At 40.7% G+C, this 214,878-nt stretch overlaps 1 protein-coding gene and 2 long non-coding RNA genes across 6 annotated transcripts; 1 reads left to right on the top strand and 2 right to left on the bottom strand.

Moving 5' to 3' along the window:
- Nucleotides 1–5,903: 5,903 nt before the first annotated feature.
- On the bottom strand, nucleotides 5,904–77,194 carry LOC140204273 (uncharacterized). The gene is made up of 4 exons (XR_011887572.1): nucleotides 76,913–77,194; nucleotides 25,184–25,323; nucleotides 23,266–23,520; nucleotides 5,904–6,158 (listed from the first exon to the last, which is right to left on the bottom strand). It is a non-coding gene; the product is annotated as an uncharacterized lncRNA (long non-coding RNA).
- Nucleotides 77,195–90,506: 13,312 nt separating this feature from the next.
- On the top strand, nucleotides 90,507–121,587 carry LOC140204272 (uncharacterized). Its single transcript, XR_011887571.1, has 3 exons — nucleotides 90,507–90,686; nucleotides 112,763–116,014; nucleotides 118,038–121,587. It is a non-coding gene; the product is annotated as an uncharacterized lncRNA (long non-coding RNA).
- Nucleotides 121,588–153,285: 31,698 nt separating this feature from the next.
- On the bottom strand, nucleotides 153,286–207,750 carry LOC140204271 (ubiquitin carboxyl-terminal hydrolase 12). Of its 4 annotated transcripts, none has more exons than XM_072270854.1 (10): nucleotides 207,609–207,750; nucleotides 180,330–180,410; nucleotides 178,993–179,206; nucleotides 178,118–178,344; nucleotides 176,377–176,453; nucleotides 164,289–164,372; nucleotides 163,353–163,550; nucleotides 162,086–162,164; nucleotides 161,788–161,885; nucleotides 157,047–157,130 (listed from the first exon to the last, which is right to left on the bottom strand). In XM_072270854.1, exons 1-9 carry the CDS (start codon nucleotides 207,654–207,656, stop codon nucleotides 161,814–161,816), a joined length of 1,080 nt encoding a protein of 359 aa, XP_072126955.1. In that variant the 5' UTR covers nucleotides 207,657–207,750; the 3' UTR covers nucleotides 157,047–157,130; nucleotides 161,788–161,813. The 4 variants fall into 4 exon arrangements, 3 of the variants coding, with proteins under 3 accessions (XP_072126954.1, XP_072126955.1, XP_072126956.1); XM_072270855.1 differs by lacking the exon at nucleotides 157,047–157,130 and adding an exon at nucleotides 160,962–161,179; XM_072270853.1 differs by lacking the exon at nucleotides 161,788–161,885 and having other exon boundaries at nucleotides 153,286–157,130.
- Nucleotides 207,751–214,878: the final 7,128 nt, after the last annotated feature.

The raw sequence follows: 214,878 nt of genomic DNA, 5'->3' as shown, positions 1-214,878 counted from the left end.
TAGACAAGACCTTAATCCTATTATTAAACATACATTAAGAATTTGGTGTCAGTTTCGTAGATTTTTTGAGTTAAATAATTTTGTTCTTTCTAGTAATAGCCATTTCAACTATGTTTTTAAACCATCAATTTTGGATAAGGCCTTTTTAATTTGGAAAACCAATGGAATAACAACTTTTTCAGATTTGTTTTTAGGGAACTGTTTAATGTCTTTTTCTCAGTTAGTGGATAAATATGATTTATCTAATGAACACTTCTTTAGATAGTTACAAATTAGGAATTTTTTACGTGGTTTGCTGCCAAATTACCCTTCTGCTTATCCACCTAATATGATAGATGCTCTCTTTCAGCTTAAACCACCTCAAAAAGGGTTAATAGCTATAATTTATAAACGGTTATTGAATTTACGAATGATATCTAATGATAAAATTAAACGTGCTTGGGAACCAGAATTTCAAGAGTCATTTTCAGATAACCAATGGAGTAAAATTTTTCATTTGGTTAATAACTCATCTATTTGTGCCTGTCATTCCTTGATACAGTTCAAGGTAGTGCATTGGGCCCATATGTCAAAGGATAAACTAGCACATATTTTTTCCAACATCAATCCTATTTGTGACAGATGTAATATTGAGGTGGCCGCTTTAACTCATATGATTTGGTCTTGCATAAAGCTAGATAATTTTTGGAGAGATGTTTTTAAAACGTTATCAAAAGTCTTGGATCTGGACTGACAACCTAATTTACTTACAGCAATCTTTGGGATTATCCCATCGGAAGCAGGGAATATTCCTCTTTCCACTCAATGTATGATAGCCTCTTCAACTTTATTGGCTAGGAGAGCCATTTTACTGAATTGGAAGGATTCTAATCCACCTACTGTCTTTTATTGGCTTTCCTCCATTATGTCCTGTTTAAGTTTAGAGAAAATAAGAAGTCGGACATTTGATTAGATTAGACACTCAGTCCTCATTTATTGTCATTTAGAAATGCATGCATTAATAAATGATACAACGTTCCTCCAGAATGATATCACAAGAAAACACAGGACAAACCAAGACTAAAACTGACAAAATCACATAACTATAACATATAGTTACAACAGTGCAAAGCAATACCATAATTTGATAAAGAGCAGACCATGGGAGGATTTGATATATCCTTTAAATTTGAGCAAATCAGGTGACCTTTTATTCAATCTTTTCATTTGATTTGATTTATTACTCTTTCAATTTTTTTCCCGGAAGTTTTAGATTTGATCAGAAAGTCTTTTTTTTTGGTCGTATCCTCAGAATGGACTGTCCAGTCCTTTTCTTTTTTCTTCTCTCATATAGTGTAGTGGTTTTTTTTTCTCATTTAAAAATTTAAAGTTTTTTTTTCTCTCCATGAATTGATAAGAGGAGAATTAGCTGTCTTTTTTTAAAATTATATTCTACATATTAGCTTAATACTATGTATGATTTTGATAATGTCTATTTCACTTTCTGTTTGTATTGTTATTGATATATATATTTGAGATAATTCTCTTGTTTGTATATATGCTCTTTTTAAATCAATAAAAAGATTAATAAAGAAAAGAAGGAATACAATTCTTGCATTTTCTCTCTTTATGATGTTTGCTTTTCAAATTACTCCTTTTCCCCATTCCACATTGTTTTCCTCAAACCATTTCTTTCTTCCTTTAATTTACTCTAGTTTCTGCTTAGAATTAATAGATTTGATTTTTTCACTTTACTTCATGCCATACAATCTTTGACTAAACTCTATTCATTTAAAAATCTAACCTCTTTTTTTGTTGTAAATGTTTTATATCAATTGTTCTCTTCTGATTATATTTATTTTGAAACTTGGCCTTCCATGAGGTGAAGACAAGATTCAGATTTTTGTCACATTTTCATTTCCAACCAAAGCAATTAATCCAAGATGACTACATTATTTTATTTGATGAATAGCGTATTACCAATTAAGTCACTTTATATGCTCAATTAGGTCAATATCAATACAACATTTAAAATAAATGTTTCTTCTTATTTTAATGCTCATTAAGGTGATTCTGTGGAACAGACTATTTCTCTGTTGAAGTAACACAAATAAATTTCAGGCTGCCTAAAGTGGAGAAAAAATTGCTTTTGGTTTCTGTTTTATGTTCAAACATGCCAATGAAATTCAATATCTTGTTGTACAAGATGCATATCGTACACTTGTGCTTGCTTAGTGCTACTGTGATAAGGTCCTACTTTTTATATCTTGTAAACCTTTACAAATGGGAGTAAAATTGCACTTTAAAAATAGAGTTTTATTATTTTTAACTTGTGATTCTCTTGTACTTCCATGTATTTCAAAGCTAAATGCTCTTATAGTTTCTTTTAATGGGACATTATGTACAGAAAGCCAGGTATTTGCAGAGATGAAATAGTAATTGAAACCAATATTTCAGAAGTGCAACTTGCCCTGAATGGATGTGATATTTCTTCTTTTACAACAGCCACCCTTAGACTGAATTGAGTAATTTCACTAAAATTAATTTGGAACTAAATTGAGATTAATCAAAATTAATTCCTTGAGTTTCAGGAGAAGATCAGTGATGGCAGATTTGTACTCAAGGGAGATCAAGCATTTTAGATGAGATTAGATTAGATTGTGAGGACACTCAGTCCTCATTTATTGTCATTTAGTAATGCATGCATTAAGAAATGATACAATGTTCCTCCAGTATGATATCACAGAAACACAAGACAGACCAAAACTACAACTGATAAAAACCACATAATTATAACATATAGTTACAACAGTGCAAAGCAATACCGGAATTTGATAAAGAACAGACCATGGGCACGGTAAAAAAAGTCTCAAAGTCCTGATAGCCCTGTCATCTCACACAGATGGTAGAAGGAAGAAAAACTCTCCCTGCCATGAACCTCCAGCGCCGCAAACGTGCTGATGCAGCACCCTGGGAGCACCCGATCACTGCCGACTCTGAGTCCGTCTGAAAAATTCGAGCCTCCGACCAGCCCTCCCACACCGAACACCGAGCACCATCTCTGCTGAGCGCTTCGACCTCGGCCCCGGCTGCCAAGCAACAGGCAAAGCCGAGGACTCGGGGCCTTTCCCTCCGGAGATTCTAGATCTTAATGAAACAGGCAATAGACAACAGACAATAGACAATAGGTGCAGAAGTAGACCATTTGGCCATTCGAGCCTGCACCACCATTCTGAGATCTTGGCTGATCATCTACTATCAATACCCGGTTCCTGCCTTGTCCCCATAACCCTTGATTCCCCTATCCATAAGATACCTATCTAGCTCCTTCTTGAAAGCATCCAGAGAATTGGTCTCCACTGCCTTCTGAGGCAGCGTGTTCCACACCTCCACAACTTTCTGGGAGAAGAAGTTCCTCCTCAACTCTGTCCTAAATGACTTACCCCTTATTCTTAAACCATGCCCTCTGGTACTGGACTCTTCCAGCATCTGGAACATATTTCCTGCCTCTATCTTGTCCAATCCCTTAGTAATCTTATATGTCTCAATCAGATCCCCCCTCAATCTCCTTAATTCCAGCATGTACAAGCCCAGTCTCTCTAACCTCTCTGTGCAAGACAGTCCGGACATCCCAGGAATTAACCTAGTGAACCTACGCTGCACCTCCTCCACAGCCAGGATGTCCTTCCTTAACCCTGGAGACCAAAACTGCACACAATACTCCAGGTGTGGTCTCACCAGGGCCCTGTACAAATGCAAAAGGATTTCCTTGCTTTTGTACTCAATTCCCTTTGTAATAAAGGCCAACATTCCATTAGCCTTCTTCACTGCCTGCTGCACTTGCTCATTCACCTTCAGAGACTGATGAACAAGTACTCCTAGATCTCTTTGTATTTCTCTCTTACCTAACTCCACACCATTCAGATAATAATCTGCCTTCCAGCTCTTGCTCCCAAAGTGAATAACCTCACACTTATTCACATTAAATGCCATCTGTCAAGTTTCTGCCCACTCACCCAGCCTATCCAAGTCACCTTGAATTCTCCTAACATCCTCATCACGTCACACTGCCACCCAGCTTAGTATCATCAGCAAACTTGCTGATGTTATTCACAATGCCTTCCTCTAAATCATTGACATAAATCGTAAACAGCTGTGGTCCCAATACCGAGCCCTGTGGCACCCCACTAGTCACCACCTGCCATTCCGAGAAACACCCATTCACTGCTACCCTTTGCTTTCTATCTGCCAACCAGTTTTCTATCCATGTCAATATCCTCCCCCTAATGCCATGAGCTCTGATTTTACCCACCAATCTCCTATGTGGTACCTTATCAAATGCCTTCTGAAAGTCAAGGTACACCACATCCACTGGATCTCCCGCGTCTATCTTCCTGGTTACATCCTCAAAAAACTCCAATAGATTAGTCAAGCATGATTTGCCCTTGGTAAATCCATGCTGGCTCGGCCCAATCCTATCACTGCTATCAAGGTATGCCGCTATTTCATCTTTAATAATGGACTCTAGCATCTTCCTCACTACTGATGTTAGGCTAACAGGGCAATAGATCTCTGTTTTCTCCCTCCCTCCTTTCTTAAAAAGTGGGATAACATTAGCCATTTGCCAATCCTCAGGAACTGATCCTGAATCTAAGGAACATTGGAAAATGATCACCAATGCATCTGCAATTTCCAGAGCCACCTCCTTTAGTACCCTAGGATGCAGACCATCTGGACCTGGCGATTTGTTAGCCTTCAGTCCCATCAGTCTACTCATCACCGTTTCCTTCCTAATGTCAATCTGTTTCAGTTCCTCTGTTACCCTATGTCCTTGGCCCATCCATACATCTGGGGGATTGCTTGTGTCTTCCCTAGTGAAGACAGATCCAAAGCACTTATTAAATTCATCTGCTATTTCTCTGTTTCCCATAACAATTTCTCCCAATTCATTCTTCAAGGGCCCAACATTGTTCTTAACTATCTTCCTTCTCTTCGCATACCTAAAAAAACTTTTGCTATCCTCCTTTATATTCCTAGCTAGCTTGTGTTCATACCTCATTTTTTCTCCCCGTATAGCCTTTTTAGTTAAGTTCTGTTGCTCCTTAAAAATTTCCCAATCATCCGTCTTCCCACTCACCTTAGCTCTGTTATACTTCTTCTTTTTTATTGCTATGCTATCTCTGACTTCCTTTGTCAACCACTGTGGCCACTTTCTCCCCTTTGAATCCTTCCTTCTCCTGATGAACTGATTTTGCACCTTGTGCATTATTCCCAAGAATACCTGCCATTGCTGTTCCACTGTCTTTTCTGCTAGGATATCCGACCAGTCAACTTTGGCCAGCTCCTCCCTCATGGCTCCATAGTCTCCTTTGTTCAACTGCAATACTGACACTTCTGATCTGCCCTTATCCTTCTCAACTTGTAGATAAAAACTAATCATATTATGGTCACTACCTCCTAATGGCTCCTTTACTTCAAGATCACTTATCAAATCCTGTTCGTTGCACAACACTAAATCCAGAATAGCCTTATCCCTGGTCGGCTCTCGTACAAGCTGCTCCAAAAATGCATCCCGTAGGCACTCTACAAACTCCCTATCCTGGGGTCCAGTACCAACATGATTTTCCAGTTCACCTGGACGTTGAAATCCCCCATAACTACTGCGACATTTCCTTTGCCACATGCCATTGTTAACTCTCTATTCAACTTGCACCCAATATCCATGCTATTGTTTGGGGGCCTGTAGATAACACCTATTAGGGTCTTTTTGTCCTTACTGTTCCTCAGTCCTATCCACACTGACTCTAATTCTCCTGATTCTATGTCCCCCCTTGCAAGGGACTGAATTTCATTCCTCACCAACAGGGCCACCCCACCCCCTCTGCCCACCTTTCTGTCCCTTCGATAGCACGTATACCCTCGTACATTCAATTCCCAGGTCTGATCCCCCTACAGCCAATTCTCCGTTATCCCAACAACATCATAGTTACCCATTCACACCTGAGCTTCAAGCTCATCTGCCTTATTTCTGACACCGCGCATTTCAGAAGTTTCTCCAGATGTTCCTTCGTGCTTCTCACGTCCGTCTCCATCAAATCAGGATTGTGCACGGCATCCTACTTGACAGATTACAGATATTCATTCCGAAGTGGCCACTGCGCACTGCTTCATGGCACCATCTTCTCAGAAAGGATGGACAGAAGGAAATTGGTTAGAACCAAACAGACCAGGCAGGAGTGGATTCAATTTAATTTTGTTACGGTGACATTTAAATTTTGAGTGGGCTATGATGATTGGTGAACAGCTACCTGTTTGGTCTACTGGGGGAAATATTGGACATTTGTGTCTATTTTAAAAGAATTCAGTATAACACATTTGTTGATCTTAGCTGTGAAAATGCAGCTTATGCAATATTCATGCATAAAACATTGTGACCATCACTTAAGATAGCGTAGGTCACGAAATTCATGCTTTTATCTTAAATTCAGTAGGTGTTGCCTCTTCCAAGCTCCAGAAAGAAGCTTTAAAGCTGAAATTCTTTTTATATTACGTTGTATCACATTAGTATTTAACTGGGATAGTGATAATCTGCTTTTCTTCTCTCCTGCAGGATTTTATGCCTTTGACTATTTACCCATTGGGTGTTTAGGTGTCACAGGTTCAGGTTTACCTCCTGAGACCTGTTGCTCTTATTGGTGGTGCTGCTGAATCTCATCCCAAACACTCAGTGGCCTACTCCTGTAGTCTCTAATATGAAGAAGACAGAATGTTTGAAGTTTCTTACCCGGTCAGAATATTTTTATATATGAAAGATCTGTTCAAGTTACACTATCTGTTCTAAGAATGATCACCTGTCCTACTGGCTATGTGATGGTGAATCTGTGGAATCCATTGCCACTGGCAGCTGTGGAAGCCAAGTCCTTGGATAAGCTTAAAGCAGAGGTTGATACGTTCTTCATCAGCGAGGGCATCAAAGGCAGGAGAATGGGATTGAGAGGGTTAATATATCAGCCATGATGGTGGAGCAGATTTAATGGGCCAAGTGGGCAAATTCAGCTCCTAGCTTTTATGGACTATGAATACAGGGAGTTCTGATTTACCTAATAAATACCGTGCTACACGGCCCAATTGTGCAAATATATTATTTGATTCACAATAATCAGTAGTCTAATGACAGATGTGTGTACATTTGTCTGTGTGTGTGTGTGTGTGTGTGTGTGTGTGTGTGTGTGAGAGAGAGAGAGAGAGAGAGAGAGAGAGAACATGAACGTTTTGCAATGTTGTGTAAATTTAACCATAACTAGTGAGGTGACCCGAGCGATGGCTGTTCAGAAAAAGAGGCATAACCCTTACTTCAGCGTTCATCCTGTCCATCAACAATAATAGAAAGTAGTTTACAGAGGCACTGAGTCACACCATTCTAAGATCAAAATGACATTGCAACAAATTACAAAATTATTTAAATTTGGGAGAAATTAACTGAAACATTTTTAAGAAATGAGTGGAGCATCAAATTAGTTACAGTTAATATGCAAATTGAGAAGCATGAAATAAGCAGAATGCATTAACCAAGAATCCACCCTCATGAGTTATACAAGAACCTTTGTGTTGGAGTGTGCTCAGTTGGAGATTTCAAATTATGTTTCCTTTCAAATAATTTTTATAAAGGAACTGAATTTTTCCTGTGGCCTTCTCATAATGCTATCCTCCACTAACATACTAATGAATCAGCACTAATGAATCAGCAGGGAATGCAACATCTGTTACTGGAGGTCTTCTGCTTAAAATTAACGTAGGAATTGGTAAGTAAATACGTTTAAACCTGAACCCAGAGATGCTACTCTAACAGGCGGGATAAGAATAGTGGTATCCCAAAGGTAGCTGTGTTATGGCTTCATCTATTCGCTTTAGCTTCAAATTTGTGATGACAAAAATTGGCGGCAGTGGGATCAGTGTAGGCGAGGCATAAAAATACAAAGAACAGTGCATATCAGTTTCAAAGCAGAGAAGTGTAATGATGTTCACTACAGATGAATACTCAGTGGCCACTTTATTAGTTAAACCTGTACATCTGCTTGTCAATGCAAATATCTAATCACCTCATCATGAGGCAATATTTCAATCCATACATGCAGACATGGTCAAGAGGTTCAGCTGTTTTTCAGACCAAACATCAGAATAGGGAATAAATGTGATCTAAGTGACTTTGTCTGTGGAATGATTGTTGGTGCCCAGCAGGATGTTTTGAGTATCTCAGAAACTGCTGTTTCCTGTGATTTTCATGTACAACAGTCCCTAGAGTTTGCAGAGAACAGCACGAAGAATGAAAAACACCTGGTGAGTGGCAGTTCTCTGGGTGAAAACATCTTGATAATGAGAGAGGTCAGAGGAGAATGGCCAGAATAGTTCAAGCTGCAGGAAGGTGACAGTAACTCTGATAACCATGTGTTACAACCGTGGTGTGCAGAAGAGCATCTCTGAATGCACAACACATCAAATCTTGAAGAGGACGGGCAACAGCAGCAGAAGACCACAATCGTACACTCAGTGATTACTTTATTAGGTACAGGAGGTATCTAATAAAGTGGTCACTGAGTGCAGATACAATGGGCTGAATCAAACCAATTGACAACTTTTACCAGAGTTTTGTACAGCTGTAACATAAAGTGAGAGCTCTTGAGTACCTTTCTTCAGGATATAAATGCTAGTCCCCAATAGTCTATTTGATTATTGTTTATGCCTACCTTGACACTTAACTCATCTATTTGCTGTTGAGTCTTTTAGGACGTTTATTGTTTGATGTCCTTCACCACATAGTGACTTCTGATTTCTGAAGGTTTGGATCAAATTGGCTCCAACCCATTGCCTTGAGCATGAAGGGAATACTGGCTAGATTTAACAAAACAAAACCAAACCTAAACTCCAAGAGTTAATTTAAGAAAGGTTATGTGACTTGGACTGTATTTCCGGGAACTGAGGAATGATTTGATTGTAGTTTATAAAATATTAAGAGCATCCACTAAGGTCAATGGAGAGGAATTATTTATGCTTGTTACAGAGTCCAGGACTATACAGCATAGCCTAAAAATACAGCCAAGCTTTTCAGGAATGGTTAGGAAACATTTCTACATGGAGAGGGTGGTTGATATTTAGAATTCTCTTTCACATTTGATGACAGTTTAGCTATTAATTTTAAATCTGCAACTGATAGATTTCAGTTAATTATGTGTATTAAGGAATGATAAGCCCGTAAGACCACAAGACATAGGAGCAGAATTAGGCTATTCGGCCCATCAAGTCTGCTCCGCCATTTCATCATGGCTGATCCATTTCCCTCTCAACCCCATTCTCCTGCCTTCTCACTGTAACCTTTCTAATTAAGAACCTATTGAACTCTGCCTTAAATACACCCAATGACCTAACTGTTCTAAATGGACATCCCTCTATTCTGAGGCTATGCCCTCTGGACCGAGGTTCTCCCACCATAGGAAACATCCTCTCCAAATCCACTCTATCCAGGTCTTTCAACATTCAATAGTTTTCAATGAGATCTTCCTTCATTCTAAATTCTAAAGACCCAGAGCTATAAGACAAGCTTTTCATTCCTGGAATTATTCTCGAGAACCTCCTCTGGATTCTCTCCAATGTCAGCACATTCTTTCTTAAATAAGGGGCCCAAAACTGCTCTCAATACTCCAAATGAGCCCCTACCAATACCTTCATAAAGGCTTAGCATTACATCTTCGTGTTTCTAACCTAGTCCTCTTGAAATGAATGCTAACATTGCATTTGACTTCCTTGCCATTAACTCAACCTGAAAATTAACCTTTTGGTAATCCTGCATGAGGACTCACAAGTCCATTTGCATCTGATTTATGAATTTTCTCCCCATTTAGAAAATAGTCTATGCTTCTATTCCTTCTACCAAATTTCAGGACCATACACTTCTGGACACTGTGTTCCATCTACCATATCTTTACCAATTCTCCTTATCTGTCTAAGTCCTTCTGCAGCACCTTTGGTTCTTCAACACTACCTGCCCCTCCACCTACCTCCATATCATCTGCAAACTTGGCCACAAAGCCATCAATTCCATCATTCAAATCATTGACATACACATAAAAAGAAGTGGTCCCAACACAAAACCTAATTAGAAAGGACTCCCTTTATTCCCATCTTTTCCTTCTTAATGGCTTTTTGAGTTGCCTTCCGTTAGTTTTTAAAAGATTCCCAATCTTCTAACTTCCCTCTATTTTTTGCTGTGTTATATGCCCTCTTGAAAGTAAGTTAGCCAATAATATTAAGGAGAATGCTAAACAATTCTTCAGATACATAAAGTGTAAAAGAGAGATGATAGTGGATATTAGACCACTGGAAAATGATGCTAGAGAGGTCTGCTATAGATGACAAAGAAATAAAGGATGAACTGAACAAGTATTTTTCATCACTCTTCACTGTGGAAGACACTAGTAGTATGGTGGATGTTCCAGGGTTTCAGGGGTTAGAAGTGTGTGAAGTTGCCATTATTAGGGAGAAGGTTCTTGGGAAACTGAAAGGTCTACAGACAGATAAATCACCTGGACCAGATAGTGTAACCCCCAGGATTCTAAAAGAGGTGGCTGAAGGGATTGAGGAGGCATTAGTAATGATATTTCAAGAATCACTAGATTTTGGATGGGTCTGGAAGATTGGAAAATTGCAAATGCCACCCCACTCTTCCAGAAGGGACAGAAAGGACTTAGACAGATTAGGAGAATGGGCAAAGAATTGGCAGATGGAGTACTGTGATGGGAAGTGTTTGGTCATGCACATTGGTAAAAGAAATAAAAGGGTAGACTATATTCCGAATAGAGAGAAAATTAAAAAATCTGATGCCAAGGGACTTGGGAGTCCTTGTGCAGTATTCCCTAGAGGTTAATTTGCAGGTTGAATCGGTGGAGGGGAAGGCAAATGCAACTTTAGCATTCATTTCAAGAGGACTAGAATATAAAAGCTGGGATGTAATGATGAGGCTTTATAAAGCACTGGTGAGGCATAATTTGGAATATTATGACCAGTTTTGGGGCCCTTATCTAGGAAAGGATATGCTCAAAGGAGGTTCACAAAAATGTTTCTGGTATTGAAAGGCATGTGAAGAGTGTTTGATGGTGCTGGGACTATACTCACTGGAATTCAGAAGAATGTGGGGTGACCTCATAGAAACCTATTGAATGTTGAAAGGCCTCAATAGAATGGATGTGGAGAGGATATTTCCTATGGTGGGGTAGTCTAGGACCAGAGGACACAGACTCAGCATAGAGGGGCGTCCTTTTAGAATAGAGAAAAGGAGGAACTTCTTTAGCTACAGAGTAGTGAATCTGTGGAATTCGTTGCCAGTGGCAGCTGTGGAGGCCAGGTCCTTACATATATTTAAGGCAGAGGTCGATAGATTCTTGATTGGTCAGGACATGAACGGTTACGGGGAGAAGGCAGGAGATTGGGTCTGAGAGGGAAAGTGGATCAGCCATGATGAAATGGCAGAACAAACGTGTTGGGCCACATGGCCTAATTCTGCTCCTTTATCTTATGGTCTTATTGCCTTATTACACATCTCTCAATCCAGAATAGCTGATCCCCTAGTGGATATGTGCTCCTGTTGAATAGTAGCATCGTCTCAATGGGCTAAATGGTTTACTTCAGTCTATAAGCAAAACTGATTGTTGATCTGCATTGAAATCCATATGTCAAATTAAAGCTATACTGATGTTTCCCACTCCCATGGTTTTTCTACTGGCTAAAATTTTGAATGGGGGGACTTTAGATTTTCAGCCATTATTTCTCTACTTCCTCATTTTTGCACAGCTTCAGAATAGGTCTAAATTATTTTATTTAATATTATTATGTAAACAGCTAAAGAAGAGTAGGAAATGGAAAAGACAATTGAGGAAATCTGAGTTCATTTAAAGTATGAAGCACAATGCTTTTTAGTGCTAGTACAAAAACACCATCTTATGAGAATGTCAGGATGTTCTGAGAATTAGTTTCTACAATATCCATTCAAAGGATGTCAATAAGCATTTAATCGTCCCACTCTAGTTGCCCTTGGGAAAGTGGTGGTGAGCTGGTTTCTTGTACTGCTGTAGTCCCCTGAAGTACGGGTGCAACAACAATGGTGTTTGGGAGAAAGTTCCAGCATTTTGACCCAATGAAACTGAAGAAATGGCAACAAATTTCCAAATTGGGATGGTGTGTGGCTTGGAGGGCAACTTCCAGGTGCGGTGACCCCATGCCTTTGCTATGTTTTTCCTTCTAGCCGGTAGAGGTAGTGGATTTTGCAGGTGTTGTCTAGAAATTCAAGAGAGTCATGGCACAGAAGTGAGTGTAGTTGCAATTACTAAGAACAATGTGCTTGGGAAGCTGAAAGGTTTGAAGGTAAGTAAGTCACCTGGACCAGATGAACCATACCCCAGGATTCTGAAGTAGGTGAGCTGAAGAGGTTGCAGAGGCATTTGTAGTGATCTTTGAAGAATTACCAGATTCTGGAATTGTTCCGCATGACTGGAGATTTGTAAATGTCGCTTCACTCTTTAAGAAGTGAGGGAGGCAAAAGAAAGGAAATTGTAAGCCAGTTAGCCTGATTTCAATAGTTGGGTAAATGTTGGAGTCCATTATCAAAGATAAGGTTTTGGTGTACTTGGAGGCACATAATAAAATTGGACAAAGTCAGCATGGTTTCCTAACGAATCTGTTCGAGTCCCTTGAGGCAGGATAGACAAAGGAGAATCAGTGGATGTTACTTACTTGGATTTTCAGAAGGCCTTTGACAAGGTGATGCATGAGGCTGCTTAACAAGATAAGAACCCATGGTGGATGAGTCGACATTTTGGGCCGGAACCCTTCGTCCTGACGAAGGGTTCCAGCCAACTGATGCTGCCCGACCTGCTGAGTTCATCCAGCGTACTGAAAGTGTCGCTTTGATCACAGCGTCTGCAAATTATTTTGTGTTTAAGAACCTATGGTATTACTGGAAAAGTATCAACAGGGATAGGAAACTGGCTGACTGCGAGCATGCAAAGGATTAGAAGAAAGGGGACTGGTGACTGGTAGTGTTCCAAAGGAATCAGTGTTGGCACCATTTCTTTTCACGTTAAAGGACAATAATTTGGATGCTGGATTTGATGGCTTTGCGGCCATGTTTGTGAACAATATGGTGGTGTCTGAAAAGAAGATGCTGTCCAAGTTGCATGTGATCTTGGACAATGTCTCCCAGCCACTACGTAATGTACTGGTTGGGCACAGGAGTACATTCAGCCAGAGACTTATTCCACCAAGATGCAACACAGAGCGTCATAGGAAGTCATTCCTGCCTGTGGCCATCAAACTTTACAACTCCTCCCTTGGAGGGTCAGAGACCCTGAGCCAATAGGCTGGTCCTGGACTTATTTCCTGGCATAATTTACATATTACTATTTAACTATTTATGGCTTTATCACTATTTAATTATCTATGGTGCAACTGTAACAAAAACCAATTTCACCCAGGATCAATAAAGTATGACTATGAAGATAAGTGGAGGGACAGTGAGTGCTGAGGAAGCTTGGAGTCTGCCGAAAGACTTCGATTAGGAGAGTGGGAAAAGAAGTGGCAGATGGAATATAGTATTGGGAGGTGTATGATCATACATTTTAGTAGAAGGAATAAAGGCATAGACTATCTTCTAAACAGGGAGCAAATTGAGATATTAGAGGTGCAAAGGGATTTGAGAGTTATTGTGCAGAATTCCCTGAAAGTTAACTTGGAAGTTGAGTAGCTTGTAAGGAAGGCAAATGTAATGTTAGTATTCATTTTAAGAGGACTAGAATACAAAAGTAAGGATGTAATGCTGAGGCTTTATAAGGTACAAATTAGACCACACTGGTATATTGTGAGCAGTTTTGGGTGCCTTATCTAAGAAGAGGAGAGCTGGTATTGGAGAGTGTCCAGAGGAAGCTCATGAGAATGGTTCCGGGAATGAAACAGTTGAGGAGCGTCTGATGGCTCTTGGCCTGTGCTCGCTGCAGTTTAGAAGAATGAGGTGGTCAGCGGAGGAATCTCATTGAAGCCTATCTAATATTGAAAGGTGTAAATAGAGTGGATATGGAGAGGATATTTCCTTCAGTGGTGGAGTCAAGGATTAGGAGGCACAGCCTCAGAATAGAGGAATACCCCTTTAGAACAGAGATGAAGAGGCATTTTTTTTAGCCTGGGGGTGGTGTATCTGTGAAATTCATTGCCACGAACTGCTGTGGAGGACAAGTCATTGGGTGTATTTAAAGCAGAGGTTGATAGGTTCTTGATTATTAAAGGTGTCAAAGGTTAAGGGGAGAAGGCAGGAGAATGTGATTGCGAGGGGTAATAAATTACCCAGATGGAATGGTAGGGCAGGCTTGATGGGCTAAATGATCTATTCTGCTCCCATGTCTACAATCGTATGGATTCTTGGTGAACTGCTGCAGTGTATCTGGCTGTTGCTTGATCGACCTCTGAGTCAGCTCCCTGCACACTGGCACAAGAGTCTAGATGTTGGCAAGGAGGACTTTACAGAGTTGACAGGACAGATTTTGCCATTGTCGTTTCTGGTGACCAGGTCATTTCCAGGTCATATTGTTTCTGCTGTTTGATATGCAAGGTAGTGCATTACTATCGATAAGTATGAGCTTAGTATAATCAATTCAACAAATCTTTATGGATTTATTTGTAGAATGCTTTAGAAATATTTTATTCATTTGAAGGATTATTTTCAGCTTTTACTTTGGGCCGTAAAATACACTTCTACATTCACAAGAGGTTTTTGTCAGAACACAATATCAAACATTTTGACTGTGGGCATAGAGGTTGGTCTAGAGCCAAGGCAAAATTCATATTCCAAAAAGCATCATCTTGCACATGTTACAAACTAAAATAAAAATGACCAAGGAGGATTATACATGTTACAATTGTACTAAAGTTAGTTTTATTTGTGTACTATATCTAATACAGTAGTCTGTTATTCTTAAAGTACAGTTAAAGATATTTAATGTGGTATATTCCCAGAAAGTACAATATAATATTTATTAGTTCCATGGCATTTTAATGCATATTTAGAACTACAATTTAAATACTAAAATATTTATTGTCTTTCCAATCAGATTTGGCTGGTTGTGTTCTTAATGTTTTAATGGTTTGTGATATGGGCTGCAATTAATAGCGCATGGCAAAGTTCTGTCTGCAGACAATAAAAACATGTAAGTATAGAATGAGAAAATATTTCAGCTATTGAGCATTCTCTTTTCAATAAGTCACAATGAATTCTCACAAGTTCTCCCAATCTGATATGATTACTTAAATAACTGGATCTTCAGAGTTTATGGAATTAAAACTCAAGAGCAGTAATTAACATTGAGCAGTTAAACTCCACTGATAAAGTAATAATAATTGTCCAGGGTAAATGATGAAATCTTACAGCTTTCACCTTTGGTTTATGTTCAGAACCAGAAACCTAATCAGTTTTTTTTGAGAACTTTAAATAGCTTTCAGATTCATTCATAATCTTTCGTGTGGGAGCAGGTAAAAAATGTCCTTCAAGTCCAAACAGGCAATTGTAGGGATTAACACACACAAAATGCTGAAGGAGCTTAGCAGATCGTGCATCCTCTGTGGAAAAGAGTGAAAAGTTGATGTTTCGGACCGACAGCCTTCACTGGGAGTCCTGATGAAACATTGACTGTTTACTCTTTTCGATAGGTGCTGCCTGGTCTGCTGAGTTCCTCCAGCATTTTGTGTGGGTTGCTTTAGATTTTCAGCATCGGATGGTTTTCTTGTGTTAGTAATAGGGAGTACCATGATTTATTCATTTGAAAAAAAGGACAGTAGTTTTACTGGGCATGTTTCTTCATAGAGGTTTTTATATTCAGACACTTTCTTGGCCATTAGAATAAATTGCATTGTTTTCTCTGTTATTGATGTAACGATAATTGTGTTTGCCAGGCTCAGTGTTACTGTACATTTCTATTGTATATAATGTTGTGTTAGTATGCTTCCACATCTTGGGTGTTACAAATTACATCTACAAGGTAACAGTAATTCTCTAATTTCCTGATGCAACTATTCAAAACTCCAGGACATAAATCATTAGGCACAAGAGATGTGTTATCTCAAAGTCTCAGTAATGATGGTTTCCATAAGGAGGTCATGAACTGAAACTCATTTGTTTTATCTCATCCATCCTGAGTGAGCACAGCCCAGGTCAAGCAATTAACTTTGAATAAGTTTAATTGTTTATCAGAGAATAAATAAGAAGCCAGCTTTCAGTATGTAGGATATAACAACACTTGAATATGTTGCAAGAGTTAAATTCTAATAATAGCTGGTAGGAAAACATCGAGACAAAATAACACGATGCATAGTGGGAACTGAAAACTGTAAATGTAACTGCTTTACCTTTACCAGAATTTGTGTTTGTAGTAAACAATCACTGAGTATATTTACAGTTCTCCTCTATGTATCCTGGAAAGGAACAGTTACTTTGCATAAAATGGGCACATCTTCTCTTGTTCTATCATAATGATATCCAATATTGTAATCACAAGAGATGCTGCAGATGCTGGAAATCCAGAGTAACACATACAAAATGCTGGAGGAACTCAGTAGGTCGTAAGAACATAAAACCATAAGACATAGAAGTAGATGTGGCCATTCGGCCCATCGAGCCTGCTCTGTTATTCAATCATGGCTGATCCAATTCTTCCAGTCATCCCCACTCCCCTGCCTTCTCTCCATACCCTTTGATGCCCTGGCTAATCAAGAACCTATCTAACTCTGCCTTAAATGCACCCAATGACTTGGCCTCCACAGCCGTTCATGGCAACAAATTCCACAGATTTACCACCTTCTGACTAAAGTAATTTCTCTGCACCTCTGTTCTAAATGGACGTCCTTCAATCCTGAAGTCGTGCCCTCTTGTCCTAGACTCTCCTACCATGGGAAATAACTTTGCCATATCTAATCTGTTCAGGCCTTTTAACATTTGGAATGTTTCTATGAGATCCCCCCTCATTCTCCTGAACTCCAGGGAATACAGCCCAAGAGCTGTCAGATGTTCTCATACGGTAACCCTTTCATTCCTGGAATCATTCTCGTGAATCTTCTCTGATCCCTCTCCAATGTCAGTATATTCTTTCTAAAATAAGGAGGCCAAAACTGTACACTATACTCACAAGTGCCTTATAGAACCTCAACATTACATTCATGCTCTAGAAATGAATGCCTTCTTCACCACCGACTCAACCTGGAGGTTAACCTTCAGGCTACCCTGCACAAGACTCCCAAGCCCCTTTTCATCTCTGCATTTTGAATTCTCTCCCCATCTAAATAATAATCTGCCCATTGATTTCTTCCACCAAAGTGCATGGCCATCCACTTTCTACCATCGTACTTTATACTTTATTGTCACCAAACAATTGGTACTAGAACGTACAATCATCACAGCGATATTTGATTCTGTGTTTCCCACTCCCTGGATTACAAATATTAAATTAAAATAGTTAAATTACTAAATATTAAAATTTAAATTATAAATCATAACTAGAAAATAGAAAAATGGGAAGTAAGGTAGTGCAAAAAAACTGAGAGGCAGGTCCGGATATTTGGAGGGTACGGCCCAGATCCGGGTCAGGATCCGTTCAGCAGTCTTATCACAGTTGGAAAGAAGCTGTTCCTAAATCTGGCCATACGAGTCTTCATGCTTCTGAACCTTCTCCCAGAGGGAAGAGGGACAAAAAGTCTGTTGGCTGGGTGGGTCGTGTCCTTGATTATCCTGGCAGCACTGCTCCGACAGCGTGTGGTGTAAAGTGAGTCCACAGATGGAAGATTGGTTTATGTGATGTGCTGCGCCATGTTCACAATCTTCTGCAGCTTCTTTCGGTCTTGGACAGGACAACTTCCATACCAGATTGTGGTGCACCCTAGAAGAATGCTTTCTATGGTGCATCTATAAAAATTAGTGAGGGTTTTAAGGGACAGGCCAAATATCTTTAGTTGTCTCAGGAAGTAAAGGCGCTGGTGGGCCTTCTTGGCAGTGAACTCTGCTTGGTTGGACCAAGTCAGGTCATTTGTGATATTGACCCCGAGAAACTTAAAGCTTTTGACCTGTTCCACTTGTGCACCACCGATGTATTCGCACCATGCCACCAGGTTCTTAATTTCCTCTCTGTACTCAAACTCATCATCACCCGAGATACGGCCTACAATTGTTGTGTCATCAGCAAACTTATATATTGAGATTGATGGAAACTTGGCTACACATTCATGGGTGTACAGTGAGTACAGCAGGGGGCTGAGTACACAGCCTTGTGGGGCACCGGTGCTCAGAGTGATTGTAGAGGAGAGCTTGTCCCCTATTTTTACAGCCTGGGTCCTGTCTGTGAGGAAGTTGAAGATCCAGCTGCTGATCTGAGTGCTAAGGCCCAGGTTCCGGAGCTTAGGAATCAGTTTATTTGGAATGATGGTATTAAAGGCAGAGCTGTAGTCAATGAAAAGGAGCCTTGCGTATGCGTCTTTATTCTCCAGGTGTTCTAAGGAGGAATGTAGGGCCAGAGAGATGGCATCTGCCGTTGACCTGTTGCTCCGGTAGGCGAATTGCAAAGCGTCGAGGTTGGCCGGTAGGCTGTGGTTGATGTGTGCCAAAACTAATCTCTCAAAGCACTTCATAGCAATTGATGTCAGAGCCACAGGTCAATAGTCATTCAGGCATGCCACCTTGCTCTTCTTCGGCACTGGGATTATTGTTGCCTTCTTAAAACACGAAGGGACCTTAGACTGAAGCAAGGAGCAGTTGAGCAAGGAGCAGTTGAAGATGTCAGCAAACTCTCCAGCTAGCTCGCTTACACAGGCCCGGAGAACCAGTCCTGGGACACCATCTGGGCCCGTCGCCTTCCTTGGATTTATCTTCAGGAAGGCCCTTCTAATGTCCTCCTCAGTGATGATGAATCTCGATGCCACCAGGTCCGGTTCATCCAGAGGGAGCGGGACGCTTCTCTTCTGTTCGAATCTTGCGTAGAATACGTTAAGTTCATCGGGAAGAGAAGCGCCACAGTTATTGATATTCCCAGCCTTTTCTTTGCGCCCAGTGATCTCATTTAGACCCTGCCATAGTCTACTGGCATCCCTTTGGTTAGCCTGGGCTTCCAACTTGGCTCGATATTGCCTCTTGGCGCCGTTAATGGCTTTCCGGAGTTCATGCCTGGATTCCGTGTAGCGACTGGTATCCCCGGACCTAAAAGCCACAGCTCTAGCCTTTAAGAGGGACTTGACCTCATAATTCATCCAAGGTTTCTGGTTAGGGAATACCTAGATCATCTTGCGAGATACACAGTCCTCCCTGCATTTCCAAATAAAGTCCGTGACAGCTGAGGCATACTCATTGAGGTTAGCTGCCGAGTCCTTGAATACTAACCAGTCCACCGAGTCAAAGCAGTCACGGAGGACCTCATCTGTTTCCTCCGTCCAACGCGAGGACTGACGAAGGGTCTCGGCCCGAAACGTCGACTGTACCTCTTCCTATAGATGCTGCCTGGCCTGCTGTGTTTACCAGCAACTTTTATGTGTGTTGCTTGAAATTTCAGCATCTGCAGATTTCCTCATGTTTGCACATCTACTATATCTCCTTTGTCTACCCTGCTTGTAATTTCCTCAAAAAATTGCAGTAGGTTAGTCAGGCAAGATGTTCCTTTCAGAAAACCATGCTGGCTTTGGCCTATCTTGTCATGTGCCTCCAGGTATTCCGTAATCTCATCCCTAACAATCGATTCCAACAACTTCCCAACCACTGATGCCAGGCTAACAGGTCTATAGTTTCCTTTCTGCTGCCTCCCACCCTTCTTAAATAGCAGAGTAACATTTGCAATTTTCCAGTCATCCAGTACAATGCCAGAATCTATTGATTCTTGAAAGATCATTGTTAATGTCTCCACAATCTCTCCAGCTACTTCCTTCAGAACTTGAGGATGCATTCCATAAGGTCCAGGAGATTCATTCACCCTCAGACCATTAAGCTTCCTGAGCACCTCCTTAGTCGTAATTTTCACTACACATACTTCACTTCCCTGACACTCTTGAATGTCCGGTATACTGCAGAAGTCTTCCACTGTGAAGACAGATGAAAAATATGCATTCAGTTCCTCTGCCATCTCTGTGTCTCTCATTATAATAATGCCAGCATCATTTTGTATTGGTCCTGTATCTACCCTCACCTCTTTTTTACTCTTTATATACTTAAAAAATCTTTTAGTATCATCTTTGATAGTAGTTGTCAGCTTCCCTTCATAATTTGTCTTTTTCTTCCTAATGACCTTCTTAGTTTCCTTCTGCAAGGTTTTAAAATCTTCCCAATCCTCTATCTTCCCACTAGCTTTGACTTCCTCGTATGCCCTCTCTTTTGCTTTTGCTTTGGCTCTGACTCCACTTGTCAGCCACGGTAGTGTCCTTCTTCCATACGAAAATTTCTTCTTACTTGGAATATACCTGTGTTGTACTGCCCTCATTTTTCACAGAAACTCCAGCCATGGCTGCTCTGCTGTCCTTCCTGCTAGTGTCCCTTTCCAGTCAACCTTGGACTGTTCCCTTCTCATCCCATTGTAATTTCCTTTATCCCACTGAAACACCAACACATTGGAATTTAGTTTCTCCTTCTCAAATTTCAAAGTGAACTCGATCATATTGTGATCACTGTTCCCTAAAGGTTCCTTAACCATAAGCTTTCTTATCAACTCTGGATCATTGCACAACACCCAATCCAGCATAGCCTATCCCCTAGTGGGCTCAACAACAAGCTGTTCTAAAAAGCCAGCACCTAAACATTCTACAAATTCTCTCTCTTGAGGTCCATTACTGCCTGGTTTTCCCAATCCACTTTCATGTTAAAATCCCCAACAATTATCATGACATTGCCCTTCTGACACGCCTTTTCTATCTCCTGCTGTAATTTGTAATCCACATCCAGGCTCATGTTTGGAGGTCTGTATACAACTGCCATTAGGGTTCCTTTACCTTTGGCATTTCTTAACACAACCCATACAGACTCTACACTTTCCGATCCTATGTCATCCCTTTCTAATGATTTAATATTATTTCTTATACACAGGGCCACATCACCATCTCTGCCTACTAACCTATCTTTCTGATATACTGTATAACCTTGGACACTCAACTCCCAATGGCAGCCATCCTTGAGCCAAGTTTCAGAGATGGCCACAATGTCATGATGATACAAAGGTTGGGGGGGTTGTGGATCGTGTGGAGGGCTGTCAGAGGTTACAGCGGGACATTGAGAGGATGCAAAACTGGGCTGAGAAATGGCAGATGGAGTTCAACCCAGGTGAGCGTGAGATGGTTCATTTCGGTAGGTCAACTATGACGACAGAATATAGTAATAGTGGTAAGTGGCAGTGGGGAGGATCAGTGGGATCTTGGTGTCCGAGTCCATAGGACACTCAAAGCTGCTATGCAGGTTTACTCTCTGGTTAAGAAGGCATATGGTGCATTGGCCTTCATCAACCGTGGGATTGGGTTTAAAGCCAAGAGGAAATGTTGCAGCTATATAGGACCCTGGTCAGACCCCACATGGATTACTGTGCTCAATTCTGGTCGCCTTACTACAGGAAGGACGTGGAAACCATAGAAAAGGTGCAGAGGAGATTTACAAGGATGTTGCATGTCTTATGAGAATTGGTTGAGTGAACTTGGCCTTTTCTCCTTGGAGTGACGGAGGATGAGAGGTAACCTGATAGAGGTGTACAAAATAATGAGAGGCACTGATCATTTGGATTGTCAGAGACCCTTTCCCTGGGCTGAAATGGCTAGCATGAGAGGGCATCATTTAAGGTGCCTGGAAGTAGGTACAGAGGAGATGTTAGGGATAAGTTTTTTTACGAAGAGAGTGGTGAGTGGGCTGCCACTGGGGCAGTGGAGGCCGAAATGATAGGGTCCTTTAAGAGACTCCTGGATAGGCCCGTATTGTGCTGTAGGTTTTCTATGTTTCTATGTAATACTTACCAATCTGTAGCTGAATTTCAAGATCATCCATTTTATTTCTTATGCTGCGTGCATTCAAATACAACACTTTCAGTCCAGTATTTGCTGCCTTCTGTTTTAACTGCACCATGCCTCTATTGCCCTGTAACTCATTCCACTGGCTGTGATTAAGCCTCATCTCCTGCCTGTCCTTTCTATCATCTCTGTTGCATGCTATCTTTGATGTATTTCTGTTTTCCCCTTCCTCAGCCCTATCACTCCAGTTCCCATCCCCCTGCCAAATTAGCTTAAACCCTCCCTAACAGCTCTATTAAACCTGACTACTAGGATATTGCACCTCTTTGGGTTCAGGTGTAACCCATCCATTTTTGTACAGGTCGTATCTCCTCCAGAAGAGGCCCCAGTGACCCAGCCCTGCCCCCTACACCAGTCTCTCAGCCACGCATTAATACGTCTGATCATGCTATTTGTGTGCTCGTTAGCACGTGACACAGGCAGCAATCCTGAGATTACTACCCTGGAGGTTCTGCTTTTCAGCTTCCTACCCAACTCCCTGAATTCTTTCTTCAAAACCTCCTCCCTTTTTCTACCTATGTCATTGGTATCAATGTTTACCAAGACTTCTGACTGTTCACCTTCTCCCTTCAGAATACTCTGCACCCAATCAGAGACATCCCGTACCCTGGCACCTGGGAGGCAACACACCATGTGGGTATCTCTATCAGGCTGACAGAACCTCCTGTCTGTTCCCCTCACTATGGAATCCCCTATGACTACCGCATTCCTCATCTTCTTCTCTCCCGTCTGCACCATGGAACCGGGCTCAGTGCCAGAGACCCGATTGTCATGGTCATCCTCTGTCAGGTCACCCCCCTCAATAGCATCCAAAATGAGACAACGATTACTGAGGGGCTGGCCACAGGGGTGCCCTCTACTGTCTGAGTTCTTCCCATCCCTTCCCTGACAGTCACCCACTTATCTAACTCCTGCAGCCTCGGGGTGACTAACCCCTTGTAGCTCCCATCTATCTCCTGCTTACTTTCCCTAATAAGCTGTAGGTCATCAAGTCGCAGCTCCAGATCCCTAACATGGCCTCTCAGGAGCTGCATCTCGGTGCACCTGGCGCAGATCTAGCCATCTGAGAGACTGGAAGATTCCCAGAATTCCCACATCTGACACCCAGAGCAAAATACTGTCCCTACAGACATGCTCTTTATTCCTCTAAAAAAAAGAAAGAAAAAAAAGATGAAGTCCACTCACCTTGCCAAAGCCCGAATGAGCCAAAGCCTCCGTCGATGACTGCTCCGCTAGGCAGTGTTTCTTTTACGCCTGAACCTTCCCTGCTTATCTAATTCACGATTGGTGCTCTGGTTATAGCCACTGATAGGCCACGTACAATAGACAAGCACTCTCGGAGCTCCCTTTTTAAATAACCACTGCCAACCTGCGAGAAATCCCTCTTGGTAAAGTTCCGTTGGTGCCACTGACAGGCCACGTACCTAGGTCAGCTAACATCTACGAAGAGGAATAAAGAGCAAGTGTTTGTGTGTCTTACTCCAATATTTTAGCTTACAGTCTGAAATGATAAATTACTGGTGGAGTACAGGAACCTCAAGTGCTCATCTAAATTTATACTTTTACATCTAATTTGATGATCATTACAAAACTGTTGACAAGTAAATGATTTTGATCTTATATCTCTTTATTTCAGCTAATTATATTATTTTTGAAATGGTAATCATAAATAAAGTATATTTACTGAAGTGTTTCCAATTACCTCTTCTTCGTTCCTCAGCTGAGTAGCCCACTGACTTGTTGTTGACTGAATCCTTGTCATATGGAGGTGGCTGGGAACAGACCCAAGTGCAAGACACAGACACTGAAGTACTAGGGACAGGACTAGGATACAGGGCGATGGCAAGGACATGGACAGGAAAACCAGGAACCTGGAACAAGACTGAACATGAGAGCTAGGAGCCTGGGCTTGGACTCCAAGCCAGAGACTGGACAAGGACCCAGTACCTGGGTCTTGCCTCTGGCTCGGACCCCAGAACTAGGCAAGGACGAAGCTTGGCAGGCAGGCAGGATGAGGCTGGAGTCTTCAGGCTTGAGGCTAGAGGCTAGAGACTTGGCTTGGCAAGAGGCTCAAGGCTCGAGGCTAGGCAGGAGACTGGAGTCTTCAGGCTCGAGGCTAGGCTGGAGATGAGACTGGAGGCTGGAGGCAGGAGACCTGAGGCGAGGCGAGGCTGGAGGCAGGAGACCTGAGGCGAGGCGAGGCTGGAGGCAGGAGACCTGAGGCGAGGCGAGGCGAGGCTGGAGGCTGGAGGCAGGGGACTTGAGGCGAGGCTTGGCTCCTCCTGGGCAGGGCGCAGATCGCCACCCGACGGAGGCAAGGGACAGGAAGGGACAGAACCAACCCCAGGTAACGGTAAGACACGCTGGCTTACCAGGGCAGAGGCAAGGGACAGGAAGGGACAGAACCAACCCCAGGTAATGGCAAGACGGCCTGGCTTACCTGGGCTGAGGTAGGGGACAGTAAGGGACAGAACCAACGACAGGAAGGGAGCTAGGTACAGGGTGGCTCCAGGATAAGACTGCAGGCGAGACGAGGCGAGAGTTACCAGTAAGACAAGGCAAGGCTTCAGGCAATGCAAAGCGAGACGAGAACTTCAGGTGAGGCGAGAGTTACTGGCAAGACAAGGCAAGGCTTCTGGCAAAGCAAGGCAAGACGAGAACTTCAGGCAAGGCGAGAGTTACTGGCAAGACAAGGCAGGGCTTCAGGCGAGGAAACAGAAGGCAGAGGAAGGGATACAAGGAGTAAGGACAAGAACAATCCAGCAGCCATGCCTGGGTCTCTGAAGGTATTTATGCAGCCAGCCCCAACTAGCATTAGCTGCCTCAATTAGCTCAACAAAAACAGAAACAGGGTAGATAGGAAAACCTGGAGCAAGGGTCAATGGATTGGATTGTGAACCGGAATACGGATTCCACAGACTGGACCATGACAATCCTCAAAGTTGTATGTTGCATTTCCCATACTTATGCTCTCAATCATTTACCTCCCTCCCAGAACTACAATAGCTTCTACTTGCCCTCATCTTCCAGCTTTCTACCCCTTATACTCACAGGATGAGGGATGCTCTAACCCTGCACCTCAGGTTTTCCCACCCATCCTTACCTTTGATATTCCAGGCAACCACTGATCCCCAAAGCCTCTTGCCTTACTGCAATAACTTTGACATTCATTTGCTATAGGCAATCGATAAATGCAGGCAACACCCAGAGAATGCTGGAGAAACTCAGCAGGCCAGGCAGCATCTGTGGAAAAGAGGAAATTGTCGAGGTAAATGCAGGCAACTTTAGGACTTTAGATTTCAATCACACACTGGAGCTTAGTGTAAATTTTCCTCATTTAATGATGATAGGGCTGGACCATTGGACATGAACAGGAAAGATTGCAGTTTAAATATATATGTGGGAGATCAGCTTTGGAAACGGTATTCTATTGGGAACCTAACCGAGTTCATAAAATTGGATAAGGTTGTTGGTTCTGAGGTGGATTGTCCTGTGAATACAACTTAGAATCCAATGGGTCTATTGCTGTGACTGCAATCTTCCAAATAGCTATGAAAGAAAATGGTTAGATAATTTTCTTTTATCATTGGCTCAATCTAATTTCCAGCAGGCGTATACACAATATATATTTATCATTAAATCTGTACATAGAAACCAGTAACTTTCTGAATCGAGCTATTGGGCAAATACCAGTCCTGTCAGTTTTGTGCATGTAGACTCCTCCAAGTTTCCACCAGCTAACAGGAGTTGCCTGGCACTCATTTCCAACCCATCACCTGCAGCCTATTTAAACCCAGCTCTAATCTACAGTCCCTGTTTACTCATACGAACCAGTTGCTCCTTGCCTTCAGTTACCTTGTTGCCTGTCATGTTTAGTATCTGTTCTCTCTTGTTCATTGGCCCCTTGTAGCTTGTTATTTTGCAGTCTATTATTAAATTTATCACTCGCCACTAAGTCATCTCTGCTGCTCTGCTTTTGAGTCAAGCCTTCTCTACATTTCCTGACATCATGAGTGAACCAGCGATTTAACCCAGCAGAACATGCTCACTTAAAGGAGGTCATCTGCTGACATGAGTACACAATCCAGAAGCAGCAGGAAACCATCAACCATCTGCTCACCACGCTCATCCAACTCTCCATCTTGATACAGAAACCCGTCAACCTTATCTCGCAGAGCCCTGGATTCCAGTGCTTGAGCGCTTTGACAGATCCCCAAGCCACAATTTCCTGTCCCACTGCATCTTACACTTCAAGCTCCAGCTACCTCTGCATTCCATGGACAGAAGCAAATTGTCTTTGTGATCTCTCTCTCTCTCTTGCCTGGGTGAACTCTGACCTGGGCCGCTGCTAACTGGGACAATAAAACCACCATCTGCAATAAATATGACTATTTCATTGCTGAGATGTGCCGGGTTTTCAGCCATCCTGGAAGTGGAAGGTGGGGGGGCAGTGGATTGGATACTTCTCCTGTGTCCGGGCTCACGCTCACTGCTGGATTACACCGTGGGATTCAGGACCCTTGTGGTGGAGATCTGCTGGCCCATTGCCATAACAGCCTCTTGGAGTGCTTGAAGGTAGACCTGTCTTCTGACCCTGCAAACCTCCTCACTCTGGCCCTCCGAATAGGTAAGTGTCTTATGGAATGCTCCTCCAGATCATCAGCCAGCACCCCTGTTCTGTTCCTAGAAACATTGCAGGCTGCAGCATCTTCTTCATCAGCACCTCCAAAACACACGCAGTTAGGGCGACCTCCCATACCCCCAAGAGTGTGAGCGTCCGTGGAGAAATAATCTGCGCTCTTGTTGTGGGGCCGCTGATCACCCGGACATGAAAAGCCCACTGTGTCCGGGAAACAGCCGCACTAGGTAGAGACGAGGGGCCCCTCACTCCAGCACCACAGCCAGACTCTCCCTCGGTCCTCCTCCACACCCCGAAGGCTCACACACATAGCCTCCGTGGCTGCTCTCAGGAAATTGTGTCAGACTAGGCTCCACAACTCGTTTGGCACTCCTGTTGAGCCTTCAGCTCCCTCCTCCGCATCTCAGTGAGTTTGTCATCTGGTTATCATCTACAGACCAGTGGTCAATCAGAAAGAGCTAATCAGGAAATGAAGTGCTGCTTCGCTACCTCTAAACCTTCCATGTGGAAGACATTTCTGCTCTGAGCTGAACAATCCCACAGTCTACACACCTCCTCTACCACAGGTATGTCTCCCTTTGAATGGCCTCATGGCTACCAAACCCCTGACTCCCACAATTCATTGGTCCATAAGGCCATAAGACAAAGGAGTAGAAGTAGGCCATTTGGCCCATCGAGTCTGCTCCGCCATTTTATCATGAGCTGATCCATTTTCTCCTATTTAGTCCCACTCCCCTGCCTTCTCACCATAACCTTTGATGCCCTGGCTACTTAGATACCTATCAATCTCTGCCTTAAAGACACCCAATGACTTGGCCTCCACTGCTGCCTGTGGCAACAAATTCCATAGATTCACCACCCTCTGACTAAAAAAATTTCTTCGCATTTCTGTTCTGAAAGGGCGCCCTTCAATCTTTAAGTCATGCCCTCTCGTACTAGACTCCCACATCATGGGAAACAGCTTTGCCGCATCCACTCTGTCCATGCCTTTTAACATTCGAAATGTTTCTATGAGGTCTCCCCTCTTCTAAACGCCAAGGAATACAGTCCAAGAGCGGACAAACGTTCCTGATATGTTAACCCTCTCATTCCCGGAATCATTCTAGTGAATCTTCTCTGTACCCTCTGCAACATCAGCACATCCTTTCGAAATTACCCATTGCATCAATCCAGTCACTTACTGTCGCCAGCTGCCACCATCCCTCAGGAGCACATCTACCTTCCATGTGTCCTGCCTCACACCATTTGCCCACGGATCACTCAATCCACATGAGCCAACACTTCTGGAACTTAGGATGGTGGAATGTGATCCAGTGTACATGGTTTGCCGGCTGATGGATTCACATCATTGTGGATAGTATGTGCAATAGCAGGTCAGCTGGGAATGGTAGGGCCTAGTTACATCTTGGATCCATTGCTCATTGAGGAGTTCCTCCAGACCCACCTGGATCATTGGGGGCTGGGTGTAGATGCAGCGGGGTTGTGGGGGGTGGTGGTGGTAGGGGTTGGTCCTGTCAGGCCTGTACATGCAGGCTCCTGCCAGTCCCCACCCAACTAACAGCAGCCACCTGCAATGTGTTTCCAGCTCATCACCTGCAGCCTATTTAAACCCAGCTCCAACCTACAGTCCTTGTTTACTCATATGAACCAGCCACACTTAACCAACCTTCAGTTACTTTGTTGCCTTGTGTTTAGTATCTGTTCTTTCTTGTGTTTGCAGTTTATTATTAAAGTTATTGCTCACTGCTAAATTGTCTCAACTGCTCTGCTTTTGGGTCAAGCCTCCTCTACACTTCCTGACAAGCCCATTCTTCGAACATATTTGTTAGTTTATTACGCTTGCCAGAGCTAATACCTGCACTAATTTTGGTTTCATTAGCAAATTTACACATCATTCCCTCAATATCCAAATGACATCAGCAAAGCGCAATGGGTCACAGCATCATTGATTGATGACAAATGAAGATAAATTGGTTAGAAGGAGTGAAGGCAATGAGAGCATGCAGTTAAATCTAAAAGCTCAATCTAACATTCCAAATACTTTCTTTGAAAGATCAATATAAATAGTTCCAGTTGATGGAGACACTAATACAATCTACTATTCTCTATGTAAAAGGTCTGCTCTTTTGTCCATGCCAATTTGTACTATGGAGGCTGATGTATCTAGTAAATGGCAAGAAACCTCTGCAGAAACAAAACACAATACTGAAAAACATTCTGGTTTACTTTGGAGTGAAGGTGAACATATGTTAGGCTTGGGGGACTGGAATAATGGTCTTGGGACCTGTGGTGTAATAAGTATGACATTAATGCTGCAAGTTTTGAAAAATAATCAGGATTGTGTGTTTATGTTTAAGATTCAAGATGATATAGGAAATGGTAAATGTAAACAAGTGGTATTGGACATTATCTTCTCAAAAGTAAATGCAAGCACGAAGTAATATCTATTCTTTGAAATCCCTGTTCCTTGTGGTTCTTCCTGTGCACTATGAATTTGTCTTTAATAATCTTATGGTTTCCTTCATTATGTTGTTTTTTAAATAGAAATTGCTACATAGATTTATTGCTTGTAGGAACATATTTCCAGGAGTTTTCTTTCTGTTCCCTTTACAGAGAGTTATGAAGGATATACTGCATAGAAGCATAGAAAGCATTCTGTCTGGATACAAAATGGCTTGGTGTGGCAACTGCTCTTCACGTGTCCATAAGAAACTTCACAGATTTGTGGCCACATCTCAGCACATCACAGGAACCGGTCTCCCCTCTATGAACTCTGCCTGCATTTCTCACTGCTTTGGTAAAGAGGCATCTGTTAGTCTTGCGAGACCATGGATCTGTGCCTTGAAAGTCTTCACTCTCCAGGGTGCAGGCCTGGGCAAGGTTGTATGGAAGACCAGCAGTTGCCCATGCTGCAAGTCTCCCCTCTCCACGACACCAATGTTGTCCAAGGGAAGGGCATTAGAACCCATACAGCTTGGTACCAGTGTCGTCGCAGAGCAATGTGTGATTAAGTACCTTGCTCAAGGACACAACACGTTACCTTGGCTGGGGCTCAAATTCACGACCTTCAGGTTGCTAGTCCAATGCCTTAACCACTTGGCCACGTGCCCACACACTTTGGTAAAACAGCCAACATAATCAAAGGCCCCCCCCCCCACCCTGAACATTCTCTTTTCTCCTCTCTACCATCGAGCAGAAGATACAAAAGCCTGAAAATATGTACCACCAGGGTCAAGGACAGCTTCATTGCTACAGTTTTCGGACTCTCGAATGGACCACCTGTACGATAAGATGGACTCTTGACCTCAGTCTACTTTGTTATGATCTTGCACTTTATCGTTTACCTGCACTGTAATCTTTTGGTAGTTTTTTCACCCTTTATCCAGCATTGTTATTGTTTTATCTTATTCTAGCTAAATGCACTGTGCAATAAGCGGATCTGTACAAACAGTATGCAAGACAAGCTTTTCACTATATCTTGGTACATGTCAGAATCAGAATCAGGTTTAATATCACCGGCCTATGTCGTGAAATCTCTTTTTTAGTGGCAGCAGTACATTGAAATACATAATAATAAAAACTGTGAATTACAGTAAGAATTTATATATATATATAATAGTTAAATTAAGTAAGCAGTGCAAAAAAAAAGTAGTGAGGTAGTGTTTATAGGTTCAATGTCCATTCAGAAATCAGATGGCAAAGGGGAAGAAGCTGTTCCTGAATCACTGAGTGTGTGCCTTCAAACTCCTGTACCTTCTCCCTGATGGTAGCAATGAGAAGAGGGCATGCCCTGGGTGATGGAGGTCCTTAATGATGGATGTCACCTTTTTGAGGCATTGCTCCTGGATGCTGGGGAGGCTAGTACCCATGATGGAGCTGACTGAGTTCACAACTTTCTGCAGTTTATTTTGATTCCCCCCCCCCCCCCCCCAAGACCAGATGTTGATGCAGCCAGTTATAATGCTCTCCAAGGTAGGTATGTAGAAATTTGTGAGTATCTTTGGAGACATACCAAATCTCCTCAAACATTAATGAAATATAGCTGCTGTTGTCCCTTCTTTGTAACTGCATCAATATATTGTGCCCAGGCCAGATCCAGAGAGATGTTGACACCTAGGGACTTAAAACTGCTCACTCTTTCTACTTCTGATCTCTCTATGAGGACGGGTGTGTGTTCCCTCATCTTACCCTTTCTGAAGTCCACAATCAGTTTTTTGGTCTTCCTGTCATTGTGCAAGTTTGTTACTGTGATACCACTGAACCACTGAGGTATATACTGTAAACAGGTGTGCGCCGCTTTACGTCCATTCGGACGACGTCCGATCGCATATACGTCCGTAGTCCCAATCGGAGATCGTGACGTAGCGGACATAACCAATCTCGTGTATCGCGCGTCTCTTGAGTGTAGTAGTGTTATCTCTCTGTTTAATTTTCTTTTGAAAATATTACTGTAAAGTGCATCATGGCTTCCAAATGCAGCAAAACCACTCCTAGTGATAGCAGCAGCAAGAGGCAAAGGAAAAGTATTGATTAGGAAGTGAGACAAAAGGTTATTAAACAATATGAAGGTGGAAAACCAGTGAATGCCATTGCTCGGGATTTAGGCATGTCGCACTCGACAATCACAACGATCCTGAAAAACAAAGAAAAAATTCTCGAAGCTGTTAAAGGATTGCCTCCACTGAAAACTACAAAGCTCACGAAAATGTGAGAGGGACTTACATTGGATATGGAGAAATTGCTAATGACATGGATTTAGTCAATACAGGTACACTACAGTACCGAATATAGGTTTGCTAAGTATATAATAGCTGATATATCTCGCTCCACTTCGCCTTCTTGTCACCATCTGAAATTCTGCCAACAATAATTGTGTCATCAGCAAATTTATAGTTGGCATCTGAGCTGTGCTTAGCCACACAGTCATGGATGTAGAGAGAGTAAAGCAGTGGACTAAGCACAAATCTTCAAGGTGCATTAGTATTGATTGTATAGAAAGAAATGACTACACAGTGGGAATATTCCTTGATCTAAAAAAAGCATTTGACACCATTGACCATAAACTATTATTAACAAAATTAGAAAGATATGGCATTAGAGGTGTGGCACATGACTGGTTAAGTAGTTATTTGGAAGACAGGTATCAGTATGTATATATGAACAACTCGAATTCAAAACCTTTGAGGGTAACTTGTGGGGTTCCACAAGGTTCGTGCTTGGTCCATTGCTGTTCATTTTGTATATAAACGATGTATGCATGGTTTCTCAGAGATTAAAATATATATTATTTGCTTATGATTCAACTATATTTTGTAGTGGGAAACATCTGAAACAACTTTTGGATACAGTGGAGAAAGAACTAAAAATTATAGAGAAGTGGTTTGATAATAACAAATTATCACTGAATCTAAGTAAAACTAAATTCATAATATTTGGAAACTGATAACCAAACTCATATAGTAAACTTAGAATAAATGATGTTGAAGTTGATAAAGTATCTAAAAAAAAATTTTTAGGAGTGGTAATAGATAATAAATTAAGCTGGAAACCACATATAAATTACGTCAAAGCAAAAATATCAAAATCTATTGCAATACTATACCTTAAATCATATATTCTTAACTTAAATCAGGAATCTTTGTATACATTATGCTGTTCACTTATAGTCCCATACATGACTTACTGTGTAGAGGTATAGGGAAATACATACAAAACAAATACAAACTCAATTTTTCTACTCCAGAAGAAAGTCATACGAATTGTAAATAAGACAAGTTATTATAAACCAACCAATCCACTATTTATTCAACCAAACACTTTAAAATTCAGAGATTTTGTGGATTTTAAAATAATACATATTATGTATAAAGTAAAAATGGACAGCTACCACAAAGGTTGTGTAAAAATAAGAGAAAGTCATACGAATTGTAAATAAGACAGGTTATTATAAGCCAACCAATCCACTATTTATTCAACTAAACACTTTAAAATTCAGAGATTTCGTAGATTTTAAAATAATACATATTATGTATAAAGTAAAAATGGACAGCTACCACAAAGGTTGTTTAAAAATGAGAGAAAGTCAACATGATTTGAGAAGAACATGTATATTTCAAAAACAAAGGATAAGAACAAATGTAAAAAAAATCATTGTATTTCAGTCAGAGGGGTGACTCTATGGAACAGTAGTAGTGAGAACTTAAAAACATGCACGGCACTTAACAAGTTTAAAAAATTATTTAGAAATAATTTAATGATCAATTATAAAACACATGATTTAAAATGAATGGGAGTAATGTAAATAAATGATACTTGGAATTAGATTTTGTATTAAAAGATGATGAAATATTTGTTTTGATGTGATGATTGACGCCAAATATGTTGTTGTATAAGAGGGGTAGGCGTAATGAGCTGTAGCTTCAGCCTGCACCCTTTCGGTCTGTTTTAAAGAATATCTGTTTTTTTGTTGTAATTTTGTCTTATGAAATCATCGTTGAAAATGATGCTTTTTGTTATGTTTGTACTGACCGAAATAAATTTCATTCATTCATTCATTGTCATTGGAGTGGAGATGTTATTTCTGATCTGCAGAGACTGTGGTCTTCTGATGAGGAACTCAAGGATCCAATTGCAGAGGGAAGTACGATGGCCCAGGTTTTAGATCAGAACTGTAGGAATGGTTATGTTAAATGCTGCGCTATCAACAACAAACAGCATCCAGACATAAGTATTAGCATTCTCCAGGTGATCCAAGACCACATGAAAAGCCAATGAGATCACATCCACTCTAGGCCTACTGCGGAGATAAGCAAATTGCAGTGGGTCCAGATCGTTGCTGAGACAGGAATTGATTCTAGCCATAACCAACCTCTCAAAGCACTTCATCACTGTAGATGTGAGTGCTACTGGATGATAGTCATTAAGGAATCTCACTTTGCTCTCCTTGGACACTGGTATGATTGTTGCCTTTTTGAAGCAGGTGGGAACTTCTAACTGCAGTAATGAGAGATGGAAAATGTGTTTGAAAGCACCTGCCTGTTGGTTGGCACAGGTTTTCAGAGCCCTGCCACGTACTCCATTGAGGCCTGCTGCCTTGTGAGAGTTCACGCCCTTGAACTGCCCTTGGCCTCCAAGACAGAGATCACAGGGTCACCGGGAGTGGAGGGATCCTCATTGTTGTAGTTTTATTCTCCTATTCAAAGCTTGCATAAAAAGTGCTGAGCTCATCTGGGAGGGAACCATCACTGCCATTCATGATGTTAGGTTTTGCTTTGTAGGAAATAATGGCCTGCAAACCCTGCCAGAGTTGCCGTGCATCCAATTTCACCTCCAACCTCATTCAGAATTGTTCCTTTGCTCTTGAGATAGCCCTCCATTCGTCGTACCTGGTCTTTTTGTATATTCTTGGGTCACCAGACTTGAATGCCACAGACCTAACCCTCAACAGTCTATGAAGCTCCTGGTTTATCCATGACATTTGATTTCGATATGTACAGTTTGTTCTTGTAGGCACACACTCATCCACACAGGTTTTAATGAAGTCAGTGACAACTGTGGTGTAATCATTTAGACTTGAAGATAAATCCCTGAATACAGTCCAGTCCTCCGACTCAAAGGAATCCTATAAGTGCTCCTGCACCTTCCTTGTGCAATCTTTCTTGGCCCTCACTGCTGGTGCTGTGGTCTTCCGTCTCTGTCTATAATCAGGGAGTAGTAATACAGCCAGGTGATCAGACTTTCCAATGTGTGGGAATTGCTAAGCACTCTTGATGGTGGTATAATAATTCCACAGTGAAATAATAAACCTGTACCAATATGAAGCAAGTTGATCAGACTAATTAATCCATGCTAGCATTTATTCTTCATTACTTTTACTGTTCTGCCCTTCAATGGGGATTCTCCCACCATATTAGTTGAACTGACCTGAACATCCAAATGCATACTTCGTTGTGCTTTCTAAACATAGATTGTACCTTAGCCATCTCCATGCCCTCTGACACTACACCAATTTCAAATAAGTTATTGAATATGTATGGTCATGACTCTCCAGTCCCTTTCCTTACCTACAGATATCCCAGTGTAAAAGGAGAAATGGATATTGTGCCTTCGAGACAGGAATTTGAATAACAGAACATCCTTGTCGATTTTCTCATGAGGACGACTTAATATCTATGTGCACCTTTTAGATGGCAAAATGAGATATATTCTCCTCCAATATTGATGCTTTCTACTTTGATTATAAAAAAATCACCAGCAAAACCTATTTTATTTCAATAATTAAACTGTTTTATCATATTCCATGCTATTGTTAAAGTCACATCTTTCTTCCAAACATGTAGGTCAGTTTAACTAGAAATATTATCTCCCTGAATTGATAGCTACATGCTCATCGTCCATCAGCATAAAAAAATACAGTTCTGTGAAAAGAAACCAGTGACAATCGATAATGAGCTCTCTTTTCCAACAGTCATGGTTTGTCTGAGGTAAGACAATACCAGAATTGACTTCTACATCTTTGTAGCTTGTGTTATCTCATTATAAAACATCTCAGTGTATAATAACACAGTTAAAATCAATTATTATTCACAATCCCATTTTTCATCTACTATATTACACAGTTGTATTAATTATTTCACCCTTTGCCTTCTACATTTTCTTGTCATTAGTGTTCATTTTTATCAATAACACTGTAGATGTGTTTCCATGTTATTTCTAATCTTCTATGCTGTAAAAACATAATCCTACATATAATGCCTTTCTCATAATTTATATAATTATTATTGATTTTTTCTCCTAACCCTTGTAACCTAAGTTTACAAATTTGTTCATTCTTTTTCTGTCTTTAATTTTTATGATAAGAGTTAAGTTTTAAAATGGTGTCCATACATTTTCAAATTGTGAAGTGAAAGGATTTCCTGTAAGTACCAAGTATTCTCAGGATATCAAATATAAATACTTAAATGCCTACACCCTATGATGGGACTGTGGAAATTATTTTGCTAGTACTTTTTAATTAAATAATAGTTGAGTTTAATTGGGAGTGGGCATTGAGGTCATTTGCGGGAAAGCTTCAATTACATCCCAATATCAGGAGCATGATCCCTGACTGACTTTAACAATCAGGTGGTATTTGTAAGCCACAGTCAGGTGCCCATTCAGAGCAGACATGCCAGCTAAGCAGTGGGTATAAGTGGAATTTAAGGAGAGCACCACTGGTCATTAAATGAATAGACATTGGAAAATAATTCTCAATGAATATGTCAAAGCCTAGTTGCAAATTGAAGTTACAAAGCCTAGGAAATCTCCTTCTGATGTTTCACAGCAAAAGTATGAAAGTTCACTCTTCTAGGCCTGGTCTAGCACTTGATTCTCCTCTCTATTTTTTCATTTCAAAACAAAGCAAATACTTTCCCTCTGATTTGAAGTTAAAGTCCAGTGATACTACCAGGTCTGGTTTGCATACTTAAAGGAAAATTAATCAGAATCAGAATCAGGTTTTAATATCACCGGCATGTGACGTGAAATTTGTTAACTTGGCAGAAGCAGTTCAATGCAATTCATAATTTATCAGCGAGAGAGAGAAAAAATAAAAGATAATAATAAATAAACAAGAAAATCAATTATGTATATTGAATAGATTTTTTTAAATGTGCAAAAACAGAGATACTGTATATTAAAAAAAGTGAGGAAGTGTCCAAAGCTTCAATGGCCATTTAGGAATCGGATGGCGGAGGGGAAGAAGCTGTTCCTGAATCGCTGAGTGTGTGCCTTCAGGCTTCTGTATCTCCTACCTGATGGTAACAGTGAGAAAAGGGCATGCCCTGCATGCTAGAGACCTTAAATATGGCTTTAGATGGGTGTCCTTGGTTCCTGTGCATTAATGGGGTTTAAGACAGTGAGATCCGTGAAAAATATTAGTTTAATTGAAAGTCTTTCAGCTTATATCAAATGGGTGGGATTAAATAAGTCCCCGGCGTATTGCAGAATGGTGGTCATGTTACTGGGCTGTGTTACGTACCCCGTAACTGGGTTGCCAAACCAGCAGAAATGGACCACTCAGTTGGAGTCTGGATTACTGGAACTAAGAAAGTTTTATTAAAGAAATAAGCGACACAGTACACTAATAGTAAGGCTATAAATGCAACAGGTTAGCAATGAATAAACACACATGTACACAGAACTAGGATAATAGGATCAATCAAGCTCTATCGCAGTCTAGAGGTAAGATGATCAATCACAAGTGACAGAGTTCAGTTTAGTTCAGTTCGCAGTAATCGCCGTCGTGCCGTTGGGGAGAGAGAGAGAAAACGAATGAATATGCAAATCGGATTCCAAACAGACCTTCGATATTCCTTGCAGTTAGCTTTCGGGCGAGCCCTTTGTAATGTCTTCTGAGGTCACCGACTGTGACCCCTCCGTTCCAGACACGATCGTTCTTCAGCGGTGAACCCGGCACCCAGGCAAGGGTGGACACACACCAGGTTCCCGCCGACCGTATCTTTCCACCCTGTGTGTCTATGGCTGGTCCCACAACCAGACCTCCAAAACTCTCACTAACTTGTGGGGGCGCACCGCTTCCAGGGTCTCGATACCTCGTGGTGTCGTGTGTAGTGTCTGTTGCCTTAGCGAACCTGTCCCTTTTTATCCCCCCTTTTGGGGTATCGCCTGTCCATCAGACTTCAAACAGTCCAGGGTTCAAAGGCAGCCGGTCCCGACAATACTCAGACCGGTGTCTCCTTCCGTTAAACTCTCTCATCTCCTCATTAACATTTCCAAATGCTGCTCCATTGTCTTACTTATCTCTCTCTCCTGAAGACAGGTGGCAGATCAACTGATGATCCCACTTGTGATAGCACAGGACAGTTAACATCTTAGTCTATGTGTACTTTTGTAACCCTCTTTTGTCACAGCTGGTAATCAAGATCTCTGATTTGTAGGGACATAATTACAATTTCAACCCCAAATGCAGGGAATTTAAATTCAATTAATTAAATGTATTTGGAATAAAAGAAAGCTAGTTCCAGTAATTCTGATCATGAAACTACCATGATTCTATAGAAGTCCATCTCTTTCAAGAGCAATGTACTTTAGAGAAGGAAAGCTCACTCTTAACCATTCTGGCCTATACAGTACAGTACATCATTGCAAATCTGTAACAACATGATAACTCTCTGAACTGTATAGAGGCCACTCAGTTTCAATATCTCTATGATGTATATAATTTGTATGATTCTATCTCTTGATGCTTCTTTGCTAAGATCGTAAACTTATGGAATTCCATGTCTGCCTTTACCTTTCATGCTACAAGCTACCATCTTCTAAAAATCCCAGCAAAATGGCCAACCATTTTCAAACATTTCAATAAGATAACTTTCTCTAAGTTCCAACTATCTTTTAAGATCCCATGTACAACTATTCTGAATAATTTTTGAGTGCAGCATCTTGAGGTGTTTTACTGAGTAAGTACTGGGTATTGTTGCTGCAGGATTCATTAGTAGAGTGAGCAGCGTATTCATTCAATTACTATCAGAGAGGCACTGTTGTTGCCTTGGTTGGGAATTACCGTAAATGATAAAGCCTGATGATTAATGCTCATATCCCCAATAGATGCCCCATCTGTGAAAGCTGTCTATGTACAGTACTTCTCTCTTTTCAGTAAATGATTAAAAGCGTCATAAGTAATTTATTATATTTCAAGCATTATGCAGCAAAAATTACCACCCACTGATTGCAGATGATGAGAGACTTTCATCATTTTGAAGCATTTCAAGGTTGCTTTATAGTGCTAATTATAGTTCCGTATCATTGCAGGGACAAAAAAAAATGGGAGCAGAAATAAATATAAGATCTTAACATAAAATGGAAATAGCTGCTATTAGAATTGAAATGGCAAAGCAGAATTTTTTTCTGCGCCAAATCCATTCACATCATTTCCCACTGAAATTCTCAAAAGCGCTCATCGTCTTATCTTATGCAGATGTATGGGGGAGAGAAAATAGATCTCTGCTCCCTTATTGTGGGTAAACGCAGTTCCTGCTGTCCTTCTTTAGTTGGCTAATGTTAATTTTAAAATTATGTTCTTGATTCTCCATCAGAGAAAATAATCATTCTGCAATTATCCAACTGAATTAATTTAACATTTAAAAGCCAAATCAGAATATTCCTCAATGTCAGCGCTAAACAAGTTTGTCGTCGTAACTTGATCATGGAAATTCCAGTATAACACTGATCCATAGCTTTTTCCTTGGCTGTAGTGTGTGAATCTGAATGTGGACCATTCAAGGATACCTATCCAACAAAACGTATCCAAGTCAGGAAATGTTTGGATCTGAGGGATCTTTGAATAGCTAATTTCTCGTTGACCTTGTTGTTTTGTTCTTTGTTGGGGAATATTACAGTGGTGGAACCTAGAACCTTATGTCAATGTAAGCTTAACCTGATGCAGAAAAGAAATAAAGCAAGTCAGAATTCGAGTCACACATCAAAGTTGCTGGTGAACACAGCAGGCCAGGCAGCATCTGTAGGAAGAGGTGCAGTCAACATTTCAGGCCGAGACCCTTCGTCAGGACTAACTGAAGGAAGAGTGAGTAAGGGATTTGAAAGTTGGAGGGGGAGGGGGAGATCCAAAATGATAGGAGAAGACAGGAGGGGGAGGGATAGAGCCAAGAGCTGGACAGGTGATAGGCAAAAGGGGATACGAGAGGATCATGGGACAGGAGGTCCAGGAAGAAAGACCGGGGGGGGGGGGGGACCCAGAGGATGGGCAAGAGGTATATTCAGAGGGACAGAGGGAGAAAAAGGAGAGTGAGAGAAAGAATGTGTGCATAAAAATGAGTAACAGATGGGGTACGAGGAGGAGGTGGGGCCTTAGCAGAAGTTAGAGAAGTCGATGTTCATGCCATCAGGTTGGAGGCTACCCAGACAGAATATAAGGTGTTGTTCCTCCAACCTGAGTGTGGCTTCATCTTTACAGTAGAGGAGGCCATGGATAGACATGTCAGAATGGGAATGGGATGTGGAATTAAAATGTGTGGCCACTGGGAGATCCTGCTTTCTCTGGCGGACAGAGCGTAGATGTTCAGCAAAGCGGTCTCCCAGTCTGCGTCGGGTCTCGCCAATATATAAAAGGCCACATCGGGAGCACTGGACGCAGTATATCACCCCAGTCGACTCACAGGTGAAGTGTTGCCTCACCTGGAAGGACTGTTTGGGGCCCTGAATGGTGGTAAGGGAGAAAGTGTAAGGGCACGTGTAGCACTTGTTCCGCTTACACGGATAAGTGCCAGGAGGGAGATCAGTGGAGAGGAATGGGGGGGACGAATGGACAAGGGAGTTATGTAGGGAGCGATCCCTGCGGAATGCAGAGTGAGGTGAGGAGGGAAAGATGTGCTTAGTGGTGGGATCCTGTTGGAGGTGGCGGAAGTTACCAGCCTCCGAGTCCAACATATTATTCTCCGTAACTTCTGCCACCTCCAACGATTAGTAGGCATGGTGTTGAAAGCCAAGCTGTAAGCAACGAACGGCAGCTGTGAAGCCTCAAATTGTAGAGTCATTGAATTATCCAGCCCAGAAGTTGGCTTTTTGGACATATTTTCCATGCCAACCATCTGTACTTGCCTTTGTGAAGCTGTGTGTTCATTCAGTCTAGAACAGTTAATACAAGAGATTCTGCGGGTGCTGGAGATCCAGAATAACACACACAATGTGCATTTAGCTCATTGCACTTGAATATTGAGTGTTAATAATTTAGCTTCACCAGCAATGGAAAGCAAACAGATAGCTGAGAGGACATTGAGATCCATCATAAGGTTAATAGCCATGATGCCCTTAATAGATAATGATGGTATGTCCTTGAGTAACATTCTGACGGGAACAGCTACCAAGTTTTTAATGAGAATGCTCTTAGTGAAGCATCTCAAACTGACACTTGAACCTCAGGAAGGAGGAGAGTGCTGCTTGATCACCCTGAGAAGACCGAGGTTATTCCTGACAGTCATTGTCTCCTCCTCCTCTTGCTTCCAGCTGTTTGTTCTGTCCTGTGTTCCACTTTACATTCTGCAAGGAGAATGGATATTAACAAACAGTAGGTGCCATTTTAGACTGGATTCATAACAATATTGCCAGCAACCAAGTTTTGCAGTCAATGCATCTTCTATTATTCCAACTAACTATCTGTTTCACCATTGTGGTATTATTTCTAGTGCTTTGTAATTACTTGGTCCTTTTTTCTGGTTAAGGATGTTCTTCCAGGAGACAGCATTTATTTTATGAACGTGGATTTACTTTGATGCTAAGGTTATCAAAATTTTGAGGAAGACATTTCTGACAGCTTTCTTCCTCTATATTGTTCATATATTTTTAAATTAGTCATTGTGATTAAACATGGGCAAATTATCTGTTTACTGAGTGTGATTGTTTTCTTACAATTTTTATTTCATCAGTATTAATTTCTAAACCTGTTTTCCATCAAATATATTCTCTAAGGTAATTTCTTCAAAAGCATTTACTCAGTTCTGCATGGATGCTGTAATATTGTCATTTTACAGTTTTAGGATGATGATGCTTTTCCACTAGAAACAATGCCATACTTGATTAGATCTGCTCGTTTACGTGCACTTTATATCTAGCTGTAAATGGGAAGAAATCTAGAGCAGACAATAATAGTTGCTGATTAAAAAATCTATGGAACTCTTATCAGAGTAATATTCCTTCATGCCATTTAGAGTAATCTGTTGTAAAGATGTTTTCTCAGCTCTGTTAAACCAACAAGGTGTGGAGTGTGTGTGAAGTCTTTCATCCATGTGAGCACACAATTCATGGAAGAGTTTTGGAAAAAAAAACTCAGCTTCTTCATGCTAAGTTGTGACAGTGGACCTTAATTCTATTACCTGAGTATTATAAGAATGCCTGTCAAATGCCTCTCATGGGTATTATAAGCTACTCTACATTATCAGTACCTCAGGGTAGTCATTAGTTCATGCTGAGAATATCTGGGGATTATAGAACAGATGTTCAGATTTTATCTGTGAACTAGAAATAATGGAATAACACTTAAAGAAAACAAAACAGTTTTGATTGCCGCATCATAGTGAATTCAATAGACCTAAATTTATGACATTCTGAGGCCAAATTTGGCTAATAATCTGGCAAATACTTTGTCACACTATCGATCATATTAATTATGACAATACTGTTTCATAACTAGGGTTAGAAAATTTCAGTTTATTTTGCAATTATTTTGTGTATTTTACTTCATGCAATTTTAAATGTTTCTGGGCACACCAATTTTTAATATTCCTGTGATTTTCTTTCTGTTCATTGTCTTTCAAAAATATTTGATGTTAATCATATGACACTATAAATAGCAAGTTAATCAAATGCCACTATAGAAAGATGATATTAATCAAATGGCACTATATAAAGATGACATTAATTAATTGACGCTCAATAAAGTAGTAAAGATGATATTAATCAAGTGACACTACATAAAGATGATGTTAATTGACAATCTATAAAAGGATGTTCATCATATGACACAATAGAAAGATGATGTTAATGAAATGACATTATATAGTGTTAATCAATCACACTATATAAAGACATTAATTAATTGACACTATGCGATGACATTAATTGCATGACACTCTATAAAGATGATATTAAGTATATGAAACTATAAAAATGAAGCTAATTAATTGATACTGCATAAAGATGACAGTAATTAAATGACTACATAAAAATGATATTAATTAATTGACACTGAAATAAATGATAATTAAATGACACTATAACAATGACATTAATTAAATGACACTTTAGAGATGTATTAATCAAATGACACTATACAAAATATAATTTTAATCAAATGACAGTATATAAAGATTATGGTAATTAATTGACACAATAAAAATGATATTAATCATACGACCATAATGTTGAAATAACAATATATAAAGATGATGTTAATTAAATGACACTATATAAAGATGAGTTCTATTTCTACTGCAAATCCAGAAGAAATTTTTGTAAGGGTCAAAAAATCTAGATATACTGACTTTAAGAATTTTTGATGTACCTATTACTATCTCAGAGCTCTGCTAACAGATGCCTCTACATCTACTAAAATACAGTCAGTGGCCACTTTACTAGATATAGGAGGTACTTAATAAAGTGGCCACTGAGTGTACGTTTGTGGTCTTCTGATGCTGCAGTCTATCTCTACTTCAAGATTCAATGGGTTGTGCATTCAGGGATGCTCTTCTGCATGCCACTGTTGTAATGCAAGGTTATTTGAGTTACTGTTGTCTTCCTTCAACTTGAACCAGTCAAGCCATTTTCCTCTAACTTTTCTCATTAACAAGGCATTTTCACCCAAGAACTGACCGTCAATGTATGTCATTTTTGTTTTCCACTCTTTGAAAACTCTAGAGATTGCTGGTGCGTGAAAATACAAGGAAATCAGCACTTTCTAAGATACTCAAACCACCCTGTCTGGCACCAATGATTATTCCATAGTCAAAGCCACTTACATCACACTTCTTCCCCATTCTGATGTTTTGTCTGAAAAACAGCTGAACCTCTTGATCATGTCTGCATGCTTTTATGGATTGAGTTATTGCCACATGATTGGCTGATTAGATATTTACATTAATGAGCAGGTGTACAGGTGTACCTAAAGAAGTGGTTACTGAGTGTATGTACTTCAATAATAAATTTAATTTGAACTTTTTGAACTTTGAACAATGCCCAAGAAAGCAAACCAGCACCTCTACTTCGTCAGAAGGCAAAGGAAATTTATACTTTATACTTTATTGTCACCAAACAATTGATACTAGAACGTACAATCATCACAGTGATATTTGATTCTGTGCTTTCCGCTCCCTGGATTACAAATATTAAATATTTAAAATAGTAAAAATTAATAAATATTAAAAATTTAAATTATAAATCATAAATAGAAAATAGAAAAATGGAAAGTAAGGTAGTGCAAAAAAACCGAGAGGCAGGTCCGGATATTTGGAGGATACGGCCCAGATCTGGGTCAGGATCCGTTCAGCAGTCTTATCACAGTTGGAAAGAAGTTGTTCCCAAATTTGGCCGTACGAGTCTTCAAGCTCCTGAGCCTTCTCCCGGAGGGAAGAGGGATGAAAAGTGTGTTGGCTGGGTGGGTCATGTCCTTGATTATCCTGGCAGCACTGCTCCAACAGCGTGCGGTGTAAAGTGAGTCCAAAGACGGAAGATTGGTTTGTGTGATGTGCTGCGCCGTGTTCACGATCTTCTGCAGCTTCTTTCGGTCTTGGACAGGACAACCTCCATACCAGGTTGTGATGCACCCTAGAAGAATGCTTTCTACGGTGCATCTGTAAAACTTAGTGAAGGTTTTAGGGGACAGGCCAAATTTCTTTAGTTTTCTCAGGAAGTAAAGGCACTGGTGGGCCTTCTTGGCATATCCCCATTGACTCTCATGGTTTTATAGATGCACCAAAGAAAACATCCTATCCAGATGCATCATAGCTTGGTACAATAAGAACTCTGAGCAAGACCACAAATTATTACAGAAAGTTATGGACACAGCTCAATCTCTCACAAAAGCTAGTCTTCTCTCCATCGACTCTGTCCACACTTCCTGCAACCTCTGGAAAGCAGCCAGCATAATTAAAGACCCCTTTCACTTTGGTCATTCTCTCTTATCCCTCCCTGCATCCACCAGAAGGGAGACAGAAGGCTTGAAAACCTGCAACATCAGGCTCAAGGACAGCTTCTGTCCTGCTGTTATAAGACTCCTGAATGGATTCCTTGTACGATAAATCAAACTCTTCATCTCACAATCTACCTAGTTGTGGCTATTGTACCTTATTCGTCCACCTGCATTGCACCTTCTCTGTAATGGTAAGTGTGACACTAAGGTCTGCATCCTCTTACTGCTTTTCACTTTTACCACCTTGGAATGATCTAATGTAAAACAAAGTTTCTCACTGTATCTTGGTACAATCTGACAATAATTAACCAGTTATCAACTATCAACTCTGTCCAGTCCATTAGATCCAAACCCGAACTTATGATTTCTTTCTCCCTTTTATGTTGATTTAGTTTACCATTATACATCTTTGTTGTATTCATTTCCCTCACATTCTGTAATATATTATTTATTGGATTTACTTGTGACTATTTCACATTAATGCCCCTAGTTTTGTTTAATCACTACAATAGAAACATAGTCTCAATGTTTATTCCATTAAACTGCATTGTCTTCACAAATGCAATGAGGCACCTCACGCATACAGTAAACGTTACTATATACATAACTAAGTAATTACACATGTAGCCTCCTGGCTCGCTCAGCTCGCTTTCGTCTAGGGGGAGCAGCCTTCCGCTCCGCCAAACTGGGTAATCAAGTTTGTGTGGATGCTGTGGGATGTACCTCACCATGCCAAATAACAGACAATACACCATATGCGACTAAATGATTACACTTTATAGATCTTACTGGAACTATGTAATTAATAGAGATAAAATATAAAAGGAAAGTAAAAGGCGTCAAACTTATCAAAGTTCAACCACTTCGTGCACAACAGTTGGAAGATTCAATTAACGGAGTCTTCTTTCCACCATTTGATCTCCTCCGACCTCCTCGACCCGCCGCCTGGGATCAACCATGGTGGTCGACCAGACGCACCACACGAGTCTGTCTTCGTCTCCTCTCCTCTCCGAAGACACTGGGCCTCGGACTCTCGCTCAGGGTCCGTTCTGTCGGCCAGCTTTCAGCATTGCGTCTCCTCTCTCTGTCCCCATCACGCCTTCTCCCCCAAAGCCAGCGAAAACAATAGCTTACAGACACACAAGAAAGAATAACATCTATCCCAATTGGTTAGCAAATGAATACAATTCTCTTATCAGTAATTATAACCCAAACAAGCTGCGAGAGAGAAGCACTTTCTCAGCAGTTAACATAACAAAGAAGCCACTTTATTAACCTTAGCAGTAACATAAAAGAAGAAACTCCTTACACACACAGAATGCTGGAGGAACTCAGCAGGTCAGGCAGCATCTATGGTTGCCTGACCTGCTGGGTTCCTGCAGCATTTTGTGTGTGTTGCTTTGTATTTCCAGCAGCTGTAGAATTTCTTGTGTTTATAACAAAATCATTAGACCAAGGCAAGATATTACTAATATTTTCAAAATTCTATTATATATATATTTTATCCCTGTAAATGCCTGCAAGAAAGTGAATTTGAAGGCAGTATATTGTATGTACTTTGATAATAAATTGATTTTGAACTTTGAATGATTCCTGACCAAATGACTGCAATGAGCTAAGTACGGCAGCAATACCTCTGTCACGATAAAACTTCCTTCAAACTTGAATCTTTCGACTTTCTTCCTCTCAGCACCATTAGTGCATATAGGAGTGTGTGCTCTGCAGTACTTTCTGAAGACAAAGGTGAGTTATTTTGTTTTGCTGAAATTGAGGCAAACATTGTTGTCTTGACATCATGTACTAGGCTCTTTATCTCCTTTCTGTACTTTGTTTCATCATTGTTTAAGATCTGACTCACTGCGGTGGTCTCACCTGAGAACTTGGAGATGGAATTAGAGCTGAATCTGTCCACACAGTGGTGTGTATATCGGGAGTAAAAGGGCTGAGAATGCAGTTTCCTAGCGCACTGGTGTTGAGGATAATCATGGAGGAGGTATTGCTCCCCTTACTTATTGATTGCAGTCTGTTGGTCAGGAATCACTCAACATTCAAAGTAAGTTTATTATCAAAGTACATATAACATATGTCACCAGCTGTGTACATACATCTATTGATGCTTCTGGACACATCTTCAGTGATGTTTCTCGAATCATCAGGTGTTTCGGGTCTTTCAACATCGTACAACCTCCTCCAGGTGACCCAGCCGGGGCTGATCAGACCCCAGCTTGTGTCCAGATGGCTAGCTACTTATGACTCCATGGCTCCCCTCTTTTGAGCCACAGCCATCTTGAGGCCCTCTCTGCCGCATCGGTGGTACTGTGGATGGCTCTCCTCTTCCTCTCTCCCTCGATGCCCAAAATGCTGAAGGCTCTAACTAAAGAACAGGCTATGAATCCCCTACAACCAACCTCCACTGGGAGACACCTTACTCTCCATCCAGCCTGCTGACAGTTGCTGACCAGTCCTGCGTACTTGGAGAGCTTCCTTTCAAAGGCCTCCTCCAAGCTATCTTCCCATGGGACTGCCAGCTCCAGCATATACTACCTTGAGATTCATTTTCCTGCAGGCATTTACAGGAAAAATAGAAATATAATAGAATTTTACTGAAAACTATACATAACCAAATAAAGACTGACAAAGACCAAAGTACGAAAGAAGCCAAACTGTGCAAATAAATTCTTTCCCCCCATAGACGCTGCCTGGCCTGCTGAATTCCTCCAGCATTTTGTGTGAGTCGCTTGGATTTCCAGCATCTGCATCTTGTTTGTGAAATAAAAATGGGACTGAGAGCATTGGTTGTATCAAGTCCTTGAAGGTGAATCTGTAGATTGTGGAATCCATTCGAAGTTGTGGTTGAATGAAGCTATCCATGCCAGTTCAGGAGAGATTGATAGTTGAAGGGTAATCGTTGTTCCCGAACCTGGTGGTGTGGTTCCTAAGGCTTCTGCACCTATCCTGCTGATGGCAGTAGTGAGAAGAGGGCATGGGGCGGGTCCTTGATGATGAATGCTACTTTCTTGTGGCAACGCACCATCTCGCTGAGGAGGACTTCGCTTGTGATAGGCATCACTTTCTGTAGCCTTTTCTGTTCTTGGGCATTGGTGTTTTCATTGCAGCTGTGCTACAACTAGTTAGGATGCCCTCCACAGAGCACCTATGGAAGTTTATCGAAGTTTATCATAACATGCCAAATCTACGCAAACTTTTAAGGAAGTAAAGATGTTGTTATGCTTTCATCGTGATGACACTTAGGTGCTGATCTCAGGACAGATCCTCTGATATGTTGACGCCAAAGAATTTAAAGTTGCTGACCATCTCCACCTCCATTCCTCTGATGAGGACTGGCACATTGACCTTGAACTTCTTCCTCCTGTGGTTGATTATCATCTCTTTGGTGGTTGTTGTGGCACCTCTTAGCCAGATTTTCAATCTCTCTCCTGCATGCAGATTCATCACCACCTTTGATTTGGCCAACAACAGTAGCGTCAATGGTAAATTTAAATACAGCATTGCAGCTGTGCTTAGCCACACATAATACCACGTTACCATCTCCATATTACCAGCTGTCCACTGGGAAGTCTATTGTTACTGCCCATTTTTAGTGCTAGCCTGCTATGGTATCTCAGTGCTTTCACTTTCAGTTAATAATGCTCCCAATATGACCATTCTCTTCACCACTGTCATACTCAGCACAAGTTACCTCTACTGTCACGGTCAGCACTCCCTTCAGAGTCCAACCACACAGACTTCACCTCCCATCCTTTTCTCTCTAAATTTTTCTGTTCCCAATACTTATTTCTCCAACCTTACAGTTTCTGATTTACTGAAATTCTGATTTCCACCTGATAAGTATGCAGTCATATAATTTAAACCAGCAGTTATCCCTAACTATTCCATGGTACTTGTCATTAAAGAAGCAATTACTCTTATAAAATACTATAAAATAGTAACTTTCATACATTATAAATCTTATACATTAAAACATTTTGTTCCATAACTTATTTTACACAATGGTGAGAAGTTCCTCTAGTGATAATCTAGATCATTTCCTCATAATTAGCTAAATCTTGGACATTATTTCAGTTATAAATCACTATGGTTTCTGATTGCTCTGCGATTGTAATATTGTAGAACTAAGTGCTGATCTTTAGCTAAGATGTCTTCATGATTAATTTTGCCTTTGTAACCTTGTATGGAAAGATCTCAAAATAGTAAAGCGACAGTGGATTGTTGGCAGAAGTCATTTAGTCATCTTAGAGCTGCTGCCAGTTTTAAGCATTGAAGAAAGATTCTATCTGCATTGTAAAAGAAACAGAGAGAAGCTCCAGAGTCATTGACACCCATGGGAACAAAATCATATAACTGTATCCGTGCCACTTACAGATATGTGTCACACAATATTTCTTTAATGCTGATTCCTTCAACAAGACAAAGAAGGACTTCTATTAAGAAGAAAAATTGGAAAAGCTTTAAATTGTTTTCTGTAGAATTGAGAAGGTTAAAAGGAAATATTTATATTGTTTAATAGGATTATTTTGTTAAAGCAGAAGGAAAATGTGTTCATGGATCACTTTAGGATTCTCTGAGGATTTGAAGGTCATTTTAAAATGTTTCTTTTTATCGGTATCAAACAACATGAACTCACAAATCCTCATTTTCTATTTCAACTAACAAAGATTCAAAGTTTTATAACATTCCATGATAATACATTACCAGTGAAATGCTGGTTATCCTTTATTTTTAAGGTACATGGACACCAGATATTTTATTGGAAGCTGCAGATCTATTACTTTACAGGTTGGAGATAATTTTTTCTTTTGCTTTCTTTCCATGCATTCCAGAAATTCTGTGGAGTTGTTCCAGAATCATTTTCTTGTTTAAATTCATTGTCTTTTCTGAGATGTAACAAATTAATCATTCTGAAGTCCTCCACTAATTCCACACACACTCAGGGGCACACACATTGCAGTGGCCGTTGTCTTGGCCCGAAGAAATTTTTAAAAATTGCAGAGCAGCCAGCTGGAACAAGTCATGGACGGTCGATGAGTGTACATAACAAATACCTTAGTTCTTGCCAGGTGGTGGAAGAAGGGGAGGCTGTTGCTTTCTGAATTATTGTTTTCTGAATTGAAGTAATTGAAATTGGACATAATGAAAACCTCTCCAATAATCTGATGATCAGAGATAATTTCCAAACAGGAAGTTATTTATGGGATGCTCTTTGATAAGACAGAAGAATCAACACATCTTATAGTCTGTGTCTGTGAACTGGAGTGGCCTGAGCCGAGAGTCTGGCTTGAACAGGGTATAATTAGTGTGCAAAGGGCTGATTTAGCAAAATGAAGCAATGACATTGAAAGCGTACAGTGAGGTGGTGCCACCTGCAGCCTTGGGCCAGAGCCAATAGGGGTGGACACATAATGGCCCAATGAATCAGAGCCAACAGAATCCATGTATGGTACTGCAGAAGTGATAAGGGAACAGAATTATAATGAAGGTCTTGGGGAAACAAGTTTATTATGACTGAGATGTGTTGTGAGATATACTTGTTTTGAGACAGCAGTACAGTGCAAGACATAAAATTACTATAAACTAGTGTAAAAGATAAATAACGAGGTAGTGTTTATCGATTCATGGACCATTCTGAAATCAGATGGTGGAGAGAAAAAAAAACTGCTCTTAAAACATCGAGTGTGGGTCTTCAACCACCTGTAAAGTTAAGAGGACATGTCCTGGATGGGTGGGCAAGAACTCCAAGCAGACCAAGTATTGCAAAGACGATGCCCATGCCTGGGACAGGGAGAAGAAGGATCAATTAATTAGCCAATGGGAGATCTCTAATTGGTGATGTGAGTGAGAAAAATAGTTTGGGTAAACAAAAGAATTTGGGAAGTAACCAGATATTCGCATTTAATACAGCAAGTTGACTAAATAAAGTTGCGAGTAATTTGAACTCCTTGGGATTTGAGCGGTCATTCACATAGCCTAAGTTAGTTGACCAAAGTAAGGGACAAAAATTAGCAAAATTGGATGTTTTTTTCTCACTTTTGTTTCATTATATTGGTATTCCAGTTAATTTCAGGATTAAAAGAGTCTGCTGCAGGATGCTAATTTTTCCACTATCTCCACTGATGCTTCTTTATTGTTGAGTATCTGATATGTTCTGGTTTTGTTTCAGGTGCTTGTTTATTAATTATTCCAGTCCTGGTGTCTTTAAAAGGCTTCCTTAAGGTTGCTACAGCTGCGGGTGGTAATGGGGACAAGCTCCCACCATCTATTAAATGCACCCAATGGCATGCACCTCACAGAGCCTCTGACAACCAAGTCCAGCTCCTGGCCTTCACGTGCGGCTTAGCTACTAAGACTGGCGGAACCATTTTTACTGACAGGAGAAGAAGTAAAGGTGGGTTGCTGGTGCGGTAAAACCAGTCACTTTGGACAGATGGGGCTTGGAAAACTCTGATCTCAAATCTCTGCTGCCAAGCAGCTATACCCATCCATAGAAAAGGCTTTGGGAGTAAATCCCGAGGGAAAAATCCAGAGCTGGAGTCCCTAAGGCAGTCCTATATTGAGTTCAACGCTGACTGGCAACTTCTGCGAGGCTGCTGGCACTGAACTGTTTCGGCCTTTGCCGTTCCTTTGTGTACATCAGGTGTGTGGAGAGTGGGAGCTCGCTACATGGGCAACAGCTTGCTCTCCGTATAGTACTGCCCAGGCTTGCGTATCTAGACAGCTAGGACACAATATCTATGGTCAGCTCTGACCCACAGAAGCCTCAGATGGACATTAAAGTAAGTTGCATTTAAATAGCACATTAATATGCAGACAAACAGTGCTCATGTTTCTACTAAAACATTTTAAAAGCACCCATTGTCATAAAATGCAGTGATCTGCTTTGCTTAGAGGCACTTTATCTGAAAGCTTATGTTAACTAAAAATGACCTTTCCTCAAGGGACTCCCTTTGGTAAGTTGCTCTCATGCTTGAGATCAGCATCATGTAGGAATTTTGCCCTTTTTGGTGATACTAATTCTTAAATTGTGGGCACATGGTCAAGTGGTTAAGGCATTGGACTAGCTACCTGAAGGTCGTGAGTTCGAGCCCCAGCCAAGGGCTGTTGTGTCCTTGAGCAAGGCACTTAATCACACATTGCTCTGCGACAACACTGGATGCCTTTTAAATTCTCAAAAAAGCATAAAAAAGCTGCTGGGATTTGCTTTACAGAGTAGCTCATGAATACTTACATAATAATCAAGTACCATTTCAGATGTAATCAAAGATTTCACATTTAGATTTATGTCTTTCCCTTACCTTTATAAGCTCAATGAGTGTTCTACTATTGGCCTTGACTCTTTAATCAAGGTTCTCCAGAATATCAAAGCTATTTACCTTCTGGAAGAGGAGTATATGTTTACCACACAATGTAGATTTTGATTTCAGTACTTGCTGTCAATTTTCAGCTGAATGAGTGGGGAGTACAGATTTGGAAAGATCTGCCTTGTTGTTATATTCCTTTGCAGCATCATCTAGAGCAGGCAGATTTTAGCAGCTTTCACTGGAATGCCAAGAAACGTCTGTTCTGTAGAAATGCTATATACAGCAGGCATTATTTTCAACTCAGGATTATTTCATGCCTGTCATTCCATTGCCTTTACAATCTACGTCTGTATGTTTAAAGGCATCCTACGCAGTTTCCAGACAGGTAGGAGTTAGAAATTCTCTGTTCTCTAAGATGACAGTAGGGCCCTAAGGAAACTTTTGAATATGTTCAAGGTTAACAAGATATGGTGGGACTCCATGCTGATGTTGTGGATTCTATACAAAGGAAGGAATAATCATTCTATTAACAGTAGTATAGTTCTTTCTCTTGATAGACTGTAATAATATGTCTCATTTTGCCCATCATCACCAATTTGTATGCTTTTTTGTGCAAGAATGCTTGGTTGCAGCTCTGTGGAAATGCACAGAATTGTATCCTTTAGTTTTTTGTCTGGATTTGTACATGACGCAAGCAATGCTGTATTTATTGCTCGTTGCTAGTTGCCCTGAGGTATTGGAGATTCTCCTTGACAGCCGTGTTGCTCTTGGGGTAGGTGCTTCTAGATTGGGATTAGGCAAGAAATTCTCAAAGAAGTTGGTGCAGAGCATGAGTTTTATTTAGAGATACAGCACAGTAACAGGTCCTACCGACCTACTGACCCAGCGAGCCTGCGCCAACCATTTTTACCCCATGTGACCAATGTACCAGACTGTATGTCCTTGGAATGTGTGAGGAAACTCACGCGGTCACGGGGAGAATGTACAAACTCCTTACAGAGCAGCAGGAAATAAACCTGGGTTGTTGGTGCTGTAATAGTGTTATGCCAACCACTACGTGACCGTTGTTAGTGTAGAGTTCAGAAATGATTGTATTCCAGGAGCTTTGTGTCCTCTTTGATGGTGGTGTTCACAGTATTGAAAGTTACATATATTGTAAACTTGTTAGATTGGTGGGAGAAGAATATACATATTGCAGCCTAAGAGGTAAAGGGAATAATAGTAAATGTGATATTGGTGGCAACAATCAGGTCCATCGAAGAAGACAACGTGATGTAGTTTGTTCAACATGCTAACAGAAGTCACAGTGACAAACAGAAGAAAGGATTATGCTATTTTTTCTTTCCTTAATGGGCTTCTGAGGTCAAGTACAGTGCCCTGCCTCTTCACCTGCAATTCACTTACAGTATGTAGATAATGAACATAGAACAATACAACACAGTACAGGCCCTTCGGCCAGTGATGCTGTGCCGACCTTTTAAACTATTCCAAGATCATTCTAATGCTTCCCTCCCACATAGCCCTCCACTTTCATTTCATCCATGTACTTATCTAAGTGTCCCTTAACTGTCCCTAATGTACCTGCCTCTACCACCACCCCTGATAGCGTGCTCCATGCACCCACCATTCTCTTTGTAAAAGACCTACCTCCAAAATCCCCCACTTATACTTTCCTCCAATCACCTTCAAAATTTTGCCCTCTTGTATTAGTCATTTCTGCCCTGAAAAGGGCACTGGCTGTTCACTCTATCAATGCTTCTTATAATCTTATATCTGTTAGGCGGGAGGAGAGCGAAGCAGCGCTCCGCGCGTGCGCAGCCCTCTGATGAAAAATGATATTATATCCGTTAAATAGGGGCCGTGGACAATTCTGATTTGATGGAGATGGACGTGAAAGCGCAGAGGAACATCTGGAAAAATTTCTGAAACGCTCGTTCGCTGCTGTCGTTACTGCGCCGTCGGGAATCTTTCGGAGGGAAGGCCTCAAAATCCCCGGCTTTGCCTGCTGTTGGTGATCGAGATGGAGGTCGAATCGTTCGGATAGAGATGGCGCTCAGTACTCGGTGTAGGAGAGCTGATCAGAGCTCGAAGTTTTCAGATGACTCAGAGTCGGACCGTGGTCAGGTATGGCAGGGAGAGTTTTTCTTCCTCCTCCCGTCTGCGTGAGATGTGGGACATTTGAGAGACTTTGAACTTTACTGTGCTCATGGACTTCATCAAATTATGGTATTGTTGCACTGTTGTAACTATGTTATAATTGTGTGGTTTTGTTAGTTTTTTTCAGTCTTGGTCTGTCCTGTGTTTTGTGATATCACACCAGAGGAAATATTGTATCATTTCTTAATGCATGCATTACTAAATGACAATAAAAGAGGACTGTGTGTCCTCATAATCTAATCTTATATACCTCTATCAAGTCACAGCTCAGTTTCCTTCTCTCTAAAGGGAAAAACCTTAGCTTCCTCAACCTTGCTTTATAAGACATACTCTTTCATCTAGGCAGCATCCTGGTAAATCTCCTCTGCAACCTATCTAAATCTTCCTCATCTTTCTTATAATGAAGTGACCAGAACTGAACACAATAGTCCAATAGTCCAAGTGTAGTTTTATCGAGCTGCAACAGTACCTCACATCACTTGAGCTCAGCGGATTGAACACTGGTTTATTATTGTGACATATACCAAGATACAGTGAAAAGTTTGTCTCGCACACTGTTCATACAGATCAAACCATTACACATTGCGTTGAACTAGAATAAGGTAAAACAATAACAATGCAGAATAAAGTGCAAAAAAGCAAGTGAAAATGCGCAGTGTAGGTTAACGAAAAAGGGCAAGATCATAACAAGGTAGAACATGAGGCCAAGGGTACAAGTTGTTCATCCAAGAGTCTGATAACACTGGGATAGAAGCTGTCCTTGAAATTTGTGCTACATGCTCTCAGGCTTTTGTTACCTTCTGATTGATGGGAGAGAGAAGAGAGAATGTCTGGGGTGGGTGGGATCTTTGATTATACTAGCTGCTTTACTGAGACAGCAAGAAATATAAACTTTGATCCAAAGCAAATAACGTGAATCCATTCAAGGCAGAGCCCAAGAATTCAAAAGTCTGGTGTTACTAAAGCAGGTGTTTGTAGTTCAGGTTCTTAGTTTGCCCATTCTGTCCCTGGTATTCATACAGCAATGCAGAGATGCATCTTTTAAACTTAACCAAGGCAAGCCCAATAGGTAAATTTGATTGGCATATTCCTAAATGTTGTATGAATTGGGATATTACACTTCTCACTGCTTTCTTAAAGCGGCCAGCATAATGAAAGACCTCACCCATCCTATTAATTTTCAATTCCCCAGCCCCCTTCCATCAAGCAGAAGACGTAAAAGCCTGAAAACATACCAGCAAACTCAAGGACAGCTCCTTTCCCGCTCTCATAAGACTATTGAACTGTGACTCTACCCTGCTCTGATATTGCATCTCACTGTCTAACCACAGTGCACTTCCTCTGCAAATGTTCCTCTTTACTTTGCATTCATTGCTTTCCCCTTGTACTACCTCAATGTAGTGTTGTAACAAATTAATATGTATGAATGGTATGCAAGAGTTTTTCACTGTACTGTACATGTGACAGTAATAAACCAATTTACCTTTGTACCAATTTTACCATTACCCATGTAGGCAGGCTTTGTCCCAATATCAGAGCTATATAGTTTGAGGAGACTTGGTATGTCACCAAAGACTCCAGCAAATTTCTACAGATGTTCCACAGAGAGCGTTTCTAACTGCTTGCACCACTACCTGGTGGTGTGGGACCACCGAAAAGGACTGGAAAAAGCTGCAGAAAGTTGTAAACTCAGCCAGCTCCATCATGGGCACTAGCTTCCCCAGCATCAAGGACATCTTCAAAAGGTGATACCTCAAGAAAGTGGCATCCATCATTAAGGACCCCCACCATCCAGGGCATGCCCTCTGCACGTTTCTACCATCCAAGAGGTGGTACAGGAACTGAGGACACGCACTCAACATTTTAGGAACAGCTTCTTCCCTTCCACCATCATCAGAGTTCTGAATGGACAATGATGACAATTATCCTATGAACATTGTTTTGGTTTTTTTTGCTCTCTTTTTGCATGACTTATTTATCTTTTTAAAATATATTTCTTATTATTATAGTATATTTTATGTATTGCACTGTATTGCGGCCACAAGAGAACAAATTTTGCGAAATATGTTCGTGATAAGTAATCTAATTTTGATTCTGATTCTGCTGGAGACACATTTGTCCAACAGTATAGATCAATATGGCCTTTGAAAGGACAGTTTACAGAGGAAAATATTCTAGTATTGACCATAATTTGCTCATTAGAAGAAACCTAACATTGACTGCTTCATGAGGGACAATTTAACCAGGCACATACCAGGCATGTATTTGAATATATGTGGGCCCTTAATATGGTTACATTGTCAGGGTGATGGTGGTGGGGACCATGTCCCTGCTGCCTCTTCCCTTCCCCACCCCACATACGCTTATGGACGTGGTCTGCAGCGCCACACTACATCCCACAGAAATAATATACTGGAATATAATATTATATACATTTGTCAAAACTATATATATGATAAAACATACATTACAAGCTTCAAACACTGCACTAAGATTAAGACAACAGATAAATGCAATTAACTCATTAATATCACTTTGGAAATGTGAAGACTTTTGGAGTTTGACGTTCTTCATTTCCTTCAAGAATAAAGACCATATTGTCAACTTAAAGAAAAATTATCTCTGGATTGTACGTTGAAAATGTGATGGACAATTGAAGATTGGTAAGAATATATTGGCGATGAAAGACCTTACCTGCTGGTAGTTTATGTGAAAGTATGGTGGGAAGTTCTTGGGCAATCCAAGGTTTGTTGAGACTGGGGAACGTTCCAATGCTAGTGTGTATCTCTTCTCCTGAATAAATTAGATGTCTAAGGGTTTATTTGATAACCATTCTACAGAAAATGCATTATTTCTCCCCTAATCCTTTAGATGATCTATTTCATATTTTTGAGACATGGTCAATGCCAGCTTGCTATTTCTTCACCCTTTCATGAAGATTTAAATTCATAGACCAATCCATCTCCTTGCACCTCTGAGTATTGTGATAATATTGGGTTTGCTGAATGTGAAGCTCTCAACTCAAGTGAAGACTTCAAGCTCTATCAGATAAAATTAGCCATGAGTACTCTCATGAGAGAAAGGTGATAATGTAACTACCCAATTGTCAAAGACTAGTTTACTTGTCTGTTTATTCATCATGTCAAATTTAGCTGCCAATACCCACTATTCAAGTGCTGGGTCCATAGAAGCCATAGAAACCATAGAAACTATAGAAACCATAGAAACTACAGCACAGAAGCAGGCCTTTTGGCCCTTCTTGGCTGTGCCAAACCATTTTCTGCCTAGTCCCACTGACCTGCACACGGACCATATCCCTCCATACACCTCCCATCCATGTATCTGTCCAATTTATTCTTAAATGTTAAAAAAGAACCCGCATTTACCATCTCGTCTGGCAGCTCATTCCATACTCCCACCACTCTCTGTGTGAAGAAGCCCCCCCTAATGTTCCCTTTAAACTTTTCCCCCCTCACCCTTAACCCATGTCCTCTGTTTTTTTTCTCCCCTTGCCTCAGTGGAAAAAGCCTGCTTGCATTCACTCTATCTATACCCATCATAATTTTATATACCTCTATCAAATCTCCCCTCATTCTTCTATCCAGGGAATAAAGTCCTAACCTATTCAACCTTTCTCTGTAACTGAGTTTCTCAAGTCCTGGCAACATCCTTGTAAACCTTCTCTGCGCTCTTTCAACCTTACTCATATCCTTCCTGTAATTTGGTGACCAAAACTGAACACAATACTCCAGATTCAGCCTCACTAATGCCTTATACAACCTCATCATAACATTCCAGCTCTTATACTCAATACTTTGATTAATAAAGGCCAATGTACCAAAAGCTCTCTTTACGACCCTATCTACCTGCGATGCCACTTTTAGGGAATTTTGTATCTGTATTCCCAGATCCCTCTGTTCTACTGCACTCCTCAGTGCCTTACCATTAACCCTGTATATTCTACCTTAGTTTGTCCTTCCAACGTGCAATACCTCACACTTGTCTGCATCTGCCATTTTTCAGCCCATTTTTCCAGCTTGTCCAAGTCCCTCTGCAGGCTCTGAAAACCTTCCTCACTGTCTACTACAGCCCCAATCTTTGTATCATCAGCAAATTTGCTGATCCAATTTACCACATTATCATCCAGATCATTAATATAGATGACAAATAACAATGGACCCAGCAATGATCCTTGTGGCACACTACTAGTCACAGGCCTCCACTCAGAGAAGCAATTCTCTACTACCACTCTTTGGTTTCTTCCAATGAACCAATGTCTAATCCAATTTACCACCTCTCCACGTATACCTAGTGACTGAATTTTCCTAATTAACCTCCCATGCGGGATCTTGTCAAGGGCCTTACTGAAGTCCATGTAGACAATATCTACTGCCTTCCCTCCATCCACTTTCCTGGTAACCTCCTCGAAAAACTCCAATAGATTGGTCAAACATGACCTACCACGCACAAAGCCATGTTGACTCTCCCTAATAAGTCCTTGTCTATCCAAATGCTTGTAGATTCTGTCTCTTAGTACTCCCTCCAATAATTTACCTACTACTGACATTAAACTTACCGGCCTATAATTTCCTGGATTACTTTTCGATCCTTTTTTAAACAATAGAACAACATGAGCCACTCTCCAATCCCCTGGCACCTCACCCGTAGACAGCGACATTTTAAATATTTCTGCCAGGGCCCCTGCAATTTCAACATTAGTCTCCTTCAAGGTCTGAGGGAACACCCTGTCAGTTTCCGGGGATTTATCCACTTTAATTTTCCTCAAGACAGCAAGCACCTCCTCCTTTTCGATCTGTACAGTTCCCATGATCTCACTACTTGTTTCCCTTAATTCCATAGACTTCATGCCAGTTTCCTTAGTAAATACAGACGCAAAAAACCTATTTAAGATCTCCCCCATTTCCTTTGGTTCCGCACATAGCCGACCACTCTGATCTTCAAGAGGACCAATTTTATCCCTTACAATCCTTTTGCTCTTAATATATACCTGTAAAAGCTCTTTGGATTATCCTTCACTTTGACTGCCAAGGCAACCTCATGTCTTCTTTTAGCCCTCCTGATTTCATTTCCTTGCACTTCTTATACTCCTCAAGCACCTTATTTACTCCCTGCTTCCTATACATGCCATACAACTCCCTCTTCTGCTTTATCAGAGTTGCAATATCCCTTGAGAACCAAGGTTCCTTATTCCTATTCATTTTGCCTTTAATCCTGACAGGAACATACAAATTCTGCACTCTCAAAATTTCTCCTTTGAAGGCTTCCCACCTACCGATCACATCTTTGCCAGAGAACAACCTGTCCCCAATCCACCCTTTTTAGATCCTTTCTCATTTCTTCAAATTTGGCCTTCTTCCAGTTCAGAACCTTAACCCTAGGACCAGATCTATCCTTGTCCATGATCAAGTTGAAACTAATGGTGTTTTGATCACTGGAACCAAAGTGCTCCCCTACACAGACTTCTGTCACTTGTCCTAACTCGTTTCCTAACAGGAGATCCAATATTGCATCCCCTCTAGTTGGTACCTCTATATATTGATTTAGAAAACTTTCCTGAACACATTTTACAAACTCTAAACCATCTAGACCCCTAACAGTATGGGAGTCCCAATCAATATATGGAAAATTAAAATCCCCTACCACCAGAACTTTATGTTTCCTGCTGTTGCCTGCTATCTCTCTGCAGATTTGCTCTTCCAATTCTCATTGACTATTGGGTGGTCTGGAATACAATCCCACTAACGTGGCCATACCTTTCTTGTTTCTCAGCTCCACCCATAAGGACTCAGTAGACAAGTCCTCTAATCTGTCCTGCCTGAGCACTGCTATAATATTTTCCCTAACAAGCAATGCTACTCCCCCACCTTTCATTCCTCTGCCTCGACCACATCTGAAACATCAGAACCCTGGAATATTAAGCTGCCAGTCCTGCCCCTCCTGTAGCCAGGTTTCACTAATTGCTATAACGTCATAATTCCACGTGTCAATCCACGCCCTCAACTCATCCGCCTTCCCCGCAATACTCCTAGCATTGAAATATATACACCTCAGAAGATTTTTACCACCACTCACAACCTTTCTATTAGCGGATTTGCTTGAACTTTTAACATAATTTATTTTCACCCCAGCCACACTGTCAGCTCTGGCACTCTGGTTCCCATCCCCCTGCAAATCTAGTTTAAAGCCTCTCCAATAGCATTAACAAACCTCCCTGAAAGGATATTGGTCCCCCTGTAGTTCAAGTGTAACCCGTCTCTCTTGTACAGGTCCCATCTGCCCCAGAAGAGGTCCCAATGATCCTGAAATCTGAAACCCTGCCCCCTACACCAGCTCCTCAGCCATTTGTTCATCCTCCAGAGCATCCTATTCCTACCCTCACCGGCACCTAGCACAGGTAGCAATCCTGAGATTACCACCCTTGAGGTCCTGCTTTTCAACTTCCTACCAAGCTCTCTATACTCACTCTCCAGGACCTCCTCACTCTTCCTTGCTATGTCATTGGTACCAATGTGCACCACGACATCTGACTGATCACCCTCCCACTTCAGAATGTCATGCAATTGATCAGAGACATCCTTGACCCTGGCACCCGGGAGGCAACAAACCATCCTGGATTCTCTGTCACGACCACAGATCCTCCTATCTGTACCTCTAACTATCGGGTTCCCTATCACTACCGCTCTCCTCTTTTTCCACCCTCCCTTCTGCACTGCAGAGCCAGACTCAGTGCCAGAGATCCGGCTACTGCAGCTTGTCCCAGGTAAGTCATCCCTCCCAACAGTATCCAATGCGGTATACTTGTTGAGGGGAATGGCCACAGGGGAACCCTGCTCTGCCTGCCCGTTCCTCTTCCCTCGCCTGACAGTGACCCAATTTCCTGTTCTCTGCTCCTTTGGCGTAACTACCTCCCTGTAGCTACTATCTATAATCTCCTCATTCTCCCGAATGATCCGCAGGTCATCCAGCTCCTGCTCCAGTTCCCTAACGTGGTTTGTTAGGAGCTGCAGCTGGATGCACTTCTTGCAGGTGTCGTTGTCAGGGACACCGGAGGGCTCCCTGACTTTCCATATCCTGCAAGAGGAGCATTCCAACATCCTGCCTGGCATTCTCTCTATTCTAAACAATCTGAACAAAAAAAACTTACCGGAACCTACCCTGGCCTCTGCCTGTTCTTGCCGAAGCCTGTTGAGCCAAAGCCGTCCCTCTCTGACTCAGTCCACTCCAATGATGGCTGCTACAATGATGGCCGCTGTATATGGTGGTCTGCTTTTAACACCTTGGCGCGCTACGTCACGTGCCTGCGCAGTGCAGGCCCTTCTCCCCGAGCAGTGTTTAAAAAAAAACCGACTTTTTCTACCTGATTTCTTCACTCCTTCTCAGCTGCTTGCTTCAACTGAAACAAGAACCGTTGAAAATTTCTCTTTTTAAACCTTGGCGCGCTACGTCACGCCTTGGCTGAGGGTCCTCTCTCCTTAACAAGGAGAAGATATATCCTGCTACGAGTTAGTTGAAAATTTATTTATTCTCAGTGATACACATTTAAATCCAAACAACACTGTCAAAACACATTGAACACTCAGAGGATTTCTGTCTTAAACATTTCCAAATTACAAACCATATCCAAAACACAAAACATTTCTAAAGCACAAAACACAAAGAATATCAACACAAAGGATTTCTGAAACACAGGTATAATTCCTATAAGCTAAAAAGACATACCACACTGCAGACAAATAAATTGGCCATCACAGAAACTGAAGCTGGAGGAATGGATTCCAGTTCACCCTGTTATAAAGGGACACTGGGAGCGGACCCAAATGCAAGGCACAGACACTGAAGTACTAGAAACAGGACTAGGACTAGAGTTAGGGATGTGACTGGATGCAGTCTAGGAGCTGGGACAAGAACACAGACTTGGGCTAGGACTTTGGCTAGGAAAGCGGAACCAGGACAAGGAACTAGGAACTAGGAGCCGGGACTAGGACTTCGAGCCAGAGACTGGACAAGGACCCAAAACCTGGGTCTTGACTTGGGCTCGGACTCTAGAACTCGCGAAGACATGACATGGTTACTGGACTGGACGAGGCTTGGATTCTTCGAGGCTTTCCTGGGCAGGACGAGGTACTCCTGGGCTGGGCGAGGCACAAGGACAGGACGAGACCCCAAAGCCTTGACTTGGTCGAGGGAGACAGGAATGCAGAGCCTTGGCCTAGGGAGACAGGAACATGGAACACAGAGTCAGGACCCCTCCTTGGGAACAGGACTTGGGGCAAGGGCTCTACACAGAGTCAGGACCCCTCCTAGGGAGCAGGACATAGGGCCAGGATTCATACACAAAACACAGAGACAGTTCCCAACACAAGGTAGCAGCAAACAGCTGGACCTACCTAGCAAAGGCACGGACACAGAGACAGTTCCCAACACAAGATAGCAGCTAACAGCCAGGCCTACCTAGCGAAGGCATGGACACAGAGACAGTTCCAAACAACAATAGACAGTTCCTTATCTAGACACAGCAAAGGCTCCGGTCTTGCTCCAGCAGTAGAACTTGACAGCGATACAGGCAAGGACGCAGGCAAGTCTTCAGGCAGAGGTTGCAGGCAAGGCTTCAGGAGGAAGGTGAAGGGAAGGAAACAATTCCGCAAATGAAGCTTCTTCTTCTTCTTCTATTTCCAGCTGTTTAGACACAGCTAGGCACATTACAGCCCTCCACAGGATGTATAATTAATTACAGAACTTCAAGGAACTCAAATTCTCAAATACAACCTAGTCTCATGTATAAACTGAATGATAGATTCTTCAATCAGATGTTGATTCTCTTGATGGCCAAACAACGGTTTAACAGAAAACCAAAATAAATTTAAGCCAGATAGCTTCTTGAACAACATGCTTCTTTCAATTATGTATTGATTACAGCTCAGCAAAACATGGTAGCCTGTTTCTGGACTACCTCAATCACATAATCCAGTAGAATGTTTTCCTAAGCAAATAAAGCTGCACCAAGGAGCTATTTATGTGGCCAGCCCAAAATGTGAATCAGGTGCCTCAATTAGAGCACCCAACAGAAAAAGGGAAAACCAGAAAACCTGGAATAAGGAACATTTGACCGGACCGTGAACCGGAATGCAGACTTCACGGACTGGACCATTATGCATCCAGTGTTTCTTCCATGTTTCTTCTTGATTTTCCTTACCCCATTCCTAATAAGCCTGAACTGCTCTCTACATTTATACCCTTTTCTCCACTTGGGTGACCTCAGATGCATATGATATTTCCTGTTATTCTCTTAACACAAACGGTCTAAAAACATCTTTTGGATATATAGTTCCACAATTAGATTATGAGAACACTCAGTCCTCTTTTATTGTCATTTAGAAATACATGCATTAAGAAATGATACAATGTTTCTCCGGAGTGATATCACAGAAAACAGGACAGACCAAAGACTAACACTGACAGAACCACATAATTATAACATACAGTTACAGCAGTGCAAAGCAATATCATAATTTGATGAAGAACAAACCATGGGCACAGTAAAAAAAAGTCTCAAGGTCCCGAGTCGATCGACTCCCGAGTCCCCGATAGCAGGCGGCAAAAGGGAGAAACTCCCTGCCATAAACCTCCAGGCACTGTCAACTTGCCGATACCTTGGAAGCAGCCGACCACCGTTGACACTGAGTCCATCCGTCCGAAAACTTAGAGCTTCCGACCAGCCTCTCCGATACAGCCTCCCGAGCGCCATGCTCTGCTGAGTGCCTTGAACCTCTCCCCAGCCGCTGAAACATGCAAAGCCGAGGATTTCGGGGCCTTCAGCTCTGGAGATTCTGGTTACCAGCGAAGCGGCCATTTCAGAAGTTTTCCAGATGTTCCACTGTGCTCTCACGTCTGTTTCCATCAAATCAGAATTGTGCATGGTCCCCTACTTGACAGAATACAGATATCATCACCAAAGTGGCCGCGTGCGCTGCCGTCACACTGCCATCTTCTCCCCCCTCCCGGGAGGATTACTGCTCTGAAACTAACTTCCTTGATTACATAAAACCTTCCAAGTATAAACACATGTTATTTTATATGCTAAATGATATCATCCATCTGTTCTGCAAGCTTCTTTGAAATAAGTAACTTAAGAGTCAGCTTGTCTGTTTGAAACCCAAATTAAGCAGACCATTGCCTTATATTACACCTTAAGTAGTAATGAAGCAGGTGCAGTGAGTAGCATCTTACTTCTCATGGACAGAGCATTTGTGCTATGACCAGAGCTTGTTTGCAAAGCTGCTTTATAGACAATATTTTGTTTTAACTTCAAAACGATTACAGCTTTCCAATTACATTTTAAGGACAGAAGCCTGACTTCCATTTACAACTAGAAACTAAACAAACTGTTGGTTGGAAGTTTACTTACGTATGTTTTTGATCTTACAAGTGGCAGACGTTGTGTTTACAAAGCCAAGATTAGCAAACAACCAAGGAATGAATATCCATCACGTTATTTAAGCCTAGAAGCTCATAGGGCAGCCAATGATTCAAAGCATTCCATTGTAAAAACTATGTGATTGGGTTTACCTCAACTTATAAAGCACTTCCAAGCCCCCTTATGAAGAACTAATTCCAGCCAGTAGAAAGTTATGCTCCATTAAATTTGATTTTGTATGTAGTTTTGGTGAAAAGTGCTAAATATTTGAATTCCACCTATATCTCTAAAATATAATATGCCAAAGGGAATGCATCAAATAAATACATAGAAAGATCAGTGAAAACAAATAATTGTGAAAGTAACCTTTGTGGGTGAAGAAAGATAACCTTTGCTATAAAGAAAGATGGCAGACACAGTGTCATATTTGGGTATCTTATGTAATGACACTGCATATGTGACATCACCTTAAAACTTTTAGCTAGTGAGTTCATATTTGGAAATACATCTTATATTGAATGCACAGCAGAGAATAAAAATAACATTAAGAATACTTATAACCCTAATGCAAGATATTTAACTGGAAAAAAGGAATAGAAGAAAATGATTAATGTTAGAGCGATTTTTGGGGTTTGCATATTTAGCAGAGAACATCGGCCACCATTCTTCACATCTGAATATGGATTGTGGATTTAACTTTAATGCAGCTCTGAATAATAGATTTACAGAACTGGCAGACTAGGGAGCAGGCACTTAGCTAATTGTCTGCATATGCATGCATCAATTAACATTCTATTGCATGGATACGACAGTGATTTACAAGTTTTGGGTGTGATGGTGGGGAGATTGTAACTATGGATTTGTTTGAATTGTCCTGAATTTTCTTTGATCTTTAGCACATAAAATATTCGTAGAGCTGGGTACAGGCAGAGCTTTTCAGCAAAAGCATCTTCATATGATGCCTGTTGTAACTTGTTTTATTAAATAAAGAAGAGGCTTCATAACTACCAGTACTTTTCTCCGGTGACTTCATACACACAACAACAATTAAAATGTAATAATTACCAAAAATATAGAAGAGGTTTTAGCCCTTGAGAGGCTTTGGCTTTGTAAGTAATATTTAATAATATGGAGTCTATTATTTCATGTTTTATTGAAGGGTATAAAATTAACTTGTTAGTAAGCTTTCAAGTTTTTATTGAGCCTCAAAAGGCATCTTGAAAATGCATTTAAACAACAAAGAAAGTGCAGTTCTTTGTCCAGGGTCATGGCAGATTTAACAGCCTAGAAATATGATTAAAAAAAAGAATGTCTGAACAAACTGCCCTCCTTTTGTTGCTTCACCAGGTATTTATTCTAGTCTTGCACTGGGGGCGGGGTCATAACTTATATAAACACAAAGTACAAAATACTCTGCAGACGCTGGGGTCAAATATAGCTGGGATGCTTCGTCCTGACGAAGGGTTCCGGCCCAAAACGTCGACTGATCGTTTACACGGATGCTGCCCGACCTGCTGAGCTCCTCCAGCGTGTTGTGAGTATGAATTATAAAAAACTACTTTTGAATAAATTTGTATCAATAGAAACCTTAATTTTATTTATTGACAGAAGTTATTGGATGACAGTTTTCAAACAATTGAAATATGGGCAAGGTACCATGTTCCATTTCTTAGAACTAACATACAATTTGCCTTCCTAAAAATAGAAGTATTTCCTTTTAAGATCAAGGATTAATTAAACTGTCATGGTTTTATGAGCATCAAAAATGACAGATACTTTCCAAATGCTTTATTCTCTAACTTAATTTGAAGGTAATCCTCAAAACAGTATTATTCACTTCCTTTTTTGCCAAACGCCTAATAGCTTACAGTCACGTCTTGCACAAGATACTCTCTTAAGAATAATAAATTATACATTATAAAATGTAGTTAAACTCATGCTGTCAAACATACTAACAATTGACAGATCCTAAAATCAATGAATCATCAAATATTCCAGCACAGAATGCATTCTATTAGACCTGTCAAGAGTGTTTCAACTTTTTAAAGCGTTAATCTACTTAATTTTCCATTCAGATTCCTTCCAATATATTTGCAATTATGGACTACAAAGTACTCGCTTCAAAATTTCATTTTATTGACTATATTTTAATCCTCATCCATCATCATTTCACACAGCGCAATCAAGCTTTGATCGTCTAATGGATAACTACCTCTTTATATTATTTCCGACTCAGAAGTCAAAGTTGAGTTTATTGTCATGTACACAAGCACAGAACGTGCATGCACAGCTGCAGTGAAAATTTTACTTGCAGCAGCATTACTGTCATAGAGCATCAGGATAGCTGTATTCACAAGAAAAAAAGCATAAATTATACACGATACTTACAAGGAAGAACACGATCTGAACAAAAAAAGTCTATGTTAGATGATCAGAGTGGAAATAGTGTGTCTGTACTGAGGTAGTCATTTAAGTCTGTGCAGGTTGGTTTAAGAGCCAAATGGGTGAAGGGAAGCAACTGTTCTTGTACCTGGTGATGTGGGACTTCAGGCTTTTGTACCTTCTGACCAATGTTAGCCGCAAGAAATGGCATAGCCCAGATGGTGGGTATCTTTGATGACAGATGTTGCCTCCTTGAGGTATCACTTCTTTTTGGTTATGGGGAGGGATGTGATCATGATGTATTGGGTTGAGGTGACTACTCTTTGCAGCTTCTTACATTCTTGCACATTCAAATTCCCATACCAGGCCTTGAAGAAACTAGTCAGGGTACATTCAACAGTATATCTGCAGAGGTTTGTTACAGTGTTTTGTGACATTCTGAATTTCTTTACCCTTCTAAAAATGTAAAGATGCTGGCATGCCTTTCTTGTGTCAGGAAATGTAGAGGAGGATTGGCCCAAAAGCAGAGCAGTAGAGATGATTCTGCAGTGAATGATAACCTTAATAACAGACCACGAAATAACAAGCCATGAGGGACCAGAAACAAGAGGAAACTGAAAGTAAACACAACAGGTTACAAAGTAAACTTTAGGCAATGTGAGTGAAAACTAGGAGCAACTGGTTGAGGCCAGATGGTTCGAAGAGAGAACAAGGACTGTGGATGACAGTCGGGTTTGAATAGGCTGCAGGTGATGAGTTGAACGTGAGTGGCAGGTGACTCCTGTTAGCTGTGGGAGTCTGGTAGGAGCCTGCCTGTGCAAGGCTGTCAGGACCTTTGGCCAACACCAGGATGATCAGGATGGGCTCGGTGGAACTGCTCAATGAGTGATGGATCCAAGATGAAACTGGAGGGCACCCATGGCCTCTCCTTCCCAGTTAGCCAGGTACTGCACATCCCATCCACGACGACATGAATCCATTCATCAAATGGTGAAACGTATACACTGGACCACCTTTCATCATCTTTGGTTGCGGAGATGCAGGCTCAGATGTGTTGAGTGGCCCCTGGGCAATGGGCTTGAGGGAAGAGAGGTGGAAGGCAGGTGTGATCCTGAGGGACAGTGACAGATGGAGATGGTAAGTAACTGTGTTGATGTGATAGGTAATTTTAAAGGGGACATACCTGTGGCAGTGGAGGGGTGTAGATTGTGGGACAATTCGGCCCAAAGCAAACATTCCTTCCATATGGAAGAGTCAGAGGTGGTGAAACATATCCGCTTGTTGATCACCTCCTTCAGACTGACCATTGGTCTGCAGATGATGCTAGAGGATAAGCTCACTGAGGTGCAGTGGAGGAAACAGAAGGCTTGCCAGAAGCAGGAGACGAATTGCAAACCTTGGTCTGACACAATGTCCTGGACGTGAACTACACGGTGGGGAACCAGGTCTGCCACTTCAGTGGTGGACCGAAATTTGGGGGGTAGGGGGGTGGGGGGCAATGAAGTGGGCCGCCTTGGAGAACCGGTCCACCACTGTCATAATCACCGTGTTCCCACCGGAAGGTGGCAAACCTGTGATGAAATACATGCCAGAGTGGGACCATGGGTGAGGAGGTCAGAGGCTGCAGGAGCCCAGGGTGCCGCTAGATGGAGGAACTAGACTCGGCATATTGACATACAGCTGTGATAATGTGGGGGCCACCAGAACTAGCATCGCAGAAAGTCCATGGATCGTGTGGCACTTGGATGGCCAGAGAAGGGTGGGGACAGAGCCCAATGGGATGCCTCCGAGTGCATGGCCGCCAGCACGTACGCACAGTTGTCAGGTGTGTCAGCCAGAACAGGTTCGTGCTGTAGGACCTGATGGATCTGGTTCCCAAGGCCCCAGACGATCACTGCGAGGATCTGGGAGGATGGAGTGACAGGCTGATTGTTGCTCTAGTTTCAGCTGGGTTGAACTGTCGTGACGGGGCACCTGCCCTAGTGTTGTTGGAACCGAGGCTGCAGGAGAAGGTGAAGCTGAGATTCTCAAAGAAGAGAGCCCAGTGAGCCTGACGTGAGTCGTATTGGTGGGTCTGCTGAGCGGATATGGGGTTCTGGTGGTCTGTCCAGATCAGGTAGCGCTTGCTGCTTCCAATCGCAGAAATTCTTCCAAGGCCCATTTAATGGTGAGTAGCTACCTATCTCCTACTGCATATCAGCGCTGTGTAGAGTTGAACTTGCGTAAGATGAAGGACGTAAGGTGTGTCTTCCTGACTGGTCCTCGCTGGGAGAAGATAGCCCTGGTTCACACATCAGATATATCCACCTCTACTGCAAAAGGTCAAGAGGGGTTCAGATGGCAGAGAACAGGAACTCTTCAGCTCCTCGAAAGTGTGCTCCACAGCAGCCAGACCAGGTTATCCATGAGGAACTGTAGGTGATTTTGTGAGGGAGGTGAGAAGAGTGGCGATTGGGCTGTAGTTCCTGATGAGACTGCGGGAAAAGTTGGAGAAGCTCAAGAAGTGCTGTAGCTGTTTGAGGGCGTGCGGTCAACAAAAGTGAGCACTTTCTCTTGCCTTAGTCATGCCTTAGGGTGAAAGAACTTAACCCAGGAAGAAAATAACTGGGCTGTGAAACTGGTACTTTGCTAATTTATAATACAAATGGTTTTTGAGGAGATGTTGAAGGACTGAACGTGACAGAGATGGTCAAATTCAAAGTTCCAAGTAAATTTATTATCGAAGTTCACATATGTCACCATAAACAACCTGGAGATTCATTTTCTTGGAAGTGTAAGGGGTTTCTTTTTTTTATGCAACTGCGTAGTCTAATTAAAATGGCTTCTTTGTTATGTTATAATTGAAAGGGCTTCTTTGTTATGTTAACTGCTGAGAAAGTCCTCCCGCTAGCGGTCTGTTTTGGATTATCTATTGATAAGAGGACGAATGAACAAATTGCGATAATTGTTATGCTTTTGGTGTGTCTGAAGATGTTGTATGTGCGGGGTTTTGGGGCAGAAGGCGGGAGAGAGAGAGACAGAGGATGGACCAGGTGCTGTGAGTCCGCTAACGGGGTCGGACCCCGAGCAGGCGTTCGGCAAGGAGAGGAGACAGAGACGGTCTCGTGTGGAACGTCTGGTCAACCACCGTTGTTGGTCCCAGGCGGCTAGTCGAGGTGATCCGAGGGGTCGCAGGGTAAAGAAGAAGGGTCCTGAGCTCCAACTGTTTGTGCACGAAGAGATTGAACTTTGATAAGTGTGGCGCCTTTTATTTTCCTGTTATATTTTATTCTCTATTAATTATATAGTTCCAGTAATATCTATAAACTGTCATTTAATCGTATCTGGTGTATTGTCTGTTATTTGGGCAAGGTGGGGTACATCACACAGCATCCACACAAACTTATTACCCAGTTTGGTGGGGCCGAGGGCTGTTTCCCTACATGACAGCAAGCCGAGCGACCCTGAGGTTGGCCAGGGGGGCTACACAGGCATACTCAGTAAACCCAAGAACCATAGCAGAATCAATGAAAGACCTCACACAACAGGGCAGACAAACAGTCAATGTGCAAAAGACAACAAATACAAAAAAGAATTTAAAAATAATAATAATAATAATAGTAACAACAACACTGGACAACAAAGATTTTGCTTCCTGGATACTTTTGAGTGTATCTTATGGATTTTAGGCTGCTGATCATGAAAATCACTATGAAAGTTACCATTTTTTAAAATTGTCTATATTTGTTACTTCAATTCATATTTCAAGTCAGAATAACTGATGCCAAGATTAAGGATCCAGAAGTCAAACAGGTTATTAATGACAGGCAATTCAAAGAACTTCCAGTGGGACCAGAGAAAATTACATGGAAGGCATTCGAGGATGTTATTGGAAATTTTCTTGGCAACTACAGAGCATCAAATTACATGCAGCATGTTGACAGCATGCTTCAAGTATACAAAACCATGAACTGCAACATGTTATTAAAGATTAATTTTCTGCATTCCCATTTAGATATCTTTCCTGGCGCTGTCAGTGATGAGCATGATGGAAGGTTTCACCAGGACATTGCGGACATGGAAAAACGGTATCAAGGCAACAGGAATCCATCAATGCTAGCTGATTATTGTTGGAAATTTAAGCAGGAAGTTTCAGACACTGAGTACAAATGAAACTCATCAATAAAATAGTTTTAGTTTAGTTGAACTATTGCAGAGCATTGGCACCATTACGCAATTAAATGCGCTATATTCAACAGTTGGAGACAGCAGCCAGAGAACTGGAAATGAATACCAATGAATTGATTCACTTGACCCGAAACAGGAGTGTGTGGGCCATGGCAGTCAAAGCTTAAACTGGGCACGGCAGCTGATGATGTTGTTGAGCGATTGATTCTCTAGTCATTGGAAACAATTTGTCTTTATTTACTCTGCCATAACACCCTTTTTTTTCTACCACTATTTGTATGACATCATTTGAAGTGAAAGGAAGGAATAGCAGTTGTGGGCTGGTGGCGCAGTGACAACAGCGCCGGACTTCGGAGCAAAGGTTCCCGAGTTCAAATCCAGTTGGGCCACTCCCGGGCACGCTTTCCATCCCTGCCTGGTTGAGTGTCGAGCTCGCAACTCAGCCTCGTAAAAAAATAACTGCGCTGTGAGAAGGACGTGGGGGACCACTCACAGAATCTTTCCTCCAAGACAACCACTTGAAAAAGTGGTCGCCGAGGCTCTGGCAGAGTATGGCACACAAAAGAAAATCACGAGTCCAGGAGCAGCATGTTCCTGTTGGGAAGGAAAGTAAACCTAGCAAACTTAGGGGGTTTGGCTGATAAGAAAAAGAAAAAGCATACATTCAGTTTATGAGGTCACTGAAGAGTGACCTCATAAACGTGGAAATGTGGAGTAAATGTAGAAGTGTTTACGTGTTATCTCCCATCAGTGCTGCCCTCCCGTGTTCGAGAGGTGGAATAACAGGCTGGATTGTGTGCATCTGTACACTGCCGGGAGACTGTACCATTGATTGCCGGGCATTGTCGTTCAGGGTCTTGGACTAAATATAGAACTGTTTTTTGAATGAATATTTTCTCACTATTTTGAGTTATGTTACTTGCTATTTTTGAATGTTTACTCGCTATTTTGAATGTTTTGCACTTTGGCCCCAGAAGAACACTGTCTCATTCAACTGTATCTATGTACGCTTTGAATGATAATTGAATTTGATTTGAATACTTTGGTGACTATAAGAAGATTAAAAATACTTTTAAAAGGGAATTCAGGAGGTCAAAGAGATGGATCTGCCAAGAAGAGTTAAGGAAAGTAACAAGAAGTTCGGTACCTTTATTATGAGTAAAAGGGTGGTTAGGGAGAGAGGACGTCTCCTTAATGATCAGCAGGTCCGTCTATGCCTGGAGCTGCGGGGGAGGGATGGGATTTTTAATGAATATCTTCTGATGGGCTATAAATATTTTATTCAGAAAGTGCAAAAGTTGCTATACATGTTGTGCACTTTGTTTCTATGACAATTCATGCCTTTCAGAATTTTGAAGGAGAATCAAATAGTCAGCACTGCTTTCAAATGATAGAACATATATAATTCAAGATTTCAAATATTATTTTTTAAATATACATACTGTATCTTACCACTAACATGGGATGTCCACAGTCACAATGCGGCCTGCTGGCTGAAGTAGGGAAACAAAGTATTAAAGTGATAATGTTCTAAACCTAAAACCAAAACTTTTCTTAGGTGGAAAAGAAAAGCATTTGGATTTGGACCCGTTGTTAGGTTACAGATAGTTATCGGTCTTTTCATCTAATATGAGCAACATTTAGTGCTTTATCACTAGGTTTGTACATTTGACAATTACTTCTCCATTATTTTCTTCATACCCCAGTGCTGACAGTTGCAATAACTTTCTGGGACTTGGCTCTTCAATTAAGGTGAATGTGACAATTATAAATTCATGGCCTCTTTTGTCCATCCACCTGTTGCCAGCAGATCTTTGAGCAAAGTATCAGAAAGGAACTTCTGTTTTTAATCCGTCAGTCAGTTATTAAGTTAAACAACGTAAATTGTTCATTAAGAAATGCATTTAGGGGTGGAAATACAGGATCATTTGAGCTGAGAGGAGTAGGTTTAATGAAAGCAGAACCCACTATAATATGTACCTCTGTGGTATACACAGCTTTCCACCAGATGGAGTACTGAGTTGAAACATCCAGGTGAGTCCCATCTTCCAATGTGCAACTGAAGAAAGTTAATAAAATCAAGCTACGTTGACAAGTAGAGCTTAGCAGATACCAAGCGTGAGTTATAAAAGCTTGTAGATTAAAGAAGGAGGTAATATTGAAAGAATGAAGCGGTTTATCAGTAATACAGAAGATTGCACAGTGATGGAAAAACACATAGAAAGTGCTGGAGAAATTCAAAGCTCAAAGTAAATTTATTATCGAAGTATGTATAGGGGACAAGCTCTCCTCTACAATCACTCTGAGCACTGGTGCCCCACAAGGCTGTGTACTCAGCCCCCTGCTGTACTCACTGTACACCCATGATTGTGTAGCCAAATTTCCATCAGACTCAATGTATAAGTTTGCTGATGACTCAACAATTGTAGGCCGTATCTCGGGTAATGATGAGTTTGAGTACAGAGAGGAAATTAAGAACCTGGTGGCATAGTGCAAAGACAATAACCTATCCCTCAACGTCAGCAAGACGAAGGAATTGGTTGTTGACTTCAGAAGGAGTAGCGGACCGCATGACCCAATTTACATCGGTGGTGCGCAAGTGGAACAGGTCAAAAGCTTTAAGTTTCTTGGGGTCAATATCACAAATCACCTGACTTGGTCCAACCAAGCAGAGTTCACTGACAAGAAGACCCACCAGTTCCTTTACTTCCTGAGAAAACTAAAGAAATTTGGCCTGTCCCCTAAAACTCTCACTAATTTTTATAGATGCACCGTAGAAAGCATTCTTCTAGGGTGCATCACAACCTGGTATGGAAGTTGTCCTGTCCAAGACCGAAAGAAGCTGCAGAAGATTGTGAACATGGCGCAGCACATCACACAAACCAATCTTCCGTCCGTGGACTCACTTTACACCGCACACTGTTGGAGCAGTGCTGCCAGGATAATCAAGGACACGACCCACCCAGCCAACACACTTATCGTCCCTCTTCCCTCTGGGAGAAGGCTCAGGAGCTTGAAGACTCGTACGGCCAGATTTGGGAACAGCTTCTTTCCAACTGTGATAAGACTGCTGAACAGATCCTGACCCGGATCTGGGCCGTACCCTCCAAATATCCGGACCTGCCTCTCGGTTTTTTTGCACTACCTTACTTCTCATTTTTCTATTTTCTATTTATGATTTATAATTTAAATTTTAATATTTAGTAATTTAACTATTTTAAATATTTTAATATTTAATATTTGTAATCCAGGGAGTGGGAAACGCAGAATCAAATATCGCTGTGATGATTGTACGTTCTAGTATAAATTGTTTGGCGACAATAAAGTATAAAGTACTTTATGAAGTATAAAGTATACCATATACAATCTTGAGATTCATCTTCTACACACGCCCACAAAACAAAGAAACACAATAAAATCCACTGAAAAACCACACACAAAGACCGGTATGCAAAAGGGAACAAATCATGGAAATAATAAAAAAAATGAAATATTTAATGCATAGAACATGAACTGCAGAGTCCCCGAAAGTGGGTCAGGCTGTGGAGTCAATTCAACACTGAAGCAAGTGAAGCTGATCCTGGCGGCTGGGCAACAACTACTGCTCAACCAGACGGTACGGGACCCAAGATGCCTGCACCTCACACCTAATGGTAATGTCGAGAAGAGAGGGAGATGGGTCAAACTCAGTCAGTGGGTCAGGCAGCATATATGAAAGGAAGTGAGCAGTTGATGTTTTGGTCTGAGACCCTTATTGCTCTAGACTTCCAGCTTCTGCACCCTCTCTCGTATTTCTGTTATACAGCAGCCAGCGGACAGGCTGAAGCCAACCAGGAGCCTTGATTTCATCGGACTGAATTTCCGCTAAAGCTGGCAGAGTTGCAGTTTACGGAGCTGACTTTTTTGTGGTTGGCTGTGCAGTGTCGCTGCTGTGTATAAAGAACATTCATCTGCCATTGTGGCACTTCAAGCACATTTAGAAACTCATGTCAAGTTTGGTTCTGCGGACTGGCTGTTTGATGTCTTAATTTCTGTGGTCTACAATGGAGGATTAGGATATGCTATTCTTCTTTAGACAACCAGTCATTCTTAAATTGGAATTTTAAAATGCTATTCTCAATAACTATAAGTTTAAAACTACTGGATGGTTGAAAATTCACAAATGACCCTCAGGAATGGAAACTCTCCACTTTTACCTGGACTTGGAAAAACTACCTCTTAATTCAAGGGCAAATGTGTTTGGATCATAAATGCCAGCTTGTCAGCAAAATCGTGGCTGAAGGATGGTTGTAATTGGGAATTGAATGTCCAAGGTTACACGTTATATCGGAGGGATAGGAAGGTAGGCAGAGGGGGTGGCATGGCTCTGCTGGTAAAGAATGGCATCAAATCAATAGAAAGATCTGACATAAGATCGGAAGATATTGAATCTTTGTGGGTTGAGTTAAGAAACTGCAAGGGTGAAGGGACGTTGATGGCAGTTGTATACAGGCCTCCCATCTGTAGCTGGGATGAGGACCACAGATTACAATGGGAAATAAGGCGTGTCAAAAGGGCAATGTTATAGTAGTCATGGGAGATTTCAACATGCAGGTCGATTGGGAAAATCAGGTTGATGATAGATCTCAAGGGAGTGAGTTTGTTGAGTGCCAACGAGATGCCATTTTAGAGCAGTTTGTTGGTGACCCTACTAGGGGAGCAGCAATAACTGGATTGGGCATTATGTAATGAACCAAAGGTGATTAGAGAACTTTTTTGAGGATATTGCAAGTAGGGTAGATAAAGGGGATGCAGTGAATGTTGTATGTTTGTACTTTCAGAAGGCCTTTGACAAGGTGCCACTCCTGAGGCTGCTTTCCAAGTTAAGAGCCCATGGTATTACATTAAAGTTACTAACATGGTCAGAGCACTGGCTGATTGGTAGGAAGCAGTGGGTGGGAATAAAGGGATCCTTTTCTGGTTGGCTGCAGTGATTAGTGGTGTTCCACTGGAGTCGCTGTTGACTGCTTCTCTTTATGCTGTATATAAACGATTTAGAGGATGGAATAGATGGTTTTGTTGCCAGGTTTGCAGCTGATGGAAGGATTGGTGGAGGGCCAGGTAGTATTGAGGAAACAGGTAGGCTGCAGAAGGACTTAGACAGATTAAGAGAATGGGCAATAGAGCGGCAAATGAAATACAATGTTGGAAAATGCATGGCCATGCACTTTGATTGTAGAAATAATCATGCAGACTATTTTCTAAACAGGGAGAAAATCCAAAAATCAGAGATGCAAAGGGACTTGGGAGTCCTTGTGTAGAACATCAAAAGTTAACTTGCAGGTTGAGTCAATGATGAGGAAGGCAAATGCAATGTTAGCATTCATTTCAAGAGGTCTAGAATACAAGAGCAGGGATGTGATGCCGAGTCTTTATGAGGCTCTGGTGAGGCCTTCACCTGGAGTATTGTGGACAGTTTTAGGCTCCTTGTCTAAGAAAGGATGTGCTGGCTTTGGAGAGAGTTCAGAGAAGGTTCACAAGGATGATTCTGGAAATGAAAGGGTTATCATACAAGGCTCTGGGCTTGTACTTGCTGGAATTTCAAATGTTGAAAGGTCTAGACAGAGTAGATGTGGAAAGGATGTTTCCCATGGTGGGGGAGTCTAGGTCAAAAGGGCACAGCCTTAGCTTAGAGGGACATCTATTTAAATCAGAGGTGTGGAGAAATTTCTTTAGCCAGAGGGTGGTAAATTTGAGGAATTTGTTACAACAGGCAGCTGTAGAGGCCAGTCACTGGATATATTTAAGGCAGAGCTTGATAGGTTCTTATTGGACATAGCATCAAAGGTTACGGGGAGAGGCTGAGAGTAGGGCTGAGGAGGGGAAAAAAGGATCAAACATGATTGAATGGTGGAGCAGACACAATGGGCCAAATGACCTAATTCTGCTCCTATGCCTTATGGTCTAAGATCCATGTTCTGTGAGTGGTTAAGTTTGAAAAAAAAAACTCAGAATCACAGTGACCCTGCAAGCTCAAACTTCTTACTGTGGTTTCTTACCTTTATGGGCTCCCAGTCTACAAGATGCTGCTTGCTTGGGTACAGCTCAGCAAGTGATGCTCAAAGTTGTTGTCCAGTGTCTTGTAGAGCAAAGTCCATGGTTAATATCAAGAAAGAGAGAATGCATTGGGCTAGAGGAAAATGATGCCCATTCAGAGTTGAAAATCGTGACGAGACTGCTATAACTAGTGGGAGACTTCAAATAAATAAGCTGATATTAGCCCATATTAGCTGTGAGTAATGTTCAACTGTTTTGAAATCCACTCGAATAATGAATCAGAAGGGCAGTGGGAGTAGAATTATTTTTGAAAGTAAATCCAGTAATGGTTGTGTTTTATAAGGATGACTGTGGATGTAAAACACTCCCCGAACTTGTAAAGAAATATGGCAAGGAAAAGAAACTGGAAAGGAAGAAAAGGCAGCAGGAATTGTTATTCAAAGCAAATTCTTGCTGCCTTCTTCCCTTTGGGCTTCTGTCAATGTGTTTATGCATCCAGGCACTGCAGGCAATCCATCAGCATTATTGTTAAATGTGTGCTCACTGGGTTATGAGGAAGAGTGAGACACTGCTATTTTTAGTCACAGCTGCACAAACTATGTGTGTTAAACCATTAACAATTGCTATTTGAGTTTCACATTAACGCTTAAAAATAGTTTACATTTACGATTTCAGACTCACCCTTGCAAAAGAAGTGCATTTTATATTTCTGCAAACACGAGGAAATCTGCAGATGCTGGAATTTCAAGCAACACACATAAAAATTGCTGGTGAACGCAGCAGGCCAGGCAGCATCTATAGGAAGATGTACAGTCGACGTTTCAAGCCGAGACCCTTCGTCAGGACTAACTGAAAGAAGAGCTAGTAAGAGATCTGAAAGTGGGAGGGGAAGGGGGAGATCTGAAATGATAGGGGAAGACAGGAGGGGGAGGGATGGAGCTAAGAGCTGGAAAACTGATTGGCAAAAGGGATATGAGAGGATCATGGGACGGGAGGCCTATGGAGAAAGAAAGGGGGAGGGGGAAACCCAGAGGATGGGCAAGGAGTATAGTGAGAGGGACAGAGGGAGAAAAAGGAGAAAGAGAAAAAAAAATTAATAATAATAAAAAATAATTAAATAACGGATGGGGTACGAGGGGGAGGTGGGGCATTAACGGAAGTTAGAGAAGTCAGTGTTCATGCCATCAGGTTGGAGGCTACCCAGATGGAATATAAGGTGTTGTTCCTCCAACCTGAGTGTGGCTTCATCTTTACAGTAGAGGAGGCTGTGGATAGACATATCAGAATGGGAATGGGAGGTGGAAGTGTCACCTCACCTGGAAGGACTGTCTGGGGCCCTGAAAGGTGGTGAGGGAGGAAGTGTAAGGGCATGTTTAGCACTTGTTCTGCTTACAAGGATAAGTGCTGGGAGGGAGTTTGGTGGGAAGGGATGGGGGGGGAACGAATGGACAAAGGAGTCGCATAGGGGGCAATCCCTGTGGAAAGCAGAGAGAGGTGGGGAGGGAAAGATGTGCTTAGTGGTGGGATCCCGTTGGAGGTGGCGGAAGTTATGGAGAATAATATGTTGCATTTTATATTTTTTTTTGTCTTATCCTAACTTTCTTTATGATTCTAGACTAATAACACACACAAAATGCTGGAGGAAACTCTGCAGGCCATGCAGCATCTATGGGAAGGAGTCAACAGTCGATGTTTTGGGCTGAGATCCTTTATCACAACTAGGAAGGAAGGGAGAAGAAGATAGAAGAAAGTGGTGTGGGGAGGGGAATGAGTACAGGGTAGAAGGTGATAGGTGAAGCCAGGTGAAGGGGAAGTTTGGCAGAGTGGGCGAGTGGAGATGAAGTGAGGAGCTGAGAGGTGATGGTAAAGGTAAAGGGCTGAAGAAGAAGAAGAAGAAGAAGAAGAAGGAAACCGATAGGAGCAGAGAGTGAACGATGGGAAAAAAGGAAGGAGGAGGGACACCAGAGGGAGGTGATAGGCAGGTGAGGGGATGAGAAGAGGTAAGAGGGGAGCTAGAATAGGAAATGGAAGAGAGAAAGTGGAAGGAGGAGCAATTACTGTAAGCCAGAGAAATTGATGTTCATGCCATCAGGTTGGAGGCAACTCAGACGGGATATGAGGAGTTTCTCCTCCAACCTGAGAATGGTCTTGGGGTTGCAGTGGAGGAAGCCATGGACCGATATATCAGAATGCGAATGGAATTAAAATAGTTGACCACTGAAAAATCCTGCTTGTTGCGGATGGAACAAAGATGCTTGACATTAATGATTCTAAATGTTATATTAAAATTGGCATATGTATTCTTAAGGAATTATTTCTAGTGAATGGTGTCAATTGTTAAAGAGTCAGAGCATCATGGGAAACTACTTGTGAATGTATGAAACAACAATGTTAATTAGACTGACAATTTTTCTCTCTTGCTAACTTTATCCCCCCTCCCCCATTTCTTATGAAAAATCATTAACTTGAAACATTAACTATTTCTTTCTCTGCAGGGACTGCCTTTTAGTGCTGTCTTCTGAGCACTTTCTGGTAAGACCAGAGTTATCTTGGTCCTTTCACACTTAACAGGGAAGATCAGAGTACAGATCAATGGTTTTGAGCCAAAATGTTGACTGTCCATGTCCCTCCATAGATGCTGCCTGGCCTGCTGAGTTCCTCCACCATATTGTGTGTTGAGGGCAGATCTCCTGCTTATAAACCTATAGCTGAAATATTCCTGAGCATAGGCAAAGATTTAAGATACCCACGCTGTCTTGTGGTACAATGCCAACTTCTCCAAATTTCCCAGCCTGAAAACTGAGAGATCTGTCTGCTGAATCCATCCCAAATGAACTTGACACAATGATTGAGCACCAATTTAAAATTATTGACAAATATCACCACAGGGTTAAGAGTTATATTTATATTTTGCTTATTTAAGTTCGATTAAATGCTCCTAATTGTTTTGTGTATGTATTTTTAATCTTCTGACAATCTGCTTTTTTAACATTTCTAAACCATTTGAGTGTTTTGAATGTTTATAAATATATAGAATATTCATAATATTTAATAACAGTGGCGGCTGGTAATTTGGTAATTCTGATGGAAAGGCCTCACTGACTGTCTAAACCATTGTGCAGGTGCAGTCAACGATGGGAGGGGCCCCTAGATGATACAGTAATCTGGGGGGGGGGGGGATAGCAGTCTGTTGCCTGAACAAACCTGAAAGAAAATGTGTTCCAAAGACAGGTAAACATCAACCTCAGGCCAGCTGTAGGTCTAGATTGATGAGTATATCTCCCATATGAATGTGCAGTGTTAGATTTACACCATGCTTGGTGTTGAGGCCAAAAAGTTCCACTTCATTCTCACCCGACTACAAGACCTTCTTCCAGATCTTTACACTATCTTCTAAGTGATATTTTACAAAGTCATTGTGGGCAAGAATATGTTTTTTTTTAGTGGTTTGTGGGGTTTAAATCTAATACTGCACATCAGCTAGGTAACACCATCCCTACTGTAAAATGTGGTGGAGGCAGCATCATGCTATGGGGATGCTTTTCAGCAGCAGGGACTGCAAATCTGGTCAGGATTGATGGGAAGATGAATGCTGCTGAATACAGAGAGATCCAGGATAAAAACCTGTTAGCTTCTGCAAGGAAGTTTAAACTGGGGAGGAATTTCATCAATCAGCATGACAACGATCCAAAGTGCAGTGCCAGAGCAAACATGGAGGGGCCTCAACTGAAGAAAATTGATGTCCTTGAGTGGCCCAGTCAAATTCATGACCTTAACCTGAGCGAACATCTCTGCCAAGACCTCAAGATTGCTGTCCACCACTGCTTCCCAACTAACCTGGCACAGCTTGAGCAATTTTGCAAGGAGGAATGGACAAATCTTGCTCCATCGCATTGTGCTATACTAACAGAGACTTATCCAAAAAGACCGCTGGATGTAACAGCTGGGAGAGGTGGTTCAACTGAGTACTAAGCAAAAGGGGATGAGTGCTTTGGAACTGCTGACATGTCAGGTTTTGAATTTTTACTTTTTCATTCTTTACAGTTTTCCCTGCGTTTGGGCTCTACTGTGAAAAAGGGAGCGTGTGCTTCACAAATAAAAATTCTCAGTTAAATTAATCAAAATCTCTGGTTGTGATACTCATTTGTGTGAACAAAGGATAGAGGGGCTGAACACTTTTACAATGCACTGCGTACTGCGAATCATGAAGAGGGATAATAAATAAGCCGTGAATTAATGGTGGAAAAGAGTCGATGGGCCGAATAGCGTAATTCTGCTGCTAAGTCTTATGGTCTTATGGACTTATGGATAAACTGGATGTTAGCAGGCAAAGATTTCTCGAGTGTTTTCAAAAGCATTGATCTATTTGATCTGCCTATTTATGATTTTCATGTATCAATTGTGACTTTTAGAATACATTGTAAATTTCAGTGGTACCTTTGAAATAATAAAACTTGTAGTTCAACTATTGTAATTTTATAAAATATTGTAGAATAAATTCTTGCATTGATGGAACAACAAACTGAGTAACCACACTTTGGCATATATTGGAATTTTGAACGGGACATCATGAGACCTCGCCTTACCTCTTCAGTAGTTAATATACAACTAAAGAGAGAGACATGGCCTAAAATTGAACAATAGATGAAAAGGTGTTTTGTCTCTGACACATATGTAGAATTACTCATTCAAGTCACCTCCATTTAAATGCAGATCTTATAGATCCTTTTTCATAGAGATGAACAACATAGAAACAAGCCGCATCTACCCAATGTGTCTACACTGGCCATCATGCCTGTCTATAAAAATCTCACTTGTCTGCATTAACTTCATCTGACCATAAGACATGGGAGCAGAAGTAGGCTATTCAGCCCATCGGGTCTGCTCTGCCATTTGATCGTGGGCTGATCCATTTCCTCTCAACCCCATTCCTCTGCCTTTTCCCCGTAACATTTCACACCCTGACCTATCAAGAATCTATCAACCACCTCCTTAAGTACACCCAATCACCTGGTCTCCACAGTCACCTGAGGCAATAAATTCCACAGATTCATCACCTTCTGGTTAACGAAATTCTTCCTTATCTCTGCTGTAAATAGACGTCCTCTATTCTGAGGTTGTGCCCTCTGGTCCTAGACTCCTCCACTAAAGGGAACATCCTCTCCACATCCACTCCATCTAGCCCTTTCAACACTTGATAAGTTTCAATGAGATTCCACCCCCACCCCCACACACACACACATATTCTTCTAACTTCCAGCAATTACAGCTAAAGCCATCAAATACTCCTCATATGATAAGTCTTTCATTCCCGGAATCGATTTCGTAAATCTCTTTTGAACCCTCTCCAATGTCAGCACATCCTTTCTTAGATAAGGGCCCCAAAACTGCTCACAATACTCCAAATGAGGCCTCACCAGTGCATTATAAAGCATTACATCCTTGTTTTCATATTCTAGTCCTCTCAAAGTGAATGCTAACACTGCATTTGTCTTCCTCACGATCGACTCAACCTACAAGCTAACCTTTAGGGAATCCTGCACAAAGATTTATGGATTTTCTTCCTGTTTAAAAATTAGTCTACGCTTTTATTCTTTTCACCAAAGTGCATGACCATACACTTCCTGACACTGTATTCCATCTTCCACTACTTTGCCATACTCCTAATCTGTCTAAGTCCTTCTGCAGCCTCCTTGTTTGCTCAACACTACCTGCCCCTCCACTTACCTTTGTATTATTTGCAAACTTGTCGACAAAGCCATCAATTTTGTCATCCAGCTCACTGACAGACAACATAAAAAGAAGCTGTCCCAACACTGTCCCCTATGAAACGCCACTAGTCACTTGCAGCCAATCAGAACAGGTTCCCTGTAATCCCACACTTTCTGTCCTGCCAATCAGCCAATGCTATATCCATGCTAGTAGAATTCCTGTAATATGAGTTCTTATATTGTTAAGCAGTGTCATGTGCAGCACCTTATCAAAAGTAAGTACACAACATCCACTTATTCTCCTTTGTCTGTCCTGCTTGTTATTTCCTCAAGATATCCCAACAGATTTGTTGGGCAAGATTTTCCTTTAAGGAAACCATGCTGACTTTCATGTACCTCCAATTACCCTGAAACCTCATCCTTAACAATCAATTCCAGCATCTTCCCAACTATGAAGTAAGGCTATCTTCTACCTCTCTCCCTTCTTGAAGAGTGGAGTGTCACTTGCAATTTTTCAGTATTCACGGACATTGCCAGCATCTATTGATTCTTGAAAGATCATTATTAATGCCTCCACAATCTCTTTCAGAACCCTGGGGTGTAGTCCATTTGGTCCAAGTGAATTATCTACCTTCAGACCTTTTAGTTTCCAAAGCACCTTTTCCCTAGTAATAGCAAATGCACTCACTTCTGCCCCCTGACACTCTTGAACTTCCAGCATACTGCTAGTGACTGATGCAAAATACATGCTCAGTTCATCCGCCAGTTCCTTGTCTCCCGCTTACGATCTATCCAATGTCATTTTCCAGTGAAATGATACTGTATCTACGTTCAGCTCTCTTTTACTTCTTATATATCTGGAAAAACTTTTGGTAACCTTTTTGATATTATTGGCTAGCTTACCTTCATCTTGTCCCTCCCTACGGCTTTTTCATAGAAACATAGAAAATAGGGGCAGGAGTAGGCCATTCGGCCCTTCGAGCCTGCACTGCCATTCAGTATGATCATGGCTGATCATCCAACTCACAACACTGTACCAGCCTTCTCTCCATACCCCCTGATCCCTTTAGCCACAAGGGCCATATCTAACTCCTTCTTAAATAGCCAATGAACTGGCCTCAACTGTTTCCTGTGGCAGAGAATTCCACAGATTCACCACTCTCTGTGTGAAGAAGTTTTTCCTAATCTCGGTCCTAAAAGGCTTCCCTTTTATCCTCAAACTGTGACCCCTCTTTCTGACTTCCCCAACATCGCGAACAATCTTCCTGCATCTAGCCTGTCCAATTCCTTTAGGATTTTATATGTTTCAATCAGATCCCCCCTCAATCTTCTAAATTCCAACAAGTATAAGCCTCGTTCATCCAGTCTTTCATCATATGAAAGTCCTGCCATCCCAGGAATCAATCTGGTGAACCTTCTTTATACTCCCTTTATGGCAAGGATGTCTTTCCTCAGACTAGGGGACCAAAACTGCACACAATACTCCAGGTGTGGTCTCACCAAGGCCTTGTACAACTGCAGTAGTACCTCCCTGCTCCTGTACTCGAATTCTCTTGCTATAAATGCCAGCATACCATTCACCTTTTTCACCGCCTGCTGTACCTGCATGCCCACTTTCAATGACTGGTGTATAATGACACCCAGGTCTCGTTGCACCTCCCCTTTTCCTAATCGGCCACCATTCAGATAATAATCTATTTTCTTGTTTTTGCCACCAAAGTGGATGACTTCACATTTATCCACATTAATTTGCATCTGCCATGAATTTGCCCACTCACCTAACCTATCCAAGTCACCCTGCATCCTCTTAGCATCCTCCTCACAGCTAACACTGCCGCCCAGCTTCATGTCATCCGCAAACTTGGAGATGCTGCATTTAATTCCCTCATTCAAGTCATTAATATATATTGTAAACAACTGGGGTCCCAGCACTGAGCCTTGCGGTACCCCACTAGTCACTGCCTGCCATTCTGAAAAGGTCCCGTTTATTCCCACTCTTTGCTTCCTGTCTGCTAACCAACTCTCCACCCACACCAATACCTTACCCGCAATACCGTGTGCTTTAAGTTTGCACACTAATCTCCTGTGTGGGACCTTGTCAAAAGCCTTTTGAAAATCCAAATATATCACATCCACTGGTTCTCCCCTATCCACTCTACTAGTTACAGCCTCAAAAAATTCTATGAGATTCGTCAGACATGATTTTCCTTTCACAAATCCATGCTGACTTTGTCCGATGATTTCACTGCTTTCCAAATGTGCTGTTATCACATCTTTGATAACTGACTCTAGCAGTTTCCCTACCACCGATGTTAGGCTAACCGGTCTATAATTCCCTGGTTTCTCTCTCCCTCCTTTTTTAAAAAGTGGGGTTACATTAGCCACCCTCCAATCCTCAGGAACTAGTCCAGAATCTAAAGAGTTTTGAAAAATTATCACCAATGCATCCACTATTTCTTGGGCTACTTCCTTAAGCACTCTGGGATGCAGACCATTTGGCCCTGGGGATTTATCTGCCTTTAATCCCTTCAATTTACCTAACACCACTTCCCTACTAACATGTATTTCGCTCAGTTCCTCCATCTCACTGGACCCTCTGTCCCCTACTATTTCCGGAAGATTATTTATGTCCTCCTTAGTGAAGACAGAACCAAAGTAATTATTCAATTGGTCTGCCATGTCCTTGCTCCCCATAATCAATTCACCTGTTTCTGTCTGTAGGGGATCTACATTTGTCTTAACCAATCTTTTTCTTTTCACATATCTATAAAAGCTTTTACAGTCAGTTTTTATGTTCCCTGCCAGTTTTCTCTCATAATCTTTTTTCCCCTTCCTAATTAAGCCCTTTGTCCTCCTCTGCTGAACTCTGAATTTCTCCCAGTCCTTAGGTGAGCCACTTTTTTTGGCTAATTTGTATGCTTCTTCTTTGGAATTGATACTATCCCTAATTTCCCTTGTCAGCCACGGGTGCACTACCTTCCTTGATTTATTCTTTTGCCAAGCTGGGATGAACAATTGTTGTAGTTCATCCATGCGATCTTTAAATGCTTGCCATTGCATATCCACCGTCAACCCTTTAAGTGCCATTTGCCAGTCTATCTTAGCTAATTCACGTCTCATACCTTCAAAGTTACCCTTCTTTAAGTTCAGAACCTTTGTTTCTGAATTAACTATGTCACTCTCCATCTTAATGAAGAATTCCACCATATTATGGTCACTCTTACCCAAGGGCCTTCTCACGACCAGCTTGCTAATTAACCCTTCCTCATTGCTCAATACCCAGTCTAGAATAGCCTGCTCCCTAGTTGGTTCCTCAACTTGTTGGTTCAAAAAACCATCCCGCATACATTCCAAGAAATCCTTTTCCTCAGCACCCTTACCAATTCGGTTCACCCAATCTACATGTAGATTAAAGTCACCCATTATAACTGCTGTTCCTTTATTGCACACATTTCTAATTTCCTGTTTAATACCATCCCCAACCTTACTACTACTGTTAGGGGCCTGTACACAACTCCCACCAGCGTTTTCTGCCCCTTAGTGTTATGCAGCTCTACCCATATCGATTCCACACCCTCCCGGCTAATGTCCTTCCTTTCTATTGTGTTAATCTCCTCTCTAACCAGCAACGTCACCCAACCTCCTTTTCTTTCATGTCTAGCCCTCCTGAATATTGAATATTCCTGAATGTTGAGCTCCCATCCTTGGTCACCCTGGAGCTATGTCTCTGTGATCCCAACTATATCATATTCATTAATAACAATCTGCACTTTTAATTCATCCACCTTGTTACGAATGCTCCTTGCATTGACACACAAAGCCTTCAGGCGTGCTTTTACAACTCTCTTAGCCATTATACAATTATGTTGAAAAGTGGTCCTTTTTGATGTTTGTCCTGGATTTGTCGGCCTGCCACTTTTACTTTTCTCCTTACTACTTTTTGCTTCTATCCTCATTTTACACCCCTCTGTCTCTCTGCACTGGTTCCCACCACTCTGTTGTGAACTAACCTCCTCTCGCCTGCCTCTTTAATTTTATTCCCACCTTCCAACGATTCTAGTTTAAAGTCACCTCAGTAGCCCTCGCTAATCTCCCTGCCAGGATATTGGTCCCCCTAGGATTCAAGTGTAACCCGTCCTTTTTGTACAGGTCACGCCTGCGCCAAAAGAGGTCCCAATGATCCAAAAACTTGAATCCCTGCCCCCTGTTCCAATCCCTCAGCCACGCATTTATCCTCCACCTCATTGCATTCCTACTCTCACTTTCAGTTGCCCTTGTTAGTTTTTAAAAGCTTCCCAATTGTCCTATTCCCACTTCCCACTAATTTTTGCTCTTCTATTATGTGCCATGTCTTTTGCGTTTATGTTGGCTTTGACTTCCCTTGCCCCTATGGTTGTGTTATCCTGCCTTTAGAATACTTCTTCTTCTTGGGGATGTATCTATCCTGCACCTTCTGAAATGATCCTGGAAACTCCAGCTATTGCAGCTTTATTGTCATCCCTGCTAATGTCCATTTCAATCAACTCCCTCATGCCTCTGTAATTTTCTTTAGTCCACTGTAATACGGAAACATTCGACTTTAGCTTCTTGCTCTCAGATTGCAGGGTGAATTCTATCATATTATGATCATCGTCTCCTGAGGGTTCCTTTACCTTAAGGTCCTTAATCAAACCCTGTTCATTACACAACAGCCAATCCAAAATAGCTGATTCCCTAGTGGGCTCAACCACAAGCTGCTCTAGAAAAGCATCCTCTTAGATATTCTGCAAATATTCTCTCTTGAGATCCAAAATTAGCATCACCCTGATTTTCCCAATCTACCTGAATATTTAAATCCCCTAAGATTATTGTAACTTTGCTCTTAAAACATGCATTTTCTATCTCCCGTTGTAATTTGTAGCTCCCATCCTAGCTACTATTTGGAGACCTGTACATAACTTCCATCAGGGTCTTTTTACCCTTTCAGTTCCTTAACCTTACCCACAATGACTCTATATCTTCCTATCCGATGTAAACTTTTTCTAAGGATTTGATTTCATTTTTACCAATTGAGCCACTCCGCTGCCTCTGCCTACCTGCCGGTCCTTTGGAACAATGTGTATCTTTGGATCTTAAGCTCTCGACTTCAACCTTCTTTCAGCCACGACTCAGAGATGCTGATAACGTCATACCTGCCAATCTCTAACTGCACTACAAGATCATCGACCTTATTTAATATACTGTGTGTATTCAAATATAACACCTTCAAGTCAAGTCAAGTCAAGTCTTGAACTGACTTGACTTGATTTGTTGCTGATAGCGTCATACCTGCCAATCTTTAACTGCACTACAAAATCATCGACCTTATTTCGTATACTGTGTGTATTCAAATCTAACGTTTTCAAGTCAAGTCTTGAATTGACTTGATTTGACTTGTTGCTGATAACGTCATACTTGCCAATCTCTAACTGTACTACAAGATCATCTACCTTATTCCATATACAGTGTGTATTCAAGTATAACACCTTCAGTCCTGTATTCATCGCTCTTTTTGATTTTGCCCCCCCCCCCCCGGTTACACTACAACTGATGCCACTGACTGTAATTTCACCCAATCATCTGCTTATCTTTCCAGTCAGTCTCTTGACTGAATTTGTTTGTATACCAACTGGCCCATCCTCAGCCCTATCACTCGGTTTCCCACCCCTTTGTCAAATTAGTTTAAACTTTCCCAAAAGTTCCAGCAAGCCTGCCTACAAGAGTATTGGCTCCCTTTGGATTCAGGTGTAACCCTTCCCTTTTGTACAGATCATACCTTCCCCAGAAGAGATCCCAACGATCCAGAAATCTGAAACCCTGCCCCCTGCACCAGTTAATCAGCCACACATTCATCTGCCAAATCATCCTATTCTTGCCCTCATGTGGCACATGGCACAGGCAGCAATCCAGAGATTACTACCCTGGAGGTCCTGCTTTTCAGTTTTCTACCTAGCTCCCTAAATTCTCTACTCAGGACCTCCTCCTTTTCCCTATTTATGCCATTGGTGGCAATATGTATGAAGACTTCTGGCTGCTCGCCCCTCCCGTTCATAATGCCGTGGCTGTGACCAAGATATCCCTGACTCTGGCACCTGGGAGGCAACATACCAACTGAGTGTCTATTGCATCCACAGAATTTCATGTCTGCTCGTCTAGCTATGGGATTTCCCATCACCACCGCAGTCCTCTTCTCTCCACTTCCTTTCCGAGCCACAGCACCAGAGACCCTCCGCTTCCCCTCCCCCACCACCCCCAACAGTGTCCTAAGTGGTATGCTTATTATTGAGGGGAACGGCACAGGGATACTCTACACTGGCTGCCCATTTCCTTTTCTTCTTCTGACAGACACCCAGGTACCTGCCTCCTGCAACTTAGAGGTGACTACCTCCCCATAGCTCCTATCTGTAACTTCCTCAATTTCCCATGTGAGCTGAAGGTCATCAAGCTGTCAGCTCCAGCTCCATAATATGTTTTCTGAGGAGTTGCCGCTCGGTATACCGGATTATCCAGGTTATCCACCTGGTTATCCAGGGGGCTAGAGGCCTCCCAGAATTCCCACGTCTCACAAAAGGAACACACAACACAGGCCCTGGAACCATTCTCACAGTCTAACTATGTACTAACAGACAAAGTATGAAGAATGAAGAAGAAACTTACCAGATATGTACCTTGCCAAAGTCTGTTCTCATTGAAACCTTATGAGCTAAAGCCTCCTCACTCTAACACTGGTCTGCTCCAACAATGGCCACTCTGTTTGTCTCTGCCTTATTTTTATTTATCATTGCTATTGAATCACTATTTGATTGGGCCACCAGAAAATGCTGAAAGTTCATGAACGCTCCTTTTTAGATCTCACTCACAGACCTGTGAATTGCCTCTTCTTTCTCTCTCGCTCCTGAAAATTCCATATCCCACTATGCCTTGCTCATTCAAGTACTTGTCACAACACCTCTTAAATGTTGTAATTGTTTCTGCCTGCCTCCACCCCTTCATTGGCAGCTCATTCCAGTTACCAAATGCACTTTGTGTGAAAACTCCAGCCCTCAGATCGCCAAGAAATTTCTTCTCTCTCACCTTAAACCAGGGGTTTGCAACCTGGGGTCCATGAACCCCTTGCTTAATGGTTTTGGTTGGCAACCACTCCCTTAAACTTAAGCCCTTACACACCATTACTGTCAGAAATGGGCACTGGCTGTCTACACTATCATGAATTGATATAGCTTTATCATATCTCTTAGCTTCCTTTGTTCCAGAGGTAAAAAAACAAGCCTATCCTCCAGGCCTCCAGGCAACCTCCTTGTGAAACTGTCTGACAGACCGTCAATAAAACGAGCTGTTACACCATCAGTTGGAATCCCAATATATGTCGATGTCACTCAGACATACGTTGCTTATGGTATCAACAGACACAAATTTACAAATGCCACTCATGAGGTCACATAGGTCGATCTGTTTTTATTTTGTTCCCAGGGAACTGGAATCTCAGACCCAATTTGAACTAATCTATCTTGTCCAAGGCAACTGGCCAATCTGTCTTAATGTTCAGGATGTATGATGCTCAATGTGAAGGGGCTAAGGCATGTTTGAAAGTGAATGATATAAGTCAATTTTCCATCTGATAAGGGAATATTTGGTACAGAGTGAGAGAATGTCTTATTTCCCACGAAGTCATCACTGGATCAAAGCTGTATCATGGGAAGAACCTCTTGAATAATCTTAAATTGGAATAAAAGAACACTGGAGCTGTGTTCGTAGAAGTAAATATTATGAAAACAGAGCCTGTCAGACCTAATGGTCATTGAACATATTTGTGGCTTTTAAACGAAGATTGACCATGTTGCATTATTTAATTAGTAAGACACCAATAGAAGCCATTCATAACAAAGCCAAGCTTAGTAGGCAGAGAGTGAAGCTACTGCCTCACAAAGTCAGGGACTCGGGATCAATTTTGACCTCAGGTGCCATTGAGTTCAAATGGGTGCCCGTGGATACGTGTGTGAGATGATGGTGGGTTAACTGGCCACTGTAAATTGCATCTTGTGTGCAGGTGAGTTGTAGAATCAGGCAAGAATTGATAAGAATGTGGGGAGAATAAAATGTATGATTGATGTAGGATGTAAATCAGATAAAAAATGGGATGCCAGTCTAAACTTGGTGGACTAAAGGAACAGTTTCTATGATGCTGTCACTCTCTGACTCTGTGAGGGTGGGAAATCTATTCTGTGTCATGTATTAGAAGTATTCCATGGTAATTTTCAAGTGTGGCCCTCACTGCCATATTGTAGGCAGGGCTGTGAAAAATTGTACTGCAACTTTCCAATCATATGTCAACATTTTGTAGGCACAGTTAGTATTGTTGGAGCACTTTTTATATGTATCTGAACACCTTGCTAAAGTGGAAGAGCAGACTTTAACAGGGTTTCTTTTACTTCCTACCCCTGGCTTTTACCCTTACAGGAAAATGTTGGTGTTGAAATGTTGTTACTTCTCCTTTGAAGCTTCCCACTGAGCAGATGTAGCATGCCTGCAAGAAGATGCTCCCAAAGTATCTTTGCCAAGTCCTCCTTTATGTGAATGCAATTGGTCTTGTGTCAATTTAAAACCTTAATTACTGGTCTATCCCTGACATTTTTCATAATCAGTTTAAAATATATAGAATTATGACCATGAGACAGAAGAGTGGAATTAGTCCATTCAGCCCATCAAGTCTGCTCTGCTATCCCCTCTTGGCTGATTCATTATCCCTCTCAACCCTATTCTCCTGCCTTTTCCCTGTAACCTTTGATGTCTTTACTAATCAAGGAACTATCAACCTCTGCTTTAAATATACCCAATGACTTGGCAGTGGCAATGAATTCTACAGATTCACCACCCTCTGGCTAAAGAAATTCCTCCTCATCTCTGTTCTGAAGGGACGTCCACCCATTCTGAGTCTGTGTCCTTTAGTTCTAGACTCCCCCACTATAGTTTCCTATCCACATCCTCTCTATTTAGGCCTTTCAATATTCAAATGGCTTCATCGAGAACCCCCCCTAATTCTAAACTCCAGCGAGTACAGGCTCAGAGTCATCAAATGCACCTCACATATTAATGATTCCTGGGATCATTCTCATGAACCTCCTCTGGGCATATAGTAACTATCACCAAAAGGCCAGCGACACTTGTTAATCTTTCTATGTGTGGTATCCAGAAGCTCCCTTGGACATGGTTCCAAAATATTCCTATGCATCTGAGCCTTGGACGATATGGCACTTTCAATTTTATATTTTGGGAAATTGAAATTCCCCCAGTAGATAACCCTATTTTTATTTAATCTCTCTGATACCTGTTCCTCTTTTGGGATGTCTGGAATGGACCCTCAACAAAGAGACGCCATTTTGGTTTTGAATCTCTACCCGGATGGTCCTGTTTGAGAAGCCTTCTCAGATACTCATTCTGTTCCTATGTCCTAAGGACTTATGGTCTTAAAGTAGATGTAATTGAGCTTTGAATTCCCTTGATGGTCACCTACTTGCTTATTCTCCCTACGGAACTTGCTAACATCTTTCTTCTTTAAGTGCTCGTACCTCAACATCTGAGCCAAGTACCCTGAGCCCCTCCCCTGCCAGTCTGGTACGACTCTTCTCCAGCAAAACTAGGAAACTTCCCAGCCTATTCTGTTTTCACAAATCTGATATATTAAATCACAGCAAAGCAGTGACCTCTGCCAGCATTACTGAGGATTGTGTATGAATGTATTGTATCAAATCAAACAACTAATAACATTGGAATAAAAACAGAACACATCAGATGACAGCGATGGATTTAAGAAGCAGAATTAACTCTGTTAACTTAAAAATTTAATGGTGTTTCATTCCAGATTTCCTTAATTAACTGAGGGCCCAGGTGTCCTGCAATGAAGCCTGAGGATAGAGGCCCAGTGTCCACGAGTCTGAGAATCCAGGATGGAGGCCTGGAGGCCCTGAGGCCTGGAGGCAGCCTGTCCTGTGGTTGGAGGCCTGTCTTGGTGTGTGAGTGGGTGGGTGGACAGGATGAGAAAGGGGCTTGGTTTGCAGTTGGGGTCTTGTTTTGTTTTTGCCGCTTGAGTTGATCTGTGGGCATGCTATGTTGGTGTTGGAATCTGTGGCGACACTTGCAGGCTCACCACAGCATATCCTTGTTGCTGGTTAACTCAAATAATGCATTTCACTGTATGTTTCGATATACGTGCGATACATAAATATGAATCTGAATTTATATGTATGGGAAAATTTGAATACAGTAGAATAAGCCGGTTATGATTGTGATTGGTTTGGTTTATTCAGTGCACATTGATTGCTAAGATATTATTTGTTCCTCATTAAGGATTTCCTGTAGTCTATAGATGAAACCAAATGTCGCGTGGCCAAGTGGTTAAGCCGTTCGTCTAGTGATTCAAAGGTCGCTAGTTTGAGCCTTGGCTGAAGCTACGTGTTGTGTCCCTAAGCAAGGCACTTAACCACACATTGCTCTGCGACGACACTGGTGCCAAGCTGTATGGGTCCTAATGCCCTTCCCTTGGACAATATCGGTGTCGTGCAGAGGGGAGACTTGCAGCATGGGCAACTGCTGGTCTTCCATACAACCTTGCCCAGGCCTGCGCCCTGGAAACCTTCCAAGGTGCAAATCCATGGTCTCACAAGACTAATGGATGTCTATATATAAGAATAGATGGATTCAAATAGAATCAAGGACACTGATGCACTCAGGTTAAATATTCAATGTTTTCTCTCATGTGTGAAAAAGAAATAGAAACAATCCCAGAAAGACTCATATCAAACTCAAGCTCAGAGGGAGAGCAAAGTAATATGAACACACATTTATCATCCTTTGATAGTATTGGAGTTATTACTTACTTACTGCCTGTTATGCTGCTGGCGTTTGGGGCAACAATGAAGGCCCTCCTTTTCCGTCTGTCCTTGGCCATCTTCGCCATTGTGCCTCAGGTGTGATTCAGGGTCCTCATTTCTGCCTCTACGTTACGGTGCCAGTTTGTCTTTGGTCTCCCGAGTTTCCTCTGCCCTTCAGGGGTCTAGTGAAGTTCTGTCTTGATGATGGATGGGGTTGACCTGCCTCTCTTCCCATCATGTGGCCAATTCATCTCCAACGTTTCCTAATGAAGATTGTGGCCATGTCTCCCTGATGACACTGAAGGAATAGGATGTGGTTGGAGATCTTTCTTGGCCAGAAGATATGGATCGCAGTGTGAAATGATGACAGCTTGGCAAGGTTGCTCTCTGTCATCAGCCAGTACTCTGACCTGTACAGGAGTGTGGACAGAACACAACACTGGCATAGTTTCACCTTGGTGTACTTGGTTGATCCCTTTATGTGGATTGGTTTCCACTTCAGCAAGCCCTTCTCAATGCCTTTCTTCAAAATGGCAGCTACACCATCATGATGATGACCATCTCCCCTCCCTGAGTATAAAACTGTTTCACCATTTGCTGCCTTTAGTCTGCCAAACCCTGTCCATCTGCTTTCACTGACGCCCAATATATGGAGGCTGTAATGATGCATTTCTGCAGTTATTTGTGTTAGCTTGCCAGATTTGTACATGGGTCGTACGTTCCAGAAACCAATATAGGTCTTGGTCTTGGCGGTGTTCAGGGCTTCCTTCGTCATGCCAGTTGCTACGGTATCTCTCAGTTTTCACTACTGTCAGCCATGCAGATCCTGGGTGAAGATTCAGTAATACTGTCGGACACAGACGTGGGGGGATCCTTCATTACTATTTCTGTAGCAGTTTTTATTTGACCAATCAGGGTTGTTAGTCAGGTTTGGCATGGGTGACCCTACCAAGAGCCAAAGTATAAGGACCCCGACTCCAGCTAGCATAGCTGTCCAGGTCATTGAGGCATGAAAGCCTCCAAACCATGACAGGGTTGTGGTCGGCTTGTAGGACTGGAGGTGTTAACTGTGAAGTTTTGACACAAATTAGAACATCGTGTCTCTGAGTTCCAAGCTATTCTACAAGAGAATATATAATGCAAGTACACCTCATTCCATTATAACTCTCTCAGCAAAAATCTCATACCCTGATCTGATCTAATGCGCACACACCAACTGTAGGTTAAAATAAAGGTTTCCAATGAGACAAAACATCAAGGCTTGATCAGGTGAATAAATACCAAAATCTCCATACATTACTATGGCTACAATTCTGACAATAGAATGTTGATCAGGGCCTTGCATGCTGCCATTCCAGGCTGGAGCAGTCATTCAAGAGCAGCAGTCAAGGACAATGCCAGGCAGCTGTTCAACAAGTCGCTGCATGCAATAGCATCAGTATTCCAGACCCACATGCACTATTTGGATAGACAAAGACATTCAGTCAGCTAAAGTATCCCAACCACTTTCCTTCCAATATTATCAGCTAGATATCACAATACCCTTCATGTGTTGACAATACTAGAGGTATTGTTTCTCAGTATCCTTTTCATGCTTGGAGACCTGGAGATTGCTAGCAAGGATTAGATTAGATTAGGTTTTTTAAAAAATCACTTGTACTTTGAAACATAGAGTGAAATGCGTAGTTTGCATTCACAACCCCATTCTCCTGCCTTCAGTAGAATGCCCGACAGAACAACATTCAGCCAACATACAACAAGCAACAATAGCAAAACAAACATCTTTCTCACCTCCCCACCCACACACGCCAATGGGTCTCCAGTCCCAGGACAGGCTGCCTCTGGACTTCCAATCTTCAGATGTGGCCTCAGACTCACCAACTGTTGGAAAGAGGTGTTGGTGAGCTTTTCTGCTACTCTTAATGTCACTGTACCTCATTTCTTTATGAAGCTAAATACTGTGGAAGACAAGGGTTATGTTGGGGAGGGGTGATGGTGAGGTTTTAACTCTGACTCGCTTTCCATGAAGAGGCCATAAGAACATAATAACAGATGGGAGCAGAATTAGGCCATTTGCCCCATTGTTTCACTTCCTGATTTATTTTCCCTCTCAACCCCATTTTCCTGTTTACTCCTCGTAAACTTTGACACCCTTATTGGTTATCTATCAACCTCCACTTTAAGTATACTCAATAACTTTGCTTCCATAGCTGCCTGTGACAATGAATTTCACAGACTCATTACCCTCTGGTTAAAGTGGGAAAATATTGGGGAAAAAACTATCTGTTTATATCTTAATCTTCTCTATGGGACCTTCAGAGATGCATCAGAAGGTTAGGACAGCCCTTTAAATTCAGTGCTGCCATGACTAATTTTTCTGTTGTTTTGCTACAAGCATTTGAAGGAGGGGAACCAACCATGAATCTTCTTGTCCTCGCCCCACATAATTCCCATGCTAGGCTAAATTTAGAGCTCAAGTAGTTCCTGGAAACTGAAATTATGAAACGTTATGGCCCCTCAGGGGTCAAGCAAGAGAATATTCAGGCTAGACAATTCTGTGGAGGAAGAAACCTCGGCATGGATTTGATTTGTCCACTAGTGTGTTTAATTGCTCTAATCAAGTCAAGTCAAGTCACTTTTTATTGTCATTTTGACCATAACTGCTGGTACAGTACACAGTAAAAATGAAACAATGCTTTTCAGGGCCATGATGCTACATGAAACAATACAAAAACTACACCAGACTACAGACCTACCTAGGACTGGATAAAGTGCACAAAACAGTGCAGGCATTACAATACTTTATACTTTATTGTCGCCAAACAATTGATACTAGAACGTACAATCATCACAGCGATATTTGATTCTGCGCTTCCCACTCCCTGGAGTACAAATCGATAGTAAATATTAAAAATTTAAATTATAAATCATAAATATAAAATAGAAAAATGGAAATTAAGGTAGTGCAAAAAAACCGAGAGGCAGGTCCAGATATTTGGAGGTTTTTCCCAGATCTGGGTCAGGATCCATTCAGCAGTCTTATCACAGTTGGAAAGAAGCTGTTCCCAAATCTGGCCGTATGAGTCTTCAAGCTCCTGAGCCTTCTCCCGGAGGGAAGAGGGACAAAAAGTGTGTTGGCTGGGTGGGTTGTGTCCTTGATTATCCTGGCAGCACTGCTCCGACAGCGTGCGGTGTAAAGTGAGCCCACGGACGGAAGGTTGGTTTCTGTGATGTGCTGCGCCGTGTTCACGATCTTCTGTAGTTTCTTCCAGTCTTAGACAGGACAACTTCCATACCAGGTTGTGATACACCCTAGATGAATGCTTTCTACGGTGCATCTATAAAAATTAGTGAGGGGTTTGGGGACAGGCCAAATTTCTTTAGTTTTCTCAGGATGCAAAGGCGCTGGTGGGTCTTCTTGGCAGTGGACTCAGTTTGGCTGGTCCAAGTCAGGTCATTTGTGATATCGACCACGACAAACTTAAAGCTTTTGACCTGTTCCACTTGCGCACCACCAATGTAAATTGGGTCGTGTGGTCCGCTACTCCTTCTGAAGTCAACAACCAATTCCTTCGTCTTGCTGATGTTGAGGGATAGGTTATTGTCTTCACACCGTGCCACCAGGTTCTTAATTTCCTCTCTAATAATAAACAAGACAATATACACAGTAGAGGGCAGTAGGTTGGTGTCAGTCCAGGCTCTGGGTATTGAGGAGTCTGATGGCTTGGGGAAAGAAACTGTTACATAGTCTGGTTGTGAGAACCTGAAAGCTTCGGTGCCTTTTGCCAGATGGCAGGAGGGAGAAGAATTTGTATGAGGGGTGCGTGGGGTCCTTCATAATGCTGTTTGCTTTACGGATGCAGCATGTGGTGTAAATGTCTGTAATGGCGGGAAGGGAGACCCCGATGATCTTCTCAGCTGACCTCATTATCCACTGCAGGGTCTTGCGATCCGAGATGGTGCAATTTCTGAACCAGGCAGTGATGCAGCTGCTCAGGATGCTCTCAAAACAACCTCTGTAGAATGTGGTGAGGATAGGGGGGTGAGAGATGGACTTTTCTCAGCCTTCGCAGAAACTAGAGACGCTGCTGGGCTTTCTTTGCTATGGAGCTGGTGTTGAGGGACCAGGTGAGATTCTCCGCCAGGTGAGCACCAAGAAATTTGGTGCTCTTAACGATCTCTACGGAGGAGTTATTGATGTTCAGCGGAGAGTGGTTGCTCCGTGTCCTCCTGAAGTTAACAACCATCTCTTTTGTTTTGTTCACATTCAGAGACAGGTTGTTGGCTCTGCACCAGTCCGTTAGCCACTGCACCGCCTCTCTGTATGCTGACTCATCGTTCTTGCTGATGAGACCCACCACGGTCGTGTCATCGGCGAACTTGATGATGTGGTTCGAGCTGTGTGTTGCAGCACAGTCGTGGGTCAGCAGAGTGAACAGCAGTGACTGAGCACACAGCCCTGGGGGGGCCCCCGTGCTCAGTGTGATGGAGTTGGAGATGCTGCTTCCGATCCGGACTGACTGAGGTCTCCCAGTCAGGAAGTCTAGGATCCAGTTGCAGAGGGAGGTATTCAGGCCCAGTAGGCTCAGCTTTCCAATCAGTTTCTGAGGAATGATTGTGTTGAATGCTGAACTGAAGTCTATGAACAGCATTCGAACGTACGTGTCTTTTTTGTCCAGGTGGGTTAGGGCCAGGTGGAGGGTGATGGCAATGGCGTCGTCTGTTGAACGGTTGGGACGGTACACAAACAGCAGGGGGTCCAGTGAGGGGGCAGCAGGGTCTTGATGTGCCTCATGACGAGCCTCTCGAAACACTTCATGATGATGGATGTGAGTGCATTGGGACGGTAGTCGTTGAGGCAGGACACTGAAGACTTCTTCGGCACGGGGACAATGGTGGCGGCCTTGAAGCACGTAGGAACGACGGCGCTGCTCAGGGAGATGTTGAAGATGTCAGTGAGAATCTCTGCTAGCTGGTCTGCACATTCTCTAAGCACTCTGCCAGAAATATTGACTGGTTCAGCAGACTTCCATGGGTTGACCCTGCACAGGGCTCTCCTCTCATTGGCCATGGTAACATATTCTGCGGGAGAAATAGTTTGGTTGCTAATTTGTCCGGGTGTATTACTCAGAGATACTCAATGTGTAACTGACAGTTAGCTCTCATGCAGTTGGTGTGTGCCAGCAGCATAAAAAATATTTTTCCACATGATTAAATGTAGTGTTTCCTGGGGAGCATTTTCCTCTTCTCCCAAATATCTGCTCTTATAAAGGCTGTTGGATAGCTTTCTGCTACTAGAACACCTGAACCCCTACTACATATATTGTAGCTGTCCCATTAATAAGATACGAAACCCAAGTACTAGTTCTTTCACATCATTTCATGTTGGCAGAAGTAATAAAAGTATCACTTTTCAGTCATTTATTTTTGAACTATCAGTTGACTGAGCTTTTTTTTAAGTATTTGATGTGCATTTGGATTCTACTAATTAGTAAGGCACCAACAACACCACATTTAATTATCGGCATCAGAGCACAAACTAATTGAAACAATTTAAAATTCTCTATAATTGCACCCTGCACCAGGTGCTCTGTAGGCATCAGTGCCTGCCTCTTCAACCTATCAACATTTACAGTTTACATACACTCTGAGAGCTTGATTATTTGAAATTCTCCCCTTTTCACTCTTCCCAGATGCAGTGGCTGATGTTGGAAGGAGACTTAGCAATTTCAGGAGCTGGTATGAGGTGAAATGTAGAAAGGAATGCATAAACAGAAGTAACATGCATAAGAAAGAACTATCATACTTAAAGAAGATTAAAAAAACAGAAAGCAGGTTGTTGTGGGCAGACAGAATCTTAAATAGAAGGCAATCTTGGTATTTGGTTTGTGCCAAAGTAAATCCTGTAGGATGTCAGGTCCAGAGAGCGTAAAGTTTGAAAATGAAATGTCCCAGCTGAGTAGACAACGCAGAAGAAAATGTAATATTGTCCAACTTATCTGATTCAGAGTGTGCCCAGTCTCAGATAAACACTGAAGAACTTTCAATCCCTCCAGCCAAATAATCTCACCCAGTTTTGGCAGGACAATGATGCATAGTGACAGGAAGCACAAAAATATTGGAAAATTTTACTAATCTGGCATAAAGAAAACAGGTAAAAATAACTGAATAAAATAGACATTTATTTGTCCTGACACTGCTTGTCTAATCACTCTGCTTCTGGAACAATTTCTTATATAATTTTTCTTTCATTGCTGGTAGAATTATTTTCAATCTGTTGTCAAAAGATATCATTGCTTGAATTTTCTTACCCAGGCAATTGTCAAGGGCAGGTAGCCATATAAAAATGTAGCTAACGAGAAATACTTAAGGCTAAATGGGTGCTGATGCATTGCCAATAAAACTCAGCAATAAGATATTGTGTTTAATTTTAAATGACAGAGAGTTTCATATTCAAACAATGATATAGAAGTTCTGTTGTGGCAATATAAAGGTCCAAATAAGACATACATACTGAAAATTTTTAAAAGTTCAGATGCAGACCCGAAACAAAAGCAGAAAATGCTAGAAATATCTGGCAACTCAGATAATATCAATGAAAAAGGAAACTGAATTAAGATCAAGGATCCTTGGTGAGAGTTTCTGCTATATTTCATATTAAGAGCATCCTAATATATTCTGTGTTGAACTAGCAAAGGATTAGTGAGAAGTAAGGTTAACCCTTGCACACTTACGTATACTTTATGGATTCTTAATATCCAAACATGTCTGTTTGAAATTGTGCAGACAAATATACGAGGAATTTGAGAAATGTGCCCTCAACAGTTCCACTTGGGTGAATGGTTTGGAATTTTCTAAAAACATTACTGTAGCCTATAGTATAGTTAATGAGAAGACACAACCTGTGAAGAAGTAAGAGCTATAAAATCACAATTTTGCTCATACCTAAAATTACATAGACTTGGAAAAAAAGAGTATTCGAACAGACTGACATTTTGTTTCATTTGGGCATACAGCACAATGATAGATCTATCCAGACCAATGGGCCTGTGTTACTCAACTACACCCATGTGACCAAATTAACCTATCAACACATACCTTTTTGGAATGTGGGAGGAAAGCAGTACCTCTGGAGGAAACCCATGCAGTCACAGGGAGAACGTACAAACTCATGACAGACAGTGGCGGAATTAAACCTGGATGTCAGATGCCATAATAGTGTTACACTAACTGCTATGCTACCGCGCTGTCCCAAATATTTAGAGTGTTTGTGCAGCTTATGTTCATACTACTTACCCTGATTTTGAGAATTCTCAAAATGTTGCCGGAAATCATCCGGTTTTGAACTTATGGTTATCTTCTCAGCAGCATTATGATAGATCAGCTCTTTCTAGGCAGTTATGGGATGCACCAGGAGTGTTGCTGTCCTGATAGGTATTGGGCACCTGACGTAAGGGATCAATGTGGACTTTGCACTCTATTGCTGATTGTTACAGGGTAATTTCTAGTCTTGTGGATCTCCTCCATCTCCCTGCCATCTCATCCATGCAGCACCATGAAGCAGCGTTTGGTGAATTCTACCTTGAAGACTGAAACTATTCCCCTTGCAGCTTGAGTTGGGATAGTTACAATATTTCCTGTTCCTCCTCCCGACTTTCACCTCACTCTGAACCTTTTATGAACTAATATTAAGAGTATCCTTTTCTTCCAGTATGAGGATGCATATCATGGCCATTTTTGATCAACCCTCCATGGCCTCCTTCTTCAGTGACTCTTCAATTACATTTTTATTTTGCCAGGATATAAGGTGAATAAGGCCTTCTTTGTTTATCTTCATGAACTGTTTAAATCAAAAGGATGCACCATAGACTGTTATCCTACACAATGCCTTTAGGCAGTGCATGCCTGGTAATATAAATCTTAATCATGTAGCCTACAGTTATCTTGCAACCAGAGTTTTAACTTACAGCCATTTTGAAGAGTGTCAAATTACTACCACTACTTTTCTTATAAATATATAGTATGGCTAACAGGACTATCTGAGTAAGTGGTCATCTTAGACTGGTCTCTCAATGGTTCAATGGTTCTGTTTAATATCAGGCAATGTATTCAGTTTAGTGTGGGCACGTGGCCAAGTGGTTAAGGCATTGGACTAGCTACCTGAAGGTTGTCAGTTCGAGCCCCAGCCAAGGGAACTCGAGCAAGGCACTTAATCACACATTGCTCTGTGATGACACTGGTGCCAAGCTGTATGGGTCCTAATGCCCTTCCCTTGGACAGCATTGGTGTTGTGGAGAGGGGAGACTTGCAGCATGGGCAACTGCTGGTCTTCCATACAACCTTGCCCAGGCCTGCGCCCTGGAGAGTGAAGACTCTCCAGGCGCAGATCCATGGTCTTGCAAGACTAACGGATGCCTTTATTTTTTCTGTTTACAACCTAAAATTCTTACTCCCTGCAGACATCCACAAAATATAAGAAAAACCCCAAAGAATGAATGACAGGAAAAAGTTCGAACCCCACACAAGCAGCAGCAAAGCATCAACCCTCTCTCCCTCCCCCCACATGCCTCAGCAAAAGAAATCAGCACACCCCCCTGTCACCTGTCATGCAAGGACTAACAAAACCCCCAGAGAGACCATGATCTAAAGTCCATCAAAAAACACTGTTCACCCCAACAACTCGACATACTAGAGGCTCTCTTTCACTAACAGGGGAGAGAGATGAATCAGTCTCGCCATAGCGAGGGGGAGACCAACAGCTTGCTTTTTTGATGCTACAGCATCACATTTCAATAGCAGTGTACACTACTGTCTCCATGTTCCCATGTTCCGATCTCCTACAACACTTCAGTTGGTGACACTGGTGTGGAATCGGTTTGTGCACAGGGCCATGGGGCCGCACCCGGAAAGCGCCCGTCTTCCTGACCAGTCCAGGAGATATTGAAAACGCTAGTCCACTCAGCGAGCTCCAGGAGTGGGAACCATGCAACATCACCACGAAGAACCGCAGTTTGAGTGCAGCTGTAGATCACGGACTCTGACAGGACCCCAGCTACCTTGAAAAGGAAAGAAAATACATTAGCGAGAAGAACTTTAAACTGTTTCACAGATGGGCTGAGAGAAAGCATTCTGAATGCTTTCTCAATTTGCACTTAATTTACGTTCATGTTTGATCACCATGTCATATGCATAAGGAAGAATTTTCATGTTCTCTCTGCTTGATGTGACATAAAACTATTCCAATAACATCACAAGCTAGTTTCAACACATAGTCGGTGTCATCATGTACTATACACTCAGTGCTGAGATTTTTCTTGCACAGGTCATGAATTATTGATCGGTCCTTATTCCAGCAGCGTGGCTTGTCTTTCTTTAAAAGTTAATGAAGTGGTGTCAGTATTGGATCAAAACTGAGCCCAGATACACCTTCAACTTTCTTGGCTTTGATGATGGCCTCATCACTGGTGCTGATTTTACCCTATGGGGCAGCCTGATGCACAATAGAGCGCTTCAAGAAGAAATGGCCTTCCTACTCGACATTAAGCTAGCAATAGGCAAGAGGAAATGTCAGACTGGATAAAAACACTCAGCACTCAAACCTGGAATAAGTTTGACATCTGCTGTGTTACTTGGTTCACCTTGTCGTCATGAGAGAATTGGATGATCTGGTCCAACTTGTGCATTACTATGACACACATGACCCACCTCCTTGGTGCCACTTTCATCAGCACCCCATGCTGTTCAGCTCACTTGTTTCTTCTTCATTCAAAGGCTTCTCATGGATCACCTCTCTGGAATTTCATCACTGCGGCTCAAAGACGGGTGAGAATTCTGCTAGCAACCTAGACAAGCAACCCTCAGAATTAGAATCAGAATCAGAAGCAGGTTTAATATCACTGGTGTATGTTGTGAAATTTATTATTATGTAGCAGCAGTACATTGCAATGTGTAATAGTAAATAACTATAAATTACAATAATGAGTGGATATAAAAATTAAATTATATAAGTAGTGCAAAAAGAGACCAAAAAAAAAGAAAAATAGTGAGGTAATGTTCATGGGTTCATTGTCCATTCAGAAATCTGATGGCAGAGGAGAAGAAGCTATTCCTGAAATGTTGAGTGTGTGTCTTCAGGTTTTTGTACTTTCTCCTTGATGGTAGCAGTGAGAGAAGACCATGTCCTTGGTGATGGGAATCCTAAGTAATGGACGCCATCTTCTTGATGCTGGGGAGGCCAGTACCCACGGTGGGACTGGCTGAGTTTACAACTTTCTGCTTTTCTGACGGAAGATAGAGCAAGAACATAATTGATATTTTATTCATTGAGGATCATAATTCCTCAGGCCATGACTGTAACAAGACTTTTGTTTTCAACTCCCAATAAAGTAAAAGCAAAATCAGAATCAGGTCTCTTATTACTGTCTAATATCATGTGAAATGTGTTGTTTTGAAGCAGCAGTACAGTGCAGTTGTCTAGAAGATATGAATTAAGACTGTGGCTGGCCCAGCAATGCATTCCTGTCTGTCTGAGCTCCCAATGCTGTCTATATCTTTTACATCATACAATACCCATTGCTGGTGTTAGAAGTCATCTACAATTAAATTATGCTGTGATTTCTCCCTCAATAAGGAGCCTGTGCTTTGTGGAGTCACTGAGTCACCTACAGCATGAAATTTTATCTGTGAGGTTGGTCGCATGGGGATAGAGAATGGGATGTACCTAATTGTATCCCCCTCCCGCACATTGTCCCTTATCTCCATGGCAGTCTTTCCAATTAGCTCTTTGGCTGCATGGATACTGGTCTCCTATGATTTTGATTTGCTTCCCGTGGTCCTCAGTGGCACAGATAAAGCAGATGGGTTCGGTGCAAGTTGCTCACTTGGGAATATCCCAATTTTTAAATGGTGCAGTCAGGGTACAAACACCCTATTAATCTGAAGCAACACACATAAAAGTTGCTGGTGAACGCAGCAGGCCAGGCAGCATCACTAGGAAGAGGTACAGTCGACATTTCGGGCCGAGACCCTTCATCTCAGGTCATGGCCCGAAACGTCGACTGTACCTCTTCCTAGAGATGCTGCCTGGCCTGCTGCGTTCACCAGCAACTTTTACGTGTGTTGCTTGAAAATCCAGCATCTGCAGATTTCCTCATGTTTGCGCTAGTATTCTGATAATGGAAAGGTTACTGAATTTTTTTGGTGATCTCTTGATTTTCCATTAAAAGCATCCCGTGACAAGTGCAACCAATGAGGGTAACCTCCTTATACATTACACTTCATTTGAAATGAATTATAATGTTCCTTGTACTGACTGAGTTACTAAGTAGAAGACTGCTCATTGATGTTTTCATACCCAATAACTGAGCCAATGTTAACAGCAAAATAGACACAATGAGCCCTTTAAAATACATCTTGATTCCCTTTCCACTTTCTAAGAATTTCCAGCTAGTATCTAAGCTTCCCCAGAAAACTGAACAAGAAGGCTGCTACAAATAACTGAGCTCAGTTCTGGTCGCCTCACTACAGGAAGGATGTGGAAGCCATAGAAAAGGTGCAGAGGAGATTTACAAGGATGTTACCTGGATTGAGGAGCATGCCTTATGAGAATAGGTTGAGTGAACTTGGCCTTTTCTCCTTGGAGTGACGGAGGATGAGGGGTGACCTGATAGAGATGTGTGTATAAGATGATAAGAGACATTGATCATGTGGATAGTGAGAGGCTTTTTCCCAGGGCTGAAATGGTTGCCACAAGAGGACACAGGTTTAAGGTGCTAGGGAGTAAGTTCAGTGGAGATGTCAGGGGTAAGTTTTTTACTCAGAGAGTGGTGAGTGCATCGAATGGGCTGCCGGCAATGGAGGTAGAGGCGGATACAATAGGGTCTTTTAAAAGACATTTAGATAGGTACATGGAGCTTAGTAAAATAGAGGGCCATAGGTAAGCCTAGTAATTTCTAAGGTAGGGACATGTTCGGCACAACTTTGTGGGCCGAAGGGCCTGTATTGTGCTGTAGGTTTTCTATGTTTCTATGTTTCTAAGTAATAATGCCTGTAATTTTCAGTGAAAAAATTGTCCTTATTGCTTCCCTTTCTTGTAGAAATCAACAGGTTCAGGAACAGTTATTACCCGTCAACCATTAGGCTTCTGAACCATCATGAATATCATCATTCACCTCATCACTCAACTGATTCCATAACCTATGGACTCACTTTCAATGACTCTGCAGCTCATGTTCTCAGTATTATTTATTTATTATTATCTTTCTTTTGTATTTGCACTGCTTGTCTTTTACACATTGGTGTTTGTCAGTTTTTCTGTGTAGTTTTTCGTTGATTCTATTGTATTTCTTTGTTCTACTCTGAATGCTGCAAGAAAATGAATCTCAGGGAAGTATATTGTGATATATACACACATTGATAATAAATTGACTTTAAACTCTGAACTTCAGTCTTTAAATTTGCCTTTTCTTTCATGTGCTATCAAATGTCAGAAATAAATCAATTATTCACCAAACCAATACAAGTGAGGGGAAGTAAGAGTGTAGGGGAGAAGAATTGTAGGAATTATGGCTGGAAATTTGCAGTGACAAACAGATATTACACCAATTGTTATTTCAATATTTTAATAAATTAAGTCTTAAGAGGAACTTAATAATTGACATATAGACTAGACCTAGTGAAAGGTCAAAGCTACTTCATTTGAAAGTATACTTAGAAAGGTGTTTGCAATGCTATTATGTGCTTGAGTAATCAATATTAAATAAAGTCTATAGATCCTTAGTAAAACATTATTCTACAACAACTCATCTGGTGAATTTGATTATTTAACAGATGCTCATATACAGAGGCATCTGGAGACTTATTTTCCAGGCCCAAGGCTTGACAAGTAGGAGATATGGAGGGATGAACAGGGAACAAGAACAAGAAGAGGGAAAAGAAGGGAGATTTGTTCACTTGAAATGTTTCCATGAAGATTTCATCCAAATCATCATATTTTTTCTGGTAGGAAATCAGACAGTGTGTGAAGATTCAGAAGGGCAAACCGCAATTCAAGCATTTGCAGTCCTGATGAATGGTCTCAGCCTGAAATATCAGCTCTTTATTCCTTGCCATAAGTGCTGCCTGACCTGCAGAGTTCCTCCAGCATTTTGTGTGTGTTACTCTGGATTTTCAGCATCTGCAGAATCTATTGTGTTTATGATTTGATTACTTTATTTCAGATTTCCAGCATCTGTAGTATTTTATGTTTCCTGCTCCCTGATACCTTGTTAGTTAATAATGAATCAGCTCGTGCCTGTTCATAGTAAACTATGACATTACCTAAGGCTGGTATACATTTATTTTTGCTTTTCACAGTCCACAACCCTAACCTTTCTGCTCTGGCTAGTTTCCATAGCAACAATCACTCAAAACTTTTTTTTATCTTCCTTGATATCCTAGTCACAGTCATTGAGTAGAGTTCGACTTCTCATCATAAAACAAGGTTTAAAAAGTTACCCAAATGTATGTTATATACATTGTTTGGTCTTCTTCTGCTTTTGATCATTCTTGCACAGTTATCAATTTGAGTCCTGAAGGAATTTTCTTGTGCTTTTTAGATACTGTGTCCTTTCTTCTGCACTGAGTTGTTTGAAGCAGATTTTTTAAAAAGAACAAATAGATTTCTTTTGAGGAGTTTGATCATTTACAGTTTAACAAGACTAAGGCGTGTTGCTGATGCTGTCAACAAAACTTTGCTGTGCATGAACTAGTTACAGATCCTAGATTACAAAGGAACTAGAGAAGCAGGAGGAGTAACACACACAAGATGCTGGGGCAACTCAGCAGGTCAGGCAACATCGAAGGAAAGGAATAAACAGTCAATGTTTCAGGCTGAAACCCTTCATGAGGACTGGAAAGGAAGGGGGAAGAAGCCAGAATAAGAAGGTGAGGGGAGGGGGACATGTACAAGCTAGAATGTGATAGGTGAAGCCAGGTGAGGAGGAAGGTAGGTGAGTTGGGGGGGGAGGGTATATAGTAAGAAGCTAGGAGGTGACAAATTCCTCCTAGGAAGAAGTAATCTGATAGGAGAGGAGAGTGGACCATGGGAGAGAGGGAAGGAGGAGGGGCAATAGGGGAGGTGATAGGCAGTTAAAGAGAAGGGGTAAGAGAAGAGCCAGCGTAGGGAATGGAAGAGAAGAGAAGAGAAGGGGGTAAGGTGAAAAATTACCTGAAATTAGAGAAATCAATGTTCATACGATCAGGATGGAGGCTACCTAGACAGTATAGGAGGTGTTGCTTCTCTATCAAGAGAGTGGCCTCATTGTGGCAGTAGAGGAGGCATTTGACTGACATGTTGGAATGGGAATGGGAATTGGAATTACAATGGTTGGCCATTGGGAAGTCCCCTTTGTTGAGGATGAAGTGAAGGTGCTTGACAAAGCACTACCCCAATCTACTTAGGCTGCACCGGGAGCACAGGATGGATTAGACGACCCTGAAAGACTCACAGGTGAAGTGTTGCCTTGCTGGGAAAGTCTTTTTAGGGCCCTGAATCGAGGTTAGGTAGGAGATGAATGGGCAGGTGTAGGGCTTCTTCCACTTGCAGAGATAATTGCTGGGGGGGGGGGTCAGTGGGGAGGGACAAATGGATAAGGGAATTGTGGTGAGAGCAATTCCTGTGGAAAGCGGAGAGTGAGAGGAGGTAAAGGTGTGTTTAGTGGTAAGATCCCAATGGAGATGGAAGAAATAGGAGACCTTTTGAGCTGTCTGTTTCCCACTTACCTTATTACCTTTGATTATCAAAACATCTTTTAACTTCAGGTTCAAAAGTTAACAAATGAGCTAGCAATTTGCCCAGGGGTGTTCCAAATTTCTACAACTATTTTTATATAAATCCCCATTTTTCTGAAACTTTGGGATCATTTTTTAGACCTTCTACCGAGCCTGAGGTACCGCAATTAGTGAAAATTGTTTCTCGATATTTAATTATCAGTTCTCTTTTAAAATTTCCTAATATCTAAAAAATTCTTAATTCCAAGAGCAAAACACACAAAATGCTGGAGGAACTCAGCAAGGCAGGTAGCATCTAAGGATGAGAATAAACAGTTGACATGTAGGGCCAAGATCCCTCCATGTATTCCATTCTTGTTTCTGAATTTTCTTTCATCATTTAACTCTTGGAGTTCAAGAAAGACCCATCAACAAAGTCATTTGTAAGTGTAGTTAATAGCCTTGGGCCCCAAAACTGTGTGCAACATAGTCATATCATGGCTAGTTCCCTCACCAACCGAGTAAATTTATGTTCCTTTGTGAGTAATTAGACTTCCAAAGTAAATAATTGGTTACTTTAGTACATGGTAAGGACATAAGCAATATAGTATGCTTGAGCCCCCTGAGTCTACTCTCCTAATTGGTAAGATCATGGTTAATCCTCAACCTTAAATCCATTTTCTGCCAAGTCCTCATACCCTCTATCCCCCTGAGCTCTATCAATCTTAGCTTTGTATACCCTCAGTATATAGCCGCAGACCTCCAAAATGTAGAATGGGAAAGGTTCACAGTAGTTCAGGTAAAGAAATTTTTCTTTATCTCAATCCTAAATATGACCATGTCCTTACAGTCCCTATAAAAAGCATTCACCTCTCCTTTGGAAGTTTTCATGTTTTATTGTTATGCAACATTGAATCACAATGGATTTAATTTGGCTTTTTTGACACTCATCAACAGAAAAAGATTCTTCTGTGTCAAAGCGAAAAGAGATCGCTACAAAGTGATCTAAATTAATTACAAATATAAAACACAATATAATTAACTGCAGAAGTATTCACCCCCTTTAATATAACATGCCAATTGGTGCAGCCAATTGGCTTTAGAAGTCACATAATTGGTTAAATGGAGATATGGAGATCTGTTTTTGAAGACCTGTGTGCAGTCAAGGTGTTTCAACTGATTGTAGTAAAAATACATCTGTTATCTGGAAGGTCCACCTGCTGGTGAGTCAGTATCCTGGCAAAAACTACACCATGAAGACAAAAGAACACTCGAAGCAACTCTGCGAAAAGGTTATTGAAAAGCTCAAGTCAGGAGATGGATACAAGAAAATATTCAAGTCACTGACTATCCCTCGGAGTACAGCTAATCAATCATCAAGAATATGGCACAGCTGTAAATCTTCCTACAGCAGCTGTCCTCAAAAACTGAGTGACCATGCAAGAAGGGGACTAGTGAGGGAGGCTACCCAGAGACCTATGACAACTCTGGAGGAGCTAAAAGCTTCAGGGCTGAGATGGGAGACACTGCACATACAGCAACTGTTGCCCGTGTGCTTCACCAGTCATAGCTTTATGGGACAGTGGCAAAGAGAAAGCCACTGTAGAAAAAAAACTTACATGAAATCTTGTCTAGAGTTTGTCAGAAGGCATGTGAGAGCCTCTGAAGTCAGCTGGAAGAAGGTTCTATGGTCTGATGAAACCAAAATTGAGCTTTTTGGCCATCAGATTAAACACCAAGTTTGCCATAAGCCAAACACTACCACAGCATCAGAAACACACCATCCCTACAGTGAAGCATGGTGGTGACTGCAGCAGGCCCTGGAAGGCTTGTGAAGGTAGAGGGTAAAATGAATGCAACAAAACAGAGGGAAATCCTGATACAGTCTGCAAGAGAAGTGTGTCTTGGGATAAGATTTGTTTTCCAGCAGGTTATGACCCCAAGTATAAAGCCAAAGCTACATAGAAATGGCTTGAAAACAACAAAGTTAATGGCCTGGAGTGGCCAAGTCAGAGTCCAGACCTCAGTCCAATTGAGAATTTGAGGCTGGACTTGAAAAGGGCTGTTCACTCACAATCCCCATGCAGTCTGACAGAGCTTGAGCAGATTTGTAAAGAATAGGGAAAATTGCTGTGCCCAGATGCGCAAAGCTGATAGAGACCAATCCACGCGGACTGAAAGCTGTAATTGCTGTCAAAGGTTCATCTCGTAAATACTGACTTGAAGGGGGTGAATACTTATGCAATCAATTTTTTAAAGTTTTATATTTGTAATTAATTTAGATCACTTTGTAGAGATCCGTTTTCACTTTGACACAAAAGAATCTTCTTCTGTTGCTCAGTGTCAAAAGCAGCCAAATTAAATCCACTGAGACTCAATGCTATAAAACAATAAAACATGAAAACGTCCAAGGAGGGTGAATACTTTTTATCGGCACTGTAATTCTAGATTCTTCCATGAGGATAAGAAAGCATTTCCCCTTTCACTTACCACTGTCAGAAACTATTCAGATGATATTGTTTTGTCCTAAGTTCTAGGTATTCCTACTCAGCTGAGACTGTTTATTTAAATGTTTGCCTGCAAACTGGTCGTGGCAGATTTTGCAGTGTTAGGGAGTATTCTGGAGTTATGTGAACATAGCAGATATAAATTCAAGCAAGGACCAGTCTTCAATTCTTATTATAAGTTGCAAGCTATAAATTGAAGTTCAAATAGCCCAGAGACTACAAGGTTGCATATGCATCAGCCAAACATAAAGGCAATGCATGAACATCGATTTCTCGAACATCTGGTAATTGCTGCACCACCTTCCTCACCCCCCATTCCCATTTCCCTCCCTCACCTTATTTCCTTAACTGTCGATCAGTTCCCTCTGGTGCTCCTCCCTCTTCCCTTTCTTCCATGATCTCACCCTCTCCTATTAGAATCTCCTTTCTCCAGTCCTTTATCTCCTTCATCAATCAACTTCCCAGCACTTGACTTCACCCCTCTCCTCCCTCCTGGTTTCGTCTATCACCTACCAACTTGTACTCCTTCCTCCCCTCCCCCCACACCTTCTTACTCTGACTTCTCATCATGTTTCCCATCCTGCTGAAGGGTCTCGGCCCAAAACAAACCAGACAAGCCAGAAGGTGATAGGTGAAGCCAGGTGGGTGGAGGAGGGGTGATGAGTTAAGAAGCTGGGAGGAGATCATTGGAAAAGTCGAAAGGCTGTAGGAATCTGATAGGAAAGGAGAAGAAGGGAAGGAGGAGCAGCTCCAGGGGGAGGTGATAGGCAGGTGAGGAGAAAAGTTAAGAGGCTGGAGTGGAGAATAGAAGAGGGAAGGGGGAGGGGAATTTTTAAAAAAATTACCAGGATGAGAAATTGATGTTCATGCTATCAGATTGGAGGCTACCTAAATGGGGTGCTGCTCCTCCGAGTTGTGAGTGGACTCATTATGGCAGAAGAGGAAAACGTAGACCAGCATGTCAAAACTGGAATGGGGATAAGAATTAAAATGGTTCACCACCAGTGAATTCAACTTTTTGAAAATGGAACAGGGGTGCTGAGATGATTCCTACTTCCCCAGCCTTTTGCCATTTCCTATTATTACTTCCCAGCTTCTTATTTCATTCCACCCCACCCACCTGGCTTCACCTACCACCTTTCCCTTCCCATAGTCCTCCTTTCCTTCCTCTGACCTTTCTATTCGGTTATCCTTCCCCTTTCTTTCCAGTACTGATGATGGGTCTTGGCCTGAAACATCGACTGTTGATTCAGTTCCATAGGTATTGTCTGACTTGCCGAGTTCCTCCAGCATTTTGCGTGTGTTGCTCTGAATTTCCAGCATCTGCAGAAGCTCTTGTGTTTATAACAAAGACCCTTGCTTTTCTGCCTGTCAGAAAAGCTGCTGAACTATTTGAGGGGGTTGAATTGTCCTGCTGCTGGGAGAGGAAATATCCAAACGAATAACTGATGTTTAGACTCAGTGAGATCATAAACACAATGACTTGTTCTGTCAGCCCATACCACAGCACACTGTGTACTTCTTGCTCTCATCAGCTCTAAATCAACAACAGCCGGGATGATTTCCATTTATATTATACTTACAGGTGCAAAGTGTTCCATTGCACTTTTTTATTGGATATTTATTACAAAGGTACCATTACTCAAGGTCCTTGATGTTCATGCTGTGCACCTTCTATTCGTTGGCAAAGTTTTATTTTGTGTTGAAAAGGGCAAGACAATAGGGTCTTTTAAAAGACTCTTAGATAGGTACATGGAGCTTGGAAAAATAGAGGGCTATGCGGTTGGGAAACTCTAGGCAGCTTGGAGAGTAGGTTACATGGTTGGCACCACATTGTGAGCCAAAGAGCCTGTGATGTACCGTAGATTTTCTATGTTTCTATGTTTCTAGGAGAGCACATTAGCGATTAGTGCACAGCCTGTTACAGCCGTTCTGATCGGATTCTTAATTTTTTCTTCTTACTTTTTAACTTGCGTTATTTTTTGTTTTTTTTTCCACAGTAACACGTCGAAGCTGCACCCTCTCTAACATGCTGGTAGAGAGAGTTTTATTCGGGTTTTTAGCGCTGGAAATAGTTACATCCCGACACGCGGGACAGAAGCATGGTTGCATTGTTCATTCCAGGGACCAGCTGCTTATGCTAATGCCGGCCGGTTTAGCGAGCAGAGCGGCAGACACCCCTGCTGAAATCTGGAGGAAAACACACGGAGGATGCAGAGGGGGATCACAAAGTGGAGGAAAGAGGACCGGGTCGAGACAACGGAGACTTATGGAGAAGAGGAGTTCGGTGGGTAATAAAATGGACGAGTTCACGGCGCTAGCCAGGCGTCAGAGAACATTTTGGGAGTGCAGTGTTATGTGTTTCACTGGAACGGGGCTGCACGAGGACATACCCGATCAAAACTTCTCCACGGACGGCTTCCAGACCGTTCCGGCTGACCGGAAGTGCACTGAGGGCGGTAAGCATAAAGGAGTTGGGTGCTTACTGTTCTGGACAGATGGTGCAATCCGGGTCATATTACGATCGAGGAACGTGTTTGTAGACCGGATATTGAACTTTTTACTGTTGGACTTCGGCCACATTCCACCGAGATTCAACACTTGGCGGCACGGGAGGTCGTTCCTGCCTGTGGCCATCGAACTTGCACCACCTCCCGTGGAGGGTCAGACACCCTGAGCCAATAGACTAGGCCTGGACTTTTTTCCATCTGGCATAGTTTGCATTTTGTTGTTTGATTGTTTGTGGTTTCTGTATTGCTATATTTATGCTCTATTCTTGGTTGGTGCGGCTGTAACGAAACCCAATTTCCCTCGGGATCAATGAAGTATATCTGTCTATCTATCTATCTATCTACAACCCAGCATATTTGATAGGAACATCACACAAAATGCTAGAGGAACTTAGCAGGTCAGGCAGTATCTATGGAGGGGAATAAACAGTTCTGGGTTGAAACCCTTCACCAAGACAGGAAAGGAAGGGGACTGGATAGAATTTGGTAGGTGATATGTGAAGCCAGGTGTGGAAGAAAGTGGGTGGATGGGGGGAAATGAAGTGAGAAGCTGGGAGGAGATAGGTGGAAGAGATAAAGGGCTGAAGAAGTGGGAATCTGATAGAAGAGGACAGTGGACCCTGGGAGAAAGAGGCGCCAGGTGGAGGTTGTGGGCAGGTGAGGAAAAGAGAAGAGGAAAGAGGGAGCTAGAATGGGGAATGACAAGGGAGAAGGGAGCGGTGGGAGAAATTACCAGAAGTTAAAGAAATTAATGTTCATGCCTTCAGATAGGAAGCTACCCAGACAGAATGTGAGGTGTTGCCTCTTCAACCTGAGAGATGCATCATCATGGCATTTGATAGGACTTCTCAAATTTTTAAGCCATTGTTTTGGCTCATTACTGTAAAGCTGATAACAAAAATATCTGTACGGTAATCATATTTTACTAATTATTCCTTCCCTGCCAAAAGGAATCAACCATTGCCACATCACAAGTAAAAGTTATACATCGATATGATTTGATTCTATGAGCCACTATGGCCATAAGAACCTTTGCCACAAGCCAAGATTGCGGACAGCTGAGGAGGCCAAGACAGTAGATATATTTAAAGTAGATGTTGATAGGTTCTCGATTCATAAAGGCTTCAAAGTTTATGGGGAGAAAGGAGGGGAATGAGGTTGAGTGGGATCAATAATCAGCCATGATCCAATAGCAGAGCATACTCGATGGGCCGAATTGCATGGTTCTGCTCTGGTGTTGTGTGTGTCTTATGGTTAGATGATCCTCACCAAGCATATTTTATATGTGATGGCTCTTCCTTGATGCAACTGGCTTCATGCTACTTTTCATTAGGAAGATTACCAATTTAGTGGATTGACTTGGTTAATGAACAGAATAGTATCAAGCAGCAATATTCCAAGAAATTAACCTATTAAAATTCTGCTGCTTGTTTTGTATTTGCCTTGGTGTTTATGTGACCTTTTGTGGCTTTTGAACAAAGGTTTGCAAAAAGACTATTTGTTCCTTGGGCAGAAGGCTTCTCTTTTTATCTAACCCCAGATGACAACTGTACTCAAAACAATGATTTGATTCTAGTATTTTTTCATAACAGCCTAGGGCCACAACATTTGGTTGCCATGGTAACCTGGGTCATAAACCGTTGGCAGAACACTAAGAGCAGAGAAAATGTCATCAACTCATACTTCTCTTCAGGGTTTACCACAAGTCAAATGTTCTGCACTTGAAATTCACATGGGAATTCTCTAGTAACCATTCATCAAAACGGTAGACCAAAAAGACACAGCCAAAGTCTGCATAGCTAATGGAGCCGTGTTACATGGATAATGGGGCCATTATATATTCAAATATTGTTCTCTTGCTGGATAATAAGATCATAAATGCATAGGTGCTTAGGTTACCTGCTTTATTATTGAATGGGCTCAACTAGATGCACTACTGAAACATGTTCACATCTTTATTCCCAATTACAGGCAGAAATGGTAAGTGGAAAAACAGTATCTCAAGGTTTCTGGTCATTTCTGAAACACACACATCTTTTGTGAAGGTAATGTTCCTTTCAGGGAGCAAATTCTGGCATTAAAGATAAATATGTATATTATGTCATAAGAAATTAATTTTTAAATTATATTTCACACTGTATAGTTTAGAACTGATCATATTGGTGATATTTAATTGTAACTATAATCTGTTTGAACTAACTTTTAATATAGCTAATTAACCTAACGACATGTGGCTGGAAACCAGGGTACCCAGGAAAATCCACATAGACGCAGGGAGAGCAGGTAATCTTTACAATATCTGAGAGGTACAGAGAAATGGAATTAAAAAACTCTAGCTCAGTAACGAAGGGTCTCGGCCTGAAACGTCAACTGCACCTCTTCCTACAGATGCTGCCTGGCCTGCTGCGTTCACCAGCAACTTTGATGTGTGTTGCTTGAATTTCCAGCATCTGCAGAATTCCTGTTGTTTGCGTTTAAATTCACTACTGCGAAGCCTCTTCCGGTGATGCCTACACCGAAGAAGTTTAGATCCTCTCTTCGATGGGAGTTCAGTGAAACCATCTCTCACTGCTCCCCCTCTGTAATTTCTTCGGCTCTTCAACTTTTCGACCACACTTTGACTCAGACTCGCTATCACAGCCATATATCCTTTCTTGGAACATGCCTCCGTCGCCAACTTACTCCAGTTGGCTTTAGGATTCGTTTCCAAGCCTCTCAATTTGGACCTTCTGAGGATCCCAGGTACTCACATTTTATTGACTCTGCCTCTCGCCGCTTCTCCCGTCAAGCTCTGAAGGCGACTCTCTCCGCCATGAGGAGGTACTTGGTGTCCTTATCCCAGACCCTTCCACACCTTCGGGACACTTTCTTCGCCATCTGTAATGAAAAATCAGTCCTGATGAAGGGTCTCGGCCTGAAACGTCGACTGCACCTCTTCCTACAGCTGCTGCCTGGCCTGCTGCGTTCACCAGCAACTTTGATGTGTGTTGCTTGAATTTCCAGCATCTGCAGAATTCCTGTTGTTTGTAGCTCAGTAAAATTATTATTTTTGTGCCAATTATTAAAGAAATTGTGGCAGATTTGATTGTGAAACTTTTACTCATTGTGAAATAGATTATCCCAAAATATTTCTCACAAAATTTGATGGTGCCTTACCTGCTGAGTGTAACACAAACAAGAGAAAATCTGCAGATGCTGGAAATCTAAGAAGCACACACAAAATGCTGGACGAACTCAACAGGTCAGACCGCATCTATGGGAAAAGAGTGAACAGTCAACATTTCAGACCGAGATGCTTCATCACTGGAAAAGAAGATGAGAAGTCAGATTAACTTCTTCCTCCTCTCTCTCTACCTTCTTACTCTGACCTCTTACTCCAAATCCTGATGACGGGTCTGGGAACAAAACGACGACTGTTTACTCTTTTTCCTAGATGCTGCTTGCCCTGCTGAGCTCCTCCAGCAATTTGTGTGTGTTGCTGAATGTAACCCCATTCTTCTGCCTTCTCCCCAAATTAACACCAGTTAAGGAATGAAGAATTTTATTGGAACTTTGTAAGTGGTAGGGTGTATTCTGGAGTTATATGAATATAGCAGATATTAATTCAAGCAAATACCAGTCTTCAGTTTTTATTATAAATTGCAAGCAGTAAATTGAAGTTAAAAACTCAGGCTGGCCCACAGACTACTTGACTACATATGCATTAACTGTGCATATGCATTAATGTTAAGACAATGGATTTGTGTTAAATGCCTTGCATCAGCTGTGGGTTTAAGGAATTTTCACCATTTTAACATTGTGAACATTGTGTAAATTCAGCAAAGTTCACAATTAGTTTGTCTCAGAATACTAGTAACATAGAACCCCCAAGCCTATCAAAATAAACTTAACAAGTTTAAATGACATTACAAAGAGTGAGTTGTTCCAGAAAAATACAAGGAACTCTAAATGATAATGATTCTTATTAAACAACTATTAACCAATTCAGGTGCTCTAAAAACTTTGGAGCCAATGCTTTCTGGCTCCCCACACAAGCCTGAAGAGCTCATTACAATCTTGTATCTCATTTATGACAAAGAAGAAGTCTGACAATCATCACATCAAAAATCAGTGAAGTTACATCAAAGAAGTGGAAATATCTAAAGTTTCTTTTGGTTTCTGGTCATTTCTGAATGCACACACATCTTTTATGAAGGTAATGTTCTTTTCAGGGAGCAGGTTCTGGCATCAAGGATAAATACATTATGTCATAAGAGATTATTTTTGAAATTACATTTATTATAGTTAGGTATTGGTCACATTGGCTATATTTAATTGTAACTATAATCTGTTTGAACTAACTTTCAATGTAGCTAATTAACCTTAATGTCATTTGGCAGGGAACCTGGGCACCCAGGAAAATCCATAGTCACAGGGAGAACCCAAACTGTACATGTATGGCACTTGACTTGCAGCTGCTGTGTCACTACATGCTGAACTCGAAAAGAAGCTCTACCTCAGCACCTATAAAAATTATTACTTTTGTGTCGATTATTAAAGAAATTGGGGCAGATTTGATTATAAAACTTCCATTCATTTTGAACTAGATTATCGCAAAATATTTCTCTCAAAATCATTCAAAGCTTTTCAGGTTAAAGGGGTAATCAATGGGGGATACCTTCTGGGGGCCTATTTAAAACATGTTTTCTTTCTGCTTATTTGGGTGTATGGGGTGTCCAGGGAGGAGTAGCACCTCTGGTGAAATAGCTTGTTGTTTCCATTCCAGGGCAGATCACTCTCCTTTGGTCCCCTCCAAACACTCAGCTCTCACCCGTGGATCCAAATTGCTGCTTGCCTGCGACAGCAGCCACAACTCGGAACACCGCTACGATGGGCGGGCTAAACCAGGTGAGGGTAGCAGAGGCCTCATACCGTGGTGAGATAGGGACATGCCTGTCCTAGCACATGAAGTCAGTTTGGCGGACGGGTGGATGAAATCTACAGTGAGATCCAGTGGCGAGGAAGCAGTACCGCAATGCCTCTTGAGAGTGAAGGACATGAAAAGGCATAGAAAACACCATGGTCGCCCACTGCAATCAAAGAAGGTGCCAGTTTGTGATGCTTGTTTGTACCACTGGATCTGAGGTCGTGAGAGTGAAACTGCCTCAGTGCAACATCTTTTCCATTTTAAAAATTCTCCTGCAGAGGTTTCCTGCCATCGTCGAACTCGATGGACAGCCACCATTTTCTGCCTATCAGCATCTTCTTTGCAATGCACATTTTGTTGACCAGAACTAGATGAAGTTTAAACAGACCTGAATATTAAACTTGTATATGAGCTTCACTGATTTAACCATTAGCAGGAGAAATCAAGGTCCATGCTCACAGCTAGATTTGAACAGGAGAGCGACATTTAAATTACAAGAAAACCAAGGGTATAGGGAGAGTTCCGGAAATTGATGTCGGGGCCAGGATTGTATTAGCCAGGGTCTTATTAAAAGGCTGAGCAGACTCAAGGGGCCAAATTGGCCTACTGTTGCTCATGCTTCTTGTGTTATTAGCAGTTAACTTGGTCTGTCAACGCTGTGGTTCAAATATTCCCTGTGGAGTAATTGTGCAGAACTGTGCAAGAGTCCAAGGCACATATATATAGCTAGGTGCCTAAGACTTTTGCACAGTACAGTATATTGGTTAAAATAGGAAGATGGTTGGGAAACAGGAATAAGAGTACTTAGCTTTGTATTGGCTTCGTAGTATTATGGGCTATTTGGTCACTAGAAAGACTTAATGTACCCTACTATACAAAAGTCTTATGCACCCTAGATGTATACACAGTGCCTAAGACTTGTGCACAATACTTGTATCTCTTGTAACTGCAACTGATGCAACAGAGGTTGATTGTGAGTTAGCAAATTTAAATTTTAAGTTCCATATTAACTAACATAAGCAAAATTTAAAAATTTGTAAGATGACTTAAGTAGATCACATTAAATATTGGAATAAGAAGCATACGTTTCTGATTTTTGAAAACTCAACAAATTTAAGGGATTAGACCTATAGAGAAGTTGGAGTCATATCATACTACTTTCAAGGAAACAAGAGTGCCATCTGCTGGGCTCTATCTGCTATAGACTAACATAACAAATGAAAATTTTGTTATGTTAGTCTATAGCTTCTGAGTAATATTCACACAAGCACCACTCCAAAGACTGGTACTGGGTATTCTTTGCTGGATTGGCTATAAGGAGTCTGCTTTGAAGAAGTGAATTAGTGTGTGGAGTAAAAGATTCCTCAGGCAGTAGATTGCCTGATAAAGAGGGATTGCAAGATAGAAAACAAGAGGCTACAAAAACATCGTGCTTAAAAATATAGTTTGCTATCTATCAGAATGAAAGTCCATTGAGCAGACTAACAGTTAACCTATACGCTGAGCCTGAAAGAATCCAGTAACAAGATCTGAGATCTTGTCTAGTCCTGTGACACTGTGGCACAGTTAGATCATAAGACCATAAGATATAGGAGCAGAATTAGGCCTTTGGCCCATCGAGTCTGCTCCACCATTTCATCATGGCTGATCCAATTTTTCTCACAGCCCCAATCTCCTGACTCCCCTCCCCACCCATATCTCTTCCTGCCCTGACGAGTGAGGAGTGAACGAGTTCCACAGATTCACCACCCTCTGACTAAAGAGATTCCTCCTCATCTCTGCTCTAAAAGGATACTCTATTCTGAAGATGTGTCCTCTGGTCTTAGACTCTCCCACCATAGGAAACATACTCTTCACTCTGTTGAGGCCTTTCAGCATTTGATAGGTTTCAAAGAGGTCACCCCTCATTCTTCTGAATTCCAATGAATATAAGCCTAGGGCCATCAAATGCTCCTCATATGATAAGCCTTTCAATCCCAGAATCAGTTTCTTGAACCTCCTTTGATCCTTCTCCAATGTCAGCATACCCCTTCTTAGAAAAGGGGCTCAACACTGCTCACAATACCCCAAGTGAGGCCTCGCCAGTACTCTATAAATTTCATATTCTAGTCCTCTCGAACTGAATGCTAACATCACACCTACCTCTCTCACCACTGACTCAACCTACAAATGAACCTTTATGGAATCCTACAAAAGGTCCCTTTGTAACTCAGATTTTTGAATTTTCTCTCTACTTAGAAGGTAGCTGATACTTTTACCAGTATACATGACCATACACTTCATGACACTGTATTCCATCTGCCACTTCTTTGCCCATTTTCCTAATCTGTCTAAATCCTTCTGTAGTCTCTCTGCTTCCTCAAAACTACCTTCCCCTCCACCTATCTTCATATTGTCTGCAAACTTGGCAGCAAAGCCATCAATTCCGTCATCCCAGTCATTAACGTATAACGCAAAAAGAAGCGGCCCCAACATAAACCCCTGTGGAACACCACTGGCAGCCAACCAGAAAAACTCCCTTTTTTCCTATTCTTTTCCTCCTGCCATCAGCCAGTGCTTTATCCATGCTAGTATCTTTCCTGTAATACAATGGGCACTTAACTTGTTAAGCAGCCTCGCGCGCGGCACCTTGTCAGAGGCCTACTGAAAATCCAAGTTCACAACAACCACTAATTCTCCTTTGTCGATCCTGCTTGTTATTTTTCAAAGAATTCCAACAGATTTGTCAGGCAACATTTTCCCTAAAGGAAACCTTGCCTATTTTATCATGTGCCTCCAAATACCCGAAAAACACATCCTTAACATATGGATTAGTAGGCTAATTGGACACCAATTGCCTCTTGTGCATAGAGGAATGGTAGAATCTCCACGTGGTGTGAATGTTAATATAGAGAGAAGAAAATAAAAATGGGGCTAATATAGTTTTGAGCAACATAAGTGTGTGCTTCATGGTAGGTGTGAATTCAAAGGACTGTCAAAGGATTTTTATGTTATATGATCATGAAACCATGTTAAAACCGTGCGGACAAATGTAGAATATTTGATATAGAGCCATACAGCACAGCAATAAACCCTTCAGTCCAACTGATCATTATCGACCAAGATGCCCATTTAATCTTTTCCATAGATGCTGCCTGGCTTGCTGAGTTCCTCCAGCATTTCGTGTGTAATGCAAAACAAGCTTTTCACTGTAGCTTGATACATGTGACAATAATAAACCACTTCCAATTCCAAATACCAATACATGTCTCTAAGGTCACCTCTTAGTTTCCCACATGACAAGGGAAAATGTCCTAGCCTGTCCAGCCTATTCCCATAACTTAATCTTTCGCGTCCCTGCAACAATCTGATAAATCCTTTCTGCACCACACATAAAAGTTGCTGGTGAATGCAGCAGGCCAGGCAGCATCTCTAGGAAGAGCACCTCTTCTTAGAGAGGCTGCCTGGCCTGCTGCTTTCACCAGCAACTTTTATGTGTGTTGCTTGAATTTCCAGCATCTGCAGAATTCCTGTTGAATCCTTTCTGCACTCCAGTTTAAAAACAAATATCATATAGCAACACACAAGATACTGGAGGAACTCAGCAGGCCAGGCAGCAGCTATGGAAAAGAGTAAACAGTCGACATTTCAGGCCGAAATCCTTCATCAGGACTCATATAATGACCAAACCTGATATGATCTGGAAATCTTGGTTGTGTTGTGCTGTATTAAATTTTGTAAAAATATTAGATGGAAGTCTGAACAATTTCACATGACACATTAGCTCTTCATGAACTTGCATCATGTAAGGTACCTGTACAAGTTAAACACTATAGATTTGTTAAATGTTTATTAGTAGTGGTTGTATTCTTGCACTATAGGTCTGTCAAATGTATGCTAATAGCCTCTGGATCCTTCCTTGGCCTCTGTCACTAGTGGCATGAGAACAAAAGACGAATGAATGTGTCTGTCTCTGCATGCCTGTGGATTGAACCCCTGTTTATTGTGGCACCTTGCACTCAGTTCTGGGGGCTTCACCTAGACCAAGAATCGCAATCAATAGATGCTTAGGACAGACCCAGGGTGATTTCACGAGTTAGAATTTGGAGTCCCACCAACAATGGCTACAATCAACTGGCAGTTGAGAATCATGAGCCCTGAAATCTTTGTGGAAATCTTTGTAACTTTGTAGTATTTTGTGTGATTTATTTGTGCTTTCTGTTTTATAATAATAAATTAGGCTTAAGTTACTTGGTTGCACTTGTACGCTTGTTGCCACATTTCCTGGACACTCAAATTGTTTTGGTCCTTTGGTTCTGATCAACCTAGACCATTACATTGGTAGAGACATAGTAATGGAGCTTCCATAATAATTCCAAGGGTAGAACGGTGATAACATATCACTGCTCTACCAACATTTTATGTGATTCCGATTCAGGTTCATTAATGTGTACCTCAAAACATATAGAGAAATTCACCATTTGCATTCACAACCATCCCAACCTAAGAATATTCCAGCACCAACATAGCATGTCCACAATATTCAGCAGAATATCTTGGGATCTCAAAGTCCATATTATAAAAAATGCAGGCCTTTATATTTTGGAAACTAACCGAGTTGCTCTGCTTGGAAATCATGATTCCAAGTTTTTGCATCTTCTCAGCTTTTCACTGGAAAAATATGGAGAGAAGATTAGGACCCCCAGAACATCAGTACATTCCTGCATGCAGAACTGGTGTAGAGGTATAGTCCTATGACATGGAAAAGATCCCAATTAGCCTGTTTCCAATGTAGTGCTTTTGCTGACTTAATACAGCAAGGTAGCTTTGACTTCCATGGACAATAATGAGCCAACACAGTCTTCAGTTAAGTTCACAAGTTCAGAACTGTCTGTTGTCATCCATGAGGACCAAGTTATCTGTCCTTGAGTGATGGTCCACACTATTCCATCTTCCAGGCTTCAGTGAACAAAAAGTCAAAACTGCAGATATTGTAAATCTGAAATAAATCGGCGAAGACTGAATCTTGATGAAAAGTCTCAACCAGAAACATCAACTGTTTATTCCCCTCCATAGATGCAGCCTGATGTAATGAGTTCCTCCAACAATTTATGTGTTGCTCAAGATTTCCAGCAACTGCCAAATCTCTTGTATTTACTCTCCTCGCATTCCCATGAATTCCCTTCAGATTCTACCACACAACTTAGCACTTTTGGCAATTTACACTGGCCAGTCAACTAACCAATCTGCATGTATTTGGCATGTGGGGGAAACTGGGGCATCCAAGGAAAACACATGCATTCCCAGGGAAAGCATTCAAGCTTCAAGTGGACAACCTGAAGATCAGCTTGAATCGAGGTCCCTGGAGGGATCCATTCAACCAGCTGTGCCACTTTGTGCCAACCAAAGATACTCAAAGAAACTGTGGATTACTAATAGAGCCGTACCCTTAGAGAGTGGGATACCATTGTAATCTGAATTGACAGATACAACAATTAGATATGGAAATTACCCAATCAGTTTCAAATAACTCAACGAAGAATGCAAATTGGACTTGACTGGATGAGCATGAACTTCATCAGTAGAGTATGGGGAACAAGCCCAAGTGTTTACACTTTGTGAACATTTGAAGAAAGGAATGGGTATTTTAATCCTTGGTTTCTCATTTACAGTTACACTTGAGAGAATTAATTAACTAAAATGTGCAATAATGATAAATCTGTGGCACACCAAGTGTAAACTCCATCTGTGTGGACACTAATAAATAGGGTAACTTTCTGAATACACACACTGTGGCCATTCTTTTAGGTACATCCTGTACCATAATTAAGTGTTCAATGAGTGTATGTTTATTGTCTTCTGCTGCTGTAACCCATCCTTTTCAAGGTTCGATGTGTTGTGCTAGAGATCTCTTCTGCACACTGCTGTTATAACGCGTGGCTATTTGAGTTACCATTGGCTTCCTATCAGCTTGAACCACTCTGGCTATTTGTCTCAGACATCTCTCATTAACGAGGCATTTTTGCCCACAGAATTGCTGCTCACTGGAAGTGCTTTTGTTTTTCAAACCATTCTCTGTAAACTCTAGAGGCTGCTGTGCGTGAAAATCCCAGGATATCCGCAGTTTCTGAGATACACAAACTATCCCATCTGGCATCATTCCACCGTCAAAGTCACTTAGATCGTATTTCTTCCTCATTCTGAAGTCTGGTCTGAACAGCAACTGAACTTCTTGAACTTCTTGTCTGCATGCTTTTTATGCGTTGAGTTGCTGCCACATGATTGACTGATTAGATATTTGCATTAATGAGCAAATGTACTGGTATATCTAATGAAGTAGCCACTGAATGTAGAACTGGTTGACCTAACTAACTGGTACAAAAGCCTTATTTTCTGTTTGAGTGTACAGTGTGTTTGTTGTAAGAAAATTTAGTCCAGGAACTATGAGTAGTCCATGCATAGTTAGGGGTTAATTAAAGACAAACAAAATGCACTCTTCTAGGCTCCTGACACAGACTTTGGTTTGATTGTTCTTTTCAACAGAATAGTTCTTCATATAAGGAAAACCAAAACTCTTTTAGAGATTCAACGTTATCCTGGTCAAACTGTGAATTATTTGATTGCTAATTTAATAAGCAATTTATTTGTGAAGTGACCTTTGCAAGTTCTAAAGCATAAAGGTATCCTCAATTGTTACACTAAAATTTTCTTTAATGTAAAGTGCAGTACATTAGTGATGCCCCTGCATAAAAAATGTGGACAATGCAATTTCAATTTTGAACATATGGTGGCAGTAATCTGTAGTTACACATTAATGTAGCATTTTACATATGGTTTCATCAGACTAAGTTTTGCTAATGATAATGTATTTGAAGTGTTTAAAAATATCTGAATGCTGACACACAGTAGAGCATAGCCGTTGAAGAATTCCTTCGCTGAGAATCCAGAATCAGAATTTCAAAGGAGAGTTTAAAAATCTGGAGTAAAAATAGGAACTGCTTGGTCGACAATACAGAAAAAACAGATGAGATGTGGATGTTTTTGTTTCAGGATGGTGTTTATCTTAGAATTAAGAAAATATTTAGAAAAACTTGCTGCATCCCATAACAACCAGAAGGTCACAAGCTCAAATGATTTAGGATTCATTCACTATACATCTTTGAGCTGGGCAGGCCAGCTAATATCCCTTGTCAGCAGTCCCATGTACCGGCTGGACTTATTTGCTATTGGATTCTGATGGTCTTTGCCAACTGGCAAAAACTGTAGTGCCACGGTGGCATAGCAGTTGGCACATTGCTATTACAACTCAGGACATTGGAGTTCAGAGTTCAGTTTTGGGCTCCACTGTAAGGAGTGTCTGTGCGTCTTCCCCATGGAGTGCTGGGGATTTCCCTGGTGCTTCAGTATCCTCCCATAGTCCAAAGACCTACCAGGTAGGTTAAGTGGTCATCGTTAATTGTGCTATGATGAGGTTAGGATTAAATTGGGGTGTATGGGAGTTGTTGGGTCAAAGGGCTGAATCTTTAAATAAAAGACGAAATTTAAAAACTGTTTCAAAGTGGAGTGTTACCAAAAGCATGAAACCAGCCTTCAGATAGCCAGTCATTTGCTCTTTCCAATCTTCTTTGCCATTGGGCATCCTTGATTATATTCTTTGTTGCATAGATTGTGAGATATACTGTAGGTGCTTAAGAATGGTTAAACTATCAAGGAAGTTATTGTCTTGCCCCAGACTGCACATAATTTATAAAAATCTATTTTTTGACGTGTTGGCTGAGCACTGTATATTCCAACTTGATTGTTTTGGTTGTGCAGTGAGGTTTAAGTTGAACTGAACTACCCTGATGTGAACCAGGGTGGAAAGCCTGCCCAATCAATAACAGGGCTTGGGTCTCACTTAGTGGATATCTAATGGATGTCTGCTGCAGATTTCCAGGCACCTGGCAAAGCAAGTTGGAATTTAGTGTCTCTGTGCCAACTGCAGGTCTTAATGAAATGGTTAAATAACTGGAAGGGCTGGCCCAGAAGAAAGAAAAATGCAGAATGTGGCAACTGTTTTTGTGTCTGGTATATTGGAGCTGGACATAATACTTTTGATACATTCATTTAAGTATGTTTTTTTGTAGGGTCTGCTTTATGTGTCATATGTGGACTTAAGCATGCTGAGTATGGGATTATACTTTATACTTTATTGTCGCCAAACAATTGATACTAGAACGTACAATCATCACAGCGATATTTGATTCTGCACTTCCTGCATTAGGGTTCTTATGTATGTAGACAGAGGGTTTAATGAACGTGTGAAGAGGATTCTGGTCATATCCCTGAAGTCTTCTTTTCTGGACTTGGTAATTTTGCTGGTGAGGTGTTTATTTATTTACTTAGCGATACACCGCGGGGTAAGCCCACCTGGCTCTTTGAACCATGCCGCCCCAGAAACTCCCGACAACCCCGATTAACCCTAACGTAATCACAGGACAATTAAAAATGACCAACTAACCTACCTGGTACATCTTTTGTCTGTAGTGGGAAACGGGAGGACCGGGAGAAAGCCCACTCATTCCATGGGGAGGACGTACAGAGACTCTTTACAGAATGGTGAACTCTGAACCCTGAACTCTGGAATGCCTAGAGCTGTAACAGTATTGTGCTAACCAATGCGCTACCATGGCACCCGAATTCTGGCTGGTTTCTGGAATACATTGCCGACCCAAGTGCAAGTCATATGGGTTCTAGCACATGAAGAGCGTGCTGATGCCAGCATTACTAATCAGTGTAGCTGAGGAGAAGGCTTTTGGCGATCTCTGACAATGGAGTCTCCCATGGAATGACACAAATGACCTCACGAGGCAGCTTTTTTTCTCCTGTTCTGATGAAGGGTCTCAGCCCAAAATGGTGACTGTACTGTTTCCCATAGATGCTGCCTGGCCTGCTGAGTTCCTTCAGCATTTTGTGTGTGTTGCTTACAAGGCAGCTTTGCTGAAATGGACGACCTTAAAGCTGTACTTCAAGATGACAACAAAAGAAACTGCAGATACTGGAATCTGGAGCAACACAGAAAACACTGCAGGAACTCAGAGGGTCAGGCAGCATTTACGAAGGGAAATGGATAGCCGTTATTTCAGGTCAAAAGTTTCTCTATCATTTTGTGTGCTGCTAAGGCTGTTCTTCAACCTAGTTTTCTTTAGAAAGCTTCAAAGACCTACTCAGAGGGAATAAAGTGTCCTGAGCTTATGCGTTGAACCTTAGCAAGCATGGTTGCTAGTTTATTTCTGAAAATCCCCTGCTAGGCATTCTTGAAAAGTACGTTAAAAGATACTGAGCAAGCATATTCCCTTTGCACACGATTTCTCTCCACCTGTGACCGAGGTGGGATTCTGCAATTTCCTGTCCTGCAAAATGTTAGAGAGAGAACAACATTCTACGTTTGTCATACCACTGGAATATTTTTGAAGTGCAAATGTTATTTTTGAAGTGCAGTACACTGAAAGATTCCTTAAACAGCAGTCAAATAGGGACCAAATAACCTCTAACAGTGACACGAGATGAGGAATCCAATTCCAATCCTAAAAAGGAATGAACACTGTCTTAAACAGAAGAGATTCTGCAGATGCTGAAAATCCAGTACAACACACACAAAATGCTGGAGGAATTCAGCAGGTCAGGCAGCATCTGTGGAGAGCAATAAACAGTCTATGTTTTGGGCCAAGACCCTTCATCAGGACAGGAAAGGAAGGGAGAAGATGCCAAAATGAGAAGGTGGAGGAGAGGATTGAGGTGACAAGCTGGGAGGTGATAAGTAGGAGGTAAAGGGCTGAAGAAGAAGAAATCTGATAGGAAATAAGAGTGGACTATGGGAGAAAAGGAAGAAGGAGGGGCACCAGAGGGAGGTGATGGGCAGATGAGAAGAGAAGTGGGTAGTCAGAAAGAGGAATGTAAAAAGAGAGAAGGGAGAAGGTGGAGAAATTACCGGAGGTTAGAGAAATTGATGTCCATGCTATCAAGTTGGAAGCTAATCAGACAGAATATGAGGTGTTGCTCCTCCAACCTGGGAGTGGCCTCATCATGACAGTAGAGTGGGTCATGGACCAACATGTCAGAATAGGAATGGGAATTCAAATTGCAATGGGTGGGCACTGGGAAATTCCATCTTTTGTGGAAGTTGGAGTCCTCCAGTCTACGTTTGGATCTGACTGAAATGGAGGAGGCTGCACTGGCAGGACCAGATACAGTAGGTGATCCCGACACACTCATAGGTGAAGTGCTGCCTCACCTGGAAGGACTATCTGGGGTCCCAAATGATGTTGTGTAGGGGTGGGCGCAGCGCTTGTTCTGGTTGGAGGGATGTATCAGGAGGAAGTTCATTGGGGAGGGATGAGAGGACAAGAGAATCAAATAGAGGCTAAACGTCGACCATTTAAAACCACTTATCATGGAATTTCACTAATTACTGCTCAGTCAGCTGAGCAGATTCTCCTGCAAGCAGAGTCTTTGGATGAACTGTAAGTGTAAATCATTTTTAAGCAGCTGAATTACAGAACACCACCAAGAACTGAAATCTAAGAGATATTGAAAGCAGGAATATTGTACCTGCTCTTCTTTAATGATTTTACTTCTTAAAGATTTTCTCTTCCCTATTTCTGTTACCTCTGACAAGAGGTTACTGAGTAATAAATGGTGAAAGCCTCATGTCAGATGCTGAGTGATTATATAGCAGCATGCTTGAGAATTACTAACACAAGTCTATCACTCCAAGTCTATTACACATCAGCAGTAAAGGAATGGCAGATATATATAAAAGTGATTGCAGTAAGAGCCTGCTGTTATAATTGTCTTGAGACCTAGTTCAAAGTTAATTATATTCACCCTTGCTGATGGTAACAATTAAGTTTCTTTTAGATTTAAGGCAGAAAATGTTATAGCAATTATGGGCTGTAAGATAACCCCTTCAGTTGAATATATGGTGAATTATTGCTACAGATGTCAGATGAGACGAGACGAGGCAGTGCAGATATATTCAGTAACTATAGCAACAGCAACAAGAAGAAAATACTCTAGGGAGCATTTAATCAATTGCCTTGATACCCTTGCATGGCTTCTCTTGGTTATGCTAATGTTCTACAAAATAATACTCTTCAATTTTATTGAACAAGTGATTTTGTTTTCAACATATTATTATGGGAATGGAAAAAAACCGCTTAGAACAACCATAAGAATCTATGGAGCTGAGGCAAACACAGTGAGGTCATGGAACATACACAGTGGGAGTGCTTGCTGAGGTTAAGTTAGGGTTGAGGAGGATATGTCCCCAGGATCTGAAAAGATGTCCCCTTGGACCTTGTGAGAAGATAGTTCAGAAATTGCAGGGGTCACGGCAGAGATATTTAAAGGTCCTTAGTCACTGGTGACGTGCCAGAGGACTAGAGGATGTATATACATTTGATTGCAACATTTAAGAGAAGCTTTGATAAATACATGAATGAGAGGGATATGGAGGCTATGGTCCAGGTGCAGGTCAATTGGACTAGGCAGAGTTATAGTTCAACGCGGAGGGCTTGTTTCTGGGCTGTACTGCTCTATAAGTCTATCTACTTATAAGTAGATAAGTATATCTACTTATTATATATTAAATACATATTCACAATTATATATAGTGTCAAATGAACAGTTAAAATCCACGTCAAAACTACAAAATAGATAGCTGTAGGTTCAGCTGAAAGGTTTCAACCGGGATGGCTAATATTTGATCCTTGAGAACTGTTGCATAATATGTTATTCAACTCAAAGATGGGGATGGCTGCTTTTAGGTGTTACATAAGGGCATCCAATGTCCTTCTGGCTGTGACCACAAAAAGATTTTTACTTCATTAGGGAGAGGGGTGGCCAGCGGTGAACAACCCCCAAGTCTGTGTTTGATTTCTCCATTGAATGAAGTACTAAATTGAAAGCAGGAGTGATTTATCATTTCACTAGGAACTGATTCCAGCTTGCAGAGGCTGATTGACAATGTATACCTCTTTAGATCCAAAAAAATATTATTCTCTTGTCTCCTTGGTAATTGATTGCTGGGCTCATGTTTTCTGAAGATCTTCTTCTCGTAGCCTTGACTTTCCCTCCTCCTCAAGTCCATGTAGAGGGTTGGCTTAGACTAATTAGTTGTCATTATTGTTGCAGTTTAGCAACTTGGGAAAGACGTTAGTGTAGCAGTTTGTGTGACGCTAGTATGCTCAAGGTGTTACAGACCTTGGAGTTCAATTCCGGCAAGGAGCCTGTATGTTCTCCCCATGGAATGCGTTGGTTTCTCCGGGTGCTCCGGTTCTTTCCCACAATCCAAAGATGTACTGTGTGGGTTAATTGGTCATTGTAAATCGTCCTGTGATTAGGTTTAGGTTAATTAGGTTTGTCAGGAGTTGCTGGAGCAGCACAGCTCAAAGGGCCAGAGGGGCTTAATCCAGGCTGTATTACTAAATTATTACATTTATGCCTGCTAGTATTTTTATAACTACCTGTATACATGTAACTGTTATGTATGTTTCCTACTGGTCACAGAATGTATATGCAATTGTTCAGTGTGTCTGTTGGTGGTTACATTATTTGTATAGTACCTATCTGATTGGATAACTCTTACCTACAAATTTGATTGAAATGTTTCTTATCAATGGTATACAAAGTGCTGACCACTTTGTTCCACCAACTTTGTTTCTTTTCTCCCTTCCCTTACTATGTTACCATCTGATTCCAATTCTCCTTGTCCTATTAGCATTTAATAAAACAATTGTGAAGGAGCAAGTTTTATGGCTCTTTCTTAATTTCCGAAAGAACGTTGGGTCAAATCATTAGAATCCAACAATTTGGCGTAGTCAGTGAGGATGGTTGCAAAGATTTAAGAACTTCGAAGAATCCAAGACAAAGTGCGAATTTTTGGGGAGGAGAAAGCAAAGGAGGTAAGAGCTTCCTATTTCCAAATTGTCCGAGAGAAAACCTAGTTCTGGCTTCAATACATTATCAGATGGAAGTAGGAGGGAGGAAACTACTACATTGCTATTTTGAAAAAACAGATCTGTAAATAAAATTAAACCTTTGCAAGCAGGTAGAGCGTGAAAATACTTAAATACATGCAACCCAGTGGAGCGCAGGAGAAAATGATTAAATATGAGCAAGCTGATGGGATACATTATGTGCAAGCTGAAAGAGTGCGAAAGAAAACTTTGGTTGCAGGACAACCTAATAAAATTACATTTGCAATCTACTAATATTTTGAGTCATAAAATGTATGAACAAATCAAATCTTAAATGAGATTGAATTAAGCCAATGCCCAAAATTATGAAAATGAGATCTTACCTGAATAAAGCACCTTGGTTTGCTAAAGTTAATGAAGAAATCCTGATGAAATATAGCAAAAATGTTAAGTTTATTAAGGAAACATGTGGTAGAATGCCTGAGGGAAAGGAAAAACCTGGAATATGTGAGTTAAAGATAAGAAAACGCGATCAGTTTGATCAAATGTATGAGTGAATGAAAGAGCTAACGGGGCATGTAAAGACGTTCACAAAATTCCAGCAATAACGATGTTGACATTATGCCTATGATTCATTATTCTCCAAGGAGACATAAATATACAATGATCATGTCCCCACATACTGGATTATTTATGTAAATATCACAGCATGATTTAAGGAATCATATCATATCTGACCTTATTCGTGTCATAATCTGGGATGTCTCCATACCTGCATCTCACTTTCACTATAAAAGCTACCTTTTGCTTGAGTTCAGAAAGTTCCATTCCAGTAGGGCATAGTTCATGCAAATACTCTTTATATTGTCCTAACTGGGGTAATGACTCTGGAATTTTCATTGGCAAAATCCATCAGTAAATTATTACCATTCAACAAGGCTCCTGTCGAATAATAAGGAATGGTCTAAGCCAATGGAACAATGCGTAATTCATGTGCAAGTGGACACCAGTTGGCCCAGCTTGACTGTTAGCATTTTGGCAGTGCACAATAGAACAAATCCCAGTCTTTCACTGTTGGTACTTCCTACTTATCTTTGTATTCTTCAAGCAAAGCAATGTAAACATTTAGAGTTAGCTCAGTCTTGACTTCTTCTCCTTCATCTCGTGAAATGTGTAAGTGACCACAATCCATTGCAAACCCACAGCCCCTAACGCGATCTTCTCTGTAACTTTTCCCTCCTGGTTCATGTAATAACAACAGGGAAGATAAAAGGGAACCAGTAAATGTAGTGTTTTTGGATTTCCAGAAAGATTTGATAAGGTAATACATGAGTGGTTGTTGAATAAGATGAGAATAAGTCAGTTTGGGACATATATACAGTACTGGCATGGACAAGAGAGGACTAATTAACAAAAAGCAGAGAATCAGAACAAATGGGTCATTTCAGATGAACAATTCAATAACAAGTGAGATGCCACTGGCATTAAAGTATGGGCCTCAAATATTTTCAATCTTAATGAGTAACTGCGTATACTGCAACCAAATTTGCTGATGATATGAAGACAGAGAGGTTGACAAGTTGTGAAGAGGATACAATGAGTGTTTAAAAGGTGCATACAGCATTAGTAAATGAGTAAGGAGATGACAGATGGACTATAATGGAATATAATGTGGGAAAATGTGAAATTATCCACTTTAGAAGGAAGGATAAAATAAATTATTATTTAAATGGAGTGTTGGTACTATAGACCCATGAAAATAAATCAACCATGATGAAATGGCAGAGCAGAATTAAGCTTTTTAGCCTTTTGAGTTTGCTCTGCATTTGATCATTGCTGATTTAACTTTCCTTCTCAACCCCATTCTCTTACTTTCTTCCCGTCGCCTTTGGTATCTTTACTAATCAAGAACCTATCATCTTCTGCTTTAAAAATATTTAGTGACTTGACCTTTACAGCTGTCTATGGTAATGACATTCACAGATTCGCTACTCTCTAGCAAACAAATTTCCTCCCTTGTGTTGTAGTGCAAAGGGATCTGGGATCCTAGTAAAGGAAACACAGAAATGTTGACTGATGGCTGATGGGACATTGACCTTTGTTGCAAGGAGAATAGAGAAGTTTTGAAACAACTTTACAGAATACTGCTGAGGCCTCATCTGGAGAACCATGAATGGTTTTGGTTTCAGTATTTAAAAATGAAATACCTATATTGAGGCATTGCTGAGAAGGTTTACTAGGCTGATTCCTGGGAAGAAGGGATTGACATTGGAAGAAGATTTGAGCACTGGGTATTAGAAAAAATGAAGTTTCTTTTATTTAATTGTATAAATCACGGTGGAGGATTGACAAGATGGATGGTGATAATGCTTTCCCTAGTTGGAGTTTCTAGAACTAGGGGCATAGTTACAGAACAGGGGACAATACATTTTATATGCGAATGAGGAAAAAATTATTTTCTCAGGTAGTTGTGAATCTTTGGAATTCTCGACACCATCAGATTTATCTTCCCCTCCTTTCACTTTCCTCATTCTGAAGGAAGTGTTCCCTCCATAGCTTCCTAGCCTGTTCCGCCATCTCCACCAACACCCATGGACTTTCAAGACTTTTTACACACAAATACCCCTTTATTTATTTCTTTTCTACTATTCAGACACCCAATTTACATATAAGAACTCACCCATCCTTATTACAACTTAATGGGCAATTTTCAGTGCTTACAATATACTCCACTCCACATTGGCAAAACCAGACAAAAATCAGATATTCCTTTTCGCAGAGCACAACCACTCATTTTGCAAGGTGCCTCTGAGCTTTTTGTTGCTTGTTACTTTGATTTTCTGCCCAATCCAAAGCTCAGCCCATCCTCCCGCCACCCCACTAGGAATAGGGTTCCCCTTGGCCTCACCTACCACCCCACCAGCCTCCGGGTCCAATATATAATTCTCCGTAATTTCCGCCACCTCCAATGGGATCCCACCACTAAGCACATCTTTCTTTTCCCCCCTTCTGCTTTCCGCAGGGATCGCTCCCTACGCGACTCCCTTGTCCATTTGTCCCCCACCCCCCCAACCCTTCCCACCGATCTCCCTCCCGGCACTTATCTTTGTAAGCAGAACAAGTGCTACACATGCCCTTAACACTTCCTCCCTCACCACCATTCAGGGCCCTGGACAGTCCTTCAAGGTGAGTCGACACTTCACCTGTGAGTCAGCTGGGGTGATATACTGTGTCCGGTGCTCCCGATGCAGCCTTCTATATGTTGGCGAGACCTGACGCAGGCTGGGAGGCCATTTCGCTGAACACCTACACTCTGTCCGCCAGAGAAAGCAGGATCTCCCAGTGGCCACACATTTTAATTCCACGTCCCATTCCCATTCTGATATGTCAATCCACGCCCTCCTCTACTGTCAAGATGAGACCACACTCAGGTTGGAGGAACAACACCTTATATTCCATCTGGGTAGCCTCCAACCTGATGGCATGAACATCGACTTCTCTAACTTCAGTTAATGCCCCACCTCCCCTTCTTACCCCATCCCTTATTTATTTATTTATTTATTTATTTATTTATTTATTTATTTATTTATTTATTTATTTATTTATTTGTCTTTTCCATTTTTTTTCTCTCTCTCTTTTTTCTTCCTCTGTACCTCTCACTATAACTCCTTGCCCATCCTCTGGGCTTCCCCCCCTCCCCCTTTCTTTCTCCCTGGGCCTCCCATCCCATGATCCTTTCCATTCTCCATCCTCGTATCGCTTTTACCAATCAACTTCCCAGCTCTTAGTTCCATCCCTCCCCCTCCTGTCTTCTCCTATCATTTAGGATCTCCCCCTCTCGCTCCCACATACAAATCTCTTACTATCTCTTCTTTCAGTTAGTCCTGATGAAGGGTCTTGGCCTGAAACGTCGACTGTACCTCTTCCTAGAGATGCTGCCTAGCCTGTTGCGTTCACCAGCGTTTTTTGTGTGTGTTGCTCAGCTGTTTGTCTTTGGCTTCTTACTTGATTCAAATGAGATCTAACATAAGCCTGAGAAATCTTCTGTCAAGATACATTACAGCTCTTAGGAAGCAATGCTGATTACAACTTAAAATGCTCAGTCTTTGGATGTTGTATGAAAACTGACAATACTGACAAAAAATCATTTACTTGTAACTTTTTCTTCATTTTCCTCTCTCCATAGTTGCTTTGAAACAGACTGGGTATTTCCAACACTCTCTTCCGAGATTTCTAGCTGGTACAGTATCCTATATTATCCTAGAGCTCCCTGTCTAATTCACCTCTTCTAGTCGAATCAGTTGTGATTAACGAGGCTTTGCAACTCTTTCAGCGTTTTTTTTTTGCTGGGGGGTGGGGATTGTTGCTTGCCACCATCTCAGCCTCTACCCACTCACAGATATTCCCTATGTTCTCCTTGTCCATCCCCATTCTCTGCAATTAAAATACATCTGATTTCTAACATTTGCGGCTTCTTTAGAAAGATCATAAACCAGAAATGCTCACTCTGTTTTTCTTCCACAGACGCCATTTAATCTGGTGGATATTTCCAAAAGGTTCTGTTTTCTTGTCATCAATGTGCTCATCAAAACACAAAATCAAAGCTGATAATCTGCAGCTCTGATCTTATTGAGCAACTTGAGTAGGTCTGAAGTTTCTTAATATATTTATACTACTGGACAATAAATTATGACTATTTATTTATCCATACAACCTTTCATAAGATATAGGAACAGAATTAGGCAATTTGGCCCATTGAGTCCCATGAGTCATGAGACTGATAGATTTGTATTATAAAAAGGACATGTCCCAAGTAAAGATCTGAGGAGCTAATAAAATTTATTTTAAATAAAGTTTTCTGAAATCGCTGGACATATTATTCATAGCATTTTTAATCCGATATTTTTATGATTTTCAGCTTTGGAACAACCTCTGATTTTATTGTGTTATTATTCAAAAGCATACTTCTATCCTTATATAAATCTTGAGGTTATATCGATCTATTATAATTCCAGAACGTAGCTAGGGAAATAAAATCAAAGGGAGGTAGCAGACAACTCAAACCTGTTCTGCTCTTTATTTAGAGCAAAATTGATCTAACTCTAAATGTTTACTTTGCTTTGCTTAAAGAATACGAAGATAAGTAGGATGCCCAATGGTGAAGACTGGGATTTGCTCTATTGTGCACCTGCCAAAATGCTAACATAGCCATGATGGGCCAGATAGTGTCCATTTGTACAGAGGTCGTATAGCATTATACTGTATGATGTTCATGAGGTTTACAAAATTTGTGTAAGCCTAATATATTACACACACATTGCATTATCACATTACTGTGAGAGTGCAATAATATAAAAGAATCATGATTCCATCGATATTTGACAATATTATAAAGACAGGATAATGCACAATTCAGTGCCTGCTATTCCATCTATTACATTTTATTAGTTGATCATTTATATTCTCTTACAAACATGGCTTTAAGAACGTAAATACAGAAGTGTAATACCCACAGTTCTTTGTGGGAATGGGACCCGCTCTCAGAGTTTCACAAATGGCCGTTGTTCGGCATGCCAAGGGCTCGGCCTAAGAGCTTCACTCGCCTTCGGAGGTCTGAGATTTTGTGGCTCTGGAGACGGGGGGATCAGAGATCGGTGCCTCTACAGGAGATCGGTGTGTTGTTGGAGATGGAAGATCTCTGGCTGTGGGCCCAGAAACCGGAGATCTTTGGGCACAGAGCTTGGAAAAGATGACGCAACGGACTTTTAACATCATAAACCAGCAAGTTGGTTGCTATGTCTCTCCTTTCGCTGTGAAATGGAGACACTCCTTTCTCCCTTATTAGGGAGAGGGAGAGCCTGTGGTATGTCGAATACCAGGTGATCAAGTAGTCTTTGGGCTACTGCAGGTCTGTGTCTTTGTTGTTGCTTTGCTCACGCTTGAGTGCTCAGTGATGGCTACCAATGTTTTTTTTTGCTGGGGGGTGGGGATTGTTGCTTGCTGCTGCTTATGCGTGGGAGGGAGAGAAGCTGGGGGGGGTACTTTGGGGTTTTAACATTTAACTGTCATTCATTCTTTTGGAGCACTCCTCTGTTTTTGTGGATGTTTGCGAAGAAAAAGCATTTCAGGATGTATATTGTATACCTTTCTCTGACATTAAACGTACCTTTGAAACCATACAATGCTGAATTACTCAGATGTTTCCATAGGATACTCCCTCTAAGGATGAAATGTGGGAGACAGCAAGATGCTTTGGCTCAGTCAAGCGCTCAAGTTTGGCAGTCTGGGAGTTCAATTCAGAGGAAGTTCAGTTACTAATATGTACAACTTACTGGATGCTGACAGCTGGGAAACTCTGACCTAGTTGATTTTAGATATGAAGAAAATATTGGTTGAGTAGTCAAAAAGGTACAATCGCAATTTGCTTTTTTAAAAAAAGTTTTATAGATATTTGTACCAGATGCACATTATTCCAACTTACTTCCTTTTAAAGATAAACCTTGGCTTGCTATTTTTCTCTGAACTTATACTCAGGACTATTAACCAAGTAGTCTGCCTCAGGTGATTTTAAAACAATATCCGAAGCCTGATTTCATACACTCTATAACATCACATAAATGCAACATGGCCTAGCTGGAATCAGGTAATTTCTTGCCATATCTTTTTTAATACATCAAATTAGAAAAAATGCATTGGAGTGAATTGTTCCCACCAAGTATACTAAGGGATATACTGTAAGTAGAAAGTATGCCATCTTGGTTATGCTCTCTTCTTGCTGCTACCGTCAGGTAGGAGATACCGAAGCCAGCAAGTCCTGCTTCTCCAGATTCAGGAACAGCTACTTTCCTACAACCATCAGGTCCTTGAACCAAGAGTCCCGATGCAGAGTTTCAACCTGAAATGTTGACCTGAAACTACTTTCCTCCTACCTTTGCTGTTTAACTGTGGAGTTCCTCCAGCAGGTCGTGTGTTGTTCCACATTCCAGTATCTACAGTCTCTTGTGTCTCCAGGTTCTTGAACTGACCTGCATAATCCTAACCCTATGTCTATCGTGGAAGACTATGGACAACCTCTTGTCTTTGTGTTTTTGTTCTGTTTTTTGTTTGCACTGAGGTTTTGCTTTTGCAAGTTTTTTTTTCACTGTGTGGTTTTAGTTTTATGTAATAATTTATATTCTGCGCATTCTCCATACCAGTGTGCCTGAGATGCTGCTGCAGGCGAGTTTCTCATTGTAACGCACCTCACCGTACAGTAAACTTGAGTTAGCAAATTGAGCTATTAAATCTCAAGGAGATACTTAAGTTTGGAATGATTTTGGATGTTAACAGCGGCTATATATTTCAAGACTATTATATCTTCCTCCAAGGTTGAGAAAGCAGAGGAAAAGAAATATGAATCTTCTTGAAACCTCTTTGGAAAACTGCAATGACCTCACTGAAAGAACCTCTAGCCAATGATTGGTATAAGCAAAGAAGGGGGACTCGGATCCCCCTGTGTACCTCGAGTCCACGCATTGGAAGCACACAGAAACCTCGTGTTTGTGGCGGAAGAAGCATATCACCTCCCAAACTACCCATCTGTCTACCTTGCCATGCAAGACGAATCCCACCTACTAGTCTGCTGGACCCAGATTGGCCAAAGCCACATCAAAATCCAGAGAAGTGCAATGGAAGCAAGTCTTCCTCAATCCCAACGAACTACCTATGAAGAAGCCTATGGGTAAACATATCAATAACATTCTAATTTCATTAACTTATTAGCTCAAATTTTATATATTTTATCATATATAATTTCATTGATGAGATTTTTATAACTTATGTGGTCTTGAAAGGATAATATTACACAAAATATTTGGCTATGTCTATTTAGTTTTATGTTTTAACTCCTTTTAATAACCCAATATACTTCCAGTTCTGCTTTATAGCAATGAGGTGATCTAGTTTTGGTAGTTAGTTTATTATTGTCACATGTGCAGAGCAGTAAAGTGATTTAAGTTGCTTATCATTCCAAACGTGAGTACATTGAAGAGGTACAAAAGAAGAAAGAGTACACGGAATGCAGAATGTAGTGTTAGAGTTAGACAGAAAGTGCTGTGCAGATAGACAAAGTCAGGTGCAAGGACAATGATGAGGTAGACTGAAAAAATCAAGAGTTCTTTTTTATTTTACAAAAGATCCATTTAAGAGTCTTATAAAAGTGGGATGGAAGCTGTCCTTGAGCCTGCTGATCTGTGTCTCAAACTTTTGTGGCTTCTGCCTTATGGAAAGGGAGAAAAGAGAGAATGAGCAGGGTAGAGGGGACTTTGATCATGTTGGCTGCTTTCATGAGACCGTGGGGAGCGTAGACAGAGTCAGTGAATGGGTGGCTGGTTTTCATGACGGACTGGACTGTGTTAACCATTCTTGGCAATTTCTTGTGGCCTTGAGAAAAAAAAATTGTCAAACAGAAGATGTACTCAGCAGGTCAGGCAGCATATGTGGAGGGGACTAAACAGATAACATTTCCGGGCAAGACCTGATAAAGGGTCTTAGCCCGAAACATTGACTGCTTATTCCTCTCCACAGACGCTGCCCGACCTGCTGAGTTCCTCCAGCATTTTGTTTGTGTTGATGAAGGGTCTCGGCCCGAAACGCGGACTGATTACTCTTTTCCATAGATGCTGCCTGGCCTGCTGAGTTCCTCCAGCATTTTGTGTGTGTTGCTTGGATTTCCAGCATCCGCAGATTTTCTTGTGTTTTTGTTTGTATTGCTCTGGGTTTCCAACAACTGTTGAATCTCTTGTGTTTATGAACAGAGGAGTTTAGTCTGTTTAACTGGCAACTTGAACTTGTCATAGCATTTTTAAATATATATTTGTCTCTACGTATTTGATTTAGCTGTACTTACATCACATCATAATATTCAGGAATTTGAACAGTTTGGCTATTTATTAATATTATCTTGCTTTTTTGACATGAGGGAGCAAGAGAAATTGCTAATTATCTTTGGCAACTACCATCTCCAGATTGGGTGGTCTGGAAACAAGTCAAAGAGCAGTAAAATGATGACTACAGGCAACGAAGAGATGGGTCCAAAACAAACTGTAATATTTTGAGATCTGAAGTAGAAACAGAAAATGCTGACTGTACTTAACTGGTCAGCAATGTTTGTTAGAGTGTGCTGAGTAACTCCTGTTTGATGTCTGATTTCCATACCTGAATTTATTTGCTTTTTGACAATTTGAGATCTCACAAGGTCAAATTTAGAGTGTATCAATTCATGTCTGAATGAACTTTTAGACTGGGGGTTGGCCACATACTTACACAAGACTAGAATATATTGATCATCCTTAATTGACCTTGGGGTTATTTCTCAAACCTGGTTAATCTATGTGATAGAGATATTCTGCCATGCTGTTTACTAAGGGGTTCCAATATTTTCGCCCAGTGACAAAAGGAATGCGATGTACTTCTGAGTCAGAGTGTTAATGCCATGTGCAATCCTGAACATTTGATCTTACATTCAAGAGAAAATCTGCAGGTGCTGGAAATACAAGCAACACACACGAATTGCTAGCGGAAATCATCAGGCCGGGCAGCATCTATGGAAAAGAGTAAACAGTTGATATTTTGGGCTGAAAACCTTGATTAGGACTGAAGAAAAAAAAGATGAGGAGCCAGGGTTAGAAGGTGGAGTACACAGAATGCTGGTGGAACTCAACAGGCCACCAGCATCTACGGAAAGGTGTACAGTCGGTGTTTATACAGAACAAAAGTGTTGTTGAATCCTTGCTCTGTTGCTGCAGGGTATCTTGCGGCATACCCTGTAGCCGCAGTTCCCCCGTCACAAAGTTACTGAAGTGAACAGTGGGTAAGAATTTAGATTAGATTATGAGAACACTCAGTCCTCTTTTATTGTCATTTAGAAATGCATACATGCATTAAGAAATGATACAATGTTCCTCCAGAGTGATATCACAGAAAACAGGACAAACCAAAGACTTAACACTGACAGAACCACATAATTGTAACACATAGTTACAGCACTGCAAAACAATACCATAATTTCATAAAGAACAGACCATGGGCACGGTAAAAAAAGTCTCAAGTCCTGATCGACTCCCGAGTCCCCGATAGCAGGCGACAAAAGGGAGAAACTCCCTGCCATAAACCTCCAGGTACCGACAACTGCCGATGCCTTGGAAGCAGTCGACCACAGCTGACACTAAGTCCGTCCATCCGAAAACTTTGAGCCTCTGACCAGCCCCTCTGATACAGCCTCCCGAGCGCCATCCTCAGCCGAGCGCCTTCCCCGGCCGCTGAAACAAGCAAAGCCGAGGATTCGGGGCCTTCTGCTCCGGAGATTCCGGTTACCACACAGTAGCAGCGGCAGCGAAGTGGGCATTTCAGAAGTTTCTCCAGATGTTCCTGCGTACTCTCCTGTCTGTCTCCATCAAATCAGAATTGTGCACGATCCTCTACTTGACAGATAATAGATATCATTCACCGGAGAGGCAGCGCATGCTGCGTCACACCGCCATCTTCTCCTCCTCCTCTAAAATTCAGAAAGGAATTTTATTTCTTTCTAAGATAAAATTCCTTCTGTGATTTGCTACCCTTTATCGTAGCAGACTCATATTCAGCTAAGAGCTACTCAACATGTAGTACTACACTAAAAGTGACACATGGTGTATGAGTGCAACATATGTACAAAGTGGGAGTTGGCTTCAGGATCAGAATCAGTTTTGTTATCACTGACATATTCCATGAAATTTGTTGTTTTGTGCCTGCTGTACAGTGCAAGACATTTAAGTTCCCATAAATTACAAAAAATAAATAATAAATTGCGCAAAAGAGGAATAGTGAGGCAGTGTTAATGGATTCATGGGCTGTTCAGAAATCTGATGGCAGAGGGGAAGAAGCTGTTCTTAAAACTTTGAGTGTGCATCTTTGGGATCATGTCCCTCCTCCCTGTGGCACATCACAGGTAGTGAGGGTCATGGCTGCCACCTTTTGAGGCACCAACGTTTGACGATGTCCTTGATGCTTGTGCTTATGATGGAGCTGACAACCCTCTGCACTCTCTTTTGACTGGATTGACACTCTATTCCCCCAACTCCAGAGGGTGCCATGGTAGCATAACGTTTAGTGTGGTACTCTTACAGCTCAGGAGGTTCTGGAGTTTGGAGTTCAATTCCTGCTCTCTTCTGTAAGGACCCTATGCGACCTCCCCGTGGAATGCGTGGGCTTTCCCTGGGTACTCTGGTTCCCCCCACCACCACAAAGTCCAAAGACACACTGGGTAGTTTAATTGACCATTGTAAATTGTCCCATGATTAGACCATAAGATATAGGAGCAGAATTAGGACATTTGGCCCATTGAGTCTGCTCTGCCATTTCATCGTAGCTGATCCAATTGTCTTCTCAGCCCCAATCTGCCTTCTCCCCGTATCCCTTCAAGTCCTGACCAATCAAGAATTTATCAAACTCTTTCTTACATATACATAAAGACTTGGCCTCCACAGTTGCCAGTGGCAAAGAATTCCACAGATTCACCACTCTTTGGCTAAAGAAATTTCTCCTCATTTCTGTTCTAAAAGGATGCTTCTCTATTCTGAGGCTGTGTCCTCTGGTCTTAGACTCTCCCTCCACAGGAAACATCCTCTCCACATCCATTCTTTCAAGGCCTTTCACTATTCGATAGGTTTCAATGAGGTTAGCCCTTATTCTTCCGAAAATTCCACTGAGTACAGGCCCAGAGCCATCCAACGCTCTTCATATGACAACCCATTCAATCCTGGAATCATTTTCCAAACCCTCCTTTAAAATATGTTAATTGGATTTGGCAGGGTTGCTGGGGCAGCATGGCTTGAAGGGCCAGAAAGGCCTAGTCCAGGCTGTATCGCTAAATAAAATTTAAAAACTCAGTCACTGCCTACTAATTTGCATATCAACATTTCATTCAACATTTTAAAACATGAAGGTGTTTTCAATCCCAAGAGAATAATCCCAAAACATAATTTTATATTGGTATCAAAATTGCTACAGGTTATTTGATTAATGTAGAATTTTTTTTCATATTTACTTCCATTTTTGTTAATAGCGTTTTAATCACATCACATAAATGGATAATGTTTCCAACGGCAACGCCACATTTTATCATTAAGAAAACAGAATAATAATTGATTTATAAAATGTAATCTATCCATGCAGGCTTTTTCATAGTCATAGTCATACTTTATTGATCCCGGGGGAAATTGGTTTTCATTACAGTTGCACCATACATAATTAAATAGTAATAAAACCATAAATAGTTAAATAGTTATGTGTAAATTATGCCAGGAAATAAGTTCAGGACCAGCCTTTTGGCTCAGGGTGTCTGACCCTCCAAGGGAGGAGTTGTAAAGTTTGATGGCCACAGGCAGGAATGACTTCCTATGATGCTCTGTGTTGCATCTCGGTGGAATGAGTCTCTGGCTGAATGTACTCCTGTGCCCACCCAGTACATTATGTAGTGGATGGGAGACATTGACCAAGATGGCATGCAACTTGGACAGCATCCTCTTTTCAGACACCACAATGACAGAGAGTCCAGTTCCATCCCCACAACATCACTGGCCTTTGAGAATGATACTGATCAGGGTGTGTAAAAAATTGAAGCATTATTTATGGTATGTTATTTTGTTTCTCTTGGTTTGCTGATCCCAAAATGCTTCAACTGATCTCAATCAATTACATCTGAGAATGTTGTATTTTTACATTTACTAAAAAAAGACATTTAGGTTTGATATTTGAAATACACATTTTTATGGACTGAGATACAAGAACCTAAATCATATTCTTCTGAAGTCAAGAATAGTGGTGCTATTACTTGCAGAAGTGTGTCACAGTAGTGCATATTCAGGTTAAGCTTTTCACTTCATACACTATTTGTTAGAATTTCACCTATTCCCTTAAACTCTCTCTATTCCTTTATTTCCTTCTCATGCTGTCTGTGTTGCTTATTTCCTACCTACCTTAGCAACTGATATTCTGAGGAATTGTCACCAAACGGAACTTTAAACTCAACCTCTCCTTCCATTGAAGCAGCAGAGAATTTACAGTACTTTCTCATTTTCAATTTAATGTAACATCTGTAAACTGCTAAATGTTTCAGCTTTGTATTGTTATAGGTATAGACCTGACTGCTCTCGTCATCACTTTCCATTTCTCCTGGGGAGCTATCCGGTGGCCTGTTTGTGTCATCCTAAATAAGAGATCCATCGAGTGCATCATTCACCTTGTAATGCTACTCTCTGAGAACTTAAAGGTTTCTAGTTCGTCTTTAGATTTAAAACATTGTATTGAGCATTGCATTGCTGAAGTTTGCAAGTACTAACTGAAACTGATACGAGTCCTGGACTTTTGTGCTTGTGATTTGACAAACCTGGTCTAGGATCACAGATATCATGTAAGAATATGTATAATTTTAGTAAATTATAAATTATTTGTGTTAATTCTAACTGTGTTTAATTGCCTTTGATATCAGAGGTATTTAATAATTATTAGCACAAGAAAACCAACCCATTCAATTCAAATGTAAACCCAGACATCTTGCAGTATTATAATGAACAATTAGGACTAAAGGCTGATTTATACTTCTGTGTCAAATGGACGCCGTAACCTACGCAAGTGGCCGACACATGTTGTGAGCATTTATACCTGTGCGTTGGTGTGTCTGCGTCGCTCTGCAATTCGGCACGTCGCGCATGTGCACACATCTGCCCGTGCAAGGCTTCATGGACACGGTAGTCTTTCTCGGGGTAAACAAGTTTAAAGCAGGCATCTTTTTTCATAAAAGCGAAATGTACCCTCCATAATTTCAGAGGTCTGTAAAGCTTCATGGAAAGCATTGTAGCCAGGGTTCCTTCCCTGCCCTTCAGTCACCCAATGGGAAGCCATTGCAGCGTAGGAGGAAATGCGATACTACCAAGCAGACCAATCACAGTAGTTGCGGTCTGCGTGCCGCGACACGTAGTTATATTTTGGGAGAGATGCGCGTCAGGCTACGGTGTAGAGATCCGCGTAGGCTCTGCGTAGGGTTTGTGGCAACGCCGTACCTACGGTGTCAATTTGACACCGAAGTATAAATCAGCCTTTACTGACAAATTTGAGATCAGAATTGAACTACTGTGTTCTCACAGAATGCATTTTAAAGTGTTTTTGTTTTTTCAGTTATAATTTATTATAATTAATCATAATGTTGACATTTCTTTGAGCATTCTTTTTTCTGCTTTGCCCACACTCTGTCTGCATGGGTGCTGCCTCTACAAAAGCCATGCTGGTCACAGGAATGTGACCTGTCCTCTGCAGATTCTGCAATGTCACTGACAACCATCATCACCAAAGCCTTGAACTAGGATGCCTGAGGCACATCCCCAGCTTTGCTGAAAATTGTCAGCTATATCAGACAATTTGCAATGCACAGTTGCATTTAGCAGGTCACTGATACATTCACTCTTTATCACATTCCGCATCATAAGCTAGCAGCAGTCAGCACCCTGCGTTTTTGCCATACCACAATTCCCTAAAGCCTGGGGCATTATTAGAAACGAACATTTTCATCTGGTTCTCAGCACAACACTGTGGGCTTCCAATCTCAAAAACAGCTCCAGTCGTGCAATGTCATGTAGAGACAGAGTGGGCAGTGACCTATTTAAGTCAATGCTTGCTAGTCAAAGAGCAGTAAAGACATGTTTTATTTTTAAACATTTGTACATGCCTTCATAAACATAAGAGAATCTGCAGATGCTGGAAATCTTGGACAACCCATGCACAAGATGCTGGAGGAACTCAGCAAGCCAGACAGCATCTATGAAGGGGAATAAATAATCAAGGATGAACATTAATTTCTCCAGCTTCTAGCAATTTCTCCCCCTTTTTACATTCATTTTGGTTACCATCTCACCTCTTCTCTTCTCTTCACCTCCCTTAGGTTCTCATCTTCCCAGCCTTTCTTTCATGGTTCTCACCTATCATATTCCTTCATCTTCAGCCTGTCCGCTCCCAGCTTCCTACTTCATTCCCTCTCCCCCACTTTCTTATTCTGGCTTCTGCCCTGTTCCTTTTGATTCCTGATGAAAGGTCCCGATTATTCATTCCCTCCATAGATGCTGCCAGGCTGCTGAGTTCTTCCAGCATTTTGTGAGTTTCTCTGTTATTTTTTTCAGGAAGAAATCCCAGATGCCTGCTTTTGGCTACTCTCTTTACCTACAATTGCTGCATAAACATCATCTCCCTCCCAAGAGACCGATGTATGGTACAGCAAAACTTCCTTTCCAGCAAATATTTAACAGTAGATTGCTTATAAAAACTACAGCCTTTAACATAGTTGCAGAGCTATGAATCATTTTCTAGTGTTCCCGTTGTCAATCAGATATTACTGCAGCTCATACTCTCTGTTTATTCCCCAGCCATTCACCCACCACAGCCCTAGGAAACATAATAGGTTCCAAAGGATCAAGTACAAATTTGGGGAATTTCAGGTGACAATTTCAGAAAACAAAATTCACTGTATCTTGGCCGGGACAGGAGTTTTGGCGAGGAGGCTGGACAGTGCAGACAATCTCTCTGAACCAGGATATTTCAGGACTGAGAATAATGATATCAAAATATACTTAACAGAAACAAAAAAAAAATCACTCTAGACGATGTGGATGAGTGTGTCCTCACAAAGTCATTTTGTTTTCCCCAACCAGAAGTCCCGAATGAACAAGTGATCTGCAGTCTGTTGCGGTCTAAAATGGTGCCGTTCAAGTCTGGGGACCAAAGTGCCAGTGGTCCAGGCACGAACTCCAGAAAGCCATCTCACATGCAAAGTGGTCACTCCAGACCAAACTTGAACCACAGAAGGATGCTTGACAGCTGTGGCAGGGCTTGAGTGCTCTCACCTCTACGAAGGAAAACCAAATTACATATGTGACAACGTGAGATGAACTAAATGCCCATTATTCATGCTTTGACTAACAGAACATGAGACACATGCAAAAACTCCTACAGCTCCCAACGACCCTGCAATTTCAATCTCTGAGGCCAACATAAGAGCATCCTTCAGGAGGGTGAACCCATGAAAAGTATCTCGCCTAGACAGTGTACCTATCTGAGTACTGAAGGCATGGTGCTCAATGACTGCCTGGAGTGTTTACTGACATCCTTAATACCTCACACCAGCAGTCTGAGATACCCACCTGCTTCAATCATATCAGTGCCCAGGAAGAACGTGGTCACTTGCCTCAGTGACAATCAATCAGTACCACTTATATCTACTGTGATGAAGTGCTTTGAGAGGCTGGTCATGAATCATATCAACTCTTGCCTGAGGAGTGGCTTGGATTGGCTCCAGTTTACCCACTGTCACAACAGGTCAACAGCAGATACCATTTCATTAGCTCATCTTTCAACCTTGGAACATCTGGACAGTGAAGATGCTCTCAGTAACTGTAGCTCTTCATTCAATGCAATAATCACCTCAAAACTAATCAATAAGCTGCATGATCTAGGCTTCAATACCTCCTTGTGCAACTGGATTCTCAATTTCCTTACTGACAGATCCCAGAATGACAACAGCATCTCCTTTGCAAACACCATCAACATAGGTGTACAAGACCATGTGCCTAGTCCCCTGCTCTACTCACTTTATACTAATAAATATGAGGCTAAGTACTCCAGTGCCATATTCAAGTTTGCTGATGATACTACTGTTGATGGCCAAATCAAAGAAGTGACAAATTGGCATCTAGGAGGGAGATTGAAAATCTGGCTGAATGGTGCCACAACAACAATCTCTCACTCAACATTAGCAAAATCAAGGAATTGATTACTGGCTACCGGAGGAATAAATCTGGGGTCCATGAGCCAGTCCTCATTAGGGGAATGGAGGCAATAACTTTAAATTCATTTGTACTTGTTTGAGGATCTGCGTATCAGAAGTCTGTGCAAGTTCAGCATGCCATCTAAATCACTGATGAACTTCTACAGACGCACAGTGGAGAGTATCCTGATTGGTTGAGTTATGATGTGAACAAGGTCACTGGAGAGACACTAAAGCTAGTGGATATAGAAGAGTTTTATTCAGCAAAAACCAGCAACAGGCATCATATAGAAACACTCTTGATCCAAGTATTATATGACATTTTTATATGCGAAAGATCAAAGGTAACAGCAGGACAATTCTACAGTTACAATGTATCTAACAATGCTTACTTAGCATTACATATAGTTTTCAAACACCTCCCTCTTCATACCCACACTCCAGACACCCAAAATGTATTTTAATTCCCACCGACTGTGGGTCGCATTCCTGCATATGTAGGCTTCTGTGGTCAAGTGGAAGACCATTGTTCAGAGCTGTGTTTTAAATTCAACCTACAATCCATGTTCAGGTATGAAGACTGGCTACTATTAAAATCATTGTTGCCTGTACACCGTAACTCCAGAATACGCCCTAACAGTTGCATCGCAGCCCGATATGGAAAAAGCCTGCAAAAAGTAATGGATATAGACAAGTCAATCACAGGAAATGCCCTCTTCACCATTGAGCACACCTATCAGGAAAGCTGCCACAAGAAAGCAGTATCCATCACCAAAGACCCCCCCATCATCCTTGCCATGCTCTCTTCTTGCTATTGCCATCAGGAAGGAGGTACATCAGCATTAGGTTCTACATCAACAGGTTCAGGAAACTATTACTCTTCAACCATCAATGTGGATAACTTCATTCACCTCAACACTGAACTTATTCCACAAACTAAGGATTTACTTTCAGGGATTCTGCAACTCATGGCCTCAATATTTTATTACTTACTTATTATTATTATTACTATTATTATTACTTATTATTATTACTTGCTTTTTTGTGATGTGGTCTTTCATTGGAACTATTATGGTTATTGAGTTATGGATTTATTGAGTATACCCCCAAGAAAATGAATGAACTTTGAGATGAAGGGTCTCGACAAAACATCAGCTGTTCACTTACCTCTATGGATGCTGCTCGACCTGTTTATTTCCTCTAGCAAATCGTTTTTTTGTTGTTCCAGAATTCAGCATCGCATGCCTCCAAAAAGACGTATATTGTAATTTTATACTTTATTGTCGCCAAACAATTGATACTAGAACGTACAATCATCACAGTGATATTTGATTCTGCGCTTCCCACTCCCTGGATTACAAATATTAAATATTAAAAATAGTAAAAATTAGTAAATATAAAAATTTAAATTATAAATCCTGAATAGAAAATAGAAAAATGGAAAGTAAGGTAGTGCAAAAAAACTGAGAGGCAGGTCTGGATATTTGGAGGGTACAGCCCAGATCCGGGTCAGGATCCAGATTTTAAATTTAATTTAAATTTAGTTTTAAAAACACATTGATTTTTGCTTTTATATTGCGTGACTACTTGCCTTATGTGTGATATACATACAATTTATACAATCACCAGAGAGAAATTCAGTGAAGATGTTATTCAACTCTAATAGTAGCGAGACCTTTACTATTTTCTTAAAAGCTATATTGTGCAAAGGCAATATTAAATGTGTTTGATATTCAATTTATGTTCACCTTCCTTAAGGTGAAAATGAATTGAATATTGTATCAGCTAAATTGTTTGTAGAATATACATAAGTTACATACAAAATAATCAGTGTCCTGTTTTTCACTGTAGATTAGAATTAGAATGAGGTTTAGTATCACTGCAATATGTCATGAAATTTGTTGCTTTGCAGTAGTACAGTGAAATACATAATAGAAATGAATTAGAATAGTTCACCACCTTTCCCACTCTCCCCCCACCTTCTTTATAGGGCCTCTGCCCCTTCCCGCTACAGTCCTGACGAAGGGTTCCAGCCCGAAACGTCGACCGATCTTTTTCCACGGATGCTGCCTGACCTGTTGAGTTCCTCCAGCGTGTTGTGAGTGTTGCTTTGACCCCAGCATCTGCAGATTATTTTGTGTTTAGAATAATATATATTCCGTATATTATATAATATGTAGTGTAAAAAAAGGTGAGGTAGTGTACATGGGTTCATTTTCCGTTCAGAAATCTGATATTGGAGGAGAAGATGATGTTCCTAAAACTCGAGTGTGTCTTTAGGCTCTGAAACTTCTTTTTATGGTAGCAATGAGACGAGGGCACGCTCAAGGTGACTGGGGATCCTTAATGATGGATGTCACTTTTTGAGGCATTGTGTTTTGTAGATGTCCTCGATACTGTGGAGACTAGTGCCCATGATGGAGCTGGCTAATTTTGCAACTTCATTCAGCTTTTTACAATCCTGTGCAGGGGCCCCTCCATACCAGTGAGGCAGCCAGTTAGAATGCTCTCCACTGTACATCTGTAGAAAATTGCTAATGTCTTTGGTACTCCTAATTAAATATATTTTCATGACTTCTTTGTAATTGCGTTAATATGCTGATTTTAAAGAACTGATAGATATTGCAAAACATTCACAAAAAAGCAGAATCATGCCACCAATGATAATTGCTCTCAGCACTATATCCATCACAACTTTCAAATAGCATTATACTCAGTACCCTTTTCAGTGGGGAGAATGCTTGTATGAATAGCAACCAGTGCTGGATCTCAGGGATCGGGATTGCAATTGACTTGGGCTCTAAACTGCAGCAGCCCAAGTACATTTTTCTAACATTTCTTTTGCGATAGTGAGAAACATCTGGGGAAATGGAATGGAGGTGGTCTATAGCACAATGTTAACTGTGTCACAGCCCAGCAGGCAAGTTGCACCAGATTTTCCTGAAAGAGGTCATCTTCTATGATAGTACATCAAGTATTTGGCGACTGCAACTAGAAGACAGAAAATACTTTTTTTATTTCTTGTCCTGTTGAAGGATAGATGGAATGCATCTTTGGTTCTCCTGCAGATGTAGCAAAGAATGTGGCTACAATATTGTAAGACCAGTTATGAAAGCTGCCTGAAGGTGATTGCTAACTCAGTTAAAACATTCCTGAGTGCATTAACCCATATACAAACTTTGAAAAATAAGTTATTTTGTCTACTAGCTTCCAAGATGCTTTGATCTTTACGTGCACCATCTCTGACTCTTCCTTTCCTGGATCACTCCGCGCTTTTTCCAGAGAAAAGCAACAAATTTCTATTACCCAGCAGACCGTCTCCCATAGCTACAGTTGCAAGAAAACGTCTGTGACCCTTTTGCAATTACCTGTGTGATGAAGGCCCGTCACTAACTATGGACAGCACATGGCGCACTCGGTAAAACACTCATCCCCAGCAGTAATAGTGACTGGGTCTGAAACAGAGCTGCTGCATGGAGCTGTCTCATAGAGGCAGCAGCTACCTGCACAGGTGTGCTGATGGTGGAGGATACCATCTTTAATTGGACAATTGAGTTAATCACCTTTTGGTTGGTCTAGGGGGAGCGGCTTAGCAGTTATAAGCCTCAGGTTACCAAGGCTTTGGTGTTTAGTCTGACAGTTATATATAAAAATAACCAGATGGCTTGAGTCGCAAAAATAAATTGAGGTGCTTTTATTTACCTCAAAACAAGACAAAAACTTGGGGTTTCCCCCCCAGTTTTTGTCTTGTTTTGAGGTAAATAAAAGCACCTCAATTTATTTTTGCGACTCAAGCCATCTGGTTATTTTTCTTAAACAATAGACCCACAGTTTTTTGTGACAACCTGGTTTTCTACATTAATTACTCATAAAATGTGGTCTGATCTTCATTTACGTCACAATAATAGGCAAACACAATCTGCCCAAATTAGCAACACACAATGTACTTTTTGTGTCTTTATTGAATACATTGTTAAATCATTTACAGTCCAGACTGGAAAAATATGTGAAGCTTTGTATTTAATAGCTGGTAGAACCTCTTTTAGCAGCACTAACCTCCATGAAACGTTTCCTGTAGCTGCTGATCAGACTTGCACAATGACGATGTTTAGAACAATGAATTTTATACTATTTTTTCTCTAACTTCCCAGATATTGTTATCAAGACAGAAATCCTAACATCATCTTACTAGGTTTATACTCTTTGCCCTATCCATGTCTCCACCACCCTTTTATGCAGCTTGAAACTAAACTGCTTTCCCTCCTTCCTCATTCTCACAGGTCTTTGGACTGAACGCTAATTGCATTTCCTTTTTTCACAGGTAGTACGTGGCTTGCTTAGATCTTTTGCCTTAATTTCAGAATTCCACATCTGCAATTTTGTTTCAATTTTTGAGTTAAAAATGTCACCCAGCTAACTGAACTGCACATTAGTAGTAAATTTGCAAACAGCAGTAGCACAAACTTACTTGAGACAGTGTGCTAAATACATATTACAATTTTCCTTTTGCACACTCAGAAGAGGAACCATGGTTAAGCCCATGTCTGTAAGTGCTAATGGGTATACTGTAAATCTTACAAGTGACATTGAACTCTTCTTCCGTTCTCCTATTAACTTGCTGCCATTGTCACCTATTTCATGCAACACCATGATAATGCCCAAAGCAATCAATCATCAGCGATAGCGGTGTTATTTAAATAGCATCAAGAAGAAAGAAAATCATACAAAGCCCCACCAGAAGGAAGGAAACATCATCCAATAATGTCCCAGCCAGACTTTTGGTTCAATTCCAAGAATTTTTTCCTACATTTTTATTTAGATCTCATTTGCTGTTAGTGCCTGTTTTAAGTTGTAAATTAAAAGAAAAAGTTAATCAACAGTATTAAAAATCTAGGGAGACATTTTCAGACATTAAGTGGAAAGGCAACATACTTCCATGGAACAAAAACGTGATGTCAAGGGCCTGAGAGTGTGAAACTCAAAACAGTAAACAAAAATCCTAACACTTTATTCCAAAGTTTTGACTGGAAATTGCAAGATTCAATATGCCATTTCAAGAAGTAATTACTTCTAAATTTCTTACTGTGGGCTTTGTATTATACTCAACTTTCATAACCTTGAACTATAAACAACGCCTGACATTTAGCCAGTATCTAACTAAAAATAAAAGGCAGTAGAGACTGATGCAATTGGTGCTGGGAATGTACTGTGCAAATATTCATGTGCTCCTACTTTAGTACCAATTAGGAAAACAACAATAGTTTAACATCAGGCTACATGAATTTTTATAGTACTGGGATTTCTAAAACTTCAGTAGTCAAGACTGAGCAATTTATTGCAGTTGCATATGTGGACATTTATTTATCTCACCATAATGTGATACAAACACATAGCTCAACTAGATTCAAAGAGATGTATACAAAAATGCATCTGGTTTGTGAACAACTGAAAATCAATTCAAATGACATTTTAAAAGCATATCAAGTAAAGAAAATTGCTACCCTGATTAACAGCTTTTCACAGTAATAAAGTCTTTCAGGCACATTACTGATTTTTAGCCTTGGAAGGAGAAGGATGAAAAATAGGTAAACAAAACACTCTCTCTAAGTTTTGTGTTGCCTTGTAAATAAACAGGAAACCATTTAAAGAATTATAGCACTTGTACGTGGAAAAATAGACTCAGTTTATTGATATGACCTCTGAATGGAATCCAAGAATTTGGAATAGAAAGAGATACATATACACAACATATATTGTGGGAAAATTGAAGAGTTAAAAAAGACCTTTCACCAAAGACAGATGAGAGGAAACAAATCAAGTATCATGGAGTCAGTACTAATATTCACTTAAGCTGTCATAATATTGCAGAACGCCTGGTGTACATCCACAGAAAGTGAGATTACCTAGAAGTCTCTCTTTAGAAGTAAGTTCATGGGAAAGAATTGGAAATGCAATACTCCCTTGTGGAATTTTTAAGAGTGGCTATGACTGCTTCATTTCCCTCCAAAGTAAAAACTTAATAGCATTAAAGCTATTTTGAGAAGGATAAAGAGAAATAATTAAGGATTGTTGGTTCATTTTTGGCCTTTTGCCACTGGGAACCACTTAAAATACAGATCAATGTGTTGAAATGATAGTCCATTGTGTTTGATTTAAATAAGCAGAACCAATCTTAGATCAGTGCTCAAAAACAAAGCTGCCCAGAATTAAGCATTAACTGATAAACCAACTCAAAAGAAAGCACAATGGCTGATATGAGAAATAAACAAAACTAAATTTTAAATTTTGGATTTTCCTTTATTTTCTACAAAGATTACCATGTGGATAATTTGCCAACGTAGTCATTGCTATATTCAAAGAGATCTGACAATTAATTTCAACCTAAGTTGTTTAATTTCCTTATAACAAATCGCTAAAAGCAAGAAACATGGAGTCATGGAAATAGATTTGATGTATTCAGGTCAGGAGGCATCTGTTAACAGATGATGGTCAATTGTTGTTTTAGGTAGATATGAAAAACAAACTATTACACTAAGAAGCCTTTTGCTGTAATGTATTCCAATTACAAATGCACTTCATTTCTTACCCCCCCTCAACTTAAAATGTTTAAATAGCCCTTACTATGCTACACCAGAATTTAGTACCCTTTGATCTTGGCCCTGGCACATCTGTTCTCTCCTGACGCAATCTCTACCTATTCCCCAACCATCAACAATCTTCATCAACAGAATTAAATGGAGATTTGACAAATTTCTTAAGAAATCCAGCAGCCTTCCCAGAATCTCAACCACCAGCCAACAATAATGACCCTAAAATTTCTCTTCACAAGGTGTCAAAAGCAGTTACAGTAGTTATGAAAATGCAGTCATCTGAAAATATTGTGATCTACACTGATCTTTTTACATTGGCATGCTAATTGCAAGGTCATGGAAGCTGTGATAACTGAAAAATAAATGTCAGCTCAGAAGAATGTACTCAAATATTATACAAAAAGAACTCAATAACAATGTTTTGCACAATTGCAAATAAGGATTCTGAGTGCACCATTTTCTAAGTAGAACCAGGATCTGATGAGAGGACATCACTTAAGAATATTGCTAAAATTAAAATTGTGATGACCAAAGTTATTATAGACCTTGCATAATATCCACTATCCATTGTTCGTTTATATTTATTCATGTGGGTATAAAAATAATGGAAACTATTTTCCTCTGGAAAGATTATGGTAAATTAGGTGCTATTAAGTTACACTATTATAAAGCTATGGGGCAACTTAGAATCATTTCATTTACCCCATAGCTTTTTAATTGAGCTGTGTGGATGTGGCTGTTATTTCTACGAAAACTTTTTTTCAGATCATATCCAAACAATTCAGGAAAATATCTTACCTCCAGTGATTATCCTAAAACAATATTACCAGGTATATGCTGAAAAATATAATAGCAAGTTCTAATAGACCTGCTGTAACTAGTCCTGCAATGGTTTTTCCAAGTGTATGATGCAAGTGAGCTAAAAACAGTGTATTTTGTCCTGCTGGGTATAATGAGAAGTAATCTTAGCCACTGAATATTCTATATTAATCTGTCATTTCCTTTGTTAGGATCTTCACTATTATCACAGAGTAAGGCATGTTTAGAAATAACTCTCACCGTAACTCAACATGCAGTACACTTGACAGCTAGTAAAATAATTTGAAGCAGTAGAAAATGTTGAAGCTTCAATGGTTTGCACCACATAGTGGCATGGGAAGCTCACACCCTTCCAGTATGGACTTGAGTCAGTTGTTTCTGTTAATGGGCATGGTGCAAGGCACTGAAAGGCTCAAAAGGAAAGAACAGAAACAGGAAGATACAACAAGCAACTGCTAATTGAAGTCCATTCATTACACCAGAGCCTTAATTGGCCACTTTATAAATACTGCACAGAATCACTTTCGAATTTCTTTTGGACCATTTGTTACCTTTATTCAACACAGGCAGCATCCTTGGAATACAAGACTGTGTCAAAACACACCTCATAAGTTATGCCTGTTTAGATACTTATAAATCTGTATCAAAAGTGCACTTTGTAACAGGTTTTCAATCTATAATACATCTTGCACAATAGTGTATCCTGCAAGTTTTCAAATCACGCACGTTTTTGTTTGTAAAAATGTTGAACCCAATATACAAAATACATGTCTCTAATGACCTGAATAACTTTCCATTACAGTAGCTGAAGTTCGTGTTCACAGTGTTATTATTAACACTGCACTTGGCCCACTGGTCACAAGGGAGTGCTCATTTACCAGTTTACGGGGAGAGAGGGTGGGGAGAACTTAAGCTGGTTGGAACTGAGGTGGAGTAAAATAAAAATTGATCAAGGCATTTCCAAATTATTTTAAAACTTTTATAGGTATCAAATTTCATTCACTTCTCACAACTTTAAATGCATAAGTCTGTCTACTTTGTTGCAAGAATTAAAGATTCAGCAGCACCTGTTGTCAAATATAGCCCTGATCACCCTAGTTCTACTGCAAGCCAATACGCCTCAATGCGTCATAAGCATATAAATTCAATAGTGATAACTGAACCCCCATAATTTTGATGGGGGTAGAAATAATAGAATGCATTCCATTTAAAAAATTAAATCTTAAAGAAAACTTTCAGAATTAGAGTTTTAAAAAATATAATCAATGTTTTGCCATATCAGAATGTTTTCAATGCTGAAATCAATTGACTTAATACATTAGTAACTAAATAATTTACAGTAGTGTCAAATATGCTTAAAAAAGTCAAATTATATTATTGAAAACTAGTTTAAAAAAAGTTATTGAAAAAAGCAGTTGGACCAACTTGTTTTTTTTTCACCTAGTGTACAATGATTTTGGAAGATGATACACAGCAACAGGAAGAGAGTGGTAAGAAACACAAATGTCTTGTGCCATCATGCTGTCAGCATACATTCATACTCTCAGCCTGCATACCAAGATATCCTTGCTGTTCATTATTCTCTTTAGCTGGTTCCAGTCCCACCACATTAGGGGAGAATGCTGTTGAGAACCAGCTTCCTTCAGGATGACGAGTAATTCGCACTTGAAATTCCTTAGTCCCTTGATTGGTAGAAAAGAATATAACCTGATTCTGAGTTTTTGGAGATGTCTGATGTTAACCCATAGAACTCTTCAATTGCTTGAGCATCTATTTTCTGCAATTTGAAAAGAACATTCAGGTTTAAATGTTGAATATTTCACTACAATGTTCTTGTTTGGTTCACTATTACTTTATTGTTTAGCCATTACAAAAATTAAAATATTTCATGAAGAAGCAAAAAATTAATAGAAACAAATATTATTTTAGCACTAATAGCTTTTCCAAATAACTTGATGAAAATAATTTAAAACAGGACTTTAATAAATAAGTTTACATTTCATATTTGATATGATTTATAGTTTATGTCATTCAATGCATTCTTAAAACAAAATAACTACACTTCTGGATCTCCCACAGATTAGCTAGTTTAATACATTAAATAAAATTCACACATTATTACGATTAGCTTAAAAATACTTCTTTTAAAAACCCACTGAAATGGGGGATTTTCATACATTGAAAATCTTAAATAAAAACATTAAATACTGGAAGTGCACAGTTCTTTCATTTATCCAATACTACAAGTGGAGAAAATGCAGATGTTACATAGAGAAACTGATTATCTGCAAAATTTTCCACTGGTTTTCAGGTTGCTGTTGTACAAATTACATTTAATATAAAATTTGATTTAAGTGTCATTTCTTTTTCTCTTTTCTTTTTCAATCTTTTAATTAATTTCAACATCATAAACATTACAAAAATAAGTACAGAGCAATTGGGATTATATTGATAATAATTAGCTTGTACAAGTATAAACTCAAATGGCACGTAATTAATAAGCCTCCCAAAATCTCACAAAATTACCAATAATATAGAAAAAATATACATGAAAATACAAAAATATCATAAAAAAACGAAAGAAAAGAAATCCCCGTAGAAAAAAAAACTAATCTAACTAAACTAGAAGAAAACTAACGAGAAAAAAAAGAAAAAGAAAGGGCTATTATGATATCTCAGATAAAACCAATAGTGCCGCTACTTCCGCTCCTCTCCCCATATATTGAAGTAACAAAATGGAATTGGAAAAGGTCAAATTACATCATGTGAAAATGTTGAATAAATGGTCTCCAAACCTCATCAAATTTAATAGATGGGTCAAAAATGACACATAATTTTTTCTAAATTTAAAAAAGACATAGTTTGAGAGAACCAATGAAATGTAGTAGGAGGATTAATCTCTTTCCAATTCAGTAGTATAGATCTTCTAGCCATTAGAGTAACAAAAGCAATCATCCGACAAGCTGAGGAGGTCAGATGACATTGTTCTATCATTGGTAAACCAAAGATGGCAGTAATAGGATGAGGTTGTAGATCAATATTCAAAACAGTTGAAATAATATCAAAGATATCATCCCAATATTTCTTCAACAAAGGGCATGACCAAAACATATGAGTTAATGAAGCTATCTCAGAATGACATCTATCGCATACAGGGTTTATATGAGAGTAATAACGAGCTAGTTTATCCTTAGACATATGAGCCCTGTGTACAACTTTAAACTGTATCAACGCATGTTTAGCACAGATAGAGTAACAATTAACTAGTTGGAAAATTTTTTACCATTCCTCAGTAGGTAAAGTAAGCTTAAGTTCCCTTTCCCAATCGTTCTTGATTGTATTCGAAAATCTGGATTTATTTTCGTTATCATATTATAAATAATTGCTATTGAACCTTTCTGAAAGGGATTTAAATCTAAAATTTTTTTCCATTATATCAGTAGGATATGAAATCAGAAAGGTAGTAAGAACAGTATTTAGAAAGTTTCTGATCTGTAAATATAGAAAAAGAAATGTAGAAACATGTAGAAAAAGAAATAGTCATTTCTTTTTCTAAATGGCTATCAAAACATAATGAGTTAATAAAATAATATCACAGAAAATAGATAGATATACTTTATTAATCCCGAGGGAAATTTGGTCAAAATCAGTAGTAAGCCTATATATTTTGAGTTTTCTCTTACATCACATTTTGGTTTCTGGGAATTTTAACACACAGAGGTTCAGCCTTAGAACTGGAGTGTTAAATACTCCACTGTTAAGTATCCTTGCCACTGCCCGCAAGGAGCTTGTACATTTTCCCCACAACCACGCGGGTTTTCCCTGGGTGCTCCGGTTTCGTCCCACAGTCCAAAGACGTACCAGTTGGTAGGTTAATTGGTCATTATAAACTGTCCTGTGATTAGGCAGAGGTTAAACTGGGGGATTACTGGATGGCTTGGCTCAAAGGACTGGAGGGTATACTCCGTGCTGGATGTCAATAATAAATACTGATAAAGTAGCATTGGTAAATAGCACCGTTTTTATGAATTCAAGTGTATTAAAATTAATTTCAGTAATGACATAAAATACACACATTTTTGGTACACTTGGCACTAGTAGTCGTGTGATTTTTATATGCCCAAACATTTCATTTAGTCAAAAATCAGATATGATTGATGGGGATTTTTTTTATGGAATCATAAATTTACAGCTCTGTACCACTTACCAGATTACATCTGTGCTGTTTTTGAATTATATCCTTTGCACCATGCATATAATGTTCCAGTCAATTCTCTTATAAAATTATTTTTAAGAATCGAATTTGAGTACTTCTTTAAGTCAGAATGTATTTTTCTATTAAAGCTTCTTATCACCTTGATTACCTCTTACCTGAGGAAAGTAATCCTAAATTTTCCAGTCTTTCTTTGTAAAGAAAATATCCTAGCGCTAATATTTAGAGTACAGGTTGCGTACCCCTTATCTGAAAATCCAAAATCTGAAATTTTTTTGAGCGCTGACATGACGTCATGAATGGAAAATTCCACAAGGAGCTTCAAAGGTTCCCAACAATGCGTGGGTCTCTGTGCACCAAACAATTTACGTTGAACTTTGGACTAATGGACAGAAGTTAATGAGAAATAGAAAAGCACTGCATAAAGTGAAAAATGAGATTTTGATTGTGTATTGAAAGAGTGGATTCAACAGCAGAGTGAACATATGCTACTTAACAGTATGCTGATCATGAAAAAAGCAAAGATCTATCACGACAAACTGAAAATTGAAGGTAATTGTGAACATTCAGCAGGTTGGTTGCAGAAATTTAAGAAGAGGTAAGGCATTAAATTTTCATTCAGGGCCCCAAACAGTAATCCAAGTGAGGTGATACTTCACCTGTGAGTCTGTTGGGGTTATGAACTGTATCCAGCACTCCCAGTGTGGCCTCCTGTATGTCAGTGACACACGACATAGATTGGAAGACCACTTTGTCGAGCACCTGCGCTCTGTCTGCCAGAAAAAGCAGTATCTCCCAGTGGCCATCCATTTCAATTCCATATCCCATCTCCATTCCGACAGGTCAGTCCATGGCCTCCTGTACTGTCAAGGTGAGGCCCCACTCAAGTTAGAGGAGCAACTCCTTATATTCTGTCTGGATAGCCTTCAACCTGATGGCATGAACATCGATTTCTTGAACATCCAGTATGCACCCCCCCCATCATTCCCTCTCTCACCTTATCTCCTTACCTGTCCATTACCACCCTCCCCCTTTTCTTTCTTCCATGGCCTTCTGTCCTCTCCTATCAGATTTCCCCCTTCTCCAGCTCTGTACCTCTTTCATCAATCAACTTCCCAGCTCTTTACTTCACCCCTCTCTCCTCCCAGTTTCATCTATCACTCTGTGCTTCTTCCTCCCTTCCCCCCACCTTCTAACTCTGACTCATCTCTTTTTCTCCAGTGATGAAGAGTCTTGGCCTGAAAAATCGACTGTACTCTTTTCCTGGCCTGCTGAGTTTCTCTAGCATTTTGTGTGTGTTGCTTGGATTTCCAGCATCTGCAGATTTTCTCTTGTTTGAAATTTTTGAAGCGTCTGCTGATCATGAAGCAGCAGAGAAGTTCATTGATGAGTTTTGCGAATATTGTTGCTGAACACCAGAACAAGTTTACAATGCTGATTGTTTTTTATATATTGCATAAAGCCTCAAAGAGAGTAAAATACGAATACAGTGTACTGTAACTTTGTAATCAAACACGGCATCATAGGTAGAGACAGGAAGCCTGCCGTTGTCTGTTGTTGTTCAACAGCTGATTCAGATATTCTCTTGATGCTGTTCTGCTGCTTTTGTTACCCTGCACACATTATATTTTCATTGTATTAATGCTATGTAATAGTTTTTACTGTTAAGTACATATGTGTGATAAACAAGTTTAAGACAAAGGCCGCTTACCAGTTGCACATAAATTCAGAGTCAGAAATGTTAGTGATCCCAAGCTAGCTCATTATATATTCCAAAATCAAAAAAAATCCGATATCCACAACACTTCCAAAAAGCATTTAGTGTAATTGGTACTCGAGCTGTATTTAACTTCTGAAAATATTTGCTTAACTTTTGTTAAGTAGGCACATACATGCTTTCCCTCTGTAGAGGTTGATGGTAATGACATGTACTTATTTCCTTTAAAGTACAATTGGGACCATTTTTAAAACCACAAAACTGGTGGCAACTATTTTACAACTGGATACCTTTTGCATCTGTGGATCATTCACCATTTCTTCACTATATTCAGAGTTTTCCATACAATGTTCCAAGAACAAAATGAATTACATTGAAGACCATATGATACAGAGCAGAATTAGGCCATTTAACCCATTGATTCTGCTCCGCTATTCAATCATGGATGATTTTTTTTCCATTCTCATTATCCTACCCTCTCCATTTAACCCATAACTAACTTACCAATCAAGAACCTGTCAACCTTTGTCTTAAATATAGCCAATGACATGTCCTCCACAGTCTTCTGTGGCAACGAATTCAAAAGAATTGCCACCCTCTGCCTGAAAAACATTCTTCATCTTAGTTTTAAAACAATGTCACTTTTTTCTGAGGCTGTGCCCTCAGATCCTAGACTACTTAAGTAAGCATCCTCTCTACATCCAATCTATTCAGGACATTCAGTATCTGGTCGGTTTCAATGAGATTGTTTCTTGAAAAGTAATTTAACACAGAGTTAAGGATCATAATCAGAAAAAATTACCTCCACAATATCATCATCAAAGAGCAACCAAAACCCATGGCTCTTTACAATGGTGATATAATGTCCACGATTTGGCCCACTATGAGAAAAAGGATAAAAGTACTGTTAGCTTTTATATATTTCTCTTTAAAATAAATCACAGAATGATTTGTTTTAAATCACAAAGGATATACATTTGTAACTTTTATGTTATCCAATGACCTAACAAGGCATACTGTATTACAAAGTGCTACAATTGGTGATAAGTCATGATTCAAGTGCAATACAAGTACCTACATTCAAGAATGAGTAAATCTGAGCCTTCTCCAGTTTAACTATGCTGATTAACTGCAATTAGTTAAATTCTCAAAGTTGATCAGCTGCACTTTGAAGTCTACAATATAGAGAAATATATTAATTTGTAGGAATGCAGGAGGCAAGTTTCACGATCTCCCTACATCAAAATGTGATGTAGCCTATAATGTGCAAATCACCAGTATTACAAAGGCTTTTCTACAGTTAGAACTAAAGGTTTTAGCATAAGAATATGGAGAGGTCTGAAACAGAGGGATCAGTTAAGCGATAAAGGAATGTGATTAAACACTGTTTGGTCAACTTTTCACATTTCGGAGAAAGAGATAAACTACCTCGGAGTTCATGTTTACATTTCAACTATCTAAAGAATGTGTGGATTTTTCTTATTTGAGTAACTGGTAAATTACCACGTTTGTTTGGGTCCATCAATATAATGTCTAATTTCTTTACTGCAGCATCCAGGAGGGATGACTACAATATATAATAATAAGTTATTATATCTGCATTATTTTTTATTCAATCAATGATGTCAGCATTGCTAGCAAGGATGGTATTTATTGTCCTTGAACAGAATACTTAGGCAATTTCTGAAGGCAGTTTAGAAGTCAACCACTTCCAGCTTGATCTTGAAGCATGTACACATAAGGACAGATACAGTGGAAAGATTTTCTTTTCAAGGCTTCTATAAACCAATTGGGTCAATAAGCAACATAAAAACTCACTGTTCATCATATGTTTGGAATTTTGTTACAAGAATTCAATACATCAAAATTTAAATATATAAATGTACTGATTGATTAAAGTAAATCTGAATGATCAAAATTACTCCATTATGTTTCTTACATTATTCTACACTCAAATATGGACTACTTAATTGCATTAAATATATTTAACTTCAAAAATATTTGCATGTATCAGTTAAATAGCAGGAGTTATCTAAGAAATTTTTCAGAATATAGAGCTTTCAAGTTACCTCCCACAGTGAACAACTACAGCTACAAGATCATACATTCGATCTGGATTGGTGGCATCCCCCGATGTGTTAAAGAGTCTCAACTCCAGGGGAAAGACTACCCTGTAAGAGAGTTTAGTGTATCGATGGAGTTGATCCATATATTTGAAACGCTTCAAATGCAAAGCAAGTATCATTGGTAGTTTCTTCACCCTCATTCTGCAAAAGGAAGAGTGGAGAATAATGTTTTACTTTAACAGTTTGCACCCATTTCAACTTGCAGACAAATATGAAGCACTATTATTTTGGAAATTCACAATTTATAATGGTCATAAATCTGAAAAAGTAGTAACATACATTTTAAAGTTCTCTATTACAATTCACCATCGACAAACAGTTGCAGCAATGTGTACTACCTACAAAATGTACTGTAACAACACACCAAAGCTCCTAAGGCAGCACCTTCCAGTCCCACGGCTACTACCATCTGGAAGGATGAGAACAGCAGATACCTGGGAACACCACCACTTGGAAATCCCTCTCCAAGTCCCTTCATCATCCTGAGTTGGAAACAAATCGTCGTTTCTTCATTGTCGCTGGGTCAAAATCATGGAATTCCCTCCCTAACAGCACTGTCGGTGTACCGATACCTCAGGGACTTGTTCAAGAAGGCAACTCATCACCACCTTCTCAAGGATAACTAGGGATGGGCAATAAATGCTGGCTTAGCTGGTGATGCCCACATTGCGTAATTTAATAAATTTAAGAAAAATTACAATTAACCAAGGTCACTTTCATATTATGTTGTAATCAAGTTAGGACACAGTGCAGGGAGACAGTACAAATAAATTAAGAAACAATCCAAGGCATAAGCAATATAATGAGATTTTGCAAGCATGCTTAAATTTGATAAATCAAACCATACATATTTTGGTTTTATAAGATACAAGTGCTCACCTCTTCTGTGCTTCTTGTTTACTACGGCACTGCTCACAATAGTACTTATATTCACTGCACAATGTCTCGGTATTACTGAATCCTCTAAAGAAAAGATGATCAAAGATTAACAAATGAACATCAGGATTTATCAAAATATTTTGAAAATTGTATAATATGCTTTGTATATAATAGTATCACCTTGAAGTCGAGTCCCTAAGTATAACTGCTGCTGTAGGTGCTCCACAAGTCAGTCATAAAATTTACTAAAATTAATTTCTCAAGGATCTAACTGAAGCCCACATAATGCAAGAGTTGTTAGGATTATCTGAATAAGTGAGACACCACAATCCAGGATATTGTCCGATGTACACATGTACTTCCAAATAAAATGTCTTGCTCTTAAAAAAAAATCATCTTTTAATTGTTCCATTCCCCGGTCTTCAAAAAAAAAAACTACTATTTCAGATAAAGCTTCAGATACCTCACACTCCAGTTAAAAACAGATAAGCTGGTGCAGTAAATAACACTGCAGTACCTGGATGATATAATACAGGCTGGAAAAACTGAGATGTTAGTTTCAGAGTTCATAGTTCCTACAGGAGTTGAGTAGAATTGAATGCCAAGAATGTTTACTTCAGCACAAGAAAGGGACATTGAAATAGTAAGACCATATAGGATAACATGTTTTAAGTTTAAAGGAAAGATTAACGTTATTACATTAGGATTGACAAAACAGAGATGATACCCAAAACCAGAGTAAAATTCCCCATCAGACTCCAGACATTTCTTGATTGCAGTGACAGGGAATGCTCAAAGAGCCTTTACACATTTAGGATCAATATTAAAGTTGTGGGTGCATTTTGTCTTTTCAGAAAAGTAAGTTGTTGAAGAGAAAAGAAGAGGATACTGATCGTCTTATGGTAAAAATTATCAGTAAGTTGAAAACTCTCATTCAGTTCCAAAGAGAAAGTGAATCAAGATAGACAACAAATGAAGGATAAGAGTTAAGGTATAGTAAAACTATCTTGTGACCTCAGTTTGAACTACTTTTAGAAAAGAGACATTACAATGAGTTAGCATTCTGGGAGGTTGAGACTTAATTAATACCTATCTTCAGCCAAACTTAACTTGCAAGAGAGGTAGTCAACCTAAAACATTTCTTCCCTGCTGAGTTCCTCCACTGTTTTGTGTGTGTTGCTCTTTCTTTCTACAGATACTGCTGGATTTGCCAAATATTTCCAGCATTTTGTTTTTTTTTCCAGATTACCAGCATCTTCCTTTTTTAAATTTTTTTGTGTACAGTATTTGATACATGGCGAGGAAACTTCCACAATCAGGTGGAGAATGTACAAACTCTATGTGTATATCACTAGAGAAGAGATTCCAATCCTAGTTACTGGACCTATATCACCGTGCCATCCCTATATTAATGGAGGAAAACCAATAATAATATGCTCCCACACTCAACTGTTCACTTATTCAAATGAATACTCACTGTGATAAAATAATACATTATGATAGCGCTGAAATACAAAGTTTATTCCTTCAATTCCCACTCTTTACAAAAAACCCCATATGATTTTCATTTGCAAGTTATTTTCATGAGATGAGAAGGAAAAGAATAAAAATACAGAAATAACCTTGCAGACATTCTTCTTCAGAACATGACACTTCCAAGACTTTTAAAGTTTTCACTGCTGTATTATTTAGAGACTACTCAATGAATGGCAAACCACTGGGGAACTTCAGTTTAACTGAAACTGAATTGCCATCATCTCAGTAATAAAAAGCTTACCTGATGTTGCTATCACAGGTATGCACCCAGCAGTGGAAAAACACAGAAAATGTCCTGTTTCCTAAAGCAAAATTAAATAAAGTAGCATTTACTTCGAAAAATTAAAACTTTGGAAATATTTGTGATACAATTATGTTTCTTCAGGTTCACTTCTTATCAAGAAACAAAGTTAATGAACATGGGTCTTATGGTAACTAGAGTCATTTTTCCACAGATGAGCACATACCAAAAATTGCTTTAGTAGGTAAGCCTCCCATGACTGTAATGGCAGTTTTCGAGTTTCAGCTGGACCTTCCCATAGGTTGAGTAAAAGTTAACTGCTGGTTGAGCTTAGCTCCATGATAAAGTCAATTGTATATTATGTGGAAAAGGCAGGATTTAATTAGCCAACAAGTACCACTCACCCACCCTTCCAACATTCATGTGATTACACTCACTTACCAAAATAGAAATGGTACTTCAAAATTTACTGAACTGATCTCAACATGCAATGCAATATTTTCTAAAAATACTTCACTCTTCTTCAAAGAGAGTTTGAAATTGATTAATTACTTCTCTCCGTGTGAAAACTTGACCTTAAATAGCTTTAGAACTAACCACACCTTTTCCTTCTTGAAAAACAGACACTGATCTAGGATAAAAGCTACAAAGTCTTAAAAACTTTCTACTGTAATTTATTTCAAAACCAATATATAGCCACATAACAGAAATATATTTAAAATGCCAAGTCTTCCTTGAATTTTGTGCTATTATTTGCTGTGAAAATTGTAATTTTATTTTGTTTAGGTCCTGTCCACATATTACAGTGTTAATAGTTAATGATCTGTTGTTAAACAGCACAAACGCAATCCAGCAGCTTTTTCTCTTTCCAAACTACGTTTCATTTTAAGTTCAAAATTCATTTGTTTATTCTGGCAACAACTGCAGCAGTCAAATCAAAGCACCCCATTTATTAAATGAGGTTATTAACAAACATGGCACATGTATCTACTGATCTCGGCAAATTTTACTACATATTCAAAGAAAGTCGAGAGTATTAACACTTATCCAGTATATCGGACAAACTATTATTCCTCACAAAAGATTTAACGTAAACATTACATGAATCTAATCTCATCTTCATACAATTTTCTTAAACAAAAGCTTGATTCATTAGTCAGCAACTGATAAAGCCCAATGTTTACAAAAACTGCTTTGAGATAGAATCCAAACGATGGAATGTTAAGCATAAACAAGATACTGGAAGAATTTAGCAGGTCTAGCAGCATCTATGGAGAGAAGTGGACAGTCTAGATGAAGGGTCACATATTGAAATGTTGTCTATCTAATTTGCTTTACTGCTGTTGCCTGATCCACTGAAATCCTCATACAGCTTGTTTGTTTAGGCCAATTGTAGCACTAAAAATTACCAACTCAGGTAAAACAGTCAAGTTTGAACATTTTGGTTTGACTAGTATCTAATCAATCCTGCCTAACACACTAGATAGACTCTTCTTAAATAAAAATCTAACATAAATGATCTAAAATCATTAGGAAACATAAAAATATCAAGGTGATATCATAGACAAAATTCTTTGCCCAGATTTTAGAAAACAAAACTTAGAAAATATACTTTCAGTCCAAGTATTAAAGACAGAGCTTAGGTTGTCAAAAAAAAGCCAAATGGAGGATGAGAAAAGCAGGTTTGACACAAGAATGGCAAATCAATCTGACAATGAAACATGTGCCATGAGGCTGATCAGCAACACAATCCAGGAGGTAGCAGCAGAGACTATCTTTGTAGAACCAAACTGTACAGCAAGCAACAAAAAGGAAATATAAGAAGTTGCCCAAGATTGTTGATGGAATTTATAAACCGACCTACAACTCAAAAAGACCGAAAGAACCGATAGAATGGAGCTTCTTAACTTCTTCCAACCACCTAATAAAACTGCACAATATCAACCCATAAATATTACTTTCAACTTGAACTCCAAATTATATTCCTCCTTATGAACATAGTGATCAGGATGGCTAACTGGAAGTCAGCAAAACAGTTCTTTATTTTTGAAAAATCTTCACAAAATATGGATATTATCCATTGTCTAAACATTACTCCTAATAGTTAATGTTTTTCAGTTTAAAATAACTGAAAATGAAATTAATTAGAGAAAATGAGGATAACCTGAACAGTAACAAGAACTTTATTTTGGCTCAAGGAAGGCCATTATTTTATTGATATACATCTGATATCCATGGCCTCAATTCATATTGTGGGGTGTTTGTTGTGTATTAATTTAAAAAATAATATCCTACGTACATCCAATCTGCCAACCATTCTAATTAACCCCTCCAGTCAACTCAAAGCAACAAATAGATATATGCCAAAATCAGGCTGCTGGTTTCTGTGGTAGTCACACTCATAATATTGAGGCTACAAAAAACTGCAGATGACGCAATCTAGAGCAACAATTTGCTATAGCAACTCAGTGGGCCAAGCACTACCTTTGAGAGGTGTTGGGGGGGGGGGCAAAGAATTTGTCAATGTTTTGAGTTGAAACCTTGCATCAGGTCTGCTGCAGAGATGCTGCTCGATTCATTGAGATCCCCCAGCACATTGCTTACTGAAATCATAATATTGTGACTTTCAGCCAACGTCTCAGAATCCTCCATTGTCAGCTGTCCTTATGTCCCCAGGCAGGAGAAAAAAGGGCAGCAATCACCAGAGGCAATGGACTGGACCTGAGATCTTCAACACTGATTCCTGAAACCTATAAGGCTCATGACAGCAGGACAAACATTGGCAAATAACCATTCTGCTAATTACCAATATCATCCTCCTTCAGTTGGTGGATCAAGGCCAACTCTAGCTCAATTGTAGATGTAAAAAAAGAGCAAATTAAAAGTAAGGCACCATCCTATTGAAGCTACAAAGCAGGTTGACACAAAACAGTCCAGAAAAAACAATTAAATCATCTGACAAGTGATGTATCAGATTAAAGCTTTGCAATTCCACTACATCCAATCAGAAATGGTGCTGTCCACCATTCCCGGGGTAAGGATGCTCCAGAAATATCCTACCCACAATAATGATACAGAACAAGCAAACAGAGAAGATAAAACTTCAGCTAGAAGTGGTCTGTCCACCTCATCTCCTCTCATGTTCTCATCATTATAGCGGACAATCCCAATTACTCTACGAAATCTCAAAAACTTGGTACAGTCTATAACAAAACACTCCAGACTCTATGACATCCCAGCACGGTGCTGAAGATTGGTGCCTCAGAACCAGTCACATTGCTAGCAAAGCTGTAAACTATTGCTAATAACACTGTTTTCACTTTATTGCTAAATGCCAATGTTCACAAAAAGCAGCAGAAATGCAACCTGATTACTTACTCCCTCGCAAGCTACTCTTAACCATCAAAGTGAATGAAGCTGTCATAGGACAGGAAAAGCTATCAATCAGCAGTTACTTGCCAACAATCTGAGCATGACAATCTGCATTTGTTGGAGATAATCTTATGACAATACAGTTTGAGTTTTTCAGGACAGTGTTCTTGGCCTACCTCTAGCTGTTTTGTTAAGGACCCCCTCTCAATCAAAAAGTGTTTGCTGATGATTACAGACGATTCAACTTTATTCATACCTCCTCAGATAATGAAGCAGACTTGAATGCAGCAACATTTAGACTGCATTAGGACTTGAACTGGTAAGAAATGGCAAGAAAAAGTTTGTCAACTCTTTGCAATAACCTGGTTTTCTGCATTAATTACTCACAAAACGTGGCCTAATCTTCATCTGTAAATCACAATAATAGACAAATATAATCTGCCAAAACTAATAACACACAAGCAATTGCTCTTTTCATGTCATTATTGAACACATTGTTTAATTATTCATGACCCAGGATGGAAAAAGTATATGAACTCTTGCATTTAATAACTGGTAAAATCTCCTTTAGCAACAATAACTTCCACCAAACAAGTCCTGTAACTGTTGATCAGATTTACATAACAGTGAGGAGGAATTTTAGACCATTCCTCCATATAAAACTATTTCAGGTCATGCCAAAGCATCTCAATTGGGTTAAGGTCTGGACTCTGACTTGGTCGTTCCAAAACACGAATATTTTTTTTTTTAAAACCATTCTGTTGTTGATTTACTCTTGTCTTTTGGATCATGGTCTTGTTGCATCATCTTCTATTAAGCTTCAGTTGACGAACTGCTACCTGACATTCATCCTGCAAAATGCCTTGCTACAATTTTGAATTCATCATTCCATCAACAATTGCAAGCTGTTCAGGCCCTGAAGCAACAAAGCAACCCCAAAGCATGATGCTCCTTCCACCATGCTTCACAGTTGGGATGAGGTTTTGGTGTTGGTGTGCAGTGCCCATTTTCCTCCAAGCATAGTGAGAAGTGCTCTTCTGCTATAAAGGTTAACTTTTGACTCATCTGTCCACAGAACATTGTCCCAGACACGTTGTGGAACATCCAGGTGACCTTTTGCAAACTTGAGATGTGCAGTAATGTTTTTTTTTTTGGAGAGCAGTGGTCTCCTCATGGTGTCCTTCCATGCACACCATTCTTGCTCAGTGTTTTTCTTATAGTGGACACATGAAGAGATTTTAGCAAGTTCTAGAGATCACTGCAGTTTTCTTGCTGTTATCCATGGGTTCTTTTCACCTCCTTCAGCACTGCATGTTGTGCTCTTGGTGTGATCTTTGCAGGACACCCAATCCTAGGGAGAGTACTGAATTTCCTCTATTTGTAGACAAATTATCTTACTGGATTGATGAACATTCAGGTCTTTAGAAATGCTTTTACAGCCTTTTCCAGCTTCATGCATCTCTACAATTCTTCTTCTAAGGTCCTCGGAAAGTTGTTTTGATCAAGGCATGGTGCACATAAACAGATCTTTCTTGAGAAGAGTAGGCTCTGTCAGAAACCTGACTTTGTGTGCCTTTTTTTATAGAGCAGGGCACCTCTACAACCCACACCTCCAATCTCATCTAATTGATTGCAACACCTAACTCCAAATAGCTTTTGTAGAAGGCATTACCCCAGAAGTTCACGTACTTTTTTGAATCTAGACTGATCGTTTAAATGGTGTACTCAGTATTGACGAGAAATAATACATTTGCTTGTATATTATCGCTTTAGGCAGATTGTGCTTGTCTATTATTGTGACTTAGATGAAGATCAGAACACATTTTATGAGTAATTAATGCAGCAAAGCAGGTAATTGCAAAGGGTTCACTACCTTTTTCTTGCAGCTGTACCTGCCATACAACGATCAATGTCCAACCATCATTCTTTGCTAATCAGTGGCATTAACATCCTAGGGTAAATAAAATTGGATGGGTTTGGCAGCAATGACCAAAAACATAAGCAAACATCACCTGCACTGCCCTATATTTTGTAACTATCTACATCCTATATCCAATGGAATATTTTCCATTCGCCTGGACATGGATCTCAATGAAACTCAAAGAAGAATTTGCTTGAAGCGGCTACTTTTTGGGCACCCAGCCCGTCTTAGGTACTTGCTTCATCAAATGCAAAATGTAATACAGAAACTCCTACAAGGGCGCCACAGTGTAGCAGATGCAGTTAGTGCAACATTATTACAGTTTGGAGTATTGGAGTTTGGAGTTCAATTCTGACATCATCTATAAGGAGTCTGTAAGTCCTCCCCCATAGAATGTGTGGGATATCACTGGATGCTCTGGTTTCCTCACATATTTCAAAGACATACCAGTTAGTAGGTTAATTGGTCATTGTAAATTGTCCTGTCCGGCTATGGTTAAATCAGGCATTGCTGGGCAGTGCGGCTCGAAGTACTGATTTCACAATGTATCTCAGTAAAAGAAACAAATAATCAACTAACTCATTAGGATCCCTTCAGTAGTGCTTGACAAATGTGCAATTCCTATCACTTTAAGAGGACAAGGATGACAGGTAGATGGGAGATTCACTATCCACAAATTATTTTCCACGTCTAGTTGGATATACTGTATATTGCAAGTTCTTCAATGGACTGCATTATGCTAACTCATCTGCTTAGGATGTAGCATACTTCGGCATCCTGTGGCAAACAAAGGAGCCCATGTTGGTCAGCATGTCTGACTTCTCGCTACTCACATTTAGGGTAAGTGCCATTACGAAGAAAGCATGTCAGCACCTCTACTTTGAAGTTTGTGAAGATTCAGCACATCATTTAATATTATGACAAACTTCTCTATGGGTGTGGTGGAGAGTATATTGAGTGGTTGCATCTCAGCCTGGTATGCCCTCATTTGAAAAAGCCTGCAAAAAATAGTGGGCAGGACCTGGTCCATCATGGATAAAGCCCTCCTCACCACTGAGCACAGCTAAACAGAGCGCTGTTGCAGGAAAGCAGTATCCACATCAAAGACCTCCATCATCAACGTTATGCTCTATTCTCGCTACCCCATCAGGAAGAAGGTACAGAAGATTCAGCACATCATTTAATAGGGCCCGCACTACCAGATTCAGAAACAGTTATTATCCCTCAACCATCACACTCTTGAACCAAAAGGAATAACTTCACTCAACTTCAGTTTCCCTATCACTGAACTGTTCTCACAATCAAGGGACTCACCTTCAATGACTCTTCATATTTAATATTTTTTGATTTTTTTTTTGATATTTAATGCTTATTTATTTTTTATTATTACTTTTTTTCCTTCTCTTTCTTTTTGTATTTGCACAGATTGTGTTTTTTTTGCACGGTGAGTGTTTTATCTTTTAGATATGGTCTTTCATTGATTATATTGTGTTTCTTGCATTTGCCCACAAGAAAATGTATATGGTGACACATACTGTTAGGTACTTTGATAATAAATTTGCTTTGAACTTTGAACATGTTAGGCCATTTAATGACACCATATATTTGAACCATGTAGAAAAAGATAAATAACATGAGTCCTTTTTTGCTTTTAATTACTTGTTTGTGTTGTAAGGGGATCTGAATTAAATTAATCATACTATTGTAATTATTTTTATTATTAAATAATCTAAAGCATCTCTAAATATTGGAGCCATTTATAAACAGTCCAAAAGTCTAGGCAACATTGAACCACCTGGCATGAAGGTGGAGGTCATTATAGGGCATCACAGCCTGAGTTCCTCTGGGTAGTATACTCTCAGATGTGGAACATCAGCTCCTCTGGTCTTTCCCATCTGGAAAAAGGAAGTCCGATGTGCAATGTAGCAAGTCTGAGCAACAACTTCTATCCAGGATAGCCTATGGAGCATATCCTGAAATATCCTACCTAACATGGTTGTGCGAGAACCTTCACAACATTACCTGCAGCAGTTCAAGGTGGCAGCTCATCAGCACCTTCTCAGGCTTTTTGGGAAGGACAATAAATGCCACCCTTTCCAGTTATCCTCACATCTCTTGAATGAATAGAACAAAAAGTGAATATAACCAAATTAAAGTTATTTTCAAGCAAGGTTATTAACAAACTGCTAGCAAAAGCATTACCAAGGATTAAAAATAAATAGGTACATACACAAGTTCCTTCTTGAAAGGTCTAAAGATCATAAACTTCAAGTTGGAATTCAAGAGGATTTTTTTTCTCTTCAACAGCATACAGGATATGTGGATTCCCAGAAAAGACAATGAAATTGGGGTCAAGGAATATTTATTTTATAAGAGGGCTGGATCAAGAATTGTTGGAAAAGGTTTGAGGAGCATGGAGGCTAAAATTGTATCACATTAGTTTTTTCACAAGCAGACACACAGAAAGGCATGTTACATTCCTCAAAATCGGTGAACAAGTGATATAAATAACATGTTAAAAGTTTAACTGGCGTAAAATTCATGAGTTGGATTTTCTGCATATACAAATATTTTCTATTTTTCTATCATTTTTCCCATTGTTCACCTTTAGATCATCAGTGATTAAAAACCTTTATAACTTTAATCACAAAACTTATATATCTCAAATATAAGCATATCTGAATATCACAACACAAATATTTCTTTAGCAATTTTTTGTAAGTCCTGAGAGCAATGAAATAGGGAGAACACCATCACCAAATAATATACCAATACTTCTTTATTCAACAGGGAATATGAAGTTTGCTAGAACTCAGAATGTGTTCTACGCAGAATTGTTACTAAATTAACAAAAATTTGTTAACTTTATATGGGGTGAAAAAACAGAAAACTACAGCAAAGGAGGGAAAAGATAAACTCAGATCATTCTTGCAAAAAATTATACAATACACACTCAAAAGAAGCATTTGACAAAAATTGTCTGTGTTGTGTTTATGCCCTGTGCCAGACTCCACCCATTCCAACTACTTCAACCTCTTTCTTTTGAAAGTATCTAAACCATTGCTTTCAGCACTTCCTGTAATAATGAGATTCACATTTAAAATCAGTGAGTTAAGAAATTTCTCACAGAACTGGTTATATTATTTGTTTGACTCCTAGTTTATAATGTTTGCACAAGTGGAACTTGCAAATGATTTTGTATACTGCTATTACATCTTTTCTACACAAAAAATCTGAACAGTTCAATCATTTCTGATAGCAAACTTTCAGTTCTTTCAATCATTCTTAGAAATTTTATTTTCATTTTCTACAATGCATTGATATCTTTCTTAGAATATTAAAATCAGAACTGCCTCACACTTAGGACAGCTTGAGCATAGTTCGGTGGGTGCCACAGTAGCGTAGCGGTTAGCATGATGCTCATGAGCTCGGAGTTCGATTCCGGCGCCGTTCTGCAACGAGTCTTTGTATATCCTCCCCATGGAATGTGTGGGTTTTCTCTGGCTCCTCCATTTTGCTCCCACAGTCCAAAAATGTACTGGGTAAGTTAATTGGTCATTGTAAATTGTCCTGGGATTAGGTTAGGGTTAAATCGGGTTTGTTGGGGGGTTGCTGGGGAGGCGTGGCTCAAAGGGCTGGAAGGGCCAACTCCGCACTGTGTCGCTAAATAAGTAGAATCCTCCGCTGATTAAACATGAAGTGAATACTTTTAACTACAGGGATATATCTTAGCACTTTATCCACATTTTATATTGCTCTTTAAATGTGTGATGTGGCTTCTAAAACTACTCTGTCCCTAGTTGTGAGACTTTAAAATAGAGATTACATATCTATTTTTATAGCAAAATGTGTCACCTCAAATTTAGCTATTAGTTGTTACCAAATGCTGGTTTGCATTTTCTTTATGTTCAGTTGTATTCTTCTCCAGTTACAAATCATATGCCATTTCCAAGTCAGAGACAGCGGTCTCTGCAAAGATGCTTGTGGAATAACTTCTGAAAAACAACCTTTGTCTTTACTTTGCACTTTATATTAGTCAATTTGTACCTACTTCATTTTTTATTTTGACCACACAACCTCTTTGTCATGAGATTACCATAAAAGCCTTTTATAAATTTGAGGATGGGACATGATCTTGAATATTTTTCCTGTTGTATCTTCAAAGAATTCTGTCTAGTTACTTAAAACAAATGGCAATATTTTGTGATTCATGCTAACTCAAGATACCTGACAATCCTTTTAATGTAGATTTCAGGATCTTTCCCTTCATTGACAAAGATGATTGATGCATAGTTCACAAGTTTGGTCCCACCTCTTTGAATGCCTTTGTTATTGCCTACTCAGATTCCTTGAGTATGCATTACTTGTGGGATTCCACACCATTCATATTTGGATCTTTATCCTTTGAGATTGCTAGCGTGTCAAACATTATCTCCCTCTACATGCCAACTCTATCAGCGGCAGTTTTAACTTGACCACATGGTGAAGTGTCTGTTTCTTTATCTTCTCTCATAAAAACTATAAGGATATGACAATGCAATACTTTGATTGCTAGTATGACAAGAATGATCATCTTTCTCTACTTTTTGTAGCTCCTTTCCTTTGAATTTTTTAATGTTTGAATATATTATTTCTCTTTGCATTCATGGTAACTTAAATTTGAAATTGCTTTTGTTGCTGAATATTTAAACTTCTCTCCTACTTTCTTCAAATTTATTCCATCCTTTAAGATACTATGATGTTTCTGATGTGAACTGTCAATGCTCTACTAATGATCATTATTTTACCTTCCTTTGGATCAGCTGCATTGACAAACCATTCATACTCAAATTATTCAAACTGTAAACAGTTCAACTCAAAAGAAGTACAACTCTGAAAAACTGGCGTTAAAAAATACTAAATATCACTCTAGGATTACAGAAAATAAAACAGTAAATATAACTTCCATATGTCACTTTTTAGTTTGTACAGAAGTCAAATTAATAATATCCTCATCAAACTTTGTCACACCAACATACCTTAAACAATGAGTTATTGATGTGTTTTGTTCTACATCAACCGAAAGGTCCAAAAAATCTTCATCTTTGCTACTAACCTGTGTAGAAAACAAACAACCTACTTAAAAGAGTATGCTAATTGTAATTCTCTCCCATAATTTATTTTCCTTTGGAGGGTGATGTGGGAATGCGAGGAATTAACAAGACAGGCATTATATACAAAACAAACTTCCCCAACCAGCTAAAAAGTTAAAGGTAATACTTGGGAGTAGCACAGTGTCCAAGATTAGGAAGGAACGTTTGTCACCTTAGACAGCAGTGTGCACAAAGGTTAATTGAAACTCATACTTGAAGGGGTGAGCTGCAAATGATAGTGGTATTAAGACAGTTAATTATTCAAATCAGGGAAGAAACACGTAGTTTTCTCATAGGGGAGTAGAGCAGTTTGTCATGAACCTAGAGAGTTGAAAGAGAATGGGAAATAGAACTTAGTGAGTTTCAGCTTGTCAGTACAAGCTGAGAGGCAGCAAAGTGGTGCAGCCCAGTATCTTGGTTCAACTCTGACATTCAGTACTGTTTGTCTGGAGACCTCCCTTTGCAGCATGGATTTCCTCTAGTGTTCTGGTCCCTCCCATTTCCCAAGGACACATATGTTGGTAGGTAACTGGCCACTGTAAATTAGCCAGTATGTGAATCAGTGGTAGAATTTGATTTGAAGCTCATGGGAAGGTAAGGAGAAAAAAATAGAATCACTCTCCTCTGGCTTTTTACTGATTGCTCCAGATTTCAGCAACTGTAGTCTTGTGTCTCCATGGATCATGGAACCTGCACGGCCACTTTTCCAATTTCTTTTATAAACTCTATTTCCCAAAATTCAAGATATTCATAACACATCATAGAAAGATACATATTTAATTATTCTATTGTCCCATATATGTTTTACTTATCATCACAACCATCCCCCGCACTCAATTAAGCATGTAGCAAATTAATTTATATACATGCATGGTAAATATACCTCTTTCCCCTGGCTCTGCAGCTGTAAAACAAAAATGTTATTCACCTCTGATATCTTATGGTTCTGAAGATGGCCAGTAACCTTTTTGTTCTCTTCACAGATACTCCCTGACTCCAGCATTAACTGTCAACCTTCATTCATCATTCTGATCATTTCCATAAATAAATGAAACAATTTGCACATTTCCCCAAACAATGTGATCATTTATTGCATCACATATACTGTTTTCAATCACTTCTTATTATACGCATCAAACTCATGAGCTTGCATCCTCCAAAGTCTGATTGCTACCTTTTATGATCAGAATGTGACTCATTGAATTATACTCTAAATGAGAAACTGATTAGTAAGATCATGCTGTCTTTCAGTATAGCTCTCTATTGTGAACATAGCCTCAGTGAATTATATTGTGTTTTTAAAAAGAGTGTCTCTAGTGGTTGAAGTACTGCCAGAAATAACCCTCTAATGTAAATAACTGCTTTGATGATGTTGCAGTATAGAATTCCACTTTAAAATGACCTTCCAGGATGTATCAAGTGGCAACTTCCTACACGGAGCAATATTTTGCAGACCTCCATGTCATTAATACACTGGCAAAGATATAAATTCCCAGTGTAACTGAGACACATCTGGCACCGAGGAAAGCATGTAATTGCAGAATTAAAGTCCCTCCTTCTTCAGTACAACTAATAAATCCAGGATGCAGTAACATGCAGATTATATCACTATCACTTTAAAACTTACCGTTTCACAGTTAAGACACCTTGTTTCATTTGTTAGTGTTCCTTGAAATATTTCGTGTACCCAGGTTGGTTCCATTTTATCACTCTCCTCGCTTTCCAAGTTACCATTCTGTATCTTACCATTCTGTTTCTCCTGTTTCTTTTCCTCTTGTAACAGATCAGCGATTGTGTTTAAAAGGTAGTTCAGGAACTCGTGCGCATCTTGTTGCATATAATTATCAAACAACTCTAGAAATGCAAAAAAAAACTTAACATCTCTGAACAAACATGCCTTTGTAATTACTCTGTTATTTAACAAAGCATTAATTTTCTTAATAACGTTCTCAGAATTTTCGTTTTAGCCTCAGGTAGGAAAAGTGAATCCAACAGTACTTTTCTCATGTCCAATCAAAGTGCACTGTCAGAGTCACTATTGTGTTACTTATTCAAATGATGCACCACTTGTTAATAGAGTATACACACACTACAGCAAAGGAAGAATTAGTTATATTTTCATGAGCAATTTAAAGCTTCTTTAAAATAACGCCCGTCCTTTATCCCACCTTCTATGCCCACCTTTTTATTTACTAATCAATACTATGGCATCAGGGCAAAATAAAAACAAGTTACATTGTATTTTCCAGCAGTCTCATTATTCAAAAGTAACTTTGAAGTAAAGAAACAAATTATGTCCAAGACACAAAAAGACACTACACTGATCTAAATGCAATAGAATTCACATGAATTACTGATCATTATCCATTCTAAATTTGAAAATGTACACTGTACCCTCACATTCACGCCAACTTAATCTGGGTATAATTTTAAACCAGACAATAATAATGTTAAAAGTTTAGGTGCTTTACAAACTTAAATAGTCGGAAATGTTTACGTTACCATTTTCCTTTCTTAATCTTGATATGAATTTCTTTGGTGGTATTACACCAACTTTCTTTTTCTGTGTTGCTATGCTATTGAAGAGGTCAGAGAGGCATGTAAGCAGACTTTCTTTCTTCCTGGGCTGCACCTTATAAGCCAGAACCTTTTCCCGAAATGGCCGACAGAAGTAAAGTGCTTGTAAAACAGAATTGCAATAGCAAGTATTGCCGAACTAAGAAGATATATAAAAAAACAAATACACAATAAGAAGTGTCATATAATATCCAACTCTTTCATTGTTAATGAGTTAAAGTCTCTTTCAGGCTGTATTACCTCAATTGGTTCACATTACTGAATGCCAGAACAATAGGATATGAAATAGATTAGCAATATTGACTTTATAGAAAAATGTATGATTTGATATCAGTAGATATAATGAGAACATTTTTAACTACAGTTTAGTAGTAAAACAAAGTTAGGCACATAGTACTGGATTGTCATCCTTGAAGAGCTTTAGTTTTTTTAAAATGAAAATAATTAACTGTGTACTATCTTTGAAGTCTAGTATTACATTGACCAGTTATTGTTTGAAGTTCTCTTGTGACCAAAGTGACTATATAGTAAGCCATCTTTTCCATCCAGAGCATGTGGGTCTAATTTGCCCTTCTCCCATGATATACATAAATTCATACTAGATAAAGGATTAATACAAGAGTAAATAATGAACTGCATCTCTCATAATTACGATAACTTCTCTAGGGAACAGTTCCTATTTTACAGAAGATCACCTCAGGAAATTTGGCAAATGGCTGTATTCTTATCAGAGGTTTCTTAGATTTCTAGAACAATCTGTGGATGACACCATTGGAGGGTTAGATGACTTTGCTTTTCTTCTCTTTCTGTTTGCTGCTTTTTCAAACCCTTCACTTTTAAAGACCACAGATAGAGAATTGCAATTTCAGACTACTGTAATCGAACATTTCTGTTCGTTTCCATTTCTTTTTTCGAAAGCTGCACATAATGACTCACAGACAGCTGAAAGGATAGTGTTAAGGTTTCCAGGAGAATAAACAGCAATATAAACTGATTTGGCTGAACATCCCATTCTTCTGTGGTAGTTTCCATGTAGGATGCATAAATATTTGGAGAGTTCCAGGTATCAATGAAATTGAGAGTTTAATTTGCCACATTTCTAATTTTATTAGCTTGTTTCTATTCCATGTACATTCCATAGTCTGTTTCAGTTTCCATATATTTCTAATACATTCAAAGAAATCAAAACTGAAAAAATAACCATTTAAATGTGTATAGAAATTAGTTTCAAGAAGGCCCCAGAGAAATTAGGAGCAACTCACATTGACCAAGCCAAAGTAATGTTCATTTACGGGAAACTGTTCTGGCCCAATCTCTTTTTCCAAAGCAGAGGCATTGGCGCCCTACAAGTAAAAACACAAAGGAAAGATCATCCAATGAAATTACAACGTATAGAACCCATATTTTTGAGTAACATCCACATGATACTTTTGAAACAAGTAGAGAAAAGTCACAAAAAACAGCGCTTGCTGTTAAGATAATGGGATGCTAGAATCTTAATGCAAAATATAAAATTTTACTTTTAATAAGACCATTAGACAGGAGTAGAATTGAGCCATTCGGACCATCAGGTCTGCTCTGCCTTTGTTCCATAACCTTCAATGCCCTTACTAATCAAGAATCTATCAACCTCTGCTTTAAATACTGTAAATATTGGCACTAAAGTGGAATATCCATGTGGGGCTTGGCAATAATTTGAAGTGCAAGCAAAAGCAAATAGTTTCGGAACAAATCAAGGAAAACTATGCAACTTCCATCACACTTAAGGTTTTCTTATGTCCATTGGTACTACATTTATTAAAAAGAGAATAGATTCAAGAGCACAGAAGTCACAAAACCTTATGATTTTATTGCCTAGAAATCCACCGCTAGTTGGTCATGTTAAACTTATATAGTTGCTTTGTAGTGTGTTACTTGGAATAAATTTCAGACGCAGAATGCAAGGCGCTGACAGTAATATGTAGCATGTTTAACATTCTTGACCATAAGGACTTGCAAGGAAAATCCTCATTTTGAACTAGACAACGGGGTGACCCGTTGGGGCACCCTTTGAGAGAAGGGTAGTGCAGTCTGATGTGACCAGAATGAACATTAAATTTTCCTGAATGCTACTGGTATCGCTTTGCTTTGGAAACTGAAGTAGAAAAGCTCAGTTTATTAAAGAAGAACGATGCATAGCAAAGCAAATATAGCTCCTCCTTGCTAAACGAAGGACACTTTGATGGCATCATTTCTAGTTTATCTGCCACCCTCGTGCCTCTTGTTGTCATTCTGGAGATGTGCAGTCCTTTCATCCCCGTCTCTTCATCTTTTCTGCTGTTTGTTCTTTGTCTCTGATCCTGGAGACATGCATTTCTCAGCTCCTTTGTCTCTTCCTCTCTCCTCATTCTGTGCCTGTCTTGTCTTTCTGGAGACGTGCAGCCCTTTCATCCCCCATCTCTTCGGCTCTTCTGCTGTTTGTTGTTTGTCTCTGATCCTAGAGAAGTGTATGCCTTTCCTCCTCTGCCTCTTCTTCTCTCATCTTTTTTGTCCTGACTCTTTGATCCTGGAGTCGTGTGGCCCTGGCCTCATCCGATTCTTGTTCTCTCCCTCTCCTTGCCGCTTCCCGACGACGTTTGGTGTCACCTCTTGACCATAATGTCCCCCTTCCCTTTCCACACAGCATAATTAGGCTGACCATTTTTTCCCCCCAATGTTGGATAGAAAATACGAAGCACTAACACCAAAGGATGCTGATTATTCTTGATGTGGTTGGTGCTCTCCTAAATGGACGTGATATAGTCACCGCTGTCCTTTGACTGCAGCAAAGGGTTTTATGGGTGTCTTGAAGTACGTCATTAAAATAAGATTTAATTATCTCTTACTGATGGGTGGCAGTTAGATCTGTCCCAATCCTGCACATGTTGATGGTGATTAGCAGAATGTGACCCCTCAAAATAGAGCTGCCCTGCCCTTTTGCTCCGGTAGGTGTTGCTGCCGTGGCTGGCCATGTGCATGCATCGGGCTGTCACGTCCCGATTTCCATGATGGCCGATTGGCTCTCGGGTTAAAAGGGAGCCTGTTGATTTTTGCGAATGAGCAATTTTACATGAATATATAACCCTGAACTTTGCCTGCATTCTGTAGGTTAGCGCATTTTAACTCCATTCAGCCAAAAGTGTCGCTGTAATGCACCATTTGCGCTAATTGGAGGTCACAAACAGGCAGACAGAGCATGAGAGTTTTAGTAGTATATAGATTTCAAACCTGTCAATGGCGAGGAGATTCACTTCTCCTCAGTTTCAATACTGAATAAGAGTGCAAAAATAATTTGAAAGGAGATATCAATATTAATAGTTGGAAAATTAATATTCACTATATATAAATATACACCAGATTCCGTAGAGGGAGAGTGAGATTAGAAGAAGTGAGCGAGGACAGTAGGCATATTTCTGTGCGCCACAGTCCCAAGGAAACACCGAACTGTGTAGAGGAAGAGAGACTCTAAAAGAAGTGAGCGGGGCAGTCGGCACTTTTACACACTATAGTTCCTGAGGAGACATTGGATTGCGTATAATCAGGCACTTGGCAAGGACCAATAAAAAGAAATTAGGTTTGAGCACAGCAATCATTATGTCAATGGCCCAGCATTGGAGTGGGGAGTTCAGGCCTTTGCTCATCAAGGCTTCAGTGAAGACCATAGGTAGATTTATTATTCTTCATTATTTATTCTTTATTTCATTCTTATTGCACATTTAGAACAGTGAGGAAGCCACACAGGATACTGGAATGCTCCTCTTGTGGGATCTGGAAAGGCAGGGATACCTCCAAGAAGGGCATTCAGCTACAGTTTCTAACAGACCATATTAGGGAGTTGGAGCTGGAACTAGATGAAATCCAGATCATTTGGGAGGCTGAGGGTTTGATAGATAAGGCATACAGAGAGGTAGTTACACCCAAGGTGCAGGACATTGGTAACTGGGTGACTGACGTGAGGCGGAAAGGAAATGGATAGTCAGTGCAGAATGCCCCCTGTAGCAATTGCCCTTCACAACAGGTACACTCCTCTGAATACTGTTGGCGGGGGTGGGGGTAGGATGAACTAGCAGAGGAAGGATACAACGGTAAGCTCCCTGGCACTGAATTTGGCTCTGTGGCTTAGAAGGGAAAGGGGGAGTCAAGGCAAGCTCTACTGATAGGAGATTCGTTGGTTAGGAGAACAGAAAGGAGGTTCTGTGGACGAGAATGAGATTCTCGGATGGTTTGTTGCCTCCTGTATACCAGGGTCAGAGATATCTTAGATCAAGTCCTCAGCATTCTTAAGTGGGAGGGTGAGCAGTCAGAGGTTGTGGTCCATGTCAGTACCAATGACAAGGGTAGGATAGGTGACGAGGAGCTGCAAAGTGAGTTCAGGGAGCTAGGTGCTAAGTTAAAAGACCGGACCTTCAGAGTTATGATCTCAGGATTGCTAGCCGTACCATGTCCTCGTGAGGTCGGAATTAGGAAGACCGTACAGTTTAACATGCCGCTGAAGAGTTTGTACAGGAGGAAGGCTTTAAACTCTTGGATCACTGGGCTCTCTTCCAGGGAAGGTGGAACCTGGACAGAAGGAATAGTTTGCACCTAACTGAAGGGGGACTAATGTGCTAGTGGGAAGGTTTGCTGGTGCTGCATGAAGCCTGATTTATACTTCTGCGTCAACGTGACGCCGTAAGTACTGCGTCGCCGCAAACCCTACGCAAAGCCGACGCGGATCCCTATGCCAGAGCCTGCGTTGCCGCGACACACAACTAAATGTAACCATGCCTTGCGGCAACGCAGACCGCAACAGCTGTGATTGGTCCGCTTGGTAGCATCACATTTCATCCTACTTTGCAATAGCTTCCCATTGAACAACTGAAGGGCAGGGAAGGAACTCTGGCTGCAATGCTTTCCATAAAGCTTTACAGACCTCCGAAATTATGGAGGACACATTTTGCTTTTATGAAAAAAGACGCTCGTTTCTTGTTTACCCCGAGAAAGACTACCATGACCATGAAGCCTTGCACGAGGTGTGTGCGCATGCGTGACGTGCGTGAATTGCAGAGCGACACAGACACACCAACACACAAGTATAAATGCTCACAACGTGCGTAGGCCACTTGCGTAGGTTATGGTGTCCAGTTAACGCAGAAGTATAAATCAGGCTTGAGGGTAAGGGGGTTAAACTAGAGTTGCAGGGGGATGAGAACCAGAGCACCAGAACAGATAGTGAAGTGGTTATGGAGAAAGATGCTATTTGATGGAGAATGGACACGAAAGCAGAGGAACATCTGGAGAAATTTCTGAAACGCCCGTTCGCTGCTGTCATTACTGTGTGGTCGGGAACTTTTGGAGGCTAGGCCTCAAAATCCCCAGCCTTGCCTGCTTTTGGCGACCGAGAAGGAGGTTGAATCGTTCGGACAGAGATGGTGCTCAGTACTCGGTGTCGGAGAGCTGATCAGAGCTCGAAGTTTTCGGATGACTCACAGTCGGATTGTGGTCGGCATGGCAGGGAGACTTTTTTCTTCCTGCTCCCGTCTGCCTATGGTATTGTTACACTGTTTGTAATGATATGTTATAATTATGTAGTTTTGTCAGTTTTTTCAGTCTTGGTTTGTCCTCGGTTTTGTGATATCACACCGGAGGAAATAATGTATCATTTCTTAATGCATGCATTACTAAATGACAATAAAAGAGGACTACGTGTCTTCATAATCATCATCATTATTAAGCCTAAGTAGGCGGAGAAGATGGCGGCGCGACACAGCGTGCGCCGACGCTCCGAATTGATATCGTATTTGTGAACTAGGATGTCGTGCACAATCCTGATTTGATGGAGACAGCCGTGAGAAGCACATTGGAACATCTGGAGAAACTTCTGAAATGCCTGCTTCGCTGCCGCTGCTACTGTGCGATCGAGAATCTCAGGAGGGGTAGGCCCCAAATCCTCGGCAATGCTTATTGCTGGAGCCGGGGCTGGGGTCGAAGCGCTCGGCAGAGATGGTGCTCGGCGCTCAGTGTTGGAGAGCTGGTCGGAAGCTCGAAGTTTTCGGACGGACTCGGAGTCGGACTGTGGTCGGGTGCTTCCAGGGTGCTGCATCGGCAAGTTTGCGGCGCTGGAAGCTCATGACAGGAAGAGTTTTCTTCCTTCAACCGTCTGCGTGAGATGATGGGACTTTCGAGAGGCTTTGAGACTTTTTACCGTGCCCATGGTCTGTTCTTCTATTAAATTACGGTATTGCCTGCACTGTTGTAACTATATGTTATAATTATGTGTTATTGTCAGTTTTTTTTAGTCTTGGTTTGTCTTGTGTTTCTGTGATATCATTCTGGAGGAACAAATTGTATCATTTCTTAATGCATGCATTACTAAATGACAATAAAAATCCTCATAATCGAATCTAATACAAAGTCAGGAACCAAAAGGTTGAGCATGATGGGTTTAATGTTCAGAACTGCATATATTTCAATGCAGAGTAGGAAATGCAGATAGGGCATGGATCAGCACATGGAATTATGACGTTATAGCCATTAGTGAGACTTAGTTGCAGAAAGGGCAGGACTAGCAGCTGAGTGTTCCAGGGTGCTGTTGTTTTAGACTTGATAGAGCAGGAGGGATTAAAGGGGGAGGGTGTCATTACTAGTCAAGGAAAATGTCATGACAGTGCTCAGTCAAAACAGACGGAAGGGCTTGTCTCGTGAGGACTTCTGGGTAGAACCGAGGAACGTGTAAGGTATGACCGTGCTCATGGAATTATAACATAGACCACCGAACAGGATATAGACCATCCACAGGATCTAGAGGAGCAAATTTGTAGAGAGTTCACAGACTGTTGCAAGAACCATAAGGTTGTGATCGTAGGTGATTTTCCAACATATTGACTGGGGCTCCCGCACTGTAAAAGGGTTGGATGGGAAAGAATTTGTCAAACGTGTTCAGGAAAGTTTCCTTCATTAGTGCATAGATGTCCAACTAGAGAGAGTGCGATACCAGATCTGCTATTAGAGAATGAAGACAGGGCAGATGACAGAAGGATATGTAGGGGAACACTTTGCATCTAGTGACCATAACAACATTAGTTTCAAGGTAATTATGAAAAATTATAGTCTGTTCCACTTATTGAGATTGAGATTGGAGAAAGTCCAATCTTGATGGTATCAGTAAGGATCTGACAAGTGTGGATTGGGACTAGCTGTTTTCTGGCAAGGGTAGTTCAAAAGTGGGAGGCGTTTAAAAGTGAAATTTTGAGAGTACAGAATTGGTATGTTCCTGTCAGAATAAAAGGCAAGGATAACAGGTTTAGGGAACCTTAGTTTTCAAGAAATATTGAGGCCCTTGTTAAGAAAGAGGAGGTGAATAGCAGGTATAGGCAAGCAGGTCAAAGGAGGTACATATCCTCAAGATTCTGGGGAGTAGATTTAGGATGGAGATGAGGAGGAACTGATTTTCCCAGAGAGTGGTGAATCTGTGTAATTCTCTGCCCAATGAAGCAGTGGAGGCTACCTCAATAAATATATTTAAGACAAGGTTAGATAGCATTTTTGCACAGTACGGGAATTAAGGGTTATGGGGAAAAGGCCGGTAGGTGGAGATGAGTCCATGGCTAGATCAGCCATAATCTTATTGAATGGTGAAGTGTTACATACCCCGTGGGTATCTGGTGACTGTCTTATGACCATGATGTAATGGTTTTGCGATGGTGGGTTTCAGTTTAGTTTTGTATTAGTTCGTCAGTTACTCCGTTATGCTGCGTACTTGTCTCATGGCGCAGTTTCGTCTTAAAACAGGGTTTTCCTTTCTATTTTAAGGTGCAAAGATTGGTGCTGGCAGTTTCACCAATTGCTGCCAGGTTTGTGTGTGTCTATAATTTTTCCTTTACAGTAATATTGGAGAGTGAAGACCTTACTAAAGGACGGGAACCCGAAGGATCGAATAAAGTTGGAGTCGTTCGGTGGTTTTATAAAGGATCGACCTTATTGGGTCCTCGTTCAGAAATAGTGACGTGCATCTGAGATAACTCCTGCAAGAGCAGGGAAGTTTGAGCAGTGTTCACTCGCCAGGAAAAGGTCAGTTCCTTTAAGCTGTTTTATTTCCTTCGTCGTGAATTCTTTTGAGAATCAGCAGTAACGTCACGTCTTCGAAGAAATCCGTTTCCAGAGAAGTCTCTCCTTATTGACTGTGTAAATCACTTGGACTTTTGAATTTACCACTTTAAGAACTGTTTTTGAATTTACCCTTTTAAGAACTGTTTCAGAGTTGGCGTATAGCAGTTAACTTCCGGTTAAGTTAGTCGTTGGAATACTTTCCTCTACTGTTGAGCAGAGTTTAATAAATGTTTGTTTTTTTATAAAACCTGACTCCATTGATAATTCATTGTTGCCGGTCACATGACAAAGTAGGCTCGATGGGCCAGATGGCCTACTCCTGCTCACATTTCTTATGTTCTGTTGTTATGTAGGTACTTGAGAAACATAAGAAATGCAAGAGAACACTTAAAAAAACAATCAGAAGTACTAAGAGAAGATATGATGTTCCTCTGGCAGACAAGGTGAAGGAGAATCCCAGGGACAAAATTGGTCCTCGGGAAGATCAGAGCAGTATTCTATGTGGGGAGCCACAAGATGGAAAAATCACATATGGATTTGTTTGCGTCTATATTTACTTGGGAAATAGCCAGAGGATATACATGCAAGGCACTGCAGCAACTAGTTCTTGGACCCAATTCTGATTACAGAGGGGGTGGTGTTTGCTCTCTTGAGGCAAATTAGGGTGGATAAACCCCCCACGGCCTGACAAGGCGTTCCCTCAGACCCTGTGGGAGGCTAGTGAAGAAACTACACAGGTCGAAATATTTAAAACACCTTTAGCCACGGATGAGATGCCAGAGGATTTGGGGATAGCATATGAAGTTCCTTTGATTAAGAAAGGAAGCCAGGAAATTATAGGCCAGTGAGCCTGACATCAGTAGTGGGAAGGTATCTTAAGCGACTGGATATATAAGTATTTGGATGAATAGGGACTGATTATGGATTATCCACGTGGCTTTGTGCATGTTAAGTCATGTCCAACCAACCTTAATAGTTTTTCCAGGAGATCACCAGGAAAGTTGATGAAGCCAAGGCAGTGAATGTTGTCTACATGGACTTTAGCAAAGCCTTTGACAAAGTCCCACATGGGAGGTTGATCAAGAAGGTTCAATTGCTTTGCGCTGAAGATGAGGCAGTAAATTGGATTGGACACTGGCTTCACGGAAGAAGGCAGAGAGTGGTAGTAGATAGTTGCCTGTCTGACTGGAGGCCTGTAACTGGAGGCCTGCCCCAGTGCCGCAGGGATCGGTGCTGGGTCTGTTGTTATTTGTTATCTGTATCAACAATCTGGATGATAATGTGGTAAACTGGATTAGCAAATCTGTGGATGACATCAAGACTGGGGATGTAGTGGACAGCAAGGAAGACTATCAAAGGTGGCAGCAGGATCTGGACCAGCTGGAAAAATAGGCTGAAAGTAGCAGATGGAATTTAATGCAGAAAATTGAGATGTGTTGCACTTTGGGAGTTGGGATGTTATGTTGAAATTGTTAAGACATTGGTGAGGCCTAATTTGGAGTATTGTGTCCAGTCTTGGTCACCTACCACCTACAGGAAAGATACAAATAAGTTTGAAAGAATGCAGAGAAAATTTACAAAGATGTTGCCAGGAATTGACCATCTGAGCGATAGGGAAAGGTTAAACAGGTTAGCACTTTATTCCCTAGAACACAGAAGATTGAGGGGACATTTGATAGAGGTGTACAAAAATTATAGTGCATGTGCAAGCAAGCTTTTTCCACTGAGGTTGGGTGGGGCTACAACTAGAGGCTATGGGTTAAGGGTGAAAGATGAAAATATTTAAAGAGAACGTGAGGGAGAACTTCTTCACTTCGAGGGTGGTGAGATTGTCAAATGAGCTGCCAGCATAAGTGGTAGATGTGGGTTCGACTTCAACATTTAAGAGAAATTTGGATGGGTACATGAATGGTTGAAGTATAAATGGATATAGTCCAAGTGTAGGCAGATTAATAGTTTGGCACAGTCCAGATGGACTGAAGGACCTGTTCCTATGTTGTAGTGATCTATGACTCTAATTATCCATATTGACACAACACTATTAATATTCACCCTAAAAATTATTGCAACGTTAACACAGAAATTCTTGCAATGGTAACCTGTGAAAAGGACAAGGGGAAATATTGTTCTTCAGCTTTATACAGTATAGATATTCTCAAGATCTACAAATATACATTTTTCATCTACACAGAGATCCCAAAGTACTTGGTTCCAAAAGTTCTCCACGAAGAGGCAAAAGTTGAGCTGAGCAGAGTGAAATCAATGTCACTAAAAAATTATAAGGATTCTATAATAATGAAGTTGGAGCTGTTGAGGGTGGTTGGAAGGGTTGGGAAAGGAATGTACTTTTAACAAAGACTTTAAAAAATGTGTTTATGTATTTATTCCTTAGAAAAGATGACAAGAAAAGAATATTTAAAAAATCAGTTAGTTCAGATAATGTATTTTCCAAAGAATTAAATAAGCAATTGTCCATCTGTCTCTGAAATCACTAATCAACTGAGACCCATGATCATTCAAGATCTCCTTCCTTTTTGAATTAACAGAGTTAGATTTACTATTTTCCAACCTAACAGAAACTTTCTAGAATCTAGAGACCTTCATAAAACTGAAAGCAATCCAGTAATTATCTCAGCAGCTGTTTCTTGTAAGACATAAAGATGTACTCTGGATAATATCAGCCCATAATTCCAAGTGATTTACTCAGTACTACTTCTGAGATGATTGAAAAGTTGCCAAGTTCCTTCTTTCTTCCCAATTCCTGAGTTAGAACTATTTACTGGTTGTTACACATATCCTCCACAGTGAAGATAATGAAAACTACTACTTTAGTTCAACTGCCATCATTACTTTTTCTTTTATTCATTCACGAGACTTATTTTCTAATTGACCAACGCATTCTTCCTTTTGAAATATCTACAGAAACTTGAATTGCCCACTTTTAGATTTCTGGCTAGCTAGAAGAAAGTTTCGCAATATGTGAATTATACATACACATCTCCATTGATGTTGACCTGCAAGGTTATTCCAACTTTTTTTTAAAATATATTAAACTCCTTTTCCCAGCAGGAGTGTGCCTTCAATGTACATACATTTCTACACCCAATAAGACCACAGTACAACTTGCAAAAATAGCTAGAAAGAAAAAACCCAAAAAGCAGAAAACTCTTAAGCATACAAACGCCTACATTTTTTTCTTTTTCCGTTCCATGGACACCCATAAGTGGGAAATGCATATAACTGACAGTATGTAATTGACAGCACGTAGGTTAATAGTAAGAGATGTTATGCATGCAGTTCATTGGGGATACCTGACTGGGAAAAACAAGCAACATGCTCAACTAGTTTTCCACACTCTAATTCATAAACACTGAAGGTACTGCAGAATTTCTGTAACGACCCCATTTGAGGTATACATAGATTAGAAATTGAGCTTAAATCATTCTTCTATCAAAACTCTGAACCATTGTTTTTCTTCCCATAAATGGATCCCTGACCAGCAGAGATTTCCCAATAGTTTCTGTTTGTATTACAATAGATTCTTGGCTGTCCTCCCTCATTCTATTCTTGGGGTAACCAAATATCAATGTCCTGCATCCTAACTTGTAACAGGTTCAACTCAACTACCATCTTTATTCTTAGCAGCCAATCAGCCTCAGACACATCTGCTAGTCCAATTCCAACAGCTTCTACATTCTGAATTTAATTACTTCAACAATGACAAATAGCAAAGAAATTCTGGAATTCCTTCCATTCGCCCCTTCTCTGTGCTCTCCTTTTCGACCGTCTAGTTGACAGAGCATCTGTCCTAATATCTCATGACCTGGCTTTTAAAAAAAATTATAAGGGTTGTAAATGAATGTTGCTTCCCACCAGATGTAGTTTTTTCCTTATCAAGTCAAGTCCATTAAGTATACAGCTAAATTTCAAATTCATTGTTTATAAACCCAAAGCTGTCTGCTATCTTCCATGTAATGAGGGAAAAGAGAAAAAAACCTGAAGAAAATTTAAGAAAAATGTTCTTAGAAGCCCCTCCAGTTCAGAACATCAAATAATAAGAATTTAGAGGATTTTGTGGACATTAACAATTCTCTTTCACCTTCTGTATGCAGTAATATCAACCTGCTATTGGTGGCCTATGCTCTAGAAGGGATGATAGGTGATTTACTGTGATGCACGCTGTTTATACCGGTCAAGTCGTTACACCATGATCCAACTTCTTTGTGAATATACTTCACAAACACAGCAGCTTGCCAAAAACATAATGGTGGTGAAAAGGCTCAAGACATCAATATTTCTCTGTATTTATATTCTTATGGCCTTTGTTTCTTGTACCATGCAATTAAAATAGCTTACATGTCAAGATACAAGCTCATTCCTTCATTCATGCAAATATATATTAGAACATGAAACAGCGCAACCCTTTGGTCCAGAATGACTGTGCCAAACATGATGCCAAAATAAACCAAATCTCGCCTGTCTGTACATGATCCATATTTCCTGCCTATTCGTGTGACCATATAAAAATGCTTTAAATGCCACTGTTGCATCTGCTTCCACCACTACCCTTGGCAACCTACTCCAGGCACCCATCATGCTCTGTGTGGAAAAAAAATTTTCACTGTACCTCGGTATACATGACAGTAATAAACCAATTAACATTTCTATGCTCAGTGAAAGATTCTGTCTGCTCTATTTGGAATTGAAATTGATTTATTATCATCACATGTACCAACATAACTCCGCCACAGACAGTCCCAGGCCTGGCTGCTAAAGGAGAAGGTTTGTGCATGGGGCTGGCAACCCCATCCCTAAAGAACCAGAGCTATGAAGCTCCAAAGACCTCATCCCTGGGAAAGGAAGAATCTTCACCTAGGAAGTGAAAAATGGCCCAGGAAAGAGGACTCTGGTGAGTTGATGTCGGCTGCGTATGCCCCAGTAGGGACGATGGGTAAGTAAGTACTGGAATACAGCGAAAAGTATGTCTTGCATACTACTTATACAGCTCAAATCGTTAAACAATACACCGACATGGAATGCAGAATTGTGTGTAACAGTTACCAAGTAACAAGCAGTGCACGTAAACTTTAAGGAGCAAGGTAGTTTCTGACATGAAGATCCATTTCATTGCACTAGGGAACCATTTAATAGGCTTATAACAGGAGGGTAGAAGCTGTCCTTGAGGCTGGTGCTATGTACTTTCTACTTTTTGTATCCTCTTGTCTGATGGAAGAAGGGAGAAGAAAGAATGTTCTGGTCAGCGGGGTATTTGAATATGCTGACTGCTTTAATGAGGCACTGATCAGTACAACACCTATGCCAAGTATAGATTTATATCTTTCAGAATTATATCAACTTCTGCCAGATCTCCCCTCAGCCTCTGACCCCTGAGTAAACAACCCAAGTTTGCCTAGCTTCTCCTTATAGCTCGTAGCCTTTAAAATCAGTCAATGACCTGGCAAACCTCTTATATACCTTTTTCCAAAGCCTCCGTGCCCATACTCATTGGTGCAACCAAAACAGCATATCAATCAAAATCTCAAATTAAATACTTTAAGAAAAAAATAATGATTGGACCATTTTGAGCTAAGAATCATTCTCACGAAGACACGAGACTTCAAATGTTGGAATCTAGAGTAAAAAAACAAAATACTGAAGAAACTGTGGTCTGTCCTTTTCCCTCCTCAGATGCTGCCCAACCTGCTGAGTTCCTGCAATATTTTCATCTTTGTTTCATCGTTTCAATGACATTTTCTGCATTTTTGTAGATATTCTATATTTTCACATTAGAAAATATTCTAGATATTGGCAAAACAAGACAATTTACAAGAAATTGATCGATTTCCCATTGCATCTGAAGCTGACAGTAAGCTTGCTTCTTATACAAAGTTTGCAATATGCAATAAAACTCGGATACTCTGGCACCGATGGGATTTTGGTACTGCTAGCGTAGCATATTTTCTGAATATTGGATATTATTTCTATTAATACCCAAAACATTTACTTTTTTAACATGTTACTCAGTTGTACAATAAAATTTCAAATGAAACCAGTAAGTTTAAAAGAATTTGGAAATACACTTAGTGGCTACTTTATTAGGTACACCTATACAGTAATGTATAGATCTAATCACTCAATCATATGGCAGCAACTCAACGTATAAAAGCATTGAGACATGGTCAGGAGGTTAAGTTATTGTTCAGAACAAACAGCAGGATGAGGATTTGTGATTTTGATTGTGGAATGGCTGTTGGCGCTAGTTGGGGTGGTTTGAGTATCTCAGAATCTGCTGATCTTGCGGGATTTTCATGCACAATCATCTCCAGAGGTTACAGAGAATGGTGCTAGAAACAAAAGATGCAGTGAACAACAGTTCTGTGGGTGAAAACATCTCGTTAATGTGAAAGTTCAGAGGAGAATGGCCAGACTAGTTCTAGATAACAAAAAGATGGCAGTAACTTAAATAACCACACGTTACAACAGTAGTTTGCAGAAGAGCATATCTGAATGCACAACATGTCAAACCTTGAAGTGGATGAACTACAGCAGCAGAAGACGACGAACATATACTCAGTGAGGTACCTTATAAAGTGGCCGGGGAGTTTATATCAGACCCCTGATCCAGCTGCAACACTACCCGAACCCAGATTCAGCCACACACCTGGTTCACAAACTGATTTTATGCATTCAAGGATAAGTCCTCTAATGCGTGCAGGTCCACCTTTCCACTTAATTGTTGGAAGCACCTAAAATCTAGATTAATACATCATTTCCACCAGGCTGTCTTTGTTTACCACCCCGGTAATCATAAAAATACTGAAATCAAACTTAAGTATAAAGTGATCTCCCTTCTCTATAGTCATACATCAGTTTCCCTAAAAATTTCAGAACAACTTGCAAATAACTGAAGTCATACAATTCTGAAAGAGGTTTCCAGAACCTAACTATGTCATTGCAATTGAAAGCATGGCTGCCAATGGTACTGCAATTATGCTTAACGATGGAGTAATTAGAGAAGTACAGATAGCTCAAGGGTTATATGGTTGAATGAGACTACAGAGATAGGAAGCACTGGGACCACACAGGGAAACAAGAATGAGAATTTTAAAGTTTGAGCATTGCTTAAGTCTTTATATTTCTGCAAATTTAGGAGTTGATGGTCATGGGCGTCAGAGCTTTGACCTTGTTCATGGAAAGCAAAACAGCAAGTTAGGTCTGGGGATAGCAATGGCATGGATGATTGTATCAGGATCAGATAAAATGAAGCAAAGCTAGAACAGGACAATGTTACAGAGATAAAAATGGGAGATCTTGAAGACGATGGAGATGAGAGATCCACAAACTCTGTTCAGGATTAAATATCAGAACCAAAATCGGGTTTATTATTACCGACAAATGTCATGAAATTTGTTGTTTTGCAGCAGCAGTGCAGTGTGATATGTAAAAATGTAACTGTAAGTTAGAAGAAATACATAAATGTTCATGTTCTGTTCAGTCAGAGGGGAAGAAGCTGTTTCTAAATCATTGAGTGTGGGTCTTAAGGCTCCTGTACCTCCTCCTTGATGGCAGTAATGAAACAAGGGCATGTCCTAGATGGTGAGGATCTTGAATGATGAATATCTCCTTGAGGCAGCACCTTCTGAAGTATCCTCAACAGTGGGCAGGCCAGTGATCATGATGGAGCTGGCTCAGTCTACAAGTCTCCACAGCTCTTTTCTTGATCCTGTGCACTGGAGCCTCCATACTACGCAGTGCAACCAGTGAAAATGGTCTTCACGGTACATCAGTAGAAAGTTGCTAGTCTTTGGTAACATACCAAATCTCCTCAAACTCTTAATGAAGTATAGCTGGTGGCATGCTTTCTTCGTGACTGCGTCAATATGTTGGGCCCAGAAACTTGAAGCTGTTGACCCCTCAATGAGAACCGGTGTGTATTTTCCCATTCTCCCTTCCTGAAGTCAACAATCAGCTCCTTGTTCTTACTGATGTTGAGAACAAGGTTGGTGTTGTGACACATTCAACTAGCTGATTTATCTCACCCTTGTACACCGCCTCATCATCACCTGAGATTCTACCAACAGCTGTGTCATCGGTGTATTTATAAATGGTGTTTGAGCTGTGCCTAGCCACACAGTCATTGGTGTAGAGACAGTAATGCAATGGGCTAAGCAAGCATCCTTGAGGTGTGAACATCAAGGTTGTGGATAACCTGGTTCAGTTTTCTACAGTTACCAGAGTGAAGGATAGAATTGATGGCTAGGAAATAGAATAAATATAACATAACATAATGTAATCTAATGTGAAAGACCACGATGAAAAGAAATCAATCAGAAATGAAGCCCATTTAATTCAGCATTCCTTTTCATTTGCTTCTTTCCTCTTGAACAGTATAATTCTGTGGCACCTCACTGAGATACATTAAAACAGGCTGGGTTGCTGATTTATCTGCATCTTTATGATGTGCTATCTCTGCTTCAGTCAGCAGGAGAAAACAGAGATGGGGAAGAGATCACACAAATGGTGAAAGGTTTTCTTGGTAATTTCCTTGCATGACGACAAAACTCAAAAGAAGAACTTGAATAATCTATAAAACTATTGGAATACCTGCTGATCGCACAATGTGGCAAAGCAAGGGAGATATTAAGGGAAATATTTATGGTAATGTAGGTTGGCAGGAAGGTAGGTGAGGGAAAGAAGAACCGAAGGATCAAGGATTTGAAGTCTTGGATCTTAGAATGAATAACTGATGACCCTCCCTATCTTTTTTAACAACCATTTTCTACCAATTTACATTAATGTAATCCTGTAGACCGAAGGCAGAATTGAGTAAATTTTTCAATACTCCTGAATATTAATCAAAACATCAAGCAGAAATCCAGAGAAGTGAAAAGATACTGCTTCAACAAAACAATCCATTTAATAACTATGTGTGTTTAAAGCATAATCATGTTTTAAAGAATGTGATTGACGATGAATAAACTGAGGTGATTATCACAAACTCTTTTGAAATTCACTGATTTTTTTCATTAGGTCTGCATGATTCTGAAAACTTCTAAACTATCTAATTCCACGTCAGCTTACCCTTTTTATTTTCTTTGGTTTGCCCTTGCATCCTTTTTCTCCAGCAAAAGAACATTGCACAAGTTGCGTCAAGTGATTGCCCTTTCCACCAGATTAACTTTCACAGTCTACGCAAGTAACAAGACTGAAGTTGGGTTATCTGATAACATAGAAAAAAGTAGTTTCTTCAAGAGATTCACAAAAAGTAGAACTAATATTAGATTGTACTACTCTGCCTTGTAAAATGTTGTGGGTGAATGCAATTTATGTATCAAAATAATCTTCCACAGGTTTTAAATCCCAGGAGTAACTTGAAACAGTGTTATTCTTATACTTTTACAATTACCAGAGGAAAAAAAATGGATTTTGAAAAATTGTATGACACTTTATGGTGACAAACAAATGGTAATTAGACACTCCATGTTTTTTTTTAAGTTGGTCAGCTGAGAATAGGGAAGCAAAATACTTCAGGATCAGGAATTGGCCAAATATCCTTCTTCTGAAGGATGGCCAACACCTGAATCTTCCTTTCAAAAACTAAGTTTCTATTTATACCAATTAATTATCAACAACCTTTCCCAGCAGCTCATTCTGCAAATCAGTTGCTGTTTCAATCACTAATCGCCAAGAAAATTGCTGTAGTGCAGGGTAAGGCACATATATATTACAGCAAGAGACTACGCACAAATTTTATAAGGTTGAAATTAATTTTCTTACAGTCGATGTTACAATATGTTTTGTAACACACACAAAGTGCTGGAGAAGTGCAGGAGGTCAGGCAGCAACTATGGAAATGAATAAAGTCGACGTTTTGGGCAAAGACCCTTCTTCAGGACTTCTTTGAAATGTCTACTGTTTATTCATTTCCATAGTTGCTGTCTAACATGCAGAGTTCCTCTAACATTTTGTGTATGTTGATCTGGATTTCCAGGATCTGCAGAATCTCTTGTGTGTATGTTTTGCATATAAATTCATCCAAAATAACAATGTGAAAAGTTATTGACAATTTTTATATCCACAAAATATATGGTACAAGCCAAAGTAAAGATTATAAACCAAAATAATCAAGTTACCCACTGATCTAAAAATCAGATCATTATGATGCACAGCAGAAATAACATTACAATGCAAATATTACAATTATGGGAAGAGTGACTGAAGAATCCTCACTTGCTTTTCAGTAAAAACTCTTGGTAACATTAGCTTTAGGCTTACCAACAACTAAATTACAAAGTTAAAGGAGGGGCTGTTAAGTGTAAAAATATCAATGTCCTTATTGAACACAATAGAAATTCCAATTGCACATTTAGATCTAAATTGTAGCCTCAAACATGATCACCGGGGAAATTCTGCCCACTGCTTTACATTTTTCCTCTTTGTCAATTGACAATTTTAACCATTCTTCCAAATTTACCATGAATGAAGTTATTTATCCAGGTTTAAAATTATGAGGAATCTCATAGGAGATCCATAAGAAATAGGAGCAGGAGTAGGGTTTAAGGCTTCTTGTTCATGCTCCAATATTCAGCAGAATGCTGGTTGATCCATTCCTAGTCTCATCACGAAGATTCGGCCTGAATCACGTAACTCTTGACGATACACTTGGGACTTGAGTGACACTGGACTCCTCCTGGATATTATCCCCATCAATACCAAACTGATTTTTAAAATTCACTTCTTTTAGATGTTTCCAGTGAATTCTGTAAATTTAAAAGGAGTGTTCTGATCAATTTAAAACAAGTGCGAATAGCAGAGGCTCTGGTGAGTTGGAAGGGAACGTGGCAGGATCTTGGCCCTTGGTGAGCAAAAGGCAGTTAAGGAAATGGATCCCTGGCGAGTCAGAGGGGAGTATGTGAACCAAAGCCCCAGTAATTATTATATATTATTATGGCAGATTTCTCCTGCATCCTCCCCAAACCGTTTATATCTTTCCTAAAGTGTGGAGCCCAGAATTGGACAATAGTCTGCTTGTGCCCAGATCAGTTGTTTTATGAAGGTTTGTAAAGGTTCCTTATATTCATCTTCTATTTATAATACTCAGCATCACATTTACATTTTAAGCATTTTCTCAAGTTATCCTGTCACTTTCAATGAACTATGCACACATATCCACAGATTTCTCTGTTCTTGTACCCCTTTTAGAATTGTTCCTCTAGAGCAGGGGTTCCCAACCTTTTTTTTGCCATGGACCAACACCATTAAGCAAGAGGTCTGTAGACGTCAGGTTGGAACCCCTGCTGGAGATATAATGAACTGTCTGTAGATATAATAATAATGAGAAAATAAAAATAAAAGGATGTTGGCAAAGTGAGATGCAAACTGGAGAAGGAAAATATTGCAGATGCTAGAAAACCTGAAATAAAAACAAAGAATGCAGGTTACACCTACTGGGACATGCTGCCCAAACTCAGAAAAAGAAACAGGTGGTGCTTCAGGGAGATAACTTTTCATCAGAGCTGGATAGTTCTGATACAAGCTGATGCAGTTGAAACTGTCAAATTCAATGCCAAGGCCTGAGGGCTAAAACATGCCGTAAAAAGATGAGATGCTGTTCTTTAGCTTGTATGGAACAATGCAAGAGGCTAAGAAGTCACAGAAAGTGGTGGGAGGTGTATGTCAGAAAATTAATGTGACACGCAAAAATAGGGTAACCCATGCAGACTGAAAGAAGGTGTTTGCCCAGTCTGTAAAAGGTTTTTCCAATCCCAAGGAGACTGCATCATAGAAACATAGAAACATAGAAAATAGGTGCAGGAGTAGGCCATTCGGTCCTTCGAGCCTGCACCGCCATTTATTATGATCATGGCTGATCATCCAACTCAGAACCCCGCCCCAGCCTTCCCTCCATACCCCCTGACCCCCGTAGCCACAAGGGCAATATCTAACTCCCTCTTAAATATAGCCAATGAACTGGCCTCAACTGTTTCCTGTGGCAGAGAATTCCACAGATTCACCACTCTCTGTGTGAAGAAGTTTTTCCTAATCTCGGTCCTAAAAGGCTTCCCCTCTATCCTCAAACTGTGACCCCTCGTTCTGGACTTCCCCAACATCGGGAACAATCTTCCTGCATCTAGCCTGTCCAATCCCTTTAGGATTTTATACGTTTCAATCAGATCCCCCCTCAATCTTCTAAATTCCAACAAGTACAAGCCCAGTTCATCCAGTCTTTCTTCATATGAAAGTCCTGCCATCCCAGGAATCAATCTGGTGAACCTTCTTTGCACTCCCTCTACAGCAAGGATGTCTTTCCTCAGATTAGGGGACCAAAACTGCACACAATACTCCAGGTGTGGTCTCACCAAGGCCTTGTACAACTGCAGTAGTACCTCCCTGCTCCTGTTTCGAATCCTCTCGCTATAAATGCCAGCATACCATTCGCCTTTTTCACCGCCTGCTGTACCTGCATGCCCACTTTCAATGACTGGTGTATAATGACACCCAGGTCTCGTTGCACCTCCCCTTTTCCTAATCGGCCACCATTCAGATAATAATCTGTTTTCCTATTTTTGCCACCAAAGTGGATAACTTCACATTTATCCACATTAAATTGCATCTGCCATGAATTTGCCCACTCACCCAACCTATCCAAGTCACCCTGCATCCTCTTAGCATCCTCCTCACAGCTAACACTGCCACCCAGCTTCGTGTCATTCGCAAACTTGGAGGTGCTGCATTTAATTCCCTCATCCAAGTCATTAATATATATTGTAAACAACTGGGGTCCCAGCACTGAGCCTTGCGGTACCCCACTAGTCACCGCCTGCCATTCTGAAAAGGTCCCGTTTATTCCCACTCTTTGCTTCCTGTCTGCTAACCAACTCTCCACCCACACCAATACCTTACCCCCAATACCGTGTGCTTTAAGTTTGCACACTAATCTCCTGTGTGGGACCTTGTCAAAAGCCTTCTGAAAATCCAAATATACCACATCCACTGGTTCTCCCCTATCCACTCTACTAGTTACATCCTCAAAAGATTCTATGAGATTCGTCAGACATGATTTTCCTTTCACAAATCCATGCTGACTTTGTCCGATCATTTCACCGCTTTCCAAATGTGCTGTTATCACATCCTTGATAACTGACTCCAGCAGTTTCCCCACCACCGAGGTTAGGCTAACCGGTCTATAATTCCCCGGTTTCTCTCTCCCTCCTTTTTTAAAAAGTGGAGTTACATTAGCCACCCTCCAATCCTCAGGAACTAGTCCAGAATCTAACGAGTTTTGAAAAATTATCACTAATGCATCCACTATTTCTTGGGCTACTTCCTTAAGCACCCTGGGATGCAGACCATCTGGCCCTGGGGATTTATCTGCCTTTAATCCCTTCAACTTACCTAACACCACTTCCCTACTAACATGTATTTCGCTCAGTTCCTCCATCTCACTGGACCCTCTGTCCCCTACTATTTCTGGAAGATTATTTATGTCCTCCTTAGTGAAGACAGAACCAAAGTAATTATTCAATTGGTCTGCCATGTCCTTGCTCCCCATAATCAATTCACCTGTTTCTGTCTGCAGGGGACCTACATTTGTCTTTACCAGTCTTTTCCTTTTTACATATCTATAAAAGCTTTTACAGTCCGTTTTTATGTTTCCTGCCAGTTTTCTCTCATAATCTTTTTTCCCCTTCCTAATTAAGCCCTTTGTCCTCCTCTGCTGAACTCTGAATTTCTCCCAGTCCTCAGGTGAGCCACTTTCTCTGGCTAATTTGTATGCTTCTTCTTTGGAATTGATACTATTCCTAATTTCTCTTGTCAGCCACGGGTGCACTACCTTCCTTGATTTATTCTTTTGCCAAACTGGGATGAACAATTGTTGTAGTTCATCCATGCAACCTTTAAATGCTTGCCATTGCATATCCACCGTCAATCCTTTAAGTGTCATTTGCCAGTCTATCTTAGCTAATTCACGTCTCATACCTTCAAAGTTACCCCTCTTTAAGTTCAGAACCTTTGTTTCTGAATTAACTATGTCACTCTCCATCTTAATGAAGAATTCCACCATATTATGGTCACCCTTACCCAAGGGGCCTCTCACGACAAGATTGCTAATTAACCCTTCCTCATTGCTCAAAACCCAGTCCAGAATAGCCTGCTCTCTAGTTGGTTCCTCGACATGTTGGTTCAAAAAACCATCCCGCATACATTCCAAGAAATCCTCTTCCTCAGCACCTTTACCAATTTGGTTCACCCAATCTACATGTAGATTGAAGTCACCCATTATAACTGCTGTTCCTTTATTGCACACATTTCTAATTTCCTGTTTAATACCATCTCCGACCTCACTACTACTGTTAGGTGGCCTGTACACAACTCCCACCAGCGTCTTCTGCCCCTTAGTGTTACGCAGCTCTACCCATATCGATTCCACATCTTCCCGGCTTATGTCCTTCCTTTCTATTGCGTTAATCTCTTCTTTAACCAGCAACGCCACCCCACCTCCCCTTCCTTCATGTCTATCCCTCCTGAATATTGAATATCCCTGAACGTTGAGCTCCCATCCCTGGTCACCCTGGAGCCATGTCTCTGTGATCCCAACTATATCATAATCATTAATAACAATCTGCACTTTCAATTCATCCACCTTATTACGAATGCTCCTTGCATTGACACACAAAGCCTTCAGGCGTTCTTTTACAACTCTCTTAGCCCTTATACAATTATGCTGAAAAGTGGCCCTTTTTAATGCTTGCCCTGGATTTGTCGGCCTGCCACTTTTACTTTTCTCCATAGTACTTTTTGTTTCTACCCTCACTTTACACCCCTCTGTCTCTCTGCACTGGTTCCCATCCCCCTGTAGTGAACTAACCTTCTCACGCCTAGCCTCTTTAATTTGATTCCCACCCCCCAACCATTCTAGTTTAAAGTCACCTCAGTAGCCCCCGCTAATCTCCCTGCCAGGATATTGGTCCCCCTAGGATTCAAGTGCAACCCGTCCTTTTTGTACAGGTCACGCCTGCGCCAAAAGAGGTCCCAATGATCCAAAAACTTGAATCCCTGCCCCCTGCTCCAATCCCTCAGCCACGCATTTATCCTCCACCTCATCGCATTCCTACTCTCACTGTCGCGTGGCACAGGCAGTAATCCCGAGATTACTACCTTTGCGGTCCTTTTTCTCATCTCCCTTCCTAGCTCCCTATATTCTCCTTTCAGGACCTCATCCCTTTTCCTACCTATGACATTGGTACCTATATGTACCACGACCTCTGGCTCCTCACCCTCCCACTTCAGGATATCTTGGACACGATCAGAAATATCCCGGACCCTGGCACCAGGGAGGCAAACTACCATCCGGGTCTCTGGACTGCGTCCACAGAATCGCCTATCTGACCCCCTTACTATCGAGTCCCCTATCACAACTGCTCTCCTCTTCCTTGCCCTACCCTTCTGAGCTACAGGGCCGGACTCTGTGCCGGAGGCACGGCCACTGTCGCTTCCCCCGGGTAAGCTGTCCCCCCCAACAGTACTCAAACAGAAGTACCTGTTGTTAAGGGGCACAGCCACCAGGGTACTCCCTATTACCTGACCTTTCCCCTTCCCCCTCCTAACCGTGACCCACTTGTCTGCCTCCCGTGGCCCCGGCGTGACCACCTGCCTGCAACTCCTCTCTATCACCTCCTCACTCTCCCTGACCAGACGAAGGTCATCGAGCTGCAGCTCCAGTTCCGTAACGCGGTCCCTTAGGAGCTGCATCTCGATGCACTTGGCGCAGATGTAGACGTCCGGGAGGTTTGGAGACGCCAGGGCCTCCCACATCCAACACCGAGGACAGCAAACTGCCCTCACACTCATACTGCCCCTCTCCTCAAATAACAATGGAAAATGAATGCCAAACCTTCCTCGCCTGTTTCCGCCTAAGCCCGTTGAGCTGAAGCCCTTCAGCCTTCACTCTGCTCCCGGCTCACTCCGCAGCCCGCAAACTACGCTGCCCGCTCTATGAGGCTCTGTTCCTTTTAAATCTGCTGCGCTGCACAGCCCGACGTCACACGCCTGCGCAGTCCCGCCTCTCAGAACGCCGTTGGAGAAAAAAAAATAATGAAAATTTCAAAAATGTCTTTCTCGGCACTCCCACTCAGACTCCTTCTTCGAATCAAACCCGAAGCAGGATGTCTGCTCTATCAAATGCAGGGTGCTAGGCTGGAAATAACCATTTTTGGTTATTTTTGGGTTTTTTTTGTTATTTGTTATATAAAGTTTGGGGAGCTGCTTCATCTGGAAGGAATTTTGAGTCCCTGGATGCAGAAAGGGAATAGATGTTAGTGAACATGGCAGAGCAAAATGGAGGGCAAGGTCTTTTCAGAATGCCGAAATGAGAAAAGGGAATACATCTCTGCTACTGACATAATTCTAAAGGTGGCAAAACTCACAGAAGATGATCTGGTGAATACAGCAGAAATGAAGGAAGATGTTCTGTTGAGTTTCAATGAAAGATGAGGTCATGGAGACCTTTTCTTTGTTCTAGGTGGGAGGAGATTAAGTGACAGTGGAAGTACAAGAAATGAAGCTTTGCAGGACACTTCCTTTCATCCTGCAAGAGAGACCATAAACTTCCAGTTGCCTGTCGCTTAATTCCCGTCTGATTAAGATAAGGCCTGTCTAATGAAGTAAGTTCAAGGTGCAGCATCTCGTCTTCTAATCTGGCCCATTGCAGCCCAACGACCTTAACGTTGCTTTTGACAATCTTAGATAACCAGCCTTTCCAGTTGCATCAGAACAGGTCAGTTCTGAAAAAATGTCCTGAACTAAAAATACTACCATTCAAAGTACATTTATTATTAAAATACTGTGTGTATCTATATACAACCTTGAGATTCATCTCCTTATAGGCAGCCAGAAGGTTGTATGTAGTATACATACTTCGAACATTCTATCTAATTACTGACTTGCACCTTGTAGATGGTAGAAAACCTCTAGGGCTATCCCAGGAACTCTCAATTGCCCTCCTGCTTCTTACAGCCACAGAAACAGAGATATACAACATGGAAACAGGCCCTTCAGCACACTGAGTCCTCAGTGACCATTAACATTACACCTACACACATTCTAGCTTCATTCTTGCCACCTTCCCCTGAAATTCCTCCCAGGCTCTATCATTCAGCTGCACACTGCAGCAATTTGCAGTTGCTCATTCACCTGAAGACCAGCACGTCGTTGGGATGAGGTAGGAAACACACACAGTAATAGGAAGAACGTGCAAACTCCACACAGAGAGCACCCAACATCGGGACTGAATAGGTCTCTGGCACTCTGAGGCAGCAGTTCCACTGTGCTGCCTTTTTTATATAAAAGGAAAATGGAACAACTGAGAACAGAAATCCCCTTGGTTGGGCTAAACAGCCCTGAGGGCTGACGTGAATGGCATAGAATTGCATAGAAAAATATTACAGAAACAGGTCCTTTGGTCCACTGAGTTCTTGCCAACCATTAAGCACCCATTTCCACTAATCCCATTTTATTCTTCATGTACTCTCATCAATTCCCCTTGAATTCTATCACAATTCACAGTGGACAATTAACTACTGATCCTCACTTTTTAAGATATGGGAGGAAACCAGAATACCCAAAGAAAACCCATGGGTTCACAAGGAGAATGTGAAAACTCCTTACAGGTTGTAAGTAGTTGGTGGTGAGAAGTTGGGTCGTGTCAGATGAAATGCAAACAGCAGGCAGATAAAACAGAGTCAGGCAACTGAATTCTATTTTTAATGCGAAAGTCAGAGGAGATAGTGACATAATCCTCCACTACCAGGCCAGGCATCCATGGAAATGAACAAACAATCGACATTTTGGGCCAAGACCAGAACTGGAAAGAAAGAGAGAAGGTGCCAGAATAAAAAGGTAGGGCCGAGAGGGTTAGGGGAAGGAGGATAGCTGGAAGGTGACAGGAGAAGCCAGATTCACCTTCCTTTCCAGTGTCCATCCTCCTTCCCCTCCTACACTTTTTATTCAGGCACCTTCCCCCTTCCTTTCTAGTTCTGAAGAAGGGTCTTGGCCTGAAACATTGACTGTTTGTCCATTTCCATAGATGCCACCTGACCTGCTGAGTTCCTCCTGTATTTTGGGTGTGTTACTTTGGATTTCCAGCATCTGCAGACTTTATCGTATTTATGAATTGCTCCCCCGCTATCACAAATGTTGCAGTCAAGTATCCACATGTGGATACATCACATGGGTCAGTGCACTCTAAATACAACAGTCTCATCCTCAGAGAATGGTCATAGCAATCATTGATACTCAATGGTTACATAAGCCTTGTATTTTTGAGGCTGTTTAGTCGAGTTTCCGGCAAAGCTGACCCCACTATGTTGGCAATGGTGAACTCAAATGATGAAAATGACAAGGGATAGCTTGTTAGGCTCTCTCTTGTCAAAGATGGTCATTGCTTGACATTTCTAAGGTACGGATGCAACTTGCCACTTATTAGCCCAGGACTCAATGTTTTCTAGTTTTTGCTGCATGCAAGCAGGAACTGTTTCATTTACAGAGTTGTAAATGAAACGATACTCCCCCCCGACCCCCACTAATGACCGCACATCTCTACTTCTGACCTGAAGATGGAAGGAAGGTCATTGACAAAACAGCTAAGTGATATTCTATCCCTTTTGGTCTCTAACCCTATCATAGGCATTCCTTTCGTTCTCCATCTCTCCCTTGCAATCAAAAAATTATGTGATTTAAAAATTTTCTCAGTTCTGACATTAGATTTTCTGTATAGTTTACAGATGTTTGCATTTTTTCCATTTTTATTTCACTATTATGTCTAGAATCAACTCAAAGCACTCAAATCAGAAAGTTAAGAACTTATATTGGGTTCTTTCAGTTGAAAGATTCTAGTGACCCAATTATTCCAATTTATTATATTGAATGAATTCTAATTACTTGAGTGGAAAATATTTTTAAACTTTATTTTAAAATGTAATATACTTTTGCTTTACAGTCTGGGTGTTCTTGAAGATACAAAATTACATAAACAAGCATGAATATGAAATGGATTTATTCTCCTTTTGTTTAGAAATAAACCAGAACTAAGCTAATGCCAAAGTGGTATCTGCAGCCCAAGCATTAATCCCAGGTACAAAACAAATTGCAATAACAAATGTGATTCTAGAACAGGTAGGCCTCTTCTATAATGTAAATGTGAAACAGATGCTGTGGCAATAATAGACTTTTGTCTAACTAATTGTTGGACAGGAAAGAAACAGCTCACCTTCTAGTTAATAGACAATAGACAATAGATGTAGGAGTAGGCCATTCAGCCCTTCGAACCGGCACCGCCATTCACTGCGATCATGGCTGATTATCCACAACCAGTACCTTTTTTCTGCCTTCTCCCCATATCCCTTCACTCCATTATCTTTAAGAGCTCTACCTAACTCTTTCTTGAAAGAATCCAGCAAACTGGCCTCCACTGCCTTCTGAGGCAGAGCATTCCACAGAACCACAACCCTCTGTGTGAAAAGGTTTTTCCTCAACTCCGTTCTAAATAGTCTACCCCTTATTCTTAAACTGTGGCCTCTGGTTCTGGACTCCCCGAACATCGGGAACATGTTTCCTGCCTCTAGTGTGTCCAATCCCTTAATAATCTTGTATGTTTCAATCAGATCCCCTCTTATCCTTCTAAAATGGGAAGATATGTGAAGATGATGTATTTATAAGTTGAAAGATGTACGTTCAAGTTGTCAAATATCTATTCTCAGAACTTGCACTCCTATCATCTCTGCATTGTCTTAGAAATGTACAGTATGCCAATTAAACAAATGGACATTCATTTTAAATCCTATAGTATTGTGCTCCAATATTCCAGAATAGTCAAATAATCTAATTAACATTAATTCATTATGACTATTTTCCCACTAGATTAAGAATATATGTCTTTAAGCAATTAAACAAAAAAGGGAGGAGTGGCATTTTTTCTTCAATAAACAAATGCAAGATGACTGGAAGATTCAACCCACAAACCAATATTCTCAATTCTGTACAAGCACCTGATATAAAGAGCAGAAGCTATTAACAATAAAAACACAACCCCATTTGAAATTGGAACAAAATACACAGAAATACACGTAATAGTGCTATCTTTTACAAGAGAATTGCAACAACCCAGAATTGGGCGATGTTTCAAACATAGACCCGTTATTGCAGCAGATCAGACACAGCTGCTTATCCTTATCGATCGTTTTCTTGCGGATTATTTTGTTTAAAGTTATCTGCGGGCTTGTTTCTGCTCCCGGGATTGGGGGGACTGCAAGCTTCGACTGGGTGGGGAATCTCCACTATTTCTCCGAAGCTCAGTCCGTCGGCCTTGAGCCGAGATATGGGAGAAGGTTGCAGAGAGGGAAGAAGGGAGGGGGGGAGAGAGAGCCACCCACACTCACCATCGTACAAATCGAGGCGATTTTTCTGACAGTCATCAGTATTTCCATCCGTCCGCCGCCATATTGCCCAAACTGTGCCCCGCAATCGAACCGGCTTCTCCGCCGCACCGCCTCCCACTGACCCACCTCCACCGCGCAAACACCACCGGCTGTACACCACGTGCCCCCCACAGCCGTTCCGCTGCAGATGCGTTCCTGTGCTACTGTGCTGAACACCACCAACTGTACATCATTGGAACAACTGAGGGAGAGGGGAGGGGACGTTTGTACGCGTTCGGCACAAGTGCGAACGACGACTGTTTGCTGATTATTCTGGTCGGTTAAGTACACAAGCTTTCTCAACGTGAGAAAATGCATTTAAAACAATATATATTCCGTGTACAACTAATTGCAAACTAAAATTCCCCAATTTGAGCAAGAGCGTTTTAATGAAAACCGGTCACGTTTTAAATGAAACCCAAATATTTAGATTTGTTAGGCTGTGAATGAGCATCTCTACCGTATGGGGTACGCGGAGTTTTTATCTGATTATTGGAACACCAGCTATTGTGTTATTTCAATCTTTCTGACCATCTTATTTATTAGGAATGAGGAGTAAGAACTGCCCGCGGCACAATTTTTATTCAATTTCAGTGTCACGTTTTACATTTATATGGATTTACAGCAGATTAATGGACTGTAAGAATAAGTAGTTTTGTTACAACTAGTACAAAACAAAACTGCATGAAATCATGCCCCAAGATATTTTGCTGAGAGTAACCACATTCCAATATTTTCTACTAATACAAATGCATGGTGCAAATCTTTAGATATTTTAGATTGTCAATCAAATCGCTGATGTAATGTTTTCGTTACAGTACTAATCAAATAAAAATGTCAACAGTAATGGCAATACTACAGCTGCTGATGCTCTCGGCAGTTTTGAGACAAATCTCCAATCATCTGCAAATTTTTGAAGGGTATTCCCTCAAAGAGAAGTTTAAAAGATATTATGCTTGTGGTTACTTTAACTGCTCGTCACAATGAAGATGGTTCTATCCGCGGTGGAATTATTCTGTACATATTCACACATGTACAGTTGATGTGTGTACTGTATATATTAATAAAACGCAATAAATTAAAAATCATTAGATAATTTTTGGATTAAAATAATTTATCATTTGCACTGACATCATAAAATCAAACCTTTTGCAATAAGGAATGCAATAACTTTTGCATTCCATTTTCCAAAGGTAAGTACCCAATTTTTAAAAGCTTAAGACTTTGCTTGTTAAATTTATCCAGTTTGCTGCCTTTGTTGCATCTCGAATAAACGCACTGGGACGCAAGATAATACAATTTCATGAATAACGAACACCTAACTGATGAACGTCTTTCTGTATTGTCCAATTATCCAAAAGCTACTAATCGCAGAAACCATGATCGGGTCATCTTAAGTATCAATGTGCAGAAATGTGGATGAATCTACACTCGCCCAGTAACATTAAAGCTGACCTTAATATAGTTTCTGGGATTGGTATTACATGAATATTTCAGGCATTGTAGTCCTGCACGTCTAAAAAGTCCAATTTTTTTTTACAGTATGCCTTTGAGCTATGCAATGAAACTGGACCATCTCCAGATGTTCCAGTGTCATCGCATAGCTCAAGAGTCATAGAAGGAATGTGCAAACTCCATACATAATGCACCCAAGGTCAGGATGTTAGCTGGGTCACTTGAGCTGTGAGAGAATGGCACTAACTTCTATTCCAATTGCATTCAAAGCAGTTGCTTAATTTAATATTCTCAGAAAACCCAATGGGAGAAAATAATGCCCCCAGATATACAGATAGGAAAGGCCAAAATAGATTGCCTTGGATATAGTCATGGGAAATGGACAGGGCATCCCATGTGTGACACATATTTGCATAATTTCCCTAACAAGTTAACCACACAATGGTATCATGTATTACTTATGATGAGTAGCCTTTATATCATTTTTAAATCTTCTTTGGAGGCTTATTAAGAATGCACAGCAGGGAACAGCAGAAGGTGCTATCACCTTCTCTCATCTACCTGCCCTTTCAAGAACCTCTTGTTGCACTTTTGCCAGTATCGTGGATGTGGAATGGAAGCAAATTATCCTCAGGTCTGAGAAAATATGTAAGAAGAATTGTGAAGTTCAAAGAAAAATGTGTTACCAGAGTACATACTGTACATGTCACCACATACAAACCTGAGATTCTTTTTTCTGCAGGCATACTTAGCAAACCTATAGAACAGTAACTGTAAAGATTAGAAATTGTTAACTGTAAACAAACTGTGCAAATGCAGATATAAATATATAACAGGCATGAAATAACAATATAACAGAGCCTTTAAATGAACATAGCTATCCTCTTTTGTTCAAGTTCAAATTCCTGAGCATCAGCATCTTGGAGAAGCCCAGCACATAGATGCAGTCATAAGAAGGCACACAAGAGGCTTTAATTCATTATGAGTTTGAGGGGGATTTAGTATGTCACTAAGGACTTCTGCAAATTTCTGTTGATGTACAGTGGAGAGCATTCCGACTGGCTGCATCCGAGCCTGGTATGGAGGCTCCCATGCATAGGATCACAAGAAGCCATAGAGCTCTGTTTCGGGCACAACTCTTCCCACCGACAACACCTTCAAAAGGCTGTGCTCAAGAAGGTGGCATCCCTCACTGAGAACCCTTGCCAAACAGGACATGCTTTCTTCTTGTTACTACTATTGGGGAGGAGGTACTGAACCCTGAAGACCCACATGCAGTGATTCAGAAACAGCTTCTTCCCCTCCACCATCATAATTCTCAAATTCGGGAGTCAGATTACCAGAATAAGAACTGGCTGAATGATGGTCCACAAACAACCTCTCTTTCTCACAATCAACAAAACTGAACAGCTCATGCAGACTTCAGGCAAGGGAAGGAGTGTAAGCATGCATTAGTCTTCATTGGGGTATCAATTGTGGAGAGAGTCAGAAGCTTTAAATTTCTGGGTGTTAACATATCAGATGATGTCCTGGACCTTCTACATAAGGAAAGTATGCTAACCTTTTTACATCCTTAGGAGTTTAAAGCAACAAACATCTACAGGTGAAGAGTTGAAGCTATCTTGACTGGTTGCATTGTGGTCTGCTATGCAATTTGGAATGAGCAGGAGCAGAAGAAGCATTGTGGACTCTGCCCAATATATAACAGGCACATCCCTCCCCACGTTGGTGATATCTGCAGGTGCCATGGTCCGGTCCGTGAAGTCCGGATTCCGGTTCATGGTCTGTTCCATTGTTGTTTATTCCAGGTTTTCTGGTTTTCCTTTTTTGTGTTGGGTGCTCTAATTGAGGCAGCTGATTCACATTTTGGGCTGGCTACATAAATAGCTCCTTGGTTCAGGTTCAGTTGCTGGATTGTTCCTGTCCAAATCTCTTCTCTGCCCCTTCCTCCTGGAGCCTTGCCTCGCCTGTAACCTTTGCCTGCACAGCTGTCAAGTTCAGCTGCCGGAGCAAGATAAGGAACTATCTATTGTTGTTTTGAACTGTCTCTGTGTCCATACCTTTGCTAGGTAGGTCTGGCCATTTGCCGCTACCTAGTGTTGGGAACTGTCTCTGTGTCCATGCGTTTACTAGGTAGATCTGGCTGTTTGCCGCTACCTTGAGTGGAGAACTGTCTCAGTGTTCTGTGTATGAGTTGTGGCCCTATGTCCTGCTCCCTGGGGGGGTCCTGACTCTGTGTAGACCCTGGCCCCAAGTCCTGTTCCAAAGGAGGGGTCCTGGCTCTGTGTTCCATGTGTCTGCATTCCTGTCCTCCCTCAACCAAGGCTCTGCGTTCCTGTCTTCCCTCGACCAAGGTCTTGCCCAGGAGTCTCTCGTTCTGTCCTGTAGCCTGTCCTAGTCCTGTCTCCCAAGACCACATCATGTCTTCGCCTAGTGCCGGAGTCCAAGCCGGAGTCAAGACCAAGGTTCTGGATCCTCGTCCAGTTTCTGACTCGGAGTCCGAACCCAAGCCTCGTCATGTCCTCGCCTCGAGGAGCCCAAGCCTCGTCATGTCCTCGCCTCAAGGAACCCAAGCCTCATCATGTCCTCGCCTCGAGAAACCCAAGCCATGTCCAGTCCTGTAGCCACGTCATGTCCTCGCCTAGTTCTGGGATCCGAGCCTGAGTCAAGACCCAGGTGCTGGGTCCTTGTCCAGTCTCTGGCTCGGAGTCCAAGCCCAGGCTCCTAGTTCCCAGTTTCTAGTCCTGGTCCCGCTTGCCTAGCCAATGTCCTAGCCCAAGTCTGTGTTCTTGTCCCAGCTCCAAGTCTGCATCCAGTCATGTCGCTAACTCTAGTCTCTAGTCCTGTCCTGTTCCTAGTACTTCAGTGTCTGTGTCTTGCATTTGGGTCTGCTCCCAGCACCCCCCCGCCTTATGACAGCAGGAGGTGCTGCATCAAGAAGGCAACATCCATCATCAAAGATCCCCACCATCTGGCCCATACCATCTTTATGTAGCTACCATAGGGCAAGAAGTACAGAAGCTTGAAGTCTCACACCAAAAGGTTTAGGATCACGACTTCCCTTCGGTTCAACGTTTGAGCCAACTAGGAAAACCCTAACCAGTGGAGATGAACAATGCTATGACCACATTGCTCAATGGGCATTAAAATGGACTTTGTTTCTGCTCAAATTGTGTTTTCTTATACATAATATGTATTTAATTTATGCTTTTCTTGTGAATGTTGCTTATATGATGCTATATGCCTGCCTGCTGTAGGAAAGGTTTTCATTGCACCTGTTTATATATGTACTTGTGCATGTGACAATAAACTCAACATTGTCTTTGATATTTTCATTCAATAGAAGAAAGTGACCTGGGATATTTTTTTTCATGAGGTGAAAAAGACAGCATTTAGATGACCTTTCCCAAATGGACTTGTTTCCTGATGCATTGCAGTCCTGTCTTGGAGCTTCTGTCATTTTGAATTTAAATGAGAAGCTTTAGGATTTTCACAGTGATGATAAAGGAATAGTGATTAGGAGAATGGGCAGGAAATTGGCAGATGGTATATAGTCTATGGAAGTATATGGTCATGCGCTTTGAAAGAAGGAATAAAGGCATGCATTATTTTCTAAATGGGGAATAATTCAGAAGTCAGAGGTGCAAAGGGACTTAAGAGTCCTTGTGTAAGGGCCACTATGAACTCAAGTGCAAGGATCACAGAGACGATGGCAATTCGGACAAAACTGAACATCTATTACTGAAATTTAGCACATAGGAATTGTGTCCCAATCAGAAAATATAAGTGTCCAGACAAAGCAATAATCCCCAAAGCCAACAACTACAATACAAAACATTGAGAACACCACACTAATTAAATTATCCCTAATTGGGTACAGGTGAAAAACACAAAGAGCTAAAAAAAAAAATTCCCACAATACGACGAGACATCTGCAACACAGTAAAAAACAGAGCTAGTCCAAAGACAAACAATTAGACACAAAAGATGAACAATCCAAGGACAATGCATATCCATGAATTGACACTGAACAAATACAGGCCAAATAGTCTTTGAAAATGGCCTCTGGTTGTGACACTTTGTGCAGGACTCCCAAAAGTTAACTTGCAGATTGAGTTGATGGTAAAGAAGGCAAATGCAATGATAGCCTTCATTTCAAGAGTACTAGAATGTAAAAGCAAGGATGTAATGCTGAGGCTTTAAAAGGCACTGGTCAGACCTGCAATATAGAACGTAGAACAGTACAGTGCAGGAACAGAACCTTCCACCCGCAATGTTAAATAAAATGCCAAATTAGACTAAGTCTCTTCTGCCTACAGATCACGACCTCATCGTGGTTTGGAGGCTTGTGTGCCTCAGTGACCCAGAGAGCTAAGTTGGCTGGAGTCAGGGCATTATGCTTTGGCTTTTGGCCGGATTGCCCCTGCTGAACAGGTCAAACGGTAGAGGACAAAATAAAATGAAGTCCTCTAGGTTCAGGACTTCAGCTCGGGGCTAACAGCCCTGACTGGTAAAACAAAGCTGCTATAGAAACAGCAATGAAGAACCCTTCTACATCTGAGGGTGATGGTATGCCTTAGTCTCCACCCAGGACTTGCATGACTGACTGGTGAAAACCGAGAGGAAGCTACTGACACAATGAAGGAAGCCCTGAACACTGCCAAAGATGGAGGACCTTCACTGCTGCCCTAAGCACCAATGATGTAACGGGCAGTAAAAATAAAAAATAAAAATCCTCTGCCTACATTTGATCCATACCCCTCCATTCACTGCATATTCATGCCTCTATCTAAAAGCTTCTTAACTGCCACTATCGTAATCTGCTTCCACCACTCCCTCACAACCTTTCCCAGACACGTACCACTCCAGCTAAAAACCTGCCTTACAAATCTCCCTTAATTTTTTCTCCCTACTAATTGACATTTATATTCTGGGAGAAAGACTGATGGTGTACACCATCCATGCCTCTCATAATTTTACAGATATCTATCAATATCAGGTAGACAGTGGTCCTCTCAGCATATGTCAAGGCCAACGTTTACAGCATGCACTCTCATCTGCTCTATCCCTTCAAACTTTGAACTAAATTGCATAGAACATTAGATTTTAACAATTTAAACACAGTGGCTAATGTATAAATCAGAAATAGGACTCAGCAAGAGGTTTTGATTGAATGTTGACTTTCTGTTCAATGTAAGATTTGCATATATTATAATTTAAATTTACAATTATAGCTATTAGCACTAACGATAGAGTAAACTGAAGTGCATTCATTCAGCTGAAATATTGAAAAAGAAAACTGCCTATGCCACTGAATAGGAAATTGGTGGATTGGATAAAATGAATGAAATAATGATGATTCTATCAACGAAAGTATCTGCCCTCTGGACTATAACAAGCATGGTGGTAAGTGTACTCGTATTTGTCCCTTTTCATATTGTGGATTTACAGCAGATCTCATGTACCTTCAGGGCAAGGGTTCCCAACCTGGGGTCTATGGGGCCCTCGCTTAATGGTATTGATCCATGGCATAAAAAAACGTTGGGAACCCCTGCTTTAGGGCTTCTTTACTGGTTAGTGGTCAATTGAATTGAATTGAACTTATCCTACTGGCATGATCTCACTTGCTGAAATAAATACAAAGGAATACTGTACTTCAATGAGTGTTATTGACATTAATTGTTTCTCTCTCCATAGATACTGTCCAAACTGTTGAGGATTTCCAGCTTTCTGTTTTTGTTTGAGGTTTTCAGCATCTACATTCTCATATAATGTG

Source organism: Mobula birostris, chromosome 10 (genome assembly GCF_030028105.1).
Source record: "Mobula birostris isolate sMobBir1 chromosome 10, sMobBir1.hap1, whole genome shotgun sequence".
In the NCBI taxonomy this organism is placed as follows: Eukaryota; Metazoa; Chordata; class Chondrichthyes; order Myliobatiformes; family Myliobatidae; genus Mobula; species Mobula birostris.
Note: the sequence above shows the minus strand (reverse complement) of the source record. Positions and strands in the feature narration are given on the sequence as shown.

What these genes read in the sequence shown, in the direction of transcription:
- LOC140204271 (XM_072270853.1), bottom strand. Translation starts at nt 207,656, where the DNA reads ATGGAAATACTGATGACTGTCAGAAAAATCGCCTCGATTTGTACGATG. An exon ending in TCAATAACTCATTGTTTAAG is followed by an intron (nt 164,373 to 176,376) that starts GTATGTTGGTGT and finishes TCTTTTCTTTAG; the next exon opens with AGGATTCAGTAATACCGAGA. An exon ending in AAACAAGAAGCACAGAAGAG is followed by an intron (nt 163,551 to 164,288) that starts GTGAGCACTTGT and finishes TTCCTTTTGCAG; the next exon opens with AATGAGGGTGAAGAAACTAC.